At 39.5% G+C, this 288,358-nt stretch overlaps 7 protein-coding genes across 8 annotated transcripts; 2 read left to right on the top strand and 5 right to left on the bottom strand.

Annotated features, from left to right (window-relative positions):
• Window positions 1-31,909: 31,909 nt before the first annotated feature.
• NTN4 (netrin 4) lies at window positions 31,910-133,098 on the bottom strand (the record flags this gene model as incomplete). Of its 2 annotated transcripts, XM_084254641.1 has the most annotated exons (10): window positions 132,866-133,098; window positions 129,580-130,109; window positions 96,129-96,407; window positions 70,431-70,557; window positions 67,689-67,877; window positions 48,018-48,231; window positions 47,547-47,662; window positions 40,254-40,322; window positions 37,914-38,084; window positions 31,910-32,046 (listed from the first exon to the last, which is right to left on the bottom strand). In XM_084254641.1, the coding sequence occupies exons 1-10, from the start codon at window positions 132,918-132,920 to the stop codon at window positions 31,910-31,912; spliced, it is 1,887 nt and encodes a 628-aa protein (XP_084110767.1). In that variant the 5' UTR covers window positions 132,921-133,098. The 2 variants fall into 2 exon arrangements, with proteins under 2 accessions (XP_084110767.1, XP_084110768.1); XM_084254642.1 differs by lacking the exon at window positions 40,254-40,322.
• Window positions 133,099-161,262: 28,164 nt separating this feature from the next.
• On the top strand, window positions 161,263-167,480 carry SNRPF (small nuclear ribonucleoprotein polypeptide F; the record flags this gene model as incomplete). Its single annotated transcript, XM_084254926.1, has 4 exons — window positions 161,263-161,295; window positions 162,375-162,500; window positions 166,756-166,820; window positions 167,414-167,480. The coding sequence occupies 4 exons, from the start codon at window positions 161,263-161,265 to the stop codon at window positions 167,478-167,480; spliced, it is 291 nt and encodes a 96-aa protein (XP_084111052.1).
• Window positions 167,481-168,840: 1,360 nt separating this feature from the next.
• Window positions 168,841-197,257, bottom strand: CCDC38 (coiled-coil domain containing 38; the record flags this gene model as incomplete). The annotated part of the gene is made up of 14 exons (XM_084254925.1): window positions 168,841-168,954; window positions 172,303-172,396; window positions 174,303-174,508; window positions 179,679-179,814; window positions 181,309-181,460; window positions 183,115-183,184; window positions 186,067-186,295; window positions 190,297-190,457; window positions 191,480-191,560; window positions 191,692-191,855; window positions 192,538-192,602; window positions 194,190-194,355; window positions 195,996-196,099; window positions 197,227-197,257. The coding sequence occupies 14 exons, from the start codon at window positions 197,255-197,257 to the stop codon at window positions 168,841-168,843; spliced, it is 1,773 nt and encodes a 590-aa protein (XP_084111051.1).
• A 4,732-nt stretch (window positions 197,258-201,989) lies between these two features.
• AMDHD1 (amidohydrolase domain containing 1) lies at window positions 201,990-217,903 on the top strand (the record flags this gene model as incomplete). The annotated part of the gene is made up of 9 exons (XM_084254558.1): window positions 201,990-202,126; window positions 205,544-205,650; window positions 208,039-208,103; window positions 210,165-210,442; window positions 210,591-210,816; window positions 213,453-213,577; window positions 216,110-216,203; window positions 216,769-216,929; window positions 217,816-217,903. 9 exons carry the CDS (start codon window positions 201,990-201,992, stop codon window positions 217,901-217,903), a joined length of 1,281 nt encoding a protein of 426 aa, XP_084110684.1.
• LOC311184649 (NADH dehydrogenase [ubiquinone] 1 beta subcomplex subunit 3-like) lies at window positions 206,181-206,483 on the bottom strand (the record flags this gene model as incomplete). The annotated part of the gene is made up of 1 exon (XM_084254837.1): window positions 206,181-206,483. One exon carries the CDS (start codon window positions 206,481-206,483, stop codon window positions 206,181-206,183), a length of 303 nt encoding a protein of 100 aa, XP_084110963.1.
• Window positions 217,904-223,411: 5,508 nt separating the features above from the next.
• On the bottom strand, window positions 223,412-243,272 carry HAL (histidine ammonia-lyase; the record flags this gene model as incomplete). Its single annotated transcript, XM_084255646.1, has 20 exons — window positions 223,412-223,552; window positions 224,681-224,750; window positions 224,848-224,956; window positions 227,447-227,581; window positions 230,016-230,181; window positions 230,599-230,664; window positions 232,204-232,284; window positions 234,057-234,115; window positions 234,210-234,305; window positions 235,035-235,182; window positions 235,822-235,869; window positions 237,672-237,811; window positions 240,424-240,549; window positions 241,126-241,163; window positions 241,471-241,537; window positions 241,634-241,706; window positions 241,797-241,871; window positions 242,213-242,240; window positions 242,347-242,407; window positions 243,026-243,272. 20 exons carry the CDS (start codon window positions 243,270-243,272, stop codon window positions 223,412-223,414), a joined length of 1,974 nt encoding a protein of 657 aa, XP_084111772.1.
• A 4,894-nt stretch (window positions 243,273-248,166) lies between these two features.
• On the bottom strand, window positions 248,167-276,095 carry LTA4H (leukotriene A4 hydrolase; the record flags this gene model as incomplete). Its single annotated transcript, XM_084254924.1, has 19 exons — window positions 248,167-248,284; window positions 249,564-249,668; window positions 250,344-250,426; window positions 255,516-255,611; window positions 257,879-257,933; window positions 258,586-258,656; window positions 259,065-259,168; window positions 260,230-260,374; window positions 260,910-261,021; window positions 261,453-261,523; window positions 261,935-261,958; window positions 262,786-262,926; window positions 263,176-263,248; window positions 264,693-264,745; window positions 265,720-265,824; window positions 267,380-267,448; window positions 269,825-269,945; window positions 270,195-270,325; window positions 275,937-276,095. 19 exons carry the CDS (start codon window positions 276,093-276,095, stop codon window positions 248,167-248,169), a joined length of 1,836 nt encoding a protein of 611 aa, XP_084111050.1.
• Window positions 276,096-288,358: the final 12,263 nt, after the last annotated feature.

The following is a 288,358-nucleotide window of genomic DNA, read 5'->3' as shown; positions in this document are numbered from 1 at the left end:
TATGGGAAGAAGAGGTTCTTTAAAAGGGATAAATGATCAGCCTACAGAGAAAACTGTGTGTTGTTCATAAGAGAGTCTTCCTAGTGGTAAAAATCCCTTGGAAACTATTCTCTTTCATCTAAAAGCAAAGAGTAGGAAGTAATCCCTCCACCCAAATTGAAGCAGAGATCAAAAGGATAATTGAAGTCTTGTGAGTCACAGTTTATCAGAGAGATGAAATGGTCAAGGATTCAGGGATGAACGCAGGCAGGAAGAGGCAGTAGAACTAGGACTAAACAGTTGTGACCTCTGCTGTCACTGAGCCTGTTGTTTTGGTCAAGGTCGGCTCCTGAGAGCAGTGGTTTCCATTTCTGAGCATTAGCTGCAACTGGAGCATGTTCTGAATCGATGTCTTTGTGAGTGGGGCTTGAGATTCTATCTTTTTAAAAAGTTTTCAGTTCAACCAGGTTAGGAGCTGCTGCTGTCTTGAAATCTGATAGTTTTTATTTATTAAAAAAATTTATTGAGGTAATATTGACTTTTGTTGCTTGTATTTTGGAAATATAGGATCCCTTTTTAGGTGTTGCCATAGCACTCCCACCACCAAAGGACCCATAATCCTTCATCACAGTCCATTGTACTCCCTCCCCACTAAGTGCTCACTGCTCCCCCTCATTCTATATAGTCAGCTTTCTTTTTTAAAAAAAATATTTATTTTTATTTATTTGTGCATGCAAGAACTGGGGTGTAGGCCAGTGGTGCAGAGGGTGAGAGGATTCACCAAAGACAGAGTGGGGAACACAACAGGTGGATTGACTGAAATCCACTGCTGAGGGGAGTAGCAGGCAAGGCAGGAGAGGTCTGCTGTGCCATGTGGGTTAGCTTGCTGGTCGGGGATGTAAATCATGCTGCAATGGCTGCTGATAGCATCATAGTGCTGAGACTTAACCCCATGCGCCACCAGGGAGGTCCCTAGATAGTCAGCTTTCAAGAATAATTTTTTGAGTTTGGCTTTGTCTGACTCTTTGTTGATTTCTCTATCTTCTACCTCAAAGTGACATCATCTGATATTTGTCTTTCTTCTTCTGATTTATTTTTCTTAGCATAATCCCTTCCAACTCCATCCATTTGCCACACATGGACTGTATTTGGGTACTTAGGTTGTTTCTATCATTTGACTTGTAACTAGAGCTGAATTTAGAAATTTTAAATTGTGAGATTGCTGACTCTGACCATGAAACCTGAAGAAAATAGTATAAATATTTATATTTAAAAATTATGATTCAAATAATGTACTTTTTCATGTTTTGTGAAATACATAATATATGCAAAAATATTACACGATATTATTAATAAATAAATATTCATGTAGTTGGATTTGTGCTCATAATATTTTGCTGATAGGGTTGAGCAGTGAAAACAAAATTTGAGAACCACTTCCTTAAAGGTCTGGAAAAATTAAAACTTTTCCTCTAGAGGTAGATATCTATAAAGAATGTTTGACCTTCAGAAACAAGTGTAATAGATATTCTACTTGGAGAGTCTCTAGTATCTTAGGAAACAACCAATTCAAACAGGACAAGGATAAAATGCGAGGAAAAAGAGAAACCTGGATAGGGAATATGGTTCTGACTACTGATGACTTGAGAGGCAACATGATGTAGCTAAGAGAGAATAGTGTTAAGAGTCAGTATATCTAACCTAAATTTTGAGTTCTGCCAACTCATAAGTTGTTTCCACATTGTTCAGCCCCAGTTTCCCATCTGTAAAACAGGGGTGGGGGGATCCTATACTTCCAAAATACAAACAACAATGTAAACAATGTAAACCAACATGTTGCTGGAATATTTTGAGGATTAAATGAGATATAACAGATGTATTTAACAGAATTCAGCTTGTAGTAGATATACTGTAAAATGATAGCTATTGTTATTAGTATTTATTATTAATTATACCATTTATAAAGGCAGTGTAAGGTCATGGTTGATAGTAGGGGCTCTGAGGATGATTTGCCTGAATTGGAGTTCTGGCATTGTCATTCATTAACTGTGTTAAACTGGGCCAACTAGTGGTGGTATTAGTAACACCATCACCACCACTTATCTCTTGGGCTAGAGTTTGTCATTTAAACAGACTTGTATATAGGACATGTAGCATATATATATATATATGACATATATATGCTTAATTATTATTTAACTGCTATTATCATCATCACAATTGCACCAGCATTTTTTTAAGTGAGGAGGTAAATGATAATTAAACAATTGTAACCATGGAGTTACAATTCTGTAATTAATAACCATGTAGAGTGAGCAGTAAATCTCTTGGCATAGCTGGCTGAGAGCAGTGGTTCTTAAATGTTTGTGTACACTAATCTTATCTGAGGGGTAAAGGAAGATCACTGCTGAGTCTCACCCACTTCAGAGTTCCTGAATCAGAATTGTAGGGTGGAATAAGAGAACTGAATTCTCCACAAAGCACATCCATGATTCTGATACATAAATTTGAGAAGCACTGACTATAGTGCCCTCCTCTTAATCATTTAAGTTCTTCTCAATTACTTTGATTTTTCCCCAACTCAAGAAAGGTTATTCAAATCATATTAAATTAGAAGTGCCTTCATCATCCTCTATGATCCAATCAGCCACCTGATGATTACTTACGCCTTGACAAAGTGTATTAAGGCCAAGATTAAAATTCAGTTTATTGATTTCTGGCTTTGTGTTCTTTCCACAGCATTCTGCCTTCAATATTTTAATTACTTCATTTGGCACTGAGTAAAAAGACTGTGTGTTCATATTTTGGGGCTCTTTTGTCTTTCATGTTACTAAAAGCATCATTTAAAGAAATTGTCTCTCCTAAATATTCAGAGCTATGAAAGAACTAGTGTTTTCAAAGGCACTTTTCCGAAAGGAAAACTAAGATGAAGTTTTCTTTTATTGTCCTCAATTTTATGCTTCATTGTTAAGTGAAAATAATAGAAAGCCTGCAAAGTGGACATATTTAGGAACATGACTTTAAGGAGGTGTTGAAGAATAGATCCTTTGTAGTGCAGGTTCAGTGGTGTCTTTGCAGGTTTTGTTTCCCTTTTACATTTCCTTGATTCTGAAATCACAGCTGTCCATCAGAAGAAAATTTTAAATAGTTACTATTTCATTTCGACTTGTAAACAGGGTTATGCAGAAATTTTTATTGTCTCTGATGGCCACTTATTTGCATAGTACCATAAGTCATTACATTTCAATTTGGGTTTTTTAAATTAAGAAAAATATTATACTTTAATGTCACATTGAAATGAAAAGTTAATGTGTATTCAAAGGGATATGAAAATAGGTCTGTGGGATATGAACTTTTTATGAGGGAATGGCAGTTTGTCACTGGAAGACTGGCTTGCTGTCCATATTTTCTTTTTTTTTTAAGATTTATTTTTATTTATTTATACATACAAGCACTGGGTGCAGACAGAAGCACAGGAGGGTGAGAGAATTCACCAGAGCCAGAGCGGGGAGCAGAGCAGGCAGAAGGACCGAAGTACACTGCTGAGGGGAGCAGCGGGTGGCAGGAGAGGTCTGCGCGCCATGTGGGACCCTCCTCCGGTGGCCGGGGAGCAGCCGGGGATCGAAACAGCACTGCAGAGGCTGTGGGCAGATTCGCAACCCAGCGCTCAACTGCCGCGCCACCGGGGAGGCCCTGTCCATATTTTCTTGATTAGCAAAAACCACATGCTTTTCAGGTCCCAAGAAAAGGAACCACCCACAAATACTTTGTTTCATTTTGTCACTGTAACATGTGCAAAAGGATAATGTGTCATGAGCTTGGTGATGCAATTAAAAGCAGTGGAAATTGCCAAATATAGAAGAAATTGGTATGATTGATTCACACATGATGAAAGACTGGGCAATAGATGTCTATATTTTCTGAATGATATTCAAGGAAATCTGTCTTCCAATCTTGTTATTCAAGTAAGGAAATAAAAAACAAATGTAGAGTGCAGAAAACAACTTGGTATTCTTTAATTAATATGCCTTGAGGTTATCCAGTTAATACTAAAAAGTAGCAAGAAGGATCAGCAAGTGTCATGCTAACTAGAGTTTGCCATTTGAGTCACATATCATATTGTCTGTAAAAAGTGATTTGCAAGTTTTTGAGTGGCAAAAGTCTCAAACTTTGCAATAATGTGTTAACAATGTGGAATATAATTGTACAAATATATTGTTCTTTTTTTGAAAAAAATAAAAACAACAACAACCAATGTATCATATTGATGGTCTGACAGTTGATTACATTTTAGAATCAAAGAATTTGAAATACCTCTTTTAGCATGGATGGATGAACATCCTCTTTCTACTGCCTCTTGCTTTTTTTTTTCTTTTAAAGATTCATTTATTTATTTGATGTAGTCCCAGCTGTTTATCTTTGCCTTCACTATCACTGCTTTGGGTGATGTGTCTGTAAAGATGTCTTTGATGTGCATATCATGGAGTGTTTCGCCTATATTTCCTTCTATGTATTTTATGGTTTCAGGTCTTATGTCTAGCTCTTTAATCCATTTTGAGTTGGTTTTTGTGCATGGTGTTAGATAATAGTCAAGCTTCATTCTTTTACATGTAGTGACCCAGTTTTCCCAGCACCACTTATTGAACAAACTTTTTTTGCTCCAATGCATATTCTTTGCTCCTTTGTCAAAGATTAGTTGACCATAAATCTGTGGGTTTATTTCTGGATTTTCTATTCGATTCCATTGGTCTGTGTGTCTGTTCTTGTTCCAATACCATGCAGTTTTGATGATTATGGCTTTGTAGTATAGTTTGAAGTCTGGAAGTGTGATGCCTCCATTCCCTTCTTTTTTTTCAGGAGAGCTTTGGCTATTTGGGGTTTTCGTGATTCCATATGAATATCATCAATAATTGTTCTATTTCTTTGAAGAATGACATTGAAATTTTTATTGGAATAGCATTGAATCTGTATATTGCTTTTGGTAGGATGGCCATAACCCCACCGACTGAGAGAACATTTTTGCACACAACACTAATGATAAAGGACTGATCACAAAAATCTACAAAGAGCTGATGAGACTCAACAAAAACAAAGAAAATAATCCAGTCAAAAAATGGGCAGAAGAGCTAAAAAGAAACTTCTCTGATGAAGAAATGCAAATGGCCAACAGGCATATGAAAAAATGTTCAACATCACTTGTAATCAGGGAAATGCAAATCAAAACTACAAGGAGATACCATCTTACACCAGTGAGAATGGCACATATTAAAAAAACTAGCAATAACAAATGTTGGTGAGGTTGTGGAGAAAAAGGAACTCTCCTGCACTGTTGGTGGGAGTGCAAACTGGTCCAACCACTATGGAGAGCTGTGTGGAGATTTCTGGACCTACTAAACAGAGCTTCCATATGATCCAGCAATTCCACTCCTAGGTATTTACCCAAAGGACACAGAAACATCAATTCCAAAGAACACCTGCACCCCTATGTTTATAGCAGCACTATTTACAATAGCTAAGCTTTGGAAACAACCCACATGCCCAAAAATAGATGACTGGATCAAGAAGATGTGGTACATATGCACCGTGGAATATTACTCAGCATTCAAAAAAGATAAACACATGCAATTTTCAGCAACATGGATGGCGTTGGAAGGGATCATGCTCAGCGAAATAAGCCAGAAAGAAAAAGAAAAATACCGGATGGTCTCACTCATAGCAGGAATCTAGAAAACTTAAATAAGGGACCAGGAAAAAGAATAACTATAAGAAAATATCAAAATCAACAAACAACTATGAACCAGAGACACTCTATGGAGGATGAGGGGCGGGGAAAGGAGGGCTTGGGGTCAAAATAAGGGGATTCTAATTGTAAGGGGAATATAAAAATAAAATTTCAATAATAAAATAAATAAATTAATTAATTTTAAAAAAGGAAAAAAAAAGATTCATTTATTTATGCATACAAGAGCTGGGGTACAGGCCAGAGATGAGGGGAGTGAGAGGATTCACCAGAGACAGAGTGGGAACAGAACAGGCAGACTGATTGAAATACACTGCTGAGGGGAGCAGTGGGTGAGACAGGAGAAGTCTGCTTCTCCATGTGGTTTGCTCCCTGGCTGGCCCCAGATTGAACTTGTGCTGCAGAGGCTGCGAATTACTTCATAGTGCAGTGCTCAACCCCTTGCGCCACGATGGAGGCCCTGCCTCTTGCTTTTTCTTGGGGAGATCTGTTGTACTCTACTTAAGCAAGATTCACCACATAGTCTAAGCCAGGGCCAAGAGAACTCTAGGAAAGAAGTATAGGCCTTATCCTTACCTTACAACAGAGGAAAGACACACCCCTTTCTATACTTCAAGCCTCACAATGACTGGAAACCTCAGCATCTCCTCTAGAGGGCGCTTGGGTCTCTGCCAAAGCCCCGGAGTTGACTCGTTGGTTTGGGATTCCACTTAACTTCCAAGAAACATTTTTTTTAAAGGTCATGGAAGAGAGACAGGTCTGTAGAGTCCTAACAGGTGTCCTTGCTCTCTGTCTTCTTTAGTGTGAGTCATAGAAGCAGGTTCTTTCTGTCTGTCTGTGTGTATGTCTGTCTCTCTGTCTGTGTGTCTGTCTCTGTGTGTCTTCTAGCTCTCTCTCTCTCTCTCTCTTTCTCTCAGCTCAGGAGTTGTTCTTGAATTTCCCACAGATACCCCCTTCACAGTGCTCCCCTTGCACTGCAGGTGTTGATGGTGGAGCCTATCACTTTTCCCTGGCAAAATACATTCTCAGGGGTCTAGTGTTGTCAGCCATCCCAATGACCTCTTTCTGTAAGGGGAATATAAAATATATTTTGTAAGGGGAATATAAAAATAAAATTTCAATAATAAAATAAATTAATTAATTAATTTTAAAAAAGGGAAAAAAAGATTCATTTATTTATGCATAGAAGAGCTGGGGTATAGGCCAGAGATGAGGGAGGGCACAGGACCCTAGATGCAGACTGGGCTCAGTACTGCTGAAGGGATGGACTCCAGAGAACCCTAACATAGATTTGCACACAAACCCTTGAAAATTACCCCCAACCTCCAGGAAACACTACTATTAATTCTCAGATAAGAATAAGGGAAGTTCTTCTATGTCACCTCAAAGAAAGGCAGTTTTGATCTTTTTGTCCTTGACAGATTGTTTACTTGAAGTAAGAAATGTTCACATGGAATAGCTGTCATTAATATGGGTGACCTAAAGGTTAATATAGCTCAGGGAATGCTTTTCATTGTTCTGTATTGTTTGTTTCCCTTTTGTGAAATTCTGTGGCCGGGGAACTGCATATTTCCAGTATGTGGTCCAGTAGCACATTACTAATTGCATTCTTTAAAAATACAGATTTATGTTGGTTGGTTTGGCCATGCCAGGAGAGAAACCAGTGTAGGGGGTAATAAAGCGTCAAGGTTATAAACTTCATGGGGCTTTCGGGCAAATGAGGAATTTTTATTAATTCTTTAAATGCAAATGTCCAGTAATGTCTCCACTTGTCACATCCCCTGCAGCGGTCCAGGTAGGAAAGAATTGCAACCTGCTCAGTTGGGGGCCAAGTGGAAAAAACATCTGATTTTTTTTTTGCAGACTGACTGTTGCCTAAGAGTATAGCTGAATATAAAGGACCCTCCTTCTACCCGGCTCCTTTTCTAAAAGAACATATATCAAATATATATACAAAACAGAGGAATCCCTCTCATTTGTATCCCTGGCAAGACACAGTTTGCAATGAAATCTGTAAGTAGCTTGGCAGGTACCCAGGATATCAGGTAAATTGTTAACTATATGACTATTCTTTTACAACACCAATATTGAGTGTGATATTAAAGCAAAACCCCCTTTATATAAAACTAGTGGTTTGTCTTTCTATTTTAGATGCACCTAAATCCTCCTTCCTAAGAACTTTTAAAGGTATGCTTTTCTTTTTTCTCCCTGTACAAGAGCAGCAAAAATCCAAACATATAATGACAGATCAACATGTATCAATCACCTTCATATTCCAGTCAAGGACGTACTGGGTTACTATGGAAACGATCCTATGTTTGTCTTCTTGTGAACAAGTCAGCATGGGGCAGAATTTTCCCACTTTGCCATAATACCTGTAGCCAGGTATCATTCCTGAGCTGTCCTTGTTCATAATGCATATAGTAGGAGATTGGTGGTGAAAGGAGATTTCTTTACACTAGTACTCAACTTGTGGGCTGAGGACTCCTGAAAAACTGGGGCATTAGGGACAGAGTTTTCAATGATGTGAAACATCATTGTCTGTAGAGCAATAAATTTCAAGACTCACATATATTTGTACTTTATGAGGTTGGATTTATCATATTGGCTTTTACTCATTTTTGTATCTTCAGTACCTGGCTCAGTATCTAGAACATATTAGGCTTTCCATAAATAAAGAAAGGAATAAAGGAAATAGTGAGTATGACTTTCTTAATAAAAGTGCTCTAGTAATAAATAAAATAGAAATTTATTTTAAAAGCATTGCTAAATTCGTGTTTTGTTGTCATGGCTTCTTTTTTTTTATTGTGGTAAATGATAGATAACATAAACATTCCCATTTAAACCATTTTCTTTTCCTTTTTGTTTATGAATTAATTTTTTATCGTTTTACATCATTGTTCATTTTTTAACAATATTTGTTTTCCCCCACACCCTCAGGTGTAGTCCCTATAGAGTTTCCTTCCCCAGTGCACCCGTGCACCATCACTTCACTCCCCTAGGCTTCTCCCTCCCTCCCTCTGATCCCTCTCCCGCCTTCTCCCCTGCAGGATGTATCTGATTTATAATTGTCTGTTTTAGCTTTGTGGTGTTTTGTACTGTTATTATTTTTTTACACTGATGTCTTATTTGGTTCCCCTATATTCCTGTTATAAGTGAAACCATCCAATAGTTTTCTTTTTCTTCTGGCCTATTTCACTGAGCATAATTCCTTCTAGCTCCATCCACATTGCTGCGAATGGCATGATTTTATCATTTTTGATGCTGAATAGTATTCCATTGTGTATATGTACCACATCTTCTTGATCCAGTCATCTATTTTTGGGCATTTGGGTTGTTTCCAGGTTTTACCTATTGTAAATAGTGCTGCAATAAATATAGGGGTACAGGTGGTCTTTTGAATCAATGTTTTTGTGTCCTGTGGGTAGATCCGTAGGAGTGGAATTGCTGGGTCATATGGTAGCTCCATTTTTAGTAGACTGAGGAACTTTTAGACAGCTTTCCATAATGATTGGACCAGTTTGCAATCCCACCAACAATGTAGGAGAGTTCCTTTTTCACCACATCCTCGCCAACATTTGTTGTTGCTTGGTTTTTTGATATGTGCCATTCTTACTGGTGTAAGGTGGTATCTCAATGTGGTTTTGATTAACCATTTTATTTTCAATGACAGTTGGAAAGTGTTTAATGATCAGATAATATATATATATATCTTTTAAGAAAGCACTATTTTTATATGACTTTCAAAAGTTGGCTTGATGTTATGCTAACCTGTTTCTAAAAGCCTGAGTTCTTAGATTGGCTTTATCTATTTATTTAATTTGAAATATTTTTATTGAAGTAACTGCATTATCATATATAAGTGTCAGGTTTGCATTACTGAGAATCGTGTATATATTCTATATTAAGTTTACCACTAACCATCCAGTTCTGTCCTTCACCATATCGTTTCCCCTTGTCCAGATTTATACCCCACCTATTTAGCTATTTTTAGGGAAATTTCTGTGGTCTTAGTCATCATAGTTTCTTAATAAATATTAGGAATTAGAATACTAACTCGGGAGAGAGGGTTCTAACTAAACCTAAAAGGGTCCTTATGCTTAACAAAGGTTGGAAAACATTCATATTCAAATTCCCTAATGATAAGGCATCCAACCTTGGCTATTTCCAGTGTCATATATCTCAAATCTTCAAGGGGTAGTATATTTCATGACCTGGCGAATAAAAGTATTTAAAAGTTCTTGTTGAAATCTGACTCCTTGTATTTCCCCATTGGTCTTACTGATTTTAGTTTGAAGAAACAAATGCTATACAAATATCCTTTTTTATTTTTTCTGGTGGAACAGTCTTTATCAGGTAGTCAGCTTCTCATTCTTTTTTTCTTTTATAGGAAGCTGTTAAAAACTAGAGTCTTGGTCAAATCTAACCAAAATTTCTCCTATTGAAATTTAAAATGGAAGGACTAAAAATTCTATCAATTCAGGGTCTTAAAAGACACGGGCAGCTATGAAAACATATGTAGGTTGTAATTTAGGGCATGAAATAAAAGTGGGAGCCACCCAACTATAAAATGTGCAGTGCTCTGACATGGGTTTCATTGTTAGACTCTTCATTTAAAAACTACAGGAGATGAGATATGTTCTCAAGTGGACATCTGTGACCTACTCCCATGCCTCTTACTTGCACACACTTCTTGGTTCCTTCCTACCCAGGTGAAATGTGTATCTTCTTTACTCCTTTATCCATGTCATAGACACTCCCTCCTCTTCAGGCTACTCCCCACTGTTGAATAGGCTCCCCACTGTTGAATAGGGAATATCTTCATACCCAAACACCAAATGCCAATGGGGCAGCTCAGGCCTGTGCTTATGCAGAAGAGGTCTCACCGAAGACAGCCTCATTCATTTTTCTTGCCAGTTAGTACTGATGAAGCACATCCTGACACCCCTGACATCTCCATGCCACCCCATAACCAGTCCAGCATAGAGAAGGCTTGAAATTCTCCCCCACAATCCTATAACCTGTATGTGCCAACTTAAAAAAATACAATTGAGGCCAAAGCTATTGCTATAATTTCTTTTCCTTTACCTCCCGCCCCCATTCTTCTGTGTGCCTTTCTTCAGATATTTGAGGTATTAAAAAAAAAGTTCTTTCTTTCCTCTGTTGATTTGCTTCTCCTATTAGACTTTTTCTCACCAACATTCTGCCTTGTGTCCTTCCTTTTGTGATTTGTTTGCCAACAATAACATCTTTCTGAATTATCCATCTTAATTAAAAATGAATGTCAGTGTTAAACCAGACTCCTGGTTTCCTGTTTTGATGAAGAATTATTATACTCAGAATACAGTGGGCCTAGTGCTAGGTCACACACTAATGAATGCCCAAAGAAGGTTGACTATTGAGTGAGAGACAAAATAACAAAGCAGACTAGTTGAAGCTGCCAGTCCATACTTGACTGCCTCTCATGTTCCCCTGATTACCGGAGCCAGAATTAGCTGTGAGTGGGAGACCATTTTTCTTTTCCAACTGCCATCCCATGTTCACACACTTGGACATCTTGAAAAGATCTCCAAGTCCAAAATAATTTGCGATGAGTACAAACACTTCATTTCTAAATTTGGCCTTTTATTAAGGTCTGTAAAAGAATTTTATACTTGATGGTTAGTGTGTGTGGAAACCAATATCTGAATCTAAGTCTTTGATTTGCTTATATATTAACTCTTGGAAAATATCTTGAAAGTTTAGCTCTTCAGTAGTTATTTCTACAAGTGCCCTTTTGGCAAAACCTACTAATACAAGGAATAGAATCAACAGGGGCCACCTTTACTTGGCTTTCTTTTCTCTCATCTCAAAAAGCCACTTCTGCTTGTTTAGAAATTATCAGTATCCTTTTAATTCTTTTTTTTTTTTTTTAATAGAGGCATTTTTTTTTTTATTTATTTGTTTGTTTTTTGTTTATACATGCACTGGGTACAGTCAGAAGCGCGGGAGGGTGAGAGAATTCACCAGAGCCAGAGCAGGGAGCAGAGCAGGCAGAAGGACCAAAGGACCGAAGGACACTGCTGAGGGGAGCAGCGGGCGGCAGGAGAGGTCTGCGTGCCATGTGGGACCCTCCTCCGGTGGCCGGGGAGCAGCCGGGGATCGAACCGGCGCCGCAGAGGCTGCGTGCAGCTTCGCAACCCAGCACTCAACCGCTGCGCCACCGGGGAGGCCCTATCCTTTTAATTCTTTTGGGTCTTCTCCTGTGGAATTACCTGGAAGAACTGTTGAAAGCCAACTGGCTCTAGTTAAGACTCCAAAATTAACTTTAGCAAAAACAGCTTGATGGGACCATCTGTTCTGGGCATTAAGTCCTTCCATAGCAATAACTGACCTTTCCCTGTGTTACCAGGACAGGAAATATTCTTGTCATTTCTTACCAACAAGGAAATTTTCTTGCTCTATAACAGAAAACAGGAAATTCTGTTGGTTGTTATCTCATGGTGATCATCTAAATACATATCTAGTAATGGGACCCAGGAAATTCTAGGAAATTATGCAGGAAATTATGCAGGACCCAGGAAATTCTAGGACTGAAAGAAGGCCCTCAGGTTGCACGTCTGTTTCCATGACAGTGCTTTGTATTCATGTTAAGAGTCTAAGTCTGCTCTTAGCCATCTCCTCATCATATTAAGTGGCATTTTCTCTACTAAAGTTGAGACTGTTAATCTCTTTTCTTGGAAGCAGAGAGCATTCTTTCTACTCCTCTCTGAAAGCACTTGGAGTTTGTCTACAGTACAGTATGTAAGATTGATGTCCTTTGCACATGGAGGGTACTTTTATGACCTGCTATTAATGGAACATATCCTTCAAAAGAAATTTTTTTCAAAAACGAAAGTCATGGGGCAAAGAAAAGGAGAATAAATTGTCACAGATAAAGGAGACTTGACAGCCAGATTGGCCAATAGCGATTGATGGTCCTGGTTTAGATTTTAATTTGAGAAAAACAACTGTAAAGATAGACTTTTGAGACAACTTGGAAATTTGAACATGGACAGGATATTAGGAAATCATCACTGTATTAGGGTTATATTTTAAAAAGTTCTTTTCTGTTAATTCTGTCAATTTCAGGAAGCTGAAATAGAAATAATAATATATTTGAAATTTGCTTTAAAACATTCCAGAAAAATAACATGAAATAAAATTGGATAAATGCTAATTATTGAAATGGAATGGATGGAAACTCGTAAGATTACTTGTACATGTTTGAAAACTTTCTAAAGCTTTTTAAAGAGAAAGAGCACATCCTTTATTTCTCCCTCCCCTACTATTAATTTGTTATTATTATTGTTCTGGTGGCAGAGAAGACGTATTGTACAATCTAGGTCTTGCCTGTAAGATTTGTCATATGATGAAATAATTCAATCACTAACTTATACACCCACAATGGCTTTTTAAAGTGCTGAATACTATACTGCAGCAGGTACTTTATAAATATTTAATTAACAATTCTGTAGAGTAGGTTATAGTACTCTCCTTTTGCAGTTGAAGGAACTGAAGTTCAAAGAGGTTAAATAACTAGTGTAAAGTTAATAGAACTAGCCAGTAATGAGTCTGAGACTTGGACACAGATGTGCCTAACTCCAAAGCCCCTGTTCTTTTTACTGTAATCCTCTCTCTCTCATCTTATATGTCATTTAGGGTTTTGATAACAAGAAGCAGTCAAATGAGCTGGCTAATTAAGAGTGATTCTTTTAAGACAAATGAGTATATACTCCTCTGCCAAAATCTCCCAGAGATATCTCATATAGAATAAAATCCAAAATGCTTGGACTCTACAGGGCCCTTCACCTCCCTCCCTGGAATTCCATTACATTCTTTCAGTCCTCACCTCTGTGTACTCTTTTGCAGCCATTTGGCATCGTGTGTGTGTGTGTGTGTGTGTGTGTGTGTGTGTGTTTTAATGTGCAGAGCATCCTAGGAGCTACCTTAGTGTTCCCACTTCCTAAAGGGCTCTTTTCTCAGCGATCATGTTTCATTTTCTTCTCCCTTCCCTCATTGCTTTCAGTCTTTCCTCAAATATCTTCTTTTCTTTAAAAAAAATTATTTATTTAAAAAATTATTTATTTATGCATATAAGAACTGGGTGGGGTACAAGCCAGAGGTGGTGGGGGGGTGAAAAGATTCACCAGAGAGAGTGGGAGCAGAACAGGCAGATCTACTGAAATACACTGCTGAGGGGAGCAGCGAGGTGAGACAGGAGAGGTCTGCTGCACCATGTGGGTCAGCTCCCTGGTCGGCCTAGGATCGAACTTCTGCTGCAGTGGCTGGCGATAGCCTGATAGTGCTGTCTTTAACTCCTGTGCCACCAGGGAGGCCTTCCTCAAATATCTCTTATCAGAGAGGAATTTCCTGACCTGCAACATAGATTGGTACCTCCATTGAAGTTTTCTCTTTTCCTACTTACCTTTCTTTATTTTTCTTCATAGCACTTATCACTACCTAACCCTGTTATGTACTTATTTGTCTGTTTCCTCTCAGTAGAATGTAAGCTCAGTGATGACAGGGACTTTGTTTATTCATTGCTTTATCCCCTGCACCTAAAACAGTGCCTGGCATATATCTATAGTCGTTGCTCAGTAATCTTTTGTTGAATCACTGAATGACTCTGGGTCTCATCAGCTGAGTGATCTGAATCACCTGCTCTGGTTGCCCAGATGAGGCAACCTATGGGACTGAAAGAGAACCTTTGTCAAGACCAGCAGCACCCTCTGATACAGTGTTTTATGAGGTGGATGTTGTGTGAAGATTGGCATTCCAGAGCCATCATTACCTAGCTGTCTATGAGCAATTTTTTAAACTTTCTTTAGTTTTATTATGTGTAAATGATATAATAATTATTAGATAATTACATAATTATTAGGTATTATGTAGGATACTAAACAAGCTGTCCAGTTCATATTTTCTCTTTATGGTAAATCAGAAGTTTCTCTCTCAGTTCCAAAAACTTTCTTTGCTTTCAAAATTCCAGATATCTGATCAGGCAGCCAAGATCTCTGAAAGGCCTTTGGCTGGAAACTGGGATTTATTAAAGCCAATATACTCACCCTCTTGTTTGAGCATGTAGATGACATGGAATAACCCCTCTGATTTATTCAATTAACTTTTCCAGTGTTGTTTATGCTGCCAGATGATCACTTCCCAATTTGATAAAAATCACCTCATACTGGGGATTATAGTACAAAAACGACAGTGGTATCTGCTGGATCAGTCACATTCTCTTTTTTTTTTTAACCAAAGATCTCCAGCATGCCAAAAGTTTGTACAAAGTCTTATTGTTGTTATACTTTAATAAGTTAACCATTGTTATGAGATAACCTTAAAACAGTAAGAGTTCTTGGCTAGAAGGTTTAAAATAATTTAAAAATGGAGCAAAAGTATGGACACTTTGGTAAAAAGATTTTTTAATGCCATGTAGTATTTTTTTCAAGTTTGAGTGAAAAGTGGTGTAACCACAGGAATGTACATTAACAAAAGCAATAAGCTAATTAAATAACACACAAATGTTGTATTGTCTGGGTATTAATGCTTGAAGGTCAAGTCTTAGCTTACAATGGCAAAGGGAATTTATTAAGGAAGGATTATTTGACAGGAATCTTTTTGTCCTACAAGTTACATATAGGTTAAGATCATCAGCAATTCTCTTTTTTTCCTATTAGTAAGAACCACAAAGAAGAGAAATCTCGGCAACATATACTTCCCACTTTGTTATATTATGGTGTTTAGCTCACAGGATCTTGGGAAAGAAGACAAGAGGAAAACTCTGTTGGGCATTAAGTTGGAGATTAGTGTTCTAGCCAGTTTGCTATCATGAGGGAGACTGAGATTTGCACAGGTTTCTGGGGTTTAATACCTAACAGAGCAGGAAGCAAATGGGCACTGAGCCATGTGGCACCTTTTCCCTGCCATCTGTAAACAAAAATAGCAACAGTCCAAAATCACAAAGGTGCATCTGGTCCCTGGAGTTGGGAGTCCTGGTGACTTTATATCTGTCTCGGCATTTGGTTTGTATTTATAATCTAAGCAATAGATAGTGAAGTAATGAAACAGATGAGGGAAGTACCAAATGATTACTCTGAGCTTTTTGTAGGATGGAGGAGGGACAGAAGAATTAGCTGCACTGCTTCAGCTTTTGTTCATCTGTGGCCCAGGCTTTCTCCATTTAACAGTCCACACCATTTGCACAGTATGGCACCATAGCTACTAGCGGGCCATGAGGCCCGTGAAAAGCATGTGATGTAATCTCCCTTTCAGGGAAATCTGTCAGGACTGGTGATAATAGCTGGGTGCCAGGAACTCTTTGGTACAGGCATAAAGAAGCTGCTCAATAAATGTTTGACTTGACTTGACTGACACAGGCTCTAGCCATGACTCGATTTCTTTACCATCATGATCTAAGGTAGTTCAATATATTGGGGGAACTAAGAAATACTTAAGCTAATTTTGTTTGTGCATTCCTATTTCATCTGGGGTCATTTGTAGGAAGAGAATTGTAGAGGAATGACTTAGAGATCACTGAAAAATACAAGGCTAAAAAGAGAGTCACTGGGTCCATGTCCTGCCCCAGAAACCCAAATGAGAGAGGTGAGTGGCAGTTTTGAATGTAACTGTGGCGAGTCCTTTAGCTTCTCAACTATAATTTTTTAAGGGCCCTATGTAAGCTTAATTCAAAAAAATTTTCTGGAAAGAGCTATGAGACACCGTCTATGCAAGCAACAGGAGGACTCAGTGGAGAAACTATGAGCCTCCTTTGACAAGGGAATTGTCCAGAAACCCTAAAGAAACCTGAGGCAAGAGCACATCAGAGTGGGAGAGTTTTGCCACTAGGGGGAGTGGTGGCTGAAGGGAGCTCATGGAGCATCAGACTAAAGACTTCCCCATCAGACAATGGTAATACTTCAATGTGGGTATCACACACTCTGAAGTAAGTCAAATAATGAAATAAAGTGAGAGCAAAGACCAGAGGTGAAGCTGTTTCTGAAGATGCCTAAGGTAATATGTGAACAAGGCAGCTCTGCGTGGTTATACTCAGGTGGGGAGCATAATTACTCTTTGCTTTATTTGGAGAGCAAAGGAAAGAAGAGGCAGACACTGCAAAGGATTCTGTGGCAAGGAGAGGCAACTAGAACCAGGAGTGGTGGAATCTGAGAGTTTACATGCCCTTTTACAGCACAGTCAAATGGAGTACTGTCCAGGTCAGGGAAACAAATTTTTACCAAGTGGTAGTCATAAGGAAGAGTTAGCCTTTTCTGATTTTGCCACATTCAATCTTTTGTTAACATGGTAAGCTGGGATTAAAGCGTTAATATTTGTCTTTTGTAATTTGAAGACTGATGTCATTACTTCTGAATTCCCAGTTGTATGATTCTTCTCCATTCCCCATAGCTGAAGAATATTTGGCTAGCAGACAACAGGAAAATACCACGCATACCAACTAAGAGTGTATGCGTAATGGAAAAATGTCACAGATATAGGAAACCAACAAGAAAAATCCAAGCAATATCATATAATGTCTTCTCATTTTTAATTGTAACTCATTTCATGTAATCCTTGTGGTCTAGAAACATCTTTCTGTACATCTGTTGGAAGTTCAAACATAAGACATTAAGAACAATTCTCCAAGTCAACTACTTGTAAAATGACTAAATGATGCTAATAGTAACATTTCACCGTGAGACATTTGTTTTAGATTTTTGGAAAACTTTTAGTGTCTGCTCTTCATATGATAAAGTGTCTATTCTTCAGGACCACTGCTTGATCATAGCCTCTCTCCCATCCAGTCTCTGCTCAGAGGCACCAGAGGAACCAGGTGCGACTTTAAATAGGAGCAGCATTTGCACAAGGTATAAATCCCTCGTATGTCAAGTCTGAGGTGGTAGGATCAGAGAAGAAAGAATAGAACCTACCTGAGCAAGTTGGGGGCTATCACCATATGCTGAACTCTATGAACTTTTAGTGTTCTGTGAGAAGTCTAGGAGACTGGACAGGGATGGGCTGGGGAGGGAGAGCAGCAAGGTTGTGGGGTGAAGTCTGAGCAACAGCCTGGTATTTGTGAACCTGGCCTGATAGGCAAGGCTGGGTTATACTGTTACCTGAAGCCCATTGGTGGAGGTGTTTCCTGCATGGACACAACAGGAAAGGTTGTTTGACTTACTTACTTCCTAAATGAAGGAGTGCTTAGATGGAAGTTGGAGGTGGTGGGTTGGGACCCAGGTTTTGATTAGAAAGTTATCATAAACCAACTAAGGTTAGCCAGGTAAGGAGGGAATAGACAAGAACGATGTTGATAGCCTTAAGTGTAGAAACTTAGCCTAAGAAAAACTGAGGCTCTCTTGAAGGGTATGGATCTAGGTCTTACTAACAGAACTAGGATGACTGATTTCTCTGCTGCTAGTCTCTTCTCCCTTAAATCTATGTTATAGTGCAGTTGGATTTGTTCCCCTGAAACAGAACTTGCTGTGTTACCCCTCTACACAGAAAATTTTGGATGACTTCCTCTTGTTGAAAGAACCAAGTTTCAACACCCTAACCAGATACTGAAGAGCTTCAACAGCCTGGATTTAGCAACCTTATAATCAATCACTCACTTTCCTAATCCTTCTCTTCCTGACAGTGTTTTTTTTTTTTTAATTGTCCAAACATAATTTGTTTTATTGGTGTCTGAGAATCCAGAATAAGAGAGTAAGGTCTTTTTTTTTATTCTAGACAATAAGCTCCACATTATATGTTGACTTTTGTGTTTATTATTTTTAAAAAAGATTTTATTTATTTATTTTTGCTTAGAAGAACTGGGGTGCAGGCCAGAGGTATATGTGGGGTGTGTGTGTGTGAGAGAACTCATCAGAGACAGAGTGGGGAGCAGATTAGGCAGATCCACCGAAATATACTGCTAAGGGGAGCAGCGGACAATACAGGAGAGGTCTGCTATACCGAATGTGGATTAGCTCCCTGGCCAGGGATCGAACTCAGACCATTGAGGTGGCCTGTCACAGTGGTAGCGCTGAGACTTAACAACTACACCACCAGGGAGGCCCTGGATAGAGTATCATTCTCTCATCTGTCCTAGTGCCTTATCATAAAGGTGGATCTTGTTGCCACAGTCCTTTCTCTGTTCACACCTTATGTAATGCTTCAGCAACAGTTGACAGTCTTTCTTGAAATGTTCTCTCTTGTTTCTCTCATGTTTTCTAAATATTCACCAACTGTACTTGCTCCTCTTCACTGACTTTTCCTCTTCTAGCTTACTAGTAAATGCTGAACTTCCCTGGGAATTTGTCCAAGCCCAGTTCTTTTTTTTAACTAGTCTTACCCTGGGTGATTTCATCTGTGGTAGACTGTATTAGGGATCTAATTTTGCCAACTTTCTCCCACCCCAATTCTTACATCTCCTCTCCCCCAATTCATACATCCAGAATCTTCTCCTTTTGACTTGGGACTTGGACACATGACTTATTTTGGATAACAATATAACAGCAGAAGTAAAGGGTTATCATGAACTTAGGATTTTTTTAAATTGAGATATTAATATAAAACACTGTGTAAGTGTAAGGTGTACAAAAAGTTGATTTGATACAATTATATATTGCATGATTACCATCATGGCTTTAGCTAGCACCGCTTTCATGTCATATAATTATCTTTTTATAATGAAAATGTTTCAGATCTAGTCTTTTAGCAATTTTGAAGAGTATTATACAGTACTGTTGGCTGTAATCACTATGCTGTGCATTAAGGCTTTAGAACGTATTCACCTTCTGGTTGTAAATTTGTACCCTTGACCAACATCTCTTCAATCCTCCTAACCCCAGCGTCTGTTAAACCCCATTTTATTCTCTATTTTTATGAGTTTGGCTTTTTTACATTCCACACCTAAGTGATATATAATATTTGTCTTCCTGCCTGATTTATTTCACTTCGTATCAGCTTTAAGGTGTATTTATGATGCAATGGCAAGATATTCCTCCTTGTGGATGAATGATATTCTATTATAATTTCATTATGAAACCTTTTTATCCATTCATCAATTGACAGACACTTAGATTGTTTCCATATCTTGACTACTGTGGAAATGCTGCGATGAACATAGCAGTGCAGATATCTCTTTGACATCCTGTTTTTATTTCTCAGGACTTTCTCAAGGCCTTGAATGTTTCCTCCTCAGCTTCTGCTATTGCCACTGATGGCTGGCGTGCAGAACCCAGGAGGGTGAGAACATACAGAGTAGAGCCCTCACATGTCCCAAGACCTGCTGATAGAAGCAAAAAGGCCTAGACTGAACCCCAACTGTTCTATGGATGTGAGAAAATAAAGTGTAGTTGTTTTATTCCTCTGGGTATTGGGAACAGTGATGTTGCAGCAGCAAACCAACATAGCATCTTTTTACCTATGATCCCATAAATAATTCTTTCACCTTTGACCTCCCTTCTTTTGTGTTCCAGACTTTTTTTTTTAAGATTTATTTATTTATGCATACAAGAGCTGGGGTACAGGCCAGAGATGCAGGGGGTGAGAGGATTTACCAGAGGCAGAGTGGGGAACAGAACAGGCAGACTGACTAAAATACACTGCTGAGGGGAGCAGCGGTCGAGTCAGGAGAGGTCTGCTGTGCCATGTGGGTTGCTCCCTGGCTGGCTGGGAATCAAACTCCTGCTGCAGTGGCTGAGGACAGCTTCATAGGTTGCATCTTAACCCTTGTGCCAGCAGGGAGACCCTGTATTCCAGACTTTTATATCCAAATGACTACTTGGCAGCTGCACTCGATATATAATAGGCATCTGGAGCTAAAAAAACAAAACAACTAAGACTAAAAAAAGAAAAACCTAAGATGAAACTTCTCATTTTCATTCCTAATCTGCCTTTTCCCATCTCAGTAAATGATGCCATCATTCTTGCTGTTGTTCAAGCCAAAAAAGTAGCAGTAATTTTTAAAAAATTAATTTTATTTATTTTAACTAAGGGACCATTAGTTTAAACCCTGCGTATGATTCAGGGAAATAGTTTCACGGCTCTGCAAATGCATGTCCCCACACCACACCCACCACCAGAGCACCCATAGTCTTTACCCCCTTTGTCCCTTCCCTCCCCTCCCCTCTCTAGTAGCGTCAATTCTAGCTGTCATTCTTGATTGTCCTTTCCTTTACCTCTCATATTTAATGCATTAGCAAGCCCTGTGGGGTTTCCTACAGAGGACTTTTCTGTCTTCATTGACATACCATCTCTTGTTTGGAAAACATCAATAACCTTTTCATTGGTCTCTCTGCTTTCACTTTTTGTCCTTTCTTCAATCCAGTCCCACATATTAGCTAGAGAAATCCTTTAAAAGAGTAAATCCACTTCCCTCCACTTGCTATTCACTATTGCCTAGAATAAAATCCCAACTAAAGCAAGTTTCTCAAGTCCTGGCCCCTGCCTGCCTCTTCATATCTTATTTTATACCATTCTCTGGCCTCACTGATATTCTTTTTTTTTCTTTTTCTTTTTTTAAAAAAGATTTATTTTATTTATTTATGCATACAAGAGCTGGGTTATAGGCCAGAGGTGGGGGTGGGGGGTGGTGGTGTAAGAAGATTCACCAGAGACAGAGTGGGGAGCAGAACAGGCAGATCTACTGAAATACACCTGCTGAGGGGAGCAGTGGGTGAGACAGAACAGGTCTGCTGTGCCATGTGGGTCAGCTTCCTGATGAGGAAACAACTCATGCTGCAGTGGCTGTGGATAGCTTCATAATGCTGTGACTTAACCCTTTGTGCCCCAGGGAGGCCCCTTTTAGAGACTTCTAACAGCCATAAGCAAAATCATGGATGGAGATTTCTGAAGCTTAAGGAATAAAATATTCTACAAAGATTTCCAGGTCAGAAATGATTGGTGCAGTACTCTGGAATAGCAAAGCTTTAAGTTGAGAATCTTCAAACCTCTGGAAAAAAGCCTGAGGAGAATTTACCAAATCCCAGATTGACCTCCCTATAAGAATCAGCTTTGGTTCATGGCTAGAAAAAAAAAAAAGCAGGGTGAGAATTTGGTGAGTTAATGACTAGGGCCTTGGTCTATTAAATGTTCAAAGCACATACAGATGACACTGGAGTCTTGACGTGAGTGGTAGAGGAACCTGAATTCTTTTGCAGATGGAATGTGTTGTAATTTCCTAATGGCTTGAAAGAATGCCTAGAATTTCTTTTTCCTATTATGGTCACTGTTATTTCTCATAGAAGCAAGTGTGTCTTCCTGAGCTACCCGTGTCTTGAGGGGAGGAGACCTCAGCAAGGTGGGGGTGGGGGGCAATGCTGGCCTGAACAGTCATGGCTTGGTCTCCTGGGGATCCTTGAATTCCTCACCCATAGGTGTCAGAGATGTTGTAAATCTTTATGAGCACCACATATGGACCTTGTCAGCTCCAGAACGGGTGGCGGGAGGACTAATTCTACTGCTTCCCTCCAGGCTTTTAGTGTAACTCAGAAAAGTCGGCTTTGTGGTCATTAGCCAATTATAACAGTTTTCCATACTGAAGGATTTAGTCATCTCCTGCTTTCAGTTCATTTGAGGGAAAAGAGTGCTCAACACAGTCAAGATGACAGGCTCTGTTGCATTAAATTCATTCTTTATAGTGATGAAAATAAAATTCTCTTAAATCATTTAGGGCATTGAGTACTTGATACTCAATGTGGATAAAGAACAGGGATTATTACCACTATTTTCTAAATGTCCTCCCCCACCAGAATGTAAGCTCTAGGAGATCAGGAATTATATTTTGTTCACTGTTTTATCCTCAGGGACAGAACAGTATCCACCCAATAAAAGAGTCATAAGAAATAGATTTTGAGTAATGATCTACACAGTTCAACAAATGATGCTGAGAAGGAAGTTCAGAGCTTTAAAGAAGCATTATGCATTTGAAGGATCATTAGACTTGAGTCAGACTGACCCTGGTTTTAAATAGTTGGCACTGTCAATTACTAACTAGTCATCTGCCCTGGGAAAATTAATTTATTGCTCTTAATCTGACTTGCTTTACCTATAAAATGAGATAATAATATCTACTTTAAAACATTGTTCTGAGGATTAATTTAGATGTTAGTGATGCTGAACATTTTTTTCATGTGCCCGTTTACATCTGTATGTCTTCTTTGGAGAAGTGTTTATTTTGCTCTTCTGCCCATTTTTTGATTGGGTTCCTTTTTATTGAGTTGTCTGTGTTCTTTGCAGATATTTGATTTTTGTGCTTTGCTGGATATATGATGTACAAGATGGAAAATTAATCAGCTATAAAAAAGATGAATTTTTGTCATTTGCAGCAATGTGGAAGGAACAGGAGGGAATTATTGATATACTAAGTGAAATAGGTCAGAATGAGAAAGACAAATACCAGATGATTTCACTCAGATGTGGAATATAGTGAAACAAAACAAAGAAACAGACAAAACCAAACCAAAACAAACCCTAGAGATATACCTGCAGAACTGAGACTACTAGAGGGGTGGGAACAAAGGGGGGGGCCCAATGGCCTAGGGTAAAGGTGCTTTGGTGGTGGGTATGATGTGGTGACATACATCTGAGGTGTGAACCTGTTCCCCTAAATCATATGCAATGTTGGAAACCATTGTTACCTCAATTAAAAAATATTATAAAGAACTCTATGTTGCAAAATATTTTTTGTTTTGTTTTTATGTTATTTTATTTTTTGCTTCAATAGGAAAACATTTCATAAAGATATTGAATCAGAGTCCTGAAAAATCAGGTTTGGTTAATAAGACCAAACGTTACTCTTCATTTATTTATTTATTTATTTATTTGTTTGTTTGTTTGTTTATTTATTTATTTATTTATTTTTAAGGATTTTTTAATGCAAGAACCAGGGTACAGGCCACGGGAGGGTGAGAGGATTCACCAGAAACAGAGCGAGGAACAGAACAGGCAGACGGATGAAATACACTGCTGAGGGGAGCAGCGGGCGAGACAGGAGAGGTCTGCTGCACCATGTGGGACTCTCGCCGGGGTGGGGGATCGAAGCGGCACTGCAGAGGCTGCGGACAGCTTCACAGCGTGATGCTCAACCACCTGCGCCACCAGGGGTGGCCCCAGATGTTGGTCTTTAAACGTTGCTTCTCAAATAACTTTTGCCTAATCCTAATAGCTTCACGTTTGGGGGCAAAAGAAAACTTGGAGGGCTCTTTCCTAAACTTAGTCTACTTTCCTGAAACAGTGGTGAAGCCTATAAAATGTCAGGGGATGCGAATTAAGTGCAACTGTAAATACTGCCCTAAAATGTATATTTCACTTTAAGCTACTTACACTTAGTATAATAACATTTATCAAAGGCAGAGAACACTCTGATAAAAATATCCAGTTGTGTATTTTCAATTGTTATAAAAAGCTCTCTGGGTTGCCGAAGGTCACCGCTGGGCATGGCTCCATGTGTAAGAGGTTGGGCACATAGGTCTGTGTAACATGAGTATTTCTGAGGATAAGAAATTCTGTTTGCTGCAATACAGGTTGTGTACATTTCTTTGTTTTTTTCTTCCCAAACCTATCAAGGAAAAGGTCCTGGGTTTTGTTTTTCATTTATAGAATGGGAAAGAAAAATGTGAAAACGGTGTGGACAATTAGTGTATTTGTGCCTTGAATCCTTTTTTCTGAGAGAGGTTGAGTTAGCTAGTCTCCTATGTTTCCCCGTCCCAATGCCACTGACTTTTCACTTTTCTCTTTATGTCTCAAGCTTCTGAGTGGAGTGCAATTGGGTGTGTGAGCAGGACTGCTACTGCCTAAAGGGAAATAAGGAAGCTGCCCAAGCCATCTGATTTATGAGGCATTGAAAAGCACAGCTGACCAAGAATATCTCTTCCACTGGCCTGCCATCAGTGCCTGAAATTCCCATGATAAGAAATACCCTTTAAAAGTTTTCTGCAGACACGCATGGTTTATTTGGGTCAATAAGAATTATGGTAGGGAGAAAGAGGGAAGTAGGAAAATGGGAAAGTGTCTCATTAGGATGATTTATCTTATCTTATCAATCTTTTGTTTCAAGAGTGGCACATTGACAAGTAAGTATACTGCTAGGCTGGAGGGAAAGTTGGGGGCTTGAAATTTTGTGTAGCATCTTTGTGTGGACTCTGAGCGTATGGAGCCGGTGAACACCTGGGAGGAATTTTCCCTGAGTGGATTGAGGAGCTAAGATATCAAAGGCAAATTTAAATGGTTCACCATTCTGTGTAAGGCCTGGTTAGGAAGTAGAGCAGATAATGACTGGAGGGCTCGCCTTTCAACTTCCCCTCCTGGTCTCTTAATTCTTGGATAACCTCAGCTTATTAATGATTCTGTTATGACCAAATAATGTTTCTTTCTTTTTTTTAAGATTTATTTATGCATACAAGAGCTGGGGGTAAAGGCCAGAGATATACGGGGGTGAGAAAATTCACAAGAGACAGAGTGGGGAGCAGAACAGGCAGATGTACTGAAATACACTGCTGAAGGGAGCAGTGGGCAAGCCAGGAGAGGTCTGCTGTGCCATGTGGGTAGCTCCCTGGCCACCCGGGGATCGAACTCATGCTGCAGAGGCTGCAGATTGCTTCATAGTGTGGTGCTTAACCCCTTGCGCCACCAGGGAACCCGCCAAATAATATTTCTGATGAACACCAAGTAGATTTATGACCAGAGGAAGATACTTTTTTAAAATAACTCCTCTCCCTCTAGTAGTCTTAGTTCCTCAGGCATAGTTCTAGGGAGATACTTTTTTACTTATTTTACATCATTGTTCATTTTTGTATGATTCCATTCTTGGTCTCCCACCAGACCTTCTGAAACAGATTTTCTGAGGTCGGGGCTTAGGATACCATATTTTAACAAATATGTTTGCTGACTTTTATGCATATTATTTGAGACCCATTGATTAGAGACTTTAGTTGTTTGTAGGGGTTAAAAGTATGGGTTGCCAAAAAAGGAATCAGAAAAAAAAAAGTAACTATAATAAAGGAAAAATCAAAATCGACAGGGACATTCTGTAGGGGAGGAAGAGGGAGAAGGTTTGGGACGGGGTGGAATGAGCACAAGAGACTCTGGTGATGGTGCCAGATGAAATGTAGTGGGAATTTCACGGGGAAATCATGCATTGTACAAATATAAAGAATGATGTAATAAATATATAAATATAAAAGATGGAATAAAAAAAGTATGGGTTGCAATGATCAGTGAATTAGATTCAAATCCTAGCTTTGCCACTTATTTGTCTTGTTACCTTGGACAAGTACTAACCTGGTGCTTAATTTCCAGCTAATAAGAGTACTGACTTCTCAAGGTTATAGTGTGAGGTGAAAGGAGATCAGTCATGTGAAGTTTAATATGGCATCTGGCACATAATAGAGGCAAAAGTGATAACCATTATGGTGATGAGTATATATATTGAAAAAGAGTCTTAGACAATGTTTACTGATATTAAATATTTTATTGACTAGGTACTATGTCAAAGATAAACATTAACTTTTACTTCAACACATGGCAAAAACAATTGATTTCCTAATATTAATTTCCTAATATTAATATTACCTATGATTTTTTCTATTGTGTCTTCTTTGACTTTTCTGTCTGCTCAAATCCAACTAACAGCAAGAGTTGGATGAACAAACCATCTGGTTCCTTTTCCATATCTTGTTCCCTTTATTCTCTCATATCTTTATTCCTTGTTTCCTGCCTCTTGCTCCTTCTCCTGGGTCGTCGACAAAGTACCTATTATCTCTATTCCCCCCCACCCCCGTTTTCTTGTCATTTCTGGTCTAATTCCTTCTCCTTCATCTTGCAAGCAGAATAATTACACAGCGAAAACCCAAAGCTGAGAGAACTGTTCGAAATGCTGATAAATTTCACATTTGTTTGTTCAGGGTCATTATTGACATATGCAAAAAAAAAAACAGATCTTGTAGCAAAATAGATCTCAGAAAACCAGACCAAGATGAAAAGAGTTAAGGTAAAATAATTGGCTTAACTCTTTCATCTTAGTATAAATTATGTGAAACAATATTACCCAAATGGCAATGTAGCAATGAGAAAGGTAGTAGATTATGTAATTATACAGTGGAATAATGGGATACATTTTAATTTGGAGTGTGGAGATGGGACACTGGGAGAAATGCTCACCTTCAGTTCTCGTCCCTCAACTATGATCTAAAATACATGGCCAGGGCCTCCCCGGTGGCGCAGCGGTTGAGCACTGGGTTCCGAAGCTGCCTGCAGCCTCTGCAGCGCCGGTTCGATCCCCGGCTGCTCCCCGGCCACCAGAGGAGGGTCCCACATGGCACGCAGACCTCTCCTGCCACCCGCTGCTCCCCTCAGCAGTGCACTTCGGTCCTTCTGCCTGCTCTGCTCCCTGCTCTGGCTCTGGTGAATTCTCTCACCCTCCCACGCTTCTGACTCTACCATGTTTGTATGAATAAATAAATAAATAAATCTTAAAAAAATAAAATAAAATAAAATAAAATACATGGCCATAGAAGAAAATAGTATAATTGGTTTCACCTTACATGAACTTCTTTCTGAATGCCAGGGTCCTCCTAACTGCGAGTTAGAAAGCTTGGGTTCAAAATAAGTTTTCACAATTATTAGCTGTGTGTCCTTAGATAACTCAGTCTCTTTGTATCTCAGTTTTTTCATCTGAGAAATGGAGGTGATGATATCATGCACTTCAGGGTTACTTAAGAAGATCAAATAAGGGTAACACAGGTAAAGAAAGCACTTTGAGAAGTGTCTGTCTTGTGGTCAACTCTCAATTCTTGATTGCTATTGTTGTTATCTTTTATTTTTATTCACCAAGTTTGAAATGCTTGGTGATATTCTGACTAAGAAGAAAATGATCAGGGAGTTTGTGGCCAGACCATTTCACATACACCGTGAAAATTTGCCGATGGTGATTTTTTCTTTCTGGGATGCAGGGTTTGTTTACCTTTATTTCGCATAATTCACCATTAATCAAATAATTGTATTATGGGTTGATCATTCCCAATAAATCATGGATATTCTTGGATTTATTAATTCATTACTAATAATGACATTTTGGAAAATGATCTCTATGACTTCTGTTAAGAAACCAGAGAGGTATTCACCATTTATTAACATCCCCTTTTTACAGAACATGCATTTTGGAAATGTCATTTTGGCCCAGTGCATATTTCTTTTTTATGAATAACATTCTGCTTTTTCAATTTTTCAGCATACAGAAGATGGCTAATAATGAATCTAGGAATCTGTCCTAAAATATTGAAGGTGTTGAACTGTCACTAATGCTCAGAAAGTAGAGAAATGTTTAAATCCCTGTGGTGAAAGTGTAGGAAAGCAGAGATTAAGGTATCATATTTCAGAAAGTATTTTCAGGCAAATCATTCTCTGAGAGACTTAAAAAAACATCAGTCATGCAAGGCACACCCCTTTGCTTCTATTCCATTTTTTATCATACCAATCTCCCCTGCAAAATTAAGGTTGTTCATAAATATTTTCCTTCCAAACTGTGGGAAATAAGTCATGAGTAACTTTGGTTCTTTGATAAAGTTAGGTTAGGGGACTGCTTATCATTGAAACAAAGGACACAAAAGCAATTCGGTCCTGGGCCTCTGACAAAACTCTTCAGCAGCCCAGGCGGTACTCATGCTCCTTGTTCTCAGGCATTCCAGGGGAGTGGTGAAAGGACAGCCAGCCCAAGGAATTGTCAAGGTTCTTTTTCCCACCCTTCAGAGTTAATAAGTTTCTGATCATTTAGAAAAGGATTTGTTTTGCAAGAACCTAGAGAGTCCCAAAAAACCATGTTTACCCATAATAGGCTTGGCTTTCTGTTTAATATAGCCAGATGGACTCTGCTTTTTGGACTCGTGGTCACATCCCCATAGATTTGACCTCATTTCGTGGACACTATTAAAAGATTATCCTATTATTGAGAATTTCCATTGCATCAAATACTAAGTATTAGTAACATTCCTCTGTGGGAAAAATGATGTAATACGAGAACATGGATGGGGTTGACCTCAGGCAATTATACAGATAGGTATGTGGAGATTATGCAACTAATTTGCTGATTAATAAAGCCCAACCATATAGGGAGTGAAACTCTGGGGGCAGAGACTTTCCCAGTCACCCTTGAAGGATGTGCTCAGGTTCACATGCAACCATAGATGGAAATTTCATTTGACTATGTTGCCTTGGTACTAAGATGGTTATTTTGAAAGATGCCAAGGAGGAGAAAGTGTATACAGAAGTGTGTGAGAATGATGGAATGATGGAATGAGGATGGGGTCACGAGGCGGCTAGCCGATGCTCTGTTTTATTGTTTACTTTACCGAATGGGAATACAGACATTTTGTCCCTTTTGGGTTTTTTTTTTTTTTTTTTTTTCACTTTAGAAGCCAAATCATGCTCATAAGAAATGAGCACTACAGGGGAAGGGGTTGCAAGTGATATAAGAAGCAAGATACCAAGAAATTATTATGTTAGCTGGTTTTTTTTTTTTTGAATATTGCCAGAAAAGGTGATTGAAAGAGCAGTTAAGGAATAAGATTCTAGCAAAGAAGGCTGCAAGACGTATGGGAGCCTAGCAATTTGGTATACTAGTTCCAATTAAACTTTTAGTTGTGATTTTGCTTGAGTATACTTTATTTTTTATTTATTTTTTTTTTTAAAGATGTATTTATTTATTTATTTATTTATACAAGCACTGGGTACAGTCAGAAGCGCGGGAGGGTGAGAGAATTCACCAGAGCCAGAGCGGGGAGCAGAGCAGGCAGAAGGACTGAAGTACACTGCTGAGGGGAGCAGCGGGCAGCAGGAGAGGTCTGCGCACCATGTGGGACCCTTTTCCGGTGGTCGGGGAGCAGCTGGGGATCAAACCGGCGCTGCAGAGGCTGCGGGCAGCTTCGCAACCCAGCGCTCAACCACTGCGCCACCGGGGAGGCCCTGCTTGAGTATACTTTAAAAGCAGTTGATTAAATTATAATTGTTTTAAAAGACAAATTGCTAAGTATGAATAATCAGTGAACTGTAAATTAAAAGGGAAAAAATCTCTCCCTTTTCCTCTATAAGGACTAGTATCACAGTAATCTATTTTTCAGATTTTTAAAAATACTGTATATATTATAACTGTGTTTTGGGGATGGGAGCTAATACTATATGTATTGCTCTGCATTTTTCCTACACAATAATAATATAATGGACATCTTTCTGTTCATTTTTAAAATAACCATTTAAATTTCTTTTTAATGGGTAATGGTTATTTTAAATATAATGAAATGGAAAAATAAGGCAACTTGGCAATATTGAAACTCAAGAAAATCCTATATTAGATGAATTTAAAATATTTTTTTTCTGGTATGATAGACTTATCAATATGTTTTATAAATAGACACATTCCACCTACTAGGATAAGATAAGAAGCTGAGACATATTAAAGGTGATAAAGGCAGATTTCATGAAAGTATATATAGTATAATACCAATTCCATGAAAGGTATGTATATGCATGGAAAACAGACCAGCTGCAAAGACACTAAAATATTATCACAGGATGGCTATAATACAGGTTTATTTTTTTAACTATAGTGGTTTTTTTTTTTGGTATTTTCAGCAGTGTACTTTTATTATATTTCTATTTGGTTAAAAACTAATTGTATTATGTAAAATATAATGTACCTGATGAAAAAAAATCCTGATCAATGACTGCAGAAAGTAAACCCATCTGATTCAGTTTCTACTCTATCCCTAAAACTTAGAGTAATAGGGTAATTATATAATACCCATGTTTGATTTTTTAATTATAATTTGAGGAATTTAATTTGAATTCCCTTATTAAGAAAGGTCGTTCTTAGTTGCTTTGAAAGAGTTGGGCAAGAAATGAGACAAAACTTAGGAGATCATATTCTTTTATTACATATATGCAATATAAAAAAATTAACAAAGCAATATATATATATTTTTTGCAAGTCCACAGGACCTCAGGGAAAAAAAAGTTCTGTACGTGAAGTTAATCTTATGGCACTGTGGATCATGTTCTGTATATTCAAGTACAGAAGAAACTATGTATAGTGATTATCATGGGTACAGAAGTTGAACACTAATGAAAAACTTTAATTTGGTGAACCATCACATACACTGTGTCCAAATAATGACTACAGTAAATAATGACCATATATTGTTAATAAAGGCAAGGAGGAAACTCTTTCAATTACTCAGGTTTAAATACTAAACACAAAAATAAAACAAATTCTGTGTCTACAATAATTTTTGAAGTGTTTACAAGTGCATTGCAAATAAATGAGCTTTTTATGTTTAAGTCCATTTCCTCTTTATCCAAGCATATTTCTATTTTTATAATTTCTTCCTCATATTTTAAAGTCTCTTCTTATTTAGTATTTAAAAAAGTTTCATCACAGCTGGTATCTGTGGAATCTAACCTCTAGCCTGAAGCTGAGACTTCATGCAAATTTTTCCTTTAAGGCTGCATCTTCACATAGCTCTCCAAGAGTTCAGAGTAAAACAGCACGACTTCCTTTATGTGATCACTTGGGTCCACAGTGGCAGTGCTTCTGTTTCAGTAGGTTTTTATTCTCACCCTTTCCTTTTCTTTCTGCAACAGCAGTCTCCAAACTTTCACAACACAAGTATTAGGTAGTAAAGTGCTTTATACAAGGAAATACTATGTACATGTGGAGAGGTTCCATTTAAAACCTCACAGATCAAAGTTCACATGTATCATTTAAGAGAAGGCTCTTTTTAAGAAATACCTTTTCTGATAGCAGGGTTAGGGATTCCTTAAAATCTCATTAATTACTTTAAGTAGCACAAATGTAACTAACATATCTGAAAATGGGAGGAGTCCTTGTTAAATGTATTGCCCTTAACGAATTACTGCTAAATATCATACTGTTATTAAAATACTCTTAATGGTTAGGAATTTCAGAATCAGTCTCATAGAAAACAGGTATCAGCATAGGTTTTTTCATTCCTCTTTATGAAATAAACTATATTTTAACATGGGCCCAAAAGAGTAGGTTAGACAAGACCCATGCATTGGAACATTTCTATACATTTTGGCACTTTAAAAAATTCCAGTTTCATTTTTGAGGTCTCCTTTCCATTAAGTTTGTGTTTTTCTACATAGAGAAGTGCCATTATGTGCTATCCACCTTTGTTGCTACTTGCACTCTCTTTTTAAAATATCCATGACTTTTCTTCCAAGAGATGGTTTCCAGCGTTGGACAAAACTTTTCATATTCACAATAAGTTTGCCTGTTCTTACATCTTCATGTCCTGCTACAAGGTACTGCAAACCTAAAAGAGAGCAAAATTAGAGGCTAGGTAGCATCATAATTTATTGAAGGAGTATATGTGACTTCAGCAGTTTTATAAATGCATTGTCCAAGGTTTTATATCTTCATGGTTAAAGAGAAAAGTTATAGGCAATAATAGCTGGAATTTAATAAGCATGTACTATGTGCTAACTGCTTAGCATGATTATCTCATTTAATTTTGAAAATAACCCCATGATGTCAGTAGTATTGTTCTTGTTTTACAAATGAGGAAACTGAGGCTCAGCAAAATTAAAAAAAAAAACCTGTTCCTTGTCTCCCAGTAAGTGGTAGCCCTCTGACTAGCTCAGGTCTGTCTGATTGTAAAACACTCTCTCTCTCTCTCTCTCTCTCTCTCTCTCTCTCTCTCTCACACACACACACACACACTTGCTTATTCACTGAAATGTCCTAAAAAATGTCATCCCAGTAGTAATGAATACCTATAATAGACACACTGTGGTCTCACATAATAAATCTCACAAGACAAAACAAAACAAAACAAAAGAAAGGAAAACAAAAGAAAACAAAGCAATACTTCTTGGAGAACAGCTTATTCCAGGTCTAGGACAGGAAGACAGAAGGTAAGCATGGACATCTTGTTGTGCTAAAAATCAGGGAAACTTTCAAGGATTAATGGGGATCATTTATTTATTTATTTATAAGATTTATTTTGTTTTATTTATTTATACAAGCACTGGGTACAGTCAGAAGCGCAGGAGGGTGAGAGAATTCACCAGAGCCAGAGCGGGGAGCATAACAGGCAGAAGGACCGAAGTACACTGCTGAGGGGGGCAGCGGGCGGCAGGAGAGGTCTGCGTGTCATGTGGGACCCTCCTCCAGTGGCCGGGGAGCAGCCAGGGATCGAACCGGCGCTGCAGAGGCTGCGGGCAGCTTCGCAACCCAGCACTCAACCGCTGCGCCACCGGGGAGGCCCAGGGGGAATCATTTATTTTTTTCTGCTTTACATTTTTATTTTTTTAATGAAAAATAATTTTTTATTTTTACTTAGAGAATCATTTTAAAAGGACATAGGAGCTAGCTGGAAGGGGTTATAACTTGCCAAAGCTGTGATAATTTGAGCACCAGGAAACATCATAGTTATGTGTATTGAAAGATACCAAATCAGTAGAAATTCACATGCCAAAATGACACTCAAAAAAAGAGAAAGAAAAAGAAAAACTAATCCATTATCATTTGAAGCAGTTGTTAACAGTATTTCTTAATTTGGGGCCTCCCTGGGGACACAAGGGGTTAAGTCTCAGCACTATGAAGCTAACCCACATGGTGCAGTAGACCTCTCCTGTCTCATCTGCTGCTCCCCACAGCAGTGAATTTCAGTCATTCAGCCTGTTCTGCTTCCCACTTTGTCTCTGGTGAATCCTCTCATCCCCCTAGCCTATACCCCAGCTCTTGTATGCATAAATAAATAAAATAAATCTTTAAAAAATTATTTCTTAATTTGAAAATTGGAAATTAAAGGAGGAAGAATTTAGCATTATCCTGTCTTTTCAATAGGAACTGTATTTCATGGTAACCTAACAGTTCAGCTTGGGAGAGAAAGATCCTCAGAAAAGTTTCTTAAATGAAGGGAATTAGATGAAATTAGGAAAAAAAAAAGTTTTTCAAACTGTAATGAGATTATTGATTCAAGAAGGGTGATAAACTGGTGATAAATCATTAAATGGATGCTTAATGGGAAACTGGATGTTTGTATAGTGACTATACAAACATGTTTGTATAGTGACTAAGTAACACCACACTCATTATTTTCTAGACTCAAAAGGGAAAACAAAACTGCCTAGTAACCTAGTAGACAGACTTGACTGTCCTCCCTCCAACCCAAGGGTCAAGTTCAGCAACACTGATAGTAGGTCATCCAGGGTCAGTGTGTCTTCTGATGGGATTCAACAACATCTAATGATGAATTCCAGCCAAATATTTATTTATTTATTTAATTTTTTTTTTCCAACCGCTGCACCACTAGGGGAGGCCCCCAAGTTTTTCTTTTCAAGAAATACACATTTTAATGTCTAACTTAGCATTTAAGACATGCTTTTTACTTTCCAAATGTATATATTTTGTTGTTTACAAATGCAGGATGCCTATTTTAATATTGTGAAATTGGTTTTTCTCAAGTCTCTTTTTAGAGATTATAGGAAATACAGGGGGTAGAGGGGCAACCTAAATGACACCACAAGGGACTGGACAGCCAGTTATAGAAAATTGGATACTCTACAGTATACCTGACCTAGTTCCTTAACACTAATAATGGACTTCAACAACAATAAAAAAAGTAAATCAATGTACTTGTATAAAAGAGAATTGTGGCACTTAAAAGCCAGGTACAACATGTGATTCTGGATTGAATACTGGCCAGGATGAACCAGCTGTAAAGGACTTATGGAATCAGCTGGGAAATCTGAATAGCGTTCAAGTATTAGATTATATCAAAGTAAACTAAAACTGAATGTAAAGATCATTAACAAAGTAGTTTGTAGAATGGGCCATAAACAATGATTTTATTGTACTTAAAAATACAATATATATCTGCAGAGAGCAAAATCTGTAAGGATTTACACTAAGATGTTAATAAAGATGATTTTTAAGGGTTAGAAATGTCAAGCTTAAAATTTTCTCCTATATTGCTATAATATAGTTGCTTCTATGATATTAAAAAGGGTTATTTGAAACAATATTTAAAGTAATCAGTCCTAAACTTAAAGAAAAATGTGATGGTGTTTTCAAAAAAAGAGAGGGGAAAATGACAGACATTTCAAACACTAGAGAGCACAAATGTAGGATGGAGAATGTGGTATTTAAATCCTTAAAGGGTTACCTTGGCTTCTATATTAAAAAAAATACAATATTTAATTAACAGAGTGGCTAAAATATAGTGGTCTTGAGATTGTATCATTTCTGAAATAATGAAATCACTTTTAAAAATAATTTTTAGGAAGCGTCAGTGTTAAGTCTAGTCTTTTTAATGAACTTGCTTAGAAACTAGAAGTACAATAAATATTATAGGAGCTTGCCATTAATTAATTAATTCATTCATTAGTTTAAAGATTTTTATTTATTTTTTACAAGCACTGGGGTACAGGCCAGAGGCATGGGAGGGTGAGAGAATTCACCAGAGACAGAGCAACGAGCAGAACAGGCAGAAGGACTGAAATACACTGCTGAGGGGAACATCGGGTATGACAGGAGAAGTCTGCCGCACCATGTGGGAATCTCCCTGGCCAACCAGGAATCGAACCGGCACTGCAGAGGCTGCGGACAGCTTCACAGTGCTGTGCTCAACCAACCCACTTCGCCACTGGGGAGGCCCTGCCATTAATTTAAAGGATACATATAATTAAACAAAAATGATATGAAATTTAACAATGACTAATCCATAAATTATGGGTAGCATCAAGCCAAAAACAAACATGAAAATGTTATCTGTTGCATCACATTACGATTTACACTTTATTTTCCTATTTCAATACTTTTGATAGGTACTTTGCTACATACTCAAGGGTATAACATTTATTTTGTATCCTTAGAAAAAGAAAATAATATACTTCAGTGCTTGTCTTCACATTTCTTCACATTCTAAAGTATATGGTTGCAACCTAAGTACCAAAAATGGATGAATGGATCAAGAATATTTGGCTTATATACACACACTGGAATATTACTCAGCAATCAAAAAGGACAAACTCCTGCCATTTGTAACAACATGAATGGGGTTGGAAGGAATTGTGCTAAGAGAAATAAGTCAGAAGGACAAAGACAAATACCGGATGGTGTCACTTAGAGGTGGAATACAGAGAAAGCAAACAAAGGGTCAGATAAAACCAAACTTAAAAACTTGAAAGGTGACTATAGAGTTGAGGAATCCAGAGAGGGGAGGGGAAGAGACTGGAGTAAGAACAGAGTGGCAAGGAAACACAATGAACTTTGGTGGTGGACTATGGGTGCACTATGGTAATAACACCTGTATTTTCAAAATGTAATCATGTAAAACAATGTTACCTCAATAAAAACTATATATATGTATATATATATATATATGATTGATGAATTAGTAAATGTATATTTGAATGTAGGAGTGGATGAATTTGCAGGGAACTTAGATTAGATTGCTTCTTTTTCAAAAGTAGCAAAGGAAGCAAGTTGGCGTGTAAGATTTCAGGTTTTCTTATCAACTTTCTTGGCCTTAGCTACTGAACTTGTAAAAATGGAAAAACAAAGTGAAATGAAAGAGTGGTTTTGCTTTGACAGGTTCCAATCTTTTCTTCAAAGCAAGTAAACATGTTTTCAAGAATTCTTTGAATAATTGAGCTTGTGTTTTCAATTGTGATGAACTCAGTTGATTCTTTGACTGTTTGGCAGAAACCTGATTAGGAAGTATAGTTCACTTCCTGGAGGGTGGCTCAGATGGTCAAAGCTTTTGTTTTTAATGTCTTACTAAAAAACTGGGTGGGTTTCTTTTTTTTATTTTCTTTTGCCAAGACAGTAGAAAGAGCTTATAGCAAGAGCCCCACCAGACAGATCACTGGGAAATAGAACTTCAGTGAGCGACTCTTAGTTTCCTGTATTCAAAATCCAAGGTTCTGAATATTTCACTTCTTTGGAAATATATCTATTTATTATTTAAAATGTATGTTTCCTTTTCTTAAATTAAAATTAAATTTCCTTAAATTAAATTTAAATTTCCTTAAATTAAAATTTAATTTTACTTAAAATACTGGAGCAGTATAAAAGGATCTGAGAAATTAGTTAATAGTCAAAAAAGTTGAGTTTTGTAGTATTAAAATTGTTTAAGTTGGGGGAATATTTTATTGGCGGTTTGTCTCTCCCTGTTTTCTGTCCATTTCTTTCAAATTTATTAATCAAAGAGCAAAAATAACTTCATATTAACATAACTGTGGTTTTCAGGACTTACATTTGGAAAGAATTTGATTCAGAACATAAATTATGCACCTGTGCTATCTATCATAGTACTACATAACCCGGGAACAACAACAGAGGATTAAAAAAATTATGTTTTACTAGAACTGACTATCTGGGTGATGTTACTATTATTTGGGTACTAATGGTAGGTGCTGGAAACACTAGGATCAAAAATCTAAATCCTGTCCTCAATTTAATAAGGGAGACAGAGAAAGAAGCAGCCAATGACCCAGAATGAAGAATGTACCTGTAGGGTGTACAGGTAAAAATCCTGCACTTGTTTGTCTCTATCTGTGCCATAACATTTTAAGGTGCAGTTTTCCCTTCATTTCAAGTTTCTCTAAAATGCTACAGTTTTTTTGTTTGTTTGGTTCTGCTGTTTCTAATTTAAAGCCAGAATGATCATTTAATGAAAAACAAGATGACGTGAACTTGAGAGTTGTTTTCCTATCTAGGAGAAACAGATGCTTTTCATACAACAGTAGAAATGAATTCAATGTTATTTGCACAGATGGCATTTGAACTTCCTTTGGGAGCAAGTTCTACCCAGGGCACTGTAATGGGACCTAGCTTTCCGATAAAGTATTATTGGCAGATAAATTCATGAAAGTGGTTTCTATGCTATTGGCATCTCAAACCATATAAGGCTTCTTCTATGTTAGGACAGAGATTATTACATTGTTGGATTTTTAAATATCTTACTTTTATAAAACGTGGAAGAGAAATAATTTTTTGATGTCAGTTCAAAGAATTCCATTTGGATTTTGCCCAAAATTCAGATGGTAAAAAGAAGAGATGTGCTTGCTGAGTTTATTTAGATTGTGATTCAGAGAATGTAGGACAAGCAGCAAATCACCAGGACAAGCAGCAAATCACCTAGTTATTAAACCAGAAAAGTCTAATGCTCACCAGGATAGAGGATTGGACAAGTGCAGCCTCTGCTCGTCCATGATTCTGGATATAATGTTCGCTTTCCTCGTAATATTTTCAATTTGGTGGATTTTAATACTTTTTTTATCTTCACATTGACCTCAGCATGAGATCCTTTATCATGAGCTGATAAAATCTTTATTTTTAGCACTGTAACAACATAATTCCCAAAGTCAAAATGTATAGAATTTCATATTACCTTTTGATATTTGAACAACTTACATATGCATCACACAGTATAATGGAAAAGTGAACTAATGATGATGAAAATGTAGAAATTTGCTTTAAAAATCATTAGATTCAGTTATACACTGGCTTCATCTCATTATTTGTATTAACTATATTCTTTCTTCTTAGACATTTTCAACTGCTAGTCCCATATCTGTATGCTAAGAGAAAAATCAGCCATTTGCATATTGAAAACATAATCTTAAGCACATTCAGTTAGCAAATCTAAATAGAACAAAGATACATTGGAAGTAGAAATATCTGGTTTTTAATTTTTTTTAATTTGGATTACAACTACATTATACTTTTATGCCTGGTTGTGTTTAATGATATGACATAGATCAAAATGTTATTGCCAGAATATATTTCAAGTATCCTAAGGAGATTAAATAATATTAATTATCTAGTCTTCTTCCTTTAGAATAAAATACAAATTGACTGGGATTAGGGAGGCTGTCTTAGTGATGTCAGAGCTCCAGTATTCTATATCACTCATGATTCTATTTAGCTCTTCTATTTAAAACAATGACTATTAACTGGGGATTTAGAAATATGATAAATGGGGGTGGAGAAGAAAGTTGACCTAAGGAAAAACATGTTCAACATTATAAGGAGAGTTCTTACTGGCTTATCTGTATCTCAGTGGAGGATTCTTTGCAAGGAGGGAAACCTATACAGGGTGGTGCCATACAACCCTCTTTTTAGAATCACCAAATCTTAGACTTCTAAGGGGTTTTAAGAACTCATCTAGTCTTAATTAAGTCATCTAGTCTCATCTAGTCTAACTCATACTGCACTTAATTAAGACCAAGGTATATCATTATGAACACTTAAGTTTCTCTTAAGTAGAAAATAATACAATTGTATGAAAAGATGCCAACTAGGTTGTTTATAAATTCAGTCTGAAAGTTGCCAAATCCGTGTGATAATGAAAACCAGTCAATCTTTCCATTCAATGGACTAATTTGGGACAAAACCGATTTTTTTTTTTGCTCTAAATTTATTTTTCTTTATTGGGCATTATACATTTTAAAGGTTTCCTTTTATTATTTAATGAAGCTGGCAGGTGAAAGTAGGGGAATATGCATGTAATTTTAGATAGGATTTATGAGGTTTTTAACATTACTTTTTTATCTTTAATGAGACTACATTCAATGTTATCAAGAACCTTAACACTTGGTGTCAGGAAGCATGGTTTAAATTTTTCCTTTTCATTTTAATGCACATTACAACTGTATGAATTATAAACAATAAAAAGCCTCAGACACTAGTGAAGAATATGTTGGCAAGAGAAGGAATATAATATATTTTATAGGAAAGACAAAACCAACTAAAATTTGAAGATAAGATCAATCTTTACTTAGGGAAAATCTTTACTATATGCTGTTTTCCTGTCATCTTAGAAAGGTAAAGGTGTATACAGCATACAGAGAGGGCAGGCAAGAGACTTAGGAGGCAGCTGGTCTCATTGCCTTCCAAATATATATCCTCTTTCTCCTCCCTATCTTTTACTGAGCATCTAGTATATGCAAGTTAATGTGCTAAGTGCTTTTTTAAAAATCTCATTTGATGGGAAAGGTGGCATCATCCCTATTTTACAGATGTGTAAGTCTGGAGAGGTTAAGTCACCCATCCAATAAACCAGCAATCAAACCATGTAAGTCTGAGTCTGAAGCTTTCAGCTCTTTATCACTGTGAAATACCACTTTAAACTTTATTATCACTACATAATAAACTAGTATGGGAATTGTTTAGGCGACAAGAGATGTCCCTTTTAGTTAACCAAGACAAGAAGCACCCGTAAGAAAGGAAACCTCCTTTTATTGTTTGCCTGTTATAAATGTTGGACAATCTTTGCATTTGTTCTACCAGCTCCTCATCAGGACTTTCAGTACTATCTCTATTAGAAAAATCTAGCTCAAGACCAGAATACTGTTTGGTATTATTATGTAAAACTTACTCTTTGATTTATTAAGAATGTCATAAACTGGACCACTCATTTCCTTAAAAAAAAATCTTTGTACTAAGTTTGAATAGATTCTTAGAAGCACTCAAGAATAGATTCTCAAGCAGTATTTGGTTTGAACTCACCATATGAGTATTTCATTCCACAGAATGCCTTGGGGTTTCCTAATACCTGTTCTTTACATTCACATTTGCCTGCAGAAAGCAAATGAAAAATGGTGTTAATTATTTAGAAGAAAAGAAAATTAGTAAGTGAATCTATATAGCATAACTCTTCAAGGTTTGAGTTATTCAAACAAAGCAATTCCTAAGTACTTAGAAACCATGAAAATTCATTCAAAAAAAGTAGAATCACTTTCTGAATTAGTTATCACCCAATAATAAAGTATTGCTTTAAGAGGAATGTAGAAATGTACAAAAATGATATATTTTAATGCTTTAAATTGATATTATGATATAGTCTGATACTAATATTCCATGCAGAAAGGAACACCTCCATGGATAACCTATAGGAAAGACAGTTACCTTTTTTTTTTAAAAAAGATTTATTTATTTATGCATACAAGAGCTGGGATACAGGCCAGAGATGCAGGCGGGTGAGGAGATTCACCAGAGACAGAGTGGGGAACAGAACAGGCAGACTGATTGAAATACACTGCTGAGGGGAGCAGCGGACAAGACAGGAGAGGTCTGTTGCACCATATGGGTAAGCTCTTTGGCTGGGGATCAAACTTGTGCTGCAGTGGCTGCCCATAGCTTAATTGTGCTGAAACTTGTGCCACCAGGGAGGCCCAACACTACTAAATTTTAAAGAATTTATTAAGTACATATAATATGCAGATCATGGTGCTATATATACACTTTGGAGTGTATATAAATGAGCAAGATACAATTCTTAAAGCTTATAATTCAGTAATGTGAATAAAGTAAGTTTATGAACAGTAATGAGTGTTCTAAGATAGGTACAATATACTATATGCATGGGAAGGGCTTCTTTTTAGGAAAATGGAAAAAAAGCTTCATGGCTGAAGGATTTGAAATGGACTTTGAAGAAAAATAGGATATCTCCCCCAAATTAAAATTATATGTTACAATTGTTACATATGAGAGATTTGCCAGGATCTGTACAAAACTTTCAAAATGCCTTTGTACATGGTCTACAGATAGCATTCTCATATTTATGATGTTTCTTCTCAAGGCTGTGATCCTTGGGGACAATAGTTATGTTTTATTCACCTTTATATTCCTGAACTCCAGAATGTGTAGGATTTTTGTTCTTACTTTTTTTTGATGATTAGATATATTTTTACCCTTTCCTTCACCTCCTGGCCTCATGCATTACATTTCATAGGTACTGAATGGTAATAATAGCAGGTAGCATTTACCTAAGAGTACTAACTATGAACCAGATACTATTTTAAGTGCTTTATATTTATTTACTCATCTCAGACTCTAATGGGTGGACATTTAACAGGAATGTAGTGATAAAACAGTAAAGAAATATAAGAAAGAGTATATTCAAGGAAGAGTCAGTGGTTCTATTTATCTGGGATACAAATTAAGTAAAGAATTGAAGGAGGATCTTGATTCATATACAATTTGGGCCTGACTTTAATTCAATAAAGGGGAATTTTCAAAGCAATCAGCTTAAAGTAGGTACATGAATTTAAAGCACATGCATGTATGAAAATTAAACAAGTTGTACCATTATCAAAAGGTTTAGAATAGAGGTGTAATGATGGCAGAATCAATGGAGGCAGTTTCTAATCAATTAGAAACTAGTGAATTGATAACAATAGTAACTAATTTGAGTGACAACTATAAGCTATAAACTGTGCAAATTACTTTATCCATATGATCTTGTTTAATATTTACAATAATCTTATAAGATAGACTTACTAGCACATAAAAAAAATGAAAGCTTGGAGAAATTAGCTTGCCCAAGGCAGCATAGCTGATTTATGGAAAAGTCAGATTAAGCCTGGATTCTGGGGGAATCTGAACCCTCTGATCTTTAAGTCAAATGGAATGTGTATTCAGAGGTAACTATGGATCTAGAAGAAAGGAAGAAATATTTAGGGTCTACAAATCTCATCAATGTATTGCATGAGGACAAGGGAAGTGGAAGCATAAAAATAAACTCAAAGTTTTCATCTAATATGACAGAGAAGGTTGTAGAATTACTAACAAATAAGGAAGTTGGGAGGAGAGCATATCAGGGGTCCATAAATCAGGGTTCTTCATTAGCAATCAATTGCTTAACTTAAATATTGAGGGGATGTCAGTAACTCATAGAAAGAAGAAAAGGCTGAAAAACCAGAACTCAGAAAGGACCAGAATAGGAGAGTGTTAGAGACCTGGGTAAGAGCAACTAATGAGCAGTTACTTTTATAGTTCTTGCATTAGAATCATGAACTCTAATCATTTTCAGGCTGTCAATTCCAGCTGAAGAATTAAATTCCAGGCAGAGAACAACTAACTGGGGATATCAGATGTCAGAAAGGTGGTTTTCCAAAGAAATTTGTGTTGAGGGCCTCCCCAGTGGCGCAGCAGTTGAGCACTGGGTTGTGAAGTTGCCGCAGCCTCTGCAGCGCCGGTTTGATCCCCGGCTACCGGGCATGCAGACCTCTCTTGCCGCCCACTGCTCCCCTCAGCAGTGTATTTCATCAGTCTGCCTGTTCTGCTCTCCACTCTGGCTCTGGTGAATTCTCTCACCCTCCCGCGCTTCTGACTGTACCCCAGTGCTTATATAAATAAATCTTTAAAAAAAAAAAACTTAAAAAAAAGAGAAATTTGTGTTGAGCTAGCATAGAAATAGCAGGAAGGAAAAAGAAATGGATTGGTCAGGCAAAACCAAGAGGTTTATGTGAGGATAATATAATAAATTAGAGATGTTGACAGAACACCTCGGTGGAAAATAGAGTATGATTCTAGTGAGATGGTTAGGTAGACATAGTGATGTGGAAAAAGGTGATATATTGGTTCTAGCTAAAAAATGCTGTAGACATCAGAGAATGAAATGTGGAAAGTCACAGTAGGATTAAATAGTGGGAAAGAGAAATCAAGAGTGCTTAAAAATTAGCTGTTGTGATATACTAAATAATATTGCTTGTAATCGAAACAACAGAGAGGGTTGTGCATTCAGAAATTGTAGTAACCTAAGTGGATAGCTCAGAACCTTTGATAATTCCACCATAGCCAGTAACCACCATGCTAGAAAACCTAGTGAACAGCCAAGGGGCATATATTATTCCTCAACATATACTCTGCTCTTTAGCCCTTCTACCTATAAGTGCATACAATTTAGGTCTGTAATTTGAAGATCTTTCTTAGGCTGTTTTCTAATACTTCCTTTTCATGTATTAAGAATTCAGACATTAAAATTTGTTTTTGAATGAATCTTGGTTGTTCAGCCTTAAACCCAGATGTTTTATTACAAGAAACCTGGAAGGGGGGCCTCCCTGGTGGCGCAAGGGGTTAAGATGCAACCTATGAAGCTATCTGCAGCCTCAGCAGCACGAGTTCGATCCCTGGCCAGGGAGGAACCCACATGGCGCAGCAGACCTCTCCTGACTTGCCCGCTGCTCCCCTCAGCAGTGTATTTCAGACAGTCTGCCTGCTCTGTTCCTTGCTCTGTCTCTGGTGAATCCTCTTACCTCCCACACCTCTGGTCTGTACCCCAAATAAATAAATCTTAAAAAAAAAAAGAAACCTAGAAGGGGAGAAAAACCTATTTACAATGGGTTATTGAGAATTCTTTTAAAGCAATGTTTGTACTTATATGGTACTAGTTAAAGCCATTTTTTTTTTGTTCAGAAGTGAGGTTTCATATGACATTCTCTGTCTCACAGGAAGTGGTAGAAATTGAAAGGATCTTGTGCATTATGCGCCTAGTTGAAGGCTGTTTTTTGGGTGGCAGAAAGTTTTTAGTAGGTAGTTAGCAGTGTAGGATCAGGCTTCCCAAAATGTTTAGACAGGCTTTTCTCAAGATGTCAAGGTCAAGTTTTTTCCAATACATGTCATTTTGGTATATGGAGCTAAGGTCAATCAAGGCCCTGTATGTCTCAGGAGAAACTGCGGTCATAACCTAAAAGAATGAAGACGACCCAGATTAAGGGTCATCTCCAGAAATAACCTGTAATCACAGAAACCTATCTTAAGGTAGGGCAAATATCTAGAGGCAAGTTTTTGTCCTATGAAGTCATCTCCTACTTCCCCTCCTATCTCCTTGAGTCCCTCATTTCACCCCCTTCCCTTTCATTTGGTCTTTCTTCCTAATAATCTTTCTGATGTTAATTTGTTTGCCAGTCCAGCCCAAGAAGCACCCAGAGGATGGGGGAATTTCCTTCCCCCTTTGTGCCTATAGGAGATAGGCACACATATTTGAGAATGAACCACAGACCTTAGAAAATGAATTATCTTTTTTTATTGTTGTTGAAAAAAGGTGCCCACGAGCACTATTCTATACTTAGTGGGAATACTGAAGTTTAGCAGGAAATGGAACAATGTCTTCCTCAATCTGAGCTCCTCCAGATGGATTTCAGAGACTCTCTAGGGATATCATAGACCTAACAGCTGTTGTGGATGTGAAAATCGAATCATTCTGATGCCAGCATGTTATGTGTTTAATGGATGTGCTGCCAGCAAACTGGTAATATGGTGATTGGCTTGATGAATATCCTATGCTCCTAAAAACTCAACTATTGCAGATTTGAATTAACAAAGTTGGAAAATTATGAAAATCACTGTATTAGAAAAATAGAATAAATCATTAAAGCATACTTATTAACGTTCAAATCATAGAATTCAGACTTTGTAGATTTAAGGCAAAAAATTAATGGGAAAGATTCCTTTTTCCTTTTTTAAATGTTAACAAGATAAACATGACAGATTTATTTTACCATCTTTCCCACCTTCTTTCTTGTGAATTAAAATAAAACCATTCGGAAAATGATAATAAAATAAGTTAAGTGAAACTACACTATGGGATTGGAAACACCAGTGTTTCTCAATTTGGAGTACTTGATTCTTAAAAAGGCCCTAAGTTCTTTTATGAGAATGTGTTAAAATTGTGGCTTCTTAACCCTGCTCCACCCAGACTGGTCTCCTTGCTGTTTTCCGAGTAAGCCAGGCCTATTTCCACCTCAGGGCTTTACAGTTGTATTTTCTACCTACACCTTCCAATCTCTGTGACTTGTTTATTTCCCTACCTCCTTTGGGCTTTTTCCTCAAATGTCACCTTTCATAGGACTTTCCCTGATCATCCTATTTAAAAGTATACCCCTCCCAAGCATATCTTACTCCCAACTCTGCTTTATATTCTATTATACTAAATATTTTACTTATTTGATTATGAGCTATCCTTCTCTGCAAACATGTAAACTCCTTAGAGTCTGGGATTTTTGTCTGTTCAGTATCAGTACTCAGTAAACATTTTTTTTGGATAAATTCATAAAGAACTACAAATTAATAAGAAAATTACAAGCAGGAAATTCATGGAAGAGGACTCCTAAATGGCTAAGAAACTGAAAATTTATTAAAAGTTATTGATAGTAATTAAGAAAATGCAACTAAAAATGGGGAGATTCCATTTCACACCCATCAGATTGATAAAAATTGAGATACTTGATAACATTTACTTAGAAGTCCCATAAGATAGTCAATGAGCTAAACTGTGTCTGAGTTAATGACTTAGAATAGTGCTGGGCCCCTTGTATATGCATTACACAAAAATTTATTACACAAACACAAAGTGTTAGTGAGGATGTAGAGCGACAGGATGGCATACACTGCTGGTGGAATGTAAGTTTATATAACCACTTCAGAGAGTTATTTGGCAATATATGGCACATTTGACAATAAGCACATTTGCGAGCCAAGAGTTTCTAGGTTGTACTTTAGAACAAGCATCAGCAACATTATAAAGGGACAGATAATAAATATGTTAGGCTTTGGAAACCAAGAGTTAAACCTAAAGCTATTACGTGGGTACTTAAACACTTAAATCTTAGAGCAAATAGCTTGCAGACTATAGATGACAAGCCACATTTGCCTAGAGGATTATAGTTTGCCACCTCATTCTTTTAGTGAAACCAGTTCTCAAGTATACGAAGTCACGTATAAGAGAACATTCATGGTAGCATTATTTATAAATGTGGAAAACTGGACATTGGAAATATCCTAGATGGTAAACAATAGGAGAATAAAAGTAGTATATTCATGTAACAGGATGGATACCTCCTTAAAAATATATGTAATTCAGGTTAAAAAAGGTTTAAAAGGATAGTTACGTGCATGAATTTTAAAAACATATTTTATGCTACATAAACATATATATTAACATTATATATACATATATGTTTATATAATGCACTTACAGATTGGTACATGGAGAGCTTCAAATGGATCTGTAATGTTTTATAATTTGAAAGTATAAACAATTATGACAAAGCATAAGATTTGATAACACTAGAAGGTATGCATATGGGTGTTCATATAACTTTTTGGGCATTTGTGGTGTTTAATAGTAAATTTTAACTTATTGTAAGTTGAACTTGAGTCATTTGGTGAGTACTTTACAACCAAACACTGGTACAAGATTTCATGCCCACATTTGTTAGTGCTAAATAGAGCTGTTCAATTTTCTGTGAGAAAAGAATGCAGCAGAATGAACACAGAAGTTAAGTATTCACATCAATATTATAGCATACTCTTCAAACAAAGAAAGAGACAAAGACATTGAGTCCAAAAAAAATAGCAGCATAGACTTGGTAAACTCAAAGAACCATATTTTTTGCAGTAAACTCTTTTGACTTCAGTAAAATACATTTTTCATGTTCAACTTATGTCGTTAGTTTGAAGTTTTTCTTTTCATTATTTGGCTTATCCTTAGTTTGTAAATTATTTGTTTTCTAGCTATAAAATAGTTAGAAACCTAAAGAGTTCACATCTAACTTCACGTACATATTAAGTTACAATAGGTCTGTAGAATATTTTCCCTTCAAACAGATCTGCACATTTCCAAACCTGATCTATTCAGTTATCTCTCAACCATGTAGAACAGTGTGCGGTAGAGAAAGGAACACATACTAAAGTATTAACAGCAGAGTAAGGAGATTTGGGTAGCATTTCTTTTTACTGTGATGTCTTTCATCTTCCAAATTTTCTATACTAATTATATACCTAGTAAGGATCTCACAATTGGGTCTAATAAACAGAAAATAAACAAAAGCTTGTTAAAATATCTCTTAGCTATGTTTGGTGTTTTCATACTTATGGGAACCACTACTTTATTAAAACTCAGAACTATAACATTCCCATCGCAGAACTAAAAAATCATTCCCTAGTTTATCACAAATCACTATTACTCACTATTACCAGTGCTGGGGACATGATACCTGGTTATATCTGTGGTCTTACCTGAATGTCGAAGGGCAGAGAATCCTTGCTCATCTTCCCATTCCCAGGTTGGTTCGCTCTTATTGTGCATGGAATGGAACTCAGGAATTTCTTGATACCAGTCTATGTCCGTACTGCTAATTAAATGGAAAACGATGAAGAATAGAGTAAGGAACTTCTTAGAAAATTGCCTGAAATGAACGTATTTATAGGGATTTAAACCTTATCAGCTACTTTCCCATCCTTTTGCTTTTCAGAAATAATGTTTGAAGGGCCTGTGGTAAGGAATAATTTATTTTGCTAAAGTGAACTAGACCATCTCCAAAATCTTGCAGGAACAAACTACTTGCTTGGCAATTTGACAAAAATTCTTTAAAGAGTTATGCAAATACATCTTGGCTCTCCTAACAGCAAAGAAGATTTTCCAAATCGCTACCAAATCTTCAAGGAATCCAAAAGACACAGAGAAGAGAGCAGAGGCCTTACACTCACCTGCTGATGCAGTCTCCTGTGAGGGGGTCGCAGTTCCCCGCGCAGTCACAGGGCCTGCAGCCGTAGTCTCCGAAGCCCCAGTATCCCACCATACACCTGTCACAGTGTGGCCCTGCCACCCCAGGCTTGCAAGGGCAGTCACCATTGCTGGGGTCACAGAAGGTCATTGAGCTGAAAGGAAGGACAGCTGATCCAACTGGATGGCAGGAACACACTACAACAAAGAGGACACACAAGCACCCATGAGCAACTGGATTATCTATGTGGAAATGAGGCCCAGCCATCCCCAAATGGCTTCCCTGCACCACCTAGCATTCCTCCGAGGCTCCTTCTTTATCCATTTGGCATAATGCTCCGAGAATAAAAGCTAATGAAGTTAAAGATAAGAAGATATAATCAGAAAGTCCTGTCTGTTGCAAAATGAGCCACATAATTTATTCTAAGATTAAAGTCACTAAATATGAATGACTTTTGGTTGAAGGTGATAAGAATGAATCAGCAAAGAAGACAAAGAAGGAACAGTTTTGGGAAAGGAAAAAAAGTAATGAGAATACAGTGTTCTGGAAGGCAAAGTTCCACCCTCTCCACCCCCCCAACCCCCCAAAAAAAGAAAGAAAGACATCAACTGTGTCAAATGCTGACAGGTCCAGAAGATGAGGCATGGGGATGGGTTATTGCTTTGACAACATGAAGATCATTAGTGTATTGGACAGAAACAGTTTCAGTGTAGCAGTGAGAGGACTCAGAAGAAAACAGGAGTAGGGGAATTTGAGCATGAGAACAGTAATTTTTTTGAGGAGCTTTTCTATAAGGCACATATGTGTTGGTACCTCAAACTGAATGGGGATGTGAACTCAAGAGAAGGTAGTGTCAGCAGGAAGTAAGGTCATCATACAAGAGTGATGATGAAGGGAGTGGGAGAGTGAGTGAGAGACTTAGGAAGTGAACCACAGTTGCTAGGTGGCATAAAAGCCATATTGGGGATCAGTAGTCATGAGTTTATAGTGATACCAGTCCATACAGCTGAGAGGGCTCAGGTTTGTTACAGGAAGATGGCTGGATGTAATTTAATTTGCATGGTGCTTTGGACTGAATATTTTTCTGTCTGCAAAATTGATGGGTATGGTATTTGGAGGTGATGGTATTTGATATGTGATGGCATTTGGAGATGCAGCCCTTGGGAGGGTTGGATATGGCCATGTGGATGAAACCCAGGATGAGATTGTTCTTATAAGGGGTTGGAGAGCACAGAGCCCTCTTCTTTGGGAAGAATGTGAGCCACACTTACAGAACCAGACCCTATTGGCATCATAATCTCAAATTCTAGCCTCCAGAACTGTGAAAAATACATGTTTCTTGTTTAAGTCACCCAGTAGATGGTATTTTGTTATGGCAGCCTGAACTGATGGAGACATCTGGGGTTATATTCAGTTCCTGAGACTGGAATCCATAATCAGCCATTTCTGCAACTCCTTGAGTCCTTCCTTCCCCTCAGTGATCTCCCAAGCCCTGCAGTTGCCCACCGCTCACAGTGTGACAATCCCCAACAATATCTTTGTTCCTGAGATAGTAAAAAATGCTAAATAAAGTTTAAAAAAATGTGCTTATAGGATCATCACAAATTCATGTACTCTTATCTGACTTGGCTCTAACTGATGCTAACTCTATTTATTTAATTTTTAGCTGACCTTTAAAAAAATAAAATTCATCACAATGGTTATCCCCATATTTCCCCAGGCTTTTAAATTCACCCAGATTGCTTGGCTAAGTAGTCTAACTCATTGATAAGATCCTTTGGATAATCTTTTCTCTATCTCAAATTTCTTTATCGTCATCTTTCCACTTTTCTGTGAGAACCAAGTGAGAAAGATAGAAGAGATATTGGTTTATGGCCTTGCCTCTCACAAGGTATGTAATTTGGGTCAAGAAATTTAACTTTACTAAACCTAGGTTTCTTCAGTGAGGTATCTACTTCTCATAGAGATTGCATGAGGATGAAATTATTTTAAATGAAATTACTTCAGCAAGGTGGATAGCACAGATCCTGATATCTACAAAGCCAACTCTTCCTGCTAAGTCTCAACATTCCAGAAACCATGCTTTCTGGTAACTATTTTTTTTAAAAGATTTTTTTTTTATGCATACAAGAACTGGGCCCTAGGCCAGAGGGTGGGGTATGGTGAGAGGATTCACAGAGTGGGGAGAAGAACAGGTGGATCCACTGAAATACACTGCTGAGGGGAGCAGCAGGGAGACAGGAAAGGTCTGCTGTGCCATGTGGGTTAGCTCATGCCACAGTGGCTGGCGATAGCTTGAGAACGCTTAGACTTTAACCACTGCACCACCAAGGAGGCCCCTTTCTGGCAACTTTTTTAATTGGTTGCTTTATTTATCATTAAAATCTCCATTTGACTTCCATCTGGCTTTGAATCTCAGCTAGCGACTATTGTGTGACTTTTGGCAAGAACCTAGCATCTCATTATCTCAGTTTTCTTGTCTATAAATTGGAAATGAGAACATCAACCCTTCTATAGCTGTAAGGGTGAAAGGATCCAACATGTAAAGTGCTTAGTGTCATGTCTGATTTGTGGCTAATTAATAGTGAATCATTCAATAAATAAATCTTGTAAAGGTATTGGGGTACACTATATAAGTAATAGTGCCGATTCTCAAGGAACTCATAGTGTTTTTGAGGAAACACAGGAGTAAGCAAAAAACAATTGCCTACACATGGTAAGCACTCTGCTAGACCTAACAGAGGTCTATATGAGTGCTCGGGGAGAGCACAGGAAAGGAATACAGGCTGAGGGAATTACATAGGGCTCACAAAGGAGGGATATTTTGCAGATGAGATCTTAACAGATGAGAAGCTTTCCAGATGAAAAGGAGGGACAATGAGCAGTTGCTTGTTCCAGTCTGGTCTTCAGATACTCTCCCCATTGCATTTCTTTTAAGTAATCAAAACAAAATTTAATTGTGGTTAAAAAAAGCACATGCCATGAAATTTACCAATTTACTCATTTATTTAGTATACAGCTCATCCTCCATTGCATATTATCTTTCTGCAATTAGAAGTGGATGCTTTTGGCTTCCCTGGTGGCGCAAGGGGTTAAGCACCGCACTATGAAGCAATCTGCAACTGCTGCAGCTCGAGTTCAATCCCCAGCCAGCCAGGGAGCAACCCACATGGCACAGCAGACCTCTCCTGTCTCTCCTGCTGCTCCCCTCAGCAGTGTAGTTCAGTCAGTCTGCCTGTTCTGTCCCCTGCTCTGTCTCTGGTGAATCCTGTTACCCCCTCTGCATCTCCGGCCTGTACTCCAGCTCTTGTATGCATAAATAAATAAATCTTAAAAAAAAAAAAGAAGTGGAGGCTTTTAATGCTTCCTGAAAATGTGAAGTTTTCATGCCTCAGTGTTCCAGGTTGTGCTTGCCTTGTCTTTCCCCACCTCATCCATCTGGACTCTGACATGCTCCCTTGTTCATCTCTCCCTCCAGAGAGTTAACCTCTTTCCTCTGTGCTACCTCTGTTCTTTGTATATATTTCTATTTTGTTTTTATTACAGTACATTATCATTATTTGCTTATATGCCTGTCTTACTACTGGACTCTAAACTCATTGGCAGAAGGATCTCTATCTTATTTTTGTTTTTTAGGCCCAAGTACAGTGTCTGGTACATAGTAGGTGCCTAAATAAGCATTTGTGGATTTGATGTGAAGGACATTCCAGGCTGTGGGAATCATAGGTGAAAGGGCATGGCCTCTTTAGGGAATGTGAGAAGTTTGGAGTGTCTGGAGTGTACACTTTGGGGAAAGCAGCTCAAGTGGGTGAGGCAAAAGAAAAAGATGGAGAGTCAGGGTTGCAACCAGATTGTGGAACGGGGGTAACCTCAGAGTTGAATTTTTTTTTTTTTAAGTTTCTTTTTTCTTTTTTCCTTAAATTTATTTTATTTTATTTTATTTTATTATACAAGCACTGGGTACAGTCAGAAGCGCAGGAGGATGAGAGAATTCACCAGAGCCAGAGCGGGGAGCAAAGCAGGCAGAAGGACGAAGTACACTGCTGAGGGGAGCAGCGGGCAGCAGGAGAGGTCTGCGTGCCATGTGGGACCCTCCTCCAGTGGCCGGGGAGCAGCCGGGGATCGAACCGGCACTGCAGAGGCTGTGGGCAGCTTCGCAACCCAGCGCTCAACCGCTGCACCACTGGGGAGGCCCTCTCAGAGTTGAATTTTAACCAATGACATAAAGAACTATTAGAAGTAAATTTTTAAAGACAAAATTATGATATGGTTATTTAGGTTTGACAGATACTTGGGTGGCATTATGTGAAATAGACTCCAGTAGGGAGAATGATGGCAGGAAAACAAGGAAACAGGAAGGAACTAGGCTAAGATGGTAGATAAAGGAATAAGAGCAAAAGTTAAATGTGGAATTTTGTTATTGAACTGGAGGCCATCTGGCTGAGGAGCAATGCATTGTTGAGGGACAAACAAATTGGGGACAATATTAAGATTTTTAGCTTATGAAAGTCACATTATTACAAAGACAGAATATAGGGCTAGAGGAGGTTGGATATATGAGAGCATGTCAGGGATGGAGGTAGGGAAAAGGAGGGAGGAGAGTATGAGTTCAGAGTTAGAAATATTAAGTTTGAGGAGCCTGAAGGAGACATTAATAATTTATAATAGACAACTGGAAATAATTCTCTAAAGTGTAGGAGAAAAGTTGGGGTCACAAATATAATTTTGAGAGTTGCCTGCAGTGGGAATTAAGGCTGGGAGAGGGAGCACTAGATGAGATTTCCCAGGGATAGTCGAGTGAGAGAACAAGACAAATAATGATGGAACACTGGAGAACATGCAGATAGTCCAGGCAGTTAGAGGAGGGGTAACTAGTGAAGAAGAGAGGGAACCGTCCATAGAGGGAAGAGAAGAATCGAGAAAGTATTATGATGGAAATTAAAGGATAAGAAAGTTTCAAGTGGTTAACAATGTCGAATGATGAAAATGTGCAAGTCACATAAGATTAATAGTAAGCCAGTAATGCTGTCAGTCTTAAGATCATTGGTGACCACTGTGATGACAGGAGCTGAAGGAGTGAAGGCATGCATGGTATAGGATTCTGCTTAGATTTTTCCCCATTTTTAAAAACCAGTAATCATTAGAGCAGTGGTTTTCAAACCAGCAGGACTGTAAAAATTCTTTGAGTCTTATAGCTGTGGAATACTCCCTCCTACTTCCCGTGTTCTCCTGGGTTGAGAATACTATGGGAGAACATGGAAGAAAACACTATAATTAATAAAACAAATAACAAAAATAAATAAAATTTAATAAACAGTGTCCATCTGTTTGAGGCAGCAATTATTTATCCATTCATTTACTCAACCAACATTTAATGAACTATGTGAGAAATATTGTGCAAACTCCTACACATCTAATTCGAATAAGATAGTCCTGGCCTTTGATGAGATTCATAGTTTAGAAGATCAGAGTCTTCCCATGTCTATCTATGGTAATATATGGGATTCCACCACCACCATTATCTTTCTACTATTAGAAAATTCAAGCCTTTCTAGGACTTGACCTCTGTGTACTACCATATGTTTTAAAACCTGCATGTATTTCAGGAATGGTCAGAGAAGAATGTGATTCTATCTCATGCACTAGTGGATTTCTGTCATTGTGACTTTTTTACATAATTAAAAGATAAAAATGCTATTTGGAAACTATGCAGAACTAGCTCCAGGCAGAAGGCTTGACACCTTTCATGACATACTTTTCCAGACTGCACACTGAGGCTTGCCTTGCATACCTATCTCTTTTGGATAGCAGACAATATCTGATACATATAATCGACATTTCTTATTTTGTTCCAAAATGCAAATTTATTTTCTTCTTGCTTGGGGAAAAAGGTTCTTAGATTCTGGTTCAGGTTCTGATTCTCCAACATGTATTTCTTTTTTTTTTTTTTTAAAGCCAAGCTAACAACAAACCCTAATTATAAACTGATTATAAATCTGAAGCTACCAGAGTGGGAGAGTAAGAGGAAAGAGGACTATGGAGATGGACTATGAGTGTTTTGGTGATAGGTGTGGTATAGTAACAACACCTGAAGAGTGCCAACATGTATTTCTTACTGCTTGTTGATTCTAAAAGGCAACCCAAGTATGATGACTGTCAAGTTACAATGCAAAGGGACATAAATCTTTAACTTCAGTTTTGTCTTCTTGTTAGACCTAAGACCCAAAGTAAGGATTGAATTCTCAACATACAGTATCAGTGTAAGTGTACTGGGAGTTTAATTGTTTTCTTCATTATGATTTTGGGTGCATAATTATTTTTGGTGGGCTAAGTTTCTCTTAAAAGTCAAAATGATGGGCCTCCCTGGTGGCTCAAGGGGTTAAGTGCAACCTATGAAGCTGTCCACAGCCACTGCAGCATGAGTTCAATCCCCCGGCCAGCCAGGTAGCTACCCACATGGCGCAGCAGACCTCTTCTGACTTGCCCACTGTTCCTCTTAGCAGTCTGCCTGTTCTGTTCCCCACTCTGTCTCTGGTGAATCCTCTCACCTCCCACATCTCTGGCCTGTACCCCAGCTCTTGTATGCATAAATAAATAAATCTTTAAAAATATCAAAATGATGCTTTGGGCAGCAACCATATATATTTGGAAGCCATGTAGCCTTTCCATATAGCATCATTATCAGAGTAATTATTCCTCTTTACTTCTCTACCAAAGATATTTGTGCCAGGTTATTCTCACAACCATGTTGACAAAACAAGAGTATTTAATAAGTTTCCTTTAATAATGCAAATGACTGATTTTAAATAGTATATTCTGTACTGCTCGGTACTGTTATCATGAAACCTGGAATAATAATACAAAATGTTAAAAACAGATGAGATAGAGGAAATAGTAACTTGCAAATGATTTCACAGCAGATTCCCTTCAAATAATGAACTTAGATAATTGCTAAGTATTATTTAGAGAAAATAAAAAAGACTATAAAATAGGGTTGGTAAGAGTACAAACTTAAAGAGTTAGACTAGATGAGTTCAAATTCTGTTTAGGAAGCTTATTCTTTATAAGACATTGTGAAATTAACCTTCTCAGGCCTCATATTTCTCATTGATGATGTAAGAATAATACTACTTATGCCACAGGAATTTTTGTGTGAATATTAAATGAGATACTGTATTTACTTAGCAATGTATTGGACATTTAGTGGCACTAAGTGCTCAGAGAATAACTCTTATTATCTGGATGAAACAATTAGTTTTAAAATGCCTAATATTCATTCATCCATTCACTCAATATGGTCACCACAGTTCTTGAACTTTGGTGTTCACATGAGTTATGCTAGGAGTGGAAGACACAAAGAATACAGCCCTATATCGCTCTAGTGAGGAAGAAATATGCAAGTAAATAATTACAGGGCTGTAAATGTTATAACAGAAGTAGTTCATGATGCATGGGCACACAGAGGAAAGAATAATAACTGCCTCATTGATGATATGGGTTGTTTTTAGAGGAAAACAATCATTTGTCTTTCAAATAGGCTGAAATTTCTTACTTTGCACCTGGGAGGAATTTGGTGGCAAAGAGCTTTCTTAACTACTCTAAGTCCTATAGAATTAGGTTACTCTCCTGTTACATGTTCCTTTCTTTGGATAAAAAGAATAATCTGCTATTATTTTCATATGTTGGATTAGAGTATGTTGAGAAAAAGCTGGGTGTGATACACGGTCCTTCTGCTTATAGGGTGGTGCCCTGCATTTTACTGTAGGGTAAGAGTCACAGATGCCAACTTATGTGAACATAATACATATGTAAATACAAGTACAAATTGGCCAGTAAAACGTGTCCATATGAAGTGACAAGTTATGGTTTCCTTTTCTCCTTATGGGGCTGCTACAGTCTTTGTTAGTGCTGTCAAGGAAACCATTGGTGCCTTTTCCTCTTTTCCCCCACCTTCATTAGCACTCTAGGGGTCAGTTTGCACTTTCTAGAGTGATCCCTGATGGCAAGCATGGTGTAGAAACAACCAGATGAGTTTAGCATCTTATTCCTTTTAAATTGCCAGAACTCCTTAGCATCACCTGATGGTACTAGCTTTTGCTCTTCCATGAGTAAAAGCTATACTGGGAGCAAAATACCCTGAAAGTATTTGTTCTTGATTTAGCTTTTCTAAAAACAGAACCCAAAGTTCAAGGCCCTCAGCTGGGAAAGAAGCTGTGTCAAGCGCTTTCACCACTGCCCGGTGGCCACTCCTTCAGCAGCGCCTCCCAGACTCCCAACATTGTTTATTCCTGAAAAGGCCAAGGCTTTCCAGAATCTCTGATGGGGAATTTTTAATATCAAAGCCACTTCAAAAGCTGTCCCGCTGCCTGCTGAGGTTCTTAGAGGGAACAGGGGTTAAGGGAGATGACTTTGAGATACAGCTCTCGACAGAAAGGAGACAATGTGAACTGTATTACTACATTGAGGGTGAAGCTAAATGTGAGATAAATTGAAGTCTTCTCTCTTTTTTTGGTACTGTTTTCTCTTTTGCTTCTATTAGCAGCTGTTTTTGCTAGTGGATGAATAGCTATACAAAATACAGAAAAAAATTGTAAACAAACTCTGTCAAAGGCAGTGGTTTACTATCCTAGGGAACATTTTTCATCTGATCCTGTGTTGTAGACACTGTATTCAAAGACAGCTAGTTCCAGAATATTCAAGATGCATGTTAATTTCAAATAAAATAATGCTAGAACAAATCTAATAAGAAAATAATCTAAATAAAGATTTGTCTATCACTTACAGAAATGCAGTGTCTACTTTTATTGCACATGAATTAATAAATCCCACACGAGGACTCCGTTTAGGAGCCTGTCATGCCTGCCTCTGATGCTTAAAAAAAAAAGGAAGGGAGGGCCTCCCTGGTGGCGCAAGGGGTTAAGATGCAGCCCTATGAAGCAATCCACAGCCACTGCAACAGGAGTTCGATCCCCAGCCAGGGAGGTGACCCACATGGCACAGCAGACCTCTCCTGTCTTGTCCACCACTCCTCTCAGCAGTATATTTCAGTAAATCTGCCTGTTCTGCTCCCTACTCTGTCTCTGGTGAATCCTCTCACTACTCACACTCTGGCCTGAACCCCAGTTCATGTATGCATAAATAAATAAATCTTTTAAAAAAAAGTAAGGTATTTCAATAGATTTCCTACTTGTCTTCTATAAAGTTTTAAATAAGAAATACAAAATGAAAACTAAAGTCACACCCTTTATTATTTTTTTTTAAATATTGGGCTTACACTGATTTATAATACTGCATGTATTTTCAGCCTCTTTGCTTTTAATGCTTCACACGATGTGGCCACTGCTCAGACCCTTAATTTGATTTCTGTATAATGCTGTCTAGTAGATGTAACGGAACCAGTTACTCTTCATTCAGGGTCTGTATATCTTAGATAGTGAAATAGCCAGTATTCCTGGGTTGGTACTTCAGCTAGAGCTGGAGAAAACATTTTTGAGCATATAGACAAATTTTATTATGGGAAAATTTTTTTGTATAACATTGGACACTGTGCTTTGGAGAATCTGGTTATATCACACCTCATTGGCTTGTCACTGAAGAAAACTTTTTGTATCCCCAGTCTATTCAGATACCACCTATCTAGGCATCTAGACAGAAGAAATTGGGGTCATCCCTAACTCCTTTTACCTTTGGAAAAAAAATCCTTGTAGACTCACTGTAGTTGTTTTGTATCTCTCCTTTGAACTAACATGACTGGTCCCTGCTATAATCTATCATGGTATCCTTTTCTTCATAACTTATTGCCTTTTTAAATTTTATATTTACTTGGTAAGTTTATTTATAGTTTGTTTCCATGGGGTTAGGGACTCTGCTAATTGCACACAGTGATTAGGACAAGCCTGCCACATAGAAGACACTAAATACATAGTATGTTGAGCTTTAAAAAATGGATGAATTAAAATCACTTAAATATTAATGACTGATAGTGTTCTGGCTTCCACTGTAACTTCTTTATGAATTTTTTTGGCCTCATTTCTGTCTCCTTAGTACATTATGAAGGTGTAGAAGGTAGAAAACATCTTTTCATCTTTATATCCCCCAAACGTAAGACCATGTCTGACCCATTTTAGGATTTTGCTCAATTTTTGCTGAATGAATGAACCTCTCAATAAACAGCAACTATAAAATATTATAAAATGATTTTATGTTTTGAAGAACCTCCTAAAAGTCACATATTATTTATTACATATATATATTTAAACATTTATTTATTCATGCATGCAAGAACCAGGGTACAGCCCAGATGCGCAGGAGAGTGAGAGGATTCACCAGAGACAGAGCAGGGAGCAGAACAGGCAGACTGACTGTTCAGAAATGCACTGCTGAGGGGAGAAGTGGGTGAGACAGGAGAGGTCTGCTGCACCATGTGGGATTCTGGCCGGTGGGCTGAGATTGAACCCACACTGCATAGGTTGCGGACAGTTTCACAGAGCTAAGCTTAACTGCCTGAGCCACAGTGCTGCGCTCAATCACCTGAGCCTATTTTATATGTTTTTAGTATCTTGGCTATGTAAATCTACAATACTAGAAAAAGAAAAACACAGCAAATCCATAAGAAACTAAAATGGCCAAACAGAACCGATTATTTCCACTCTTACAAGTGCAAGACTGTTCCCTACAAGAGTGCAAAATAATCTCGATATTTAATGCTCCAGTTGGTTGAGTTTTATTATTTGAAATAAAAGTTCTTTTTCTAACTCTGTAGGAGACATTCCCCACCCAAAAATGCTTCTAGAACACCACAGCAAATTTCACATTAATCAATCTGAAATTCCTTTCTTCACTTTCATCCAATTATACCTAATTACAACTCTTTGTTCCAGGTAAGTATGTTATTTTTTTGCCACTCCCCAAGTCCCTTTTCAGTACCTGTAGAAAGTTATTGTATTCTCTCTGAAAAATGTGCTAGTTGGTCAGAGATTATTCTCTTTCATATTTATTCATTAGTGTCTCTCTTTTCTTGATTGCTTTTTTGGTTTATTTGGAATTTATCTTTCTTTCCAGTACTAAGATGTAAATTTAGTTCTTTAAGTTCAAACTTTACATAGTTATTTGTCAGTAAGCAGGGTCTTACTCAAAACAAAAATGCCATAATTAAAAATACATATGGCTTAGTTAAAACATATTTATGGCATATTTGTGACTATTTCTGTCTGCTTATTAACAAAGATCATAGTATGGGCTCAAGTTCATTGAATCTTTCTGTCTTTGGATCAAAGTTTTGTAGCTCAGACTAACCTGGGTTCAAATCCCAGCCTTGCCTATGACCTACTGTATGAACTCAGGCAAAAGGTATGATCAATTTAAACCTTAGTGTCATCATTTGTAAAGTACACATTCTCAGTTGCTTCCAATATAAAACAAAGATGTCTATGTCACTTATAAGACATAAACTCATGTGCCTTTGCTAAAACTATAATTTGAAAGAGAAGGCTCACTAAGCTACTGCTGGAAGAAAAGCCAGTGACCCTAGGTGAACAATCCTTTTTGGAGATGGACTGGAGCAGAGGCCCAAGAATGAAAAGTGGAAGATGCCTTTGAATCCCTTGATGTGCCATTGTGGTCAAAGATACTCTGGATTTAATTAATATAAAATATTTACTTTAATTCAATTTGAAGAAAAAGAATGAGTTAGAATTAGGATGAAATAATTGTTAAACAGAGGTCCAAGCTAATAGAAACACAGAGATTCTTGTTGGGAGCATTGTGAAAATGTGAAAGATAGAAAAACAGTGTGTGGTGAAAATGGTCACTCATTCAAGGCAATTGAGTTTCCATCAAAGGAGCAATTTTCACCCAAACCAAAAAGAAGAAAAAAAAATCCAAGAATAAAAAAATATTTGGATGGATGATAGGACTCTTTCTTTACAAAGGTAGTTAAATAGTTAGGGTAACAGTTACCAAGTAATCAGATGGTAAACACTTAGTTTGAGTTTTAAGGAGGAGGGACCAAGTTTATTTTTACTCACTCTCCACTGAAAGGCAATTGACTACATTTATTTTGGCCCACCAGGGAGGAAGGAAGGGCATGTCAGTTTTTTAAGAGGTTGTTTACTTTGACAGAGAATGAATTCTGCTTTCTTTTCCATTTGCTGATTTTTCTTTAAATATGGTGAGAAACTATGCAATAGTTAAAAACATATCTTGACATAAAAGTCAAGAAATTTATTGTAAAGGAACGAACTGGCTGTTTCCTAATGAAGAGAACTAATTCTGTTCTATAAAACATTTGCTCCAAACATCTGTTTCAAACCATGTGTTCTAAAGTAAGAAAACATTTTCTATAGAAAATTTCATGTCATGGAATAGCTGTTAATAGCCCATACACAATCAAATTCTTATCTAATGTTTAACATAACTTTTGTTGGTAAAAGGAACTGAGAAGCAAAAAGGAGACTTCATGAAGCATTGGAGCCAATGATTACTTAAATCCAACAGTGACCAAAAAAAAAAAAAAATCCAACAATGACATATCTATGGTGGTTTAATCCTATGCTTTGAAATATGTAAATATAGATGTAAAGTTAACTTGTCAATGTAGTAAACTAATTTTATTATAAATGTCAATAGTGTTACAATTATTCACTTTAAAATGGTAAAAAGTCTATATGCTGTGAATAAGATCGAGTTCTCTGAAAGGAATTACCATGTGTATACTTTAATTATTATATAAAAAACAGACATCATAGAATGCCACCAGAAATTTTCTTAGAGAAAAGTAGTTTCTATAGTAAGCCTTTCTTAAATGAGAGAAGAATAATTGACATGAATGCTTGCCAGCATTTCTATCAATCATTGTGTCAGAAAAAACATGTATAGCCAGAATTTTATTAATCCTTTAGGATTTTCTGTCAGAGGTAAGGCTAATTTAGTGAATAGATTAGGTTATAGTAGACTATTAGCTCAAAATCTTTCATCCAAGGGTGAAAGTGAAGAGCTCATGCTAGAAACTGGAATGATGTAGGTAGCCATTTTCAAATGCTGGTCAGTAGACTAAAGGGTTGGATAGGTATCACTGATAATGCTTTCAAAAAATTACAGACTTCTGTCCTCATCCCTGGTAGAGATTCTAAGTCAGAAGATCTAGGCATGGCTCTGAAATTTTAGATTTTCAATACATTTTCCATGTGATTCTGATCCACAAACAGATTTGGGTACCATTGACTAGAGAGGAACAGTGCTTGAATTCAGGAAAGGGGGAGGTGAAGGTGTTTAAAGAAGAGAAAACACTCACTTTTGAGTTAGAGTCTATTTGGATCTTTCTGACTTCCTGAATTAAAAAAGATAAAAGATCTGGCAGCTTGAAATTGACCATGGAGGATATATTTTAACCACAGAAATTGGCCAAAGACACAAGCCCAGACTTTTTATTAGAAAGCCAGCCTGCCTCTGTCTACTAGGGTTATTTTCACATTTGTCATATGACAGCCACAGAAAATTCTGTTTAGTTATAGGATACCAAAGGCACATAAGAGACCTTAGAGGTTTCAAATGAGTTGCTCTAAAGAGACAGCTGTTTTAGACCAGAAAATACAGTTTTCTTCAAAGTGCCTCACTACTCAGTGATAATTATATTTCCCATCTTACTTCTGTACCGTAGCAACAAGCAAGTTTGGGTCTCCATTTCTGCAATAAACCCTAGGTTCAGCTGGAAGGCTTCACATGTTCCTTTGTGTTTATAGACCTTAAATGCACTGTCCTTAAAAATAATTTTTTTCCCTGAGTTGTAGAAATAAATTCAGTTTCAATGATCTTCACTAGCCTTAAAAAAACAAACAACATCTTTGGAATCCTCAGAAGTGATTTCTTGGCTATGGAAATGTGTAGTTGATTGTTTGTCTCACAGTAGACTGGTTAAAGTTAAAATAAATAGGAAGTCAGAGCAGAGATGAGTTAATTGCTCACAGGAATAAACTGATGGGCCCATAGATTTGGAATAGGACCCTGTTTATTCAGGTTTGATGAATTTATGACCATCAACTAAAAGTGTACAACTAAGGACAATAGCATTTAGGATAATGCTTTTCAGGAGAGTGAGAGGGAAAAAATAGCCTGGAACAATAGCACCAATATGTCCTTGGCTTATTTGGCAGGGATCTTAGCAACCCATCAACAGAATCCCACGATTAATGCCACCAATACTTATTGAATGAATTGGATCTGCCCAGGTTTGTGCCTATGATTATGGGTTCTGTGAGGAAGAATAGTTACAAAGAACTATCAGAGGCATTTCTTCAAGGAAATCTCCCCTTAATTGCCTTCAACCCACTCCCACGCTCTCCATAAGTACTTGCATGTTTCTTCCATTGTACTTTTCTCATGTATTGGGGCTAATAATAGTATACATCAAAGTGCTTTTGTGAAAGTGAAATGAAGTTAATACATATTTTTTTTCTTTTTGAGCAGTGAGCAGAGAATAGTTGATACTCAAAAAATGCCACTAGATATCATTGACATCAACAGTGTATAGGAGTGATCTGTTATTGTAAATTTCTTCCCATCTAGAACGTGAGATCATTCAGGGAGGACCTTTCCATCTTCATAGACCTAGTACTTACCACAGTACTTGGCATAGAGGAGACAGTCAACAAGTGTTTCCTAAACTAAACAGAAATATTATTACCAGACTTCTAGTAAATTTTGTCTGGAGTGGCTGCATCAGGTTTTCAATGGTTTCAGCTCCTAAGAGATGATCTAGGGCGTAAGGGAGAGAGGACTTTCATATGCTGGCAGTCCAATGAACTGTAGATCGACCAAGTCTAGTTTATATTATGTCTGTGACCATTTCATTGATCCATATATAAGGTTTATTATTTCCCTTATACAGTTTGATGCTCAAGCACTTGGAGATGACAAACACAAATCCAAGAGGAATTTTCTAGGATATATCTTCCCCATTGAAGTCTTATGTAAGATTTGGCCACTATACAATAGCATTTTCTATTGTGACCCATAGAACATTTGTGCTACAGATGCTCTGTAAGCAAAGCATTCTCTGACTAAATTTCAGAGAATGCCTCACAGCTCTATAGGTTTATAGTGACCATTAGCATATTAAAGGCTCTGAGAAATCCTCAAAAAACCTCGATTAATTCACTATTTCCTAAATTTGAAGGCTATAAATTTCTTCTTATATAATTCCTAAGAAATATTACATGGAGTTAGTGTTCCATGATTCAAACTTTGGAAAGTATTGTACTATAAAAACACATTTATCAAAATTTTTATTTTTTCTCAGTAAATCTTTGTGTAACTTATTAAAAATATTCTAAGTTGGGCCTCCCTGGTGGCACAGGGATTAAAGTTTCAGCGCTATCGCCAGCCTCCCCACCCCCACACCCCTAGAGCTGACCCACATGGCACAGCAGACCTTTCCTGTTTCACCCACTGCTCCCCTCAGCAGTGTGTTTCAGTAGATCCACCTGTTCTGCTCCCCACTCTGTCTCTTGTGAATCCTCTCACCCTGCCCCCCCACACCTCTGGCCTACACCCCAGTTCTTATATGCATAAATAAATAAAAATAAATTTACAAAATTCTAAGTCTATATTCACACAGATAGAGAGGCAAACTTTGGTGAATTTAGATGCTTGGGCAGGAGTGGGATGTTAACTAATTTTTATAAATTAACTGTAGAAAAAGTGCTAAAATGCATTTAGCATTTGAAAAGCATATCTGATCCAGTAGGGCTTTGCTGGGATCAAGGGTCTGTCTTATGATGCCAATGGGTCTGGCCTCTGGACCACACATTAAGTAACAGGTTACTTTTCTGCTTTTGTAAGCACAGTAGAAGAAATATAATAAAATTGTTATTTTAAATAACATTGTACATGTTGTTGATAGAACCACACTCTGAGATAGTTTAAATTTTTAAAAATAATCAGCTTGTTTTCTTAATACTACCTTCCTCATAAAAGTAAAGTGGGAACTAATGGGGAGAAAAGTTTGGGCTGTAGCTGTATCTCTATCAGCATCTGGCATGAAATCTGGCAGAATGTAGGTATTTAGTAAACATTAAGTTCATTTCTTTTTTGCCATAAATTTTCTCAGAGTTAATAACTCTAGAGTTGACACAGGGACATACCTGCTAAGAAGGGAGTTAATGATATGAAAATATTACTAAAAAATAATGAAAATGCAAACATATTTGACATTTTCATGGCACAGTAAACAACATATTATGGAGTGTAGTTAGGTAGAGAAAATGGACGTATTAACAAGTGTGGGGTCTATCCTGAATTCAGGAAAGGGAAGAGAAAAACCAGAGTATTCTTGAAAGAAAGGTGCCAGTAAGGAAACTCTATTAGGGGAGTGGACACAGTCATCTCTGCTCAGAACATATACTAGAATAGTTAGAAAGTGAATGGAGAAAAGGACACAGAAACATCAATTCCAAAGAACACCTGCACCCCTATGTTTATAGCAGCACTGTTTACAATAGCTAAGCTTTGGAAACAACCCAAATGCCCAAAAATAGATGACTGGATCAAGAAGATGTGGTGCATATATACCATGGAATATTACTCAGCATTCAAAAAAGATAAACACATGCAATTTGCAGCAACATGGATGACGCTGGAAGGGATCATGCTCAGCGAAATAAGCCAAAAAGAAAAAGAAAAATACCGGATAGTCTCACTCATAGCAGGAATCTAGAAAACTTAAATAAGGGACCAGGAAAATGAATAACTATAAGAAAGTGAAAATCAAAATCAACAAAAAACTATGAACCAGAGACACTTTTAGGGGGGCGGGAGGGGAGGGATTGGGGTCAGAATGGGGGGGCTGCAATTGTATGGGGAATATAAAAATAAAATTTATTATTTAAAAAAAATAAATAAAAATAAAAAATGCAAAAAAAAAAAAAGAAAGTGAATGGAGATAGATCTTCCTTAGGCTGTCTACCCACTGGATCCAGAGACTCTCTCAAGAAGGGAAAAGGAAGATACACAGATCATTCCTGGTAATCCATCCACCTCCTACAAGTTACAGATTGAATAAAACTCAGAGCACTCAACTCTTATCAACCCTCCTATGAACTTCCTTCATACCACACAATACTTATCATACTTGTATGATCTAACACAAACACACACACACGACACTTGTTCCCTATATATAAATTCATTCTCTTTCTCTCTCACACACACACACACACACACACACGCACACACACACATCCCTAGGAAATAAATGCCAAAATCTTTTAACATCTTACATACATCACTTAGTAATATTTATTGCATGTATTCTTTGTTAGACTATAAGATCCTTGAGGACAGTAGTCTTTGTTTGGTTCCTGGATGCCTCCTAAACGCGTGGCATATAACAGGCACTCAATATATATCCATCCCATGAATGAATGAATAACATTAGGTATGTTGTATAAGATACTGTTTCAATTCAATGCTGTATAATAGTATCTTTGAAAATGCTATCTGTTGTCCTTCAAGGTAGTTAACTGATCTAAGTTACTCAAAGACAAATTAACTTATTTTCCTGTTTTATATGTTTGGTAATTCATACATTCTCATTTTATGCATTTCTACTGGTGATCCGAGGATATGGTACACATCACACATGTATCTATTTAAATATATCCTGTACAAGATGGCATCAGGGTTGGATAGGTTCTAGATCGAAGCAGTTTTAAAGCAGATCCTTTAGTTAGCACATGGAGGTAAGAAGCCTGTATCTTAACCTCTAAGGTTCTGTGGATTTTAAAGAAATAATTATCTTGGGCATGAGGTATTTTATTTTATTTTTAAATTTTAAATTTTCATTTTTTTTACAACATTATTGATTTTTAAACAATATTTGCTTCCCCCCCTTCAGGTGTAGTCCCCTTCACCAAGGCACCCGTGCACCATCACCACAGTCTCCTGTGCTCCTCCCTGTTTCCTCTGATCCCTCTCCCTCCTCCTTCCCTGCAGGATGGTTCTGGTTTATAATTGTCTGTTTTTGTTTTGTTGTGTTTTGTACTGTTATTATTTTTTTTACACTGATGTCTTATTTGGTTCCCCTATATTCCTGCTATAAGTGAACTATCCAATATTATTCTTTTTCCTTCTGACTTATTTCACTGAGCATAATTCCTTCTAGCTCCATCCACCTTGCTGCTAATGGCATGAGTTTACCTTTTTGATTGCTGAGTAATAGGCATGAGGTATTTTAAGAGTAGAAATGCTCTAGTATTATTTCCCACCTCCTATCTAATAAGACAGCGACAGTTATACTACTAGCTTCAATTTCTCGAGGGCTTTCTATATGACAGACAACATGCTAATCACTTCACATATTTTATTTTATATAATTCTCATGACAATCCCATCCCATAGGGAGAAAGAAATTAAAGTCCAGAGCTTCAATAGCTGGGATAGAGATATACAGTCATAAGGAACAGGGAAAGCTACTTTAGAACTGTTCAAAACATTTAATTCTATTAAAGTAAAAATCTGAGAAAAACAAGGATCAGGCATACATAGACTACACAGAGAAATATTATGAGGCAAATCCAAAGTTTGGTCTCAGTGTTGAAAGTGAGCTATGCCATGCCCTGTCTGCCACAGCTTAAGGGAGAAAGCTGCTAACCAGTGAGTGAGTCCACCAATTCAGCTATTCCGGCCCGATGTTAAGACTGTATTTTTCAAGAGCAATAGAATTCCTTTAAATTTTAAAAAACAAAGATTTCATGAAAATGATTGTTTGCCATTTTATTGCTCCCTTCCTGTCACTGTTTTTGAACTAGAACATGGAGTCCTTAGTGGACAAAGGAAGGGCAGGAGCATCAATCTGCTGTCTAATAATTTCTGAGTTGACAGATGTGTGAATACTCATGCAGTTAGATGAGCTAATTATCCACACTGGACATTTACCTAGTTCCCCATGCTCCCTTCATGGTCATGTTTTAGACCAGGTCACATTAATTGGACAGGCCTTTTATAAGTTTGCTCTTTTTTTCCAAGTAAACCTCTTCTCAGAGTTAGACCACCACCACCACCACCAACAACAACAACCACACACACACACACACAAACACACAAAAGAACAAATTCTGTAAGAGTTTAATATAGGAGAGGAGATAGGAAATTATTATGTTCTATATTAGTTTAGACAAAGGGCTACATTAGAACAGTGTCAACCAAAGGGCAATCCTTATGAAACCAAAGCTTGTGGTTTCTCAGCTGTGCAACTTCACTGTGCAGATGTAAACTAGAGTGGCCAAATGCAGCCATTCTTTATTTCATCGACTTGGGTCCATTTGTGGTCTAAGTTCTGCTCATATATTTAGTCTTGAGATGATCACAGCTATAGCTCCCTCTCCATCATCTTTTTTTATTAGCAATCATGTTTTCCAAAATGGGATGCCATAGGAAACAATTTTACTTCATGGAGGGTGAGAAAGGAGATTACTACTTTTAGGAATATTACACGATTTACATCTAATAGATTGAAAATTCTTGCCATTTATCAATGAAGGAATTAATTAGTATGTGGAGGGAGTGTATTGTCTCAGAATTTCATGAATCCTCAGGCCAGGAAGGATGGAAACATCTACTACTTTTGTAGAGATCATTCTTTCCTCCAGTAAGCACTTACTTTTGCAAGCATCTGGAGCTGAGAAGGGTCTCCGGAGGTCCCGGTAGAAGCCTGTCTTACATCGTTGGCAATGCTGACCTTCCGTGTTATGCTGACAGTTGTTGCAGACGCCACCACTGCGATTCCCTGATGCTGCCCACACGTTAATGTCAAAGTGACAGGTATCAGCATGACCATTGCACTTGCAGGCTGGCAAAAAGAAACAACAAAGGAAACCAAACAATTAAAAAATAAAGTGACAGTTTTTCTAATACTCAAGCAGTTAAAAATAGGATACATTGTTTGATCATTTTTAAATGCTATTTTTAGTTTTTTAGTGCATATTTTCATAGCACAGGAATCAAAACAATACAAAAAGATATACATTGAGAACTCTAGTCTCCCCTCCCCAGCTACCACTTTCTCTTGCTGTCAATAGTTTTCTTTCCTCTCTTTCTTCCTCTCTCTCTCCCTCCACTGGTTCTTTGCATTTTTTTTTTTTTAATAGAGGCATGTTTATTTATTTATTTGTTTGTTTGGGTTTTTTTTTTTTTTTTTTTGTTTATACATGCACTGGGTACAGTCAGAAGCGCGGGAGGGTGAGAGAATTCACCAGAGCCAGAGCGGGGAGCAGAGCAGGCAGAAGGACCGAAGTACACTGCTGAGGGGAGCAGCGGGTGGCAGGAGAGGTCTGCACCCCATGCGGGACCCTCCTCCGGTGGCCCGGGAGCAGCCGGGGATCGAACCGGCGCCGCAGAGGCCGCGGGCAGCTTCGCAACCCAGCGCTCAACCGCTGCGCCACCGGGGAGGCCCGGTTCTTTGCAATTTTTAACTAAAATAATTAAGTCTCAGCATTGCATTCAGTCAACAAATTATAGACTCTTCTACTTAGGCAGAGATACTACAGTTACCTTAGTAACTGAAGTTGGCATTTATTTTGTGAAGATTGAGTGACCACCTGTTTTTTCCCCTCTTTAATGGTAATACTTCACATTTCCATTCCGCTACTTCCTGAGACCCAATAGCATCACTGTGAGTCTCCAGCCTTGTTTAGGGACCCTAGCTTGACAGTTAAGGCAGTACTGAAAATGACAATTCATTTTGCAAATGCAGGTCTGAATTCATGCTCAATAATGACCTTGAAAGGAAACTTCCAGTGGACAGGAGTTAATAAATGGACAGGTACAGTGATTTACCATTCATGAAATACTTTTCCTTAGCTATTGTGCCATTTCGGTGGGTACACATAGTCTCAGTTTTCTTATAGAAGCCTCAGTTTTCTTATAGAAGAGGCCTGCAGTATTTCTTATGTAGCAGGCATTCAAAGGCATTCCTAACGTTATCAATCAATAGTACCAAGTGACAAGTCTCTGTGTCCTATATGTATTTAGATATTCAGTTGGTTTTTGTGGAAAGGGCCAGAATGGCACTCTAGGAATGTAGGGAAAATTCTTTAGATTCTCTTGATGAGTGATTTAGCATAAGAATTCAGACTTTTTTGTGGAAGTAAATTGTATTTGAGAATGTCTGTGCTATTGTTTTTCCATTGTTTCCGGGATGTGTTATGATATTTTGACCAGATTCATAACCTTTCAAAAGCATATTATAAGATAATTTAAGATTTATGCTTAGAGGAAATCCTTTATATTTCCTGGAAACTGAAATAAATCAGTTACAGTTCCAAATTATGTATGGGAAAAGACTTCTCACAACTTTACCCACAGTATTTACCTTTAAATCATTGTAAAAAGTGGGTTTGTGTGTGTATATTTCTAGGAACATTTTGTATTGCAAATAAAAAAAGTTTCATGCTCTCAAATTAATCTCCAACCACCAACTGAAAGTTAACCCTGGTAGTGTAGTCGCATTCTTGACTAACTGGCTTAATTTCAAATCTGATTTGTCATTTCAAATTATCATAAGTGAAAAGGGAGTCACTCTGGTATTATGGAAAAAACGTTATAGTTTTAGAGTTTCTAGACTTACCCACATCCAGACTCTATCATTTATGAACTATCAAGTTACTTAATCTTTTTTTTTTTAAAGATTTTTTATTTTTATTTATTTATACAAGCACTGGGTACAGCCAGAAGCGAGGGAGGGTGAGAGAATTCACCAGAGCCAGAGCGGGGAGCAGAGCAGGCAGAAGGACCGAAGTACACTGCTGAGGGGAGCAGCGGGCGGCAGGAGAGATCTGCGCGCCATGTGGGACCCTCCTGCGGTGTCCGGGGAGCAGCCGGGGATCGAACCGGCTCTGCAGAGGCTGCGGGCAGCTTCGCAACCCAGCGCTCAACCGCTGCGCCACCAGGGAGGCCCAAGTTACTTAATCTTACTAAGCTTCAGTTTTCAGAATCTGTAAAATGGGATTAACACCATCTGCTTCATAGAGTTGTTCCAAAAGCTGAGTTCAAGACAGCTATTTTCATGATTATAATTCAATAACTCAGCCATGAAGGTAACTGTACACCATAATCCTCAGTTGCTCTAGTGTCTAGCCATGTTTTTATTATGTCATATTCTCAAGGAGGGTGTGTAGGTCCAAGCAAAGGGCAAAAGATTCCTGGCTGAACAGTCATACTGGCAACTTTGCAAGCAGTAGTAGTTTCCAGTGTTTGAAGCCACAGTGGGCAGTGATATGGGCTATGTTTATGTAGGTTACAGTGTCTGTCACCCACCACTTTCTATTTTGTTTCTAGAGATAACAGTTCACAGATAAGTTTACTTCACAAAGAAGGCTTTGAGAATTGTGGGTTTGGTACTTACTTCTGCATTCATTAGGAGATCCTGTTTTGCCATCAGCTGCCTCCCAAGGCTGGTCATTGTATAATGGTGCACAATGTTGGCAATGGGTGCCTGCTGTGTTGTGCTTACACATACACTTCCCATGGACCTACAAACAAAAACGAGAGTTATGAGACAAATGAAGCCAGTGAAGAACATTTTTCCCACAACCTCATCTCCATGATTGGATTTCACATTAGGACTTTCATTCATTGATTTTGCTGAACAAGTTAACTGTCAAGATGAGAGATCCTTTTCTTGTAATAAACTTGAAAGATTCAGTAATATATTTTCTTGGTTGTAGGATATGTGGTAATGAACAACTCTGTATATTGGTTAGGTATTTAATTTTTAATAACTGAAATATTTTGACTTCTTTACATAAAAGTAATACATATCCACACTATGGAAAATTAAGAAATCTGTAATTCCATCACAACTTGACATCACTATTAACACTGGAAGCATATGTTTCCAGTACTTTATTTTTTTTTTAAGATTTATTTATTTATGCATACAAGAGCTGGGGTACAGGCCAGAGATGGGGGCGGGGGTGAGAGGATTCACCAGAGACAGAGTGGGGAGCAGAACAGGCAGACTGACTGAAATACACTGCTGAGGGGAGCAGTAGGCGAGACAGGAGAGGTCTGCTGCACCATGTGGATTTCTCCCTGGTGGGCTGGGGATCAAACTCATGCTGCAGAGGCTGCAGATTGCTTCATAGTGTGGTTCTTAACCCCTTGCACCACCAGGGAGGCCCTTCAGTACTTTAAAAATAGTTATTTAAAAAATATTTTTCATATGACAATATGCTGAGACTCTTTCCATTTCATAAAATATTCTCATACAATCCATTTTAATGACTCACTTATATAATGTATGCAATTTATTTGATCAATCACATATTTTTGTTATGTAGGTTTTTTGTTTTTGTTTTTTTAAAGATTTATTTATTTATTTATACAAGCACTGGGTACAGTCAGAAGCGCGGGAGGGTGAGAGAATTCACCAGAGCCAGAGCGGGGAGCAGAGCAGGCTGAAGGACCGAAGTACACTGCTGAGGGGAGCAGCGGGTGGCAGGAGAGGTCTGCGCGCCATGTGGGACCCTCCTCTGGTGGCCGGGGAGCAGCCGGGGATAGAACCGGTGCTGCAGAGGCTGTGGGCAGCTTCGCAACCCAGCGCTCAACCGCTGCGCCACTGGGGAGGCCCTGTTATGTTTTTAACTGTTTTTGCATATCTTATTTTAATTCTGTAATGAATATCCTGGTAGTTATTTATGTACATAGCTATTTGGAATGTATTTCCTAGAAGTAAATTGAACAGCCAATGTAAATTGAGTAGTCAAAATATGTGTATTTATTGGACTGAATACATTTAAAAATACTTTAAGATTTTTTTTAAATTTATTTATACAAGAACTGGGGTACAGGCCAGAAGTGCAGTAGACTGATAGGATTCACCAGAGACAGAGTGAGGAGCAGAACAGGCAGACGGACCTAAAGCACTGCTGAGGGGAGCAGTGGGCAAGTCAGGAGAGGTCTGCTGTGCCATGTGGGTATCTCCCTAGCCGGCCAGGAATTGAACCCGCGCTGCAGAGGCTGCGGACAGCTCCACAGCGCTGTGCTCAACCCACTGCGCCACTGGGGAGGCCCCTAAAATTACATTTTATCTGGAAAATTTCACACATAGTGATTTTGGTGGCCATCTTGTTAAGCTTCAGCTCCATGTATGATAATGTAAGGTTCTTATGCTTAATGAAAATTAATTCTAGCTGTCCTTTTAGTTATCAGAGATAAGTGAAGACAGAGATTTTTTAAGAGGGTAGATTATCTCTTTAGAATATAAAAATGTTGCAAATTATTTGTTGGTTTTCTTTATAGAATTCAATTTTTGGCTTTTTGTCTTGAAATAGTCAATTGTTGATTTATAGTTACTGATTTTATTGGGCTTTTCTTCAGTTTTATTTCTACTAAGAGCTGTTTATATGTGAAGTCCCATGGCATTGTAAGAGTTTACTGAACATCTTCATTCACACATTCAGATACCTTCTGAAAATAAATTTGCACTTAAATTTGGAAATCCACATGAGTTCCATCTCCACTGATCAATAAGAGTTAGACTTTCTTCTTAGCTCCAAGATACCTGATTTTTCTTGTAGAAATGCTCTAATACTATTGCTTTATTAGCTCTTTTAAGTTTAACATTCCTTATCATCACAAAAAATACAAACTTATCACATTATCTTGTGTGTGATAAGATTCTTTAAAGGTTCTCATAAAAACTGGATGTTTCTCTGTTTACTAATTGCTAATTTCAAATGAAATGGAATCTTTGGAAAAATTGAATACTATGTCATTGAGAGAAGTTGGTAGCATAATGGTTCGTGGGAAAGCAGTTTTGTCATTGTCTAAATTTTGCAACCTGCAAAACAAAACACATTTCAAAAAACCCAATACACAAATAACATGATAGAATTAGGATCAAAATTCTTAGACTAAATGATCCCTAATTCATCAGAGAATTAAGGGGATTATATGGAATTATCTTATCCAGAGGGGGGACATTTAAGAAAATGTTAAATCAAAGCAGATATGATAGAGATCAAGTTCAATAAGTGCTATAGGACAAAAGACTTCTAAGTGTAGTCTCTGAGACTGTCTTGAAGGGTGCTAAGGATTTTCCTTAAGGAGCAAAGACAAGAGGATAATAAACCCAAAAGAATATCGGGAATAGTCAATGAATGAACCAAAGGGTATGTGTTAGAGAGGTAGGTTCTATTCAGATCATACAGCATATTAAAACATCAGCTTAAGGTACTAAAATTTGTTCTATAGGTACAGAAGATTCATTGAAGATTTTCAAGTGAGGAAATGATTGAAAGGCATTTTGTACATTTTCATAACATACAGAATTAGAAAACATTGCTAATTCTTATTTTATTATCTTTTTGCATCCTTTCTACTTTTTAAACAACAATTCATTGAGTATGAGATAAAGATCTATGCTGCAAAGTGTTGTTAGTTTTCTTTTGAGGAGTTAAATTATCACTGTACATCAATTTATTAGGTTTGGTCTTGAAATGCCCAAGGACGATGTGTAATTTCACTCAACTCATAGGTTAGTCATGGCCTGCAAATTCCAGGCCCAAGGAGGCCACAGACATTTAGGGAAACCTCATCAAACATTCACATGTATCACAAGATAAAGTGGACAGGTCAATACCCTCTGGAGTGAGGATTTCAGACCATCCCCTGTTTCCACATGCCGAGGATTGGGATGAACCTCCCAGGGTTTAAAAGATGCCAACCCAGCAAATTTTTCTGCCCACAGAAAAATTCAAGGGGCTGTCATTTTGAGAATGACCAAAAATAACTGTAAATCATTACCTAGACCATTTGAAACAAGAAATCCTTCCTCAGCAATACAACTGTTACTGTTCAAGCTTGAAAGATCACCCACTATTTGATGCTCGTGAAAAATGTGCAAGTAAAACTAGGTCTTCATTGAAAAAAAAAAAACAGAAAAAGGAAACTTTAATAACAAGTTAAACACAGCTCTTGTTTAGTACACAAACATGAACTAGATAAAGACCAGGAAAATGGGACTATGTACTTAAGGCTTGGTTGAAGAAGAATGGCGTCTAGCTGTCTGAGAAAGTGAGAAATCTATTTTTATAATAAATCTACAACTCCTAATTACCAAAAAGGTATACCTTAGCATTTTGGATATTCTATGACTTTCATAAATCCCTCTACTATACTAAGAGACTTTATTCTGCTGATATCACAAATGTTCCTACCTCTATCTAATAGTATGCACCATTACTAATATTAGCCTACTTGCAAGAGATTTTTTTTTTACCATATTTAGCTTACAGGAAGGGATTCATACAAACTTTGAACCAGTAATTTAAAGTATTACTGGAACAAAGCTCAATATTAGCATATTCTGCATTATTAACATAACAATAGCTTGATGACAACCTTTATACAGTAGAGTCAAAAAATATGGTAAAGAAAATACCATTTCTTCATAGTTGAGGTTATAGACATAAAAATCTAGGTGGAGCAACTTGAGGAAATTAATGTCTCTTAAGTTCATCTTTGCCCTTAACTACAAACACAACTTTTTAAAATTGTTATTTGGAGACAGAAGGTGTCTCATTGGTCAGTAACCATGAGGTCGAGGAAACTGGCCATGGTTTGAGGCTACAAGAATCCGATCAATCACAGTGTTAGGTGAATGGATTGGACACTTATCAAGATGTTGTCAAATATTTAAACGTTAGGTGGAAGATTGACTTTGACGGTCCTTCTAAGTCTTAAGGTTCTGTGACTCTGAGTCCTCTTTCTCTATGTTGTGAACACTGCTTGGTGTAGGCAACTGCCTAAAATCTTTAATGAGCTACCAGAGAAGAGTAAAATATCATATAACTGGTCCTGTTGTCTTATCAACAGTGCAGAACATTTCCAGCTCTTGTGAAAGCAAAGGAGAGGGAGAATATGGCTTCCTTTTTGTAAGCACTACATGATGTGGCATAAACAAAAAGGCAAGTAAAGATTAATAGATATTCTCTGAAGATAAACTTGCATTTGTTAATGTTGACTATACCTAAACTCACTCCCTACTTTTTTCTCATTCTGTACATTTTCTCATTGCTTGTAACTAAAAAACCATAGACTTTATGTACAGAAATCATCCAGAAACACTGTTCTAGCTCTTGCCTTCCAAATAATTCATCTAGAGATGCTCACCACAGACATTCATCATGTGATTACCAAAATATCTGGCTAATGCTTTGGAGGACTCATATTAACTGAAGAACTGAATTCTCTAAGGAATGTTTGATAAAAATTTGCTTCCCAACTGCTTTCCAAGAAAGAAAAGGAACAACTATTGTTCATGTCCTACTAAAAATTATAGTGAATGTTCGTGTGGAAAAAAATTTACATTCAAGTATTCAGACATTCTTAAATTTCTAAAATTAATTTCCTTGTGGTATTGTGCCATTATTGTTTACATATACGTGCTTCTATTTTCATTCTTTACCATTACCAACTTTGAATTCCAAGGGAAAATGAATATTCTTTCATACTGTCATTGGAACTTGAAAAGATGTTTGTGAAAAGAGGATACAAACAGTGGCTATTCTATGGACCAAAGAAAAATGCTCACTTAAAGGCAGCTGCAGCAATTCACGGGCCTCCATTTAGCTGTGACAAATGATTTAGAGAGTGGAACAATGGTATGCAGCAATTTAAGACAAAATGTGAAGGCAAAAACTGATTAATTTCTGAAGAGATAGTATGTTCCTTTTAGAGAAAAGGATTAACTTCTAAAAGAATGAACTTCTTGTGCATGAAAAGAGATAAATCGTAATAACGGGCTAGCCTGTTAGAACCTGCTTGTCTTATACGGGACAAAAAACACACACAACAATGCCACAGCACAAACCTTTGAATGGAAAGCATTGTGAGGAAAACATGTCTTTTCATTAATGAATACAATATTCCTTCTCTGCCATTAAAGGTCTACATGCTTTAAGTTAACAGAAGAAGCTGGAGCTCTATGGTGAATATGAAGCACCATAACTGAGTTTGGTTCAAGAAAAGGGAACTTGAAACGTACTGTCAGAGTGGGGTGAAATAGGTTGAAGACCAAGTATCTGAATCCTTGCCTGGTGATACATGCAGAAAGAAAGCGAGGATTTGAAAACTACCAAAATCTATTCTTTGGTTTGCGCTTGAACACTAGAAAGAACAGATCTTGTAAGAAAGGATGGACAATAAAATATAGGTATAGAACAGAAACAATTATGGTTAAAGAATGAAACCAGTCAGGACCTTCTCTCTCCCCAGTTAGCTGGTGGCTTGAAATTCATTCCTTTATTTCCTGAGTAGTGTTTTAAGTTTGAGAGTTCCCTATAAAAATGCATTTATTCTCAGAAGGTCAAATCCTTAAGCTGTTAGCAACAAATATGTAAGCTGTTCTGTAAGATGGACTCAGAGTTGCCTAGAGGACGAAGTGACTTCCTGATGTCTAAAGGAAATGTCTAAAGGAGAGAGAGAAGGAGCCAAAGACAAACTTCATTATTTTGCCAAAACTTTTCTCTGACTGACAGGAGAAAAAAGTGTTGATGGAGTCAATGCAAATTTCTGAAGAAAAGTGCATTAAGTACATTGTATAGTAATTGTGATATCTGTCTCTTCACTAGATTGGAAATGCTTGAAGGGAAGAAACAGAAACTTAAATTTATTTGAATTTCCAGTGACTGGTGTATAATAGTATTTCAATAATTTTTTCATTCAACCAATATATATTTAATGGGGCATAGAGAACATTAGTTATTGAGTCTGGTGCCATTTTAAAGATTTGTCTAGAAGTCAGGACAATTGAAATGGAAATGTATTATTTCAATTGTCTGTCACATATCAGTATTTTGGGTAGAGTAGGACTGAAAGACAGTCATCATTGCCCAAAGACCTTCTATAAGGGTTGTTCTGGTCCACACCTGGGCAAGGCATGTTAGAAACATCTTATGTTTCCTCTCATGTGATCCTCTATAGTTGCCCTGTGAGACTGATCTATAACAAGTCCAAGGAGCATGGTTTGTCATGGGGAAAATAGGAATAATAATGATAATGATGATGATAATTAAGATAAATAGTAACAATAATAATAGTAGTAGGCAATATTGACTAGCTCTTACTATATGCCAGGTATTGTTCTAGATATTGTATAAATCTTAACTCGTTGGATTTATACAAGAGCCCTATGAGGTAGGTACAAATATTATTGCTCTTTCACAAATGAGGAAATTCAAGTCTAAAGTTTAAGTAATTTGTCCAAGGTCACAAAGTGGTAGAGTTATTTGAATTCTAGTAGGTCTGACTCCAGAGTTACCATCTTAACTCCTAAACTACTTCATTATAAAATTCTGGGGAGCAGGATTTTAAAGGGATGCACAGTGGTCAAGTCTTTTCAGGATGTTGCCTAAATAAAATTGGTGAGCTCTTCTGGAAAAAGGCTGGTTTGGACTCAGAGTAATCTATTTTGAGTGTTCTGTACTTGAGTGTATTATCATTCCTGATCCTCTGGAAGAAGTCTAGCAGTTTTGGAGATAATGAATATAAGAATATTGTCATTTCCCCTCAAAAACCTCCTCCCCCCATTACCCCCTCTGGCATGAATAAGTTCAGGGCCTATGAGGGTAGACAATATTTTTAGGTTTTCATTGGTTCAGTGTAAAACCTGTCCCCACATTGAAAACTCTGATGCCTCCTAGGGGCATTTCTGGGCCACTCGAAGCATTAGCAAATTCTACTTACAGAAACTCCGGTGAATACACTTAGAAATGAAGATGATGATAGGAATGTAAATGAACTCTAATGAAAGATTTACTCTTTGTGGACAGCACTTCCTTTATGTTATTTTTCTCCTTATTACATATGATCTGATAAAATAAGATCATATAATATGATGGCTTTTACGGTCGGCTTTAATTAAGGTTGTGAAGAATGGTAAGTGACAACAATGCATAACCTAATGATTCAGGTAAATTTTTTAGATTCAGATTATTGGCTTTTTCTCATGCTTCATGTTCAAAATTTTGTATACCCCAAATATTTGATTTATATATCTAAAGGGCAGTTTATCTGTACATCATACATGCTATTTACCAGGAGTTGCAGTGATAATCATAAACATACAAAATTTCCAAATGCTACCAAATATGTGTACTCCAACCCGTAAGCATTAATTCTAAGGTTTTTAAAAGATATGATTCAACAGAGTTTTGTTTTGTGATATTACTAGAACTAATAACTAAAATCACATTTTGTGATTTATCTTTCGATATACATCTTGGCTTCTTTTGTGAAGATTAGATAATTGGTCAAAATCAAACCAAAACAAAGTAAAATCAAACTCTCCAGACCTATCCATCTGTAGAAAGAAAGGAAAAAACTGCTCCAGGGCAGCAAAAACATAACTTGGGCCTTTCAAATATCGCAAAACCATCTTTGAGTTTTAAAATACTGTAATAAAATTACCTCACTTAAAGAGTCATGTGAAGTATTTTCAAATATTCCCACTGTTCTAAAATGTACTATTGGCGCAACAGTATGTTTTTTGTAACTGAGGACTTGAATTTTGTGTTCTTGAATAATTTTAGGTAGTCTTCTCTTTTAACCACCAGAGTAATGATTTCCTAGAACAAAGAAAATCTTCTTTTTGGGAGTTCAGAGATAGGGACTATTTTTATATATAACCATGTGCTTAAAAGTTTCAAATGTAGCATCTTTTGGGAGAAAACAATCAGATTATCCTTTCTTTGCATATTGTCCTAATTAACAATATTTTTTTCTATAAAGTAAAATTGTGAAAGAAATGCCCTCTCCTTTCTTCCCCAAATGACTGAGCGTTCTGTCTAGCATACCTCTCTGATAAAGTAAGATCATATAATGTGGAGTCTATGCAAATTTATCTGTGTTATCTGTCTCTTTACTAGATTGGAAATGCTTGAAGGGAAGAAACAATGACTTAAATTTATTTGAATTTCCAGTGACTGGTATATAATAGTATTTCAATAATTTTTTAAAATTCAGCCAATATTTATTTATTTATTATTACTATTTTTAAAGATTTATTTATTTATTTATATAAGCACTGGGTACAGTCAGAAGTGTGGAAGGGTGAGAGAATTCACCAGAGCCAGAGAGGGGAACAGAACAGGCAGACTGACGAAATACACTGCTGAGGGGAGCAGCAGGCGCAGCAGGAGAGGTCTGCATGCCATGTTGGACCCTTGCCAGTGGCCGGGGAACAAACTGGCACTGCAGAGGCTGTGGGCAGCTTCGCAGCCCAGCACTCAACTGCTGCGCCACCAGGGGAGACCCCCCCAATATATATTTAATGGGGCATAGAGAACATTAGTTATTGAGTCTGGTGCCATTTTGAAGATTTGTCTAGAAGTCAGGACAATTGAAATGGGAATGTTATTATTTCAATTGTCACATACCAGTATTTTGGGTAGAGTAGAGTAAAATCTGCTTTTTATTATCATTGACCTGTTGTACAACTCATAAGTTGTAAAAAATTAGTAATAATGCAAATAATTCTAATTCATAGAAAGGGGAATCAGTTTGTCTGGTAGAATGCAATTGATCATTGCCTTTAATATTGTCCTGCTTCACATCTACCTTAAAATACATTTCAGAATTCTTTATTTTCCTACATTTGTGTGGTTCTTTGAATTTTCCTTTGAGCCAGTTATAATGTCATATTGATCCCTTGTTAATCAATGAGTAATATAAAATTGACATATTCATTTTATATCTGTATGAGAGTAATGACTTTACCCTTAAAATTTTATCTCTTAACACTGCCGCTTCTTATCCTTCACATATTACCTAAAGTTCTCCTATTGAGATTATTGAAGGATGTACTTCCAAAAGCAGGATTACGACATGTTCTGTGTAGTAAATGGGTTTTGAATGTCTTATGTTTTCACAAGATTAAATCAAGTAGCTTTCTCTTTTCCCTATCATCAGATACTTTATCTTTCCCCTGGGGACTGAAATAAGTAGCTCTGCTTTAAAAATGCAAGTAACATTGCACTAAAAACTGTAATTCCCAGGAAGTTTATGAAGATTACATTTAGATGAGATCATACTATTAAATTTTCCCCCTACCATTACTTCATTACGTAGAACTGTTTATTTTTTCTTTTCCCCATGGATTTTAAGAATAATTTCTGACTATGGGATTTTAAAAAATGACATCTGTCCAACAGATATATTTATTTGGTTAAATCCTGAGTGAATAGAGCTAAGTTATATGCACAATTTGATTTCACATTTGCATGTATACCATGCAATAAAATAAAACACTGATTTTAAGATGTTTATTTCTGTGTATCTAAGACTTCCTTACTTTATAATACCCAGTTAGCTCCTCTCTTCTATTAAATCATCATTTCTTCAGTTGCAAGATACAGAGCAAGTGAATCAACGTATTAGATTCTTGCTGCAGCTCTTGTCCATCCGCAAACTTTGATTTTCCTATAAGAAACTGTATCAGTATACAGCTAAGTAAGTAATTAGAAATTTTGTTCAAGCCAAATTGGTGCCTGGTCAGCATGCTGAGTTACTGGTTGCTACATATCACTCAACCCACTCCATCTCTATTCTTCATTTGATCTCAGGTTTAGTTTCCACCATTTCATTTTTTACTACTTTTTATACTTAAAGTTTTCCAAGGTCACAACGCAAATCAGTGGCAGGACAGGGAACAGAACTCCCAAGAGAGTCCTAAAATACTTGAGGCTCTGTCTTAAAACAGTGATGTCATCAAGAGGATTTTGTTCTTCCCACAAATACCTAAAATAACTTCTTACGATAAAATCTCTGAGGGAACAAGAGGTTATATCTATTTCAATTTCTTAGTACCTATTTAATTTAAATAATTTTAGAAAGAAGCAGCCAAAGTGGAATTAACGACGTGTACCTTCTAATATGCTGCTAAATCTATTAACAAAACTATGGGGCAAGACTTGGGAAACAGTGAAGGCAAAAACCAACAGAACTCATTTTGTAAGCAATTTATCTGTCAAGCAGCATTTGACATGAGAATGAAGGCAGGTTTTGTGGTGTTTTGTTCAATGTCTTTTAGGATTTAGATGGGTTTTTATAATTAGTTGGGAGCCAGGTAAATTCTATTAGAAATGCTGTGAGGGATTATTAAGTACTTTTCACCCCATTGACATTCACTTCTTCAATGTGTTAGCTTAGCTTCTGGTTGCTTTAAAGGGAAATTCCTTGTCACAGACTATTTTGCATTCTCATACAAAGTTTTTTTTTTTTTTAATTCATTCTAATTCACATTTCCCACTGTTTTCCTTCTTTCTTGACAGCTCTGTTTGACTGTCACTCAGTATTCTATATAGTGCGGAGGGTGTGACAAAAGTTGACTTGTTTAAGATAAATGAGCTCCTGATTGTAGTACAAGAAGCCAGTTGCTAGGGCATGTTTTCTTCCAAGGTCTTTTGTTGTTGAATTAATTCATTCAGATGCTTTTCATTTCAGAAAATTTCTTGTTCCTAGGTGAACCTTATAAAACACAGTTTCATTATTGAGTATGTGCATATGGAAGATCAAGGTAAAAATACTAATTTATTAAAACTTAGGCTTGTGACTCTATCAGGATGTGGAGTCATCAAGAAATTTGTTATCATCTGTATATGGCCAGAAACAATAGCCACAGCCATTGAAAGCATTGTTTTTCTTCAATACCCATCCATCTAAAGCTATGGCTTTAAAAACAGTCAGCTTAATGATGGGGATTTGAAAAGAAATATATTCATTCTGCAAAATTCCTATATAACCAGCCATGGTTTTTGTTTGTTTTTGAGCTATTGTTGGTTCTTTTTTATTGGAATTATATTCACAAAAAATAAAATTCTCACTTTAACTTTTATCATATAGTTCGAAGGTTTTTAGTATATTCACAAAGTTATACAAGCATTATCACCATCTAATCAGATGGTGATAGATTTAGAGCATTTTTATTGTCCCCAAAAGAGCAGTCACTCCTTCTGAACTTCTACTCTTTACAACCACTAATCTACTTTACCTTTATGGATGTGCCTGTTCTGGATATTTCTCATAGAAGGAATAATATACAGTATGTGGCCTTTTGCATCTAGTTTCTTTCACTGAGTATAAGACTTTTCAGGTTCATTCAAGTTGTAGCATGTGTCAGTACTTATTTCTTTTTATGGATGGATAATATTTATTGTATGGATGTACCACATTTGTTTATCCATCCGTCAGCTAATAGACATTGGGTAGTATCTACTTAGGGCCTAATATCAATAATGCTGCTATGAACACTCATGTCATTAGTTTTGGGCAGACATATTTTCAATTCAATTGGGGATATATTGAGGAGGAGAATTACTGGGTCAGAGGCAAACTATGTTAAGCTTTTTGAGGAACTGCCAGACTTTTTCACAGCAGTGGTTACCATTTTACATCCCACCAGCAATATATAAGGATTCTAATTTCTTAATTTCGTTTTTGGATTGTTCATTGACAGTGTGTAGAAATATAACTGGTTGTTATATATAGATCTTGTATCCTACCACTTGGCTGACCCTATTAGTTCTAATTGTGTGTGTGTGTGTGTGTATTCTTTTTTTTTTTTTTTAAAGATTTATTTATTTATTTATACAAGCACTGGGTACAGTTAGAAACGCGGGAGGGTGAGAGGATTCACCAGAGCCAGAGCAGGGAACAGACAGGCAGACTGACGAAATACACTGCTGAGGGGAGCAGCAGGCGGCAGGAGAGGTCTGCGCACCATGTGGGACCCTTGCCGGTGGCCGGGAATAGAACTGGCGCTGCAGAGGCTGCAGGTAGCTTCACAGCCCAGCGCTCAACCGCTGCACCACCAGGGGAGGCCCTGTGTGTATTCTTGAGGGTTTTCTATATATTAAGATTGTGTCATCTGTGCATACAGATAGTTTTACTTCTTCCTTCTAATGTGGATGCCTTTTATTTCTTTTTTTCCTTAATTAACCTGGCTAAATCTTCCAGTACCTTGGTTTACAAGGCTATATCTGATCACATTCTTCAGATATATGTTGCCACACCACACCCACCACCAAGATTCATAGTCCTTCACCATAGTCCATTGTGCACCCTTCCCATTCTGCTCTCTTCCTAATCCTTTAAGAAAAACAATGACAACATCAGAAATGAATTTCTTATGTGTTTCTCCTTCACCTCACTTCTCAGAAGTCCAATCATTGAAATGAAATACTGTATAATTTAGTTATTCCCTGAAAAGATTCATCAGTGGAATCATCAGTCTGACACTTCCTACTTGTATGGCTACATTTATTTACAAAGTTTGTTTGAGACAATGTCATTTTCTTTAGATAATATTAAAATACATTAATAGTCTTCATATTTTTGCTTTAGTAAGACCACAATAATAACCACAATGAAAACAAAAAGTACCTGACTCTATAAAAAACTTATAAAAAACTTTACTAAAGAGTTCTCAGTTTCTTTTCAGAGCACCATGCAGAAAAATGTGACAAAGAAAATACATTTTGAAATTAGGTACATGGGGTTCCTAATTCCTGCTCTCAATCTTGAGGAAGTTCCTAATAACAAGACATAGTTACCTATCTATAAAATCAGATAACAATACTAGTCTCATGTGTTAGTTTGAAGATTAAAAGAGAAAATACATGTAGATCTGTGACATAATCAAGAATAGTCATTTGTTCAAAGAAGATAAACACATGCAATTTGCAGCAACATGGATGGACCTGGAAGGGATCATGCTCAGAGAAATAAGCCAGAAAGAAAAAGAAAAATACCGGATGGTCTCACTCATAGCAGGAATCTAGAAAACCTGAATAAGGGACCAGGAAAAAGGATAACTATAAGAAAGAAAAAAAATCGGGCCTCCGGGGTGGTGGTTGAGTGCTGGGTTGCGAAGCTCCCTGCGGCTTCTGAGGCACTGATTCGATCCCCTGCTGACTGTACCCAGTGCTTGTATAAACAAACAAACAAACAAACAAATAAATAAATAAATAAAAATACATGCCTCTTTAAAAAAAAAGAAAAAAAAAGAAAGAAAAAATCAAAATCAACAAACAACTATGAACCAGAGAGATACACTTTGCAGTGGGGGGGCTGGTGGTGAAAGGAGGGAATGGGGTCAAAATCAGGGGGTTGCAATTGTATGGGGAATATAAAAATAAAATAAAATAAAAAAACTAAAAAGAAAAGAATAGTCATTTGTATTAATATTACTAACTTTTTTTTTAAAGATTTATTTTTATTTATTTATTTATACAAGCACTGGGTACAGTCGGAAGCACGGGAGGGTGAGAGAATTCACCAGAGCCAGAGCGGGGAGCAGAGCAGGCAGAAGGACCGAAGTACACTGCTGAGGGGAGCAGCAGGCGGCAGGAGAGGTCTGCGCGCCATGTGGGACCCTCATCAGCGGCCAGGGATCGAACCTGCGCTGCAGAGGTTGCGGGCAGCTTCGCAACCCATTGCTCAACCGCTGCGCCACCGGGGAGGCCCTAATATTGTTAACATTTTTATATGAATTGAATCTCTTATTTTTAAAATGCTATTGACTAATTCATTCATATACTGACCCAGAATTTGTGAACCTATTATATGTCAGGTATTGTAAATGTCCTAGTATTTGCCATTACAAAAGCAGATAGTTTTGCAGGCAGGGAAAGTTGGAGATGTAAACAAATAATTACAACACAGAAAACTAAATGTTTTAGTGAAAGGAAACATAGGGAACTCTGGGAGTCCTCATGAATGATTGGGGTTTTGTGTTAAGGCAGCTATTAACCTAACTGTTTGACAAAACAGACTGTTGATTTCTTGCTCTGCATGCGAGTGATAGTAGGAGGCAAAGTCTGCAGCATAAATATCTTCATCGTTCCCATTCCTGTGTAATCCTAGTGTTAAGTTCCCTTTCTGTTACATATGAGAATTGAATTAAATTACAAATGAGAATTAAAAGATAAATATGCTACAATATTATCTTTAGCTTCTTTTCAGCATGTGGAAATACCTTCTCTTCAATTTTAGGCCTACCAGGGCCTTATCTGGGAGACACTGAAACCACTGCCTTCATGAATTCTGGGAGGTGACAGAGCCAGCTAAGTTACATGTCTGGTTGTGATGACCTTACAGTTGTAAGAATAAAAGGCAAAGGATACTTGGTCAGCATTTAGTCTTATGAATTTCATAATTGTTTTTATTATGGAGAAGAGCTAAAATGGTATCGAAATTCCACATGACTAAAGGATACTTATTATGAGCTTACAAATAGTATAGTTCTCCTAAATCCCCTCACAGGAACCATTATTCCACTAAAATGTTTACATTGCTAAAACAGTACAAGTCTAATTCCAACTATTGTATTAAGGTTTTGAATGACAAGATTAACAGACCATGTTTTCCTTACTATTTGATTGACTTGTAGAATAATTATATATACACACACAGTTGTGGATATAATTGTTGTTGTGGAGTGAGTGTGTGTGTTTTAATAATGTGCCTGATCACTAAAAATTCTCCTTGTGAGAGGGCTTAAGTTAGTTTGTCTTCTACTGAGTGTAATTGTTTCAGGATAAATTGAAGCACATTTCCAGCTCTTACAAAATTGGCAAGATACAAATGAAATACTGTAGGGATATGAGAACTGGGATTGTAAACCTGAAGTCAGATATCTGTTTGTAACCTCAGCTTTTCTCTGTCCATATAGCTTCCCCCACCCTATTATATTAACAGTGAAACTGGGACCTTCCAGAGCCACATCTAACTCCAAGCTCCCAAGTAGCCAGAATGGACCCAAAAATGCTATATTTGAAAAGGAAATATTCATAAGAAAATTTGCATAGTAAGATATGCCTTGACTATCTGGAGAGCACTTTAAAAATGCCAGTTAATGGTCCAACCACTGTGGAAAGCTGTGTGGAGATTTCTGGACCTACTAAACATAGAGCTTCCATATGATCCAGCAATTCCACTCCTAGGTATTTACCCAAAGGACACAGAAACATCAATTCCAAAGAACACCTGCACCCCTATGTTTATAGCAGCACTGTTTACAATAGCTAAGCTTTGGAAACAACCCAAATGCCCAAAAATAGATGACTGGATCAAGAAGATGTGGTCCATATATACCATGGAATATTACTCAGCATTCAAAAAAGATAAACACATGCAATTTGCAGCAACATGGATGGCGCTGGAAGGGATCATGCTCAGCGAAATAAGCCAAAAAGAAAAAGAAAAATACCGGATGGTCTCACTCATAGCAGGAATCTAGAAAACTTAAATAAGGGACCAGGAAAATGAATAACTATAAGAAAGTGAAAATCAAAATCAACAAAAAACTATGAACCAGAGACACTTTTAGGGGGGCGGGAGGGGAGGGATTGGGGTCAGAATGGGGGGGCTGCAATTGTATGGGGAATATAACAATAAAATTTATTATAAAAAAAAAACACAAAAAAAAAATAAATAAAATCTCAAAAAAAAAAAAAAAATGCCAGTTAAAAAAATACCAATTGTGCTGACATCTGGCATCAGGAGACATTCCGGCACACACCTCCCTCTGCCAGCATGCTGGGTTAGCTGTAGGGACAGGGTGGTAGGGTCCGAAGCAGTTGGGATATGTTGTGAGGGACCCTCATCACCCTCAGGTGCTGCCACAGGCTCCCAAGACTCCTTATTCTCAAACACCAATCCTGAGGCCCACAGAACCTCCTGTCTGCTGGGCCTGCCCTGCCCCAGTCACCCCACCGTGACCTGAAGCAGCTACCCTCTGTGCTCTGACACTCCCCACCCCTTCCCTTTGCATCCTCCCAAGTCAGACACCACTTTCCCCCCACTCACCACTTACTATTGCTCCCCATGACCCCCTGCTGCTTCCCAGGTCCCTTCAACCCCAGCAGCCAAATGAACTTTCCAAAATACAAATCCAATCTCCCACTCTGGCAAGCAGGATTAAAAATCAAAGCTGACATTTTAACAACTGAAAAAAAATGCCTGTTAAAGAAGCAAATTTTTGTACCTTTACAATATCCCAATTTTGACCTAAATATAAGCATGTTTCACTTGCTGCAAAGCATGTTCATGAAAAGTTAAATGAACAAATGTATTTGAGAGAGCCATCCTTTCCTTTCTGTTAGCTTACATTTTACTGTCAGAAAGTCAGTTCTGACTCCAACATTTTAGCTTTCAGGTATCTGTATCCCCTTTAAACTCTCTGAAATAATTACAGCCCTATAAATCAATATTGGAATGTTCTGTGAGCACCCTGGAAAGAAACTCCACAGTGAATTCTTTCATGTGTTCAAAAATTATTTTGTAATGCATCTAGTTCTATGTTTTCTAATCGTTGAGTAAAAAGTATAATCTCAGGCAATTTTTGCATTTAAAGAAATGGGTCACTGTCTAGAGAGAAAAGATGGCTGGGGATCCTTGGGAAACTTTACAGTCAAAGCACTAACAATTTCCAGGACAGAAACAGGTTTTACTGGCAGCCTCTTCTACTAGGAAATATAAGGTAGTAAATGAAGTATAATCAACATTCTGTGCCCTTCTATGGCATCTCTAGTTACTCATTGCCAAGGACTGCTGGCAAAGCTATACCATACTAACCCAGTAACAGTGAACAGGAAGGTTAACACCTTGAAATGGATTGAGGAAAGTCTCACACTAACTGCATCAAATTGGTAGGCTTTCTATTTTGTTAATATTTGGAATACAATGTTGTTCCCCCTTGGGTAATAAGATAGTCCATTTCTCCAGATCTAGATGAAATGATTGGTGGGTCTGCAGCCTTTCATCAATAGTGAAAATTATCTAGGACTAGAAAAGGAAGTAAAAGATGGTAGATGTAGAAATCCCTCTTCCAACAAAACCAAAAATACCATCAAAGATGTTGCATACCCCCCATAGTCCCATTTAAATTATTTACCTTGAAGATTATTCAGATTTACTGCTTTTACTCTTCTTTCCCTTAAGCCATTTCACTAGTTATTGAATGGAAGACTGAGAGAAACAATGATAATTTCTGGTTCAGTATCAAAATGTAGATAATTGGGATAGATTACCTATCCCTATAAAAAGTCCTTTTAATAAGAGTTTTTTCTTTGGTAGCCTCTAGGGCTAGGGACGGCATATAATCTTAAAAATTGAGTGTAATTGTTTTATTGCTGTGGTTTTAAGGAAGTAAATTAATTTCTCTGTGCCTGAGTTTCTCTTATCTGCAGACTAGAAATAAAAATACCTCCAAGAGTTGTAGTAAGGATCAAGTGAAATAATACATGAGAAAGGGTTTTATAAAATATTAAACAGAGAACCTTTGGTGTCCTCACTTTCTCTCGTGTCCTCACTTTCCTCCTGGCTCAGTTTATATTTCATGGTCATCATGATAATCCCTTGAGCCCATCCTTATCTCCCTTGTCCCTCCTGTATTTCCCCCCTTCTTTTTTTCTCCATTCTTGGCAATCCAAATCTTTAATAACACAACAGCAGCAAGAAGAGAACAGCTTCAGTCTCTGATAGGTGAATTTAAATTGTGATTCTACCTTTCGTAACTTTTGGGAAGTCACTTAACACTTCCAAACTTCACTTCATCATCTGTGAGAGAAAATGATGATGAGACATCATCCAGTTGTTGTGAAGATTAAGTTCAGTGACATTTGTTGCAGGACAGCACAAGATTTGGCACATGATAAGAAGTAACAGTTACTGCAGTAACTGTCAGCAGTAGCTAATAGTAGTAATTACTGGTATTATTTAGAATCCATTTTTTTCTGTCTCGAAAAAAGCCTAAGACCAATTTACAAATGTTCATTTCCAAACATGAGTGCATATGTTACTACAGAATGTAAAAATATTTTAAAAATTCTGATTGAATATCCTCACAGTAACCTTCTATTCTTTTCCTTAATACCTTAAAAAGTCAAGAAATTTCTAGTGTATTTTTGACTCACAGTAAAAGAATTTTTTAAAAGAGAGGATGAAAACTATCTTCTTACAGCTGTTTTGAATTCATAAAACATGGCCTATGAGATATACAAACATAAGTGCATGAATATTGTATTCAGGTTCAGATGAGAAAAACTTTTGTAGGTAGCTAAGTAACATTTTCCTCAAACCCACTATATGGTTCCACAGGACTCAATGCCTACTTTGCGATTTAGAAGATATCTCTCAAAATATTGACACTCCTTTATAATGAGTTTCTGATTACAAAAGAAAAATTCACCTTAACAAGTGGAACTGCAGGCATTTAAACAATTCTCCATGGTATTTTAAGGCTTCTTTGTTAGCCAATGAATGGTTTATTAGTAAAACAATAAAACTTTCCATGTCCCTTCTTATTACCATCCATCACTGAACAGCTGTAAAATCACCAGCTGCTAGGAAAGAGAACTAAATCAGTCCTCTCCAGCTGCAAAGAGAAAAAGTTACAATCTCCTTTTCACATAATTTCTGGGATCCCAGCAGACTGGAGTCAAAGTACAGCTTTCCTTGCTACAAAATCCCTAGCCTTGTAAACATGTCAACCAGCACATAAGCTGTGATTTATTTTTGTTGTTATGGGGGAAGAAGTGTATTTGGGAGTAGAGGAAATGGCAGAGATAATACAACAGGAGAGCAGCAAAGTGAGCAGTGTCTACCATATCCCAGGCATTGTCTATCATGGTTTTCACTCCTCACAATAACCATACCAGGTAGATAGTATGTATCCTCATTCATTAGGAAACCGAGCTTCAATAAGACTGAGCGCCTTAGTAAGTGCTATGGTGACTCAAATCGAGGTCTATGTGACACCAATTCTAGGGTCTTCACCACTAAGAAAAACTGAACTAGACCTGACCTTGGAAGAAGGAGAACCATAGAAAATGTGATACTATGTTTAAAAGACAGGGAGAGTCTGATGAGATAAATGAAGCCACAGACTTGTCTTCTGCTTTGTCTTTTAATACTTCCTTCTTCTAAAGAAAATGCCCTAAAACCTTATGTAGTTTAAGACATAGACCATCATTTTCATTAACTTCCTTAATTAGCTATTATAGCCATCAAAAATTCTAGTCCATAAAATCAGATTTCGTTCATTAATTACTTGTCTTGACAAAATACTAGTTGCAGATGAGATGGCACAGTCTATAGAGTGGTGGCCCTCAAATTTTAGCAAGCATTGGAATCACCAGGAGGACTTGTTAAATACAGATTCCTAGGTCTTATCTCTAGAATTTCTGGCTCAGTAGCTCTGGGGTAGGACCTGAGAAGTTATAATTGTATAAGGCTGATGCTGCTGGTTCAGAGACCACAGTTTGAGAATGGCTGCTATAAGGAAAAACTGTGCTAAAGAAAGTTAGATTTATATACACATGCCTATGATAAACTGACATGTTAAAAAAATAGTTTTTCCTAGGCGGCTACTTTCCATTCTGCAGGTGCAATTTTTGAATCCAATTATTTGTAGCTGCATTTGTATAATGAGTGGTGTTTGCAGATACACAAATATGGGGGGCAGTTCTTAATGAGGCAAAAGACAATGTTTTTAATGTGCAATTTGCTCAGCTAAGCAAGCAATCATAGGAATAAGACCATTACATGCATAAGAGGCAAACATATCCAAATTTAATGCCAGATCTTTAAAATGCAGGAAAAAATATGTAAATAAAATGTACCTAAGCTTGGTGATGGGAAAGATCTGAAACCAGAACCATTCACATTTCCAACCATAAACATCTGCTTGTCCAACTGCTTATGGCTTTTTCATTTTTTAAAGGACAGTAGAGACTGCAAGAATTCCCAGGGAATTTAATCCCTGGAAGCCAGCACAGCCTGGGCCACTTAGCTCTTTCCTATCCCTCGTCTGGCTTTAGCTCTGGATTGACTTGGCCTTGCATGGTTTTAGCACATGCTGTACTTACAGCACTAGTGGCTACCACTAGTGCTACAGAAGCTGAAATCAATATGAACTGGGTAGCAGGATGTAAAGAAAAATCAAAATCAACAAGCAACTATAAACCAGAGACATACTACGGGGGAGGGAGGTAGTGGGGAGAGGAGGAATTGGGGTCAAAATAAGGGGGGTGCAGTTATATGGGGAATATAACCAAGATGAAAATGCATACATTGTGCAAAAATGAAAAATTATGCAAGAAATATTAAAAAAATTTAAAAGGAAGTACTTCCTATTTCAAAGCAGCCTGAAATTAGTAAGGAAATGAGGTTTCCATTGCCTAGGATCTTTTAAGATAGACACGTCTTATTCCAATTTCCTTTTGAATGGAAACACATGCAGCCCCCTTTACTGGGTTATCCACATTCTTTTTGTAGGTTGATAGTTTTCTTTTGGGGGAGGAAGCTGGGAAGCTTACAGTAACTTTATTGTAACAGAAAAACTAGGCTGCCATAGGTCCACATGACCAGGGCAAACATGGTTATCTTTCCAAAGAGTGAAGCCTGCACCCAATTGGAAGTACATAAAGATTCAAACCAAAGCCCAGAATATCCTCTTTCTTGGTTCTACCAAGCATTGCCTGGTGCAGGATGAGATGAACAACTGTACAACCATGCTTGCACAGTCAGAAAGAAAGTACAGGATGAAAGTGTGAGGCCCAACTGGGCAGAGTTGGAGACAAGCAACCATTGAAGACAATACTGGAATAAAATACAGTTGCTTAATCTCTGTTATTCTTTGCAGAGATAAACTATGGTATGAAATAAGCAGCAAATTATTTTCTTCATCTTTTAAATATGTAAAATTTTGATAGGTTTGGGTTGATTGTAAATCAAGCAGCAGAACAGGATGAAAATCTAGGCTAGTTATATAGATTTTTATGCATAAGGCAAAGAACAATAATGATAAAGGATAGAAATATTAAAATGTCTGCTTGTATTAAAAAGGAGAGCCTTCTTCCTTTTTTTCTTAAATAGAATGGGAAACAGATCTTTTACTTTTCACAAAACACGGTTTCTATAATATGATCTGCCGAGAAGGTTGCTCAGTCCTGGGAGGACAAACAGGAAAATGGCCATTAAAGTTAGAACTAGATCTTTTACCAAAGCAAATGATAAGTGTTGTTTCTCATGCTGGATCCACAGAGGAACCCCAATACCACAAGGAGCTGCAATTAAAGCTTCAACAATATTGCAAATGTCATTATTGACAGGTTTTTTTTTTTTCCCATTAAAACTGGAGATGAAAGGAGCATGGGAAAGAGCTTGATTTAGAGCCACAAAGTTCCAACCACTAGTCACTGATGCCTCTTCCCTATTTCATTACATGTTTTTTTTTTCCGAGAAACACATTTAATCACTGAGTGTCAGGCACTGTGTTAAAAGAAATGAGCTACTGTTCACCATCCACCCTGTCTCATCCTTCATGAGTCTCTTAACTGCAGAAGCTAAAGACTTGATGAATGGCATGAGCCAGAACCCAGCTGTCCAAGGTGACCCCGGCCACAGGGATGGGGGCCGCCCTTTGTCATGTTGATGGAGAACTCCTTGGTCAGTTGCTCCACCTGTTCAGGCTTTAGCTCTGCGAGACAAAACATGCCAATCTGGTCGATGATGTGTTGCCAAATGAGGGAAGAGCCCTCCTTCCTGAGGTTGGAGGCAAGCTGGGTCTGTATACAAATGATATGGCTAGAGCCATCATGACTCCACTAAGAGAAGGGCTGGAATACCAGGATTAGATTGAGATTTTTCAACCATGACTCCATCCTTTTTGGCTTCCTCAGCATCTTTGCAGACCACTATGGAAATTCCCACATGCTCACTGTATAAGTCCATGTTCTTAGCAAAGGTTTGGCAGAGGCAGGCATTAATGCCCTCTTCCATGAAATGGTGCACAGCCCAGGCTTCCTTATTACCTAGCACTACTGGGAACACCTTAGTAGGCCATGGCCAAGAATGCAACAATGATTTTCATCACTGTTGCCATTCCCCCACTACTTTGGATGAGGGCTCATTTCTATGGGATTGTGAGTACAAGTGTGCAAGGGAAGAACACTTTGCTCTAGCATTTTTGAAATGTACTCCCTAGTGCCTGTGAATTTGAAGCTGCAAGTCTTGAGGTTGTAGTATCAATAACCATGTAGTTGCATGCAAATATCCCTGAAGATAGGTGTGTGATTTCCCATGTCAGGTTAACTTAAAGAAATCTTTGGAGACATGTCAGGTTAACTTGAAGAAATCTTTGCAGAAAACTGGCTCTGATTCCATGACTCCAAAAATGGTGTGTTCAGTGACATACCAGCTATTGTTCAATACTTTATTATTCTCACCCAACGCTAGTTCTGCAGATACTTTATAAAATTCAGTCAGCTCCTCAATGGACTGAGAATTTCTTTGTAGTAATTCAAGTCTCTGCCTTCAGGATACTATGAAGCATGAAAGGCCTTCCATGATCATCCTACCCAGCACCATCTCCTAAATTCATCCTTTTGCTATTAGTGACTCTCTTGGAGGCTTCATGGCTCCCAGGATGGGATCTAAGGGCCTGTCCACATCGACCCATAGGATGACTCTGGCAAAGACTATGGCTGCAAGGTCTGGGTGAAAGGCAGTGGCAATCCCAGACAGTGAGCGACTGTACTGCACTCCTGCAGCTGCAGCAGTAGAAGAACACAGAACAGGGCCTCCCTGTGGCACAAGGAGTTAAGCACTGCACTGTGAAGCAATCCCCAGCCTCTGCAGTAGTTCTTCAGAGTTCGATCCCCAGCCATCCAGGGAGCAACCCACATGGCAAAGCAGACCTCTCCTGTCTCGTCTGCTGCTCCCCTCAGCAGTGTATTTCAGTCGGTCTGCCTGTTCTGTTCCCTGCTCTGTCTCTGGTGGATCCTCTCATCCGCCTGCATCTTTGGCCTGAACCCCAGCTCTTGTATGCATAAATAAATAAATAAATCTTCAAAAAAAAAAAAAGAAGAGCATAGAACTGTTGTGTTGTGAGACTATTACAAAAGTCTGCTGTAACTCTGGGTAATTATCCCTTGTTGAATTAAGTAGAAGTTATAGAAATGTCTAGAATTTTCTCTTCAGTCCAAGAAACTGTTGCTAACTCTGAAAGTTTCATTCAGAGGACTTAAAAAAAGACTACTGTTTCAAAATGCATATTCATGAATGTTTTATGAGGCTCTTGAGAGGTCTTCGTCATTTAGTTTGGCTGATTGGAGCCATTCAGGTTGTCTCATAAAGTCATCACTCCACAAATAATGCCCACTCTGTGCCTTGTGGTGAGGGCCTCCAGGCCTGTGTGTCCTTTTGCTAAGACTCTACCCTGAAGTAATCTTATAAGACTTGGATTGAAAGTGACAGTTGAGGAGGGGGCAAAGGACCAGCCTTTTAGTCTGTACAGGCTGCTACAACAAAGTATCATAGGCGGGTGGCTTATAGATAACAGAAATTCATTGCTTAGGATTCTAGAGGTTGGAAGTATAAGATTAGGGTACCAGCTTGGTGGGCTCTGTCAGGGTCCTCTTCCAGGTTGCAGATTGCTGACTTCTAATTGTTATCCCAAGTTGGTGGAAAGAGAACTAACTAGTTCTGTTTTAAAGAACACTAATCCCATTCAGACTGGTTCAACTCTCATGACCTAATTACTCCCAAAAGGTTCTACTTCCATATACCAACACATTGGGATTAGGGTTTCAACATATGAATTGGTGGGGGGCAGGATGCATGCAAACATTCAGTCCATTTCTCCTTTCACCAATTCACTTAAATATAATGGCAGAGATTGTTTAGCATTCTCCCTCACACAAACTTTCGAGTTTATGACCCAGTATGCTGACATGTGTCTATGTCTCTAGAATACCTGGATTATTTTCTACTTGAATAATGCATGAACCCAGTTAACTTAGAGATGACAAATTGTCCCAGTCTTTATTTACATTAATATTAGTTCCAAGATTCATTAGTACCTGAAAACTAGTGGTGTTTGTTGAATGAATGCTGCACTTTCTTCAACTTGGGAGCCTCACCTTCGCTTGTAGAAGCAGTAGAACTCTTTCTATATTTGTTATTGTTTGGCTGCTATTCTAGTCATTTCAGTAACCCCACTGCCGCCCTGTACCCCAGAGATTCAGCCCAGCCAACACAAACTATATAGCTGGTTAACTGGTTCTTTGGATCTATCCTACAGGGCTGGGAGAAAGAAGGTAAATGTGGAAGTCTACGCCAGAGGATACTGAGGTCTTTTAGATTTTATTTATTTTTTGCTTTGAGCAGAAGTAGCAGTCCAAAGCATAAAATTAAAGAACTGGAGTGCTCTCCTGCTTGCCTTCTCCTGGCTTAATCCCCCTCCGTGGCTCTGGATATGTCCCAAGGAGGAGCTTGCTGTCTGAGCCATTTTGAATTTCTTTTTTGGAAGAAGGCGAGGTGAGGACAAACAGTGACTCAATTTTTCATCTTCTCCTTATTCCTGAATATTTTTATCATTCAAACAAACACCTACTGAATACCTACTTCTCACTTAGGTAGTATGCTAGGTACAGAGAGCACAAAGATCACACAATCCCTGTCCTTGGGAAAGTTCATGATCTCTTGGGAAGTGGAGACAAGTAAAAGTTCAGGGGAAAGCACGAGGAGTTGTGTGAACCTGGAGCAAAGAGAGTTGAACTCTGCCTCAGGGTGAGAGAGAGCCAGATACACCTCATAGCAGAGAATTATTATTCATTCTATTGGCAAGGCAGCAAAAGATACCAGGCATTAAATAGAGGTTCTTATTTTTTTCATCTTTAAATTCTGCTCAACAATGGTCCCCATTTAGTGTCAGAGCCGCTTCTGTGTGATAATGCCACTAATATGATCACGCCAACCTCTCCTACTGCTCACCTGACACTTCATATCTAAAGGTCGTGGTACTAAAAACTGGCATGAATGTTCTCCAAAGAATCTGGTTATCATGCTTAACTATAATTCTAAAACTGAAGACTGAAAAAACAAGTTAATAGGCACTTTATAGGATGGAAACAGAGCTGGAGGAGTGAATCGGAGGAGGAAGAACCAGGATGCTAGAACAACTCTAAGGGAACAGAGACTACCAATGCCCAAAGCTGATTTTTTTTTTCCACAGGTGAGGACTTAGTTTACATACCACATGGAAAGTTCCTGGGGCCTTGACGGGTCTGAAGCCATCGACAGGTACACACTGATCAGCGTGGCCATTACAGAAGCAGCTGCCCTTGACAATGAAATCATAGATGGCGTAGTGTGTAAAATGTTGAAGCTTTGCATTCAGGTCATTTCTCTGACAAGGACAAGACTGCCGTTTTAGCAGCTGCACACGGAGATTGGTGATCTTCAGCTGCTCCTGCGCCTGGGCACTGTAAGGGTTCTCCACATCATAGGGTAGTGACAAAGCTCTGAAAATAACCTGTAAAGAAAAAGAAAATACCATCTGTGTATAGGACTGTGTGCAAACCCCAAAGTGTTTGTCCAATATAGGCCTGGTTTGATTTACACCTTTTGTCACCTGCAAGAGATAAGATAACCAGGTTTTTTAGACTTTGATCACACCTGGGGAACAGTGCGCTGTTAGTCCAAGGAACAGGTGTGCTGCTTGGCTGCGAAAGTATAGATTGAGTAATGAGCAGAGACCTGACTCTTGAGATGAAGGCAGCCATGCAAAGATCTTGGGGGGAAAAGCATTCTGAGCAGAAGGAAAAGCAAGTTTAAGGTCTTGAAGTAGGATGAAGCTTGGCTTATTTAAGAAGGTGCAACTGGACCAATGTGACTGGAGTCCAGGGCCCAAGAGGAGAGTGTTTGGAGAGGAAGACAGTCAGTGATTGACCCATTCTGAGTGAAGCCCATTAAAGGTTGTGGTCGTTATTTTAACTGTAGTGGGAGCCACTGGATGCTTGAAGACAGAGGAGGGACTGGTCTGATTTATATTTTTATATTTATTTATTTATTTATTTTTTAAAAGATTTTTTTATTTATTTATACAAGCACTGGGTACCGTCAGAAGCATGGAGGGTGAGAGAATTCACCAGAGCCAGAGCGGGGAGCAGAACAGGCAGACTGACGAAGAAATACACTGCTGAGGGGAGCAGCGGGTGCGGCAGGAGAGGTCTGTCATGCCATGTGGGACCCTCGCCGGTGGCCAGGGATTGAACTGGCGCTGCAGAGGCTGTGGGCAGCCTCGCAGCCCAGTGCTCAACCGCTGCGCCACCAGGGGAGGCCCATGATTTATATTTTTAGAGTGCAACTCAGGCTTCCATAAGGAGAATGGATTTTAAAGGGTTAAGTATGGAAACAGGAAGACCACTTAGGAATTCATGTTAAAGCAACAGTAGGTTGATACCTGTAGTGTTTATAACTGTTATAAATAACTGAGTAATTAACCAGTGTTCTCATTTCTAGCTATTTTTGAACTTAATAAATGCAGGAAAACTTCTGTCTTAACATCTTGACTCATTTATTCACATGTGAAGTGGAGGAAAACAACATATTATGCAATAACATTTTCCAACAAATAATACGTCACCTATTTTGAATGCAATAGTAGAGATACTATCTCTTTTAACAACAATATGATTTTATATTTTGAATTATTAAAAAAATTAAAAACAGTGAGTCTATTGTGCACTCTAGTGGGACTGAATTTCAATATGACATCCCAAACACTGGCATTCTATTGGGCACTTGTGAAGAGCTCTTGCTCTGAAGAAGATAAATGATGTGGCCACCTTCTAGTTTATCAAGCACACTAAACAAGGACATGGTGAAGAGTAGCCAGTGCTAACCAAGTATGTATTCCTGGGGAAAGTCTATGGTGACAAACCCTCCCTTCCTTTTCCTGAACATTGGTGGCAACTGTTTGCTCACTCGGTTCCTGTCACACATTCACCCTTGACATTTGTCCCATTTACCTCTCCCTCCTGCTCCCTGTCCCCTTCCCTGAGAACAGTTCAGCACATGCAAGGCTGGAGGAAGATCTGTCAAGGTTTGTAGGAACGTAGACGCTCTTTTGCTTCCTGAACCCAGACCGAATCGGCTCTGAATGGCGGCTCTGTGCTTGGTGTGCATGACACCACAGTTGGCAGGCTGGTATCAGCAGGGAAGGGACATCATGACCCCTGAGGCTGCATGCTGGAAAGGAGACAGTAGAGTGCCACAGACACAAAGTGAACGGGAATTTAAACCATGAAATCTTTTTTCCAGAAAGGAGACGCCTTAATCTGATACCCTGGGAAATGGATCTACCCTGCGCCAGGAAACAGAGTGAGCCAATCCAGATGCTTCAAACTTCTGGCAGGTCGCCCTTTGGGTTCCACCCAGTTTTTCTTCAAACATCCCCCAGAAGATCTGTTTGGCACTACTAAAATGAGTAGGAAAAAGTGTAGAAGGCATCCATGTAATGTCAGCCTTTTCTGGTTTTGTCCCCATCAGGAACAGGATGTATCAATGGCCCATCACTGTACCCTCTGTGATTGCTTCTGAGTGTACAGTCCTAACAAGGCATGTTTCAAAAATCAGAGGGTGAGTAGAATCAAGCCTACTTTGTTGTTTCCCGTTGCTAGTGCTATTGGCCCAAACTTTGTGATCTTATTTTTTATGTTAAGAAATTCGATTATGCTCACTGCAGAAGATCATATCACTTGTTTTGTAGAAGATGGTTAGAGTCTACAATGTGATCCAGTCCATAGATCCAGAGATACTACCTGGATAATATTTATGTATTTGTACATACATGTATGTGTACATACAGAATATAATGGAAATATAAAACATTTCAACTTAACTATAGCTTGTGAGTATTTTTCCAAGTCAAAAAATTAACTCTACATCATCTGTGGTTCTCAACATATGGCCCCCAGACCAGAAACATCTATATCAATCTGGGAAGTTGTTAGAAATGCAAATTCACGGGCTCTATACCCAGGTTGACTGAATCAGAAACTCAGGAGGTGGGGCCCAGCATCTGTATTTCAGCAAGCCTTCCAGGCGATCCTGATGCATAATGAAATTTGAGAAACATTGCTACATAATTTAAAGAAATAGCAAGTTTATGTAGCCAGTCTGCTTTTTCAGACATGTAGGTTGTTTCCAGTTTTCTACTATAACCAACTCCAGTTAACAACTTTACAGTTAGAATTTGGAAGTTTAGAAATACTATCCCAAAGATACATTTCCAAATGTGAAATCAGTGGAGCAACGGAAATACATAATTAAAAAACATATCTGAACTTCTGAATGAATCATCAACCTACTTAGTCTTTGGAATCTTCACATTTCTTTGATCTTGCCTCACTTCTCTAAGCCTGGAATTCCTCAAACTTTGCCTAAGGATCTGGATTCTTGGCTTAGTTTTGTCATTTCTTATGCTCTGGTATAACAAAGAGATCCTTAAAAAGTTCCGAACAGGTTAGAATCACCTATATGTTCTTTCTTTCCTAAGTACTCACAAAAGTCCCCAAAATACTGAGAATTATTTATTTATTTATTTAAGATTTATTTATTTATTTATTTATACAAGCACTGGGTACAGTCAGAAGTGCGAGAATGTGAGAGAATTCACCAGAGCCAGAGTGGGGAACAGAACAGGTAGACTAACAAAATATACTGCTGAGGGGAGCAGCGGGTGCGGCAGGAGAGGTCTGTGTGCCATGTGGGACCCTCGCGGGCGGCTGGGGATCGAACCCGTGCTGCAGAGGCTGCAGACAGCTTTGCAGCCTAGTGCTCAACCGCTGTGCCATTGGGGAGGCCCAATACTGAGAATTATTAAAATAGCAATTTATATGTCTTATTTATACTCTGACATGAAAATTTCAATAGCGTATCAACAGTGTAAACAGGATAAGAAGTACACATTAGCTATATAATAGTCAAGGAATTCTTTCAGCATTGAACTCATATGTTATGTTGAATCATAACTTAAGTCACTTAGTTATCACATCCAAAATATTTTTTTTAGCTGATAGCTTGAGAAATACTTCAGATCCAGTTTACTACCCATTCCACGGCCTTTTGGCACTTGTTCTTTCTATGATCACACTTTTATGCTTGTACAAGGTTATTGCCTATTTACTTGTCTGTATTTCACATTAGACACTGCTCAGCAGGCAGGGCAGGTGACCTTGTTTGTCTGGTTAACAGCTGTGTCCCCCAGCATGTCCCACAGTCTCTGCCATATTGTATGAATACAATATGCCATATTGTAGATTTTCATAATTACATCTAATGAATAAATGAATGAACTATTTCTCCAAATAGCATTTGTTAAAGGGAAAAGTTAAATAGGGAATCTACATGAAAAGAGAATGCAAGATGTTCTTACTGTAAGTGCTGCTCCCTTCATGAGATGTGAAAACACACATTTATATAAATGAAGTATGTATTTATAAATACAATAAATGCAAATATAAACACATTTGTTTAAATACTTAGATAAAAATATGTACTACATTTCAAATTGACTTTAAATCAATAGATTGCTTTGATGGATCAGGAGGGCATGAACAATATTCCACATACATACAAATAATAGATCTTTTCCATGTCTAGTTTTCTTATTTAGCAAAATAAGTACCTTTTGGTCTCAATGATTTTCTATATTGCTTTTCTATTTCATTGATTTCAGCTTTTATCTTTATTGTTTACTTTCTTCTGCTTAATTTTTTCTTGTTACTTGTTTCTTAAAATGGAACCATAGGAAATTGATTTGAGAACTTTCTCCTTAAATAATTCTTTCATTGCATCCAATTAATTTTAATAGGTTCTTTTTTGGGTTCAGTTGAAAATGTTTTCGTAATTTTTTTTCTAAAGATTTATTTATTTATTAATACAAGCACTGGGTACAGTCAGAAGCGTGGGAGAGTGAGAGAATTTACCAGAGCCAGAGCAGGGAACAGAACAGGCAGACAGACTAAGTACACTGTTGAGGGGAGGAGTGGGCATGGTAGGAGAGGTCTGTGCGCCATGTGGGACCCTAACTGGCAGCCGGGGATCGAACCGGCCCTGCAGAGGCTGAGGGCAGCTTCGCAGCCCAGCACTCAACCACTGTGCCACCAGAGGAGACCCCAGTTGAAAATGTTTTCTAACTTCCCTTTAGGTTTCTTCTCTGACCCATGGATTCTTCAAAAATATGTTATTTAATTTCTACATATTTGAGGATTTCCCAGATACCTTCCTGTTACTTGTGTATAATTTAATTGTTGTGTTCAGTAAACATACTTTGTATGGTTTGTATCCTTATACCTTTATTGGCACTTGTTCTGTGTTCCACTATGTTGCCCGTCTTGATAACTACTTCTTGTAATGTAGAAATGATTGTGTAATCTACTGTAGTTAGGTCAAGTTCCTTCACAGTGTTATTCAAGTCCTGATATCCTTACTGATTCTCTTTACCTGTTCTATACATTCTAGAGAGAAAATTGTTGAAATCTCTGGCTATAATTATGATCTTATCTACTTCCTTTTTTTGTTTTGTTTTTAAAGATTTATTTATTTATGCATACAAGAACTGAGGTATAGGCCAGAGGTATGTGGGGTGAGAGGATTCACCAGAGACAAAGCGGGGAACAGAACAGGCAGACTGACTGATAAACACTGTTGAGGGGAGCAGCGGATTAAACAGGAGAGGTCTACTGCGCCATGTGGGGAGCTCCCTGGCAGGCTGCTGCAGAGGCTACACATAGCTTCACAGTGCTGTGCTTAACAACTTGTGCCACCAGGGAGGCCCATGATCTTATCTATTTCTTCCTACAGTTTTTGCTCCATGTATTTTGAAGTCCTATTATTAGGTACATGCATGTTCAGGATTGTTATTTTCTCTTAAATTGGCTCCTTTGCCAGTATGAAATATCTTTATCCTTTGACTTTGCCCGATGTCAATATAACCATTCAAGCTTTCTTGTGATTATGGTTAGCATGGTATATATTTTTCTATTTTTTTTACATTAAATTTAGTAATATATTTACATTTAAAGTGGATTTCTTATAGGCAGTTTAGCTAGGTCTTTAAAAAAATTATCCAATATGACAACCTACTCCATTAATTATAGTCTTTATGCCTCTTATATTTAATGTGATTGTTGATATGGTGTGTTTATGTCAACCATCTTGCCATTTGTTTTATATTGTGTTCTCGTTTATTTTTAAATTAAGTAGTTAGGGTCCTATTTATCTCCATTTGTGTTTATTAATAATAACTTAAAAATAGTGGTTGCTTTTTGTTTAGAGTTTAAAGTGTACAACTTTAACTTAACTCAGTCACCTTTAGGTTTTATATATATATATATATATATATATATATATATATATATCACTCCACATATAGTATAAGAAACTTACACAGTAGACTCCTATTTCCTCCTCTCAGTCTTTGCACTATTGCTGTCATGCATTTTATTTCTACATATAAGTTCCATAATGCCTTGTTAATGTTTTTCTCTAAAAGTCAATTAGCTTTTAAAGAGATTTTAAAAATAAGAAAAAAAGGATTTTACATTTATCTACCTTTCCCCCCTTCTTGTTGATCTTTGTGTAGTCATTCAGATATCCATCTTATATTTTTCCTCTGCCTGAAGCCTTCTTGGAACATTTCCTGCAATGCAGATTTGTTGGTGAGCTGTTTTTGGCATTTCTGTGTCTGAAAAGGTATTTCATCTTCATTTTTGAAAGATTTTGAGGGGAGGGCTGGGTATAGAATTCTACATTGAAAAAACTTTTTTTCATCAGTACTTTAAGGATTTTTCTCCACCATCTTTTGACTTACATTGTTTCTGTCAAAAAACCCTATTGTCATTTATTTATTTGTTTGTTTCACTTCTTTTTTTTTCCTCTCTGTGTATCATACTGGATTATTTCTATTGCTACACTATTGTTACATACTGAACTTTACTAATTTTCCCTTCTGTAATATCTAGTCTGTCTACAAATCCCATTCAGTGTATTTTTCTTACCTCAAACATTATATTTTTCACCAGTGGCAGTTCAATTTGGGTTTTTTCCTGTACTTTCCATGTTCTACTTAATGTGGTCAATCTTTTCTCTGTGTTCTTGAACAGAAGGAACATGGTAACAGTAACTGTTTTAATGTTCTTGACTACTTATTCTATCATTTCTGGATCTGTTTCTATTGATTTATTTTTATCCTTGTTATGGGTGGTTTTTGTTTTTGTTTTTGGTTTTTGGTTTTTGCATGTCTTGATTGGGCGCAAGACACTGTGATTCTACCTTGTTTAGTGCGAGATATTTTTGCATTCTTGAGTTTTTTTCTGGGATATAACTAAATTACTTTGAAATTTCCAGGTCCTTTTGAAACTTGTTTTTAAATTTTTTTCAGGGAGACCATGCTGACAAGTATAGGAACTTAGTATAGGGCTAATTCTGCCCTTTTACTGAGGCAAGCCATTCTAATTTCTCTACTGATGGATTACAAGATTGAATTACAAGGTTTTCCATTTTGGCTCATGGTTCCTGGTCTCATATGACCTCAGCGGATTTGCTCCCTCTGTCCTTTAGGATGGTTCTTTCTTTGGCATCAGGCAGTCTCATTACACATATGTGTTTGTGGATATCTCTAGAAGACTCTAGAAGACTCTAGAAGACTCTCCAAGTGCAGCTTTCTCCTTTCTGTCCTGCAAACTCTCACTGGTATGGCCTTACCAGACTCTCAACTCTTTAATTCAGGAAATTCACCAGGCTCCGCCCAGGTTCCTCCTCTCTGCAAAAAAATTCTTTCCAGATAGTAAGCTGGGTAATCGCAGACTTCACCTCATTTGCTCCTGCTGTCTCAGGGATACTGTCCTCTGCTGTATAATGTCCAATCTAAAAACAGTTGCTTCATATATTTTGTCCATTTTTTTTAGTTGTTTCAGGTAGGAGGGTTAGTCTGGTTCTTGTTACTGAAACTTGGCAGAGAACTGCAGTCTATAAAATCAAGGCAGCTTAACTTTTATGAAATAAAATGTCTAAAACTGTAACTGGACAAGCCTTACTTTTTGTTTAAATATCATAGAAGTGTGGTTACATTTAGTAGGTAAAAAGGCTTAGAAAATAATTGAATTTTCTTATTGGATATATCAAATTAAGAAATTTAGAACATACAATATAAGCTTAAAAATTTTATAAGTATGCAATAGTTCTATTTTAGTAATTTGTATCTTTTAATTGACAGATAGCCCAGCACTATAACTTTTTTATAATTTATGATACCAATTATAATTAGTATTTTTACAATTATGCTGTTTTAATGCATTTTTATAGTCTCAACCAATATAGTCTTATAGATTCTCAGTATTTATACAAGAGTGAGTCAATACAGAAATATGTTAAGAGTTAATTATCTTATAGAAGACTAATAATGTAGATATATTTATAAGAAAATACAATACATAGTACTTCACAATAAACTTTATCATTTAAGAAATATCTTCCTTAGAATTTTGCCTAACATAATCTAATGAAAAAACAAATCACCTCCACAATAAAAACTATTTCCATATATGAAAAACAACCACATTTCTTTCCTGGTCTATTTTAGGTTAGGATAACATCTGTATTGAGAAAGATTTCTAATTGTATAATGAAGCCATCATTAGTTTTACATAGTTGTTTGCTAGTTGTGTACAAGCAGAATCTGGCTAAATCCAGCTGAATCTTATCACCGCACATTCACAACTGTTCTGTTTATTGCTAGGTTGAGGACACACTTAAGACCTAAACATAAAAGTGGATGCATTTGTCTCCATTTCTACTGGTTATCAAATTATCTCAAACCTGAAAACTCTCATACTTTTTAAGCTGCTAAAATTTAGTGAGATTCACACACTCTAGTTTTTAATACTGTCACATCATTAACAAGGAAGGCTTTATGCCACTTGACTTCTGAAGTCAGTTGCTGGCACCATATAAGTTGAAGTTTTAGGTATTTGATTTGAAAAGCTCACAGAACATGGATTCTTGAGATGAGTACATGTACCCAAATATGATCTTGAAACAGGCTTTCTGTTTTCGCGGTTAAGTAACCTTTTAGAAAAGATGTGACGTTTCAGACTTTTAAAGGGTTGTTGCAGGGAATGGGAGTTTTGGTTTCATGGAGAGAGGTTGGACAAGGAGAAGGAAACATAATTGACAGGTGGGCGTCTGTGGCGGAGCAGCTGGTTGGTTTAATTTTAGAACATTTGTCCTTGACTTTGCTACTTTAAGTGGAGCACCTACTTGTCTCAGAGAAGTGTGTCTGCCTTTCGGGCAGCACCAAAATCCTTTTGCTTACACTCTGGACATTAGTCACCCTGTTTCATCAGATAGCCCACCTTTTAACGTGGGAGAGTCTTATCTACCAACTAGTCCTCCTGAGATAGGACAATATAACCTAATAAAGCTCTCAATGGAGCAAGCTGAGGAATGCAGTGCACTCAAGTGACTTACTTGTACGATAATAACCTCGATTTGTAAGTACACAAAAGCCTCTTTGCATGTTTCAAGGGCATATTTACAGTCTTAAAGTGATGAAAAGGCAGCTTCTTAAATATCTTCAGGGGGAAGGGAAATGACAGAATCACAAGGAGAAACAAGAAACAAGACAAAAGACCAAAATAAAAATAAAGATTGGGGCTAAAAATAAGTTTAAAAATATTCTCCAATATATTTGGAATCCTAGTTATTCCTTGGCCCTCAGTACTTGGAGTCACAGAATTTGAATGTTAGAAGAGTCCTTAGCAATCAATGATCCAGTGCAACTAGGGAAAACCAACGAACAGTGGGCTTAAAGTGACTTGCCATAGGTCAATCATTTGTTTCATGACAGAGTTAAGACTAGAATCCAGCTTCCTAACTGTTGACTTCATGATTTTTCCACCTACAGCCCACTTTATACTTGTTTGGCAGCTAGTAATTCTTGGATTAAAGTTAAAATTAAAATGTACTATTAAAGATAATAGTATATATAAATGATTTATCCCATCTTCACTTTTCATCCTAACAATGGATGGGACTAACTGTGTCTTTGATTAAAAGTAATGATACCTGCTCCTACTTGGCTCACAGAGATGCAGTGAATATTTTAAAAAAGATATAAGATGTGGGAACATCTTGAAAGTTCACAGTTTTCTATAAATACAGTTATTGGTGTATAAGCTTTCACTTGGAATCTGTCTGGTTTTTGCCAATCTCCCTTATTTGGAACTGAGCCCTATTAGTGAATGCAGCCCAGTGCTAGGATTCTTTGGTAGACCCTCAGATGCTGACTGTCTGACCTTCCTGGTTAATTTCCCAATATCAAGAGCCTCGGTTCCTATCATCATACTCCACTTCATCTAGGATCACTGATACCTTCTGTTTGCCTGAACTAGTTTGGAAATTGCATGTATGATCTCCCAGCTTTCAGTGCCCCTCCCTACCAACTTTCACGCCCCCTCTTTGTAATTAACTTTGCACTCCAGTTATACTGAACTCCTTTGTGTTCCTAGAAGACTTTGTGCTCATGCTCCCTTCCTGGCCTTTGCTATTCCCCCTGCCTGAAATACTTATCATACTTCTTTGCCATTGCTTCCCACTGCTCTACCAACTTTTCTGGCCAATTCATACCTGTCTTTTAGGTGTCATTAATCAGAAAGCGTTCTTCACCAGTGCTCTCCACTGCAAGCACAGATGAGATGCTCTTCCTATATGCTAATTCAAGAACCTGTCATTTCTTCCAGACTTAGAATTTGTGTACATTTTAATTGCTTATATTCCTCTGTTGTTTGCTTGCCCACCAGTGTATAGTTAATGCTAAACATGAGTTAATACGTATTGTTGAAACATCATATTCAGGCTTCATAGTGATTTATATTTTACAACTGCTTTCATTGCTATTTCATTCTTAGAGTAAGCCTATACCGTGCAATTATTCATTCCCATTTTTCAGATACACAAGCTCCAAAACATTAATGGACTTGTCCCAGGTCATCTACTACTAAGTGGTAGAACTACTATTTGAACCCAGGCTATTGGAGTCCAAGCTCAGTGTTATTGCCATCACATCGTAACTAACTTTGGTTACAGAATAAATGGAGGTCTTGAGCAGGTGATGAGGCGAATGAAATGATCAGAACTTCTATTCAGGAGAATATATCTGACAAAGAGAAGAATGTAAACCATAGTGGAAGGGAAGGGGAAGGGTGGGTAGAAGCGCCACATGTGAGAGGCAAACAAATGCATATTAGAACAAAAATTAAGAGCTAAATTCCATGCTTTAGGGACCAATATGGTTAGAGATTAGAAGGAGGAAGATGAACATAAATAATACCAAAAAATGTATAAGTGAGCAATGAAGGAAAAAAAAATAAAAATTCCTTATCTTAGAAGCCAAAGGAAATGTGAATGCAAAGAAATAAAATGTAACTAATAATGGCAAATGCAATTCAGGAGTCAAGACAAAAGAGGAAAAATTAGCAGCAGTGGGAAGAGGATTATCTACCTTACAGAAGACTTTTGAGAGTCTAGATGGAATAAGGGAGAAATTACAAAAGCTTCATGAATGAATAGGGGACAAGGAAATGGGAGAAAGAAAGAATGAAGAATTTTGGCAGTTTGTTTTTTCACTGTCAGTTGACATGTAATTGGCTTGTTTAGCACATTTCGTCTATTTTAAATAAAAGTGCTATGGACATTAACATAGAAGTCATTGTGAGAAAATTGAGAAAATGGGTAATTTTTCATGGGTAATTAGGTGAATTGCTAAGTGATATGGTAAGACCATGTTCATAAGGAATAGCAAACTGTTTTCCTAAAGTGGTTGCACTATTTTGCATTTCTATTAACAGTGTCTGATGAAAGTTTTAGTTGTTACATATCCTAAGCTACACTTAGTATTGTCAGTCTTCGTAATTTTAGTCTTTAACGTGTTGGGCAGTATCTCACTGTACTTTCAATTTGCATTTCCCTGTTCACTAATGGTGTTGAGCATCTTTTTAAGAATTTATTTGAGCTATATCTTCATTGGTGACTCATCAGTTCAAATCTTTTGCCTATTATATATTTTTCTTATTTTTCTTCTTGTTATAAAAATATAAATATATATTCATATGAATATATATTTAAATATATAAATATACAATATAAATATACAATATGTAAATATCTAATATAAAATATATAAATATATATTCAGATAAATGATTAGCAAATATTTTCTCCAGCAAATACCTTTCTCCAAAAGGTGGCTTGCCTTTTTGTTTTCTTTATAGTGTCTTAAAAGCAAATGTTTATAATTTTTATGAAACTTAATTTATGAGTATTTTCCTTTTATGGTTTGTGGTTTATTATGTCCAGTCTAAAATGTTTTTTGACTAATTCAGGGTCATAAATATTTTCTCCTAGAAGTTTTGTAGTTTTAATATTTAGGCCTATAGTTCATTTCAGGGAAATTTTTCTATAAAGTGTGAACAGAGTATCAAGACTTGTCTTTGTTATTTTGTTTTGCATATGGATAATCAATTATTCCAGCACCATTTGTTGAAAAGACTATCCTTTTTTCATTGGATTACCTTGGTAATTTTGTTTGATACGGTTTTCTTTATTTTATTTTATTTTCCTTAGAGGTTTATTGAGCTTCTTAGATCTGTGGATTTATAGCTTTCACTCAAATTTGGAAAAAGAATTCCTATTATTTCTTAAAAAAATTTCTGTTCTTTACTTCTTCTTTTAGACCCCAGTTGCATGAATAGAATTAAGAACATTTAATATTGCCCCATGGCTCACTAATGCTCTTTATATTCAGTTTTATTTTCTCTGTGTGCTTCATTAATTTATAGTTCCTATTGTTATGCCCTCAAGTTCACCAGCCTTTTCTTCTGCATTATCTAATCTGCTGTTAATCCTCTGCAGCATATTTCCATTTCAGATATTGCTTTTTTCATCTTTAGACGTTCCATTTGCATCTTTTAAAAATAGTTTGTATTTTCTTGACCATGTGGGTATATATTTACAATAATTGCTTTAAGAATCTTGTCTGTTGATTCTACCAGTTATGTCATTTCTGGTTGTGTTTCTATTAATTGATTTTTCTTTTGATCAGGAGTCATATTTTCATGCCTAATTGAACGTTAGACACTGTGAATTTTACATTGTTGGTTGCTATATTTTGATGCATCTCTCTAGGAAGGTTTAGACTTTTGTTCTGACATGCAGTTTATTTACTTAGGGATCAGTTTAATCTTGTTGAAGGTTGTTTTTTATTTTTGTTAGGGCATATCCAGTGTGGCCTTTATTCTAGGGCTAATTTAATTCCTCTTCTAAGGTAACCTGATGACCTTTCTGAGGATTTTTCCCAGTGCCTATGAATTTTGAAGTCTTTGTATTTTGAATGGTAGGAATATAAACTATTACCTGCCTTGTAGGAATACTAATATTTGTTCAACTAGCCATTACTTTCTGGGAGTTCTTTACTCACTCTTGTAGAGTGTTAGCTTACATATATGCAGCTCCCACATATGAGGAGACTTTTGTGCAGATACCGGAACTTCTTTTTTTATACAGCTCCATCACTTTAATACTTTTCTCCAGTATTCTGCCCCACAAATCCTGGCTGCCTTGGCTTCCAGGCACACTGATCACTGTGTCCTCAACTCATGGAGTTCATTGGACTCAGTTCTTCTCTTACATGGTGTCTTAGAAATGGCCCATCAGTAAATAAGGCAATCATAGGGCTCTCCAAGATTGTTCCTTCTCTTCCAGAGGTCAGTTTTGTGCTGTATGTTGTGCAATATCTGAAACAATTGTATCACATATTCTAGTGTTTTACTATGGGATGATAATTCTTACAGCAGGTAATCCTTTATGAGCAGAAGCAGAAATCCCATTTCAAATGGAAACTTTTGGAGTATCAGAAATCTGATTTTAAGGAGCTCATTTGAACATTTAAATGTAGTTATCTTTTCTTCTTTATTCCTTCCCTAATCCATCTCCCCATCCTTACTAAGGGGTAGAGGATTCTACTTTAGTTTTCCCTTAAGCAAATACAACTTGTAAAAGAAGTTGTTTTCTATATGTAATTTGTTGTTCTTGGTATTTAATAGCAGGGATATAGTGTTGTAGGTATCTCTTTTTTTTAAAAGACAGCAGATAAAATCATAACAGCTTGTGTTCATATATTAAATTAGAAGTTCCTAGAATTTCACTTTGGCCTAGCTATCATTTAACATAATTAGAAAAATGCTATTATATTCTTTTAGACCTCAGTCACGTACTTATAATATCAAGGTACTATAATGCAGAATATAAAATTATGCATGTCATAAAAGTGAACTTTCATGGAACAGAATATAGATGTTTCTTTAAATGTTCTTCAATTTATCTATAAAGTCTACTCACACTAGGAAAATGATAAGCCATGAACATTTGTTTGTGTTGACATCCAGAAGTCTCCCTGACTATCTCTATATTTCTATAAACATGTAGTTCTTTTCCATTATTGTCTTTTTAAGAGAAAGACGACTCTTAAACCTTAACAAGATCATATGCCAATAAAATTATCAATTGTGGCTAAAGTTTTCAACCATTTTTTTCATGTTAAAGGCCTTAAAATCATTTAATTTCCCTCTGTTTATCCTTCAATTAACCTTCCCTATAAAAATGTATACACGCACAATATATGTATATTTCATATAAACATTTTATATATGCTAAATAGATGCATACCCTGGTTGAGTGCCACAGAAAACCACAATTGGCAATTAGTTTGACTTTAAAACTAGTTTTCCTGTTCAACGTGTATGTGTTTATTGGGGGATTTCCATAATGCAAAATTTCACTGGAATGTGCCTTCACCTTTTCATTCAGGAGACTTAATTGGGAGCAACCAAAATATCTTGATAAAGATTAAAAAAAAAATCAAACTTTAAATACTATTATACTGGTGGGGAGATCCTGGTTACCAAACAAATAGACTTCAAAGGAACCTTCCAACTTTCCCCTAAACCACAGGCAAATATTTGCTATTATTATAGTGCTAGGGAGCATAGAGCCACATTGTCCTTCACTTGGAGGAGAGACCTTGAAGCTAGGTCTTAATTGCCACTAGGAAAATTTTTCCCAGTAGAGATGAATCTCATATACTTTCCCCCATTAAGTTCTAGTTTGATGTATAAGGATTAGCTGCAAGAGTTGAATTAGAGAAGAGAACTAAAAGCTGGATCATAAAGAGAGACTTGTAGAGGGCCTCCCCGGTGGCGCAGCGGTTGAGCGCTGGGTTGCGAAGCTGCCCGCGGCCTCTGCAGCGCTGGTTCGATCCTGGCTGTTCCCCGGCCACTGGAGGAGGGTCCCACATGGCGCGCAGACCTCTCCTGCCGCCCGCTGCTCCCCTCAGCAGTGTACTTCGGTCCTTCTGCCTGCTCTGCTCCCCGCTCTGGCTCTGGTGAATTCTCTCACCCTCCCGCGCTTCTGACTGTACCCAGTGCTTGTATAAACAAAAAAAAAAAAACAAAAACAAAAAGCAAAGAAAGAAAGAAAGAAAGAAAACATGCCTCTATATATAAAAAAAAAAAAGAGACTTGTAGATATACAGGGCAGTAAATGGCTTAAAAGTAAAAAGCAGATCTTATTTTCTCTACTTTGATCTATATGTAATGAAGTGCAATCAGTTCAACTGAAAGGCTGGGAAGCCTAGTTTATATGTTTCATAAGACAGAGAATAGTAAACACTATAAAGGAGTCCATGCTTCCTTCTGCACCAGTGTAGAGATTTTAGAGAAGAGTTGGAAGGTGTAGAATTTTTCAGGATGCTTTTAAGCCTTGGGTTTGCAAAGCAAGAAAACCCATAATGGAAATAATGGGCTTAAAGAAGAATCAAGTAAACAAATGGAATCTCATTTCCCCTTCTAAAAATGTTTATTTCTCACACTTTAGGTAAGAAAAAGATATTTCCAACTTGGATAGATTGTAAGCTTAGCTAATAAAACCTCTAATTGTATCTCTTAGGATCAGTGTTATTTTTGTTTCTAAATGATGACTAAGTTGTGATCAAATAAGATAGAGTCTTGGGTCTATGTTGCATTAAGCCTTTTGATAAAGGAATCATTTGGTTTTTTAATTCAACCAAATTAGGTACTCTGGACACAAAATTGTATATGAAAATCAATGCTGCATAAGATTTCAGTTCTTGTCGCTTAGTTCTTAAAAATTAAGTTCTGTCCAAAGTGGTGTTAGGAAATAGTTCAAGATATTTTTTAAAATCAAAAGAGAACGAAAGGCCACTTAACCCAATTTCTCAATGAAGGAAGTTCTTTTAGAATAGCTGATATCCATTTATTCTCTACTAGGCTGTACACCCTCATCAGGTAGCTTGTTTAACTTTTTGGTGGTTCTCATTATCAAAGTGTCCCAGGGTCTGTCCTCTGTAACTTCTAAATGCTGGTCTTGGAGCTACACAATGTCAGTCTATTTTCAATAAGGAAGTCCCTCAAATATTTAAGGGAAACCATCAACTTAGCTTTCATTCTCCAGGTAAAATATCTGTAGTGTCTCCTATCACATAAATTCTAGACCATTTGCCACTCTAAATAGCAAATGATCTCTTTTATTTATATCTACAAACCACTGATGACCATTTTCTACACATTTCCCCCTGTATGATGTCAAAGAAACTCTAGCCTCTATTTCTTTTTTTATCATTTAAAAAAAATCCAAATGCCTTTCAAAGGCTTTTCTATCACCTAATAAATATCCATATTTTAAAAGACCTTTAGTGTTTTCAATATAGCTGTTTGGGAAGAAATGGAGCTGATGGATGGAGATAGTAGTATAACAGGAAAAAAAGTAAGTTCTTTGAGAACAGGGCACTCGTCTCCAATCATGTAAGACAGGGAGGCAAGGTTGTTCCAATATTATTATTTTGAGAGGTGGAAAAGGGAAAGGTAGAGTCACTTCCACCTCTGAATAGAATGTTGTAACAAAAGGGTGGGGGTGTTAAGGAGCTTGAAGCAATGTAAATATTCAGTAGCTTCATGTGAAACAAAATTGGTTCCCTTCCACACTCCCCCTACTCCAGCTACCCCCCTTCCATCTCCCTAAGCAATCAAAGTGATTAGGGTGACTTGCTGGAAACTAACCGGGAGATTAAAAAGGTCTACAAGGGCAGTACCAGCTGCCAGCTCCAGAGATAACATGGCCTCCTAGTTAGGCTCACAGCATCTGCTACACCATCTAGAAGTAGCTAAATACCTTTGTCCAGTGGGCTTTTCATAAAGAGAGAGAGAGAAAAAGCAGAAATCATACATTACTGAACTCCTGGCTGTGAATTTCCATATATGCCTGGTGCCTGTTTTATAAAGTTCTTGGAAAACAAGTGTGTACATGTATGTGTGTAAATTCCAGTTACAGCATTTCAAACTGATAGTCTTTGAAACATGTTATAATTCCATGAAAAACTTAAACAGGACATCAAGGAGACTTTTCCAAGCATATTATTTTTAAAGTCCTTTAAGCTTAACAACAAACCTGCCATACACAATCATGGAGATCTTCCTAACAAAGGTGAAGGCCAATTTAAACAGGGATCCAGTGGAGGGTTAAGAACCTAACACTGCTTGCTTGTTCTGAGCTCACTACAGAAGCGCCTGCCTCTCACCAGCATCACTTGGAAATTCCTCCATGAGTCTGAAATACCAACAAGGTGTAGGTGGGCACATTTTTTTCAATTTTGATAAGAAATTTTTCTTGGAGCTCATACTTGTCTCTTACCGTAACATTGCATCTAAAAATATCTTTAAAACTTAGTTCCTTATCTTGTACTTGACATTCATAATATAGTTTTGAAAGAATTTGTAGAGTCACAATAGATATGTAAAACTAAATAAGGAATGAAGAGACATGAATTGTCCTTTGTATATCTGATTTGTTCATTTTTCTTTAAATTAACTCCTTCCAGACTATTCCTGCTTCTTTAGAAAGATAACTACTTTATGAAAAATATTTAATTCTTTTACATTTACTTTACCTATTGTTAAATAACTAAATGACTATGAAAGAGTGAGTCATTCTCTAAATGTCCTTGTGAAAGCACCACACAAAAATGTAGCCCTTGATATTCCTGGAAATATTGACGGTTGACCACTTAGTCCAGAAAGTCCCTAACCGACAATGGGTTCTAAAAATTTATTTGTAAGTCAGTTGCCTGGACTTTAGAAAGCATTTTTTGTCTTTTTTTTGTTTACTACTATATTCCCAGAGGCTAGAATAGTGCTACACAGATAGGGTGCATCCAAATATTTTGTTGAATGACTAGATGAACCTCACTAGCAATGTAACTGAATTATATTATCCTTGCTAATAATCAGCATTTATATAGTATTTAGACACTTTACAAAACACATTTATATATGCCTTATGCCATTCATTTCCACAATGATTTAATTTACAAAGGAAGAATCTAAGTCAGAGATTTGATTGTGAGTTGAAGGAACTAAGGCAAAGTGGTGACAAAAGAGGTGAGAACCAACATAAGAAACAGAACCACCAGAACCTGATGATGGACTGGACATGGGGCTCCAGCTCTTATACTTATGCTACCACACAATATCCAGTAGTATTGTAAATTGTAAAATGTTGTCTATGAATACAAAATAGAGAATTTTCCCCCTGCCTCCGCTTTCTTTGGCACGTAAGTGACTTATGTTCATTGGTTAATAAAAAGAACCACACACCTTGCAGTAGCAAGAAATGATAATTCCCCAAAAAAGATTATATCAAAATCTAGCACTCCTGTATAGATAGCATGAAGATTAAGGTGATCTAGCTCAGCAGAGCTGAGTCTAAGACCTCCCCCATTGGAGGTGTCCTCTCTGTGACACCTCTCACTGGGAATCATTCAACTTTTGTTGAAACATTTCACGAGATGAGAAATTCAAGAGAGTTTGCTCTGTCTTTGGATACATCCAGTTTTTAAGAAAGTTTTTCTTTGATCACACTATTCTTGCTTTCTGAAAGCATCAGAATCCATTTAATCCCTCTTCAAACATCTTAAGAATGTTAGCAATTCCTGAACATCTATAAATCCTCTCTCATAGGCAAAATATCCAAGTTAATTGTTCATTATATAATGAGACTTCTAATTGATCTTACCAGTTCTACTCAGCTTTCTCTAAAGAGTAATATCTTGACCTCAGTGTAATATTCTATCTATGCTTTGACTAGAGAACACAAGACTAATCTCTCCTCTGCTGGAACATTATTCTTCAATTAATGTAGCCCAAATTGCATTAACTTTTTTGACAGTCGTGATATATTGTCGACTCACATTGAGATTACAGTCAACCTAAACCCCCCAGGTCTTTTTCACACGAATGGCTAAGTCACATCTCTCAGGTGGTATCACAGCTGACTTTTAAAAAGAGGAATTTATATTGATCTCTACTAAGCTTCATCTCCTAAGTTTTGCTCAAGAATCTTTTTTTTAAATTTTTTAAAGATTTATTTTTATTTATTTATTTTGTTTATTTATATAAGCACTGGGTACAGTCAGAAGGGCGGAGGGTGAGAGAATTCACCAGAGCCAGAGCAGGGAGCAGAGCAGGCAGAAGGACCGAAGTACACTGCTGAGGGGAGCAGCGGGCGGCAGGAGAGGTCTGCGCGCCATGTGGGACCCTCCTCCGGTGGCCGGGGAGCAGCCGGTGGGATCGAACCAGCGCTGCAGAGGCTGCTGGCAGCTTCGCAACCCAACGCTCAACCGCTGCGCCACCAGGGAGGCCCTGCTCAAGAATCTTTCACATTACTCCTGGAGTGTTTTTCTTGAACAGTTCTGATTATGTTTTCCATACTCAGAAGAACTATTGATGGATCTCATTACTCACAGGATCAACTTCCAAATACTTGGCACTTGACCCTATATAATCTGACCTGAGTATCCAGAGCTGGTCATCCTCCTCCACCTCCCTGCCCTACACCCCACCCTCCCAAACACTCCAGCCATTCTGAGATTGACTCTCTTTATATATGTGCACTTTTCCATGGAATTCCTTTCTCTGCCTTCTCATTATTAGTCATCCTTTAAGAGATAGCCTTTTAAACATCCCAGTCAGATTCTTTGAACCCCTTGAAGGCAGGAATATGCTACAGTGAAGTGGTGGCAACAGGAAACAGACATAGCTTACAAGTTTCACTTTTAAAGGTTTTTGTTGTTTTGTCAAGGAAAATAATATTTAAACCTCCTTCTCCAAAGCTAGTTTCTCCTCACAGGTGATTTGGACTTAGCTTATTTGAAATAGCAGTTCTTTTTTAAAAAATTTTTAAAATTTTATTTTTATATTTCCTATATAATTGCAACCCCCTTATTTTGACCCCAATCCCTTCTCCCCCCCCCCCATAGTGTGTCTCTGGTTCATAGTTGTTTGCTGATTTTGCTTTTTTCCTTTCTTATAGTTATTCTTTTGAAAATAGCAGTTCTTAGGGAGAAGGAGTAACAGGCTCGGCAGTTTATCTGAGTGAAGCAAATAGTTGAACAAATTTGTCCAGAGGCAGTGTCACAAGGTGATTGCTTGTTTTCCAGAATCACAAAACAACTACTCTTACACCCAATACAGCATTGTGGAAAGGAACCCAGATGGAAACACTGCAGAAGCTTAAGCATGAGGTCCTCTATTCAATCATTTCCAATGATAGTGGTGAAAAAAATGTTTAAATCCCTAAGTTAACCTTTATGTGCAACTTCCATTGTTTTCCAAGAGACAGTGGTGGATTTGTACCTTTCCATCCAAACCGAAACCCTTTGTCCTTCTTGGACTAGGAATAGAGCATCTGGTTTGGGTTTGCAAACAGGTGGAACCTATGATATTGTCTTCGTTGGGAAATTGTATTGCTGAACAGTCTGCACAGGACCTGTCATCCTAAATGACTAACTTATGAGCCAGTCACCTCTCAAACAGATTGCTTGGTGTGTCTGCATAACTCGATACTCTGCCATCAAAGGCTTTAAACTACAAAAGGCAATAGTTATCACTGATAATATTAACAAGAATAATTCCCCGGAGTCTATTGATTTGATGAATATCTATTAAATATGTCAGGCAGCACATTAGATGCTAAGGCAAATGTTTCTAAAAGTTATGAGAGTCAATGTTATTTGATTCCTATTGTTGCATAGTTGTGGGTTCCTTGAGAATTCATAAAACAATGCGGTAAGTTTTATGATGGAGGTCAACATGTGTTATGGGTGCATGTGTGTGAGGCATATGTGTAGTGTATGTAACCTAGAATTTGGGGAAGTGAAGTTTAAACAAAATTCTTAGGGATGAGTGGGAAATATCTATTTATCCATCCGTCTAAAAATATATTTGAGTGACAACTCAGCTGAGTGAGAGGTAGCACTAGGGAAGGGCGGTAGAATATCAGGAAAAGAAAGCTTGTACATATGTGCTAGAGGGTCACAGGATGAGAAAGAGCATGGCACCTGAGAGTAATACAAGTAGCTCAATAGATGCAGCAAGGCAGCAGGGTATAAGGGCAGCAGTGGGAGATGGAGCCACGGAGTATTCAGAAAGGGCCTAGCATGCCACATTAAAGAATGTGGACTATGAGAGCACTGGGGAGTCATTGAAAGACTCCCCAGCAGGCAAGTGATATTTTGTATTTTAACAATAATCCTTGAGTGAGGCATGGAGAACAGATTAGGGAGCAAGCCAGACAGAACAGAAAGAACATTCAAGAGGATATTGTAATGCAGGCAGACTGAAATGTACACAGGTTGCACCATCATTTATAGCAATAGGGATGGAGAGAGACATATATAGTCTAGAAAGACTCCAGTAGTGCAGTGGGAAAGGACCTGGTAAATGACTGAAACTGAATGAAGGAAAAATAAGAATTGAGAATCTCAGCCTTTGCCTTAATGTGTCTTTTGGCTTTGACAGTGATGCTCATGTGGTTAGACTTCCATTCATACAGGTTTTTTATTTTTCCCAGTGAGGTAGGACGCAAGCACTTTTTCTAAGCATAAGCAAAAGAAATGAGGAGGGTCTTAGGGAGAGGAAAGAAACTGAAAGAATCACTGCAGGGAGGAAAGAGAGCTGAAGAAGAAATAATTTCCAGGAAGTTTGAGGGTGAAATTGAGACTGGAAAGCATACATTTGTAGAGGCACCTCTCAGTACACTTGTGTTATTATTTTTCCCAGTAGAGTTCAGCTGTCCAATTGAAGGAGTAGGAAAGTTCATGGTAGAAATTGTCTAGAATTGGTATATATAGAAAGATGGAGAAAAAAAGGAGGGAGCAGCAATTGTTGTTGAAAGAATTAATTGAAGATTGGGAGAGAAAATTCATGGAGCAGGCTAGGTATCCTGTACATTTTTTTTTTTTTTTTTGGAAACAAGTGAGCTGAAAAGAGACCAAAAAAAAGTGGTCTGATGTGATATAACTAGATGCTTTGAGAAAAGAAGTGAAAATTTAAGAGGAAAAATGGCCATAACTAACAAATAGAAATTGATAGAACAAACATACATGAAAAAGGGCGGTTGCTCCCTACTTTTGGTTTGTTGTGTTTACACCTACACCTCTTCACTATCCCCTGTCTCCCAGAAAAGTTGCTGCCTTTGGACTCACATCTTCTGAACTTTGATGATCATCAGAAAGGGAGGCATTGCTACAAAAGTATGAGTGAGGCACTTCTTTGGGTATGTTGGATGGAAAATAAGGAAGAGGGTTCCTGGAGGGTGAGGTGCCTGGTTCTTCTAATCTAACATTGGTTGGAAGGACCCTCCATTCACCTTTGCTTTCTATATGGAGGCAGAGGTGAGTCAGAGGGTTTTTTATGGAGGCATAGGATAGAAGAGAAGTGTAGGCATCTATTACAAAAAGCATTGATGGGAAAACTTGAAGACCTTTGATTGACTAAAATAAAATGAAACAGTAATTTTAAATGGAGATTAAAGAGCATTCAAGGGTGACCACATGTTCTCTTTTCAATTTAATTTTCAAATATACAATGGAAGGCTTTCCAGAAGCCCAAAAGATACAATGTTAACACAAATGAAGGTGATGTCATGGAGAAAGTGTTTGACTATTTTTCATAATTTTTTTTTTATTTTAGGAACTGTGATGATGCTGTAAAGTAGCAACAACAAGCATAGCTGACACCTGCAAAGATTTCTGCTTCTCTATCAGTTGCATGAAGGTTAGGAAAACAGAAACATGAAATAGAAAAAAGGTCAGTGTTTTGGTTTTTGTCCAAACATTAATACAGTAAACACTAATTAGAAATTTTTTTGAAATTGTGGAAGTGTAAACATTTTTACTCAAATGCCTCAAATAGCTCCAACGCCCTAGCTAGATGTTCTCTGTCATATTCTTCAAATCAAATTTCACACGAAGCAGAAAAACGTGTGCAATGCTGTATTTCAGTTAATTTCCAGTCTTGTGATGGCCCATTGGCATTCAAAAAATTGCTCCTGTAGCTGGAATTTTGACTCAAAAAAGCTGAATGTGTCAACATGAAGTGGAATATTCCCCTAAAATCTGAAGACCCCAAAAGTCACCATTTCTCTTTCATATGGTATTTTCAAAGACACATCTCTCCTTCATCAATTCAGGCTCCCTTTTCCATTATCATTCTTTATTCAGCTAGTGCTTTCCCTTCTCCCTATTTGTTTTGCTTTGTCTTTTGAAAGCCCAAAGTTGCAGCTCTCATGCCTTCCCTCTGCCCTGTCATTTTAAAATTTGCACCCACTGTTTGGATATGGTGAGTCAACATTATTAGACTCATGTTGCTGCTTAATTAAACAACTGCTGGCCCCATAGGTTGGTGAGACTGGTTTTTCTGTAGCCTTGGCAATTGCAGAAGTGTTTTTGGTAATGGCAGTACCAGTGCACTAAGCATGAGCCTTGTTGGGGTTTAACTTTTTGACCTTCCTCTTTTCCATTCACACCCACTTCCTAGATGATCTCATCCAGTTTCATAGCTTTAAATGTCATCCTTACACCGAGACTTTCAAATTTATATATTTAGTCCAGACTTCTCCTCTGAACTCCAAACCCACAGATCCAACTGCCTAGTCAGTCAGTATCTTCACTTAGTTCTGCTGGGCAAATCCAACTTAACATGTCCAAAAACGAGCCCCTGGAATTCCTCCCCAAATCATGCTCCCCCTAGAGTCTTCTCTATCTCAGAAATGGCTCTTCTATTCTTCCAAGTACTCACATTAAAACCGTTCTTCTCTCCTTATCCTTCAACCACTTTTCACCATTTTCACTTCTACCCACTGTTTATGCAACATTTCATTTAGCCTGAGTTACTGCAATAGCCTTCTGGCTGGTTTCCTTCCTTCTTAGGTCTCTTCTTAACACATAAGTCAGAGTAATTCTATTAAAATAAATCAAACATATCAGCACCTCTGCTTAAAACCTTCCTATTATCAATCAAAGTAAAAACCAATAATCTTATAATAATAACTTCTGGTGCAAATTGGGAACCCTTTGAGAGTGAAAGGGGAGACTATTTACAAGGCCCCACATAATCTCTAGCACTTCCCCATTATCTCTCAGACCTCTGACCTCACCTAATATACTGCACCTTGAGCTCTTGGCTGTCCTGGTGGAGTCAGGTCCTTCAATTTCCCTTCAGGTCTTTATTCAAATGTCTCAGTGAGGCTTTCTCTGGGAGTTCTGTCTAAATGTGCCCTCTTCCTTGCTAGTCCCCGTCCATGTTTTATTTTTTTTCTTTACCCTTATTGTAATCCAACACTCTATATATTTTACTTATTTACCTTGTTCAGCACCCCATGTTTAGAATGTGAGATCATTCTGTAACCCCAGCTCTCAAATAGCTAGCACCTACAAGATACTTTAAAAAGATTTGTACAAAGAATGGATGAATCATGGCTACTTTGAAAGGATCTGTCCTTAGTAGATGTGTAATTCCCAGCACAGATAATAAACAGTGTTGTTATTTAATGGTTATCTTCCTATAATTCAATTCAACAAATGTATTTTAGAATTTTTTTTTTTATAGAGGCATGTTTTATTTATTTGTTTGTTTGTTTTGTTTATACATGCACTGGGCACAGTCAGAAGCACGGGAGGGTGAGAGAACTCCCCAGAGCCAGAGCAGGGAGCAGGGCAGGCAGAAGTACCGAAGTACACTGCAGAGGGGAGCAGCGGGCGGCAGGAGAGGTCTGCGCGCCATGTGGGACCCTCCTCTGGTGGCCGGGGAGCAGCTGGGGATCGAACCGGAGCTGCAAAGGCCGCGGGCAGCCTCGCAACCCAGCGCTCAACCGCTGCGCCACTGGGGAGGCCCTCAACAAATGTATTTTAGACATTTATGCCTTGTAGGGATCTGGGCTAGGTGCAAAGGTTCGGAGCTGGGAATCACATAGGGCAATATAGTAGAAAGGACAAAGTTCCTCAAGGAATAATCACTAATAGAGTAGAAGAGATGGTGGTGTGATATTATACAATAGTGACACGTGAATGACACAGAGTATCTGAGGCTGCAGGGGAGGGAGAGGTTATAGTCACCGAGTTTACAGCACTCTGATTACTGATCAAAAGCAATAACTTTCATATTTTCTGGTATGATTCATTTTTTTCATCTTCCAGATCCTCAACTCCTAGTACACTTATGCTGGTTTCTAGGGTTCTCCTTCCTTGATAGAAAGCTTCCTTGCATATACGCTCAGGTATATCTGACTTCTTGGTGCCCACTCTTCGCCTGTTTCAATGTGAAACATTCATTACTAACACAGCATTTTAAAATCTGATTTTGAAAGCCTTCCAGAATATTTTAACAAACCATTGGCAGTTAAACCATCAAATTAAACAAATGCAAAGCAAAAAGATGCTAAGCTGTTTTTAAATAGCACGAAAGAACTATTTTTGGAGGAAAAAGTCCAACCTTTCAAATGAACAACTCAAAGTATATTGACTTTTTTGAATTTGTTCTTTAAATAATTTTAGTTGACAATAACACTATGGATTCTCTTTAAGCTAAAGGCATTTTTTTTTTAATTTGATGTTATAAATTTCTAGGTCCATCCCCACAGGAAGGGAGTAGTTCTAGGGTGTGGATAATCGAAGCTCTCTAAACAAATAGATACATTTTATTTCAAGGACGTTTGACAAAATTATAGTTGGGACTATGCTTCAAAGCAAGACATTAGTCGATAGTAATTAGAAAATTTACTTAAAGCAGTTACTAGTTAGATAAAAAGTATTCATCTTCTTCCAAAAAATAAGCCAATCAAAGTGCTAAAAGATTCTGAAGAACTGTGATATTCATTCAATATAGTTATTTTAAATTATATTGGGTAACATTAAGTTCAGTCTTTACTTATTATAATTTTCCTATCTAGTAATTGGAAATAGAAACTTCTGCAAAGTTCATGCAACCATATTACAATTATAGTGTGAGTTATATACAAACCTAAAAATTACCACAGCAATTTAATTTTAGTTTTTAAAAAATGTTGGAGTTATAGTAAAGCCTAATATATAATAATTTCAGGGCAAGCCAATAAATCCAGGTTTAGCACAGGATAGCTCATTACTTATTTGACTTATTTGATCAAGTTGCTTCAACTCAGTAAGTAGCAATTTATTTGTCTGTAAAGTGGAACCAATACTGGTACCCAACAATCAGAGTTCCTGTGAGAATAAGGGATGCAGTACACTCTATAGAACGCTTGGCACAGGAGTCTGCTGATATTAGCTGCCGCTGTGACTTGTGACCCCTACTGCTGCAGAATTAGGCATAGGCACATTTCAGAGATTGAAGAAAATAAGTAATGAGCCAAAGAGGAGTGCTTAGAAAGCATTTCTTCTAATGTTTTACTTTATTTTTTTCTTTGAAGTTAAAAAATCTGAAATATTGGCTAGCCCATCAGAAATCTAAATACCTGTAAAACCCTGATAAGAAACTTATTTTCTGCACATTCATGCCATACTGACCTTATCGTAAAGTATTGAGACACAAACCCTTTAATCACCGAAATAAATAATAAAAACTCAAATCTTAAAAGGCATATTTATCTGCACAGCACATTTGGGGAATTAATCATGTACTGTCTCATGTTACTTAAGAAATAAGTCCATAAATTGTCACATTGAATCGCTTACCTAGCAGATTGTAAGGATGACAAACAAAAGGAACATCGATACAGATATATAAATTGATAAGTAGATAGACAGTATCTTTAAAACCACTGTCCTTGACCAAGGGAATTTCAAATCAGTATAGCAGAAATAGCACTGATTTAGAAGTCAGCAAATACGAATTTCAGCTGAGTAATTGCAGACAAGTCATTTAACTGCCTTTATACTTCAGATTACTCATCGGTCATGTTCTTTTTCCATTGATGCCATTTAGTTCCCTTTCAAAGGCTCTCATCCTGAGAAACACTAGCAAGAAGAATTTGTTACCAATGTTTGTCATTTTAATACACAATTCCACTTTCCCATATCTATGTATTGAAAGAAATGTGACTCTTAATTATAGATTTTGTTCATTCATGAAAACCTGCCAGGAAGTCAGTTCTTGTCATTGTCTTTTCCATCAAACAGAAATCCCTCCATCTGTTTTAAAGAGAGCAAACCCATCCTGGCCAGCATTCCGCCTCCCTTCCCATTTATATTTTCCTGAGTACTTATCACACTCTGATCTACTATATATTTTACTTAATTATTTGTTCTCTTCCTCCCTCCTTACCTCTCCCCACTACCTAATCTTCATGAGGATAGAAGGTTTTTAAAAATCTCTTTGATACTCTGTTAAAACCCCAGCACCTAAAACAAGATCAGACACAAGCTAACTCAAAAAATTATTTGATGAATAAATGAATGAATAAACATTAGTTAAGATCTTTCATCCATTGATTTTCTCAACCACAACCTATATTACTACCAACTCAACTTCCTCTCATTAACTACAGTTTCTGAATCTTATTTCCTACTGAGGTTTATATTCATTCCTCCCTCTGTGTCAATTAAGGATACCCTTCTATCCTACCTGTCTGTCATGTATTCATTCATTCGTCCATTCAGTTTCAGATATATTGATTATCCACAGAAATGTGTTAAATGCCAAGGGAAAAAAAAAAACCAATGCATCCTTATCCTCTTTAACAATCCTTGCCTAGTGCTTCCTTTGAGACCCAGCTACTCCTTCTGTTCTTGGTTTCTCTCTATCTCTTCCTTCCTTCAAGAGTTATGCATTTAAAATGTCATGGGAGAAAAAAATACTCATGTGGTTTGATTTGCTGCTACCCAACTTTGAACAGAGGTCTGTTCGTACCAAGTGAGTAGAGCAGGGGGCAAGTGAGGTTCACATCTATGGAGATAATAATCACATCATTTTAGAGTTGCTTTAGCATCACTGGAATAGATGATGTTTGCTAAATACTGATAATCAAAATTCCAGTTCCATAAGATCTGATTGTATGGGACCTACAATGGCTCAATATTCCCCCCCTTCACTCTACTTTCTGTATCGAGAGGTAATCTGGGTGTGCTTCTTTGCATCCTGAAAGAGCCGGATTAACCTAGTCTCTTTAGCTTCAAGGTTATTATTATCTACTTTTCTAATTAAATAGACTAAGTCCCCAATTGACAGAGTCTTGATGTGAAACCATGCCAAGCACCAGGTCTGTCTGTACCTTTTTTCTTTTAATCAGGTACATTTGACAAAGAATTAGATATGTTTGAGGTATACAATTTGATGATTTGATACACATATACACTGTGAAATCATCACCACATTCAAGCTAACTAACACATCTATCACCTCAAACAGTTGTGTGTGTGGGGGGGGGGTGAGAGCACAAAAGACCCTCTTAGAAAATTTCAAGTGTACAGTAAAGTACTGTTAACTGTAGGCACTTTGCTGTACATTAGATCTCCAGAATGTATACACCTTGCATAAATGAAACATGTCCCTAAACATTTCCCTCATCCATGCTTTTGCTAGGATTTGGGGATCACTTAATACCTCCATCCCAGCATTTCCCAAATTGTGCTCTATGGATCTTCAGAGTCCCAAAAGATAGTTGTTGGAGTTCTACAAAGACAGGTTCCATGGACAAATATATTTGGGGATGTCACATTCTATCTATTTCTGACTTGGGGATACAGGGAGCATATGAGAATATTTATATATTTATAAATGTTTATTTTTGCTGAACCCAGTCAGTGTTTTCCAGCCTAATTTGGTCATGGAAACTTACTCCCAGAACTCTATGGACATCTCAAAGGACATTCTTGCTAAGGACAAAACTATTTGGCAGATTCTTTCTTTTTTACCTTCATCTCATAGCCAAATGAATAGCAAATACTTGTGAGAGAATGAGTAAGAAGAGCGATATGAGTATCACTGGGAGGCAGTGATAGAGAGGGACCACAGTTTTATGGAACAAATACTAGACTTATGTCCTCATTCTGTTACCTAACTAATGTAGGTTGTTGGGCAAGTCACTTCACCTCTAAGTCTCAACCTCTTCTGCTGTACAGGAGACACATTTTAGGATAACATATCATCCCATTCTTCGAAACTTCTGGTCATTTTTGGGAGTATCTGTATAGTGGATTTAACTTTGATTTAAAAAATTTCCTCTGGGGGGAATTCGGGGCCTACATGCTTCAAGTTTTCTTTCAGATGACTGGTTCCTTCAACTCCGAAGCTGGAAATGTCTGATTTCTTAGACACAAAGCTACAGGCTAAAGCCTGCAAAGCCCAGAGGAGTATTTTAGAATGAACACTGGAAACAAAGTAAGTCTGGCGTCTATTTGTGTTAGACTGAATAGTAGGAAAGACCTAGAGAAATTCTAAGAAGTCTTATATAGAATGAAGAAAAGTACAGGTCTATTGTACCATAAATAAATGACAAATGGAATGTGAGACTACTTTTTTTTAAGCTACATTAATTGGATTATTTTATGATCATTCAGTTTGCAAAGATGGAGACTGATGGTATGGAGTTGCACTGAAAAAGTAATGGGTAGCTCAGCACTAATTTGTATTCCCAAGTGGCATAGGAAAGGTAGGCAATAATCATTTCCAGGGAGGCTTTCTCTGGTACTTATCTTTGAGGAAGACTCTCTAACTCAGGAGGAAAAGATCTTCTCCCAAACTTCTCTGAAAGGATGATACTCTATGATGGTTTAATGTATACTTGCAAAGGGAACTTGGTGGCACTTGCATGTAGTAAAATATGTCATTGCCATTTAAATATGTCTGCTAAAATAGCCACAATTTAAAAAATTTAATGGACATTAAAGGATACTGTACATTAAAATAACTAACATAAATTTTGCTCTCTATTTGAAATTTAATGTGAACATTATTGACAAAAAGTAGTTTGGTTTGATAGAAGACAAGATTTTGCTTCCACCAAACACTAAATAAATGTTACTTTAATCATCTTTAAGTTATTTCTGGGTTGTTGTAACAAATTCAATGTGATATTTGCTAAGTGAGCATGCTTGCCATCTGGTTACTAGAACTGTCTTTTTATGACCTCATAGATGCATATAGCCCAATAGCACTGAGATGCAAGGAGCAGATATGAGCCTACAAAACAGTTCCAAAGCAATTTGAAAGTTCCAGTCATTCACGTGTTTGCAATACAAGGTATTCTCCCCATAAGAAAACAATGAGTCTCACTTATATGTCTCTTTCCTGTCTTGATATCTTTAAAAATGTCCACCATGACAGAGTGCGAATAGGTTTACAACATTAAGTCAACTTTAGGGACCCCAACAAAGAATGGAACCCAATTGTTGTGCTGCATGTGCCACATCCTCCTTGGTCCTGAGTGCCAGCAGCACTCTTCCTGACTGCAGAGTGCACACAGAGGAGTAGCTGGATAATATGGCAAGAGTCCATGTGTGTCTATGCTAGAGGGGGAAGCAGAAGTCCCCAAACCTACATTTTCAACCAGATCCTGGCAAGCATCACTCCAATCCCAAGGCAGAATTAGTAGCACTAAGCACAGTTTCTGACACATAGTAGAGGCTTAAAAAATGTTTACTAAATGCAGCCATCTAGGGAGTCTACAACTAGTAATAAAAATGACAGCGAGAAGAGTGCTTATCTTAGTGTCATAGCCATGATACTACATTATACACAATGGATGTGTATTTAACTAGACCAGGCTTTCCTCACCTTGGTACTATGGCTATATGAGAGAGGTGCTGTGTTTGTGTCCTCTAGAAAGTTTAGCAGCATACCTGGCCTCTACCCACGAGAAGCCAATAGTGTCCCCCACCCTCACCCTCTCCCAGTGTCTCCAGACATTTCCAGATGTCCCTTGGAAGGGGGTGGAGTGTGGCAAAAATCACCCCTAATCAAAAATCACTTATCCTGTCTGTGTGTTCACAACATATACTAAAATTAGGAAGGATATACTCTCTCTTCTTTTTTTCAGTGTTGCTGTTTCTTGAGCTCCATGTTGAAAGGATTATATTCTATTAATTTCCGCTCACCTGATTTTCTCTGCATGTTAAATTGGGGTGGGTACTTACTAGGTGCATCCACATCAGTTGAACAGGGCTGCCGCCCCTTTAGGTGGGGGGAAATGTGAAGCCACGAGAAAACATTCCACACAGAAAGTGGATCAAGTAGCTATGGAGGCTGTTTTCCATATGGAGAATGAGATAATCTTGGGCCCAGGTTGGATCCAAGTCACTAAGCTGGAACTGGTGTGTTTCTGAGTCCCCCAAATTTCTACCCTAAAAGGAACTGTCTTCCTTTGTTTGCTAGACACTCCTGTAATCTTAACTGTAAACCGCCACTGTCATATGAAAGTATTCTTCTGGCAAACAGGCCCTTTTCTCTTTTGGCTTTGTTTTTATTTACCTCCTATTTATGTTAACAGTTTTAGGAAGATACCAGCTGGGCACTCTAGGAACAAGCTGTCTTAGTAACTCTGGTCCCTTCAGAAGCACAGCAAGCAGCCCGACTCACTGAAGAAATCAGGAGCCATTTAAATTTCTCAGGTAGAAAAGCCATAATCATCAAAACTGCATGGTATTGGAACAAGAACAGACATACAGACCAATGGAATCGAATAGAAAATCCAGAAATAAACCCACAGATTTATGGTCAACTAATCTTTGACAAAGGAGCAAAGAATATGCATTGGAGCAAAGAAAGTTTGTTCAATAAATGGTGCTGGGAAAACTGGGTCGCTACATGCAAAAGAATGAAGCTTGACCACCACCTCACACCATACACAAAAATCAACTCAAAATGGATTAAAGACCTAGACATAAGACCTGAAACCATAAAATATATAGAAGGAAATATAGGCGAAACACTACGTGATTTGCACATCAAAGACATCTTTACAGACACATCACCCAAAGCAGTGATAGTGAAGGCAAAGATAAACAGCTGGGACTACATCAAATTAAAGAGCTTTTGCACAGCAAAAGAGACAATAACAAAAACAAAGAGAAACCCCACCAACTGGGAGAACATTTTTGCACCCAACACTAATGATAAAGGACTGATCACAAAAATCTGCAAAGAGCTGATGAGACTCAACAACAACAAAGAAAATAATCCAGTCAAAAAATGGGCAGAAGAGCTTAAAAGAAACTTCTCTGAAGAGGAAATGCAAATGGCCAACAGGCATATGAAAAAATGTTCAACATCACTTGTCATCAGGGAAATGCAAATCAAAACTACCATGAGATACCATCTTACACCAGTGAGAATGGCACATATTAAAAAAACTAGCAACAACAAATGTTGGCGAGGGTGTGGAGAAAAAGGAACTCTTCTGCACTGTTGGTGGGAGTGCAAACTGGTCCAACCACTGTGGAAAGCTGTATGGAGATTTCTGGACCTACTAAACATAGAGCTTCCATATGATCCAGCAATTCCACTCCTAGGTATTTACCCAAAGGACACAGAAACATCAATTCCAAAGAACACCTGCACCCCTATGTTTATAGCAGCACTGTTTACAATAGCTAAGCTTTGGAAACAACCCAAATGCCCAAAAATAGATGACTGGATCAAGAAGATGTGGTACATATATACCATGGAATATTACTCAGCATTCAAAAAAGATAAACACATGCAATTTGCAGCAACATGGATGGCGCTGGAAGGGATCATGCTCAGCAAAATAAGCCAAAAAGAAAAAGAAAAATACCGGATGGTCTCACTCATAGCAGGAATCTAGAAAACTTAAATAAGGGACCAGGAAAATGAATAACTATAAGAAAGTGAAAATCAAAATCAACAAAAAACTATGAACCAGAGACACTTTTAGGGGGGCGGGGGTGGGAGGGGAGGGATTGGGGTCAGAATGGGGGGGCTGCAATTGTATGGGGAATATAACAATAAAATTTATTAAAAAAAAAAATTTCTCAGGTAGAGTGCTGATATTGTGTGTCCATTCTTTCTCAAAATTAAAAACATTAAAATCTTAGCATTCCAGCTTAAACCCAATCAGCTTGAAGATGACTACACATCCCGATGTAAGGGTGAGAAATAATTTATGACAAATAAAGCTCATGAAAAATTCTAATTTCATTCATGTTGCTACAAGTATACCTTCTCCCTTTAAAAAAAAAATGTGGGCTGGTAACATTTTTCTACTTTACTGACAGTGTAGAGTTAAACATGCACCCTTACCTCTCCTCCAGTGCATGGAAAAGGACTGGAGTATCTAGAAGTGCAAATAGCTCCCTTCTTGACAACATCATCTTCCAGGCCAAATGTAGCCGAGCAATTAGTTGCAAAGTACTTGTAAGGCTTCCATGTCTTCCCAAAGTCCTGGGACCGGTCCAGCACCATGGCTGCTGGCCTGGGGGACTTGAACACCATAATTAGATGAGTGAAGTAGAATTCAGCTTCCAGGTCTAACTGGATCTTTTCTCTGTGCACATCCTCAGCGGACTGCCACCACGTGCGGGGGAACCTGAAGGGCGAGTCTGCCATGGCAGCTGGCAGGTGAGCCAGGTGAGGCTGGGCAGCATTGCATTTGTCACACTTGGGCTGCCGACAAGTCAGATCAGTGTTCTCACTGAAAAAGCAGTACAGTTCAGTGGCGTTCTGACCACAGGTGGTGTCTGCCCAGAGTTTTCTCCCTAGAGCCAAATTTCCCATCCGAGGGTTACAGGCTTTCTCACAGCGGGAACCCGTTCCAGCTACTCCACTCGGTCCTAGACAAGGGAAAGCATATGTTATTCCAGACAAATCCATCTGGAACGCTCTTTCGTCTACCCAGTCCACCTTCAATAGTCAAATTGTCCCTAAAGAAGTTTAGATTTTCAATAGAGGAAATTCGCCCAAATTTAAGCATGAATATTCTTCTGCATTGAGTGTGCATGTGTGTGTGTGTTCAGATGTAAAATTCTCATAAAAGAAAAAAAAATCACTTCAGAAAAAAGGCAAGACAGGAAAATGGAAACATTAGGGTAAAGATAATTAGCCTAAAACTTTTCAGGTACTTAGCTTTCTAAATGTTGTCCTTATTGGAAATATGCTTGTCTTTAAAGTCATAAGTTAAATGACACGAAAAAAGTTTTTTTTAAGATCACTCAACTGAGTCTTTTAGATAGAATTTGAGTCCCTAGCACTCACTAATATGCTCACGAGAATGCAGTAAGGAGGAAATGTAGAATTCTATTGCATTTTTAAGCCAAATATGAAGAGATACATTTTCCAGGAAAAGCAAGATGAGATATTCAATAAGCATACAGTGGGAAATCACGAAGGAGGCAAAGATCGAGACCACTGCATCTCAGACACTCAACCACCATTTTTAATATTGGGTAAATATCAGTAGGAAAAACCCTTGAAACTGCCAAATGTCAGCAAAGTTTATTTTACACGCTCTCTGCCTCTTGAGTACTTCTACCTATGACAGGTTGTATAGTAGTTACCTGTTTGCGTAACAGGAGAAATGTTTACAGTCGGCCAGCCACTAACAGCACCTTTAACCATAATCTGTGAACTAAAACACCTTAAAGAAACACACGCTTCCATCCAAAGACAGGTCCAACAGATTTTAACATTTCAGAATTACTGAAAATGATAAACATTATCCACTTATAAACACTCTGACTACCTATTATAATCCTTTAATTTGGGTTTGTCATTTTAATTATGAATACTGTTCGCAACATCACCTATTTTAAAAGTAAAAAACAGAGAGGAAAAGAAGGAAAAGGAAGTCAAACCCCAAATTCTGGCTAATTGAATGTTTCTGTCTCTTAAGAGGGAGCACCACTGAGCTGTTATCACAGTACTGTTGGAGAAGCCAAATGACAGCTTGCTCTGAAACAGAGACATTTCACACACTGACAATCACCAGCCCCACATAACCTTAGCATCCAAAATAAAGGGCTTCCTTAGGCATATTTTTAAATGTCAAATTCAAGTGTGTATTATGCCTGGATTCTATTTGCTGCTGTTCTGATTAGCTGGGGCAACAGCTGCTTGTGGCCAGGATCACCCAAACACACAATGCGCTATGACTCACCTGTGAAGCATTTCGAGGGAAAATCATATACTGCCCGTACAAGTATTTTTGACTTGAAACACTTGCCTTGTGATATTTATTTACAACCTCTTGATTGCTTGCATGTTTTGCCACAACATGGTTTCGAAAAGGGAAAGCTCTATTAAAGTTCAGTTTGTGGCTGGGGGAGCATGCACCAGTGCATGCAAGGATGCACAGGTAGGAGGACTTAAAATAAAACCTTAGACCTTTAAAGGCTTCTCAAAGAAACTTCTGAATCATTTTAAATGCTCCCAAACGAATAAGACATCTAGAAAAGATCAGAGTCAGACAAAATACCTGGAGCACCCTTAAAAAGGTGACACCCAAATACAGCAAGGATGCTCCCAGGACTTCCAAGCGTTTGGGATGCAGATTTTAAAGCCTGGCTTTTGCTGCGTGCCAGCATTTCTGGCGACCAAGTAAGAGAAACCCCAGGAAAGAGACATGAGCGCCAAGGCTTTCTATCCAACACCAGCGGTCCCTTCTGCCCACACTCGCCTTTCTGGAACAAGAGAAATACTAGCCAAGGACCTTGTGGCGGCAGAGTCCCTCACTTTCCTCCTGCTCCTCACACACTGAGCTGCACTTAGGACTAACTGGAAACCAGGTGACCCGCAAGAGGGAGGGAGAGGAGCAGAAGGAGAGCCCAAATTTAGCAACGGCGACCTAGGAGCGGGTGGCCAAGGGCAGCGCAAGAAAGCCAGCGCGAGAGTGGAGGGAGCGGGCATCTTGCGACGCCTCTGCTGGTCGTCCAGTGGCCGAGACAGGGCGCAGACCCGCCTCCGACCTCCCGCGGAGCTTCGGCCAGGGTACCAATTCCTGCAGGGCGGCCAGCCGGCTCCGCACAGCCCGGGGCGATCACCACCCACCGCCCCAGCCCCGGGGCTCCCTGCGTCCGGGCACTGGCCCCCGTGCGAGGGCGCTCCCCCCGCCCCAGGTGTCCCTACCTGGCTCCCCAGGACCCGGCGTGAGGTCGGGGACCGCGGCGACCGCTCCGGGCGAGAGAGCGGCTCCGGCCCACTCGCGCCCAGGGTCGCTGGCCACCCCTCCCCACCATTCCCCAGGCCATGAAGTGCCGGGGGATGGCGAGCTGGGTCCTTTGTTCCCTCACCAAGTAGAAAGGCAGTTTTTTACAAGCCCAAACCGAGAAAGAAACTAAGGTGGCCGTCTCTCCGGCAGGGCGCACCCAGGATCTTGCTTGATCCCGGGGCGTGCGCATCGCAGTTGCAAAAAAATCAGCAGTATTTCGAAGTGCGGAGACCGGGGGAGGCAGGCGGAACATGGCCACTCATTTCATCCTCGGGAGCTGAGCTCGGCGCGCCCAGCCCGCACTCCCCTACACCCCCGATCCGAGGTGGGGAGCAGCAGGACCGAGGGAAGGGGAGGTGGGGGCCCGGCAGCGTCACCACCCACCTGCGGCCAGCGCGGAGCAGCCCCACAGCAGCAGCAGCCGCGCGCAGCTCCCCATGGCCGGGAGGAGCCGGGAGGACCCGGGCCGGGCGGGTGCGCGAGGGAGCCGAGCCCTCTCGGCGGTGGGATGCAGCGCCGGCCGTCCTCGGGCAGAGCCGGGGCTCGGTCTTTCTTCCTCCTCCTGGCGCGCCAGGCGCGGTCAGGGGGCGCCGGCGCCCGGGCGCCGCGGGCGCGAGCCGAGCCGGGCGGTGGGGTGACCCTCGCGCACCGGCCTGGAGGGGCCCGGGCACCTCGGGGGCGCCGGGAGCCCCAGGACCATAGCCCGCCCGGCCGCCCTGCCCTGCGGAGCGGCTCTGCGGGCTCCTGCGCCGCTGGCCCGGGGCTCGGCGCCCGCAGCTGCGGCTGAACTTTCCGAGACCTTTCACTTCCCGGCCTGCGCCGCCGCCTCCTGGGCGTCCTGCTCCGCCTTGACCACCTCCTCCGGCTGCTGCGCCTCGGTCCCGTCCTTCTCCATGGGCAGTTCCATGGGATGCATTTTTATTGCACCGACACCGCGGCGCTCCGGTGCCAGCCCTCCCCCGCCTTCCTCCGCCCGCCCGCCCCCCGCGCTCGCTTGACAGCGCAGGCGGTGCAGGCGATGCAGCCGGGGCGCCGCCGCCCTGCCGCCCCCCAGCACCCCCCGAGCCCAGGGGGCTGCCCACGCGGCCTCCTGCCCGCTGGCCCCGCGCGCCCCAGCCCCCGCGCGCCTCAGCCCCCGCGCGCCTCAGCCCCCGCGCGCGCGGGTCACCGCGGCCCCCAGCTTCCCCCGGGCCCCTCCGGGCGCTCGCCCTGCATCTCTCTGCGTGACCCCGCTGGTGCCCTCCAGCACCCACAGGCCTCCCCTGCAAAGCAAGCTCCCACCTTCTCCCCGAACATTCCAGAGAGCAGTTGACTCCCTCTGGATCAGGTCAGGGCATGCCAAGGGGCTTAAAAAACCGCGAAACAGACGAGCGCCTACTTCCATCTTCCCCCGGCAAAACGAGCCCGCCCCCTACTCCCCGCCACCCCTTCTCCCGGGTCCGCGCGACCCCGGGGTCCGAACCCCACCCCAAAGCCCGGGTTGGGGTGCCCGAGAGGGCACTAGCTGCTGAGTGACGTGCGCAGCTTTCTTGACGCCTTTGGGGGGAGGCGGGGCGAGGCCATCTCTCCTAACCGCTGTCTGCTGACTTTATCAGGCTCACGCGAGGTGTATCCATTTTGGTGTAAATAAGGTGTTCCCGAATGCAATCGCAGGACGCTGCAAGAAAGGAGTAGCTAGTGGTCAGTTTGAAGCACATGCTTGTCCCGAGGCCGGGGCACCACAAAGAGAACCTGTGGTCCTTCCAAGCGCTCGCAGTCTACATAGGGGGTGTTGTGCTGTGAGACTGTGTTGTGAAATCCCTTATGGGGAACAATTAGTAACAACCTCCAGCAGCTAACTGTGGATAGGAGTGCTCAGGGCTGCTGTTTATGGAAGGGAATTAAATAGCACTTGAGTCTGGGACTTTTTATAAGTTCTGTGAAAATATCATTCTGTGTACAAATCCAGGGAAACTGGCAAAAGTTAAGTTCAAAGGGATTTTTTTTTTTATAGCAGTGTTTGTTTTGTGCCTTTAGATAGTTTCCAGAAAGTTATCTATTTTGCAGATCCCATTCGGTCGTATGTGATGGCTGCAATGCAGAGCTTTGGGAGACGTGTAGATATTATTTATAACGACTCGGTTGGGGATATGTAAGGACTTTGTATCTCCAGGGAGGAACTGGGGTGAGGTCGGCACTATGCATTTGGAAGATTCTGGTCAACACTACCAAGTGGCAAAAGGTAGGGGACAGTAATTTTGTATAACCTCATTCACTTAAAAAAATAAACCCTTTGGGTTTTCAAATATTGGCAGTGGTGGGACTTTCTTCGTATCTTACAGATATGCTCCCAGTAGAGTCACTGAAACACCTCTAAATTATTCTTTTTATCAAATAAATGATAGGAAATTTTAACAGCCAAAGGGTGTTAGTACCTGTATCAACCTAATGACCATCGTACATTTTAAAAAATGCATATTTATTATTTAACTTTTCAGCCCACTATACTGAGGCAGAATTATTCCACTTCTCATTACAAATTTCAAAAGCATTTACAGTGTGTAACAATTCTGCTTTTTGGTAAAATACTTCCTTGATTGTTCTATAACTTGTTCTTATTTGCTTTAAGAAGACAGTAAGTTCCCCAGCGGTAGAGCATTCTTTTATGCTGAGTCTATAGAGAACATTAGGGTATTTCTCTTGTATTCTTCATTATTCTTAGCTGATAACAGCTGCTAGGTATAGAGTAAATTTTTACTAATTTTTTTAACTGAGTTATGTTAAAACTATTGCTATAAAGCAGGAAGAGGTGTTAAGCAAACCATTGAAAACGGGAATAGTGATTAAGAGAACCAGTGAAATCAGAATGATTTCCCCATATTCTAATGCAATCTGTACTTTCCATATGAATAATTTACATATAAAGCAGCTCAGGAGAGAAAAGTAATTAGCATTCTAATCAATTTCATTTAATTATATAATCTAATTTAGTATCTATTCTACCTTCATTTCGAAGAAGTTATCCAAGAAAGGTATACCTATATAAGGAAAATCTTGCTTAGTGATAAATATATCATTGCTTATGATTAAATGTTTTTGAAAATTTCAGTAATGAAGTCAGAATTTGAGAAATTATTAATTATTAGGAAGCTTAGGACATAAAGCTTGGAACTTTAATAACAAGTTTCCAGAAGCTACATAATGGACAAATTAAATGTAGAATACTCCTGAGAATTTGGAAGAAAGCAAAAAAGGCCTTTAATAACTAAAATAGATGGAAAAAAGACCTTACTTGTGGGAGAGTTCTTGACATCTCTATTTAAATTATTAGACAACACCACATTAGAAGCAGCCAATTAGAGTGGAGCACGATGCTTTTAAAACAAGCGATAAAGTGAGGCAACCTGGTAATAAGAATGGCAGAACTTTTAAGTTGTCATAAGGACTACTTCATAAAGACTTACCACAGCACTCAGAGCCTTTTAGTTCAGAGGCAAGAGACCAACAGCTGTAAAGGTGTCACTCTGTCATAACTTAGTACAGAAACTGTACTAATGTACAGTTTCTAACTAACTGTACTAATGTACTAATGGCTCATAGGTATTCAGCATCAGAAGGGGTTCTTGAACCCAACTTCCCAGCCCACAAGCACCCTCTTCACAAAATCTGTCCAATAATCATTCAATTTCTTTCCTAGAAATTACAGTAAACAAAAACTTCAAAAATGGTCATTTTCATTTTTGGTATTGTTTTGCTTAATTTTAAAATCCCTTCTTAAAAGTCTACCTAGGTTTATAGTTTAGTTGTTTGCAACTACAAGAATAGTTCTCATTTCTCTGGCAGATATTTGAAAATTTGAGGTCAAGTTGTATTGCTCCTTTTAACTGTTCTCTGAGTGTTTGTTTAAGCTACCCATATGGCATGACTTCCAAAGTTTTCAGCAGCTTAATCTCCCATTTTCATATATACTAGCTTGTCGATGTACAAACAAGTTGGTTGTGTATTGACAACCAACTTCAGATTTGTATGTTAGGTATGGAATAAAATGGAACTATTAGTTCCTTTAACTTAGTTCTAGGGCTTATATTTCTGTAGCATTAGCAACTTTGTGATGTCAGCTGATGTTATCTTTGAAGCCAACTAAAATAATTTCATAAATTAATGTCTTAAAGAGTCATTAATGAAAGGTAAAATATATTTTGTTTAACCAGAAGGAAAGCGTTCCATTAAAATGTATAGAAGGGGTCCTCCCTGGTGGTGCAAGGGGTTAAGCACTGCACTATGAAGCTGCAGCATGAGTTCGATCTCTGGCCAGCCCTCCAGGGAGCAACCCACATGGTGAAGCAGACCTCTCCTGCCTCGCCCACTGCTCCCCTCAGCAGTGTATTTCAGTCAGTCTGACCGCTCTGTTACCCGCTCTGTCACTTGTGAATCCTCTCACCCCCACATCTCTGGCCAGTACCCCAGCTTTTGTATGTATAAATAAATAAATTTAAAATATATATATAGCAGGTAGTAAAGAGTCAATGAATGTAAATATAAAGAAAAAATATCAACCAATTCAAATTGCTACCTTTGAAAATGGTTGAAAATTTTAAAAGAAACTAAGTTTTTAATGGGATAAGTACCTGTTTTATGAAAACATTATCATTTCTGTTGAAAATTTGACTTGTGAACAATACTATATGCTTGTGGTATACCATACACTTCCAAGAAAAGGAAGGATTTTAATCTACTAGTATTTTTAATGTACCTAGTATCTTTTCTCCTGTGGAACTATAAACATTATCTCATTCACCCTGGAAGCATCAGTGTGTGGGAGGGATCTGGAATAGTGATGCACTTTTATAGAGAGGGAAAGTGATGTAAAAGACATCAAGTGCCAGATTTAGATCATCCAATGAAGACACATTGGAGCAGGATATAGGTTTTCTGATAATAATTAAAAAAATCATTGCATAGCCACCCATTTCCCATGAATATAGTCTTAAGATCTAGAAGACCACTGGGAGAAAATGAAATGGAGAATTGTTTCCATTGAAATAATCCTATATTTTACTTTCTACCTGGTCTATGCCCTTCAAATGCCCCTTAAAAACATCTTCTTGGGAATTTCCGTAAGCTTTAATCTAAGCCTCCTGCCATTGGCACTGCTTCTTATTTCATGTGCTTCCTGGCTACATCTGCTCATTCCTAGGAAGGGAGTGAGAGCCTTTGAAAATGCATGTGCTCTTGCAGGAAGGTAAGCAGTACTTTTCTTTAAAAAAAAAAAAAAGAGTGCATACATGCTCTCTCATGCTTAAATTAATTATATGGAGCCTAGAGAGTTCAAACAAATAAGAACAGTTTTGTTGTTACTACAGAGATAGCAACTTGGGACAGCACTACATTGACACAATTTTTAAGTGCTATCTCCTCTAAATAGTTCTTAGCTAAACTTTCCTATACATATTGCTAATTCTGACACTGATAAAAAGATACTTGGAGACAAATTGCTTTTTTAAATGTTGGAAAATAATTATTACTAAAGATCTCTTGAGAATGAAAGAACAGAAACAATGTGAGTGTTTCCTTTTATATCTGCATTTTATGTAGTAGTACAATAGGAACGTGGACTTTGAGGTCTGACTCCCCAGGCTTAAATCCTGGCTCTGCCACTTACTAGCTGTGTGACTGTGGGCAAATTACTTAACCTCTCAGTGCGGACTGTTTCCTCATCTGCCTCATGAGAATAATAGCAGTATCTAGTTAACATAATAAACAGTAATATAATATTTAACAATACTGTGAACATTAACTAGGTTAATATTTATGAAGTGGCAGAAGAGTACGAAACATACAGGAAAGATTTTAAATTTTGTTAAATATATAAAATAGTAAAATACCATCCATCCATCTTGTAAATAAAATCTCTTTCAATTTGCTCTGGAATTCGATCTTCAAGTGACACATAAGTATTTAATAGACTAAAGCTAAATCATTGCCCTGGCTTAATTTTAAAAGCTTCTTTACTCTGTGAAAGGAACTACACAGGTGGTGAAAGTAGGAAGGAACAAATCTTCTCTAGTTAGAAGGTGGGGGATTAGCATTGATTGAGTAGCTATAATTTACTAAGCACAATGTTGAATACTTTATGATTCTCCCACAACCTCATGATGATGAAATGGTAGCTCAGAGAAGCTGAATAACTGAGCTAAGTTCACACAGATAAGTAAATGGACAAGTCATGATTTGAACTCCAGTGTGCCTGAATTTAAGCAGCGTATTCTTTACAGGAATATAAGAGGAAAGAGCATTCCTCCTTCAAGAGCGGTGGCAAACCAAGGTTTCAAACTATACTGCCAATTTCCCCATTGATAAAAACACTTGTGAGACACTTTCTAACTTAAAACTCATGGTTTAACCCATGGAGTGCATGTGTTTAACCACCGTTTATATTGGCTACTCCCAAATCGCACTCATGATTTTCAGTGCTTCATGCAACTGTTGGTGAGTAGCTCCACTTAGATACTTCAAATTCAGCACATTCAAAAATAAACTAATCATCTTTTTCCCCTAACATGTCACTCCTCCTATTCCCTCTTGGTAAAACGTCATAGCTATCCATCTACTGGAGCCACACAAAAAAGAGTGTAATTTTCCAGGCTTCTTCAGAACAGTCAGAACACATCTCACTCAGAGAGACATACTAAGTGCTCTAAGGAAAAAGAGTTCTATAGTCAAATAATACTAGGTTAAAGTAAAATAGAACTTTTTTGAGTCTTTAATATACTAAGTTCATTAGGCATCTCCAAGATAATACATAAAATATTCTTGATAGAATTACATTCAGTTGCATGAATCCAACTCAGTAGTTTCATCAAATTGAGGCTGATTTTCTTCATATGACAAATAGTCAGGAGGTAGAGAGTCTCAACAATATAGATGCTGGAGGAAGTCACCAATACTTGTATAATTTTCTTCCTCATGTTTGCATGGCCGCTCCACCTCCAAGATTTGTATCCTCATTCTAGGCAAATACAATGGGGAAAAAGAGAAGGAAAAAACATATATGCCCACTTAGTTTTAAAAAGTTTCCCAGCTCTTCCTAGGCCGGTGCTCATGTTCAGTTAGGACACCAAGATCATAAAGCCTGAAGTCGAAAAGCCAGAAAGTTCGAGTCCTAAGGAACTCCTCAAGGTCCAACTGCAATAGGTGAAGTTAACAGCACCCAGGAAAACTGAAGTTGGAAAGCTATCTTCATCTTCATTCCCGTTCCTCAACTGAAGTCTTCCTAGAGAAAATCCAAGTCCAGTTAGTGCTGGAACTGGGGAAAAAAAAAAAAAAGTTCAGCAGGAAGCACATGGTCTTCATTGCTCAGAAGAGAATTCTGCCTCAGCCAACTTGAAAAAAAACATACAAAAAATAAGCCAGTGTCCCAAAGCCACACTCTGACATCTGTGCCTGACCTGATCTTGCAGGACTTGCTCCTCTCAAGTGAATTTTTGGGCAAGTGCTCATAAAAGTCCGTTTGAATCAAGCATAGCAGAACAGCATGGAACACAAGGTTGAAACTTTTGCTGGCGTCTATAAGAAATTCACAGACAGAGATGTTTATTTTGAATTCCCAGAGTTTCAGTTGTAAACAGAAATGACTAAAGTATCACTCACACACACACAGTTTTCCCAGCACCTCGCCCACTGTTTATATATACTTGTCCAGAATTATATATATAATTGGGTTTTGTGGTCTCGCCAGAGCATTGGGAAGTCTGGGGACATGAGTATTTTAACTGAGCACATTGCCACCCTTAACAAGACAAAAGGAGGTTAAATATCAAGTAGACAACAAGCTGTATATGTCACAAAAATTTAGGAATTTCACCAATGTGTTTGGCACAAGCACCCATTACCATACTCCATGGCTCCCTATCCTTGACAGATGGAACTCATACTGTTTGGCTTGGCACCCAATCCTTCTAGGATGTACCAGTTTCTTGCCACAGGCTCTCTAGCTCCAACCATGGTGAATGAACCACCTGCAGTTTCTGAGACAGACAACAGTGCTTCATACTGCTTGCTTCTGCACGTTCTCTTTTTCCCTCCTCTTCTCCCCTCCTTCTGGCTAACTCTGACAGGTCCTTGGAGATTAGGTTCTGATACTAATTGCTGTGACACCTTTCTTTCTTATGCTCTCCTCTTCCAAAAGGTTAGCTGCTCCTCTTGTCCTTCAGTGGCATCCGTTGTATTACTGAATTGTCCTTCCCCTTTTTTTTTTGTGGGACCCTCGCCTGTGGCCGGGGATCGAACGGGCGCTGCAGAGGCTGCGGGCAGCCTCGCAACCCAGCGCTCAACCACTGTGCTACCAGGGGAGGCCCTCCTTCCTTTTTTTTTTTTTTAATAGAGAGATTGGGAAAAAACATAAAACTGTGTATATGCTGTAATGATAACTATGGGAAGGATACATACAAAATAAACATGAAAGCATGCTTATAATTGTTATAATTATATTTTTATTTAAAAATGTAGCACAAGCCTCCTTGGTGGTATAAGGGGTTAAGTCTCAGCACTATGAAGCTATCTGCAGCCCAGCTGGCAGCCACCACAGTATGAGTTCAATCCCCAGCCAGGGCGCTAACCCATATGGGGCAGCAGACCTCTTCTGTCTTGCCCACTGCTCCCCTCAGCAGTGTATTGCAGTAGATCTGCCTGTTCTGCTCCCCACTCTGTCTCTGGTAAATCCTCTCAACCTCCCTTACCTCTGGCTTACATCCCAGTTCTTGTATGCATAAATAAATAAATCTAAAAAAAGAGTAGCATAGGTGATTAGCAGCAGGTAGAACACTGTGGGCTTGGAGGTCAGAAGAGGTCCTATGGATGTTGGACAGGTGTGGATGGATGTGGCAGCTGGTGTGGACAAGCCTTTCTGTTAATGGTCAGATAAGTGTTCAGGGGTGAATATACAAAGTGACCCCTGGAGAGTGAGTAGAGTCTATTAGGGTGACTAATGGGGAGGGAAAAGCAGATTATGGAGTTACAAGCTTTGGTGAGTCAGGCTGCTTTGTGTTGGGAAAGTGCATGAGCATGGCTGACATTATCTTGAAATGGTATAAATAGATTAGGAGAGAGAAGACCTAGGGAAAAGTGAAGGACTGCTCTATGAGACCTGGTCCTAAACCAAGGTGATGATAGGAGAATGGAGAGGGGGGAGGGAGGCCATAGGAGCAGGGGAAAAGGAGATCACGATGGAGAAGAAACAAAAAAACAAGGAATTGACAGGACTTGCCTGGTCATGGGTTTGGCAAAAAATAGGAGATGAAAGACTTGGAAGCTCTGAATCTGGTTAGTTGAAAAAGTGTGACAGTCTCTTTTTGTGGACAGAAGAATCAGGAAATCTAGTTGGTTTGGGGGATAAGAAAATGAAGGACAGTGGATTCCATTTTGAACAGGTTGATCTAAAGAGAATGGCAGGCTTTTGAGTCCAGAACACAGTTAACCTGACTTTAGAGCTTAGCAGAGCAGTCAAGTCTCCAGATGTAGGTTTAGGAATCATTCATATAAAGATAAAGATACAATTAAAACAATAATCAGAAATGGAATCCCCAAGAAAAATAGACTATGAACATTTATTATCATCAGTATTGTAACTTCACCTAATTCATAATTATCAGAATAATTATGGAAGTTACTTTAGTCAACCTCCTTGTTTTGACATGAGAGAACTTAGACTATACATTTAAAACCTGTGATTTCATAGGCCCCAGCCTATTCATGGATATACAACTGGTTAGGGCTGGTGACTGAGCTGGGATTAAGCCTTCTATGTTCTCAGTGACTCATGTCTGCAAAAGAGAACAAAGGTTCTAGTAAACTTTTCTAGCTGTTTAGCTTGAAATTGAAGAAACTATTGTCCAAAAATTAGAAAGTCAATTTCTTCAAGCCCACAATCTCCTGATAAAGTAATTTGATTTAAGAAAACTATCTATAGTTGGAATTTCAAGATAAAAAAAATAAGACAATATATTTGAACTGCTAATTCAGCTAGCAATGCTTCTAGTTTGATTTTACCTATAGACCTTTATTTCCCCAGATATTTTATAATCCTAAATTTGTGCTCCAATTTCAAACACAAGCATCCTTCTGAAAAAATTTACTTCAAATCTCACAGATTACAATGCAATTTAGGGGGTAGATCTATGACATGAGGAGCTTTAACCTAAATCCAGTGAGTTCAAGGTCATGGCTTTAGGGTATTAATACATTTTGAAAGCCTGCAAGTAAATTGTAAAAGAAATTGGAAAGTCATAGTCAAGCTACAATAAAAGTAAGATTATGTTCCCACAAAATTCAAAATAACTCTGTAAATATCCTACCTTAAAGTCAACAATACAAATTTAATACAAAAATAATCATTGTTCTGGTGGAGTCTAGCACTTCTTCATGCTTGCAGTGAGACCCTCTAACCTACGAACAGAAGATGCATTGATTATAAAAGATGCATTGTTTTCCTACTCTCTTCCCTCTATCAGGAATGTTTTAATAAATACAAGTTTCATTGCAAGCAGAAAAGGAGAAATCTTTTTTGAAAGTGGTGAAATGCTGTTAGGATACATGATATTCCTATTATGGACAGAACCTTGTTCTTGGTAATTTAGAAATATATTAATACTTTGAAAACAACATTAAAATTTATATAAAAGAGAATACTGAAGCAGCAGAGAATTTCAGTCTACTAGTGGCCTTATAGGGAATTTGGATGTGGAACTATTATATTCTCTCACTTCCCCCTTCTTTCAACAGGAAAAGAAGGAGGTACAGATTATAGATACACTTGACAAGGAAATTTTTAGTTTTATACAGAACACATTACATTATCCCTTTGAATGATAAACATATTTGAGCATTTTAGGAATCTGTTACAAGCCTATGAAATTTTTAGTTTGTGTTTGCTACCTTTTACTAACAATGGAGAGGATGTATGAGAGGAAAGCTGGGTGAGTCAGAAACATAAGAAAATGTTGAAAGGAAACACCAAATCACGTCATTAGTCTGTGATTTTTCCATATTCTAAATGATGCTTTTTATGCATCTTTCAATGCATCATTTTTTGGTAAAACAAATCTTACTGATCATAGATTTTATCTTTATCTGTTCTCTTGAGAATTTATAATGTCAATGAAGAAGCAATACTTTTATAAAGAGCATCTATAATCTTGGGTTTTGAATTAACCCTGTATTCGCTATAAAATACCACAAACTCACAGTTATAGAGTAGGAAAGGTAACTGTAGCACAGAAAGTTCAGCTGATTACATGATATTATAATTTTAAGAGCTGTCTCAAAAGTAATCAGACTATTTGGAAAAACTTTTTCATAACAAATATGTTTTTCTATTAAAATGTAAACACTGAGCTAACCTTAGCAGCAAACATTGACTGCATACTTATATGAAGCCAGCTGTCATAAGTATTTTAGTTATAACAATGCAAAAAACGTGAAGCATAGGTTTACTTTTTAACTTCAGCCTGTTCAAAGATCACTTATTGGCCTCTGAAGGAACAGGTGGTATGTCTGTTACAGTTTAACAAGTGGCCTTTGAGTGAGGTATCCTCATTCAGATACCTCTGGATGCTTTGGATGCTCTCATGTGTGGCAGGGTGCACTTGCTAAAACATTCTCTCTAGATCTGGAAACCTACTGTCTGTATCTTAGGGTTTGGGCAAGTGTTCCAGACTTCCCTTCTGAGTCATAGATGAAATATTCCTTCTTGTAACTGACACAGCAATTCCTTTGCCAAGAAATCACATTCTTAATTTCCTAACATTGCTGCAATTATTCCAATTATTGGTTATTTTGCATTATTTATGTGAACATACATGCTTTTGTTAAGAAATTTTTTTTCTATCAGAGGTGCTGTTAATCAGGCTCCCTAAAAGATTCCAGATTCACCTCAAATACTACCAACTCAATTTTATTCTATTACTCACATATGTTAAATTGGAATTGTATTCCATTTTTAGTTAATTTTAATTTTAGGAGTATAACTTTAGGGAATTGAGTTTACATTTTTATGAACATGGTATAATCTCCACTATTCAGGTCCTCTTTTAGACATTTTAAGAGTTAAAAGTTTTTCTTTGTGAAAACCTTGCCAGTCTTTTATTGAGCTTAATCCAAAACACTATTTTTGGTTATTTTTTATGAGAGATATAGTTTTTAAAGTTTTATTTCTAAAGTCTTTGTTGGTGGTGGGTGGGAATATAATTGATTATTTAAAATATTCTGATCTATCTAGCAACTTTACTAAATACTTAGTTTTAATAATTTGTAGACTTTTGAATTTTTTCTGTAAAAAATCACCATATCGAATTTATATAAGTTAGTTTATTTTCTTCTTTTTAATACTTAAAATTCTGTTCTATTTCAGTTACATTCATTAGAATTTATAGTACATTTTGAAGAGTCACAGTGCTGGAGGACTGATGATTTCCCTTATTATTATGTGGGGTGAGCAATTTGTTTTAAAAGATTGAATTTTTGCCTGATTTGTTTTTGACCCAGTACTTGGTGTTCTGTACTAGGAGAATTCAAGCTATCTAACCTGCATTGTTGCAAAAGCCATATCCTGTCTTGAATCATATCTTTATCTTTTTAACTAGTTGAATTGTTCTTTGTACACTTTCTAAGTTCATGTTTTAAAATTCACTTTTCTCATTTTCATGGTGTATTTTTGTGAAATTGGGTATTGATTGTGAAATCAATTCCCTACTGAGAAATTGTCTTTCTCTTTTCATTTAAATTTCTTTTTTTTTTTAAAGATTTATTTATTTATTTATACAAGCACTGGGTACAGTCAGAAACGTGGGAGGGTGAGAGAATTCACCAGAGCCAGAGCGGGGAACAGAACAGGCAGACTGACAAAGTGCACTGCTGAGGGGAGCAGCGGGTGGCAGGAGAGGTCTGCGTGCCATGTGGGACCCTTGCCAGCGGCTGGGGATCCAACTGGCGCTGCAGAGGCTGCGGGCATAAATTTCTTAAAACAAAGCAAAGGAACAGACCAAACCAAACCAAACCAAACCAACAGACAAAATCAAACCAAAGGAAACCCAAATCCTGAATTCTAACTGCACAACTCAGGTTGGAGGGGGATTTTGGGTCAAAGATAGGGGGGACTCTCTTGGACTCTGGTGGAGGATTGTTGGTACTTTGGTGATGGCTGTGGTAGGGGATCCTGTCCTCCTTACACATAGACTGTGCTGTAAGCCAGATGTGCTCAATAGTAAAATGGAGCTTCTTTCCTGGGCAATGAGATGAGTGGGAGTCGACCTACATTCGAGCAAAGTTTTCTTCCTTTATTCCATAGTATTTTGGTTTTGCATATGGGTAAGTAGGGGGGATGGAAGGAAGGGGGGCCAGAGGGGGCAGGGTGCATGCCAACCCCTGTCTCTGTGAAGGTCAGGTCCTGAAACTCACAGTGCTAAAGCTGATGGTCTGATGCGGAGCCTCCCTGTGTATTCCCAGACTTCTGTAGAGGAGCGTGGTGTCTCTCTCAAGGAAGTAATGATAATCTGTGAATACAACTCCAAAAGTAACCCTAAATGACTTTAAGAGGAAAATTCCACCTCTGAGAGATGTTACTTATATTATAGCTTCTGTAGGACAATCTCCTTTGTTTACCCCAAATCAATATTGATTTGGTGTTCTTAACTTTAGTATTAGGTAATTAGTCAATTGTCTCTTCTGCTTTTATAAATGTGGGGAGGAGTTCCTTGGGGGAAAGAATCAATATAAAAATAATACTATTACAAATCTCATTAGTAGCAATAATAATATTTATGATGAGATAATGATAATGGTAAGGTGGTAATAATAATAGTCATATATACTTATGAATCCTGGCTGTTTGGCTCAGGTCCAGCTTTAAGTTACATTGTGGCTTAGTGTCTGTCATGAAAGTGTGTGTTTGTGTGTGTGTGTGTGTGTGTGAGAGAGAGAGAGAGAGAGAGAGAGAGCATAGCTGCTTTCACATACAATGACACCAGATTTTCAATTGTAACTTTTGAAATCTCATCCCATGCCCAAGCAGGTTAAAATTAATTTTATTTGACTGAAACCATAAAATTTTGTTTAGAAAGGCAGGTTTTTAGTTATAGACTAAAAAGGGCAAAGACAGTTCAACTTTGCAGTTACTCATCTAGATATGTGTGTATGTATGTATGTGTGTATATGTGTATGTATATATACATTTGTGTGTATATATGTGTATGCATGCGTATATATACACATATATCTCTTTCACTCATTTAATATTGGATGCCACAGGTCTACACTTTACAAGGTACGGTAATGCCACAAAGAAAATAATATGTGCTATACATAATAGTGCAAAATAAGCACATGGAACTAGCTTGCACCATCAGCAATAAAAAGCACTGATTGGAGTCAAAAAAGTATAAATGAATCATTTGATAAAAAAGGATAAGGTTTGAATGCTCTGACATATTTGCAAATGATGCCACTAGCATAGGCTCTAAACAGAAAGCAAAAATGGAGACCATAGTTTAAAAAACAAGTTGTGAATAGTTAAAAGTTGGAAAACGACTTAAGTTAAAAAATAGAAACTGTCTTCCCTGGCAATGCGTAAGGCATGTTCAACTTGTCACTACGCTGAGCTGGCCAGGAACAGCAACTGTGATTAACTCATTTTATATCACCGGTGGCAGGCACAGAATAAGTTCTCAATAAATATTTGTTGAAAATGGGGGAGGAATGATCACTTAGATAACAACGTGACCTAGTTAACAATATCCCAATTCACCAATGTCATGTGGCTAAAGAAAATCTGTTTCTGAGTTGTTTTTGTGGGTGTGGTTCACTAGAAGCATTGGTGACACATCAGGAAAGATGGTAAACAGACCGAGAACAAGGGCTGCAAAGAGTGATCTCACTTTAACAGCATGGGTGGGCCTGGTAGGTTAGTTTCCTGCAAGCCTATTCGTTATAAGTTCTCATATAACTAAGAAGAAGCTGACAGAAATTGAACAGATTTCATCATTAAACAAATAGAAAACATCAAATAGGTAATGGAAAGTGTTGAATAAGGAATAGGAGGATACATTTCTAGTATTATAACCTCCTGTCTTTCATTCCCTCTCACATACTCCTTTTCTCCTCTCAATCCGCTCTCCCATCCCTACTCTGTCAGGCACAGATGTTTCCCTAGAATCCATTCAAGAGCAGTCTTTTCCCTAGAATCCATTCAAGAGCAGTCTTTGCCCAAGAACACCTGGAAGAGAGAGAGCCAGGAATTGAAAAATTGGGAAAAATTGGGTGCCTGAGCTCCTCTCTGTCCCCTTCTGTTAAACCTAGACTGTGCAGTATGAATGGCAAACAGAAGGCGAAGTGTCTTAAGGTTGTGTTTTTCCCCCCATTGCGTCATTAAGCAGCAATTATTGTTCAGTTCAGATTTCTTACTTGAAAAGCTTCTAAATTACCCACCAGTGTAGAAAAAGAAAATACCAAAGATCCAGAAATCTCCAGGAAAAGTGGTGAGAGAAGACATAGGATGAGCATATTACTCACCTCCTACTGACCTCAGTCACAAAATGGGTGAATAATGCTTGACACATAGTAAGCATTTAATAAAATTTAACTATGATTTGTCTTTCTCCTATCCTGTACAGTGGAATTTTGATGATATGCTAATTAGCTTAATGAAAATTTCAATCTTACCAAGTGTCCTCAGTTCCTGTCACTCAAGAATATGATTTCTAGTATGTACTTATTTTTAATAAAAAATTCATACAACTTACTTGAATATTCCATATTGTAATGGAATATCACAAACCATAATTTACTATTTTAACCAGGCATTCATATTGCCTTAATGAAGTCAATTAAAAGATTATTGATCATGCTCCAAAGACAGAAATGGTGATCTTAGATGTTGGCATTCTAACTTAGGTTAGAATGCTAGATCTTCCACTCAGTAGCAGAGTTGACATTGGGCTAATTCCCAATTTCTTCATCTGTTAATTGGGATAGTAATAGATTGGATACCAAATTGATTGGTTGTAAGGATTAAACATGTAAAGTCATAACATGTAAAGTTCTAAGAATAGTGCCTTGACATAATAGGTACTTCTGTGTCATTATTTATATTACACTTTTTTCATAGAGTTGAGAAACTATTATTTTGCCAATTAATTTTTTAGAATTTATCAGTATCAAAATCCATGCATAAATTTCAGGTATAATGTTTATATAATTTTATGGCAAATCCCTGTCTGACAAAGCAAACTATTAGAATATAGGAAATGTGATGTGTACTTAGAATACTTCATGTTTTTATACAGATATCGCTAAACATCGTAAGTGTTGGGGCTCAAAGATTAAACAAAGTACATGTATATATAGTTAATCTTTATGCTTAACTGCTGATTGTAAAGTGCTGAAATTAACAACTGGCTCAAATCAAGCAGAGAAATATGCTAGTGACTCATCACATTCTAATGCTGCCTAATTTTTAGGCTTCCTGTGCGAATTAGCAAGAGATAAAGCAATTTAAAGAATAATGACTAAAATGTTTTCTATCTTCTGCTTAATTTCCTTTTAAAGAAAAGTATTGGTTTTCAAATATCAGTCAGAAATTCTCTATATAAAGAAAATTAATGAATTAGAATTATCTTAAACACCTAGAGTTAAGAGTTTCAATGAACAAGTGAATAGAAGTATTTTTATAAGTTTAGAAAAGGTAGGTCTAGGTAAAAACAAAAAAAAAGCCATCAAATATTTTCTGGGGCACGTTGATATGATACTAATTTGTGAATCCTCCGGTCTTTCTTCACTGTCTGGCATCATTCACATACCTGTACACCAGGTGTTAGTGGCATTAGGCCAGCATAACAGTGATTACCTCCCTGGGAAAGAAAATGAATGGAGAATGTTTGCCTTTTGGGTCACTCCTAGGAAAATGTCAGAGATATAGTAGAATAAGGAACTAAAGTTACAAAGACATGCTTTTTAAAAAAGAATAGCTTATAAAGAGGCCAAAATGATCAACTTTCTTATTTATAATTATAGAAAACATTAAACTCACATTACTAAGGATATAGATAAAACTTTATTTAATTACAGCTATGTCCTCTCAGCAAACTGAATTTCTAAAATATTGCATGTAAAAATACTGAAACTCTACTTATTTAAAAATCAATTGACTATCCCAGAGTTTGTCTTTCTCTGATTTTATTTCATGATTTATAAGGAATCAGCTTTCACACTCTTTATAGGACATAGGTTGAAAAGGCACTTTATTTTCCACCTCAGAGTAATTTTACAACCACATCAATTATTTTTCATGTGCAGCTGTTTTTTTATCCACAAATTATTGCTGTAGGCATTTTCACTTTACCACACATTTCAGAAGAGAAAAAATGAAGGGGAACCAGCTAATCTACAAATGTTTTACCTACAGTAAATCTGACAAAAAAAAAGGGGGGGGGTTCTATGAACCAAAACATCTTTAGAAATAAGAACTGTTTATTAACCGTCTAAACATTGACTATATACTCCACTTTACTTTCATTTAATTATCACTGAAGAGTTGATTCCCAATTTACTCCCTCCCCCCCAACATTTATTCATTCAATATTTACTTACATGATGGGAAACGTAAGTGAGGCATAATGAATAAAAACTAAATGTATATCACAGAGCGAGAAATGTACAGGATGATCAAGTGTTATTGTAGGATCTAGTCTGTAGAAGTGGAACTACAAGTCTATTGATTAAGCCTACCTTGCATGACTCATGTAGGATGATTTCCTCCAAGGAAAAGGTTGACCATTCACTTAAACACTTGCAATAATAGTTTTTAGAAAGAAAAGTCAGATGTCTGTAAGTCTGAAGGCCAGAGAAAAACTGTTAAATTGATAACTGAAAATTCATAGATTTTACTGGATATATGATCAAACATTTAGTTGTAGAAATACAGGTTTTTCTCCATAGAGTTAAAATGTTTATACCGATCATTTTCTTTAAGAAAATATCTTTGGGGGCCTCCCAGGTGGCACAAGGGGTTAAGTCTCAGCACTATCAAGCCATTGGCAGCCACTACAGCACAGCACAAGCTTGATCTGGCCAGGAAGCTGATCCACACGCCTAGCAGACTTCTTTTGTCTAATCTGCTGCTCCCCTCCACAGTGTATTTCAGTCAGTCTGCCTGTTCTGCTCCCCACTCTGTCTCAGGTGAATCCTCTCAACCCCCACACCTCTGGCCTACACCCCAGCTCTTGTATGCATAAACAAATAAAATAAATTTTTTTAAAGAAAGAAAACATCTTTGGGACATTGTTATTTACAAAAAAAGAAGTATCAGCACTCAGGTTCTTTAAGGAAGCAGACTCTGAACTTTTCTTTAATTGCCTAAATAAAATGACTACCCGGAATGCTTTATATTTTTGATAAAGGCCATGTGTTCTATTATATTTATTAGAAAGGGTTGTGGACATTTTTGGTGGTTAAATAATTAGAACCCACATTAGACTTTGTTTCCTTAAAAAAGTTCTATTTTCCACATGCAATTTCACAGTGCATGCTATGACCAGGGAGCCTGTATATAATCCCTGCACAAAATTTCAATCTAGAGTTCATTTACAGTTTTACCATGGCTTGAACACAGAGTCACAGAGAAAGGGAACCAGTTATATGGCATTAACATAATCTTTATTGAGTAAAACCAACAATTTTTTAAAACTGGCCCCGTTTATCTATTGTAACTATTGACCTAATAGTTTAAATGAAAGTGTGGTCATGATAAAGCAGAATCCTGTTTGTCATTCAACACCTGATACTGGTGAATTGATAATATGGCAAACTGAACTGAGGTGCTAGAAAGGAAGGCCTTTTGAATAAGCAAAGAATCTGGAACAAAGAAGAAAAAGAGGTTTCAAGTTTGATTTTGAGTGTCTATATACTACGTAGTGAAATTTCATGAACTTTTATCATAGAATCAACTAGTATCATCTAAGGGTACTTTTGAAATGTTTCTCATGCCTGAAAATCGATAATAATATTTCAAAATAGTTCTTTCCAGTTAGGAAGTGTGAGATGAAAACAGTTGGATGACAGGCACAAGAAAGTATTTTTAATTTGTGGAGCAATTCCCGTAATTGGGTTGCTCCCCAAGGAAGAAACAGTTTCCAAATAAATATTTTAGCAAACAAATATAGCTACATTTTTTTCTTAAATACTCTGTTAGAAAAAATATACATAAATGTATACTTTGATTGGTATCTATAAGTGGAATATTTCCAAAGTAGATATTGCCCACAGCTGGTTAGTATCAGAATTTATAGGGCTACTTTCTATACCATTTATACACATGATCAAACTTTTTAGCCCATATCATATGTGCAGGCCTCATTTTGGTTATTGCCAAAGTGAAAACAACAAGTAAGAAGCTTGGGGAAAACATCTGAGTGAGTTTTTGCCTATCTCAGGCTGCAGTCCTTGCCTGCGGTCCCTACAAACACTTTAAGGAGATCTGCAAATCTGCAGAAACTACATGAAACAATATTTATGTGTTTATATGGAAATTTTTCCATCCATGATTTTCAAAGCTTCTTATCCCCTAAAAGAGTAACAATTATTGTTTAAGGAGTCCTTGTTCCTGGAAGATCCACTGCTCCAATAAACTGCAATACAAACTTGAACTAAAAGATTTAAACTGTGTACCCTCTCTGACCATAAACTGAGGTTGGTGATTTGAGTCACCACCTTCCCCTTGCAAGCCCTTCAAATACTTAGCTGCCATGGCTTTTTTTTTTTTTTTTAAGATTTTATTTATTTTTGCTTAGAGGAACAGGGGTATAGGCCAGAGGTGGGGGAGGGTGAGAGGATTCACCAGAGACAGAGTGGGGAGCAGAGCAGGTGGGTTTTTACTGAAATACACTGCTGAGGGGAGTAGCAGGTGAGACAGAAGTCTGCTGTGCCATGTGTGGATTAGCTCCCTGGCCAGGGAAGGAAGTAGTGGCCCTTGGTGATGATTACGCTGAGACTTAACCCCTAGGCCACCAGGGAGTCCCCCTAGCTGCCATTTGAAGGAAAAACTGTTCCAAAATGTATACATTTTGTTGATATTAAACATTTCTTCTGTTAAAGTGTCTTGTATCCTGTGTCTGTTCAGCTAACAATAACGTGCTACCCTATTATGTGCAGCGGATGCTGAGGATAAAATGAAAGGCAAAATAGACGTGTTCTTGCTTTCCAGGGTGGATTTATAGCAAAAAGCATTCTCATTTTCCCTTATTCTCTGTAGTTCTGGAGAGAAAATTATGAAGCATGCTCAAGTTCATCAAATTTCAGCTAGAAATCGCTCATATTAAGCTAAATGCATGAAGTAAAGTGACACCTAGTGTTGGTAAAGTGACAATGAAATGTGTTAGGACACTAAGTTGCTTATTCTTTGGCAATGATGTTAAACTTGACTTTAACTCTTAAAAAAATATAGTTCACTATTTTATACATTTTAGAGTAATTTTGAAATAATTCTGAATTTACATACTAATAAGACTTTTTACTTTAAAAAATAAAATATTCAAAGTTTAGAGAACTCTAAAGATCAAAATAATATTTGTGCATTTATCGCTTAACTTTGGAAAACCTTACCATTTTGTTGTTTATTTCAGATAGTTTAAAGATAAAATAGATATGTGATATCCTCTGAACTCTTTCCTGATTTCCTTTCCCTCTTTTTCTCATTAGAAGTCATTCTTACCTAGTTTATTTCCATGGCCATTGTATTCCAGGTTTGGAATACAAAATCTTATAAGATTTTTGCATTTTTTATATGTGATATAAATGATACCATGCTGTATAAATCCTTCTGCAACTTGCTTTTTCTAGTTTAATAATGTTTATCAGACTTATTCATGCTGGTTGTCTGGCTCTTGTCATTTATTTTAACTGCTGCATGTAGGATTCATTGACTGAATTATCCATAATTTACTTATTTTGTAGTTGATGGACATTTCGGTTGTTTCCAGTTTCTTGGTCCTAGAACCCAGGTCACAGCGAACACACATGTACATGACCCCGCGTGCACACATGTGAGAGTTTCTCTAAGCTGCACACCTAGAAAGTACTGTTCAGGTACGTACTTCTCTGACATCTGACTAGTAGTAAACCTGAACTTTTTAAAAAATATATTTTTGACACTCAAGTTTCTTCCATGAATTACCTATTCCTTAGAATGTATTGCTGGCATTTTCCTTATTGGATTTTTGAGGTTCTTTGTAAGAGCTCTGAAGTTTCAATGTACAGCAAACATTGTTCCCAGTTTTGCTTTTCACTGTGTTTATGGGATCTTTTATTTTAATGTAATAAAATTTATTAATCTTTCCCTTTTCATAACTTTAAGTGATAAAAGTTGTGTTTTTATAGCTTATGGAAAGCTATACAAAGCTTTATATGATTGCTCATTTTAGTTTCAAGATAGGCCTCCTCAAAGTGTTCATAAAGGCCTTTTCTAAAATGTTCAGAGCAGGTTTTTCCCAACATGTGTTACCTTGGGCTGGAGCTAAGATCACTAGAGGCCTGTAGGTTTTGAGAGAAACTGCTACCATTACCTTAAAGAATGAAGATTTGTTAGATTTAGGGTCATGTCCAGAAATAACCTTCCTATGGGAGAAAACTTTCTTAAGGTAGGGTCAAAATCTAGAGCATCTAGTTTTGTCACAGTCACCCTCCTCTCTCCTTGACACCTCAGACCTCTACCCCATTCATTAGCTCGAGAATAGACACCATCAGTCTGCTCCATTTACTCTAGAATTTCAGTCATATAAATTCTCCACACATATGCAATTAAACTTATTCTTTTTCTCCTAAAATCTCTCTGAGGTTAATTTGTTTGCTCAACCAGCCTGAGCAGATTTCTTGGTTCTAGTCTAAGTCCATGATTCTTCTATGCAATGTTCCTGGTCTCAATTTTCCTTATTAAAGAAACAGAAGGGCTTAAGGAGATTGTTTTTTCATTAAACATTTTTGTGAATATATAAGTAACATATACACTGATTTCTGAACACTTGGAAAATACAGAAAAATATAAAAATCACCAATCATCTTATCAACCAGAGAGAGCCACTATTAACATTTTGACATATTTCTTGCTGGAGAAAGATAGCTGAGCACACATATATACAAATTAGGAATGGGATATAACTAAATGTGTAAATGAAATCAATAAGGAGAAAAATACTTTCTATTACTTTATGAAAATAAATTCAGATATGAAAGATTATTGGGAAAATATAAATGACCATAATTGGCTCAAGAATAAATAGCAGAAAAGCCAGAAAAGATTTATAACTATGAAAAAGCTGAAAATATTTGTAGAATATTTGTAGAAAATATTTGCGATAAAATATTTTCATGATATTCCCTATTGTATAGAATAGGGAGACTTAAAAGTCTACAAATCAAGTAATTAGCAGAGCTGGATCCTGTCAATAATTTCTCTGACTACAATCACAAAACTCTAAGTAGATCTGGTCCCCCTCAAAGAAAAAACTCATACTATGGTAGGGAAGATAGTCAACAATCAGCAAGCCAGTACCTTACTGCAGATGCAATGCTAGAACTGTTCTGGGTATAGGGGATACTGATGTATAAGCTCATCTCTTTGTCCAAGGAGCGTTTAGTTAAGACAGACAAATAATTATTCAAACTATCCTGCAACATATTAATTGCAGTGACTGAGCTAAAAAAAGAAGTGTTTTGAGGGCCCATAAGGGAGTGATGCCATGGGAATCAAGAGAGAGTACATATTGATTGTACCATTTGGGCTGGCTTTGGAAAGGTAAGGAGAGCAGAGAGAGAAAGGTTATTCCATGCAGAGGGAACAACATGTGCAAAGGCAATACCCTATAGGTAATCTATATATTGACTTCACTAGATGTCTCTTTAAAAACAATACAAGAGGCATGTTGCCTTTGACAGAAGGCAGTAACTTCTAACGGCAAGCTTCTTTCATCATAATAAAAATGCTTGGTTCACATTAAAATGGTAGTGATATTTGGCACATCTACTGTATTTTTTTTAATAAGTTGTCAGAGATTCTGCCATGCCATCTGTCTTCTAAGCAAGTTATTATGAAGGCTGTCAGTAAAAAGTAAAGATGAGAATAAGCAATATATCTACCAGTCAGCAGGAGGCTGAGAATCTGTTCATTCAGAATCAGCAGGGGGCTGTGGGAAAATGTCTATTCTTTAAGCACGTCTGTGAAGAACTACCATTCAAAAGAGGGGGTACGTTTGTAAGTAGCTAAGAAAGTCTTCCCCTAATTTAGGCTCCCAGGAACTTTGTGGGCTCTCTACTTACAGAGAATGAAATAAAGCATAGCAGATGTTCTGATACAAGAATGATTTTTAATTTTGATCACACACTAAAATCAGAGACTGAGATGAAATTTAGGTAATTAAAGGTAATTCAGAAACCGAATGAATCTAATACCAAACAGTGGGTCATGTATATAGGTAATTACGTCAACAGTCTCATATGTCAAAATAATCCACTCAGTCTGCAGTATAGGACTTTCACTGTCCCCTTTAGGCTACTAACTATGTGTGGAATATAAGATTGTCGGCTTGTTTGTTTTCCAGTGGAGGTACCTACAGTCTGGATTAGAAGAGATAAGGAGCTAAGTTTGGAGAAAGACCCTAGTTCTGAGGTTTATTCCTTACAGAACTTTGAGCAAATGACTTGGAAACTCTAGATCATAACACCTACTTCACAGACTTGCTGTAAGGATTAAATGAGAAGATCTATAGGGAGTTGCACCCAAGTAAAGTTGCTTCTTAAAAGCTATTATTATATGGATCCAAGAATAGTCTAGACTTTTTCTCCAAATAGAATATAGACCTGTAGGGAGAAGAAAATGTTTATTTAATATAATTATGAAGAAATTATATCAGGAGCAAAAATATTGCCTGTTGATAAATTTTACCTTTTACTGTCAATAATACAATCTATGATTGAATAAAAACAGAACCAGTTTTGATTCCTGTTCTTTAAAAAAAAATATTTATTTATGCATAGAAGAACTGGGGTGTAGACCAGAGGTGCAGGGGGTGAGAGGATTCACCAGAGACAGAGTGGGGGGCAGAACAGGCAGGTCTATTGCTAAGGGGAGCAGTGGGCAAACAGGAGAGGTCTATTGCACTATATGTGGGTTAGCTCCCTGAGTGGGGATCAACTCAGGCCACACAGGTGATAGCGTGATAATACTGAGACTTAACCCCTATGCCACTAGGGAGGCCCCCTGATTCCTGTTCTTAATTAATCACATTTCTAATTTCTTTTCTTTGAGACTCAAGAGACAATTAACAGCATCTCTGCAAAATCTCATTTCATTTTTGACATAATTATACTTAACTTTCTCAACTGAGAAATCTATAAGAAACTTATTGTTACTTAAACTGAAAAGCTGAAAAGCTATTCTGTTCTCTACTCAGGAGTATAAACAGTCAATCTCCTTTCATAACTAAAAGCTTATTCAACACAAAGGATAGTATTTATTCTAATCCTTATTTTTTCCAATTATTAAACACTATCAGTTAATACTAATATATTAAGTTTGGAAAGGGGGGTCTCCCTGGTGGCACAGGGGCTAAAGTCTCAGCACTATCAAGCTATCGCCAGCCTCTGCTAACCCACAACGTGCATAGGTGATCTCTCCTATCTCACCCACTGCTCCCCTCAGCAGTGTATTTCAGTAGATCTGTCTGTTCTGCTTCCCACTCTGTCTCTCGTGAGTCCTCTTATTCCCCTCACCTTTGGCCTACACCCCAGTCCTTGCATGCATAAATTAAAAAAAAAGTTGGAAAGGTATTTGAGATTATTTCAATTCCTTAACTAATGCAAAAATAAGACCTAAAGAGATCAAGGTACTTAACCAAATATTAATGTTACCATGTGTAAATATTGTAAAATTTTAGCTTTCAGAATTATAGCAACTATAGATGGTATATCCCTATAAATGCTATAAATAAATAATAGAGCTAATTTGATATGAAATAAATCTGGCCTTTTCTGTCTTAACTGATTATTACAGCTAAGGGCAAATATCAATTATGAATAGTATTAAGTTCATCACTTCTATAGTTCCTTAAATAATAGCCCACTTTGTTTCAGTAACACATAAAAATGTTCTCTAGTGCCTCAAAAATTAAAGTGCTACTCAAAGTCCCTCATATTAGGCAGCTGTGGCAACCCAATGAAGAGTGTCTGATTCCAAATGTTAAGTTAAAAAGTTCTGGTTATGGCTGCTGGTGGTGGTTATTTCAATCATGTGAGTGTACTTAATGCCACTAAATGATACACTGAAAAGCAGTTAACAAAGTACATTTTATGTTATGTCTATTTAACCACACACATACACACGTCAATAGTGTTAGACTGAGAGCTTTAAATCACCGGAGTTCCTCTTCTAGAAAAGTAATACAGTACTGCTGGAAAGACCAAGAAATAGTCTGCACCTGACAAAATGACATCAAAGCAAACAACCACGCTTTCCTCTTGAAAAAGATATTTTGTTCTCTCTTGACTTGCTTCCAAATTTCTTTCATCCACACTTCCAAGCCAGTTTCCTCAGCCACATGTAGACAGCTGCAAGAAAAATGAACGCACAAACTATAATTAGGTCATTTTTGGCTTAGCCGTTTCATTTAGGTTTTAGTTACTTAGGTTTCAGCAACCAAAAGTCTTGATAAATACAAAATCAGCAAAGACATGTAGACAAACACAGGAAGTAAAACAAACAAACAAACAAAAAACCCCCATAAAATCACATGGCTACCTGGAGAAGAGAGAATAAAATGGTAAGAAGGAACATGCTCCAAAAACTGAGTCTTGGTATTGGAAAGATTTATTTTCTTTTTCTGGTCACAAAGGAAGGTAAATGCTGACATTAAATGAAAACAATTCCCAGGAGGTTCAAAAGTACTGATCTGTAGGCCCTATACCCAGAGATTGTGTTTTTAAGTATTTTTGATCAAGGTGCAGCTGGGTTGCCTAGAGTGTCCAGATAACTCTAATGTACAGCCAAGAGTAAGAACTACTGGTCCAAGAAAGGACATTGCAATACATATAAACTACAGAACAATGAAGTCCCCATTTGCACAGGTACAAATTAATTTCAAAGTGCCTGTGTGGCAATCAAAAATGTGACTGAAAACTTACAACTGCCTTGGGGCCTCCCCGGTGGCGCAGCGGTTGAGCGCTGGGCTGCGAAGCTGCCTGCAGCCTCTGCAGCGCCGGTTCAATCCCCGGCCACCAGCGAGGGTCCCACATGGCGCGCAGACCTCTCCTGCCGTGCTCACTGCTCCCCTCAGCAGTGTACTTCGGTCCTTCTGCCTGTTCTGCTCCCTGCTCTGGCTCTGGTGAATTCTTTCACCCTCCCGCGCTTCTGACTGTACCCAGTGCTCATATAAATAAATAAATCTTAAAAAAAAAAAAAAAAAGAAAGAAAGAAAACTTACAACTGCCACCCTGTGGAAGGATGCCTTCCTCTCATGCACTGTTCCAATGCTTATTCCAGAGACATGGGCAGCACCAACCATCAAGCTCTGTGAAGAAGCAGTAGCCAGTTCAATAATGTAAAACATAGTATTTGCTTCTCATTCCTTCTTATCTTACCTTTTTGTTTCACTTTTGCTGCTCTGGGATTGCTTGCACCTGTCAATAAATGATTCACACTTAAATTTTTCCTCAGGGTCCACTTTATAGGGATCTGGGCTTTACACCATGGGAGGAACTTTTCTCAGATCAGAGTAATAGAAACAACTATTTTTTCTACACACACACACACACACACACACACACACACACAACTTCTGAATGATAAATTCACATAAAAAGACTGTTTGAACTCGCTGCTGGCAATGTAAAAGAAAAAGATCACCAGGGAGGCCACTACACCATCTTCTAGACTCCATTTGAACTCATTTGAAATATATTTTGGGGCTTGATTTACTTCTGTGTGTTCCACCTACCCCCCCCACCCCCCTTAGCCTAACCTTGCTATTCCCACTTCCATTAAAGTGGGGTTGATAAAAACAGGTGGGAAGAGCACCAGCGACTATGGTGATGGGACACGGGTGAATTGGTGGTGCTACTTTCACGGGGATTACACCCGAGAGGAGAAAGCATACATTGCACAAAAATGAAGAATGATGTAAAATAAAATTTAAAAAAGTACAGCTGATAAGAGCCTGGCAGCATAGAGAACACTCAGCTACTAGAGGACCGTGACAGAGGAGACTCCATCACAGAATCTGGAAAAGTAAGGAGAAAACTAGAGAACCCTGAACTCATACTCACATTTTTTAAAAAAAATTATTTATGCATACAAGAGCTGGGGTACAGGCCAGAGATGCCAGGTGTGAGAGGATCCACCAGAGACAGCGGGGAACAGAACAGGCAGATGTACTGAAATACACTGCTGAGGGGAGCAGCGGGTAAGTCAGGAGCGGTCTGCCGCGCCGTGTGGGTAGCTCCCTGCAGGGCTCAAACTCCTGCTGCAGTGCCTGCAGATAGCTTCACAGTGCTGTGACTTAAACCCTTGAGCCACCAGGAAGGCCCTCATTCTCACAGTTGTAAAGGGACAAAGGAAACCGTTATTTGTCAAGCTGTCGGGAAATCTCATTGGCGCAATAGGGTACACAGCACCTCCCCGGCGGCTCCCAGCCTCATCCCGAGAGGAAAGTCTCCCTGCGCGCGGCCCGCCAGCCGCTGCGGAAACCGGAAGACACGCCCCTCTGCTGGTTGCTAGGAGACACAGTCGCCACCTCCTCCAATCAGCACGCGTCTCTTTGCGTCCAATCACAGAAGCCGAAGGCGCCTGGGTCGAGGTGAAAGGTCACGCTGCTGCAGAGCGGCCATTTCTCCTGCGGCTCCGCGGCTCGGGCCCCGCGCTAGGCACTGCGTTCGCGAGGCACGGACGACAGCTGGGTGTGCGGCGGCCGGTAGTTTGCAGCATTTGCCCGCAGACGCGATGGTAAGGAGGAGGGGAAGGGCCAGAGTCGCCAAAGAGGGAGAGAGAGAGGGCGGGAGGGCGAGTCGCCTCGCCGGGCCTGGCGGTGCGCGCGCTTTTCATTCATCCGCGTGAGGAGGCGCGCGCCGGCCTGCCGGCCCCTTTCTCCCCGCTGAGGCGAGGCGGAGGGGTGGATGCAGACGCGCGCGCCTCCGATGCCCTCCTCACCCCTTCTCAGAGCGCCCCTGCCAGCTCCCCTCTCTCCGTTTGAATCGCAGCCGAGGTATCCTGAGAGTCGGGGTAAAGATGAAGCGGTGTTTCACGTTCCACTTCGCACACCCCCAAATCCGCTTTCTTTTCATGATACCGGAACCCCGCAGTGCTAGCGACCTCAGCGCCCAGGCTTTGCAGCATTTGTTCGTTCCGCATATATTTATTGAGAACGTGCTACCCGCCAGATACCATCCTAAGAGCCAGGAGTAGAAGGTGAAAAGGTCTGCTGCAAACCCAGCTTGAGGTTAATTAGCTACATCGGGCATAGGAAACAGGCACTGACCGAATAATTAAAGCAGTGTGTGATTGCAAGGAATGAGAAGTGCAAAGGAGTCAAACAAGATGCTGTCAAGGGCGCGGTGGAACGAGTGGGCAGGGTTGGCATTCCTGGAAGGGGGGATTTAACCTGAACCCTAAGTGTCATGAAACCCGGCCCTTTAAATAGCTGAAGGAAGAGTGTACTAAGCACAGGGAACAGGACCATGGGCCCTAAGTCCAGAAGCAAGCTTGACCAGTTGGAGGAATGGACCACAAGCCACAGCTGCTTGCAAGAATAGTGGGGTTTTGAGAGAGGGTTGGGCAGGACCTCTTTTAGGATCTATTGGCTGGGGTTGGGAGGTTGAGGGGGTTGTGTTTGGATTCTACTCCAAGTTTAATTGGAAGCTGTCAAAGCGTTTTAAGCAGAACTATCACGTGATTTGATACATACTTAAAAAATGGTAGTTGCTGTATGGCTATAGAAAGATATATGAAAGTTCAAGTTCCATTAGTCCTTACATCCTTTGAGATCACTCTGAGTATGCTTGCAGGGGATTAGTAGCACAGTTTATTGGTTCTTTTCTTTCTTTGACTTAATCGTTGAGCAGAGAAGGGAAGGAGAAAAGCCTGAATTCACTGGGGCTGCTACTGGTTTGTTGACTAAACAAACATCCAGTGGTTACCCATATGTAGGAGGATTGCTAAGTCAAATATGACAGTCTTGGTTCCTAGAAGTCAAGTGAAAAACTGTCAAAGTTGGTCTACTTGCCCCCTGTTTCCTTCTGTAGCCACCCATTTAGGTCTTTTGACAATACTGAATAGTTTGGAAATCCCTGAGATCACGTTGTTGCTTTACTCTTCCTTCCTTTTACACAGGTCACCTCCTCACCTGCAGCAACTTGTTTTCCCCTCAGGCAACCTTTCTTTTTCTCTTGGCACCCTTGTACATATTATCTCCATAATACACTGCAATATGATTGTGTATTTATATGTTTTGCCTCTCGACTTCCCCCTATGAGCTTCTTGAGGACAGAAGCTGTCATCTGCATTGTGTTTGTTTGTTTGTTTGTTTGTTTTTTTAACTGCCTTTATTGTTTTTTATTACCTGGCATAATACAATAAGTAGTCAGTGTTTTTTAAGTGAATAAGGAATACTTTTAAAGTTTTGATGTGTTGGAGATGATCTAGTTAACTGGGCATTTAAACTTATCTGATGCTTTTCAACAAATATAAGTGAAAATTCTGTGGTAAAGTGAGTGAAGGATGTGCCTCAGTTGGATACCATGGAATATTGGTGATTTGGTAGAGGAGAGTGGGTGGTGGAAGCCCAGCTAAGGAAAAAATAAGTCTTTTTTTTGTTTGTTTATTTTTGTGCAGAGTTTACCTCTCAATCCCAAACCTTTCCTCAATGGATTAACAGGAAAGCCAGTAATGGTGAAACTTAAGTGGGGAATGGAATACAAGGGCTACCTGGTCTCTGTAGATGGCTATATGAACATGCAGGTAAGCAAAGTTATAACGAGCATTAAATTGTATTTATTTTCTTCACTTTATTCTTCAAAGGTTTAATGTTATTTATAAAGAATACCATGAATTAAATTGACACTTGTAAAGCAAGATTCAGGAATAAAGTCAATTCCAGGAAGGGCAGTTTAACTGATCAACCAAGGAGGAGACATGGGTTAAACCAAAATTCACCCCCTGAAGTGACTTCTAGTTAAAGAGCTCATTGATTCATAATGCCTTGAGGAAAACACAACTGATGCCTTGGAAAAAGCAAACCTTTTCCCAGCTTTAACTCTGAAAGAAATTTCTCAAATGAAACTTTAAGTCTTTTAATGAATACTAAAGGCACACATCAAAGTACTTCCATGAAAACCTTCCTTTATGGGGAAGACAGACAGCAAAGGAATTGATGAACTGACTGACAGGTCTTTTAAACTACTTTATAGTTTCAGTCAGATTTTAAAAAAAAATTTATTGTGGTAAAAAATACATAGAAGTTTACCACGTTAGCCATTTTTAAGCGTACAACTCAGTGGCATTAAGTACTTTCACATTATTGTGCAGCCATCACTATTGCCAATTTTCAAACCTTGTTCATCATCCCAAAGTGAAACTATCGGTTAAATAAATAACTCTCCATCCCCCCTGCACACAGCTCTCCTTCCCCCCTGCACACACTCTCCTTCGTATCTCTGTCATATAAGTGAAAACATACAATATTTGTCCTTTTGTGTCTGGCTTATTTCATTTAGCATAATGTTTTCAAGATTCAGCCATGCTGTTGCATGTGTCAGAATTTCATTTCTGTTCAAGGCTGAAATCATATTCCATTGTATTTATAGACTGCATTTTCATTTTTTCCTGTTGAGTTGTTTCCACCTTTTCACTATTGTGACTAATGCTGCTATGAACCTGGCTATTCATTTACATAGGACAAATATCTGTTAGTCTCTGCTTTCAGTCCTTTGAGTATATAGTCAGAAGTGAAATTGCTAGATCGCGCAGTGATCTTTTGTTTAATGTTCTGAGGTGCTGCCATATTGTTTCCCATAGCAGTTGCACTGTTATACGTTTCACCAGTAATGCATGAGGGTTCTGATGACTGATTTCTTCACACCCTCATCAGTAGATGTTTTTTTAACATCCATCCTAATGACCGTGAAGGCATATCTCATTGCTCTGATTTGCATTTCCCTAATGATTAGTGATGTTGAGCATCTTTTTATATGTGTATTGGTCATCTATATATCATCTTTAGAGAAATGCTTGTTTATGTGCTTTGCCCATTTTTAAGTTGGGGTGTTTTGTTTTTTGTTGCTTAGTTGTAATGTATCCAGCCAGGTTTTTAAGGATAAAATTTATGTTTTCCCGAAGTGCAGTATTTATGTGACTGATCCATTAATGGCAGATGGAAAAATTTTAAAGGTTGCCTAGAAAGGTATTCAGTCAAACTATGATTCTAGAGTACTGTGTACTGGGGCCTCCCTGGTGGCACAAGTTTCAGCACTATGAAGCCATGAGCAGCCACTGCAGCACGAGTTCAATCCCCCGTCAGGGAGCTAACCTACATGGCACAGCAGACCTCTCCTGTCTTGCCCGCTGCTCCCCTTAGCAGTGTGTTTCAGTAGATCTGCCTGTTCTGTTCCCCACTCTGTCTCTGGTCACTCCTCTCACCCCCACCTCTCGTATACGTAAATAAATATTTTAAAACAACAACAACAAAGTATTCCGTACTGATTGTACTTGTAGATAGAGCCCTGATAGGAGTTCTTGTAGGCAAAAGCCTGAGATTTTTCCTTAAGAGTTTACCTCTTGAGCAGATGACACTCATGTTCCCAAAGTTACTGAGCCTGATTTGGACTAGGACAATACCCTAAGCCAGATTCATGAGCAAAGGTCATAGAAAAATCTGAAGTTTATCCATTGTGCTGAAAATGTTCTGAAATTAGATAGTGATGGTGATTGCACAATTTTATATGAAAAAAGCCACTGACTTGATTACTTTAAAAGGGTAAATTTTATGCTGTGGGTACTATATCTCAATAAAAAAGAAAGAATAAGGACTATCCACAGTCTATTTGGTTTTAGAAGTAATATAGCTTCCTGGTGCGTTGCAAGGTTATAAAATGTACCGGAGAACTAAACACATTAAATAATGCTTTTGAGTTCATTCACTCAGCGCATAATTATTGTGCATCTATTACTTGCCTGGCACAGTGGATACACCAATGACCAAAATAAAGTCCCTACCCTTAAGTTTATGTTTTAGTGCTGGGAGTTGGTAATATAATTTGATGTGGTATCACATAATGATAGATACTATGAAGGGGAAAAAAAAAAAAAGGCAGAAACTGTCTATTGTGACAAGAGTGCAATGTTAGGATAGCCAGGAAAATGCTCTCTGAGGAAGTAAATTTAAAAGGCCAGACTTGGGCCTCCCCCGTGGCTCAGCGGTTGAGCGCTGGGTTGCGAAGCTGCCCGCAGCCTGTGCAGCGCCAGTTCAATCCCCGGCTGCTCCCCGGCCACCAGAGGAGGGTCCCACATGGCGCTCAGACCTCTCCTGCCGCCCGCTGCTCCCCCTCAGCAGTGTACTTCGGTCCTTCTGCCTGCTCTGCTCCCTGCTCTGGCTCTGGTGAATTCTCTCACCCTCCCGCGCTTCTGACTGTACTCAGTGATTGTATAAATAAATAAATAAATCTTTAAAAAAAAGATTATAAAAAAAAAAAAAAGGCCAGACTTGAATAAGCAACTAAAGAGAGCATTTGGGGAAAGAGCATCCCAGTTCAAGGAAACAGCAAGTGCAAAGGTCCTGTGATGGGAACTTACTTGATGCTTTCAAGGCCAGAGCAGAGTTAGAACAATGATAGAAAGTTAGGTTGGAAATGGTAGTCATGAAAGGACCTTTTAAGTGATAGTGACATCTTTGGATTTTATTGGGTTGTCAGAAAAAGTCATGATGCATTTTTTCTGTTTTTCAAAGATTTAAAACTCATTATTTAAATGTGATAAAATGCCTTTGGAACATGTTGATGAATATCTATAAAAAATAATCACTTAAAATTTCTGAGAACTGTTATCTTCAAAACTAATTATGCAGCAACTACATGTTTCAGACAAGACCATATTCTCTGGGTATCGGATTTATTTTTTGATCTTTCTAGGGGAATAACATTCAATTGCAATATTAATTCATTAACATGTTTTAAATGCCTTACATTGCATTTGTTATAAGCCCTATTTATCTCTCCCTTTGCCGCTTAGTTAAAAAAAAAAATGCCCTTCTATTTCTCCTGTTCATTTCTTTTGTGAATTCCAGATAGCACTGATTGTGAGATTTTAAAATAAAAGTAAAGTTTATTATTATGTATAAGCTAAACATTTTGATGTAAAATTAGAGTGGAGTTCTCTGAAATAACTGTAAGGTCCCCTCACTCCTAATTGTTTAACCTTCTTAAGAACTTGGTTTTTCCTGTTTATTGGCATATAATCTTAAAAAATGTATTTATTGGGCCTCCCCGGTGGCGCAGCGGTTGAGTGCTGGGTTGCGGAGCTGCCCGCAGCCTCTGCAGCGCCGGTTCGATCCCCAGTCATTGGGCGAGGGTCCCACATGGCGCGCAGACCTCTCCTGCCTCCCACTGCTCCCCTCAGCAGTGTACTTCGGTCCTTCTGCCTGTTCTGCTCCCTGCTCTGGCTCTGGTAAATTCTCTCACCGTCCTGCACTTCTGACTGTACCCAGTGCTTGCATAAATAAATAAATAAATCTTTTTTTTAAAAAAAAAAAAAGATGTATTTATTCAGATCTTTGGTTTGATTGTTGACTAAGATGAAAGTATTTGCTATTTTATACATACTTCGAGGTATGTTAATATCTGGTTCTTTGGAAATGAATTTTTGGGAAAAATTTTAATCTCAATTTATTTATAAATTGAGGACTCTCCAACACATTGTTTTAATAGAAATAGTACATAACAGACATGTAAAAAAATTATGTTGAAACGAGCTTTATTTTATACTAGTTCTGTACCCATCTACGTTAACTTAGTACTACAATTGTAATAGAAAGCTAATAAAGTAATAGAAATAACAATAGTAGAAATTACTGTAATAATAATAGAAAGCTAATCTCACTAATTATAGGCAAATATAAGTTGTTAGGATAGAAAGGTTGTGGTTAATAAGTTCTCTCAGCAATTTTAGGTATGCCATACTATTTTTCTCCTATATGATTGTGCAAATATGTTTTCTTTTTAAGCTTGCAAATACAGAAGAATACATAGATGGAGCATTGTCTGGACATCTGGGTGAAGTTTTAATAAGGTAACAAAACAATGGTAGTATTTGATAGAAGTTACTGGTGAGGATTAGAAGTGCATCTTTAAACTAATTGGTGCCTCAAAGTTACTTAAAAAAATTGCTATTAACAATATTCTACAACTAGACTTTAAGAATCTTTGAAATGGTTAAAAACTTGTCATAGAAAATGTAAACGTTTGTAGTTATTCATCCTTGAGGTATTTCTAGTGTTGATATTAAACTTCTAGCTGTTGTGTAGCTGTAACCTTTTCACGGTGGTTTTAGTTGCAGGAGCTTGGTTTTTGAATTTTAGTTGAGTCTGGCTTCTATTAGGGATTTTTGTCATACTCATTTTCTTGAGCTAGCTCTACTCCTCCAAATTCTAGTCATTTTTCCCCTTGGAAGATCATAAGGATACCATTTTATAACAACCACATGGTCAAAGTGCCATGTACTTTCTAATAAATCAGTAGAAAAGGCTTTAAAAAAGAGAAAGAAATGATACGTTGTAAATTTAGCATTCAGTACTTTTATAATGAAAACAATTTAGTAATAGTTATTCAAATCTGATATGGTTTCCAGTTTGAAAAACAAAAGAACTGTTTTTCTGTTTACAGGTGCAATAATGTCCTTTATATCAGAGGTGTTGAAGAAGAAGAAGAAGATGGGGAAATGAGAGAATAGCGTCTTTGTGGGGAATTTTTTTTATATATATTTCTAGACAATAAAGATTTGTGTGTTTTTCAACTTGACTTGTGAACGATTCATATTCAGATGTTTATATGCAAAGCTCAAATACTGAAACAATTGAAAGATTATTCACAGGATTAATGTTATAAAGACCACCCAATTTCATAAGTCCAGTACTCTTTTCTTTTATAAGGGAATATTATTCATATGCTTTGTAAATATTTATGAAGGTGAATTTCAGCCTATTTCTTGTAATTATATATTAACTGAGACCTTTCTAAGTTATTTTTGAGCCGCTTTTGACATGTATAAGGTTAAATATTTTCTTAAGATGAATTATTTTACTTGTCAACAAATTATATATATTAGTTATTACATTTAATTCTATATCAATGTAAGCTAAGTAATGTACATATAGTTAAAATTGAAATATCACTTGCAAATTAAAATAATGTAGTACACAAAAATTGTGAGTTGACATTTAAGCTGAAGGTATATGGTTTGTTCAATTACGAGAATTTTATTTTCTGAACAGAATTCTTTTTTAAAGATTTATTTATTTATTTATTTATTTATACAAGCAACAGGTATGGTCAGAAGAGCGGGAGGGTGAGAGAATTCACCACAGCCAGAGCGGGGAGCAGAGCAGGCAGAAGGACCAAGGTACACTGCTGAGGGGAGCAGCGGGCAGCAGGAGAGGTCTCTGCACGCCATGCGGGACCCTCCTCCAGTGGCTGGGGGGCATCCAGGGATCGAACCAGCGTCGCAGAGGCTGCGGGCAGCCTCGCAACCCAGCGCTCAACCACTGCGCCACTGGGGAGGCCCCAGAATTCTTTAATGTGAATTAAAAACCACTCTCACAGTTATGTTCTGAGGAAACATAATCTAGAGGTTTTTATTTAAAGTTATAAACCCCTCACAACCCTTCAGATATTTTAGACCTGTGCACTATTGAAATGTACTCTCTACACTGGTACAATGTATAACTTTCCCAAGAACTGGTTGAAAAAACATTCAAAGTCAAGATGGTGGAGAATACCATTATTGTGCTTTAACAGCCATCCACCATAGAGTTACATTAATAAAGTAACTTTGGATGTGCACTCCCTACTGGGACAAGTCAAATTATAGATTTAAATGTTTAGCTATGTAGACTAGCACTTAGAATGTAGATATTAAAAAGCTTCAACAAAAGAAAGTCACCCTCATTCCCAGTCCTATGACCTTTGGAATAAGGGCCTGTCGTCTGCACGTAGGTTAGGCAGCCTATGGGGCACAGTATTGCTCTTACTAAAAACCAAAATCTACAAAATATGTCCAAAACATTTGGTAATAAATGTCTTACTGCTTCTACTCAAGTGAAAAAATACTCATCCTCTTGTGATTTTGTTTTTGTATCCCTGACTAAAAGTAGCTCGTGCTTGTTAGCAGATGGAGGTTGTGAGCGATACATAAGTCGTCTTCCCACCTGAAACAAAAGAAAAAATATTTGTTAGCATAAGAATTTTCTATTGAAGTATAAATAAACCACTCTGATTACCTTGATTGTCCAAAAAATAATGTTGTTTAAAACAGACAATATTCACAGTTACACAAAGGGCATGACACCCAGTGGATAGCCAATGTGCTGGGCAAAGTGAAGTAACAAATGGAGCACTACATGCAGAAGACAGCACACTTGAGTTTTATGGGGAAGCGAGATTTAGCTAAAGTCCTTATAGGTTTCGGGTATCGTCAGTCTCAAAAAGCACCATTTTTCAGGCCAGCATTTCATTTCTCAGTCAGTGCCATAGCTGGTTTTCCCTATGGTTAGAGTTCTGCTGAACACTTAATTGGCATTTTAAAATCCTGTTAAACCTAATCTTGAGAAAATCACATAGTAACCTCTTAAACACTATCCTGTTGGCACTTGGAGGTATTCCCACAGGAGAGACTTGGAGAAACCTGTCCATTCATACACTTGAGTATATCAAGTATTAAATATATTTTTTCCTCATTTTTTGTTTCCCCTCCTTTATTCTTTTTATTTCGAATTTCTGTAAATTAAATGGTTGAAAAACATTCTATGGGACATAAATTTGAAATTTGGAAGGTGCTCTGGCCATGTGTGGGACTGCCTCAGGCACTGTAAAATGTTTGACACTCCTGGACTCAGAAATAAGTGGCAACAGGGATCTTCCCCATCTTGACACGCCCCACCTGATGAAGTTTTGGTCAGTGACTGATTGCATATATGGCAATGGTCCCCAAGTCCCTATTGCCAAGTGGCATGACACATTACAAAGTCATAGTGTTTTATGTATTTTAAGGTAAGGCCTCATACGTCTGTCTTGTACAGGATGACAAAAGCACCTAACAATGCATTTCTCAAAATGTGTCTCCACCAATGAGAGGTGACTAATAACAACAAAAGCAATCAATTCATTTTCTAATATCAGAATTTTTTTTTTCCGCTTCTTTGGTGTAATCTTTGTTATTCGCACAGCCTGAAAAATAGCCAGTAATGAACCATCCTAACTAGACAAGGACTTCTAGCAGGTCAGTTTCTTTTTTTTCAGTTTTCATCCCGTTTTAGTTTCCATTCTCATTTGTAGTCTGTTAATTCAATAAGCTTTTTTAATGAGTATCCACTGTACGCCAGGTACTGGGGATCATAAAACTCATTCATACTCTAGATATGATTAAAAAATTTCAATTTGGTGGGTTTAGTGAACAGTTTTTTTTTAAGATTTATTTATGCATACAAGAGCTGGGGTACAGGCCAGAGGTACAGGGGGGTGGGGGGATTGGATTTACCAGAGACAGAGTGGGGAACAGAACAGGCAGACTGACTGAAATACACTGCTGAGGGGAGCAGTGGGCAAGACAGGAGAGGTCTGCTGCACCATGTGGGTTGCTCCCTGGCCGGGGATTGAACTCATGCTGCAGAGGCTGCGAATTGCTTCAGAGTGCGGTGCTTAACCCCTTGCACCACCAGGAAGGCCCCTTAGTGAAGAGTTCTATGTGCATATGGAAAGGTGATGGTTGATCCCTTGGCACGAGAGGACATGTTAGGTCTTCATAGAAAGTTGAACTAGATAAGTACCTTTTTAAGGAGACCCTTTTAAGGAGAAAGTCTTAAAATATTTTAGGATAATCATTACTTTTCTAACATAGTTCATATTAGCAGTTACCATATTTCTTTAGAACTTAAGTACTCACCTCAATAGCCTGGTTGTGAAGTGCATAATAAGCACTCACGATGGGTTAGCTATTATGTAAGAACCGGTGTTCACATTAGCATTGCAGATACCCATCAGATTGTCTATCTGGAATGTATTTCAGACCCTAAGCCGAGGAGGGCCAGAGTGGCAGATAGAAACAAAGACCCTCCTCACCCAGGGGAGAGTCCTGGGCCACGTGCCCTCAGCCACTGCCCAATCCCCCGCTTTCTATTGGTCAGGAATCTGCAGTATAAAGGCTTTGGCTGCTGGTCCCAGCTCTGCTGCTGAGTTAGAAGTGACTGGGAAAATCATTTTAACTTTAACATCTCATTATTTTCACAGTGTGGGAATTGAAAAGCCTTGCCAGTTATAAGTAATTCTCTGGGTTTACTATCTTTATTGGATGTAGAATGTAAGATTCCCCGGCTGCTCCCTGGCTGCTCCCCGGCTGCTCCCTGGCTACTGGCGGAGGGTCCCGCATGGTGCGCAGACCTCTCCTGCCACCCGCTGCTCCCCTCAGCAGTGTACTTTGGTCCTTCTGCCTGCTCTGCTCCCCGCTCTGGCTCTGGTGAATTCTCTCACCCTCCGGCGCTTCTGACTGTACCCTGTGGTGCTTGTATAAATATAAATAAACAAATAAAAAATATTTTAAAAAAATTTAAAAAAAAGAATGTAAGAAGCAAGATTTCTAGCTACTATTTGTAAATACATATATTTATAATAAATATATGTGTAAATAAATTTTAATGTATAAAATAGTTATGCAAATACATACACATGTATATAAGGTAAACATGTAAATATATACATATATATGTATATGTGTATATAAACACTTAGGATTTTTCCAAAAGGATAAAGATAAAATTGTCTTTTTTCCTTTCAAATCATGTTTATTCGGGTTAAGTACGTTTACATCTTTGTGCCTATTTCGGCAGTTACAGGTGCAAATCTCTGTCCATGAACTGTTAACTGTTTATCTCCAGGGAACCAACTTAAGTTTCACAGAATACTCTTGTTTCTTGAACTTTGAGCCATATTCTTTTTTTTTTTTTTTAAGATTTATTTATTTATTTATACAAGCACTGGGTAGAGTCAGAAGCACGAGAGGGTGAGAGAATTCACCAGAGCCAGAGCAGGGAACAGAACAGGCAGAATGACGAAATACACTGCTGAGGGGAGCAGCGGGCGCGGCAGGAGAGGTCTATCGTGCCATGTGGGACCCTCGCCAGTGGCCGGGGATCGAACTGGCGCTGCAGAGGCTGCAGGCAGCTTTGCAGCCCAGCGCTCAACCACTGAGCCACCAGGGGAGGCCCTTGAGCCATATTCTTGTATTCCCAACTCAAAAATTATTGGAAAAAAAAAAATTCTCATTTTGTGCATTTGGAGCTAAAGAAAAAGAGGAGCATTTTAATAAAAAGTGGGTCTAATAGAGAACTGTTGACCTAGGAAGTTGAATTATCCTGAAAGTAGCAAGGAATCAGAAAGAGACCAAGTGCAGCTGTGAGCAAAAAGGTATTTTACTAAAGTTGGGTAAGTTCCATCAGGTATTTTGTTTTTATACCATAGAGGCACTCACATGTAGCTAAATCAATTAATAACAAAACACCAACCTTTTTCTTTGGTTGTGCTACTGCTCTTTGGAGAGCAACTTTTAGCCTTTCCTCCTGGTGTCTTTGTTTTTCTTTCATTTTCTCTTCACGCAACCTATAAAGAGGGGGAAAACATATCCTTTTAACTATAAATCACAGAGAGTAAAAAAGACTGACATTACTATTTGCTAATGAACTTTTTAAATATTTTAAGACTTCATTTAAAGTTAAATGAAAACAGTACTTCATCTTTTCCCATAACCATAGCTTTTAACTATCAGACAAAATCTCAGCAAATCCTATTGGTGTTGGTGTTGAAATGGGAAGGAATTTCTTGTCAACATTTTGGAAGAAGTAAAATCTGCCTGGATGTTGCTCTAAGATAAATACCTCAGAAAAACTTCCTAACTCTTTACAGTTTGTACAATGGCCACTTGAATTTCAACTTCGAACTGCTCCTCGCCCCACTCCCCCAAAGTCCCCGTATTGACATATAATCTACTGCAGGAAAGAACACAAATCACAAGTGTATAACTCAATGAATTACCACAAAAGTGGTATTTTCCAGTTAATATTTTTTAATGGTATTTTCAAATTAAAACCAAGATATGCTATTTGTTTTGTTCTCGCTAGAGTTGTGAGATGATAGTCACATGAAATGCTCTATACAAACTTTATTCCAATACCTGGTATAGAATAGACACCTTAGTAATAACTTTTATGTGCCTATATAATGTATAACATTTTTTACGCAAGTTACAATATGTGTTATGTTCTAGATGCCTCCAAACTATGGGGAAAATCACCTAAAATTCTCTTTGATAAGAATGATAAATGAAGTTAGGTTCTTGTTTTACTACTGAAAATAAGTTGTAGAATGTATTTCCTACTATAAAAAAGATTCCAAGTGCCATTAATGTGATCAGTCATTGATCACCTTATGAAAGGAGTCTTTCATTTAGAATCTTGTTTTAATTTGCTTTACATTCAAATCTCATCAGGATCACCTTAATATATTAATACTGCACTTTATTTGGCAGAAAAAGTAGTCCCCTTTCACCAATAAGTACTAAGCAAGAACAAAATATCTAAGGTCAAACTATGTGCCAGGCATGCTTGAGTGCTTTTACATAGATTTAATCTTTACAACATTATGAGATAATTAGCATTAAAATAGCATTATTACTGCTATTTTACAGGTAAACTGAGAAAGGTTCTATGGTGTTATGGTCACAAAGATTGTAGATGGGTGGACCTGGACTGAACCCATGCATTTGGTTCTCATACCTATGCGTGTAGTCATAGCACCAGTTTGCCTCCCAGTATGCTCATTTGGCTATCACATGGACATTTTCCTACCTACAAGCATTTTCTACATGCCACATCATACTAGGGAGCATATATTTATAACCATCGTTGTCCTTGTAACAGATACATAAAACCCTTGTTTAACTCAGTGTGGAAATCTGTAATTCAGTGCGTGATCCAGAGAGACCCCAGGCCAGGCAGGGACGTAGGGAAGGGGAAGTTCAGGAATGTTGATCCTCATGACATTGTTTTGAGAAATGAATGGGTACATGTGTTGATGCTAAGTACGTAAGTGTTGGCAGGTTTGCACAGAGGAAAACCCTCAATGTATGGCTTCCACTTTTAAACAGTTCCTTTATAGGTTGAGTAAGTTTTGGGCCTGTCCCCATAGGTGCAGTTCTCCCACATGATAATACTTCAAACATTTTCATATAACTAGTGTCTTTACCCTGAAGATGCCCTTCTCTGAGCCAGAAGGACCCCCTGGCCCATCACATGCTATTCACCTCCTTCCTTTCCTTCACAATGTCATTGCCATGTAATGACACATTTATTTCATGAGTATCTCCCGCACTAAATAATAACTATGAGGAGGCCAGGGTTGGTGTGGTTCCTATATGGCAGACTCGCTCAGTGACTGTGGAATCCAACCAAAAATAATTACTAGTCTCATAAGCCACTCACGACACATATCAAAAGACAAGTGACTATACTTTTGTCGCCGTTCTTTGTGTTTTATTCTCTCGATTGCCTCCACATTTTCTTTGGGAATAGATTCGATGAGATCACTCAGTTCCACCAGGCGAGACTCTACTTTTACCAGCTTTTGAACTGGGTTGAGGCTGCCAACCTCAGCATCGCCAATGCAGATTCTGTATACTTGATTAATTTTTCTGCTAAGAGAATCTATCAGTTTTTCCTAAGTTGGGAAGAAAAGGAGAGCAGAACACATAACATCTCATCATTCAATAAACATGAACTCCCATTTAACCATAATATAATGAAAAGACTCCTATGCTACTCTTTCCTTTTTCTGAAGGAAAGCTTTAATACAGCAGAACAGTGAGAAAATGCAGTGATATTTATGTTGTAATTTACAGTCATATCATTACTACAGTAATACCTTTGATTATTTAAAAGTATGTTAGTCTAGGCATAAAAAGTAGCGCTAATAAAATAGAATTAGGTTTGAATGTTTTTGTACATTTGATTCCCTGGAAATTCTGGTAGAGGCAACATATACATTTTAAATCTGTTTTTGCCACTCCACTGCATTTCCTTGCAGCCACACATGTAAGGTCCCCATTTTTACACTTACTGTTCTAATTGCTAAAACCATAATAATCCTGTTTAATAGTTATTTGTATATATACCATCTCTCTCCCTGTAAACGGTAACCACCTGGAGGGCAGTAGATACTTCTTATGTTTACACATATATCTAAAACAGCACCTTGCACCTGACTGAACACTTAGTAAATGTTTGCTGAATAAATGACTGAATGCATTCTCTCACAGGAAAAAAAAAATAAAGGAAAAAGTTACAAGCAAACAGCTTCTGTCACTTGCTGGCCTACCAAAAGCTTCTTAGGAGTTTAATGTTTACTCTCTATTAGGAAGACATCACAGTGTAGTGTAAGCAGGTTCAGGCCAAACCTTGCTGGTCCCTGTACCTGGCTACTGCGCCGTTTTATCTGCTGGTGGTAATGCTGGAACTTGTTGATAATGTGTGTCGGGACCACAAGAAAATTCGCATCATTTGTCGCCAACTTATGCCATGCTTTCTCACTTGAGAGGATCTCAATAAACTTCCGGGCAAACTTAATCTCTTTCCAGGTAGCATTCTGCCCAAATGCCCGCTTCTGCTCAAGAAGATAGAATCACCATAAAACTAAGGACAAAGAACAGTCCAGCAGATGTGGTTCCAGAAGTCCAGGGAACCCTCTTCTGGAACCACAGTCTCCTTACAGAGCCACCAACACTTCATGACAAGCCAAGACCTGTTTATTTCCAACAGTTTGTCTCCCACCTCCAAGGTTAACCTACTTTCTGGTGGTCACATTTACTGTCTTGCCCACCCCCTAAAATTGACACTAGTCCCCTCCTTTATCCATGGCTTCACTTTCCCCAGTTTCATTTACCTGTGACCAACAGTGGTCTGAAAAAATGTTAGATGGAAAATTCCCAAAGCAGAGGATCCTCCTTCTGATGTGTAGTCAGGAGGTCCTAAGGTGCGCCACAGTGCTGTGTGATTCAGCTCACTTCATCTCATCACGCAGACCCCGCGCCTTCCCATCCCAAGGTGAGTACCATATCATATTTTGAGAGCTTATCACAGTATATTGTTATCATTGTTCTATTTTACTAATCAGTGTTGTTAATCTCTTACTGTGCCTAATTTATAATTTAAACTATCATAAGTATGTACTTATAGGAAAAAAACTTAGTGTATATAGGATTCACTGTTGTCTGTAGTCTCAGGCAAAACCATGCTCCTTTTAGAAAACTTTACAATAATGTAAAAAGGAAAATTGAAAAGAGGAAAGCAAAAGTCCCGTGTGCCAGAAAATGTTCTCCCCTCCTCTCCAAATAACACTTACTGTGTTTCCTATTTGTATTAACAACACAATCCTTTTAGAAAACTTTAGGAATAAAAAAAAAATATGGAAGGTAAAACAGTAAAAGGAATCAATCCAGGGGCTGAAATGTACATTGGATTATGAAAAAACAATAGTGCTACAATTTGAGACATTGAAAAAATATACTGAACACTGGTTCTGAGAAAAAGCCACTTTGCTATGTGATTGATGGCAATTTCTGAAAGAGCTTCCTGAACAGTAGGGAGAGATTCAGAGACGGATGGGCAGTGGGCTTTCAGGGTTTATTTCAGGATGTCATCTTTCCTTTTGTTTGTTCAAGTTCCCCCCAGTCCAACAGGATTGGAAAAGACAAAGAAGATTTTTTTTAAGACAGCAGGGTAATAACAGCATAAGAAATAGGACTGGAAATAAGGCTAAGGAAAATGATCATGTATGAGAAAAAAATTGAAGGCCTGGCCTAACAGCCCAGGCACAGAGACACAGCCCAAGGCGGAGACTGCAGCTGACCAACCGTGTCAGTGCAGTCCCCAGAGCTGCCACCAGGTGGCAGGCCCAGTCCAGGGCACCTCCAAGTTGCTGCCCAGAGTCGGCAGGGTATGGGAGGAAGGCAGGCTGCTTCTCCCAACAATATTGTAGAAAATTGAATACAAGGATAAGGACTTTGGATGCCTTCCAAAACAAAAACAAAACAAAACAAAACAAAACAAAACAAGCAAACAAACAAAAAAACAAAACAAAAAAAACAAAGCCTTCCAAAACAGTGAGTGGAAAGGGATCTGATTAGAGCAATGTTTATGAGAAACAACTATGCCAAAACTGAACAGGGGAGGGGATACAGTTTAGATGTCATTTCAATTCCTTTCCAACTAGAAGACTAATTCTAATCCATGTCACATTCTGCTGTGTGCTGGCTGTAAACAACTCTCCCAATTGAACTGCATCAAGTCCCTGTGTGAAAGAACAGTAAAACCAGAGGTGATTACATTCTGCAAATCGAATAATGGAATAGCTTATATTCCATTTCATGGTCAGTGACAAGGAACAAATAGCTAACTGCTGTACAAAACATGGGTGATCTCACAAAGAAAGTGTTGAGAGAAGGATGCCAGGCAAGCCAGATATATTACCTGATTCCGTTTATTTAAGGTTCAAAAGTATGAGAACTAATTGGCACTGGAGAAGTCAGGGTAGCCGTCACCTCTGAGGGGCTGCAGCTACAGGAAGAGGCATGGGGAAGGCTTCTGGGGGTGCAGATAAGATAGAGCACCTCACCTAAGGGATGTGTGGGCTTGTTAACTTTGAAGACGTTTTCTTGATGCACCTTTGGTTCATGCGCTGTCAATGATACATCATGCTTGAACTTAAATTTTCATTTTAAGACAAATATTGAGTCAAGAAAAATGTTGTTAGGGGATTTAGTGTAGTGAGAAGTGTGGAAGTTCTAAAAGAATAAAATATTCATTATGCAGTGATTATAGCTCCTAATTAACTGATAACTTATGGTTATCAAAATTATGTGCAACCATATTTACTTAGTCATGAAGAATTATGGTGTGCACCCTTTGAGATCTGAACGAATGGGAGTGAGGAAGCTGTAAAATATTTCCCCCTACCAGTTTTCCTGCTCTGGTCCCCTTCTCCACCCTAGCATCTCACTTCTCTAGGAGATACTAAGAATTACTGGCCTCAACACATAGATGTACAACACATGGGTGCCAAAATTATACTTGTAACCCAAATATCAAAATAATTTTCAGGTCAACTCTGCCTTCTCTGCTTATGGATCTGTGTGCCTCAATTTTTTTTTTTTTAAGATTTATTGATTTATTTATACAAGCACTAGGTACAGTCAGAAGTGCGGGAGGGTGAGAGAATTCACCAGAGCCAGAATGAGGAGCAGAACAGGCAGACTGACAAAGTACACTGCTGAGGGAAGCAGCGGGCATGGCAGGAGAGGTCTGTCATGCCATGGCTGTGGGCAGCTTTGCAGCCCAGCGCTCAACTGCTGTGCCACCAGGGGAGGCCCTGTGTGCCTCAATTTTAAGAGTATTGAAAGTGCCCTTTTTTCATAGTGACCCTAAACTTGGATGAAAGGATCTTGGGAAAGTAACCACTGATATTTATTTGAAATTTTTGGTGTCAATCAACTTCAGAATTATTTAAAACAGAATTGAGAAGTGGAAACAACCTGTGTAATCAACAGAAAAGAGAGAAACAAGATGTGGAATATAAATACAATGGAATATTATTCAGCCATAAGAAGAAATGAAATCTGACACATGCTACCACCTGGATGAATCTGGAAAATATTAAGTGTCAAATTATGCTAAATGCAAAACACAAGGACAACTCTTGAATAATTCCATTTATGTGAGGCAGCTAAAACAGACATTTACAGACACAGAAAGTAGAAGAGAGGTTTACAAAGGCAGGGAAAATGGAAGATTGGGGGATTATTTAATGGGTACAAAGTTTCTATTTGGGATAATTAAAAATTCTAGAAATAGGGGCGATATCACACTATGTTGTGATTATACTTAATGTTACTGATTATATGCCTGAAATGGTGAAATGGTAAATTTGTATGTTTCCCAACAATTAAAAAACTGGTATAAGAAAAACTCAGCATCAAAGAACAGAAAGATGACTAGCACTTGTTAATTGCTCTTCATGCATAACCCCAGCCCCTCTGAACTCAGGGTGCTTACACCCTGAGTGTGTGTGAGTGTGAGTGTGTGAAGGAGGCATGAATGCACAGTTTTGTTTTATATAACTGCCCACCTTGAGTCGGGTAGGGCAATCATATTCTTCTTCTAAGCTTCTCTCAATTCTACCTCTGATTGAAAGTCAAGTTCATGACCATAAATGTGGTAGTAGCTTCACATACTAGAATTTTTATTTCATTTGAGATTTTTTTTTTTTTTTACAAAGAAACCAATGTTAGCTGGAGCTTGTTGTGGGTCTAGAAGCTAACCTAATCATTCATTCAACAAACATTTATTGAATACCTACTTCATGGGGATACTACACTTGGCTCACTAGGGTAACACAGTCTCTGCCTTGAGGGGTTTGCCTCCAACTGGAAGAGAAACACGTAGAGATACACATGTGTGCTCCAAGAATGCATTTGTGAGGCCCCAAGCGGCTAACACCTATGACAAGCCTCTTGTGGGGCAGTGGTCTTGGCCACAAGGCAGTGAGCTTCATATCTACACACTCTGACTAAAGAAATGTGTTTGTAAGAGGAAAATCTCAACACATGTTGTGATAATTAGCGCAACATTTCAAGAGAAGGCCAGTGCCTGGGTGCATGCTCTCTGTTGGCTATATCAGCTGACTGTCACAGCCTGACAAGGTCATTTCAACCTGGGCTTCTCTACCTCTTTCTGGTTTGCTGTAATTCCCCCCATTGCAAGGCTTAGGGCACAGGGAATGCAAATTATTATCATCATGAACCAGAGGAAAATGACAACAGACAATGAATGATTACCTGAGCATCTGAGTTAAATTGTCCAAAACTAAACAGTCTGGACCTTAATTCCAATTCTGCCGCTTTTTCCTCTTCTCTCACACAGCTCTCCTTAAGCATGTTCTTGTGCTCCAGGAGAAAATCTATGTTGCTATTTCTATTGCAAAAGGAGAAGGAGACATTGTCATTTGTGGTTTAGTGAAACCAAGCATCAAACACTTCCCTACTCTTGCCAGATATACATCACCAGTCTATACTTTCAATAAGCCAAATACCAGCCAAATAGCAAAGTACATGCAACTTCTGGAGTGAAAGGAGAAAAAGAAATGCTGTTTTTAACTTTCACCTGGCAGCGTTTGCTTCCCCACAAGTCCTCCCAATGGAGAGCAGCAGAGCTGAGGTGTTGGGAACCTAAGTTGTGGCCGAGCTAGTGTTCCCGAACCTGGCTGATAATCAGAATATCAGGGGACCCCCCCAGGGGAAAAAGAGAGACTCCTGGCTCCTTCACCTAAAGATCCTGATGTGTGTCTTCTGACACAGATGCCCTTTTCCTGGCCCAACCAGACCCACCTGTTCCCAAAGTCATGCAGTCAGGGGTGGGGCATCATGTAGTCTGAGGATTGGGAGAGAGGAGACATGGACTGAAAAGTACCTGGGAGTCGAGGTGGGTGGCTGTGAGGCCATGATGTTTAACTCCTGAATGAGTTAATTTCTTCCAAAGCTCATTGTAGTTTGTTTTTTTAAAGATTTATTTATTTATGCATACAAGAGCTGGGGTACAGGCCAGAGATGCAGGGGGTGAGAGGATTCACCAGAGACAGAGTGGGGAACAGAACAGGCAGACTGACCGAAGTACACTGCTGAGGGGAGCAGTGGGCGAGATAGGAGATCAATTCCCTGGCCCAGGGATTGAACTAGTGCTGCAGAGGCTATGGATTGCTTCATAGTGTGGTGCTTAACCCCTTGCATCACCAAGGAGGCCCTTCATTGTACTTTGATCTACTGTTTAAAACGATTGTCATCTCTGGCCCAAAAATCTGTTCCAAAAGGGTTGTATGCATTTTTATCAGGGTAGCTACAAAGACGTATTCAACTCAAAGCTCTTTTTAAAAAATTGTAATAACAAAATTTTAGAGTGGAAAGAAATTTTATAAGTCATCAAATCCTTCCCTCAACAGAGATCCCTTTTATAATAATCCTGATTATATTGATGTATACATTATAAAATGATACATTTAAGTTAAAAATAAGCTGTTTTTCTGAGAGTTATAGCCGAGGAAAAATGCACATATTAGCTTATTATCCAAAGCAAGATGTGATTAGCCTAACGGGTGAAAACTGCATTGAACAAAAATTAAGGCATCTTAATTTCTTTTCCTCTTTTAAACTATCTTTAATTATTGCTTGCTAGGAATATTTTTTGACAAGTGTAGGGAAATATGGACAAAAATTAAAGTCAGTCTATTTTGTGTCAATGTAGCTTCAATATCTTGCAATGTAAACTTATTAAAAATCCACCCCAAATGCAAAGAGACCACGAGGAAGGGCACCCATGAAGGAGGTGGATTCTGTGTCTATTTAGAAATTGCTTCATAGAATAAATCCCCTTGTTTTCTTTTTTTTTTAAATCCCCTTGTTTTCAATGACTTACATTTTGTCATGTATAAGTTTTTCCCTTTTATTTATATCTTCAAGGTTCTCATCGACATCTTGGGAATACTGTACCAACGTAAGATTTTGCTCTTCCAGCTCGTTGAGGACTTGAAGTAACTCTTCTGGTTCTTTAAAATAAAGCTCTGGCTCCTACTCAAGCAATAACAAGGAATAGAACATATCAGACAGCTGACGCAAAGGTAGGTTTCCGACGCATATGCAACGCATTTAGAAAAATACAGTGAGAGAATTGTGGGTATGTCGTTATGAGGAGGATTGTGGTTGTGAGGGAGAGATGGGCAGGGGAGTCCATTTGCACATGAGAGGTGGTCCTCTGGGATAGGACATTTCGGATATTGGGAGATAGACAGTAGTGAAAAAAGGGAAGGTAGAATGAAGAGTGGAAGGCAGGGATACAAAGTGGAGGGATGCAGCAGAAGAGGAGGCAAGGGCAGAACAAAGGAAAGGTGGGACTAGGAAGGCAAGCAAGGCAGAAGAAATAGAAGAAAGAAAAACTTAGGAGGCTAAGTGAAGGTCATTTTCTCCCCATATTTTATTAGATATCTTCCAAAATTATATAAACAACTACACACTACTTTAAGGGCGTTTAAAATTTAAAAAGATGCCTTGGGTACCTGCACACCCATGTTCATCCTATTTACTATAGCCAAGAGCTGGAAGCAACTGCATGTCCAGTGATTGATGAATGGATGAGGAGATGTGATGGGACAGTGCAGTCTTCAAAAGCATGGGACAGCAGATGGGACAACACAGATGGACCGGGATGATTTTAGGCTAACTGAAATAAGCAGGTTACAAAAAGACACCTACTTCATGATTCCACTTGTATGCAGTTCCTAAGGCAATCAGACCCTTAGGAAATGAACCAGCGGTTGCCAGGGGTTGGGGTCGGGAGCGGTGATCAGGGTGTTTGCTGGGGAGAGTCTTGGTTTTGCAACATGAAAAAGTTCTAGAGCTCATACACACAGCGTGTATGTCATTAACACTACTGTGCTGTATGCTTAAAAATGGTCAGGAGGGTAAATTTTATGTTTTGTTTTGTTTTTTTAAAGATTTATTTATTTATTTATACAAGCACTGGGCACAGTCAGAAGCACGGGAGGGTGAGAGAATTCACCAGAGCCAGAGGGGAGAGCAGAGCAGGCAGACTGATGAAGTACACTGCTGAGGGGAGCAGCGGGCGGCAGGAGAGGTCTGCGCGCCATGTGGGACCCGCTCCCTGCGGCCGGGGATTGAACCGGCGCTGCAGAGGCTGCGGGCAGCTTCACAAACCAGCACTCAACCACTGCGCCACCAGGGAGGCCCTATGTTTTGTTTTTTAATACAATAAAAAAGAAAGGTGACTCGGGTAAGATGTGTTATATTAACAACAGAGGGTGTTTTTTGTTTTCCCTTGGGTGTTCCTGTGGCTATATTTAGAGCAGGGTTAGGTCTATAGCAGCCAGGTAGCAAAAAAGGGCTCTTTTATCGTAGGTCGACTTACCTGACAGCTACCCAATCTATCTGGAACCCAGTGAAATGACCAGCACTCGGAAAGTGGCTTTTGTGCAAGAAGACTTTAGGTGATATATGTCCCCTAAATTATTACTTTCTGATAGACATTCAGTTTTCATAAAATAGCTGATGAAGAAGATGAACTATATATGCAACCAGGGGGCTGTATCAACATATTTCCTTCTGGAAAGTGGTGGGATACTTGCAATAGGAAATTTTTTTCCCATTTGCAATAGGATATTATTTTCACCAAACACAGTATTTAAATCAAGAAATGTAATCTATTTACCAGATCGTAGTCTATATCACCATCTAGAAAGAAATCGAAACTGTCTTCTGAACTGATGCTTTCAGCTTGACTGTAAAAGAAAAGGGAAAATTCTGAATTCTGAGCATTTTCTGTCAATACATTCCTTTCCTGAATAGTCTTTGGAAACTAATTGTGGTGTAATGCTATTCCATAGCCTGTTCAGCTTTTCAGGGAATGGCTGGTTGCAGAAATCAATGGATTCCACACAAAAGAAAATCAGGTTTGTCCCAGACTTTTATAAAGAAACACAATTCTGGGTGAGGTAGTGAAACTGCAAATATAGGGGCCACCAGAATAGCTTAAACAATTGGACAGTGGATCCTGAGGCAAAGATCCAAGATGCAGGGGCAGGCAGTCTGTGCAAACAACAGCTGCAGGCACTCATTAACGAATTCAGGGGACCCTGGAAACCTGGGCCACCTGAGGGACAGGTGACCTGTTTGCAGAAATGGCAACCACCCCTCCAGCATCCCCGTCAGTGGGTGACTATGTGACATTTATCAATATATTGACGCAAAGCTGAAAGAGACATCTGCTAATAACCATTCAGATTTTCAAGAGCATGAATCAAGTTTGTACTGTACTTGGAGATCGATCTCTTATGCTCTGAGGAGAGATTTCTTATGGTCTTCTGTTGTTTCCCTGTTCAAAACATCCAGGTGAAGTCCATGCATCATGAAGGTGGAGGTGGAAAGAAATAACATATCATTAGAAACAACTCTTTGTGGGACTCCCCGGTGGCACAGCGGGTTGAGCGCCGCGCTGTGAAGCTGTCCGCAGCCTCCACAGCACCAGTTCAATTCCCGGCTGGCCAGGGAGATTCCCACATGGTGAGGCAAACCTCTCCTGTCTCACCCGCTGCTCCCCTCAGCAGTGTATTTCATCAGTCTGCCTGTTCTGTTCCCTGCTCTGTCTCTGGTGAATCCTCTCACCCTCCCGTGACTCTGGCCTGTACCCCAGCTCTTGTATAAATAAAAATAAATCTTAAAAAAAAAAAGAAACAACTCTTTGTTATGTTTGGTGTAAGATTGTCACTTCTCTGCCTGGATATGCCCATTCCTTCTTTAGCAGCTACTATTAGTGATGATCAATAGGAAATAGATCTCTTTTTTCCTACTGAGCTAGATTCCAACCATAAGAAGAAAAACAAGTTATGGTGAAGGGGGGTGGGGGTGGCTGTCAGCTATCACAAGTCACAGACTGAGGACACATATGTGAAATATGTCACAATTCACTTTTTACCTAAACATCTACTTTTCTCATCACTGATTTTTTTTCACCAAAAGAAAACATAAAAATGCACATGTCGGGCCTCCCTGGTGGCACAGTGGTTGAGCGTTGGGCTGCAAAGCTGCCCACAGCCTCTGCAGCGCCAGTTCGATGCCCAGCTGCTGGTGAGGGTCCCACATGGCGTGCAGACCTCTCCTGCCATGCCCACTGCTCCCCTCAGCAGTGTACTTCGTCAGTCTGCCTATTCTGCTCCCCGATCTGACTCTGGTGAATTCTCTCACCCTCCCGTGCTTCTGACTGTACCCAGTGCTTATATAAATAAATAAATCTTAAAAAAAAGAAAAGAAGAGGAAAAGTAAAAAATAAAAAAAAAAAAATGCACGTCAATCATTCCATCTTACACAGGGCCTACTATCTTCTAAGGCCACATACAAATCTCGCACGATTTCCCCTCACACCTACATTACGTTCCTCCCACACCAGTGTCTGGTCCTGATCCTGATCTGAAACTAAGAAGTGGGCAAAATGGTCTTGGGTTTCTTCTTCCACTGGCCCCCATATTCCCCAGGTCATATATCCTCATGCTGGCATTTTTGTGACTTCTAACCCCTCTGCCTGCTGTGATCTGTCTGGAAACCACAGTAGGCCTTGCTCGCCCCACCCTGTCTCCACCTTAGTGCCTACTTGTTCTTCAAAGTCCAATTCAATTGTGGTCTCATCTGGCAGACTCTTCTAAATGCCCTCAGGTAGAGATCTTTTTTTTTTGTTTGTTTTGGCTTTTGCTTCCAGAGCCCCCAACCATCTATCACTACTCTTCACTGGTGCCGCTGTGTTAGTTTTCTTTTTTTTCCACTTTTTTTTTTTTTAAGATTTATTTATTTATTTATACAAGCACTGGGTACAGTCCGAAGTGCAGGCGGGTGAGAGAATTCACCAAAGCCAGAGCGGGGAACAGAACAGGCAGACCAATGAAATACACTGCTGAGGGGAGCAGCGGGTGGCAGGAGAGGTCTGCGTGCCATGTGGGACCCTCGCCCGGTGGCCGGGGATTGAACCAGTGCTGCAGAGGCTGCAGGCAGCTTCGCAGCCCAGCGCTCAACTGCTGCGCCACCGGGGTGTTAGTTTTTAAGCTGATACCCAAACACACTGTGGCATGAGTTTGATCCCGGGCCAGGGAGCTACCCACATGGCACAGCAGACCTCGCCTGTCTCACCTGCTGCTCCTCTCAGCCGTGTATTTCAGTACATATGCCTGTTTCACTCCCTGCTCTGTCACTGGTGAGGCCTCTCACTCCCCACAAGTCCGGCCTACACCCCAGTTTTTGTATGCATGAATGAATACAAATAAATCTTAAAAAACAAATACATCTGACTGTTGGTAGCAGGGCAAAGGAGGAGAAATTGTTACCCAAAACCAGCCTGCATTTGCCGTGACAAACTAAATGCCAGCAGGGCAGGTGCTGCAGAAGGAGCTCTGAATTGGTTGTGAATTTTCCCATTTACTCCCTTGTGCCCAATGGCAGTCAATGGGTTGCAAGTGACCTGGTTTGCTGGGTCATGGAATGGACCAGAAGCTGAAGAGTTAGATGAGCTAGTGAGGCAGGACCTCGGTGAGTGTCCTGGTCAGTCAGAGACCCCTTCTGCCTTGGCTCCTCTCCCTGTTCCGTCCACCCATCTACTCTCCCAGTTCATGAACAGTACTCCTTGCTCTCCAGGACTAGGGTGATGTGGGCATCACCCTCCATGTCCTGCTCAGCACCCGGGTCCTGAACTTCCACTCTGATATCAGCACCTGCTCTTGTTTCACTTTCATGAGTGAAGTCCCCATCTCTGGTGTTACCTCCTTGGCTGCTGCTTCCCACTGCAGAGTCTTCTGTAAGCGGTGTCTTCATGATACCTTCATGGCTCTCTTTCATCTTTGCACTTGTTTCTAGAAATGAAAAATAAGGAGGGGTAGGAGGTGGAAAGACACTCCTGAGAACTTTGTCTCACTGTGCAGGTAGTTACTGTGGCAACCTCCAAGGCCACCGTATGATATGGGGACATGGAGCCAGCAGCTGGCTGGGGCTGCTCTCTGGGGTGGGCAGGATGGAGGAGAACGCACCTGTGGGGCATGAGGATTTCCCTTCCCACACCTGTCTGTCATAGGTCCTACCACCCCCTCCCGAGCCCTGCACGGCTCCTGTGGATGGAGACACTGGTTTCTGAGCACCCTTGATTTAGATGACTCATCTGGGAGGACTGATCTTAAACTGTGAAAGGCAAGTATTTCTGTTTTCCTTTCCATTTGCTCTCTCTCTTGTCAAACCCCAGGTATTGAGATTAGCCAAGTGTCATCACTGTGCTCACTACTTTACACACAGATGGAATTCAGTCTCACCCAGCACAGCGAGACACAAGGAAACTGGGTCAGGTTGTCAGCCATGGCAGGTGGTGCACGGTTAGCAACGAGTTCTCTGGGAAAACATTCTCTCTGACTTGGAGTTTTCCAATTTCTATGGTGTAAATGCTTTTACCCTGGAGGATCAGGATCAGTTCTCAGCCGAAGACTGCACATCTCCATGATGTCTCTATGTTGTTCCAGGAAACCAAGCAGCTAGTCTCCCTGGACCTGGGGTCTGATGGTCTCACCTCTACCCTGACCCTACTGTCTTCCTGAAGTTCTATTCTGGGGGCTCATCTATTTGCTCCCCTCACTAAGGGGTGACTTCACTTCACTTGATATCTAATGTCTGGAAACTTGCTCCATAGAGTTTCCAGGCAAGAGGGCAAGTCTGGTCCTTGTTACCCTAATATTGTTGGAAGTGGAAGCCTTCCCTTTTGATTTGTGACCCAACATTGGTCATTTATTTAATCTATTTCTGGTCCACTGAGCTAACTTTGTAATGCCAGTTCCCCACCGTTTCAATTTCTGATACTCTGTGATAATATATTCCACAATGTCTTAAATAATTATAACACCCTCCTATGACCTCCTCATTTCAGAAGTATTTGCTTATATTTCTAAATGAGCCTCAAAACCATTGTACAGAGTTCTCCCCAAAACAACACCCAATTCCCTGACGACGTTTGGTAACATTTTTTTAATTGTAATTCTATAAAACTTATAAATTCAGTTCCAGAAAAATTGGCAGCATTACAATACTAAGCCCTCCTATCTAAAAAGAGGACATATTTCTGTTTTTTTCTTGTGATTGGTTTTGAGTTTTTTGGGGGGATGAGGTGTTATATACATTATCCCATGCCATTCTTTTATTTATAATTTATTTTTTTATTTATATCTTTTTTTAAAAGATTTTATTTATTTATACAAGCACTGGGTACAGTCAGAAGCGCAGGAAGGTGAGAGAATTCACCAGAGCCAGAGCAGGGAGCAGAACAGATGAAATATACTGCTGAGGGGAGCAGCAGGGGCGGCAGGAGAGATCTGGGCGCAGTGTGGGACCCTCGCCCGGCAGTCGGGGATAGAACCGGCGCTGCGGAGGCTATGGGCAGCTTCGCAGCCCAGCGCTCAACCGCTGCGCCACCAGGGAGGCCCTATTTATATCTTTTACATCGTTGTGTATTCCCTGTAAAATTCCCACCACCAGTTCACCCATGAACCTTCACCATAGTCCCTTGTGCTCCTCTCTCTCCTGTTTTGATCCCTTTTTCTCCGTCTCCCTCACATAGTGTCTCTTATTTATGGTTGCCTGCTAGATGATGACGATGATGATTATGATGATGATGATGATGGTTATTATTTTGTCCTTGATCCCTTATTTAATTCCCCTGCATTCTTCCTATAAGTGAAGCCATTCAATATTTTTCTTTTTTCTTCTGGCTTATTTCACTGAGCATGATCCCTTCTAGCTCTGTCCATGTTGCTGGGAATAGCATGAGTTTATTTTTTGATTGCTGAATAGTATTCCATTGTGTATATGTATATTTTTGGGCATTTGTGTTGTTTCCATATCTTACCTATTGTAAATAGTGCTGCAATAAACATAAGGGTGCAGTTATCTTTTTGAATGTTAATGTTTTTGTGTCCTTTGGGTAGATTCCTAGGAGTGGAATTGCTGTGTCAGATGGTAGCTCCATTTTTAGTAGTTTGAGGAACCTCCACAAAGCTTTCCATAGTGGTTGGTCCCACCAGCAGTGTAGGAGAGTTCCTTTTTCGCTACATCCTTGCCAACATTTGGTGATTCTTGCTTTTTTAATGTGCCATTCTCACTGGTGTAAGATGGTATCTCACTGGTTTTGATTTACATTTCCCTGATTACAAGGGATGTTGAACGTTTTTTCATATGCCTGTTGGCCATTTGCATTTCCTCTTTAGAGAAATGTCTTTTTAGCTTTTCTGCCCATTTTTTGACTAGATTTACTTTGTTTTTGTTGAGTCTTGAGCTCTTTGTAGATTTTTGGAATCAGTGCCTTATCAGTTGTATTGTGTGCAAAAATTTTCTCCCAATCAGTGGGGTGTCTCTTTGTTTTGGTTACTGTCTCTTTTGTTGTACAGAATCTTTTTAGTGTGATGTAATCCCAGTTGTTTATTTTTTCCTTCACTTTGTTTGCTTTGGGGGAATGTGTCTTTAAAAATGTTACTGAGATGTATGTCATAGAGTGTTTTACCTATATTTTCTTCTATATATTTTATGGTTTCAGGTCTTACATTCAGATCTTTTATCCATTTTGACATATTTCTGTTTTTGTCAGATTTACAGGTCACTCAATTAAGGTTATTATTTTTTGCTTCCTTGGATTTAATTTCTTTGCATATTTTCTAATTAATAGTTTATTTAGGTTAACACATTAGGTTAATAAACTATGACAGACTTTGTATCTGTTTACTCTCTAGAACTCATTAATAAAATCAAATCATTTTGGTTTTTTTTTTTAAATAATAAATTTTATTTTTATATTCCCCCATACAATTGCAAACCCCCCATTCTGACCCCAATCCCTCCCCTCCCAGCCCCCACCCCCCAAAAAGTGTCTCTGGTTCATAGTTTTTTGTTGATTTTGATTTTCACTTTCTTATAGTTATTCATTTTCCTGGTCCCTTATTTAAGTTTTCTAGATTCCTGCTATGAGTGAGACCATCCGGTATTTTTCTTTTTCTTTTTGGCTTATTTCACTGAGCATGATCCCTTCCAGCGCCATCCATGTTGCTGCAAATTGCATGTGATTATCTTTTTTGAATGCTGAGTAATATTCCATGGTATATATGTACCACATCTTCTTGATACAGTCATCTATTTTTGGGCATTTGGGTTGTTTCCAAAGCTTAGCTATTGTAAACAGTGCTGCTATAAACATAGGGGTGCAGGTGTTCTTTGGAATTGATGTTTCTGTGTCCTTTGGGTAAATACCTAGGAGTGGAATTGCTGGATCATATGGAAGCTCTATGTTCAGTAGGTCCAGAAATCTCCACACAGCTCTCCATAGTGGTTGGACCAGTTTGCACTCCCACCAACAGTGCAGAAGAGTTCCTTTTTCTCCACACCCTCGCCAACATTTGTTGTTGCTAGTTTTTTTAATATGTGCCATTCTCACTGGTGTAAGATGGTATCTCATGGTAGTTTTGATTTGCATTTCCCTGATTACAAGTGATGTTGAACATTTTTTCATATGCCTGTTGGCCATTTGCATTTCCTCTTCAGAGAAGTTTCTTTTTAGCTCTTCTGCCCATTTTTTGACTGGATTATTTTCTTTGTTGTGAGGGTTTCCCAAGTATGCTAGCACATCATCTACAAGTAATACATTTTCTATTTCTCCAATACCTTTATTGCTTTATCTCTGAAATTAACCTGGGTTTCCAAATTGATACGTCATGTCAGAGATAGTTTTGTGTAAAATAGAAAATATGACTATTTAATAAATAAACATTGAAGCAGACTATCTAAAAGTCAAGGATATTTACTTAACTGAAATCAAGAATACGTAACTTACTTGGTCTTTTGGAAATGATGACGTTCATGTTTTCTTTATTTTTGGATGCCTGTGCCCTTTTCAGAGCTTGCTGGAGTTGCCAATGTTTTGGAGACAATTTCAGCAGAAAACGCCCATATTTCATATATTCTTTAAGGAGGAATTCTGTCTTTGTTATTTCACTACTCAAGAAAAAAAAGGGTGTGATTAGATATATCTGTGTGAAAGATGCTGCTTCTCTAGTCTAGAAACAGAAAAGACTTAAACTACATTAGAAAAGGAGGGAGGCAAGGGAATTCTCCATCTCAACTGCCTTTAACTTTAGGTTCCTGAAAATACAAGAATCTGCCACTGCCAGACTGCTTGAAATGCGCATTTTCTTAATAGCAATTGGTTTCTTTGAAAGTATCATCCAATCCCTTTGATGCATTTTAGATGATTTTTCTCCTCCCAAGGCAATCTAGGATGTTAAGTCTAGGACTTGGTTTTAGAAAGGGGGTAAACTTCAAGTCTTGAAAAAGATAAAATAAGTTTAACAATGAATTGCTACCCAGACCACAGTATTGTGGATCATGACAATGTTTCCAAGGGTAATAGCAGAAGGAAGTATCTTCAGACAGACATTTACAATTAGTTCAAGTGAGATGCATTTGGCCTTGGAACAGAACAGCCAGGCTTGGGGGCGGGGGGAGCGGAAAGTGGTGGGTAGTACAATAATTTTATCTGAATTCCTGCTCCTGTTATGTTGTTAATATAAAGCCCCATTTTTAATACCAATGTTAGGTTCAACTAAGTGTAAAGTGTAAGTATAAAAAATACCGCTGATTATAATTTTAAGAAGATTGTAAAATGAATCCCAGTTCCAGCGATGTTAAAATATGGGATAGAAATGTGCCTTAGAAGGAATGGAGAGGGGCACTTAGAAAATGAGTTATGGTTTTCTTGCACACTGATTTGCTTCTTTTCAGCTAATTCCTTGCTTCTCTATGAACAAGCAAAAGGGCTGTTTAACCAGAGGTCACCGTACTGTCTGTCCTGCTAGGCAGAGATGACCCTTGATTGGCGGGTTACTGATTTTTAAAATGCTGTCATAGTTAAGAAATCATCAAATGATAAGGATTATTCTCACTTGGGCCTTCTGGGCACAGACAGGTTTCAAGGGGACACCGACATGCACTAAGGAGACCACAGTGCCTAGCCTCACCTCTTCACCGCCTGCACCTCCATGCTCGCCTTCTTCAGCTCCGCTGTGACCTGGAGTTTGTTTATAGTTTCCTGTGCTGCACTGAAAAGTAAGAGATTTGTTCATTTGTCTAATGTTGTTTTCTGTCCTGAGAAACTAAAAAGAAGAAAGAGGGAGGGAGGAAGTGATTTCACCAGATTGTAACAAAACAAAACAAAACAAAAAAAACGAACATTTTAAGGGCATCTGCAGATCTCTGATCATTTTCTCGAAGGAACTCTTCAAAAGCTATTGAATCTTCCTGGAGCTTTTTTTCTGCTTTCATGAGCTGCCTTTCCTTCAATGCTATGAGTTTTTCAAACTTCATAATTTTATTTCTTTTGGTTGACAGAGCATACTAGGAGTATTGGAAACAGAAGTACAGCGGAAGAGTTAGTTAGTCCACATTCCCAGCAACCTTCCAGCAATTTCATAATAAAGGGGGGCATGACTTGCATGGCTAGTGATTGTGTTAGAAGTCACAGGACCCCCAAATCTTGGGCCTCTGGTTTTTTTTTTTTTTGAGTCTCCCAGTGAACAATTATGGTATATATCTCTGTTTACTTAAGACTTCTTTTTCTCAGTAATACTTTGTCGTTTTCAGCGTACACCCCTTGAACACGTATTTCACATCCTCAGTGCTGTGTGGTACATGGCAATGCTTACGAATTTCAATTTCTTATCCTTTATTGCAAGTTTATAAAAACACAATCGTTTTTGTAAAGGAACATTTGGGAACAAGGGAGAAACTGGGACCAACCATGCTCTAGAATAGTTTCCTGAAGAAGTTAAGGGAAATACTACAGAGCCCTGTCTGACATACTAGAATGTAAGCTCTCTGAGGGCAGGGTCTTTGATTTGTTCACTGCTTGGCACATAATAAGAACTCAAGAAATATTTCTCAAATGAATAAACCAGTATGTTCAGGCAAGAGATTTGGGCATGTCATGGGAGAATAAGATGTAAAGGTAAATATTTGGCAATACGATGCAAGAAGTCTTCTATTTGGCTAATGGGAGAAAGAAAATTATTCTTATTACCTCAAGCAGAAACCTGTCTCTTTGGTCATTAATAAATTCATGGACAGTCCTTTTTGAATCTGAACCTTTAAAAAAAGTTGAAACAAAATCAGGCTTAGTTCATTTTCCCTCAAAAGTGCTATATAAAATAAATATGTAATTAAATTACTGCATATAATATATGTCTGGATATTTATTTATTTATTAAAGCTTTATTTATGTATTTATTTATGTATTTATTTATTTATTTATTTATTTATTTATGCAAGCGCTGGGTAGTGTCAGAAGCGCGGGAGGGTGAGAGAATCCACCAGAGCCAGAGCAGGGAAGAGAATAGGCAGAAATACACTGCTGAGGGCATAAGACTCTTAAGTCTGTGCTAAGTGAGACTGAACTGCTTTAAATCTTAATGTTTTGACTGCCTACAGGTAAAACTGAAGACCTTAGGCTGAACTGTTTGGGGATCACGAATGAAACTTAAGGCAGAAAAGAAAAAGATGACAGCTAGCTTTGACCGCTGGCAATAGAACAAAGCGGTCCTTTAAGATTTCTTCACTTGGGAAAAATCATACATATGCTGCATCTCAATAATGCTCACTTGGTAAAAAACCAACAGAATGTGGTGCAGGATAAAATGTCTGAATAAAAATGTACACAGAATTAGAAGTGAAATAGCATCTCTCAGCTGACCAGCAAGTCTACGTTGCCCTGGGAAGCCCATAGTTGCCCAGGAACTGTAATTGCCTCCACCTCTCACTAGCTGTGGGGACATGAGCTAATTCCATAGCCTCTCCAAACCTCAGTTTCCTCATCTGTAAAGTGAAGATACTGACTGGGGGAGATTATATTCTAGTTCCCAAATATCTGCTGTCCTTCTCTGGGAAAAGATGTCCCAGCCCCTCTCCCCCATTAGTATCAGACTCGACTATTGATCTGGTTTGGCCTGGAGGTGACCTGTGATTTGTATTACTTCCAAGCAGTTTTAAGACCCACTACCCAGTTCTCTTTCTGCTATAACACTGGCAACATCCCAGGGAGTGGGCTGTTTCTTCATTGCAGGATTCAAATGAAAAGCACAAAAGTTGAATAGTGAACAAGAGATAAATCTCTCTTGTTGTAAGCCACTGAAGTTTAGGAGTGGTTTATCATCACAGCATAAATTAGGCTAAGTGGGTCATTAATTGTTAGCTATTATTATTTTATTTTTAATTTTTTAAAAGATTTATTTATGCATACAAGAACTGGGGTGTTGATCAGAGGCATGAGGAGGAGGTAAAGTGTAAGAACTCGGTCAATGGGCAGAAAACAAAAGGAAAATTTAGGCAAAAAAATTGGGTCCATCAACAGATATTTTTGAGCAGCAATTATGGGCCTTGCATATATATATATAACAAAATATATCAAAGAATGGATGATACTGAAATGCATTCCTCATTGCATATTGTGTCTTTAACCTCTGCACCACCAGGGAGGCCCCTATTATTATTTTAGAAGTATCTTGGGAATGAGTAAACACTTATTTCTCTGAGGTCAATAATAATAGCCATAATGAAGATTATGATATTTAATAATATACTTCTAATCGTTAATAATATTTTAATAATATAATTATTAATAATATAATTTAATAAATAAACTGGACATGACTCAGAGGTACAGTAATTTAGACTTACCTTCTGTTAATCTGAGAATAAGAGCGGGATCTAGCCCATATTTGTCAAATGAAACTCCACCTTTGTCAGAATAGAATGAGAGTTGGCTCAGGTGTGAACGACTCTTCATTCGGGATGAGAAAGTGGACTTTTGGTGGACTTTCATGCTACGGTTTATAAACTTCTCCTGCCCAGGTGGAAAAGTGTAAGAGAATTTCTAAGATGCCAAAATAATGTTTTCTTAATATCATAACCATATAGTAACATCATTTGCAGCAAATCTTTTTTTCTCATTAATCATTCATTAAACAACCAACCTCAAGTTCTTACCTTGGAAGAAGTGTGTCTTAGGTTTCATTTCTTTATCATATGAAGCTGATTTATACAAATATAAAAACATTCAACATTTACCATATATGTCCATCACTAACAGACCAGAAAATGTCACCCTGGCTTTTCCCCACGATCACATGTTACCCAAAGTGCAGATAACTTGGAAATTCCACTGATAGGGAAGGATTGTTTCTGTGGAGTTGAAAACTTGAAATGGACCTCCCTAGGATACATTAAAAACTGAGACTTCTGATTTTGTGACTCTTTTCTCAATTCAATTTTGGACACTTTCAATAAAACCAAAGACCATGTGCATAAAACCAGTAGCTTCCAGAAGAACCAGCTGTTGAACATTTCTAGGTATCTTCCTCATTCTAATTATGATTATTTTTTAAGTCCTGTAGTCAACTTCACCTCTAAGAATGAGAAAGACAAACCTCATGGAATCTGAACCCAGGGACCAGGGGTCTGATCACAGGGCGGTGAAGATCACAGCAAGGCACGGCTAGGAAGTTGGCCTCATACCAAACAGTCCTAAAATGACACTCCCCCATCACTTTTTTTTTTTAAAGATTTATTTATTTATGCATACAAGAACTGGGTACAGGTCAGAGCTATAGGGGGTGAGAGGATTCACCAGAGACAGAGTGGGGTACAGAACAGGTGGATTGACTGCAATACACTACTGAGGGGAGCAGCGGGCAAGTCAGGAGAGGTCTGCTGAGACATGTGGGTAGCTCCTTGGCCAGGGATCGAACTCGTGCTGCAGAGGCTGCAGATAGCTTCATAGGTTGCATCTTAACCCCTTGCACCACCAGGGAGGCCCACCCCTGTCACTTTCAATGCTTCTTTCTTTCCCCACCCTCCTCCTCAATACACACATATATCCTCTTAGATGTATCTGCCTGGGAAGACTTGACTTATTCTTAACTATCAGGGGCCGTTACACTCAGAGCATCTGTGTCCACACCACCACCTCACTGTCACCCCACTCCTTCCCTCCCTCTTCTTGCCAACAGAGATGGGCACCCTTTTCTCTGCATGCCCTTTGCAGGCCTCTATTACTGTATTTCAGGAATTCCATGATGCCGCTGATTGGAAGGTGCACGACTACTTTACACACGGCCAGTGCTATATCACCTCCCTTCTATGTAAGCTGGACCCCAATTTCAGAAATGTGTGCATGTGACTGGAGGAAGTTAGAATTGATGAAGTAGGGTGTGTCCCCAGTCATAGAGGATTCTAGCCACACCAGACTAGCGGTGTACCCATCGTTCCCAGGGTGTGTCTGTGTGTGTGTGATTGGGTGGTGGTGGTGATAACAGGTGATCATTGGGACCCCACCATGAGCCAGATGCTGCCTGTCCCAGCTCCGAGTGCAGTGCACACACCGACATGTGACCTCACGTCTTAGCCAGCAAAGTTCATAAAAGTGATGGATAAGAGGACACGATTCTTACATTAATTGGGAAAGTGATTTTAATAAAACCATACCTTTTTCTTTGCTTCCATTTCATTTTCTTTGAAAAGAAAGAGATCTTTGAAAAAGACCTTGTAAGGCATGTTCTTCTTGCCTGAGTAATCTTTTACTTTATCTGCTAAAAAAGAAAAGGAAAACCATAATCTTTCTCTGCGGACAAGACAGCAAATCTACTGCCAACTGGGGAGGGGAAGAGGGAGGCAGGTGAAGAGAGAAAGAGAAGTCAATTGAATTTCTGATTTTTGAATGGACTTTTTGCTTTTATTCATAAAATCTGAAAGGATAAAAAGCCTTTTTCTTTCTTATGTTTGGTGGTGGATGGGAAATCTTGGCTTTAAATACCAATAGCTAAAACCAAGAGTACTGGGAGCTTGGGGCTGAGAAAGGGGAAAGGGAAAAAAGGGAAGAAGACACATTCACAGCTCCCCCCAGATCCTCTTCCACTTCCCTCTCCCCCTGCCACCAGAAAAGGCCACCAAATAAGAGACCCTGAGCAGTAGAGTTGCTCTGGCTCCACCCCAAGATGCTGACTTAATTAACTTTATTGAGCCATAAACATCAGGGGATAGAGGACTGCAACTTGTAGGATGTGCCCTATAGGAAGAAGTGTGCGCCTTCCCTCTGCTTTTCTCTTTCTTGCAGCCAGGAATATGGGTTGTGATTGTTGGTGCAGAAGCAGCCACTTTAGATCAAGAATACAGGCCAGTGGGGGCCTCCCTGGTGGCACAAGGGGTTAAACACAGCACTATGATGCAATCCATGGAGTTCGATCTGCAGCATGGAGTTCGATCCTCTGGCGGGCCAGAGACGTGGCCCACATGGCGCAGCAGACCTCTCCTGCCTTGCCCGCTGCTCCCCTCATCAGAGTATATCAGTCAATCTGCTGTTCTGTTCCCCACTGTGTCTCTGGTGTATCTTCTCACCCCTGGCACCTCTGGCCTGTACCCCAGCTCTTGTATGCATAAATAAATAAATCTTAAAAAAAAAAAATACAGGCCAGCAACAAGCCAAGAGGTCCATAGTATGAGCCTCCAAATTGACCTGCAATGCTTATGTTTGGACTTTGTTTCCATAAAAGAAAATAAGCTTCTATTATGTTTAAATAGAACCTTCCCAACAAACTCTTTATCTAGAGATGCCCTATCTAATGCTTTTGTGTAGTATTCTCCTTTCCCCATGCTCCCAGTCCACCATGAGACTAACAAGACTAGGCACAAAGCAACAACTCATTGATTTCTTCTTTACCTTCAGAAGATGACAAAAATTGTGACGGCATCTTGTCTCCTGACCCTGTTCGAAGAAAAGAAAATACATTTTAAAAAAATCTGTAAGCATTCTAAATTCAAACATGGCCACGTTCAATATGAAAGATTATGTTCTGTAGAGGTCATTATGTTCTACAAAGCACTGAGTCAGGTCTTTGGATACATCATCGTTACAGGAGCAGCAGAAATAGGAATATGGAAAGAATCTGGCTTTTGGGGGGCAGCCAAAGAATCCTACCTTTGAATGTTTTCAATTTCCCTTGGGCCTAGCCAATTAAATTTAGGCACCTCGGGTTCTTCTTGTATCAATTATGGACGCCAGAACTTTTGATATGGGCTTGTGGAAATTTTCACACACAAATAATGTATGCAATGTTCCTACACAAGGTGGGCTAATACGGAAATAATTGCTTCTATTTTCTTCAAAGTCTATATCCAGAGCTATCTTCTTTCTAGTCCACTCTGTCTTGTGGACAGTACGAACATTTGAAAAGAACAGGAGGGGTAGTTGACAACTAACTTTGTAAGAGACCCTGAACTAATGTTCTTAAAATCTAATGATTTGGAAGGAATCAACCAGCAATATCAGTGCAAATTTGGGGAACATGACCCACCTTAGTGCAGATTCTTCACATTCTAAACTCCAAGGAAGTGGACAAAGAGAAATGGTGTTTTGTAATGTCTAATCCTAAAGTCCTAGACTGACTCGAAATGAAATGAACAATGTAAACCACATATTATTTGAAGCAGTTTGTGCTTGATTTTCTCAACAACCCTCTCTACAACTCAATGAAAATGATTCCCAGTAAGAGAGAAAAAGCTGTTCATTTGCAAATGAAGATTTAGACAGATTTTCTCAGACCCACCCCTTGCAATATTTCCCCACTTGGACACATACTAGGAGGAAGGGCTGTGAACTGTGTCCTTGGTTGGTGAGTAGAGACCAGAGCTAGCAATTTTTTGTTTATCTAAAGCAGGAGCCACTAGGTCCTTGGCCTGCTCCATGACCTGGCGTTTGATTAGGTCAGAAGCAGAGCACAATGATGAGGAAATTACCTGCAGCTTGACCTTTCAGATCCTGCTGGCGTCAAGCTCGCTATTTTATGTGGACTTTTGTGTTGACATTTTGACTGCCCCGTTTGCAAACTGAAAAAATAACTGGAGGTCAAGAGCAAGGAAGAGTAGGGGGACAGAAGTCAGCCAGTGTGAATCAGTGATGGAAAATACTTTGTAAATTAAGATGTGCTATAGGGATGTTCATTATGAGTAAGGAAAAATGTGGTCTCCTCACCCCTCAATAATAATTTCGCGATGACCAAGGAGGGTAGAAGACAATTCTTATTTTTCTTGCTTCTGCAAACATTTTGCTTGCTTGCATGGGCTTTTGAGGCAATGGATAATCTGATGCACTAGTTTCACCCACAGATATAAATTTCCCTTAGATTTACCAAGAATTTGTAAGCTCTAAGTACATGATACATTCTGTGAAGCCAGGAGGGAACCTAGTACTATTGTCCAAAATCTAATTTTTAACTTCACTGACCAGACAAATAGCAGATTAAAATAAACTAATAGTAATTATAACATTCACACATATTATTTGTTTGAGCTAGACATTGGGCTAAGTGATAGCCCTTTCATCTTATTTATTTTAAGATTATTTATGCATACAAGAGCTGGGGTACAGGCCAGAGATGCCGGGGGGGGGGGGGGTGGTGGTGGTGAGAGGATTCACCAGAGACAGAGCGAGGAACAGAACAGGCAGACTGAGTGAAATACACTGAGGGGAGCAGTGGGTGAGAGAGGAGAGGTCTGCTGCACCATGTGGGTAGCTCCCTGTCTGGCCTAGGGATTGAACTCAGTGGCTGGGGACAGCTTCATAGGTCGCGTCTTAACCCCTTGCGCCACCATCTTATTTAAAACTCAAATAAATCCATAACACTGTAAAAAAGAAAAAAATGCCAACACTATGCTCGCACTGAGGATGAAAAAACTGAGGTTTAGGAAAATTAAATTTCCCAAGGTCATAAATAACAGAATTTAGCTCATAAATTAACAAGCAGGATTAAGACAAGTATATTGAACCCCAAAGGCTTTTATTTTTCTATAATTTCACCTCATACTTTATATTTATAATTACATAAATTTGCAAATATGCCTAGAATTGCAAAATGTAACATTCACATCTTTTTAAAAAAGATTTATTTATTAATTTATACAAGAACCAGGGTACAGGCCAGATGCATGGGAGGGTGAGAGGATTCACCAGAGACAGAGTGGGAAGCAGAACAGGCAGACTGACAAAATACACTGCTGAGGGGAGCAGTGGGTGAGACAGGAGAGGTCTGTCGCGCCATGTGGGACCCTCGCCGGCTGCCTCGGGATCTAACCAGCGCTACAGAGGCTGCCGACAGCTTCACAGTGCAGCGCTCAACTGCCTGCACCACCGGGGGAGGTCCAACATTCATATCTTTAGCAGATCTTTTATAAGGTCTCAATATGTTTCTATGCATTAACAACATTTTGTGTTCTATTTTCCTCTATTTCTACTTCTAAGTATTATTTCTTTACATATTATACTTTTCTTTCTAAAGCTGTGTATAGTTGTGTGTCTGTGTATAGTTGTGTGTCTGAGCTATAAGTGACCCTGGATTCTGCCCCCACACCCCCACCCAGTGTCTCTTCTACTGACATCTAATTCTTCTCCAATTTTTTTTCTTTCCTCTTATCTACTTGACATCTCTCTTTTATTGCCATAAGATGAAGCTAAAGTATATCCTCACTTTTGTCTTCATCTACAGGAGTTTTTGCTTTCTGTTCTTAGTTTTTAAATGACTTTAAATGATACTGAATTGGCTTATTTATATATTTCATGTCTTTGCAGGTCTCAGCCTGCCTTTATGATATATTCCTTGTGTACAAAGTAACTCCCTTTTGATCGTGAAGTGCCTTTTCTCTGTATTTTCCACAATCTCAGAGTTAATAAAAGTGCATTTAAAGAATAATGAATGTATACGTTTACTCTTGTGACAGACATACAGAAAATGTAATTTAGTCAATTTTATTTCCAGTATCTACATATGTTAAAAAATTATCAATCAATAAATCTAAAAAAGGCCAAAGTAAAAAAAATAAAATAAAAAATAATTAGGGGGCCTCCCTGGTGGCGCTAGGAGTTAAGATACAACCTATGAAGCTATCGGCAGCCTCTGCAGCACAAGATCGATTCCTGGCCAGGGAGTTACCCACATGGCACAGCAGACCTCTCCTGACTCACCTGCTGATCCTCTCAGCCGTGTACTTCAGTCAATCCACCTGTTCTGTTCCCCACTCTGTCTCTGGTGAATCCTCTCTCTCTCTCACACGCACACACACACCCCACCTCTGGCCTGTACCCCAGTTCTTGTATGCATAAATAAATAAATCTTTAAAAATAAAAAATAATTAGGACCCTAAGACAAACCCCAATGGCTGCCAGTGTTTTCACAGCCACTGATGGCCGGGAAGAGGTGTGGGTGAGAATTAGACCATCTGACTTAAACAACCTTCATTCCCTCGCCAACCTCGGTGGCCCCACCAGATACAGCTGGGGTGGGAGGAGGGGTCAGCGAGCCCAAGCCAGGTTTACCTCGAGGAGTCTGGATCCAGGAGCTGTTTCAACCTATCCCCCCGGAGGCTGTCAGGTGAAGAAAGGCTGAGGCGCCAATGGATTCTCCGGTCTCGGCTCTAGCCTCCCTCGCCCCGGCCCCCCCTCATCTCCCGGACTGTCTGGTAGGGGGTCCCGAGTCAACCTGTAGGGGGTCCCGAGTCAACCTGCCCAACTGAAAGTGCCTGGCACCCGCCGCCCCATTGCTTCAAGGCCGCGCGGGCCAGAGCTACACCCCCAGGTTCCTGCGCCCCCCCAACACCCCCCCCCCCCCGCCCCATCCGCCGCCCCGTCCCCTGGGCAGAGGCCTCTCCACGCGGTCCTTTCTCAGGACTGGCCCTCGGGCGTCCGCCCATCTCCGTTCCCCAGGGGGTCTGTCCCGGCCGCCAGGCCCTGCCCCAGGTCAGAGGTCAGTCCAGCAGCCCCCCCCCCCCCCCGGCCGCCTGTGCCCCCTGCAAGCGCTCCCGCCTCTCGGGGACCCCCGCCTCCCGGGGACTCCCGCCTCCCGGGGACCCCAGCCTCTCGGGGACTTCCTTTTCTCGGGGACCCCCGTCTCTCGGAGATTTCCTTTTCTCAGGAACACCCGCCTCTCGGGGACTTCCTTTTTCTCGGGGACCCCCGTCTCTCGGGGACCCCCGCCTTCGGGGGCCTCCGTCTCTCCGGGACCCCCGTCTCTCCCGGACCCCCGTCTCGGGGACCCCCGCCTCCCGGGGACCCCCGCCTCTCCGGGACTCCCATCCGGCGACCACCACACCCCTCCGTTCTCTCTCCGGGTGGCCAAGCTGCAAAGTAAGGACGACCGTGTCCCCCATGTACCCCATGTTTCCCCACAACGGCGACAGGACGCCACACAAAAGGAGACGCCATGGAACGTTTATTAGCCGCCCCGCGCTGGGACTCTGGGGGGTCGGTACCTTTCCAGCCCCGGCGATGGGGGGTGGGGGGGAGGTGCCCGCCCTCGGGGGGGGTGTGGGCGGCGCCTGCGAGCCCCGCCCCCCGCCCCCCGCCCGCCCTCCCCGGCGGCGCGGCCCGCGCCCGGCGCCCTCCTCCGCGTCCCGCCGGGCCCAGGCGGTGCCTCCCGGAGACCCGCGCGCGCCATGGCCGGCGGCCACCGCCTGCTGCTGGAGAACGCGCGGCAGGTGGTGCTGGTGTGCGCCCGCGGGGAGCGCTTCCTGGCGCGGGGCGCGCTGCGCAGCCTGGCGGTGCTGGAGGGCGCCAGCCTGGTGGTGGGCGCGTAAGTGGGGGCGCGCGGGGCGCGCGGGGCGCCGGGGTGGGGGTCGGGTCTCGAAGTCGTGCGCTGGGAGGCGAACCGGGTAAAGGCTTGTGACAAACGTACAGAAAAGGGAATTTAATGCATTTGCTGTCCCCGGCCGGCCAGGGAGCTACCCACACGGCGCGGCAGACCTCTCCTGCCTCTGCCGCTGTTCCCCTCAGCTGCTCCCGCCCGCAGGCCCCTGGCGGGCCTGCCTTTTACGCACCTGATGCTGGCAGGTTTGCTTCGTGTCGCCATTCCGTGAACAAACGCGCTCAAGCTGAACCGCCTGTGGGGAATATTGGTGTCGCACAACCCAAGGGATTGTTGAGCTCTCTAGTTTTCTGAAATGCCTCTGGGGATGTCTGAGATTTTTTTAAAAAAATGCTTTTTAAAAAAAACCCGAGCGCTTACACTACCCACCTCCTCACTCTCTGCACCCCATCCCCTGAGATTTTGAGTCTGTGGGTGGAGTTCTGAGAGCTGAATATTCAAAAAGCTTTTCTCCAGCTCCCTTAGTTTCTACACCAAAGCTGGATGACCAAAACGTTTAGAGGGTGATGATTAGGGGTGGGATAGGGAGGTAGATGCAGCCACCAGGAAAAACAGGACTTTCCAATCATTTTCATGAAATCTTTTTGGGCTTTCTGCTAAGCGTGACCAAAGAACAGGCCAGGTCTGGGAGGGCGGACCTGGAGTGGGGGTGAGGGTTGGAAGCCCGTATGAATTGGAAAGTCCATGTCGCCGGGATTGCTCAAGATGAATCAGTCTCACCCCTGATCAGGCTGCTTAGGTTGTGTAAGAACCCAGCTTGGTTTGTTTTTGATTAATAGAGGGATGGAAACATTCTTGGTGTTTGGTTAAAATCAGTTCGCAGAATCGCACAACTGTTTACACAGATAAGAAAATTCTAGGGAGTGTGAAACCAAAGCAGTATCTATAAAAATTAATACCTCCCACATGAAGTCTTGGATTCCAGGACAATGACTTTATAGCTTTTGTTCACAGGAAAGCCAGGTACAATAGGAAAATAAAGAGGAGGGTGTTGACTTACCTGGATGGAACTGTGGGGTTTTGATCTGAGTCTATTACATGGTCCTGAGATGCACTGAAAAGATCATGATACTACAATATGATAATAGCAAAGCAGGGCAATGCCTGCAGTTGGGTTTACAAAACCCTGCACTCGAGGGGCACCTGACAGTGTGTGTGTGTGTGTGTGTGTGTGTGTGTGTGTATGTGTGTGGTGGGGGGGATGTAAGAGAGTGTCATTTTTATCCATCTCCAAAATGAGAGCAGCTTTTAGGCTTTAATAACTGAGATGGGTTGTGTATCAATTCCAAAGATTCACAAAGCACCTTGAAAGCCACACAAAGAGGTAGTGTATGATGAATATACTATAGCATCTAAAGAAGATTCTGGAGTTTTCTCTGTAAACTTTTCAGAATAGAGGGTAAATAGAAAGCAAATCTGTCCCTGCTCTTTTTTCTTTAAAAAAAAAAAAAGTATCTGTGTGACATATGTTCATTGTAGAAAAAGTGTGAAAATATGAAAAATGAAGAAAAGTCATTCATACCCCACCATTCAGTAATCTCACACCAACAATTAGGTGCTTAGCTCCTCGGGCATTTTCTATGCAGATGGAATTACATACAAATGCATATTTTAGAAAAGGAATCTTATCATGTATACTGTTTTGTACCTGGGTTTTTTCCCCACTAAATAATACATATTGAAAATCTTATTAATACATAGTTTTATAATTTTTAATGGCTACCTTAAAAAACCACTGTTGCAGGAATGCTTTTAGATATTTTAAATAATTGTCTTTGTACATAAGCCTTATCCAAACATAGTAAGTACAGATTCACCAATGTATGAGATCCTGGTAGGCAGCAGATAATCAGATAATTAGTGGGGTCAGGAAAAAATTTCTCCTGACATAGATTGAGGCTGTTAAAATTGATTTCTTAGATTTGATCTTGTTATAACACAAATAACCCCACTTAAATCAGTGTCAGTCATTAATTTTTTGCATGGAATAACTTCTCAGATCTTTTGCCTATGGATCCTGGCTAAGATACAGTTCCTTTCCAATTGAGACACAATTCTTGTGCTAGAAGAAAGAAACTCTAGGTAAAGCTCTTTTTTGTCCTTTGCCATTTAAAAGGGTCAATTTCCTGCTGGTCCTTTTCACCACTAGATTCTCTAATTGAAATTCTTTAATTGCATATAAAAGCAGTTGGTGATGAAGACTTGTATGAGTCAGGTGACTAAACAAAATTTCAGAACTGAATTTCCTGTATAATTTCTAAATTTGCCTTCCCCATAACTCTCAGGGTTGTATTTCTTTCCTGTCATACTATCTATCCTTTTCACTTAGCTTCTACTTCCCATCTTACTCTCTGGTCATCCAAATCACTGCAGTCCGGTTTCTGACATCTTCTCGCCTGCTTTTCATGCATTTCCCAACTCTCAGTTCTGGAAACACTAATTGGCAGTGAGTAACAAAGACTGAAATTAGCAGGGCTTGAAAGAAGATAAGACATCTATTCTCCTATGCAGAAATCCAGAGGTAGAAAATTCAGGGTTAGTGGAAGGCCATATTCTTTGTCAAGAGCTGTGGACCCAGGCCCCTGCCATCTTGCCCTATGTGTGTGACCCTTTCAAGGTCACTCTGTTATCCAACATGGTTGCCCTCTCCAGTCCTGTGCCTGCATTCCAGCCAGTAGGAAACAGGAAGAGAAAACAATCCTTTTTTTTTTTTTTTGCGATTTATTTTATTTATACAAGAGCCGGGGTACAGGCCAGATGCGCGGGAGCATGAGGTGATTCACCAGAGACAGAGTGGGGAACAGAACAGGCAGATTGACTGAAATACACTGCTGAGGGGAGCAGCGGGCGAGACAGGAGAGGTCTGTAGCGCCATGTGGGATTCTTGCTGGCCGGCGGGGATCGAACCAGTGCTGCAGAGGCTGCTGACAGCTTCACAGCGCTGCGCTTAACCCCCCTGCGCCACCAGGGAGGCTCAGAGAAAACAATCCTGTTGGCTAAGATGTAGTCACATGGCCGCTCAATTGGTGGGAGACTGAGAAATGTAGTCTTTCTTCTGGGGGTTTGGGGAAGAGGTCATATGTCCAGCTAAGCTAAATGTAGTAATCTGGATTTTAGTACTGTGGGGAAAGGAAACGTTGCTCTTGGGGAACAATTAGCATAGTCTTTTACGAAAGATTTAACTTTCAGCCTGAAATGTAGTCACTTTTCCAAATACACAGGTTTGAGAAGGAATTATAGTAAATGTCGACTCATCAAAAGACATCAATAACATTTTAAATAACTAGTCAGAGTTCTCATAGTATTTCCCCAAACTTCAGTAATTATTTCTTGAATGTTCTTCAGAGATGGGTGTATAAAGGCCATCGGTCCTGCTGATGCTATCCAAAGACAGTTTGCTGAAGAAACTTTTGAAGAAAGAATTGACTGTTCTGGGAAATGCATCTTGCCAGGTATTATTACCCTTTCCAATAAGACCATGAAATATAAAATAATAGTGAAGAGAGACAGTAGCTATTTGTTTTAAATTGGGTCTCATAAAAACATTAAAATATAATAATAGCTATCATGTATTGGTCTTGAAAGTCAGACTTTTACAAACATGCTTTCATGTTGAATTCTTATACCTGCTCTGTAAGGTAAGGATCATCATTGCACATTTCAGATTACAAAACTGAAGTTTGGGGGTGAAATATCCAAGAAATTGTAGGATGTTATTTTAGTTTTTGACAATAGAATCAGTTTGTTGACCATCACCTCATACACTATTGATTTTGTATGGCTTCATATAATCATCTGAAAGAAATATTACACAGAGAGGCTGGGATTTACATATCTATCTATTTATTTATTTATTTATTTTTTACCTTTTCTTACTTTATTAAATCTTACTAGTATTCTTTAAGGGACAAACACTCGTAAGTAGGTTACAGTTAAAAAATCTTATTTTTATGAATTAAGAAGCTACTACGTTACTTCTGTTTTATTTGCAGTGATTCTCTTTATTCTGGGACTCCAGGTAATATTCAGCTCCCACAGCTACCACAAATGCAGCAAATCCCCATTTGAATCCTTTTAATAATGCACCAGCAAAGGAAACATTGTTTGCAAAGCCACCCATGAATCTCCAAGCCTCATTGCCGCCCCATGAATCCCTTAGCCCTTGTGCAGCCAGCTTCTCCTGGATAATTTCTAAAGGTGTTCCTTCTATCTTCCATTGTTTATAGCCTGGAAGTTCCATTTTACCATGGCCTTGTCCATAGCCATGTTCATGTCCATGGGCCATGTCTGACGGCAATCTGACCTCTCAGGACATTCAATATTCACCCCTCCAACCAGAGCCAACAGGAAACAGAAGTTGTCATGGATTTATATATTTAAATGTGGACTGTGTATCTCTGACAGAACTTCCACCTTTGGCTCATAAGTCAGGGCAAAACCTTACGCAAAAGAGCAGATATAGCAGAAAGCAACCTAAAGACAGACTTGATTTCAATCCAATCAGAATTACTAATGAGCCATAAAGTATTTTAAGTATTACCAGAAGATACACTTTATTGGTGTATCTAGATAAGTAAAAGTTCCAGGTGATAGCTTTATCGTTTTCTTTCATTAAAACAATTTCTCCCTTGAAGGAAGATTCATCTTTCTGATTTCATATTTTCCTTTCTCAAATTTAAAGGTAGGCATTATATTATTCTGTTTTCACACCTTCATTATTCCTTGGTGTGCTCAACTAATAATGTGACATCCTTCTTTAACTTTTTAAAAATTTATTTATGTATACAAGAACTGGGGTGTAGGCCAGAGGTGCAGCGGGGGAGAGGATTCACCAGAGACAGAGTGGGGAACAGAACAGGAGGACTGACTGAAATACACTGCTGATGGGAGCAGTGGGTGAGACAGGAGAGGTCTGCTGCTCTGTGTGGGTCAGCTCCCTGGCCGGGGATCCATAGTGGCTGGCAATAACTTGATAGCACTGAGACTTTAACCCCTGTGCCACCGGGGAGGCCTGTGACATCCTGCTTTAAAAGCTTATTTGATGAGCATGCACCTCTTGGGGGAAGGAGCTATATTTCTTTATTTCTTTTTTCAATTTTACTATCTGTACATTTTAATTTCTTTTTTTATAATTATTTTTTATTTTTTACATCATTGTTCATTTTTAAACAATATTTGCTTCTCCCCACCCCCTCAGGTGTACTCCCCATAGAATTTCCTTCACCAATGTACCCGTGCACCATCACCTCAGTCCCCTGTGAGGAGCTATATTTCTTTTTTTTTTTTTAAGAGGCATGTATTTATTTATTTATTTGTTTGTTTGTTCATTTATACAAGCACTGGGTACAGTCAGAAGCGCGGGAGGGTAAGAGAATTCACCAGGACCAGAGAGGGGAGCAGAGCAGGCAGAAGGACCGAAGTACACTGCTGAGGGGAGCAGCGGGTGGCAGGAGAGGTCTGCGCGCCATGTGGGACCCTCCTCTGGTGGCCGGGGAGCAGCCAGGGATCGAACCGACGCTGCAGAGGCCACGGGCAGCTTCGCAACCCAGCGCTCAAGCACTGCGCCACCGGGAAGGCCCAGGAGCTATATTTCTTTAAGGGATGTTTTCATCACTTTGTCCTCTCCTCCATTGGAACCTTCCAGACCAGCCATGGAGAGAAGCATCTTATTTCTTCTCCATCCAGGGAACCAGACAAAGTCTTCCTTCTCCACGCTTCTCCAAGATGAATGACCACCGTTATACTTTCCCAAGAGCAGTTTAGTATAATCTGTCTGCTGTCAAAGAGCATTCTATTTTTTTTTTTTAAATTTTGAAAATGATTTGATTTCTTGATTACAGGTTTGGTGGATGCACACACACATCCAGTATGGGCTGGAGAAAGAGTTCACGAGTTTGCTATGAAGGTAACTGCAATAAATGACAGCCAATCCAAATAAAGCACAAATATAGACAAATACTTTCCAAAGGAGTTGATACACTACCAGGCTTTGCAATATATATATCTGCATCTCTTTTTAGTGGATATGTTTACTGGTCTGGATTATAGAAAATAAATTAGAAAATAAATTATAGAAAATAAATTACTGTCCCAGATCTTCATACAACATATAGGGCTAACAATCCTTTCAAATATAATATTGGATTCATGTCCTAATACATTTGTCCAAATATTTTTTACAATTAATTAAAAAAATTAATTGTAGAAGCCACCTTTTAAAACACCTGAAGGGGGATCTTATACTTCAAAACACAAACAATGATATAAACCAATGTTATCTTAATTTGAAAAAAAAAACATAGCTGAGCTGCCTTGCTTGATGATTTTCCCTCTTCCCCTTTCCTCATTCCATTCTACCACCCCTGGTAGCCTTTGAAGGGGCTCCAGGAAACAGTTTGAAAATCACCGTTCATTTGGGCCAAACTTGGAAAAAATTTTACTGATCAAACATACAAAGTAAGTACAAGACTTCTTGTATTCTCTTTTATCCCAGAAAAAAAAATGAGACTTTTAAGAAACATGATATTTAGGCTATTCAGGCACAGTGAACTTTCAAATTAACCACAGTGAACTTTCAAATCCCTGGTAGGAGTCATTTTCACGGTTTGTTTGTTTTTAATAGATTGAATAATTTTGAAGCAGTTTTAATTTCACAGCAAAATTGAGTGGGAAATAGATTTCCCAGATAGCTGTGCTCCCACACACCCTCAGCCTGTCCCATTATCAAAATCACAACTAATGTATTAAATGTAACTAATACATTTAACTAATGTACTTGTTACAAGAGGTGAATCTTTACTGACACATCAGTATCACTCAGAGTCCAAATTTATGTTAGGGTTCACTCTTGGTGTTGTGTATTCTGTGCTTCTGGAGATATGTATCATGACATGAATCCAACATTATAGTATCACACAAAATAGTTTCACTACCCTGAAAAATCTGTGCTCTGCCTATTTATCCCCTTCCTTCCCCAACCCCTGGCAACCACTGATCTTTTTTTACTGTCTCTGTAACTTTGATTTTTCTAAATGTCATATAGTTGGAATCAAACAGTATGTAGCCTTTTCATATTAACTTCTTTTACTTAATAATATGTATTTAAGTTTCTTCCATGTCTTTTCTTGGTGTATTTTTAAAAGTATACATTCTAACAACTAAAATGGATTGTCTCAGAAAAAAGAAAAACTTTCTTCACATACTGCATGCCTTCCCCAACAAACTAGAGTTGTTTTTTCAGGTTTCTTTATTAAATCACAGAATTAAATCTCCAAAAGCAACCTTGGAGATTTGCAGTCCAGTCTGCTCTAGGCCTTTCATTATGTGAATATAGGAAGTGAGCTCCGAGCCAGGGAAGGGGTTGCTGGCTGAGGTCATCATGTCTCACGGTGGCAGAACTCACCTGAAGAGTCCGGCAGGGAGCCTCACCAGGGAGGCTTCTTATCTCGCACCCTTTCGCTGCTGCTTGGAGTGACAGAGCCAGTGCGACCCCAGAGACAGGCTCTTAAGTGACAAAACTCCAGCCCTAAACTCTAGCGGCCAAATCCTGAGGCATGGAAACCTTCCCTGGGGCTCTTGAGTGGCTGAATAACTGCAGTAGAATCCCGAGTAGCAGGCACTTTGCTTTCTCCTAGATGCTGAGGCATGTTGAGACTTCATTGGTATACCCTGGGGCACACTGGGTCATGAAAAGACTGAAATACTTCTGTACCAGCTAGTATATTGTTGCTGCCCTGGTACCCCAAGTAATTCCCAGTGGAGCTCTCATTTCTGCCACCCCAGTCCTTTCCTGGGGACACCCCATCTCCTCAGCTCCCCTCTTGACCTTGGCAGCCTACTTGCGCATCCTTTCCGATTGCTTGGTGCCTCCTGGCATAGCTTTTGCTGATCACTTTGAAGAATGGCAGGCCCTGGGCGTTCTATAGCCTCCCATGGGGCCCAGCCTGAGGGTGTATGGTGTGTTCAGTTAGCAGGAGCCACGTACATGGATATTCACCAGGCTGGCGGGGGGATCAACTTCACGGTGGAGCGCACCCGCCAGGCCTCGGAGGAGGAGCTGTTCAGCTCCTTCCAGCAGCGGCTTCAGTGCATGATGCGGGCGGGCACCACGCTGGTGGAATGCAAGAGCGGATATGGCCTCAACCTGGAGACAGAGCTCAAGATGCTGCGGGTGATTGAGCGAGCCCGGCGGGAGCTGGACATTGGCATCTCCTCCACTTACTGCGGGGCTCACTCAGTGCCAAAGTAATCTCAGCCTCTGGGACAGCGGTTTAACTTGGGAGAGTGAGAACCAGTAAGGGGTGGTGGGGCGCCTAGGAGGGGGTTTCACGTGCAACGTTCTCCAGTTTTTTTTACATTGTCTGCCCACGGTAATCTCATTTTCTTTCCTCAGAGGAAAAACAGCCACTGAAGCTGCTGATGACATAGTCAATAATCACCTCCCAAAGCTGAAGGAACTTAGCAGAAATGGGAACCTACACGTTGATAACATAGACGTGTTCTGTGAGAAAGGCGTCTTTGATCTGGATTCCACCAGAAGGATTCTTCAGAGTGGAAAAGATATAGGATTACAAATTAATTTTCATGGGGATGAACTCCACCCGATGAAGGCTGCAGAGGTAACCTTGGTCTTTTGTTGATACATGTGCTGTGGAAAACTTAGTTTGTCAGAGGTAGAAGCAGCCTTCTGAAAAGACAGTAAGTGGAGAAATTTTTTTGAATGATGTGCAGACTGGTCTGCTTGAGTTTAGGAATTGCTGACCTATTCAAAATTTGTGGGTTTTTTTTCTTGGACATTTAATGTTATGATCACCTGTTCATGCTATTAGAAAAAGAAGTAACTGTGATCTCATTTACTAAAATTCCACCACCTATTTTGGTTGGCACACAACACTGTACTAGCAGAATCTATTAATTTCACATGCAACTTCTAGAATTTTTCTGTGGCAGAATCCAGATTAAATTTAGTGGAGCACACCAGAGTCACAAAACTATATATCTTGCCCAGATTCATTTATTCATGATTTTAATAAATCTTTGAGTGCCTACTGTGTATCAGGCACTGTTCTAGGCACTGAGAACTTAGCAGTGAAAAACTAGACAAAATCCCTCCAGTGATAAATCCCTCTAGATGTCTCTCCTCTAAACCCTGGAGCTAAGTAAGCAACTGTCCATGGGACATAAATATAGATGTAGATTTCACACGTTTCTTTTTTTTTTTTTAAAGATTTATTTATTTATGCATATAAGAGCTGGGGCACAGGCCAGAGGTCTGGGAGGTGAGAGAATTCACCAGAGACAGAGTGGGGAACAGAACAGGCAGACTAACCGAAATACACTGCTGAGGGGAGCAGCGGGCGAGGTCTACTTCGCCATGTGGGTTGCTCCCTGGCGGGCCGGGGATCAAACCTGTGCTGCAGAGGCCTCGGATTGCTTCACAGTGTGGTGCTTAACACCTTGCGCCACCAGGGAGGCCCTTCACACGTGTTTCAACTACATGTGCAACTTGATTTCTCGATATTCTTCCAACTCTTGTCCTGTATGTCCTGCCCCAGAAAATGACTCCACCACTTATTTACTGTCTAATCAACAACCTGAATGTCCTTTTGACTCCCCTTCCCCATCACCTATCACATTTTTACCAACCGGCAAGTCCTCCCAGTTCAGCTCCTGAATACCACTAGATTCGCTTTTCTTCACTCTAATGCCTAATTCACACTATCATCAGCTCTCACCGGCATCCCTGTAATAACTATTCTGGCCTCCAAGCTTGCCTGCACTTCACTCCCTCCCTTTAATCCATTCCCTCAGTGCATCTAATCCTTCTTCTCCATTGCTTTAAGCCACTTAAAGGTTGACCATTACATGTAGGACAAATGCCAAGCTCCATATACATAGGCTCACCAGGATCCAACCCTTGCTTCTCTTTCTACTCCCGCTCTCCCCTCCACCTTATACCTCAGCTACCCTCTCTACCATGATCCAGGCGCAAAATCATTTTAACGCACCTGAGACCCTATGTCTCCATACCTGCTATTTCACTAATATGCACACTCCCCTTTGTCTGGCTAACTCCGCCTACTTTCTGTTTCATCTTAGCAACTGCTTCTTTGGGACGTCTTCCCAAACCTCCCTAAGGATGGGGCATAACCCCTCCCTATACTTACCTCCCTGTGTTAAAGTTACCGCTGTGATCCCTGCTGGACTATATACACACACACTGAGGATTGTACCGTGTCTTACACATCCTATCCCTGGAGGCTAACACAGCACCTGGCATAGACATTGCCTTTAGAAAGCAAATATTTGCTGAATGGATGTGAACTGGGTGGTCAACAAGATACTTTTGGTCATAGAGAGTGACTGGTGAATTAAATCAATAGAGGTCAATACCCAGGATGAGCAAATCAAGTTGGAAAAGGGTGATCCCAAGGTCAGAAAGGCACTCCCTCAGGGGAGCACAGACTGTCCTAGGGAGCAGTAGACTCCCCAGGGTCTCAATTCAAACTGCTCTTAGACCTGAGTGAGCTGCTGATGAGGGGCCAGCTCTTACATACCCGGAAGGGGGCATTGTGGCCTCCCAGGGCTGCAGAGTAATGTCACCCCTTAATCTACTTTCATTTCCTTGGCATTCCTTGGCATGCTTAACACATCCGTCTTTCAGCCTCGAGTATGTGTGTGCATGGGTGTGTGCATGTGAGAAAATTTGTCAAGGTAAGATGAGATCCACATTAATGCCTGTTTTGAGTATTATTCTCTTCATTTTCTTTGAACAATCCAGCCCAAGATTTTTATCTGGAGAGAATTCAAGCTCATGTAGAGATTCTCCAATTGTGCATATGATTCCACATTTTAAAAGTTTGCTTTCTTTAACTGATACATTTTCACTGAGTGCAATAGTATTTCATTATACCTTTCATCATTCTGTTTTTACGATGTTCTACTAATTTGATTTTATTAGCAATATCACTCAACATTTTGCTTTATTCATAAGATTCGTAAAATTTTCTAAGCAAATGTCTGAAGAATTTCAGTGAGCATTTGTGCTAAAAAATAGATTTGGAAATAGCACACTAGCTAATTTTCAAATAAATGCCCATTACGTTCATCATCCATCGGCATGTGGTTATAGAGGCAGCTGGTAAGAATGCATTATAATGGAGTGCTGTTTGCTTTTGCAGGAAAACTATTTTGTGGCACTTTATTGATTTATAACCGTTGGCTAGAACTTTCTCTCTCTGTCCATTTTGCTTAGCTGGGGGCTGAATTGGGAGCCCGGGCAATCAGTCACCTGGAGGAAGTAAGTGATGAGGGCATCGCTGCCATGGCAACGGCCAGGTGCTCTGCAGTCCTTCTGCCCACCACTGCCTACATGCTGAGGTGAGATCCTTCCCACTCCACACAAGAGCTCTGGGTACAAGCTGTGAGGAACCCAGACTTCCACGATGCCTAAATTGTTTCATTGCCCTTATAAATCCCTTAAAATGCAGATCAAGAAAACTTACCTCCTGGAAGAGGCCAATTGTGGGATGCTGTTCACAGACAAGTCAAAATTACCCTGAGGAAGGGCCTTAGGCCTAATTGCCTCAGAGTGGTGGGATTTGGAGGAGGGTGGTGCTGTCTTTTTTACTAGTTCTTGGCATTTTCCAAATAAAAAATCTGTATGCATTATAAAATGGGATTTATAATTTAGAAAAATGCAGAGGAGGTTGGAGATATCAAGCAGCATCCAGAATCTGAATGATCTGTTTGCTAAGCGGGTGTGAGCGGGCACTGTAATTGTGTATCAGCATTCTCATAAATGCTGGGGGTGGGAGGAGAGAGGAGACAATTAATATTTTGTAAAATCTCCCGGGAATGTTGCTGTGTGCCCTCTGTGGGTGAACTCACACCAGCTTTAGAACTGCCATTGCTCTGATTCTACCAAGTATGAGACCCCAGTCTCCTGACGTTTCTGTTGTGCCATATCCATGACAGCCCCGGTGGCTGGGGTCTGGGAGATCAGCCTTCCAGGGACAGTTTGTTCTCTTAGGAGGAGGTGCTCTCGGTGTGGTTGGGGTGTGTGGTTTTCAGGGGTGTTCCCAAAGTTATGGCCTTAGGACAGTGATTTTGACCTTGGGGTGAGTTTGTGCCCGACTGGGCATTTGACAATGTCTGGAGACATTTTTCATTGTCACACTAGGGGGTGCTGTAAGCATCTAAAGGCGAGAAGCCTGAGATGCTGCTTTTTTATTTTAATATTTAAAATTTTTTTATTGAGGTAACATTGGTTTACTGCACTGTATATGATTTAGGGGAGTAGGTTCATGCCTCCCCCTATACTGCTTGGAATACTAAAGCACTCATAGTCCTTTTATGTAGACAATTGGGTGCCATCCTCTTCATTCCCACCTCCAACCTCTCTCCCCTTCTGTCACCTCAATTCTGCAGACATATTTCTAGGGTTTGCTTTGGTTTCAGAGATCCTACAATGCAGAGAACAGAGCCACACACAAAGAATTATTCAGCCCAAGATACGAAGTGTGCCGGTGTTGAGAAACTCTGCCGTAGGGGTTGAAGTCAGGCTTCAAGTAACTTTTATAAAAGAGAAGCAAGGAATATTCGGTGCTTTTTTCAAAAGTATTATTATTTTACCTACACAATGTATAATATTACGTATTTCTGTCATCAGTCTTCTCTTAAAGAGTAGGTATAATGTCGATTGATTTGATCCATTCCTTCTCTTGTAAATCTCAATAGTCAGCAATCAAATTTATCAATCAGTATTTTCTGCCACTCAAGAAATACCCTCCCCTAAAAGAAAAAAAAAAAAAAAGGAATGCTTTAACTCACCTTAAATACCTTAAGACAGAGCAAGAATCTGGTCTCGTGGTCTGAAGGGCAGTGTAGCATTAAAACTCCGGACTTTGTCCCCACGCCAATGGGGCTGCCATCTTCTATTGCCACTAAGATGGGTTCAGCCCCCTGCTTTTTCTAGTGCTCTCTTAATACCTTTGCAGCTCTAACCCCACCTTAAGCAGTTCTGGAATGGGAGGAGAGGCTATCAGCATGACTGAAAGACAAATTTTAAGCTCTATTCTTTCCTTACGCTGCAACTTCTTTTTCACCCACCTGCTCTCAAATGTCGTCCTAGCTGAGGATCTATTTTCCACAGGTCTGCAATTTATCAGTCACCCACTGGGACTACTTAGCAACAATCATGGCTGCATCTTCACTAATTTATGAGATTGAGCAAAGACCTAGGGGAAGCGAGGGAACAAGCTATATCTAGGGAAAGGAGTGGGGGATATCGAGAAGAATGTTCAGGACAAACGGCTGGTGAGTGTGATGGCAGACTGCAGTGGGTGTGTTTGAGAACAGCTGGATTGGACCAAGGTCAGAGAGGCATGGGGGTGGGAGGATGGGGGCAGTTAGGAGTGGGGAGAGTAGGAGATGAGGGCAGATGAGGAGCACCATTTTGTTGAGTTGAGACCAGGGTGTAGACAGAAAGTCCCTGGGAAGCCACTGGGGAGTTTTTCAGAGTACAATGACATAATCCAATTTGTTTTTCCTAAAGATCCCTCTGATTGCCAGATAGAGAGTACGTAGTCATATGCTCCTACATTCATTCAAGCAAAATATTAATCAGCCAGTAGCAGGGGTAGGTACTGGGATAATCACATTATAATTAGAAGAAAAGGTCTTTTCAGTGATCTTCAGCCTCTATAGGACTTTCTAGCCATAGGGGTAGGCAGGGCAGTCTTAGAACTTAGTGACTGGCTAATGAAGGGCACTTGTAATGGCTGGAGATAGTTTCTGTTTCTTCTTCCAGAACACAAAGGGGTTAGATATCTGAAGTCCACTTCCATCTTGAACATCTATGCTGTAAAAGTTCCAGCTCCACAGACTGACATCTTTTTTCTCCTCCCTTAGACTGAAACAGCCTCGAGCCAGGAAGATGTTAGATGAAGGCGTCATCGTTGCTCTTGGCAGTGACTTCAACCCCAATGCCTATTGCTTTTCAATGGTAATTGTTTTTAGTGTGTCTTTCTGAGCAGAGTATCTCGCTTCTACCAAATGTATCAATAATTAAAAAATAGTTAACTGTTAAAATGAATCAAAGAGCTAAAAACATTTCCTGTAAAATGAGAAAAAGGTGTCAGCCATAGAATGCTTGGATATTTCTGTGTCAATAATCACTTGCAGACTCAGCGAAGATTGTTTTCTGATTCAGCCTTGAGTATTGTAATTTTACAATAATCTATTTCCCCTCTCGAGGAATAGAATAAGCTCAAGGAAGTTTTAGTAAGTGGGGGTGGATGAGGACTTTAACTTAATAGTAAGTGGTCTTGAAAAGTTGGAAAGTTGTAAATGAATATTAGATGCACTTGGCGGGGACAGGAATCTATAATAAAAGAACCTTTTCCAAAGCATAAGAACCTTTATATGAGAATATAAATTTTCCTCTCCCAGTGTAGCCAATTCCACTTACACATTTAACCTCCTTTATTTGTTCTGCTGTGTTGAAAATGTCCGAGGTAACAGCTGCCGTTTTTTTTATTTCCTCCAATGCTTTTCTCTTCCTGTCTTAGCCCATGGTCATGCATCTGGCTTGTGTAAACATGAGGATGTCCATGCCGGAGGCCTTGGCCGCTGCCACCATCAATGCAGCTTATGCATTGGGAAAATCTCACACGCATGGATCTTTGGAAGTTGGCAAACAGGGTGATCTCATTATCATTAATTCATCCAGGTAACTGTTCTCCCAGCTGAGCTCTCTTATGCCTTTTATAATAGTAGACTTCTTCCAAATCCTTTTTTCCTAATTATTAGTGCCAGGCTCTGTGTAGACTTGAAGCTCCCCAGTCCCCTCTGTCATCACCATTTCCCTTAATAGGGACCCTACAGGTTCAGATCTTCAGGGAAGATCAAGTTTCCTGGTGTCTTCATTTGTCTTACATTTTTCATAGATCTCCAGGTTTCCGTTCTGTCGACCTGGACCTTGGACTTGTGCCCTCTGGCATGTGTTTTGTTTTTCTTCTTGGCTTTCACTTCTGTTTGCTCTGAGCCGCCCAGCTCCCAATTTCAGTTTGTCACCTTGGTTCTGATTCATTACTTCCCTGGCTTCTTGTTCCTTTTGGTTCCCCAAAGCTTTGCTTCAGTTTTCCTGCCTTTGGTTTCTTGTCACTCACAATCTGCTACAACCTGTCTCCAGTGTGACAGTTTGGGTCTTACTATTCTGAATCTTAAGGTTGTAAATCCTGTAGTTCCTTGATACCTGTGTGATATCATAGCCCTTGTGCAGACCTTCTTCTTAAGAAGGAAAGCGCGGCTCTATAATTCTACACACTGTGGTCTTGCTCTCTGTTAAAAATAATGTTGACTTTCCATTCATGCATCCCTTAATTGAATCAAATACTTTTTGATCAACTACTTATATAATATCATTAAGATAATATTCAATTTATCATAGACTAGTTATGTGATATTTTAAAAAGCCTAAATATCAACAACTCAATGTGAAGGAATTTTTAGAGAATGTGTTTTTAAATTTCTTGACATTTTAAATTTGTAGCATTTGTTGACAACATGATCATTTTGACTTGTTTGCACTGAAATAATGTTTGATTTCTTTCTAGATGGGAGCACTTGATTTACCAGTTTGGAGGCCATCATGAATTAATTGAATATGTTATAACTAAAGGAAAAGTCATCTATAAGAAATGATACATCCTAAAGGAAAGAGAACACTGTGTAAAAGCAGTCCAAACAGTTATCTTAAAGTTAAAATATTTTATCAGAATGATGTCGCTTAAATATATTTCAGTGTTTTGTTAATCTACTTGAAAAACCCAAGGAATTAATGAGTTTTAATTTAATATGTGTACCTAAACACATAAACAGATAAATTGATTGTGATGATAATCTCCAAATATTAAGTTTTTTCACAAAGATATGTGATACAGACTCTGAAGATTAAAATGATGGAGCATTAGAAAAATGCATTTTGGGGGAAAAGCAGATTGGCAATTAGGTAGAGATGGTTTGAAATTCCCATTTATTTCTGCTTTTCAAATTTTAGCTTTTTAAACAATATTTAGTGAAAATTGGGAGAGGGAGGGAAATTCAAGCACTATGCCCCAGATTAAGCTAAAATGTCACCTTTTGTAATACACAAGTAGTTTTTCCTTTTCCCACATAGTTTGTCTTATTAAGTGCCCTTCAAATACCCCAGGATCCCCTGAGGAAGAGTGAACCTCTATTTCTAATTTCTTCACTACCCTCGACACAGAGCTTCACAGCAAATTCCCAAGACCCATCATTTTATACATGGGTGCGCTGGCCTTCTGTAATGGGTACATGTTCATGAAATCCAAGAATTCAACTTTTTTGGAAATTGCTTTTGATTCTTCACTTTCAAAATGTGTCACAAACATGATATAGCTCTCAATAAATATTTTATCTACTATTGTTTCCTTCCAGCTCAAAAACCTGATCAGCAATGTTGTCTATTGGAACATTTTAGGAAATGAACAAATTATAGATTTATCCATAAAGAAAAAGTGGGTGTTTATTTACATGCAGCCATCTGAGTTGACTTGAAATCTTTGAAAATGTCTTCATCATCTTCATGGTTAGAACTACATTAGCTAACTGTCCTATTTATGAGGAAATGACTTGAGAAGTAGGCATTAGCTATCCAAATTCTCACCCATCGCTGGTTAATAGAGTCTGAACCAGAGGGTTTAACTGAATGCAGTAAAAGCCCAGTCACCAGCTCCCTCGTGGAGAGGGAAAGAGTAACATTGTGTGGGGCAGCAGAAGCCAGAGGTGGCTGGAGCTCTGTCCCCAATAAGTCTGGTGAAGGAGTCTTTGCCAAGAAGGGGTGTGTGAGGCACGTGGCTGCTGTGTGTGATTTCTCTCTTATGACTAATCACCTAGCCCACGGAGGAGTTTGGGATGCAAGGGAGAGCTATAAAGGCCAACAAAATGTATTAGGTCTCTCCTGGATCCTTGCACCTATGGCTGAAGAAGGTGAAGCCCATCCTGTTTTCTTGACCCTGGAGGGTAATGACAGCAGAAGAGGAGAGCCACACAGAATTGCCTTAGCACCTTTGCATCTCCTGGGGGCCTGCGAGAAACGTGGGATCTTGGCCCCATCCCAGACCTGCTGAATCGGAGCCTGCATGTTAACAACGAATGGCTGCACAAACTTGCAGATAGTCACAGTAACACCACTTTAGAATACACTGAGCAGCCAATCCAGGGACGCAATATTAAGGAAAATCTTGCCTTGTGGCTTTGAAAGAGCATGTGCCTCCCTTAATATAAGATATTCTGAAACATGAAGCCACATGTTTTCCATGTGGTTCTGCTGAAGCTACTGCAGATGCCCAGATGATTCCAACAACCACTGCACCACAGCGAGCTCTTCCATGCGCCCTAGACACCCAGGGATGTTTGTGCTGGTAGAGGTTTGCATCCCCTACTGCATCATTAGCATGAATTCCCGTGCTCTTAAAGACCTGGCTCTCCTTACTCCCAACCTTCCCACCCTACACATTGCTATTGTCGAATCCTTTGGCTCACTGTCAAGGCTGTAACGTGATTGCAAGGACCAGGGTCATCTTGGTCGCCATTTGTTTAATGATAGGACTTGACCAATTATAGAATTGGTTTCCTGGGATAAGCTTATACCTCCTTCTCCCTTCTCTCTGACTCCCATCACTCCAGGCCCAGCTCATCACCTCCCGGATGACCCAGTTGTGCTGTAGTTACTATGCCTTCCTCTCAGACTCAAACTTGGTACAGTTGCTGTTATCTTGTGTCCCCAACTAGATGAAAAGCCTTTGAATACAGGATCACATATTGCATTGGTATGTAATATGTGATATTATGTAATATGCTGTACCCTACTCCGGTATGTAATATGCTGTACCCTACTCCGGTACAGCACTGCACGAACAGTGCTAGGTAGGATGCTAACAGCTACAGGTGCCAGTATCTGACTGTAATAACTTAAAGAATGAGTAAATGTACCAGTTCAGCATTGACATTCAGAAAGGTGGGCTTCAGGAATGTTTACCCTGCAACTCAGTGATGTTGAAGACCCAGATGCCTTCCCTCCTCTGCTCTGCTATCCAGCCTTGGCATCACTGCCAGTACAGGCTGCCTCCTGGGCAGGGCTTGCTGTGCACAGCCAGAAAGATTTAGTCGATGATTGCTAACACTCATTGAGCTCTTTGCCTCCTCTTTCAAGCCAATCAGCAGGGTGAGAAGGGCTGGCTTTGTCATAAGAAAACATTTGCAAGAAGCTTCCAGTAAAAACTTCTCTGGTTCAAATGGCAATGTCAACCCTAATCAACTAATCATTAAGCGAAGGGAATGGGATAATCTTCAGATGACCCACACCTACAGAATGAGCTGAAATACATTTTACCAACTCTCCTGCTTTGTTTTGTTTTTTGATATGTCTTCAACGTGTACATATAATAAATTAATACCTCCTACAAAAATAACCTTTGGAATATGATTCATGACATAATTAGGAAGGTTGAATAAAAAGATAATAACCCAGGGACCAGATACAGAAATAAGTAACACGTTTAAAGCTATAATGAAAAGTATCCTCTCGTGGCTTTTTAGGGTATGTATGGGATTTTGTGAATGTGATAGATTATTTCAGGAATGGTCCCCAAGTCTTGCCAAACCGTATGTCCATGTCGGTGAGTATTACTTTTACAAATTGACTTGGGCTTGATTTGTGACTCGCTTTGGCCAACAGGATATTAGCAAATTGTGGGTCACAGCAGAAGCTTCCAAAAGTCCCTGTGCTGTGAGGCTTCTCCTTGGCTACCCCTAGACAGCAGGTGAAGAGACTCAGCTAAGTTTCCTCAGGAGAAAATCCCAAAGCCTCCAACTCTGGCTGCCACTCCATGGGAGAGCACAGCAGGTCAGTCACTTGTTCTAAAGACACTTTTGAAAGTGTTAGCACTCACTGACTAAATCTTTCAGAAATAAAATCAACTGTAGCCAGAATAGCCATTCTTTAAAAGGGGGCTAAATTTGTTTAACAAAATTTCTAAAAAATACAGCGATAATCTAAGACAATCAAAACTTAGTTTACTCCATCATTACCGGGACATTGTCTTAAAGGCGTGCGATGTCGGTTACTAACAGAGATGCCTAGAAAACTCAAAGACAAAGCACCCCAAGATCCCAGGGGGACCCAGCACTCACTGCCCTGGCCGGAAGGGCAACCTCACACCCTGGAGGTCACTGACTCCACAGCAGCTCATGGATAAGAAATGAATAAACATCGTTCGTATGTGTTTACCTTTTGGCAAAAAAGAGCATCAAGAACAGCCCTTTGGTAAACAGTTCCTCAGCACATTTTTGTTCACTAAATTGCTGCAGGCAGCACTTTCCACTCCTGTCCCCACCTTTCCTGTGCACAGGTTGCAACCCGCGGTGTGAAAACACTGTTGTGAAATACATCATTGGACGCACTGGAGGCTGCCGTCAGGCAGGCAGGCAGGCTGGCCGGGTGTCTGTCTTTCCCTCACCCAGCTGCGGTTCTCAGAGCCAGGGTTTCAGCCTCCTCCACTCGCAGTGCCTGGTGGACCTGTACACATGGTGAGGTCATCTCAGCCCTCGGAGCCGAGGGGCCCTTGGGCGCATCTTCATCCAGACAAATATATTTAATCCTTCCCCAAAAGTCCTTTGTCTTCTTTGGTGGGAGGAAACAGATTGGGTAACACATCCTAGGGTCGCATCTGACCTTTGTCAATGGAGCCTCATTTTAATGATTACCATACAGAGACAGCTTTAACTTCTAAACTTCAGATTCTTGCTCTGTGAACAGAGATAGCTTCTGAGCTCAGGTGATTGTGGGAATGTGAGTAGAGAACTAACACACAGTAAGACTGAGATCACCACGAACCTCTGGCTCCACAGTAAGCCTGTGAATCCCTTATTCCGATACGTGTGGGGTATTTGATAAACGCGAAATGCACAGTTCAATGAGGTTCCCTAACAGCAAGCTTTATTGTCATTCCTTAACTCTTTACACAAAAGCTTTTGTTGATCGATTGACTAGTTTTTGACTATGACTCAATAGAAGAAAGAACAATTGAAGGATAAATGATAACTTGAAATGTTTATTTGCGAAGGCATATTAAGGACGTCACCCTAGAGCATAGTATGATCAGTTAAAGTTAACCAGTAGAGACTTGTCAAAGCAAAAAAGAAGAAAGATTCACAAGAGTCTAACATTTGGGGGAAAGAACACAAAGAATGTGTAACAGGGTGGTCCCCAGGAAAGGGGGAGGTTCCCTGCCCCTCCCAAGGGAGGGTGGAGCTGAGCAGGAAGAGGAGAAGCTGCAGAAGAGACTGAGGAAGGAAGCAGGATGGAGCCAGGAGACCTGGAGGAGGCGCATGGAGCCTAGAGACACGTAAAGAAACTACGCTTGTCTTTTGGTCGTGGACTGGGTTACACAGATGTGGGTGAGACCTGTGGGGAGGTGACAATGGCAGCTTTTATCTTGATGTTGATTTTGCTCTTTTCCTTCTGGGCTTGTCCGGTTGTTTGTGACCCTTTTCTGTGGGTCCCCACTGGAAGATGCTTTAGACTTGTAGCAGGCTTTGGGGCCTTGTTCTGGGCCGATCCCATATGGATGGACTTTTACCCACGAGGGGACGGGTAACTTTGGGTGCTTCATTTAGAAACTAGACTCTATGCCTTTCCTGTATTGTTTCCTAGTTTTATTAAAGATCCTTCCCATTAGTCTCATGTGTTTTGTGTTGATGCGGCGGATGGCAGAACCCATTTAGAATAGGCAGGTTTGCGGGGTTTGGGCTGACCCTCTCCCTGTCCTATAACAAATGTTGTTCATCTGTTTCCAGATTTGGGTTCATCTAATGCTGAGAGTAAAAGACCGCACACTTGTGGTTACTCTTCTCACCCTTAAGAGCGAGTGGCCTGTTGATATTGTTAAGAGAGAAAGAAAACTCGGATGGTCTGAAAACACCTGATGTGTCTCAAACCAGGTCAACCAGACACAGGGTGAGATTCAGCAGCTGTCACATAGCCCCCAGCCAAACCCAAAGTCCGTTTTAGAAGAATTGAATTAACACAATGGATTGATCTAGGAAAGTTTTGGGCTCTTCCCTTCAGCATAAATGGCTTGTGTTAAACTAAGTCACATCTAATCTGCTAATCTATGACAAAACCCATTAGAGATCCCCAGACTCAGGGATCATGGTGAATTTCTTGTTTAGAGATTCCAGTGAGAAGGCGGTTGGAGAGATAGGTCTTGATTCTGGAATATGCTCCATTCTGTATTTTTCGATGTATGGTGCAGCCACTTCCCACACCTGAGAAGCAAGGATTAAACAGCAGGGAGGTTGACATTATTCTCACATGTCGTTAAACAGCAACTTCATCTGAAGTCAAAACATTTTCTATATCTGATTAGACAAGCCACAGCTGCTTGCTAGCATTTTTTGAAGCATTAGACACACGATCTGTGCCAATGAGGCTTTGGTTGTATTAACAGCTTTTAAAGTACAAAGTTTAATACTTTTCTAAAGTGACCATGGAGGTTTTCAGTCGTGTACTCTTCTGTAGCAAAACAAGCAAACAAGCAGCACCTAAAGAACTCAGTGTGGACAGAATGAAGGGAAGTTGCTCAAGCTGGGTGTTTCCTCCAGCATGTCTTGAAGGCTGAGAGGTAGTAGCAGCCACAGGCGCTCTCCTGCCTGTGCTGTCCCTTAGACCTTTGCTACACAAATGGAAGCCCGTGCACCAGCAGCTCCAGCATCACCCGGGACAAGTCAGAAATACAGTCCCACTCAGGACCAACTGAATCCAAATCTGTACTTTGACGAGATCCTCACGTACACTGCACCATGAGAAGCACTGCCTCTGACCTCTACCCACCAACCTACTCTCTCTCGAGCATGACATCTCAAACAACACCTCCCTGGTGGAGCAAGGGGTTAAGATGCAGCACTATGAAGCTATCGGCAGCCACTGAAGCACAAGTTCGATCCCCAGCAGCTACCCACATGGCACAGCAGACCTCTCCTGACTCCCCCGCTGCTCCTCTCAGCAGTGTGCCTGTTTCAGTCAGTCTGCCTGTTCTGCTCCCCGCTCTGTCTCTGGTGAATCCTCTCACCACCCCCACCCTGCACCTCCAGCCTACACCCCAGCTCTTGCATGCATAAATAAATCTTTAAAAAAATAATACCCAAATTATAAATAAAAAATTGAAAAATAAAATTCAGCTCACTTCCAGTCCTCAGATATTCAAGGTCTAGGTGCTCTACGGGGCTTTTCGGAGTTTATCAATAGCTTCTGGATGGCCTTGCAAGTTTTGTAAGCACATTTTTGTTCACTTCCAGGAATAGCCAGGAAGGAAAAGAATAAGACCATGCTGCTCCACTCCCCACTCCCAGTGTACTGTCCCAGAAGACCCCAGGCTAAGAAGTAAGCCAGCTTGCCTTCTGATCCACCAGCAGCCTGTGCGCCGCCTCGATGTCGGGGGCCATGAAGCGGTCTTTTATCCAGGGCCTGCAGGGGAAGACGAGTGGAAATGCCATCAGCCAAACCATCAGGCAAACATTCGCGCTGCCAGGGCTGGTGCGTCCGCGATGCTGTTGGACCTTACCTGACCACAGAGCGCACCAGGTCATAGACCTTCTCCAGGGGAGTGGTTGTTCTCAAGGGGCGCAGGAACTCGATCCCCTGACAGGCTGCAAGGAGCTCGATGGCCAGCACTAAGACAAGAAGCATGGAGGGCAGGGCTGATTAAAGACTGACTTTGAGCTTCAGGGATTTAAATCACACAGAAGTTGGCAGCCAGATGGTTGGTTCTCTGTCTATTGGTGGAATAAACCCACCTAGGCATTTGGTGACCATTTAAACCTGCCTTTTTAACCTCTTGACGGCATCTTTAATGGTGAGAAGGGGAAAATGAGACACTTACCTGGACAGATTATGGGATCCCCAAACCCAGCTAGGGAGGTGTCCCTTATCTGCACTAGTGAAAACTGCCATTTGTCTCGTTCTCAACCCAGAGGCCAGCTTTGAGTCATTTGGGCAGGGGAGAAAATCAAAAAGACTTCCTGACCCTGATCCTGAGCTCCAGCTCAAGGGTTTCTGATTCAGCAGGTCCGAAAATCTGCCTTTCTAAAAAATTCCCAGGCGATGCTGATGCAGTCAATGGGGATTGCACTTTGAGAGTCGCTGGCAGAGGGGAGCTGACCAGCAACATCTGAGGATGTAGAGAAATCAGATCTCTCACTCTGCTGGTAGGAGGGTGACATGGAGGAGGCATTTTGGAAAACAGTCTGACAGTTCTTCAGAAAGATGTATGACCCAGCAATTCCACTCTGAAGAAATGACACAAACGCTTACAGAAAAATCTGTACACAGGTGTCACAGGGATTAAATTCTCCTCCCTGGTGGCACAGGGATTAAATTCTCAGCACTATCAAGCTATTGGCAGCCACTACAACATGAGTTTGATCCCCAGCCAGGGAGCTACCCACATGGTGCAGCAGACCTCTCCTGTCTCGCCTGCTGCTCCCCTCAGCAGTGTATTTCAGTCAGTCTGCCTGTTCTGTTCCCCACTCTAGTGAATCCCCACACGTCTGGCCTGCACCCCAGTTCTTGTATGCATAAATAAACAATTTTTTTTTTTAAATCTGTACACAGTTCACAGCAGCATCATCCAAATTAGGGAAAAGGTGGGCAGAACTAGAAGTTCCTCACCGACAGACAGGTAGACAGAAGGTGGTCTGTCCATGCCAGCCAGTATGATGCGGCCATAGCAAGGAATCAAGTACTGACGTGCTACATCATAGATGGACTTTGCACATAGAACGCTATGTGAAGAGTCACTTGCAAAGGGCCACCTTTTGAATAATTTCACTTATGTGAAATGTCCAGAACAGGCAAATCTATGGAGAGAGAAAGTACAGTAGTGGCTGCTGAGGCCTGGGCTCAGGTGTGCAGAAAATGGGAGAGTGACAGGTAAGGGGTACAAGTTTTCTGTTGGGGGTGATGAAAGCATTTTAAAAGTAATTGTGGAAATCATTTTCCCCACTCTGGATATTAAAAAGAAAACAAAAACAGCAATGTATGGTATACTTTAAATGGATAAATTATAAGGCAAGTGAATTGTATCTCAATACAGACATTACCAAAAAAAAAAAAAAAAAAAAAAAAGAACATTCCACGCTCCCATTTATCTTAAAATAGTAACATTCCTTTGTGAGCCAACTGTTTCCAATACAGTTGCAAAAACCTAGGTAACAATGCCTAAAGGAAAGCCAGCTCCTTTCAAAAACACTTAGCAAGCAGTAATTAAGAAGGCAGGTTGAGGTTGGCTGACACAGCTCCACCTGTGAGGTATCTTTGCCAAAAAGGTTGGCCCTCAGCTAGTTAAGCGTTTAGGGGCCAACTGCAACGTGCAGGAAGTAAATGGGACAGAGGGGAAGTCAGCAGTAACTCCGCATGGAAGCTAAGAGGTAAGTCCAGAATATCACCTCCTAGTAGAAAGGTGACCTAATTTTTAAACTAGTCAATGGCATGACTAAAAAATGAGGACGGGAGTGAGGGGTGGAGAGGAAACTGCTGTAGATGAAATGTTGCTTAAAACCTCACCGTGAAATTTAAAACGTGGGCCTTGAATCCTGATGTGAGCAGACCTTTTGTAAACACATTGAGATCATGCGGGACAGTTAAATGTGTTCTCGGGGAAGATACTAAGACTTGTTGATTTCTGGTGGGCATGGCAATGGAATCGTGTTGGATAGGAAAGGATATAAGACAAACAGTATGCAGGAGGAAAGAATGTGGTGGTGATTCGCTAGCAACTAATTCGAGAAAAATAAAAGCAAAAAATGAAGCGAATGGGCTCACTTTGGTTGAATGAGAGCGAGGTGTGTAGATGAACAACGAGGTTTTGCTTTTGAATGTTTTTAAAAACCTTAATTTTAAAAAAGCCAGCCATTGAACTGGCTCAGCCAGTGGGTGTGATTCCTAATTGTCAGCAAGCATCAGAATCATCAGAATCGCTTGGGGGCTTGTGAAGCCTCGCTTGCCTGACTTTCTCCCCAGAGCTCCTGAGTCAGCAGGCCTGGGAGAATCTGCCTTTCTAGCAAGTTCCCTGGTGATGCCAGTGCTCTGAGGGGGATTCCACTGAGAACCACTGTCACAGTCACTCCCTTGGGAGTCCTGAGCCCCATCCTGGCTGGGGTTACCTTGCTCCACGTGCTCAATGACCCTGAGTGCCTTCCTGGCTGCCCATCCTCCCATGGAGACGTGGTCCTCGGTGGCGGCGCTGGTGGAGAGAGAATCCACAGACGAGGGATGGCACAGGGCTTTGTTCTCAGAAACTGCAAGAGGTCAGAGCAAGTTAACATGTATGCTCCGGACGGGAAAAATGCCAGCGCGACATGAGGCTCCCCAGGGTGCTCCTTGGCGAAGTGCATCCTGTCCAGGAACTCCTGGTCACCATCCAAGCACTAGATGGCCCAAAATTACTTTGGGAAAAGGAAGAGATTTTTTTTTTTCTTTCCAAAGTGAGAGGGACTATAAAGCTGTAATGAGTTGAGACATAAAACTGGGCTGTGGAGCAGCAAACCCTATAATTACAAAAGCAAACTGCAAACACTGCAAGCAACTAGCACACCAGGGAGAGGAGGGAAAATAAACATGGTGGTCATTTCTAGGTACTCGAGAGCAATTTGACTGGTTGTGACACCAGAGGAGGAGGGATTAAAATTCAGGCATGGCATTTGAGGGGGGACCACAGATTTTAAGATTTAATGGTTTAGGCTGTTTGATGATGGCATAGGCAGATGAACTGCGTTTAAGCAAGGCCTTGGTGACTGGCAGGTATCTGGGAGAGGTGAAGGAAATCCTAGAGAGAGCCGAGATTGGCATCTCAGACTTCATTGTGTGTATGAGTCTCTCAATCTTGTTAAAATGCAAATGTTAAATTTCAGCTGGGGCCTGAGATTCTGCTGTCCCCATAAACTGTATTTCTGGATCACACCTGAAGGAGCAAGGCCCTAGATTACTAAATTCCTTATCCCCAGTTTGAAAGCCAGAAAAAGTCAAATTTGAAAGAATCTTTTTTCTCTTTTTTTATTTAACTTCCAGAGCAGCTCTGAGTGAAACTTCTGTTGTTTTCTGTGCTACTGTAGGGCTTTGGGATAATCCAGCTAAATCGTCCAGCTAGGGGGATCAGCTTGTCCTGGCTGACAGAGAGTTTTCCCGCCTTCAGCACATGTCCCTGGACCTGGGACCCTATCCTGCTATATGGATAAACAAGTTCTAGCGAGGCTCATCCAAAGAGATAACTCACAAGTACTCCCCTCAAAAGAAATTGCAATGAATAACTTCAACAGGAAGCTAGAGATGCTGAACACACTTAAATGAAGCTTCCCTAAGCTCAAAATATTCTCTAGAAATCAATTACCACAACCTCCCCCCAATCCCCATGTTAATGTGAGAACTTGCTACCCTTCAAGGGGTATTTCAAAAAGGAGGCGAGTAAGCAAATAGTAGATACTGGTCACAGGAAAGGTGAACTCAGTGACTCTTCGAGTTACTCATATTGAGTTTCCGTGTGAAGCTTAAGGAAGGAAAAGCTTAGGAGTAATATTAATAGCAACTAATATTTAGCACTTATAACATGGAACTAAAGTATAGTACTAAGGCTTTACATGCATTAGTTCTTTAATCCTCAAAACAGCCCCTTAGGTGAATTTATCATCCCTGTTTTACACAGGAGTTAGCTGAAGGCCAACAAGATTAAAAGCTTGTTTCACAACACAGTTGGTTAGTGCCAGAGCTGGGATTCAGAGCTTTAACTGAATTTGTACTATGCTATCCTGCTTCTTGGGTAGGTTTGCTGGAAAAAATACTGGCTGTTCAGTTAAATTTGAATGTCAGATAAAAAAAATAATATCTTAGTACTAGTATGTCCTAAATAATTCAATTTAACTGAACATCTTGCATTTCTATTCGTTCATTTTCACAACTATATTTCAGGGTTAAGTATTGGTTAAAATGAGAGTCTCATTCATTGAAGTGAGAGCACAAATGCTTGGGTTTGTATTCTGCTCTAGTTCTTACTAGTTGTGAAATTTTGGGTAAGTGACTTTATTTCTCAGATCTTCCGTTATTCATCTGAGAAATGAAGGTAATGTTTGTACCTGCCTAGTACTGTTGCTCTGACATTGATAAGTGGAGATAACTCTTGGCACTTCCTCTGTGCTGGGCTCTGTCTCTTATAATCTTGACTCAGAAATCAGCTGTTTCCTTAGAGGACAAATTGCCTCTTCGAAGCATTTTGTAATCACATCTTCACGTTTTTAATGGTTGGTATAGGTAATGAAATATATCCAGTTTTTAATCATTCAGGTTGGTTTAGCTTCTCCATGAACGACAAACATCTTTGTCTTTTTCTTTCTGATAGACTTCAAATTGAGATTAGAGGAAAAGCTACAAAGTTCACATGTGATATTAAATTGCTTTCTACAGAGAAATATGGAAGCCTCTTTATGTACAACCTCATTATTGTATTATTATATTTTAGCAGATACTTGCTTAGGATTTATTTATATTTGTTTCCTAAAAAGTATTTAAAGATGTAAAAAGTATTAAACAGACAAACTTCTACAATTGTATTGAGGGAGGGAGCAGACAAATGGAGGTGGTGAAGAAGGTAGATCTCATTCAAAGACAAAACATCTCAGGTAAAATGGAGATGCCCTTAGCTAGATGATAGCCTGTGTTCTGGGGAGGAGGCTGTCTTCTTACCGAGGGCTGCAGCTGTGCAGTGGGCTATCATGAATCCAGAGTTCAGACCACCTTCAGCCACCAGGAAGGCAGGCAACTCGCTGAGGGAGGGGTTACAGAGCCTTTCGATTCTTCTTTCGCTAATTGCGGCAAGTTCATGGATGCCGATGGCCAAATAGTCGAGGGCCTGAAAGAGCATCTCAGTTCAGTTGGCCTGTACTGGAATATAGTTTCAGAAGCAAAAGGAATTCTTTTTTTTTTTTTTTTTTTTTTTATAGAGGCATGCTTTATTTATTTGTTTGCTGGTTTGTTTGTTTGTTTTGTTTATACATGCACTGGGTACAGTCAGAAGCGCGGGAGGGTGAGAGAATTCACCAGAGCCAGAGCGGGGAGCAGAGCAGGCAGAAGGACCGAAGGACACTGCTGAGGGGAGCAGCGGGCGGCAGGAGAGGTCTGCGCGCCATGTGGGACCCTCCTCTGGTGGCCGGGGAGCAGCCGGGGATCAAACCGGCGCCGCAGAGGCCGCGCGCAGTTTCGCAACCCAGCGCTCAACCGCTGCGCCACCGGGGAGGCCCAGAAGCAAAAGGAATTCTAAGAGGCTTACTTTGGCTGGGTATTCGCCATGGAAGTTTCCTCCAGAAATAGTTTCTCCCCTACTGGCAAAGACCATCTTTCAAAGCAGGTTAAGGCTTGAACATGACATTTGCCGATCACTTTAAGATAACCCTTTCCCCAATCTGCTTAATTTTAACATTGAGGTGATAGCCTTTGCACACATGTGGGTGGAGAAGAGTCTTCCTGCAAGCACTTGTTGACATAAAAAGACACAAAAGCAAAAGAGGAATCATTTATACCCAATGGGAGCCAGAGAAACACAGACCATGAAATGCTGGTTTCTTTTGAGATCAGAGACCCTCAAGCACAACCATACCAAGGGGGAGATAAAACTAGAGTTCATGGGTTGAGCACAGTGCTGTGAAGCTGTCTGCAGCCTCTGCAGCGCCAGTTCGATCCCGGCCAGTTCGGGTCCCACATGGCACAGCAGACCTCTTCTGCCGCGCCTGCTGCTCCCCTCACCAGTGTATTTCATCAGTCTGCCTGTTCTGTTCCCCACTCTGTCTCTGGTGAATCCTCTCACCCTCCCGCGAATCTGGCCTATACCCTGGTTCTTGTATAAATAAATAAATAAATCTTTAAAAAACAAAAAACAAAAAAACTAGAGTTCATGACACTCCTACTCCACTTTGAGTAGTGGTGTTGAGGTAAGTTAGTGAGTTGAGGACTATTTCATGAGTGTTTAACTTAACTGTAAAACAATCTGAGAGGACACAGATCACACAGCTGAAGTAAGTCTCTCAGAGGAGCTACATGGTAAAGGTCTTGTAAGGAACATTACTCAATTGCTGTGAAACTCATCTGCTGACTCAGGCTGTGACCTGCATCCAGGGCTGACAATTCAGCACTTTCTCTGTGTTAAGAACTGAGGCAGACACGGAACAGGAAGAAAAATATTTCTGTGGTCTTCAAAGGTAGTGTTGGCTCCATGAAGACTTCATCAGTATGCCTCCTGGCTAATAATACCCACTTCTGGAAGAACTAAGACATCACAAAACATTCCCCAGCAAAAGCAAGATGGTTCTGGGATACCCACTCCATGAAGGAAAGACGAGCTCCACCCTAGAGGAATGGGTTTTTCCATATTTGAATAAAGTTAATGTCAGAAATAATAACCCAGGATGGGGAAAGCTATAACTCTGATCAAATGCTGAAAGGCTACTTTCTGTTTAATGCCTATAGCATTGCTAGAACCAGGAAGGCATAAATGCCAGGCTGCACAGGGTCTTCATAATCACATTTGGGATGTGGGTCTTCATTCTTCCAACAATAACCACAGCCCTGTGTCTAGGGCAAATGTCTCCATGAAACCACCTAGCCAAGGCTGGAATTACTGTCTTCAATCTTTGATGGGTGCATTTTGAAAGCACAGCATGCTTTCTAACGACTTGGAAGCCAAGATCAGGTTCATAGACCTGACTTTGCCACTTATCAGCTCTGACCTGGAAAAAGTCACTTAATCTCTGAGCCACAGGGACTTAATCTATGCAAAGGAGTGACAGAACAGAGATGCTATGCAAAGGATCACTTCTGCCAATCCTAAATTACCAGCTGGAATTCTCTAATAACAGCTTAGTAGACAGTCAAAAGATACAGGATTATCTGTGGCACTGTTAAGTTCTGTGGTAATGATGCTCTTCACAAATGCTATTGTGTCATTCACCACACCATGGACCTAAAATAAAAGATTAAATGGGTTAATACATGGAAGACACTGGTAAAGGTGCCTACCAATTGAGTCTGCTATTCCCTAGTTTGGCAATTCTTCCCCAGAGACATTTTCCATCTAACTAGCAGGAATGAAATGTGTCTAATAAAGGCAGTGGGGTATTTACTCCAGGAAGGGCTCTTTGTTACATTATAGATGGTAACTTGGCAGAAACTGAACTCTAGTTTCACTCTTTAGATGAAAATCTTAGCTGTTAATTCATTTAATCATCATATGCAAATCAAGATGCCCAAGGCCAGCCCACGCCACTTGTACATTGTATTTAAAATTAAGCCTCATAGAGCTTCTGCACAGCAAAAGAGACAATAACAAAAACAAAGAGAAACCCCACCAACTGGGAGAACATTTTTGCACACAACACTAATGATAAAGGACTGATCACAAAAATCTGCAAAGAGCTGATGAGACTCAACAACAACAAAGAAAATAATCCAGTCAAAAAATGGGCAGAAGAGCTAAAAAGAAACTTCTCTGAAGAAGAAATGCAAATGGACAACAGGCATATGAAAAAATGTTCAGCATCACTTGTAATCAGGGAAATGCAAATCAAAACTACCATGAGATACCATCTTACACCAGTGAGAATGGCACGTATTAAAAAAACTAGCAACAACAAATGTTGGCGAGGGTGTGGAGAAAAAGGAACTCTTCTGCACTGTTGGTGGGCGTGCAAACTGGTCCAACCACTATGGAGAGCTGTGTGGAGATTTCTGGACCTACTAAACATAGAGCTTCCATATGATCCAGCAATTCCACTCCTAGGTATTTACCCAAAGGACACAGAAACATCAATTCCAAAGAGCACCTGCACCCCTATGTTTATAGCAGCACTATTTACAATAGCTAAGCTTTGGAAACAGCCCAAATGCCCAAAAATAGATGACTGGATCAAGAAGATGTGGTACATATATACCATGGAATATTACTCAGCATTCAAAAAAGATAAACACATGCATTTTGCAGCAACACGGATGGCGCTGGAAGGGATCATGCTCAGCGAAATAAGCCAGAAAGAAAAAGAAAAATACCGGATGGTCTCACTCATAGCAGGAATCTAGAAAACTTAAATAAGGGACCAGGAAAATGAATAACTATAAGAAAGTGAAAATCAAAATCAACAAAAAACTATGAACCAGAGACACTCTATGGGGGGTAGAGGGCGGGAGGGGAGGGATTGGGGTCAAAATAAGGGGGTTGCAATTGTATGGGGATTATAAAAATAAAATTTATTATACAAAAATAAATAAAATTAAGCCTTATAAATAAATTAAGATTCAATTATAATTTATGTGTGTCTATAAAATGCAGATAAGATAGAAGCATAGATATGCACTTGAATTTTGATTAAACTATCTTGAGAACATCCTTGGTAGGCTGCTTCAAATGCCATCTAACCGGGAGGACCAGTAAAGTTCCATTAACTCATCAGAATTCTTATGGCTAAGAATTTTTTAAAGTTAGGATATTAAATTAACATAACAAGTTGTTGGCCTTCTGTACCAGGGGTATGAGCAGAGCAATTTAGAAGAAAACAGTTGCCCATATAGAATAGAAACTTTAACAACAATTGGAAATGATGGAAGTATGTCATACATGGTTTGTTAATAGAGGCAGTAAAGAAAGTTGGATTAGAATTGGCCATTACATGATGTTCTAACCCTCCCCCTTTATCAGTTCCCCCCCTGAATTAGAGGAAAGAAAAGAAACTGTTTGCTTACCTGTGGGCAGCAACGCATAGTGTAGGCATCCTGAACACGATCACAGAACCTGTGACTTTCTGGGGAAGAGGTGGAGGGGTGACATAGAACATATTATCAATTCTTTCCATGAGACACAACCAAATGAGCTTGCTCCCATACACATGCCCAGACCTGCTATTTCAGATGGGTGGTGATCTGAGTCCAAGAGCGACCGAAACCGAAATGCAACTTCAATTTGTCCACGATGAGGGCGAACCGCGTGAATGTCTAGAGTCAAGAGAGAGTAAATCTGAGCCATTCTTGCATTAGATTGACCTTCCATCAATGGCTCAGGACCATCCACCGTGCTGACATGATCCTGAAAGTTCCCAGGGTCTCTACCACCACTCAGATACTTAACCCACAAAGCAAGATTTTCCTTCCTGACTTTATTCTTTTTACTTGAAATTTCCATGTATAAACAATGTGTTGATCCCACTGGGAATTCAACTCAGGACACTGGGTCCACTCTAAAAAGATTTTAGGCTCATAATAGATGGGATCTCCATAGTGGCCTAATTTAACTAAGTCTTTTCTAGTCAGTTTTTCTGTCCTAAAACATTTAATAGTAGGAAGTCTTTCAAACCCACGACTTTCTTGATAAGCTACCACTTCCACAGTTTTCTCTCAATTTCCTAATGGGGACCAACCTTCATTCTACTCTTGTTCTAAACCCTGGGAGCAGATTCCTGAGACAACACATAGTTTGATGGGAGGCAGAGCTGGGTGATCTGGGGGCGATCACAAAACTCTCGGGATCAATGTCTGTAAAATGTGGTTGTTTCAAGGCTCAAAGGTGGTGTGACTTAGGTGAAGCTGTAGCATTATTGGGTGTGCCATCAGCACTGGGGTTTTCTCCTTCCCTCCTACCCACTCCCATGAGCCTCATGTCCAATGACCTCAATCAGCCCATCCCACCAGCTAAGGTGCGTAACAACCCAATGGAACCCTACTGACCCGTATCAAAGGCTCTGGTGGTGCCCTTGAGCACCTCAAGGGTCAAGGCTGCCACAATGTCAGCCTGCCGAGCAATAGCACTGGCTCTCTCCACGGCTTCACAGCCCAGGGAGGTGATCATCTGTGTCCCATTGATGAGCGCCAGACCCTTTGGAGAGGGAGAGAGAAGTTTCCTACTGGATTTGTTATAATAAACCTATCTACAAGTTGATTTCATCTCTTCAACTTCTGCAAGAGAAAAGCTAACCAGTTTGTTGAATGGTGTTTATTCATATTTTCCGAAGTGCAGGACTGGGGGACTTGCTTAAGCAGTAGAGGATTAAGTGCCATCCTATGTGAATTTATTACTATTAAGTGTCCTTATTCTTGAGGCAGCAATGTAGCTCTTGTAAGAACTGCATGTAAAATCTTGAATGCTAAATTGTGCTGCATTTCTTCTTTAACTTCTCATCCTTGTAGGTAAGGCATCCTAGGACATTTCTGTTCCAAGACGCTCTTGGCTGAGAGCATCCTAAGGGAGTATAAACTGGCTGGGAGTATCTCTTAAGAATCCTTAGAGGTTCTGATTTGAAATTTATGTTTTTAGGAATAGAACTTCCCCCTAAGCTTGCATGGCATGAAGAATCTTTAAAATGCTTATGGAGGAACCCTTTCTCCAGCGACCAACTCTCAACAAATATATAAATCAGGTTTACTTTAGGAAACCTGTGAAGTTGATCATAAGACTGAAAATAGTGCATAAGTGAAGACTTATTCAAATGAACAAATCTTCCTTGAATTTCCTTACCTCTTTTGGCTTCAAAACAATTGGTTTCAATCCATGGGCTTCCAGGACCTGCGGAATGATTAAAAAGATAAAAGTGCATATCAGATGAAATATCAATCTATTTCTACTTTCATGTGGAACAACAAACAAACAAACAAACAAAAAAACCCCACCAAAAACTCTAAAGCACCAAAGACACCCTGTCTTAAAAAAAGAAAAGATTAGACCTACACACGTTAACTCTGTCCATATCCTCTGATCTAGTCTCTGGCTCTATTCTTTAGTCTGAAAGCAAATTTATCTCCACATAATTCTTGTACTTAAAACAGGGCTCTGTGTCTGCAGACTTAACACTGACTTTTGATTTATAGTGTCCATCTTGGTGAACTGCTCTGTTCTTTCCTGAACACATATGCACGCCTGACAGTCTGTCCATAGCCCATCCCTCCAGAGCTTAACTTAAAAAGTCCTCACCCTCATCCTACTTATCTACACACTGGCAGGACCTTGGAGCAGGGCTTCTCCCTTGTGTGTTAAATGTGTGGGCACTGATAATGAGGGGATTATGGGCTGAATAGATGGAAACAGAATCTTGAGGACAAACAGGCAAGATAATCCCCCCCTGAAATAAAAGAAGGGAAAGCAATGGGTAAGGGAAGGTCCTTCTAGGGAAGAAGGAAAAGGGCCAGCATGATGTATGATGTCAGTTGCACCAGTCTAGTGGAGTGCACCTTGCTCTCCACATCAGTTCTCGGTGTTGGGCTGGAGCTGGGGGTAGGAAAAATGGGAGACTGATGAGCTCGTGTGATAAGTGATCCCGGTGGTAGTAGGTGAGTTGGGTTGGTGGAAAATAATCACATGAGATGCCAGGAGAGACTAAAGCAGGGGCCATAGGGGCTTGGGGGAGATGGAAAAGAACCAGAGGAACAAAAAGGGAAGTTTCCTAAGGACTTATGAGAAGGAGAAACAGGAGTGAACAGGAGGTAGAAGAATGGATAGTGCTTGTCCTCCTGCAAGGACCCAGCACACTCCCAGTATAAGGACCTCCAGTTTTTGTAATATCAAACTCCGGGGGGGCAGGCAGTGGAGAGGCAGGTGACATGATAAAGACTCTGGTAAGTCACTTAAGACTTGAGTCTAAGGACAGGGGAAGGATCACGGGCTTTAACCAGGACGTGCTTGAATTTACTGTATGAAGGTAGTTGGGCAAACACTGTATACAGAGAAATAATCAAGAAAAGTGAGCTGGAACCTATATCGCTGGAAGGATTTTCTGTTTCCTTAACTATTTCCTCCTCCTCAATCCTCTGCCCCTTCTTTTACTTTAGGATACCTCCCACAATTGATCAGAGATGACACTTCAAATAATTGTTTGGTTCTGGTGGAATTAAGAGATGAATTCAGATGAAGAAAACATTAAAGTTTTATGAAATCCAAGCCTTTCTGATTAGCCAATGGGTTGGGATTTTGGGGGACAAATGGAAGCTGCTTTGCAGTGCTCAGATTGTAAGTGCCAGGACCCACGGCTCTGCAGCTCTGAGATCAGCCACTAACTAAACTTGCAGCAGTGTGTGACCTCCCAGAGAGACATGGCCAGTGTCTTAGGTGCCTAATCAATCTCTGGGATTAACACTGGCAGCTGTACCTCCCCACCAAGGAGATTTTTAAGTCCAGAAAGCTGACAGTCGAGTAGGAAGCTAAGAGTGTTGTCTCATTTGACTTCTAAACTTCCATTTTTCCCTTAATAAAATGGGGATAATAACGGCCCCCTCCTTGGGCTACCATAAAGATGAAATGATATAAAGCATGCAGGACGCCCTGGATCCAGCTTAGAGAAATTATCCCCGACTGAAGTTGTCATCAAGTCTTACGTATTTAGCGTCAGCCCAGCCACTCTTAGGAGACCACATCTTTCCTTCTCCAATTAGCCCAAGAGCAAGATGAGAGAGTGGGGCAAGGTCTCCACTGGCACCAACGGTTCCTTTTTCTGGAATGTAGGGCAGGCAGGAGGCTGGAGAGAAGTAGGGACCAGTTACTTCAAGAGTACCTTGTTCTGGTGCTCCTTGCTTTTCCAGTGAGATGAAGCTCCCCCAGTAGGATCTAGGATCACATCATGCCTAAACATCTGTGGAAAGATCATTTCTCAAGCACAACTAATGGTTAGGATACCTAGCTGAGCTGCTATAGAGAAAAAGAGGTGAGAAAATAAGAACGACAGGAAAGGAAGGAGAGAAGACTGAACCCTCTCAGTTGCAAAACCTTCAAAATCTGAACTAGAGGTTTCCAGAAATTCTAGCAATATATCTTGAAGACACGATCATGAGCTAGCTATTGTTCATTGTGAATTTGTTTCTAAGAACAAAAAGTTAGACATGGGGCCTCCCCGGTGGCGCAGCGGTTGAGCACTGGGTTGCGAAGCTGCCCGCAGCCTCTGTGGCACCGGTTCGATCCCCGGCTGCTCCCCGGCCACCAGAGGAGGGTCCCACATGGCGCGCAGACCTCTCCTGCCGCCCGCTGCTCCCCTGAGCAGTGTACTTCTTCAGTCTGCCTGTTCTCTTCCCTGCTCTGGCTCTGGTGAATTCTCTCACCCTCCCGCGCTTCTGACTGTACCCAGTGCTTGTATAAACAAAACAAACAAATAAATTAATTAATTAAAAAGTTAGACATGATCTAAACATGGAATTAAGAAACTTTCATGTGATCAAATTGTATGTAATTATTAAAAGCTTTTTGAGAATATTTGAAAACATGTAAACATTTACATTAGAAAAGCAATATAAAATTTTCTATAATCAAACACCCCAAAGTGTTAACAGGGGCTCTCTAAGAAGGTAAGTTATAGGTGGTTTAGTCTCTTTCCATTTTTATTTATTTATTTAGTGGCTTTTTTTTTTTTTAAAGATTTATTTATTTATACAAGCACTGGGTACAGTCAGAAGCGCGGGAGGGTGAGAGAATTCACCAGAGCCAGAGCGGGGAGCAGAGCAGGCAGAAGGACCGAAGTACACTGCTGAGGGGAGCAGCGGGCGGCAGGAGAGGTCTGCGCGCCATGTGGGACCCTCCTCCCATGGCCGGGGAGCAGCCGGGGATTGAACCGGTGCTGCAGAGGCTGCGGGCAGCTTCGCAGCCCAGCGCTCAACCTCTGCGCCACCGGGGAGGCCCTCTTTCCATTTTTACCAGCTTCCTAGTCTTCCAGTTTGACAACTCACCACCACTGCTAAACAAGCAAGGCTGTTTTGGAGAAAATTTTCAATAAGTTACTGAAAGGTGAGGCTTTGTCTTTCTAAAAAAAATCTTGGATGCCCAAGAGCAGTGCTTTTTGCAATCACTAGACCACATCAGTAGGATAAAGCTGGGTCACCCACAGATCAGCTTGTGAATCAACTCAAGGAGCCCACAGATGAGCTCACCCATTAAGCAACAGGTGGGTTCATGCAAAGCTGCACCAGCTGAGATTGCAGAGCACCCCAGAGTGGGTGTAGAAATAGGTGCTGGAATCACGGCTGGTCTGTTCCGCACAGCCCAGTGGTCTGCTACCACCTCCGGCATAGTAAATTTACGGGTCACTTGTATCCATAGCAAGGGGACTCTAGCAAGTATTTTGCTTTATCAACTGCCCAGACCTGCTTTTCCTCCCACTCCTTCACCCCCAAGAGTTCCCCAAGGCTCTGCTGACCCAGAATATTTACCCTTATCTGTGAGAAGGATAATGGCCTCTTAAGCATTTCAAATCTTGTTTTTACTTAGGAATTTTCCTCTCTCAAGAAGTAAGCTCCAGGGGCCTCCCCGGTGGTGCAGCAGTTAAGCACTGGGTTGCAAAGCTGCTCGCAGCTTCTGTAGTGCTGGTTTGATCCCCGGCTGCTCCCCGGCCACCGGAGGAAGGTCCCACATGGCATGCAGACCTCTCCTGCCGCCCGCTGCTCCCCTCAGCAGTGTACTTCGGTCCTTCTGCCTGCTCTGCTCCCTGCTCTGGCTCTGGTGAGTTCTTTCACCCTCCCACGCTTCTGACTGTACCCAGTGCTTGTATAAATAAATAAATAAATCTTAAAAAAAAAAAAAAAAAAAGGAAGTAAGCTCCAAAGACTAGAACTGCTTCATATTCTGGCACTAATTGGCCTCCTGATCCACAAGCAGTCTTTAATCTTGACATTTCTGTTCTACCTTGGCAAGAACATTGGTCTTTATGTCTGGTTCTCTTACCACTTGGGGGAGAATTAAGATTTCAGATTCCCAGGCACCAACAAGGAGTATAAAATCAGTCTTTGGGAAGGACATCCAGAAATCACTGTTTTCCCAATGATTTGATGTAACTTCTCTAACAACATTCAGGCAACATGGAATCAAAAGTTCCCTCCAGCCCTGAACTAAAGGCCAGATTCAAAGGGCTTGTTCCAGTCTTAATATGACAAATGCTAACTGAAGGTGCTAAGAACAGGTTAAAGTACACAGAATTAAAATACCTAAGTTACCTTAAGTGCAATCCTGCTAAACCCATTTCTCACTCATGTCCATTATTTTCTGTTTTCTTGTCTCAGCCAATTCCTTACCATCCTGTCAATCAAGTCTACCTTGGGGACATGCCCAGCTTCCATAGAGGATCAGTTCGGGGGTCCATTGCGTTACCATTAAATGCTTCGATGACTTGCTGGAGAGTCTCCAGGGAAATGCCACTATATCCTTTGGCTAAGACATTGATCCTTAAAGCCAACAGCATTCGGCACCTTTCAGGGATTAGTGGTTTCCCAACACCTAAAAAACAGATTTGATATTTTCTCAAAAAAAAAAAAATCTTTTCCCAGTCCCAGACATCTCCATCTCTCAAATCTTTCTCCACTTCAGTTTAGTCGTCTATCACCTTTCTCCCCTTGGCACAGAAAGCTGGCCTACTCTCTGTTCTGTCTTGCTTCTTAAAGTCCCATCCTCCAGACAAAGGTAAAACCCCAGTTTTGCTCTCTCAGGTTTCCTTCCTGGAATGCTCCAGTGAGCCCCACACTATCCAGCACCCTTACAATAGTTTCCAGACTCAACAGACCTTCCCATCTCACCCAATCCTGATCAAATCACTGAGCACACCGCTCTCTGCTGATGTCCACAGTCCTGCCCCAGCTCCTCCCTCCACTTGGCCTGCTCCTTTTCCTGAAATTCAGCTGAAAGGTGGTCTTGTCTGATGTTTTCTGCTTCCCTTCCTCCTTTGAAGCAAAACTGGCACCCAGTCCTTGGAATGCACTCGTTGTTAGTGGGCGTTATGGGGGCCTCCCCCTAGGTTGTACTTGATTCATGGACTCAAATAAGATCTAGAAAATACCCCGCGTAGAAGTGATTTACCTGAGGAATGTGAGCGGACTAAGTTGAACTGAAGCTCCCTGGAAAAAAAAGGAGGACAATATCTCTTAGATACCTGATGGGGAAGTATATCTTCAGCTGGGTAAATGAAGGGATTAGTCAAATCTTTGGAGGGACAGAATGAGTCTAGGTGATGCCATGGAAGAAACCAAAGGCCTGTGTTTTCCATGCTAACCCATGTGTAAGTTAACCCAAGCTCACCCTGCCCCCCCATCTGTAAATTGGGACAAATGTTAATTACTTCCCTTGTTGATAGAAATCGCAAGAGTGTCATGCGTGGCATGGGAAGGTGTGTGTTTGGTGGGGAGGGCAGGTAATCAAACTTACTCTAGTTTACTGATAGGAATTACAGTTCTGGCAAATTTCCCAAAACCTGTAGTAATGCCATAAACAACTAGAATAAAAAACAACAGATAGCTTATAGTTAGATGTAGGTCATTTTTTTTGATGTCTATACATAGAATTCTATAGCATAAAGAGAAATAGATACCAGTCTTTTCTTTCACGATGTGATCTATGACTTCCCTGGATTTTTGCACCTTCTTCTCGGCAATTGGGGTGAGCTAGGAAAACGTTGGCGAGAGCTGAGCCCACAAAGACTCCACGTGTAGCCAAAAGGGGCAGAGGAGAGGCTTCCCTCCTGCCCTCCATACCTTTATTTTGTAACGTCCTTTTCCCAAGTTGACCAGGTCCTCTGTGGTCAGACTGTCCCCATCCAAGGCAATGTACTGCAGACAAGAAGGGGACCATGGTGGGTTGGGAAAGTTAAGTTGTTCTAACAAAGGTAGGGACACTTCAAGCAGATTTTATCTTTGACATTGAGGAGATTTTATCACCACAATGAAATAGTAAAATCTCATAATTCAAAAGACATCTTCCTTAAGAGGAGGCTGGGTAAGGAAACCAGGAACAGTAAATGGGATGCCTTTCCCTCCTACACAGAGCTGGACGAAGCCCTGTCTTAAATGATGGTGTTGCCTGCCCCCCTCCCCCAACGTTGCTGGCCCTCTCCAACCTCAAATGAGGGGGATTTCATTTTCTTAGCAAAACAGAGCGGTTTGCAGCTTACCTTTTCAGGTTCTCGGTATTTGCTGTATCTGAAGACAGGTAAAGGAAAATGATGGACGGTGTGGAAAAGCCCCAGCCCCATCACTGGCAGGATTAGCCCCCAGAGCAGACCAATCAGCCTGCAGGAAAGGATACAGGTAAACCCCTTCCGGCTGGGATGGAATGAAGTCAGGAGACATGGCATCCCCTTCTATAACTGAAACAAAAATGCAACAAAGAAACTTTACAATGGATACCCAATGGCCGTAGTGGGCACTGCTGGCCAAGCAAGAACCAGCTCAGCAGTGGCCCTTGAATTGTATAGAAAAGGCTGCTTGCACATGACTCAGATGCTCTCAAGTGCGCCCAGTGCATTTACACAGGAGGAGAGCAACAGGCAGAGGTGCAGGTGTGGGGTGGACGCCTGGTCCAAAGGAAAGTCAAGATCTATCCCCCAGCTTTATTTTGTTTTAAATATTGACTCCTTCCTTGTCCACACCACTGGCCTCTAGTCTGGTGAGGTGCTTTTGAAGGGCAAAAGGATTTCAAAACGATTCAGGCACTGCAAAGGTTTAGACCTAGAATCTGGAGTTCAGATCTGGTCTCCACAACTTACTAGCCGCCAGGGGGAATGGAAGTAGCCACCTTCTTTCTGAGTCTTGCCCCTTGAAGAGCGTGGCTGCGCACCCTACCTTTCTCCTGCAGGGATGAGCAGCCGAGAGGACCAGAGGCCTAGCCCAGCGTCTGCACCGCGAGTGTGCACAACCCAGGCCCTCCCTCCCTGGGCGTGAGCACCCACCATGGTGGTTCCTGCCGCTCCCCCATGTCCGCTCACCCACTTCCACGAACTCGTTGTCCTCCAGGGCCACCTCAAGTGGGTCCTCATTGTCCAGCAAGCCCAGGCCCTTGCACCGGCGCACGAGGAAACGCACGTCGTCCACGGAGGTGAAGCCACCATTATCCGGCTTGTTCTTCATGTAGCGGCGCACGGCCTCGCGGCCCAGCCAGCCCACCGTGAGCTGTGCATCCCCGCAGGGCACTGCCAGCCACTCCCCACGCACGTGCACCGTGTACCTGGGCATGGTCGTCTGCGTTCTGCAGCCCCACGGCCCAACCAGGTCACCACCCCGCGGCGCAGTGACAGACTCCGGGAGGGGAAGAGTTTTATCTGGGAGTCCTCCCAAGGTGTGGCCAGGAGAGAAGGATGAACTTTCAAAACACGCCCCCTCCCTTGCCTTCACTCATCTGGGCGTTGGACAAATATTTATCGAGGGCCCAACTGTCCCTTTGGGTTTGTGCAGCCTCTCTCGAGGGGCAGGGGAGAGAGATGCAAGCGGGTCTGTCCACCTGTGAGCCAGCGCTGTTGGCACAAAGGCCGCTTCTCAATCCTGGGGGTCCCCGAACCCCCTGGCAGCTGCTGCTGGTCCCCGCTGCTCTGCTGGGGCCCCGATGTCTCTCTCTCCCCTGGTTTCTGTCTGGAGTCTTCTCCATTAAGGGCAGTTTATAAACACCATGTTCCTGTCTTTATCTGGAGTTACTCAACTATTAAATGCTCGCTGCTGGCCAACTGTGACACCAGGGAGTGTGGCAATAATCTTCATTCATTTGTTTATTCCACAAACATGTTGAGCAACTCTTCCCTGCCACCTCTGGGGTTTTCTGAACCTGTCCCTCTGCAAAGGGAGACTGCAGAGGCCAGAGATCATTTTCACAATAAAGGTGACTGTCTGGACCAATGAGCCACAGTGACTAGAAGGTGAACAGCCCAGGCAGCCATGGGTGGGGCCTGAGGGTGGCACAGTAACTCCACACTTAGTGTCTTCCAGTAAGTAGATTATTAATTAGCTTTAGTTTTCTTATCTGGAGATAAAGAAGAGTAGCTGCCTCACTGCAGCAGCATCTACCTGGAATTAAGTCCTGGCCTTGCCTTTGACTAGCTGTGTGATCTAGATAAGCTACTTGACTTCTCTGGGCCTATTTCTTCATCTCTAGCATGGAGATAATGTTAGTGGTTGTTTAAAGGGTTGCGGGAGGATTTAGTGGGTTCATACACATAAAGCCCTTCGAGGAGCAATTGGTATATTGGAAATACTGCAGAAGTGCTTGCGATTATTATTTTTTGCACTTTTGTAATCTGTCTACCTAAACTGTTTTATAAATGTTCTTTGTTGGTTCGTGAACACCCCCAATCCAATTAAGTTTTTCCACACAGATCACTGTTCCCTGCTTATGTCTTTACCACTAGTCATAAGGAACTCCAAAGAGCTTGAAAAAGGAATCAAGAAATGTGGCGACTATTTTAACTGAGCACCAACCAGTTTCTAGTGATTTAATTATAGAAAAGTCTGGAAAAGTCTGTTCCCACTAAGCCAGACTTGTGTTGGAAGTAGAACCATAGTTGCTCACAGAAATGCCCATACACAGAATCTCTTCCTCGGACAGGTTCCAGGAAAATGTGAGAATCAAGAGCTACCCTCCTTGAACCTCACAGAAGCTTGCACCTCAGACACCCACATCCTGATCACACCCTGGAATTCAGCATCACCTGAATTTGATACATATCATCAATCTTTTTTTTAAAGGTTTTTTATTTATGCATACAAGAACTGTGGTACAGGCCAGAGGTACAGGGTTGGGGGGCGGTGGTGAGGGGATTCATAGGAGACAGAGTGGGGAACAGAACAGGCAGACTGACTGAAATACACTGCTGAGGGGAGCAGCGGGCAAGACAGGAGAGGTCTGCTGTGCCATGTGGGTAGCTCCCTGGCGGGCTGGGGATAGAACTCTTGCTACAGAGTCTTCGGATATCTTCACAGTGCTGTGCTTAACCCCTTGTGCCACCAGGGAGGCCCCACATCATCAATCTAAAATGCCAGTCCCCCAACTTCTGACCAGGAGCTTCTAGTCTTCCAACTCTGCCCTTCCTTCACTCACACTGCCTTGGGACCTGACCTCCAGTCTGTTTCTTTTTTTCTCCACTTCCTACTGGCTTCCTTCCTTTCTAGGAAGCACATCACCTAGTTGATCACCCAGACCACTATTCAGCACTTTGAAATTTCCTTATAACCCCAAATATTTGCCTACATTCTGAGTAAAACTCAACTTCTGGATCATCGCAACACTCTTCCCCTGCCAGACCCCCCCCCCCCCCAGTGGAAGGCTGTTGTAGGAAGTGCTGCCCTTCTACTTGGCCCCCTCCTCAGTGGGTTTCCAAACGTTCCCTTGACCCACAGAGATATTCCCAACAGCCACTTCTTCTAATTCTCATAGGTGGACCTTAACTCCTACATCTCTGATGTGATGCCCTTAACTTTCTCCCTGCTCCATTCATTCATAAAATTTCTTGACCTTCTGTTATATCCCAAGCACTATGCTAGGTCCTGGGGAGGAAGTATTTTTTGCTTTCCTGGTGCTCATTCCCAGGTGAGGGATGCACACTTACAGAGATTAAGAAGAATCCCACCAACGCTCTGTGCCGTGATAAAACCCAAATCACATGAATTGCAGTTGCCAGTACCAGCTGCACCCAGGACAGATGTCAGCCAGGTGGTGCCAGATTCCAGAGATTTCAGTAGTTCCCCACTATTTGAGGATTCCCCAGACACTGTAATAAGCAGAAATAAGCTGTTTCCACTGGTTCTGTCCAGATTCATGACCCAGAGTGCCTGTAAGTCCTTAAGTATGTTATTTTCTCTCCACCTAGAACATATTCCCAACTTTTTTTTTTTTTTTTTTTTTTTTGCTTTACTAGATAGTTCTCATTCCTTTTCTCCAGGATGAATTCCCTAGCCCCTTCAGTTGGGTTAAATAGCCCCTCGTGGGCTGCTCTAGCTTCTTTAGCATTATGCAGATTGATCTTCGTTCACCCCGTAACTGTGAATCTACCGTCAGCATAAAAACACTCAGTATAGTCTTCTTAATTGAAGGGTATCAGTGCAGACTCCTCCAGGCTGGCCTCAGTAAATCTGCATGGATGTTTGTCTTTAGTGCCCCCTACCTTCTTCATAGCACCATTACCACACCTGTCAAGTTTTTCATTGACCAGTTCAGTGTATCATTTATCAGTGATAAGTGGCATTAGCTTGTAGGACAAGGGAAGACTTAAAAGCTATCACTTGGGTCCATGGATTTACTAATGTCTAATCATTTACATTGTGATTATAGCTAGGGATTGAGCTGAACTCTCCTCTGATATTCCTGGCACTGAAAACAAGTGAAGGCAGAAACTTGAGAAATTGAAATTCCATGGCAGTGTAGGTATGTTCAAAAGGAGAGACCTGGCCCAACCACTATGGAAAGCTGCGTGGAGATCCCTCAACCTACTAAAGATGGAGCTTCCGTATGATCCAGCAGTTCCACTCCTAGGTATTTACCCAAAGGACACAGAATCATTAATTCAAAAGGGCACCTGCACCCCTATGTTTATAGCGGCTCTATTTACAATAACTAAGCTTTGGAAACAATCCATATACCTAAAAATAGATGACTGGATCAAGAGGATGTGGTACATATACACCATGGAATATTACTCAGCAATCAAAGATAAACTCATGCAATTTGCAGCAACAGGGATGGAGCTGGAAGGGATCATGCTCAGCAAAATAAGCCAGAAAAAGAAATATACCAGATGGTCTCACTCATAGCAGGAATTTAGAAAACCTAAATAAGGGACCAGGAAAAAAGACTAATTATAATAAACTAAAAATCAAAATCAACAAGCAACTATAAACCAGAGACACACTACGGGGGTGAAGGGGGAGGAGGGTTAGGGTCAAAATAAGAAGAGTTGGAATTGTATGAGGACTATAACCAAGATGAAAATGCATACATTGTGCAAATATGAAAAGTGATGTACAAAATATATAAAATAATAATAAAAAAGGAGAAACCTGCAGGGGAGGATGAGAGCAAGGGAGAAGACAGACAACAGGAATGGTAGCAATCTGTCCCTTTGATGTCTGCCCTACCTTTGGCTGTAGTTATTTAGCTAGGGGGTCCCCATGCTAGGTCAGTCTTGTCCCTGGGAATTTGGAACTCAGTCTCTCCATGTGTAGGGAGTCAGACTATACAATGGACTAGCAGAGTAGAAATGGGAGACTGTATGTAGTATTCATGTTCTGCCGTCCTGGGGGCCAATCTCTGTCTGTTCCCAGATCTGGTAACGCCCTCTGTCCTATATCCTTAAAGTAGTCCTTTCCCCTTCCTGACTTCTAGTCAGTTGGGTTGCTATCACCTATGAAATTCTAACTAATACAACCGTGGTTCCCATACTGTGTGCCAAGGTGCCCTGGGACACTCCAATGCACTCAAAGGGATCCTTTGTTACTCTCTGATTTAGACCAAGTTGAACTGTTGTTAGTATGTCTTTCTAGGTGCTATGTGCTCTGTATGGGTGAATGTTTGTTTACCACTAAGATGAGGCAGATTGAGCAGAAAAGAGGTGACCTCTGGTGTGCAGGGTGGCCATCTGACCCTGGTGGGGAGGAGAGCTGGACGAGTCTGGGGGATCTGGGTGGGAGCAGAGTGCTCCTGCTCTAGTTTCCACATTGTAAGTAGGCTCATCCTATGCTCACCAGGGGGTGGTGAGCAAATCCAAATGAGTGCTCATGTTTAAGGTTATTTAAGAAAACTCCAATCATGTTAAATTTTTGATTTGCAGCAGATTAAAGAACTTAAAGTATCAGGTAAAATACTTTGTGACTACCTGGGAGAAAACAAATAGGAAACTAATTAAAAATTTTTAAATTTATAGATCAAAAGATCAAATTTTGCTAAAATTCACTTTACAAAGAACATATCACTGGTAGGGGTGTGGGGAGGGAGGGAGCTCAGCTTTATTTATGAGAATCACTGACAAAACAATAAAAAGCCCAAACTCAAAAGATACTTTCAGTTAAATGTGATCTGAAGTTTAATATTTCTTTATGAATTCAATTTTAAAAAAGAGAAAGGTCTGAAATCACAAGAGGCAGGTCCTTAATTCACTTTTAAATCTTTCCCCACCAGCATGGCAGTCACGGGGTGCATGCTGGCTCTGTGCTCCCGGTAGGCGCAGATGGCCTGATCGTGGGATTTGTCAAAGGCAGCAAGGTCCCTGTGGAAAAAAAAAAAAACAGAGATGGATAAAGACTTACTTTAGCAAATTTTACTATCCTTGTGAAGTTAACAAAGATCAGACAAGATGAATGATTCACAGCTATTTATGTCATTGTTCTATTTTTTCCAGAATTTCCGCTAAATCCACATAGTTAATAACTTCACTTATGTTTTAAAAAAGATTTTAACAAAATCTTCTGTTGAAATTTTTAAGTACTCAAATAACTCAAATATTATAGAAAAGTGCCATACTAATCTCATTAAGTAGGTGTTGTCTTATCATCTATTGATCCATTCTCTCCTATCTACTTCCCCCCAAAGAAAAAGATGAGGGAAGACTTAATTATAAATCTTCCACTACAAAAGAAGAATGGATACTGATTTTGGATCGTTATTTCAATAGTTGCAAGAGTATTCTATCATTGTGTTAGGAGATTTTTATTTCTTGAATTTGCTTTTCAATACAAATGATGAAATGTGCAAAAAAAAAAAAAAAAAGAAATAACTTCACTGAGATAGTCTTAAAGTATATCTTGTGGCCAAGATACAAGTTTTTGCCTCTTATACCAGTATTCCTTTCTTATATGTCAAGCAATCTATATTTCCACTTCAGTTGCAACATTTGATCACAAAGATTTGGCTTTACTTGTTCGTTCTTCTTGCATTGAACTTCAGACTTTTTTCTGTCTATGCCTAATCACCAATGATCTTGCTTTTTTTTTTTTTTTTTAAAGATTTTATTTATTTATACAAGAACTGGGTACAGTCAGAAGCACGGGAGGGTGAGAGAATTCATCAGAGCCAGAGCAGGGAACAGAACAGGCAGACTGACGAAGTATACTGCTGAGGGGAGCAGCGGGTGGCAGGAGAGGTCTGCGCGCCATGTGGGACCCTCTCCGGCTGCTGGGGATCGAACCGGCGCTGCAGAGGCTGTGGGCAGCTTTGTAGCCCAGCGCTCAACTGCTGCACTACCAGGGGAGGCCCTGATCTTGCTTTTAAAGCTCTTTCAGTGTATACAAATTTGTCTTTGATTTACTGCCTTTTCACTAGTGTCTGACCCTATTTGGGATAATCCACATATAGCACTCCTTAAAAAGCTAATGAAATAATCACAAATTTTAAATACTTAGAATTTATTAATTCCTATTTCAGAATTATATCTATAATCTTTAATAAATTAAAAAAGATTGTCATGAGATTGCATTTTACAAAGTATTTTAGTAACAAGAAAAGCATTTTTCTTCCCCATTCAAAGCATGGTTTGATTTGATTCTTACCTGAACAAGGGTCGTGTAAACTTCATTCTTCCTTGTTCAGTCGCCATTTTTAGAGCCAAAGGAATTGCTTCCTCCCATTTCGATTGAATGCAGAGCCGTAACCATCTGAAAGGAGAGTTTTTTTTGGGGGGAGGGCATTGAGGAATGAGGAAGAGGGACAGGATAGGACAGGTATATCTGAAAATTACATTTGTAATGATGAATAATCCTGTTTACTGTATATCACTTTATATTGCCTTTATTCTGAGACTCTCAAATCCTTATATATACAATTTAATACTTGGAGAAGAAAAGGAAGAGGAATTTGTTCTTGAAAAAGATCATTTGTTTTAAAAGGTTTGGATTATACAGGTGTCATGTACCTTCTACATGCAATTTCTGAAGGAATTAAATGTTGGTTTAAGCTTCACACTACAAATCTGAATTAAGAATGATTAACCACATAACAGAATCAATGACAGATTCTAACCATTCCCATTTCAGAGTTGATTTGTCTAGTTATGGAAGAACACCTATTTATTACTGATTAATTCTAATTTTTTTAAGGCAAGAGAAATTTAGTATCAATTCTAACAAAAAAATAATAGTTTCATCTTATAGATGTTGCAACTATGACTATTAATTATTCCTAAAATATGACTATTAATTATTTCTATAGATGCAGTGCATTTGACAAGCATTGCTCAAGACTTGTGTAAGTCTCATACTCTGCTTTCCCCTTTTCCACCTTTTATACTACTTTTCTGCTTTCTTCCACAGAGACAAGTTAAAATGATGTACCTGAATCGTATTTCAGAATTGTTAATGGCATTGAAGTTGTACACCTCTTGCATTCGCTTTATGTGCCCCAATGGAAGAGGTGCCTAAGAGCAAAATAAAGAAGTAAAACGTACCATTTCAACAGGATTCCTTGGAAGAAAGGAGCTGGAGAGAAATTCTTAGCCAGATTAATACTCTAATATTTTATAATATAGGAATAAGTTAGATAAAAGTAAAAGAAACAAATGCACACAAAAATAAACTTGTGCAAACTTATTCTGGATAAGGATGTCCCACTAGGAGCAAAGGGGTAACAATTTGTGAGGTACACAGAGAAGAAATAAGAATTCCTCTCCTCAGACATTTTGGTATATATGAGAACTTTCAGATCCTTTCCAGAGTCTTTAAGTTCTTCCTCATACCATGTAGTGCCGAGGACCAGCCTCCGGCAAAACGTCTTGCCAGGGGTTCCTGAAAGGATGAGACGGCCTAGGCGAAAACGAAAGGGCTGAAACTTAAGGGCTGAGGGGAAGGGGATGAGGTAGAATGAGGAGACACTGACACTTGGTGAGGTGCTAGTATCTTCTGCCGCGAGACTCAGCAGGTCTTTTTTTATTCATTATTAGTAATAATAATAAGGAAATACATTATCATGTGTAAAGCAAAAACAATTAGTATATTATGTTTCCCATAGACTACTGGCCCCTACAGGTCTCAGCTAGACGGCAGCTCTCAAGGTTAATAGATAATAAACCAAACCTAACATTAAAGCTACTTATTTTTTCATTTAGACAATTATTGAAAATAGTGAATAACCGCCAGTGCATCCCTATCAGCTAAAGCCTAAGCATCAAAGGACTATTCTATTCACATGACCTTCAGCCGGAGACCAGCTGCAGTTCAGCTATTAGAACTTTTTCTACCTAGAAATTCCTTAACTCAAATAGCTTCATATTAAAAACTTTCCCAAGAAACTTCAAGAGAAAACAAAATAGAAGGACCTACTATGATTATTGTATTGTAATGCTTGTCAGGCATGTTCAATAACTTGTTTCCCATTGTCAAGTGAGCCAAACAGCCCAACAACTAATTTCTAAACAAACAATTTTTCGTGCTATTTACTTACAGTATGCTGATACATATAATTTATTGCCTAATATACTTTCTGATAAATTTTTCTCTATGTCCATGAACAAAAAGCAAAGGGATGTCAGATCTTCAGCCCCACGGTGTGAGACCCTTTTTCTTAGCTGCTTGTCAGTATCCTATCTGGCTGGAGCAACAAGGCCTCCTGCAGCATTTCCCCCTTTTTTGTTTTTGACCATTATTTTTATGTAAATGTATCTTTAAAGTATTTTTCTTTCCTTGACTAAAAACGTATATATATGCATATATGTATGTATATGTAAAATTTTTTTTCATATTAACTTTACCAAGTGCAACTAAGCTATACTGTTTTTAAGTCAATTTTAGTAATCTGCTATGTTTAAAGTAACATTTTGGGGTGGTGAACACATAAAGTACCTCCTTATGTTCTGGACTACTAAAAGAAAAACACCATCATAATTTGTTGAAAGTTTCAGTGATGTCTGAAGAAAAGAGGAAGGAAATTGATGACTAATGGTTAATTTAAAAAAAAAGAAGGTAAGGGAGAGTAGTTTTGTCTTAAAATTAAAATGTCTGGTTGTGCCAGAATGTGGAAGAATAGAAAAAAAAGCTAAAATTGAGGGTATGTAGTAAGTTGTAAAAGGTTTGAGGAAAGTGAATTTTATTTGCCTTGCTTTATAAAACCTGCAAATAATGGGTTTGAAGAAAAACAATAATATGTGTTGGAAATTTGGCTGTGTTACATTATTTGATCAATTTATTCATTTAATGGTAAAAAGACTAATTAATACTAAATCTTGCTTTCGTGTGGCCACACAGGCCATTTCAGTGAAGTTGTCAACATTGTGGTGCTGGACTAAACCGGTGCCTTCATGGAAATTTTGTGTTGTTGTTTCTGTTGTTTTTCTGATGCTTATGGCAAAGCTTCCCAAAAATCTAAATTCAAGTACAAATTTGGTAGCCTGTCATTTGGCTGATGCAAGGAAATTTTGTGGAACCTCAGTATTGCTCCTGAGACACTCCACAAAGTTTCTCCCTTTCCTCCTGGGAAAGGCGTTAGATAAATTTGTCCTATTTGGCTTTTACCTAATGAAGTAAAACTGAAAGGAAAGCATTGTCACTTGGGGAAACGGGTAACACCTTGACCTGAGATGAATGTAAATTGTCAATGGTGATTGTCACCTTGTAATATTGTATATTTCAGTTGTTTAATATCTACAGAAATTGTTTCTGGAAATATAGGGAGAAAAGGGCTCAACAGATTCCTACTGATGGAACTGTTGAGAGTAAAACTTTCCTACTAAGGACTGAATAGACCTGGAAATGCACCTGATATTTACTAAGTTTTCTTTGACATAATACTGGTAATTTTTTTTGCATTTTGTTCTGAATCCACAAAGTTTTCTTGTTTTGGTGATCAGGATCTGCAGCAAGGTTGCAATTTTTTTTTTTTCAGAAAAGCTAACTTGTGTTTGCATTTTCTCTCCCCTTGATACCAACACAGCATAAAAATAGTAGTAGTAATCTTTTACTACTTATCTCAGAGTCTGTTTTTGCATAACTTCCATAGGGATTTTGTCTGTTTAAACAAACAAATTTGGACATGAGTTTGATTGTGTGGCTTTAAGTGAAGTTCTTCCAGAAAGTTAAAACAGAGCTGAACCAAGAAGAGGAGAACCTGTTTGCTTTGTTTGTAGGGTTACAAAAACCTCCAAAGAAGGTGAGGAAGCTTGCCTCCATTGGCAGGACTGAATAACCCAGCCAAAAAAAAAGTCCCTGGTACCCTCATGGAGAGGAAAGCCCAGGTGGAGTCTGATGAGACCAACTTTGTTCCTGAAGCCTACATGGACCGGATGCCAACAGTTTGCTCTGATCGTATATGGAGTGTTCCAACAAAGCCAGCTGAAATTGCTGTTTAGTTATTCTGCACTGTGATTGTATGCAAAAATAGGTAATATGGTTTAAAAGTAGATTTAGTTTACAAACTTTTGCTATGCTGTTAAAGTTTGGGATCAAGGTTGGGAGAATTTGTGTTTTACATAAATTAAACCATTTTAAGATTTTTTTTTTTTGTTTTTTTTTTTTAGTAGTTTTAGTACTATAATTATTGTATTGTAATGCTTGTCAGGCATGTTCAATAACTTGTTTCCCATTGTCAAGTGAGCCAAACAGCCCAACAACTAATTTCTAAACAAACAATTTTTCGTGCTATTTACTTACAGTATGCTGATACATATAATTTATTGCCTAATATACTTTCTGATAAATTTTTCTCTATGTCCATAAACAAAAAGCAAAGGAATGTCAGATCTTCAGCCCCACGGTGTGAGACCCTTTTTCTTAACTGCTTGTCAGTATCCTATCTGGCTGGAGCAACAAGGCCTCCTGCAGCATTGTAGATCTTAAATTTATTGCATTCTCTAAATTCATTCAAAGTTCCTTAACTTTCCCCCCACTGATGGCCTCTAGTTTTACCTTTGTATATTTCCTCTGAAATCCCTTCTCAATGATCCTTACGAAATAGTAGTTTTTAAACTTTTATATTACAGTCCTCGTTGAGAATCTAATGAGTAATGTTGACTCTTTACTTAGGGAGACAATACATTTATCCTATAAATACAAACTTCTAAATAATTACAGGGAGTTCAGAAATCTGTGCTCATCTTAACCCATGCTAAAAGGACAAGTTTGGGTGAAGAAAGGAAAGTAGATGGGTGCAGTTTGGGTAAGAAGAGAGTCTGAGGTACTCCTGGATGGTGGGGTGGCTGTCTCTAGATGGTGAGGCTGCTCTCCAGCACAACCTCATCTTTCTCTCATTCCACACTGATAGAGCCACCTCGCTGTCACTGGCTGCTAGACCCTCCCAGGCTTTTCAGCCTCAACTAAACTCCAAGTCCACCCTGCTAAGTCAAAAAGTCACCTCCTGGGCCCCCTTACTGTCACCAATTTTTGCTGTGACTATTCCTAAGTCATCCCATCAGGCTTTCTCCCCTTTCTGATTTGGGGGTCACATGGCACTGTGACAAAAATTTCTGAAACCATGATGACTTCACATACTAAAAACTGATTCTTGAAAGGCACCTGTTGCCTTAAATCCTTTCCTCTTTTGTGTGGATTCCATAGGAGATTCTGTTCAAAGTCTTCTCCATCCTCAAGGTCCTCAGACCTTAGTGCTCCCTTTAGCGCAACAGTAAAGGTCCTATCATTATCTCCCTCTCAAAGTGCAACATCTGCCTTCAGTTTCACATGTTCTATTAATTACCTGAGTTTGACACCTTAAAATTGACTTGGTCTCTTCCCTGTTCACCCCAAATCTAGTCAGCCACAAAACCCCAGCCTCTCTGGTGTAATTGTCCTCACATCTGTCTTGTACTTTACTTTCCTATCCAGCTCCCTCTGTCCCATGCTGTACTCCTGAGAGACCCCCAGCTCACTTCTTCATTGTGTTCCCCATGTCGAACCAGCCTTCACATCACCAGTAGACTCATTTTCATAACCCACCATTTCTTCAATGACTCTCCTGTTAAAGATGCTAAATCCTTTCCTACTGACGAGAATAAAGTTTAGGGCTCTTAGCCTAGCATTCAAGGCCCATCACATTTGGTCCTAGCAGTCCTTCCAAAGATATTCTCATTCACTTTTTTACCCAGGGCCACAACTGGTTCCTGCAATACTGGGCAAGGTTGCTACGTCAGCCTTGGATTTCTACTTTCCCTGATAACTTGCTCTACTCAAATTAAGCCCCACTTTTCCAAATATCCTTCCTTGATTATTCCAGTTGGAATGTAGTCCTTCCTCACTGGTTAATTTTTTTCTCAAATGATCCCTAAAATAACCCTCCTTCTATTGCTAAATTTTTCATGGGTGACCTTTCCTATAAGACCATAAACTATATTTCTTTCCTACATATTTTTATGTTCAGCACAATACTAAATTTAGCAAGCATTCAACAAATATCTCTAAATAAGTGAATGAATTATAAAAATCCTTTTCCATGAGTTTCTGCATTAATTTCTGAACTAGTTTGACCTAATTGCTGTACTTTTATGGCCACTTTAATTTCTGACATTTTGAGTTGGTACTTACTCTCTGGAGCATCTGTGCTAAAAATTCATTCAACTGATGAGAAGAGAGATCTTTCAGGTCTGCTGCACTGAACGAATTTAAGTCATCTTCTTTGGCCTAAAACAAATGTTACCTGGTTATTTTCATTCATGTACCACTTAATAATATTTATTGGTTTATCTGACATAAAGTAAAAGTTAAAAAAATAGTAACCAGAAATACAAGGGTATAAAAGACTGCAAAAAATAAATTTAAAGTAGCTAATGATGAGATTGAGTTACTGTAACTTAAAGATCTGATTACTACCATTCAAGGTACATAGAATCCAAAGTGAAGAAACATAACAAAAAAAACTAATTTAAAGGATAATTCAAAAGTTTGGGTACAGGATCAAGCTGCATATTCTTTTTAATAGCATACTAATACTAATTGATAAGGTCACAAACTGATATTTTTCCTTTATCTCCACAGATCCTATTTTCCCCACTTACTCCTGGAAAGTCATCTAAGAAAAAGAAAGGTGAGTCTTTAAAGATGTAATTAAGGAATATTATATAATGCATATCAAAATAGCATTTAAAAATCTTTAAAAAACATTTTAAAATTCTTTCAAAATAGGGTTTTTATTTTAAAAGAAATATATGCAAATGTCAGGAAAAAAAACAAGTATGACCAAATGAAAAATTTCTCTGCTTTTGCTCTGTTTCTTCAACTCCCATTCCTCAGTGGCCAATATTAGCAGTTCTATGAATATTCTTCCAGAAAATTCAATATATACTCATATATCCTTTTAAAGAAACATTATTTTGTAGCTTCCTCACTTTGAACTCCCCTTAATACTAGAACTTCATTCTTTAAAACCTCAAGATCAGAATAGAGATCTCATTCTGTCCTCAAAAATATGCAAATCTAAACTATTACTTGAGGATATTGTCATGAGCAGTAAAAACATAAATAGCAAGGAAATGATAAACCAAAATTCAAGGCCATGGTCACCTTGTTGGGAGGGCCAGATGGGAGTGATGGTGCACAGATGCCTACAAGGTCGTATTTACCATGCTCATGGAATTTTCACAGGTATTGCTTGACAGATGATTTGTATAGCTTACAAATAGGTTATGTACATATTTTCTTTTGTATTTATTTAATATTAAAGAAAAATAACCAGAAATAGAATGCATAAGGCAAGGAGAGAATTAGTGATTACATCCTCAGTCTGCCTCCAACACTGCCTGCTCCTGTTGATGATGGAACCTTTTATAATTACCCCACCTTAGCAGCCGAACCTAAAATATCTGAGCAGAAATCAGGAGCAGCAGCTATTTTACCAAGTAAGCCGGAATACATTTTTTCAAATTGAAACAGAGGGTTCTAACACATCACCTTGCTGAGAAACCCTGTTTCTCTTGGATATTGCTTGTCCTTTTCTCCATGGCATGTTGTGCTACCAGATCTCTCTCACTACATAGGAATCCTCAAGCCCCTCTTAATTATCTAGACTGAAGCCACAATGATGCCGCCCCTCCAGCCCCAGACGTTGCAGCCACAGTGCTGAGTGCAGACACCGGTAGCTATAGGCCTGGTCTTGATGGTGGGGCATGCGTGCACACAAGCAGAAGGCTGCCTGGTTTTATATTTTCTTCTAAGAAAATCCCTCAAAGATGTTTATACTTTATTTTAAATTAACATGTCTTTCCTGTAGTTTCTTGCTCCATGTTCCTCATACTTTACCCTGGTTTTGGTTGTTCTTCCTTCTTCTGGCTCTAGGTGGATTTTCCTAATACCTAGAGCTTTCTGCATTTCTCTCCTATCTTCCACATTCAGTTTTCAAGTTGTTAGCGAGCTGTAAAATTAACTCTCAAAAATCTCTTTCAGAGCTATTAGTACTTGCTCCTGTACTGTTCTAATTCAAACCCCACAAGTCTTCTGATCTGAACTATACAGTCATGTATGGCTTAATGGTGGGGAAATGTCCCCAGGATATTTCATTGTGTGACCACCATGGAGTATGATTATACAACAGCTGCAGGGTGAGCCCAGCAGGACCAGGGACACTCTATGACATCCATCAGTGACCTAATACCTCCCAGAGCTGGCCTTCTGACCATAGCAAAAGCTTTCTGAAAAGACCTTCACTGAAAATACCTATCAAGTTAACCAATACTTTCCTCTTCCTCTGTAAAATGAATGAACTGATATCCTGGCCTGCTGAATCTCTGTTGATTTATATACTAACCAAGTCAGCTATATAATTATTTCCAAATGTGTTTATGTCAGTTGTGCTTGTAATTATGAAGTCTTATCAAGGGAGAGGCAAACTGATGGAAGAGAAGTGCTGGAGTTTATAATAAAAAAGGAGTCAAACATCACATATTATTACTCACTGTAATCCATCTTTGACTTAAGGCAATACAAGCATTTGTCAGAGTCATGTCATAACTGCAGAGAGGAAAAAATATTAAAGACTACATTTTATAAAAATATACTTGCTTTTTCACAAATGCAAGTAACAAAACATACTTAAAATTAAAAGTTCTTTTTAAAAGCAAATAAGGAACTTCAAAGTGATGGAAATAGAAAACCCCTCTGCCTGACTTAATATTACTGTCCTCATGTAAGCACTCAGGAGTCCGTGGGGACAGATAACGAAGCACCTGATCATCCTTCGGAAAGAAGGTGACCAGCCCCGGCAGTAAAGAGACGGGACTCAGTTCAGCATATTTAGTGTGCATAGTGCAGCAGGGACAGACCTAGTGACTAAGGACAACCTGATAAACAACACAAAATTGTTTCATGGATTTTACATTCTGTCATTCCAACTGGCCAAACATCCAGTGGATCTGAGAGGCACCTGCTATGTGTCAGGCACTGCTTGAGACATGGGGACATCACAGGGACATCACAGGGACGTGACGTCACAGGGACATCAGAAGAAAGTGAGAACAACTAACTGTGACCATTAAGCAAAGCAAGTCTGACCTCAGGGTTCAGTTTCAAACATCTAAAAACTCTCTTCTCATCATTAACAGTTCAAAAAAGGCATAAAACCCTTTCAGATATTTAGGATTTAGGAGGAGAAGGAAATACTGACTTGGGCTTTACAGGGGGCATGCCAGGAGAGTAGAGCCAGGCGTTCCAGTCAACTTGATTGAGAAGATCAACCTGTGACAAGTAAGAACATCCAGTTTGCTACAGAGCAATCCCTTCTATCAGAAAAAAATATCTAAAACAGACTTTTAGGTCCTCAAATCTATATTTTTGTCTATACATATCAAGATAATTTGTCACTTTTCTGAAATGAATTTATATTAATCAGTATAAATAATTCAAATAGGAAAATTAAGTATATGCAAAAAATAAGTTTCTGAAACATAACAGTGCACATCTCTCTGAAATAGGAACATTCTGTTTTTAGTTCATGTTGAGATCACATTTTAAATTAAAAAAAAATACAATGAAAGGTTGAGTCTTAATACTATCATTAAGTAATTCAAATCAGCCATAAAGAGCTTTTAAATAAAAGTATATTACGTTTTGCACAAAAAAATAAGAAAACTTTTAAAATCCAACCTTATCACTGAAGTGGGCATACAGGAAATCTTTCCAGTCATCAGTGGTTATGCTCTTGTAGGAAAATTTCTTAACATAAGCCTTCAAGAATCCTAGGAAGACCTCTAAGAGGTGAAACAAGAAGAAGAAAAGAAGTGACTTAATAGAAAGATAATTATTTGCCTTTTTTTGGGTGCTTCGTAGTATACTAATAAACACAAAGAACAGAACATTCAAAGAGCAGAGAATTAATAAGGCTTTCAGAAGGAAAGAATGTTCAAAAAATGTGGTAGGATTTAAAATTGGGTCTTGAATAACTGTAATGTGGTAGAAGGGAGAAAGAGAAATGCTAATTACAAGTATGGGATGACAGAATGAAACCCCCCAAAAGGAATACACAACATGTAAGCTCTAATTACAATAACCTTTGTATGACTAGAAAGGCAGACAATAAGACCAGGCAGGCAGAATGAATCCAGCTGAGAGAGGGCATTTAAAACAGTTGACAAAGAAGAAAACCTCAACATCCAGCATACAGGAAGGTTGTATACATTCAGCGCATCTACATAATGAAATACATATAATGAAATCCTACCATGGTATTGAAAAGTATAAGATGGATTTGTATGTACTGACAAGGAGAGATACATGTGAGCAACTGTTAAATTTAAAAAAAAAAAACAACAAATGTAGGACAAATATACAATATGATCGATCCATTTTCTGCAATTCAAATAACTACATATATTTATTTGTCTTTTCATTTACACTTAGAAAATTTAGAAAGAAATCAGAAAACATTTAGGAAAAGATTGGGAACAACATAAAAAGAACTGCTAACAGCGATTAAGAGTGGGAAGGAGCTGAGGGACTCTCACTGGTTATTATACTCTTGTAAACTTCCTGTACCACACACATTTTTTCAGGAGTACATACTATTTTCCTAATTAAAAAAAAAAAAAATTGATGAGTTTTTTTTTTTTCCTTTAAGTCAAGCAATGCAATTTGGAACTCAGGGCTACTGAAGGTTTTAAGTAGAGAAGTAAGATCAGAAAATGGTACAGGTTTCTTCAGCAGCTACATACATAATGAACTAGATGTAAAAAATGGGGCAAAACAACAATTACAAATTCTTCCTTATTCTGCACAAGACCCTTTAAAAAAATTTAAAAAGCCAAGTACTTACCTGGGCCTCCAAGAAGTTGTTCCAGGTAAAAGAGTAAAGCAAAGCCCTTCTCATAGGGAACTGACGAATATGCCACGTCAGGATCTACGCCCGTCAGATCAATCACAAGTTTGGTGAAAGGATTTGTATCCCCAAAAGTCTTTACCTGCAAGACACAAATTGAGATGAACGTCAGTACGTGAATACTGATATCGCTGTGCAAACAAGCTGACAAGGAAGTATTACTTACTCGGTGGCCTAACTTGAGGCAAATCTAGAACTTAAGCAAACTCAGAGACTGGAAATAGGACATGTCAGCATTAATTTCTGGAAGTCTATTAATGAAATGGCTACTTGTATATTTCTTGATTTATTCTTATAAAAGACTAGAAAAAATGTTTCAGACCTGGTCAGCAAATTCAATTTTCAGGGGAGAGCACTTAAAATGATATTAATATACCAAATAAAATTCAAACAGAATAAGTGGCTATGTAATGGCAGAGACTCAACGGGCTCCTACTGGTTGGGAAATTGACCTTACACATGATAATGAAGGACGTGTATTGACAGAATGTCATCCCAGCATCTGCTTGATTTTCTGCACCTGTAAAAATGACTTTCTTGTTGCTATTTAGTACAGATGCTTTACACTAAATTTTTGAACACCTATACAACTTTGGATGAAAGAATGACTCATTTACCGAATTCTGTAATTCTCCCCATCCTCCAAAAGCATGAAAATGCCTGAACTTCTCCCCAAATAATCGTCCACAAATGTGTCGTTCCAAGTACACAGTATGTCCTTCATTTAACCTGAGAAAAAATTAAAACAGTGTCACAGCTGAGAGGAAAAGTCATTTTAATTAACAAGGTATTTTCCTCTGGGAAATACCTTTTTGGTAGAGGTACAGCATAAAGCAATTGTGAAGCAAGAAGAGTAACATCTAAGTGAATTGCCTTCAAAACAATGGGAAGCTCAATCCAGCAGAGAAAACGGAAGTCATGGGTCTAGTTTTACGTGTCTGTATTAAAAAGTGACTATACCTAGAACTAAAAAACAAGCACAAACTGAACACCTTTACTTTAACATTATAAGTGTTATAGAATAAAAAAAGTATCTCTACCAAAAAGATGATAACAAAGAAAGACAATGTATACACACAAAACATTTCAGAGCAGTGAAAGGCAGGGAAAGAAGTTAATAGCAAGAACCAAAAAAGAAATCATCGACATCATCATCTTACCAAAAGTGATCCCAAGTTTTGTTGGTCACTAGATTTCCTGTCCAACTATGAGATATTTCATGTGCAATAACCTAAAGGAAACAGTGGAAGTGACTTGTAGTAAAACTGATTATCTTAACCTCAACTATTCCATTGATAAGTATCTTAGTTCTTTCAATTCCAGGCTATTCAAAAATATTTTAAGATTAGCTGCGATAGGAAATTACTCAATTCACTTAAAAAAAAATCAAATCAAACCCAAAACCCCAGTATAGCATAATTTTAAAAATTAGAAACAAAAATTATTTAGAAACTATTAAATGACTATATCATTATATGAAGAAATCAAACCATACAATTTTAAATTGTTAATGTAACAATGTTACAATAAGACTCCCCAAGTACTCTTTTATAGCCATATCTTCAATATAATACAATGACTATTTTAAAATCAGTTGACTTAATTCTTCTTGAGGATAAGATCATAATAATTTTTGACTTACATTGGAGAGTGACTTGTCACCTGCCTAAAAAAGAAGAAAATTACCTTAGCATTTCAGTTATCAAGTTACAAACTAGATCTAAAAGACCCCTTTGGTCAAAATATAGCATTCTGGCATTAATGATCCACTGTATTTCTACATTCCAAGGAACTCAAAAGAGAAAGCAGAACAAAAAATGCAGGACTGTAGCATAATTTTCCTCTCACTAACTCTAGGGAATTTTTCCACTTCATGGAGGACCAACATATTTGTCTCTAACTCCCAGGAAACCTATTTTTCGACTTCCATCTTTATTATCTGCTCTTATTGGCCCTTATGTACTTCCTTCTCTCCTCATTACCCATCGTCTATTTATGAAAAATTTATAGTGTCCTGTGTCTCCTATGGTATGTTTTGTTTATTTGGTTGCTAATCCAACCATGAGCTATCGCATCTGCTTCTAGGAAGATTTAAAGTAGCTTACAAAGGCTTATAAAATGAAGCTATATTCTGTGGCCTGGCCTAATCCTTTCCTATCCATGGTTAACAAAGATATTTTGGTTTTCTTTTTGTTATTGTTTCTTTGTTTTGCTAGTACCTATACTGCAAGTGTAAATGGTCTGGATACATGATAACCAGCCCTCCCACCCCAACATTCCACAACACCTTGAACATAATAGTCTTTTCTCCAAATGGCCAAATTATTTTTTTTTGAGAAATGAAATGATGATAACCATGATGAGCATTAAGACTAGATAGAAGGGTTATGTAAGTAAGAACTTTTAAAATATATGTCTAATGTTCTTCATAATCATATCTCAAACAGAAATTGAGGAGAACTCAATTTCAGATAAAGAAGTATTTCCACTTACCAGCAGGGTAGGTGTTACAAAAGTGAGGCAAGGGTTTTCCATGCCACCGTAAGGGAAGGATGGCGGCAGGACCAAGAGGTCATACTGCCCCCACACATACGGGCCTCCCAGATCTTCGGCAATTTTAAGCATAGATTCAGTCTGGAAAATTAATGCATAAAATTTGCACCTCTTAATCATGACCATAACAGTGTATATTGCTTTCTATGAGGGCTATGAGTTGATGCTGCTTATTTTAAATGAAAAAGATACCAAAATCTGTAGCAACTGCAAATTCACGTAAGATATGTTTGACTCTTTTGCCACATCACTTAAAGCCATCATATTTCATATTCAAACTTAAATCTATTGTCTACCACAATTAACAAATAGAGTAAGTATATGACCAACCTCAGAAAACTCATAAGCAGATTTTTCCACCTGTTCCTTCTCAGACCAGACCAATGTTCTTGGGCCAATTTGCCTACCAATAAAAAAAAAAAAAAAGTTGAATAAAAAAGGAATTCGAGAAAAATTACTCATTAGGTTCTAGGAAAGATTTAAGGCAAAAATTTAAATCCTTACAGTAGGTGTGTGATTCATCATGTGCTTGTGGGATGTCTAAAGTAGTCAAATTCACCAAAACAGAAGGTAGAACAGTGTTAGTCAGGGTCTAGGAGAGGTAGAAACAAGGACAGGTAGACTGACTAAAATACACTGCTAAGGGAAGCAGCGGGTGAGACAGGAGAGGTCTGCTGCGCCATGTGGGTTGCTCCCTGGCCAGAGATCAAACTCATGCCTTAGTGGCTGGCAATAGCTTGGTAGCACTGAGACTTTAACCCCTGCGCCACCAGGGAGGCGCCTGCATACTAAGTTTTTATAGTAAAATAGAGTGATAAAGCATGTGAATCCAGTGTGTGTTATAAGCTTACAGCACATTCAGCCTCATGTGGCCAGTGGCTGCTGTGCTAGAAGCACAGGTGTATCTTTGCTGCGTCACCTCTATAGTCAGGTGGCCTCCAGCTGGTGCCTGGCTCTGTTATTTCCTAACTATGAGACTATTGGCCAGGTACTAAAACTCACCATGTCAGTTTCTCCACTGGTATAACTGGGGGGAAAAAAATCATTGTCTCTACCCCACTTGTTAGTGTTCAGTGGCACAATGCAGAGGAAGTGGGCACATAATGTGAGTTAATAATTGTTGGCTAATGACAGTCCTGGGAGTGTCTCCCATGGCCAGGAGCTTTAGATGTGTTAGTCTGTTAATCTTCACAAAAATCCTTTGACATATGTATTATTATTTCTAGATTTTAAATCAAGGAAATGAAACTCAAAGAGGTGTGTCTGAGCTAGTAATGCTGCAGCTGGAATCAGAATCCTCCCACACAACTTCTCCATATTTCTGGTAACTTCAAAAATGTGTTTTCTACTTTCTTAATATTCAGTTGTTTAGAAATAAGAACAAACAAAATCTAAGAAAGAGAGCACCCTATTGTAATGAAATATTTTATATTTGTTTATATTTGGTAAAATGTATAGGTGTTAGTATATTTTATTTCATGTTTCACAAAACCATCCCATGAGGCAGGTAGGAAATGCAGATATTGCAATATCAAGAAGGAGGAAATGGAGGTTATGAGAAGTGACTTGTTCAAACTCATAAAAATTCAGATTTTGAACTAAATATAAGAGCATGTTCATATTATAGTACTTAGAAAATCTAAGTGGGTAACTGGTAAAGATTTTTAAATTCAAAATTATTTTATTCCTTATATTTTATAACTAGATTTGAATATTCCTGCAGCTGTCAGCTTGATATCTTGAGAAATATGCAAATGGTCTACCAATTAATCCTGACAGAGGTTCAAGAACCTCAAAAGGTTTATGAAAACCTTTTCATAAACCTCAAAATTTGTTGAAAAGCTTACCTGCTTTCTAAAGCTCCAACAACTAAGGCAATCAGGTAGCAAGGAATCGGAACCTAAAGAGGGGAAACAACACCCCACCCCCCCAAATGTCTGCATTAGTGTTTAAAAGCATTAGAGGAAGACAACTCTCATTCCAAAGTCAGTAAATTCCCTTCCAGATCTCTTAACATTAGTGTAGATAAATGTGCTTTTGGACTTCTCAAATAGCTCTCAGTTCTACAGGGTCAAATAGTTCAAGATTATGATATAAAACATTGCACCACAACTATTTCCCTTTTCTTCCATCAGGAAGGAAAGCTTTTGAAATGTGAGAATTGTGATGCACATAGTACACTTCAAGCAGTTCTCAAAATTAACCTTTAAGGAGGAGACTGTGTTCTCTTTAGATTTTTTATTTATTCTCATGACTTAATTTTTTAAAATTTCTTTATACTTTAAACCACTTCTGGTATATGTGAGAGGCGTGCAAAATAGTCCAGCAATCAGAAGATGGCAAAAATATGGAATAAAAAACCTGGGGTTGGAGCAAAATTGCTTATTGAGACTCTCCAGTGTCCTTTTAAGGAGGTCTAGTGAAAAAGCAAACAAACACACACACACAGAGTTTACAAAAGATCAAAGATATGAGTAAAAAACTACCAACCATAGAAATTTTAATTTAAAGTTCACAGTGCTCTTTTCATCTACGATAGCACTTCCATTTGTAAACATTAACCAACCACAAGTCTGCACTCTGGCACAGAACAGGTAGAAGTGTTATTTATAGGAACAGGAAACCTCTTACTGCTGGGGATGGGGGAAAAACGTGATCAGGCACACTTCCTACTATCCCAACCCAGCCACTCTTTTTTCAACACAACACTACAAGTAGAAAAAAATATTTTAAAAGCATGAAAGAAAAATAAGGGGGAAAAATGGAAGCTGCTTCCTAAATTCTGAAATATTTCAAAAGCCATTTTGCTCTCTGAATGGGTAAAGGCTATTAATATTTCACCACCAACTAAATAAAAAGATCCATGTATCTTACTTTTTGGCTGAATCTGTATATTTTCCTGCTCGGATCTTCTGGGTCAGGTGCTTCTCCTTCACGGATGGCACTCATAAGTGCCACTAATTCTTTAGGGACAGACACCTAATGGAGAAGAACAGTCATTTCCAGTTATAAACAGAAGGTTGTATGTATCTTAAATTATATATGGAAATATCCTTTCCCCTCCTGTGACTACCTATACAATGACTAGAAACTCACGTAAGTCCATATGTACCTGTTTTGTAAAGATAATTAGCAATATGTAAAACCAGCTTAAAAGTGAATGTGAGTATCTGTCTATTCTTCTACCATATTAAAAGCATTTGGTAGAAGCTAGATTAAAAATCTCAGCTTTGCCACAGAATAACTACTGGACTCTGGGCAAATAACCTTCCTGAACCCCAGTTTCCCCATCAGATGAGGGTAATACTTCATAGCACGGCTGCAAAGAGTAAATAATATACATGAAGAACCCAAAGCCGTGCCTGGCACCCAGTCTGGCCACCACCCTTGATCCTTTTCACACCCCAAAACAGATTCAAAGGGGATGCTACAGTCTCTTTACAGCAATTTTATATTAAAAATGTAAGTCTGGAGTTACAACTTTTTTAAGGCTCATGACTACAAGAAACTAAAACTTGTCAGCAAGAATGGTGAGATAATTTTGTCTGGAATTCTATATGGAAAGGATCTTCTTGGTCACTTAAGTGTACACTCCAGCTCCATGACTTTGAAAGTTTTATTTCTAATAAATGCCAGAATCAAGGACCAATCCCTAAGGTTAACACTCTAGCCACATTCATCCCTGTGAGCACTACACTTCCATGTCCTTGTGAGGTCCAGTACTCAGTTATCACTGAAGCAGACACAGAATTAGGAGCTCCAGAATCCAATGCTATAACTATACATCCTAGAGCTAAAAAGCATTTGGGAAATAATTTAATTCTGCTTCATTTTAGGCAGTTATATTTTATAAAGACGAGACAATAGAGGCTGTGAGGTCATAAGCCTTCTCTGAGGTCATGCAGTTATTAAGAGGTGAGAAGTCCAGATCTTGGGGTTCCTTGCTTCCAGGGACACTCTTCTGGAGCACTCACTCCACAAGGTGTGCCTTGATGTGGGTTGGAGGGTGTCAGTGATTCAAGAAGGCCCCCTAAACACAGGTTGATTTTCAATTCTATTTTTGGTCTAAGTAGGACCTGTCCTCTGGAGGGTATGTATTTATAAACAGTAGCCTACCTTTTTTTCTGAAAGGATAAGCAGTACAAGAATAAGTTGGAAAAACAGATAAGTCTGGAACCTATGCCTGTTAGATCCCCAGATAGATGCTCAGATCGTATTTATAGAACCTTGAGTCCTGCAAATGTCCAATTTTAAAAGTTAAAAAAGGTTGTTCTCAAATTTTTGTTTTTAGGTCCAGAATTCTGAATTTCTTTAAAAATCAGAATAGCATGAATTTCCTTTATCTACAGTTATTTTTCAAAACTGCCTTTAAAACTGATATTCAAAATAAGGTCCACAGACTTTTTTTTATATTTTCACATATTTTAGGTAGATATTTAACTAAGTGAAATATTTCTAGCTATAAAAATTCAATTATTATCTCTGCTTATCATTTATACCACATAGAATTCAATTAAAAATGTGTGATATTTACCTCTGCACTGTAGGTTAATTTCACAGAAGGTGTGTCCTGACAAGGAATAATTGCTCTGCAGTGGATGGCCTGGGATGGGGAGAAAGAAAAAGAAAAAGTCAGTTTTGCAGTTTTCTCCTTTCTTATAAATCAAGGCATTAAGAAGTCATTAAAATCACAGCTTTGCTCTTAGACTCATTCTTTTTAAAAATAAAATTACACTTTACATTTCCTGGGAGTTTTTAAAATAGCAAAAATTTTTTGTTTTAATGTATTCTCAGCCCTCAGGTTTCAGCTGAAGCACATAGCAACATTAAAAAGTATGCTCCTGCTCTGCTCTGAGTAATAGCCGTGCTCAGAGAGAAGCTATTTAGAACTCTGAAAAAAGGGGATTCTTCAGTGAGATAAATTTGAGAGCCTTGTCACACTACACCCCTGCCTTTTAGTCATGAGGAACATCGTCAGTCTCCTGAAGTTTCTGAAAAGACCTACAACTAAGAAACCTGTTTGATTTCTCACACTTATTTTAACAAGAAATATACTTTTCTCTTAGTGATGAACATCTAAAAGGGTGTCAGTGTTTTGAGGAACACAGCTTGGGAATGTTGCTAGAGTCTTGACATTTCAAGCTTGCAGCAGACCTGAAAATTTAACACTAAGACAAAAAGGAGAGAGGAAGAACCATCTCTCTAAGTAGCACTAGACATTCATTCATCTAATCTGTAAAGTGTTTCTTTGCTCTCTGATCAATTTGTCATAAGCACTGACTCCATTAAACAAAGGATGGCACACATATGATTTTATCCCTGGCCTATTTACAGATAAGTCTGGTGAAGATAGGAACTATCTTGCTGGGAACAAGCCTCCCCAAAAAGTGCCATTTTGGTACATGGATTATTTTGAGCTGAAGGCAATTATAAGCCAGCAGATTAAAGGACAAATATTTGCCACTCCCTTATAACCTAGAAGACCTGATAGACAACCTTGCCCAGAATCAGAGTTATTAGCAGAGATAAATATTTATGATCTACTAGTATTGCAGGGCAAACAACTAATTACGGAACATCTGTTCTTATCAACAGGTGAATTACCCACCCCCCTTTACAGTCCAAGTTCTCTCCCATTCCTTGGCTCAAGGTATCACATAAAGGTGATTTCACATGACTATATGAATTTCGCATGTCTATGTGGGATCCTCAAATGTATGAAATTAAATTTGTTTCTTTTTTCTCCGGTTAATCTATTGTATGTCAACTTAATTATTAGACTGCCTTTAGAGTTCCTTAGTGGTCCTGAGTTAGGTGACTCTGTAAAACAAAAGGGGTTTTTATATGTACATCACTGGATAAGACTAAACCCAGGCAAATATGAATACCAAACAATCTTAAGCAAAAGCAAAATCTTATTTACATTTTTCTTATCAACAGCAACATTTCTTAACTGAAATCTCTTTCTTACTTTTCAAACACTGTTGCCAATAAGAAATGGAATAATATTCAAAATTTATATTACTCGACCTCACAAATCCTGCATTTCTTGTCACCTCTAGCTATGGACTATATATGATCTATATATTCTTATTTAGAACATTATATCTCTTTTAGATTATTGAATTGAAGGTTTCTTAGATTAAAAGATATTTCAATTGGCAATAGAAAGCAAACATGTATATTTTGTATGCCAATATTATTTCCTTTCTTATAGACTCGCACTCATATTTGAGCCTAACAAAACATCTATCATAAAGAATATAGAGAGGATTAATTATACAAAGAACCAAACACAGTACTTGGAAATACAGTAAATGTTTAATGAAGTGAGTGTCTTTAATTGTAAATTATTTGATTACTAACAGAATTAGTTTTTTTTCTTTCAAAAGACAATTTGCTACATATTATTCTTATGACACATTGTCTTTAACTCTGTGGTTCTTATTGTTAGTTTTTAAACAGAAAACAGAAATAGTTTAAATTAGATTGTTTTAAAGGTACATTTAATAGATTTACATGACATATACATTTGTAAATGTGTAAGAGAAGTCTAGAAAGGTTATACAACAAACTCAATGTTGAGTGCTTCTGAGTAATGACATCTGGAGAATACTAGAAAATCTGTTCTATCACTTTCTACTTCTATACTATCAGCATTTTTTGGTAACTAGTACATACTACTTTTGTTTCATTAATTTTTCCCTTTCATTTTGTGCCCATTTGTGAGTGCCTACTCTGAAAAATCTACGGTGCTGGGGATATAAATGTAAATATGATCTAGAAAGTCCAATGTGAGTAGACATTATTTACATTAAAGGACATTTCTTTTTAAAAGTAATATACATGTCAATAATGAGAGATATAAGTGAAAATAATTAAAATAATATCTTAGGTAAGACTCTCCCCCATATCCAGAGGACTACATCCACTTCGCCTGATTAAACTACATATGTTTGTGTTAGGAGTGTCCTTTTACCTGGCACTGACTAAAGAGAAATGGGTGTTCCTTCCCAGACGTTTGTTCAGGAGTGAGCCACTGAAGAGCAGAGGATTGTGGAGATGTCTCAAAAGAAATTTCTATAACGATTTCTTGATTTCTGTAGGAAACAAATATATTAGTAAAGTACAATTCAATATAACTAAAATATGGCTTTATAATATATATCCATTGAATAACATCGATAATATTTTATAAGGTCTCATTACTGGTCAGCCATCAGTTGGGATAGCATACCAATCAATTATTTCATACATGCAATCTGGAAACAGAAAAGGAAAACTGTCTAATCAAAAATATATTTTCCCTATTATTTAGCTATGAAAGAGAAAGATGATAGCACTCATACTTGCTCAGAGCAACAGGAAGAGAGATTTCCATTGGTGATCCTTTATAAGTTTGACTTTCTCCAAGAGTATATTTGACTTCTTGTCCATTGATGACCACTTTTTCTATTTTAAGGTCCTTTGTATCCAAAGTCTAAAATCAAATTAATATGTTTAAGTGATAATAAAATATCTTTATACACTGTAGAAGACAAATACTAGTTATAGGTTAATTACAATGATTAACTGCATAGAGGAACTCACTGCTTATGGAGAGTAAGATAGAGCATGAAATTACAGGAATGAAAGGAATCAAGTTAGTGCAGATCACTTCTCTTGGGATCCTGAAAATTTGGGGTGCTAAGATTTGCATATATATTGTTAGGTAATTCTGGAAGAGACACCCAAATTTTGGGCTTTACGTAAAATTCAATTCTAAATTTAAATACCTTTTTTGCTTTCATCTCCTAAACTTCCCTGCTATGAAAAAATTCAATTATAAATTGTTTCCTTCATTATGACTCTACAATATATCTCCCCATACATTTCTTTGTAGAACTCAAATAGTCCAAGTATTCCCTGGTACTTTAATATATCTAAAAATCAGAATAAACTTTGACACTTGTCTGGTTATACTGTTGCTATTGTGTATCTAGAAAAAGCTCAGCATGGAATGCTGTCTCACCAAAAGACCCCAGTGAGGATTGGGAGGGCATACATATTTGTTCCTGTCAATAAATAAGGACACTCCTTTAGCAGCAATGTCTGAGTATTTTCCATCCTAGTAATCCTCTACCTGATATCTAGAATCCACACCCTTTATGATCGCTCAACCAATCTCTTGTTCCACAATCTTCAACCTTCCTGTGCCCCAAAACTGTGTCCAAATACCCTAAACAAGCCTCCCATATTATTTTTGAAAGTCCACTTGATCCTTCTGCCCATAATGATATCTAGTCTATGTTTCTGCTTCCTTTCTTAAAGTCCAAGTGCAATGTATGACTGCTATTCCCACTTTATCATCCATATGCAGGAGACTCCATCCCCCCATTCAATCTGGTTTCTAGCTCCTTTGCCACTGAAAGGGCAATTTTTTGATCACTGATGTCTTTTCTGTTCAATAACCACTTAAAGCCCTATGGACCACATTATCTGATTAAAGTCCTCTTGGCTTCTTTAACTTTACACATAAATGATTCTACTTGTCTAATATTTTTCTTGTCCCTCCCTTCTAACTCCAATTTACAGAAATGTCCTAATGTTCCAGCTTCAGTCCTTTGATTTTCTTACCATTTTCTTGATTCCTAAGCCCTTACTCATTAGTTGAAGCCACCTCTTCAACTAATCCTCCTGTGCAGATAACTAGTAGTCTATTTCTATGGTTGTATCCTCTCCTCAGGACTACAGCTGGATAGCTCTAATTGCTTGCTTGACATTTCCATGGGAAATAACGCCTCATATTAAAAAAGCTTTTAAAAGTTCTAAAAATGAAGGCACCATTATGGTACTCTCTCCACTGTTTTCTCTGTTCTATTAATAGAACTGCTTAAAGTACCTAGGGTTTTAAACGTTCAAATAATCCACTGTTGATCCCAATCCCACATAGCAAATTAACAAGTTTTGCTTTCACATTATTTTTATACTGTCTTGTCATTTCTTCTAACACCACCAGGTCAGACCTTCACCACTAGCCTTCCTATTCTCTATCTGCTAACCTGTGGCACCTTTTCCTTGAAATCTGACCTGGAATAGCACGGGGGTGTTAAAAAGCCAACCACAGTCATTTTCCAGCTATCTCTCTTTTTATTAGTTAATTATGGATGATAAGCTCAGAATAAGTCTCAAGGGCAATCATTACTATGATTCTCATCTAGAATCAACAATATTTGATTGGTTCCATCCTAGTTTAATTTTTTTCCTTTTTTAAAAGAGCAATTAAATTTGGTGAATACCCTCCAACTGGATAATTATTTGTTATTCTTATTGGTTGGGGAGGGGGTTCCTCAATTATTGCCCTAAATCTAAATTAGAACTGAGTTATCTTCCTGCACTTGCCTATGCAGAACCTATGGTTTTATTAGGCTTATAACTTATTAAGAATAGCAGTTGCTCCTTTGTCCCTTCATATTCTAGGACCTATTTCTGAACATCTGATTTGTTTTAAAACCTTGATTGAATATATATGAATATAACTACTCACATAGATACTACTCTTATAACTGTAAGGGTGAATTAATTGGATAATTTCCAGCAGAAAGCACTTTTTATATTGCCTAAAGCTTTCAAATCTCTTCAGAATCCTAAGAGTCATCTAATTGTTAAGACTTTTTCTGAAATTATTTTCATGTCCTCTGTACTTGTAGCAGCAGAGGACCCAGCTCTCTCCTAAAGCACTTACTGTGCTGCTATATAATACTCTTTTTTCTGCACTTGACTGAGGATTCTTAAAAGGACAGAGAATGTTACTGAGTGTTGCATTCCCAGGGTTCAGCACAGAGCCTGAAAAAATAGTACAGTCGATGCAAGAAGCAAGGATTGCACTACCAGAAAACAGAAATGCAATGGTTAAGCTGTTCTCCAGAACCCCAGCTATCATTCTCATATTACTTAAGAAATTTGCCTTCAAATTTCACTAACAAATGTTATGAAATGATTGACCAAAGAAAAAGAATAGGGAAAAAAAAAAAAACCCACCCTGGACAGTGAACAAGTTAGAATTAGTACTTTTCAACAAATCTCTATTGCATGTTGACTATGTGTAAGGACAAGTTCCCCATATGTAATTATAAGAAACAGATCTACTAATGGTGGAAATTTACCAGAATAGTATTTACTATATCTCACAATAACCTTTTTGAAAAATAGCTCCCAGGAGACCTGGCCTTCTGGGCAGCAGGTTAGTTTCCATGGAATATATAATAAGTTCCCTTTTTTGCACACGGTGCTAGGGGAGCCTACTTCAACCAGGGGGGGGGCCTACTTTTCTTTTTGAGTGTAGGGGCTTTATGGCCTGAATTTTGTTTCTTCCTATCCTTATTCTCTTTTTCTCCAATTTCTTTAATAATTTTAATACTATTACAGTGCATACATTGTTTTAAGCAAATTCTTTCTGCAACAAAGCAGGAAGCAAAGAAAAAAGTTTATGTCCAATTATTATGTCTTTATTTATATCATCTACTTGTTATTTGCAAGGTGTTGAAATGGAAAAAAAAAAGGGGGGCTATGTGTTAAAAATAAAAACAAACCAAAAAAAACACCTCCATTTCATTCCCAACCCAGCCATTTACTTGGTAAAGAGCAGAGGGTTTGCAATCAGAAAGACTGGCACTCAATTTCTGCCTTCTGCCACTTACTAGTCTGTGATCTTGACCAAGACATTAAAATCCCTGATAACCACCAACTAAAAGAATACCTAGGAAAATTGGAAATTTTAACAGATAAATACTTGAAAGGTTATCACATATATGAGTACTAAACTTCAGTGCAGATAATTCATAATTTCAAAAGGATATTTAGAAAAGCTAGGAATTGGTCTTGTTAGAGCTCTTTCAACATTGCCAATGGACTCCAAGAATGGAGGTAGGAAGGAGACAGAACACATGATGTCCTCTCCCAGGCAGGCCTCACTCTCAATGTTGGTGAGGTATGATGCCACCTCACATATCACTATCAACAGTACAGTCCATATTAAGCGTTTGTTATTTTTTGGTGGGCAAAGCTTTCTAAATCAAATTCATCCAACTTGTGAGTGTGCACTATGTGCCAGGTGCTATACTGAGATTTGGGATTCACTGGGCCATAAGCATAGTCTCTACCTTCAAGAGTCTGTAATCTAGTGGAGGAAAGAAATAAGCTAACTTCAAATAAATGAAACCAAATTCTTGGCCTCATGTTATTACTACAAATAAGCAAAAAGTTATAAACAGATGTCACTATAGAAAACTATCTTTTCTTGTATTGACTCCAACATTATTATAATTTCAGGCTTTCTAATTTATTAAACAGATATGCCAACCAGGTATGATAATTTAAAAATCTTACTTTTCTTGAGATATGGGGGAATGCAAAAACAATGGGCAGGATTTTCAACTGGACATTGGAGGGACATTCTTTTCAAAGTTTAGGCAGGCTTACCCTTGCTTACTTGTGGAATAGAGGTAAACCTTTAATTTTTTTTAAAACAGGTGAGAGTGCAAGGCCCTATTAAGCAGTGTGAAGCAATCAAAATCCACTTGCTTTTAATAAGAGGAAAGATTGCTAATCTTTTAAATAGGAATTCAGTTTTGCCAATCTTGCATGGGCAAAGCTGCCTGCACTAAAAGATAGTGGGTACTTAAACAGACCAAAGTACAGCCTATAAGGAAATAGTTAACCTTCTTGCTTGTAATTCCTTTATCTATTTTCTTATAGTACTTAGAGGAGTGGACCTATTTTTCAATGCAGAATTAGTCTAGAAAAACGTTAAAGAACAAAGAGTTACTTGCTATAATAATTCACAGCAATGAACTAAAAAATAAAGGCCTATTAAACAGGGAAAGTCATGAAAATAACCAATTCTTACATAAACTTATTATGCCCAGTTAACTGACCCCACTGATTTCCTTCCATCAAATCGACAATATGGTGATGGAGTTGCTCTTTTCGTGTTTTCATAGGTTGTTAGCACACCACCCCATGCAAAGTACTCTGTGGCTGGTCTTTTCTTGTCCCTCTTATTTCTAAATAGTCATCTACGGAATTCTTCGGGTGAAAGGTACAACCCAAAGTACTATCAGACAATTCGAGTAAGAACACTGAAAACCGGTTATGTTGTACAGATAAAATAATTTAATAACATTTCATAAATCTAAGCAAGTATCTCACCATTCAAGCGGCTAGACAGCTTGCAGAGGTACATGATTTCTAAGAAGCACAAAAAATTACTTGCTTCTTGGAACCAACAAATAATACATTCTACAGAAACATCCTTAGAAAGCTTGCATGACCTAGGGGTCCTTAAAATATTAGCAGTGTGGCTAAAATCAAAGCGAGGAAGGACCTCGATGTTGGAGAGAGACAGAAAGTAGAGACTGGAAGTATCAAAGCAGGACGAAGAGAGGGGTCTCAAGCTGGGAACCCTAAAGGATTTGAGAACCAGGCAGGGGCATCTGGGGAAGAAGATGCTTCATCGTGTCAGCGGGTTGAAATAAAGGTGCCAAGGAGCAGGGATCAAGAGGATATAGGGTCTGAATCTTAGATGCAACTATGAACCGAGAAAGGTGCGCTGACGACTGGAAGAAATCTGGGGCCTGAGGAGGGAATTCTGGGCTGCAGGCCGAGGAAATGGGGAGGCCACAGAGGATGCAAGCGCTGGGAACTAGAATTCCAGCAAGGGGGGCAGGGGGGAATCGTGCAAAGATGAAACCTGAGCGTGGGGTGAGCAGCAGGGAGTGGATAGGCGGAGGATGTGTCCAGGGAAGGGGAGAGCTCTCTGAGCAGCAGGCTGGGGGGGAGACACGTAAGCACATGCAGGGGGTGAGGGAGGGGATGCCTGGCTTTACAGGAGGTAGGTGGGGGCGATCTTGAGGGGGTGGAGGCTGAAGCAGGGGGTGCTGAGAAATCAGGGGGGCTGGAGAGGAGGTCCAGAATAAGGGGCGCGGGCTGAGCAGCAGCCCCAAGGGATGCACGGGCCAGAAGCGAGCCAGGGGCTGGGAACGGGCTGCAGCGGGGTGAAGACCGAGCGGCGGGCGGTCCCGGGGGGACCCCTGGAGCGAGGGCCACCGTACCAGGCTGCGCAGATTGTCCTCCTGGGACTGGACAGTGAGCGCGGCGGTCCCGGTCAGCGCCTGGCGGGTAAAGTCCACGCTGCAGCGCAAGTGCAGGTGCTTGGTCCGGCACACCGAAGCCGGAGAGGCCAAGGAGCACGTATCCACTATTTCAGGCATGGTTCTGGGGATCCCCGCCGCGCCGACCCACACCCCAGCTCTCAGCGGCCAGACTGCAAGACTGAGACTGAGAGCGAGGGGAGGCGGGAAGGAGGCCAAGAAGAAGAGGGGCTCGCGGCGCCCGCTGGGAAAGCGAGTTCCTCACGGCGGAGTAGACTGGGACACGGCGGGGCTCGAACTACAAGTCCCGTGATGCAGTGCGACAAAGCGCGCTTTGCTCCCTGGGAGTGTGTCAGAAGCGTGAGCTGAGTCGAGGTTGCTGGGGGGGGGGGGGTGGGGGGGGAGGAAGAGGTGGGCAGGGCGGCTGCTGCAGGAGGGGTGGGCGGGCGGAAATGAGCAATGGAGCGGGCAGATTGAACGCTGCGCTTCCATTTTAGTTGCGTGCAACTTCGGTGGGAGCTGCAAAATGGACAGAAAAACATGAAGCTTACCAGTAATTACTGATAATTGAAGAAGGGGGCGGGGCTGGGCAGGTTGACGGGGATAGGAACCTCCTCAGAAAGCCGGCTCGTGTGCAGTTCCTCGTTAGTATAGTGGTGAGTATCCCCGCCTGTCACGCGGGAGACCGGGGTTCGATTCCCCGACGGGGAGGCACGAGAGAATTTTTTTTTTTTCCTGGCCCCCCTCCTGAATTCTTAATACTTAGAAATATTAATCCAACGCTTTGAAGGCTAATGTGAAAGAGATAGTCGACACCAGTTTAGCTATTAAAATTACTGTTTAAGAGCTGTTTTGTTGCTGATGTGTCACCTTGGCAGCATTTTTGTCAATTTCACAAATATTTCTTTAGTGCTTATTACATATATTCCAGAGTCCTGGAGATTTGAAAGGGGCAAACCAACCTTCCCGTTTTAGAAGTTTAGAAAGAAAACGTAGACATATTGTAATAAGGAAGATCTATAATATATGGATGTATTCTGGCTGCAAGATTGGAATGCAGAGTAAGGGCCTTTATGGGAAGTGAGAAAGAATTTGAAGGATGTTTTATCCTTTCGGATGAGCCTCAGAGTTTTTTTTTTTTCATTCAAAGTATTTTAATATAAACATCACTTATAAACAAAACCAAATAATGTTGATACTCTGGTTTTAAAAAATTTATGGTTTCAGAAAGAAAAAGAAAAATACCGGATGGTCTCACTCATAACAGGAATCTAGAAAACCTAAGTAAGGAACCAGGAAAAAGAATAACTATAAGAAAGAAAAAAATCAAAATTAACAAACAACTATGAACCAGAGACACATAGGGGATGGGGGGGCAGGGAAAGGAGGGATTGGGGTCAAAATCAGGGGGCTGCAATTGTGTGGGGAATATAAAAATTAAAAAAATTTTTTAAAAATTCATGGTTTCTCTAAAACACTAAGATGCCACCTCAATAGTAATAGCTTCACATTTTCCAGTCTCTTGATCTGTGCATGTCACATGTAAAGATCCATCCCTTTAAGACTATGTAAGTTCAAGATGCATCATGCCATGTAGACTGCAAGAACTGGAAGAGGACAGATCTTAGAGAAATTTAAACATCTGGGCCTTTAATTCTGAATGCAGATTTAAACATCTGGGCATTTAATTCTGGATCTGTTGAAGAATTTTAAGCAGCGAGGTGACATGATCAGGAGCAAATATCAAGGAAACATGTTTAGTAATCAGAGAATGAAGAATCAACATCAGAGGCAGGAGTATTAGGAAACTTTTAAAACAATCCAGAAAGAAAATGCTAGAGGCCTGTTAAAGGTAAGTAATAAGTAAGGATAAAGAGGAAGGGTGGTACGGAAGGAATGCTTAAGAGGTAAATGGATTGATTCAGAGATTAAGAAGGAGTGTAAGATGATGGTCCTATTTTTCAGTTCAGTCACTGGGTAGTCATTAACAGAGGTAGGCACTATATGAAGAGGACAGATTTAGATGGGGAAGATCTATGGCGTGGAGTTTGAAAATGTATGGTGTATGAGAGTCAAAGTGTCCCAGAGTTGCTTGGATATTTAAGTCCCTAACTCTGGGAGAGGGTTAGGTGATGAGAATATCACATAATGTGGTGGGTGAAACTAAGACAGTGGGTAAGCTGAGCCCAAGCACAGTGTGTAGAGAGAAGAGTGGTGAAAACAGGTTGGAGCTGGGAGAACATCAGGATTTTCTTTTCTTTTCTTTTTTTTTTTTAAAGATTTATTTATTTATACATACAAGAATGGGGGTACAGGCCAGAGATGCAGAGGGGAGAGGATTCACCAGAGACAGAGTGGGGAACAGAACAGGCAGACTGACTGAAATACACTGCTGAAGGGAGCAGTGGGTGAAGCTGGAGAGGTCTGCTGTGCCATGTGGGCTGCATCCTGGCTGGCCAGGGATCGAACTAGTGCTTCAGAGGCTGCAGATTGCTTCATATTGCGGTGCTTAACCACTTGCTGCACCAGAGAGGCCATTATTTTATTTTCTGACTCTGCTGTGCCTACATGTATCTTTTGTAGTGTCAGTTTATGGAGAGTATCCAAATTTTGGAGACTTGAAGTTAAAAGATCTTTTAATGACACATAATCCAAGACATGTAAAAGAAAGGCAGTGATCTTTTCTACTAATACTCAGGGTTGGGGTCTAGACCTAACTGTTTTCTCTTTTTTTTTTTTTCCCACCACAATTCCTTATGCCCCTTTGGCTTTTTCTCACTCCTTACTCCTTCCTCCTTCTTAACCTCAGAAGCCTCACTTCGTTTATGAGTGCCCAGTAGTTTATAATTATTTGACTTTATTGACATCCACTATGATTTCTTCTTTTATTCAAATATATGAAAATGTCCAATATTTTGTTTTGATATTTCTGACTTGCTTTACTACACATAACTCTCTCAAACTCCTTTCATTTTGCAGGAATGAATGGTGACATTTCATCTTTCCTTATAGTTGAATAGTATTCCATTGTATGGATATACCACATCATCTTAATCCAATCCTCTATCAGTGGATAAATAGCTTGCTTTATGTGTGTGTGTGTGTGTGTGTGTGTGTGTATAAAACATATATACGCGTGACTCCCCTGGTGGTGCAGCGGTTGAGCACTGGAGCCTCTGCAGCGCCGATTCGATCCCCGGCCGCCAGCGAGGGTCCCACTTGGCCCGCAGACCTCTCCTGCCGCCCGCTGCTCCTCTCAGCAGTGTACTTTGTCCGTCTGCCTGCTCTGCTCCCCGCTCTGGCTCTGGTGAATTCTCTCACCCTCCCACACTTCTGACTGTACCCAGTGCTTACATAAATAAATAATTCTTTAAAAAAAAAAAACCTATATATGCATGTGTGTGTATGTATCACCAAAATGCGCACTTGAAATATCTTTTGCAAATTTATTTATCAATTATACCTCAATAAAGCTAAATTTTTTAAAAAGGAGCTAGTGGATGGGTAACAACAACTCAGGAAATGAACTAGAAAGAGCCAACCAGCCAGTGCAACCAAGAGGGTCATTAAAATAAGAAGTAAAAGGTCATCTTTGGATTTGGCAATGCGGTGGAAGTGGGGAAGACGGTGGTTTTGTTCAGTTTTGTGGTTTAGTTGAAAATTGGGTCCCAGAGAACAGTGGATTGAGTAATAAAAGAAGAGGGGAACTAGAACAGAAGTTGCTCCATCAAGATGCTTAGCTAATGTGATAAAGGAAGAAAAGAGTAAAGAGGTGTGCAGCATGGAAAGTGTTTTTCACTTTTTTAGGGAGAGAAACATTTTAACATGTTTAACATGGAGGAGAAAGGTTTTCTAGAGAAGAGCAAATGGAATTGAATTGCTGAGTTGCACATCAGCAGTTGCTGTAGAGCCCCCTTTGTATCCCTCTGTATCAAAAGGATCTAACAGTTAAATTTGACTCCAGCAATAAAGGAAGATGCTATGTATTTTGGGTATCCTTATGTTGGCCACTGCAAGCCAAAGGAAAACAGAAACATTTCCAAACTATAAAATCCAATATATTATACAGGCATACTGCTAATTTTATAGGGCCTAAACTTCCGCTTTGTTTAAGACAGTGTTATTTTGGGTTTTCTACATTCATGGGGATCTCAGCCTTCCCTAAGACACCTGGTCTGAGTCGCACAGGTTGGTCAGTTCTGTCCTGGGTACTTATCCTTGCTTATCAATTTGCTACCACTTTATGGGGGTATTCATCAGATAGGTCTTTCTTCCCTCTGTCCTGTGGTTTCTGCTAGAGCTATCTTTCTGATTTAATCACCACACTATCCTGCCTAAGAGCCTTCGAGTTCTTATCAGTACCGCCAGTAGATATTCTCTACCCTTTTTTTTGGTGTATGTGGCTGTCTGAGGGTTGCTTAGCCAAGAGAGTGTTGAAACAAGGCAGGGACAGGACCCACTGATGTGAAGTCTGAAGAGGCAGAAGCAATGGGCCAGAGAATGTGTGAGACAAACATTGGTTTGAATCAGAGAACATGTTTAAAAAGATAAGGAGCAGTCTGACTAGACGCTTCTCCAAGTAAAATTGTGGAGGACTTTCCATGTTTTTGTATAGGTGGTGGGGAGGAGGAGGCTGTGTATCAATTTTGCTCTTATCTACGTGAACTACTTCTAGAAGGAGCCTCAAGAAACCCCATGGTATGGTCAACTAAATGACCCATGAAATCTTTTGAAATTTCATGTGTGGTAATGTATTACCATTCAAAAAAGTTATTTGTTGCTGTTTCTTTTTTTTAAAAAAATCACCAAAATCTACAAATGAAAACAAAAAACAGCCTTCAGTGACTTGTGTTTCTATCACGTCCAGATCTGCAGGGTCACCTCCACACGCCTGCTTCCACCTCGTGCAATGCCGCTTGTCCAAGATCTCAGCTCTCCCTGCTTCTCCTTCAGCTGGAAGCCCCCACCCCTCATCCAGGCCCCCACCACCACCTGCCAGGGCTTTCCTCTCCCCCCTCGGACTCTGCCGCCCCTCCCTCCCATCCGGGCACTAGTGTAGTAGAATCTCTTCCTAACAGACAGAGGTGGAGGTGATGCCCTTCATAGGTTCCTTCTGATGGGCAAGGAAATCAAACAAACTATTCCAACCACTCTTTTTTGTGTTTAGCTTCCAAAATGGTTGAAGCTGCCCTGGCCTGTTTCTCCGTTTTTCTGTTAAATCTGGTTTTGCTTGTGCAAGAATTTTTTTATTTATATTCACATCTCCTGTCTGTTCATCATGTCAAAAAAGGTTTGGACAGCTGAGGCGGCAAGAAATGAAAGAAGCAGGAGTCGAGGTTTGTCCAATTCTGTAAACTAGCCTCAGCTACCTCCTCCTCGCCCCCTCCTTTCTCTCTCCCTCCCTGTCACGGTTGACTCCAGACAGGGTCTGGAGAGCGTCCTCAGTCACCCCTGCCTCTCTCCACACAGGGCTGCCTTTTGTTTGCTGGTTTGTGGCTGGGGAAGGACTGGTCTGAACTAGAGAGTCAGCCTATTCTGGAGGGTTGCCCTCGAATCACTGCTGGTCACATGACCATCTCTCTTAACCCCCATAGAGTGTGGTTCCAGGATCAGCAGCTTTAGTGCCTCCTAAAAGCCTCATTAGAAATGCAGATCTAGGGCCTCCCTGGTGGCACAGGTTAAGAGGCAACCTATGGAGCTGTCAGCAGCCACCGCAGCATGAATTCAATCCCTGGCTAGGGAGTTACCCACATGGTGCAGACCTCGCCTACCTCACCTGCTACTTCCCTCACACCAGTGTATTTCAGTCTATCTGCCTGTTCTGCTCCCCACTCTGTCTCTGGTGAATCCTCTCACCCCCACACACCTCTGGCCTGTACCCCAGTTCTTGTATGCATAAATAAATAAATCTTAAAAAAAAAAAAAAGAAATGCAGATCTGGGAGCTCTGCTGGGGGTCCTGCATCAGAATCTGCATTTTAACAAGACCCCCAGGGGATCCCTGTGCAGAGTAAATTAAACCACACTTTTAGGCTCAAGGGATACTTTGGGCATTGAAGAAAATTCAGTTGAAGTGTTGATCAAACATATCAGGACCTTTCAAATCAGGCCTCCCTAACACCCTAGTGCCAGCCCAGCCCTGCACCTAGCCCACTGCACAATTGTCAGTCTACTCATCAGTGCCCCCTCTGACTGGAGTGTCCGGAAGTCCCAGTTGGGATTTTTTTCCCCTCTCTAAGCATGTCTGTTGGATGAATGAATAAGAATGTAAATGAATGCATCAGATTTCATTTGAAGTTCCAGGCCAAGCTTTGTTCAGTACTTTGTGTTGACTTTGGGGCAAAGAGAAAGCCACCTTCTGACCATATCGTATCTTGTCCTCTGAAGTCATCAGGCCATAAATTTGCTTGCAACAGAGAATGCCCTTATCACCCTCAGACTAATGACACTAAGCATTTCCACAGAGGCATAGTATTCATTGATCAAAGTGCACAGGTTGTGAGTGTAAGCTCATGGAACTTGAACCAGTAGGATCAACACCCAGATTAGAAACAGAACATTACCTCCACCCCATTACATGTGACCCTCAAAATCTCTTTCATTCTCTATCCGTCTCACTCCCTACAGGTATAACTGCTGCCTGACTCCCAATAACATGTGACTAAATTTCTTCTATGTACATAAAAACATGCAGCATGTCCTCCTCTGCCTGCCTTTGTTGGTTCATTATGTTAGTGAGATTCTTCCTTACTGCTAGGTGTGGTTCCCAGTTGTGCATTTCTGTGCAGTATCGAGTGTTGGGTAGATCACAGTTTACTCATTCCTCCTACTAGGGATGGGCTGTAGGGTAACTTTCAGTTTTGGTTTCCTAGGAATGGCATTGCCATGGACATGCCAATGCAAGTCTTTTGGTGAGCATGTAGCCAGGTTTTGATGTGCTGCTGTGGAGTTTGGACAGCTTACCCATGCCAAGAAATTTCCTTTAAGGTTGCTGGACAAGCCAAAAATCATTGATGGCAGCATCCCAGTCTCTGTAGTCATGGACCAGCACTTCTCCAGCTTAAGTAGGGGGATCAAGTAGGGACGAGGGAGATTGTTCTCAAGTTACCCCCCCCAAAAAAAAATATATATTCTTTGCAAGCGCTGGTCTAGATCATACTTTATTTTCTTCTCTGTCCTTTCATTTCTTTTGTAAGTGTGCCTGAGTGCAAATTTCAACTGAACCTTCTTCCCCCGACTCACACTCCAGCTCTATTTATGTTTTTCCTAGTAAGTAGCTAGTGGCGTGTCATCAGGACGGATACTTTGATCTAGTGGACACGAGTGGACCTTGACAAGTGTTTACAGGTTTTCATTTTCAAAAATGGTGTTTCTGTCTCAGATTGTTGCTTTCAACCCTGTTTTCTTGTTTTAGTGGGTTGTTGCTACCTGGTATGGAATGTGTTTTTAGCAAAGACTAACCTAAAAGGTTCCCTCTTAGAGGTTCTTTCATCTACAAATTCGTGTAGGAGGAAGTATATAGCTATGGTTTTGTCATTTCTTATGAAAGGCTCTGTTCCTTGCTATTTGGAGTTGAGCAAATCTGGGTAAGAGACGTGCAGAGCTGACTCGCTCATCAGTGGCTCCAGCAGAGGCGTCTCAGAATTTCACAAGCTGAGCCTCATGCTCTTACCTCACTACCTTTCCAGCGCAGCTTCTCCTCCAGCCAGCATCCCCCGCCAGTCCCCTGACACAGCTCACCATGACCCACTGACTCATCCCTGTCACCTTGCTGAAAGACCCTCCCCAACAATTTTTCTCATCTCTGTTAGCTATCCCTTTCTCCCCAATGCAGTTTCCTTTTTCTTTTGCACTTTAATTTTTCTGAACACGAACTTTACACATATGCATATTGTGTACACATCTTGGTGTACACAGGCATCAACACACTCAGACACATAGACCGTCAAACCTCATTGTTTGCAATTTTGTATTTGCATATGCCCAGATCAATACTTGCAGACCCTGCTTGGTCATCTGTGGACACATGCAGAGTCATGAAAAAACTTGAGTGATGCTCACGTTTCCAGCTGGAGGTGAGCACAGGCCACCCTTTGCCTTTTGTTTCTGCTTCTTATGCTGTAAACAAGTGTCCTTTTGCGGTAGGTCACATCTTCTTTTTCACATTATTGTGCTTTTTGTGGGTCATTTCATTGTTGAAAAGTCTTGCATGCAAATACTGGAGCTCTGTCTGGTGTTTCTAAGCACCAAGAGGCTGTGATGTGTCCCGTGGGGATCACCTGTGTGTTAGAAAGTTTGCTTCAAGCAAGAGTGTGCTGTTGACCTTGAGTCCGGTGTTACTGAATCACCTGTGTAGTAACTGAAGTGTCTTTAGGCAGAAACACACGTATTGATTTATTGATGAACGTATTGTGGCTGGAAGGTCTTAGGAAGTTGCTGTATTCCTGCCCCCACCCCAAGCATTGGTTTGGGGTTTGCACATTCAGAGACTTGCAGAGACTTTCTAGGCATTAACAAACTGCTGAGAATAAGGAGAATCAACCAAAACCTGGTTGATTACAGCAAGGAAAAAGGCCCTATATGCCAATTTTAGCACTGCAGTGCAGGGAAAACGACTCAAGAAGTACTGGAATTGTATGTCTGAGTTGCTTTTATGCTCAAAAATGGGAGTATAGTCCCCACTCAGGTCTTCCCTTTGGAAATGGGTTTGTTTTTTTTTCCCTGTCAGTGCAATTTTGATAGGTGGAAAGTTCATCAATTGGTGATTGGTCGAATTTCAGTCCTGGGAGGCCTGTGGCAGGTGGGTTTTGGTTTAATTTCTTTTTGGAGGTAGATGCCTCTGGATGGTGGCTGAACACACCAGGGTGCCTGGACCTTGCCTGGGGCAAGACCCTCAACCACTTCCCTCCTCTGTTTTAGTTACCTGGACTCAAATGTCTCTGAAATTTTTCATGTTTCTAGTATATTAAAAAAATCAAACAACATATCTTCCTCAGTCTTTTGAATTTTTCAATTTTCCCCTCACTTCCTGTGATTATAATTTACAAGAACTATATCATTTGGTCATTCAGATCATCAAAATGTATTTTTTCACATATGTTTGGTCTTCCTCCACATTTCTTGGTTACTGCTCCGAAAACCATTGGAATTTCCTAAGTGTTGAGATTGATAAAGGCATCTCTTGTTGATGTTCATGAAGTTAACTTAGGAACAGCACTGGAAGATGGGGGGGCTGGTTGCCAGGAAACCAACTTGAATAGAGGGTGGGACTTTCAGTCCTTTGCTCTTATTTCTTGGGAGGGTGCCAGGCTAGAGAGTGAATGCAATGGCCGTTGGATAACGATTTAATCAATCAAGTGCTTAGGTTGTGAATCCTATAAAAAAATCCAGAAAGGAGAGGCTTGGGGAGTTTCCCAGTTGGTGAACATGTGGGATTTGGGAAGAATGGCATTACCTGGAGAGAGGGCATGGAAGCTCTGAGAGTTCCCCCCATTACACAGTGCCACAAATACCAAAAGATGGGGGCCTTCTTGAGGGCTGGCTGCAACCATGAGGTAGGCATTATCATCATCCCCATTTTACAGAGGAGGAAACTGATAACTAATTTGTTTAGATCACACAGCTTAGAACAGGCAGATCTAGGTTCAAACCCAGGAAGTGTGACCCCCAGAACACAGCCATGGTGAGCATGGTCCTGTGCTCTGGCCTCACCACAGACCTTTCTCTAACTTCCTTTCTTCTCCTCATTGCATGAAACGTTGCAAATAAAATATATTTCCTTTTGCTTAGACCATTTCAAAAGCCATTGTTACTTCAGGGTGGAAGTTGGAGGTTTTCCAACGAATGAAGCATGAGAACATCTGGCCAGCTTCCCTAACATCTACACAATTAAGAAAAATGAAACAGATTAGGAATAAGAAGATGAGGAACCCAATTTCAAAACCTGACTTTTACAAAATGAACATAAGGTCAATGGCGTGGGGTGCATCCTGGTGCATTCCTCTTTTGTGGTTGTTTGAGCCAGTTTGTCTCACCAGGTGGGGTGGGCTAAATCAAGCAATATTTTGCTAAATAAATCTGCAGGATTATACTTAGGAAGCAAAAGTCACAAAGAAACTACATTTCTTATAGAAGGTGTAATTGTGAGATAACAACAGTGTACCTGGAGAGAGGACAATTTGTATATGAAAAAGAACAGGGTAATATATGTTATATGGTGTTATTTATATAAATGATCATAAAGAAGGTAAAGTTTTGTTGGGGGTGGGACAGCTATGGTGATGGCACCCAAGGGGCAAATCGTATTCTGTCCAAACCCTAACAGGGATGTAAAACAACGAGGAAAGACAGGCACTCTGTTCTGCCTGGAATTACTGCACATATGCTGGACTTCCAGCTTTAACATGGTCTCTGGGTGACTTCTGCCTGCATCAGCCATGGGGAAGTTCCTATCTCCAAGATAAGGGATCTAAAGCAGTGCTGTCCAGTGGAACCTTCTGTGATGATGGAAAGGTTTATATTTGTGCAGTCTATTATCATAGGATTAATCATGTGTGGCTGTTGTCACTTGAGATATGGGTAGTGCAAATTGAGGTTACCGACATTTTAATTTCACCAGTTAAAAATTTAAAAACAGTGAATAGTGGCTACCATATTGGATAGTGCAGCTTTATAGTTTCCCCTCTGCTGCTCTCCCTTCTATTTATTTCCCCTACGATCCTTCTCCCTTCTGCTAAAATAGATCTTATGGAATATAAACTATTTTTTTTAAAAAGAAGTTCCAACCTGCACCACTGTCCAAATCCAGTGGGTGTACCATTCAGTTGAATGTGACCCCTTTTAACTGAAGGGGAAGATTCTAGATGGTGAATCAAAAACACAACCCATATGGAGTATATCAGTATACTGCCATTTCATTTTATCACTACTTCACACAACTCCTTTAAACCGGTTATTTTCCTCTTGTTACGGAGAAACTGTAAGATCCTTGAGGGTAGAAAACATGTCTAAAAAGTTCTGGAGTGAGACTCTTTCCTAAAGATCTAACTTATTAGCTTTAGGCTCCTGGGCAAGTTACTGAGTTTTTCAGTACCCTGTTTCCTCCTCTCTAGACAGAGATAGTAACACCCAGGTGCTGTGGTGAAGCTTAGATCATTTTTCTGTGTAAGTCACATAGGAAAGAACTCAGTGCACAACGTTTACTAATTTATTATTCCCTTAGCACAATTCGTTGTACAGAGCTCTCAATAGATGTTTGTTGAATGAATGCATAACTGGATTAAGTATGCTGCCACCAGGTGGCAGTAGCACCTCACTTATAAAAACAACCCAACCCAAACATTGTCTGATAATATGCTGCACCTCTCTTGAAGTCCTACATGCAGAGCATGCAGAAAATAACAGCCTTTTCTCTCTCCTGTCCCTCTTTTGTCTCTAATCTCTCTCTACTGTGAGGAACTCTTTCTTTTTTCTTTTTCTTTTTTTTTTTTAAATGCTTTCTTCTTGTTGATTTCTTTTTCCTTTTTTTTTTTTTTTTTTACGATTTATTTATTTATTTATACAAGCACTGGGTACAGTCAGAAGCGCGGGAGGGTGAGAGAATTCACCAGAGCCAGAGCAGGGAGCAGAGCAGGCAGAAGGACCGAAGTACACTGCTGAGGGGAGCAGCAGGCGGCAGGAGAGGTCTGCACACCATGTGGGACCCTCCTCCGGTGGCCAGGGAGGGATCGAACCAGCGCTGCAGAGGCTGTGGGCAGCTTCGCAACCCAGCGCTCAACCGTTGCGCCACCGGGGAGGCCCAACTCTTTCTTTTTTCAAACAGATTTTTCTGTGCAGGCTACTATAACAAAAGACTGGGTAGCTTAAATAATAGACATCTTTCTTATTTAAACTTAACTACCTCCCTAAAGACCTTATCTCCAAACACAGTCACAGGGGTGTTAGGGCTTCATTCAATACATGCATTTTGGGGGAACACAACTCAGTCTATAAGCCAAATTTTATTCTAATCCCTGTTCTCACATTTCCTACCAATGTGGCTTTTTTTCCCCCTCATTCATTATTTCACACACACCCTCATCCTCAACTGTTACTTGGTTTTTCTAGGGCTGGTTGTACAGGTTGCAGACTAAACAACTTGGGAAGGCACCGTTCATACTGTAGTCAGCATAGGTTTGTATGTTACAAGAATGTTGAGACAGATGTCAGTAACCTATCTTGAGGAGTCTTTCAAATTCACATAAAGGTGCTGTCCCTCCTTTTCCACCCTCCATTGTCTTTCTTCCTCTCTCCTATCATTCTTTATCTTTGGCTACTCTCCTTCTTTAATCTCCTCTTCAGGTTAAACCTGTTCCACGTCCATGAAAAGATTATTTATCACATCAT

This window comes from Talpa europaea (assembly GCF_964194135.1).
Source record: "Talpa europaea genome assembly, chromosome: 15".
NCBI classification, from domain to species: domain Eukaryota; kingdom Metazoa; phylum Chordata; class Mammalia; order Eulipotyphla; family Talpidae; genus Talpa; species Talpa europaea.
Note: the sequence above shows the minus strand (reverse complement) of the source record. Positions and strands in the feature narration are given on the sequence as shown.